The sequence below is a fragment of the Arachis hypogaea genome, chromosome 3 (assembly GCF_003086295.3).
Source record: "Arachis hypogaea cultivar Tifrunner chromosome 3, arahy.Tifrunner.gnm2.J5K5, whole genome shotgun sequence".
NCBI classification, from domain to species: Eukaryota; Viridiplantae; Streptophyta; class Magnoliopsida; order Fabales; family Fabaceae; genus Arachis; species Arachis hypogaea.
In genome coordinates this window covers 131,701,019-131,951,284 of record NC_092038.1, presented here as the reverse complement: position 1 = coordinate 131,951,284, position 250,266 = coordinate 131,701,019, and the positions used below count along the sequence as shown (strand labels likewise).

General features: G+C 33.7%; 20 protein-coding genes, 1 long non-coding RNA gene and 3 other non-coding genes across 28 annotated transcripts; 8 read left to right on the top strand and 16 right to left on the bottom strand.

Moving 5' to 3' along the window:
• Positions 1-35,564: 35,564 nt before the first annotated feature.
• Positions 35,565-35,668, top strand: LOC112792864 (small nucleolar RNA R71). Its single transcript, XR_003197585.1, has one exon. It is a non-coding gene; the product is annotated as a small nucleolar RNA R71 (small nucleolar RNA).
• Positions 35,669-46,558: 10,890 nt separating this feature from the next.
• LOC112792863 (small nucleolar RNA R71) lies at positions 46,559-46,662 on the top strand. Its single transcript, XR_003197584.1, has one exon. It is a non-coding gene; the product is annotated as a small nucleolar RNA R71 (small nucleolar RNA).
• A 13,906-nt stretch (positions 46,663-60,568) lies between these two features.
• Positions 60,569-62,532, bottom strand: LOC112791714 (dof zinc finger protein DOF5.7). The gene has a single exon (XM_025834651.3). The coding sequence runs from the start codon at positions 61,946-61,948 to the stop codon at positions 60,752-60,754; it is 1,197 nt and encodes a 398-aa protein (XP_025690436.1). The 5' UTR covers positions 61,949-62,532; the 3' UTR covers positions 60,569-60,751.
• A 5,077-nt stretch (positions 62,533-67,609) lies between these two features.
• LOC112791713 (probable mannitol dehydrogenase) lies at positions 67,610-69,793 on the top strand. The gene is made up of 6 exons (XM_025834650.2): positions 67,610-67,831; positions 67,928-68,223; positions 68,301-68,414; positions 68,584-69,097; positions 69,158-69,314; positions 69,389-69,793. The coding sequence occupies exons 2-6, from the start codon at positions 68,138-68,140 to the stop codon at positions 69,598-69,600; spliced, it is 1,083 nt and encodes a 360-aa protein (XP_025690435.1). The 5' UTR covers positions 67,610-67,831; positions 67,928-68,137; the 3' UTR covers positions 69,601-69,793.
• A 16,715-nt stretch (positions 69,794-86,508) lies between these two features.
• Positions 86,509-91,440, bottom strand: LOC112782876 (uncharacterized). The gene is made up of 4 exons (XM_025825526.1): positions 91,372-91,440; positions 88,934-89,166; positions 86,746-88,475; positions 86,509-86,576 (listed from the first exon to the last, which is right to left on the bottom strand). The coding sequence occupies exons 1-4, from the start codon at positions 91,438-91,440 to the stop codon at positions 86,509-86,511; spliced, it is 2,100 nt and encodes a 699-aa protein (XP_025681311.1).
• Positions 91,441-94,637: 3,197 nt separating this feature from the next.
• LOC112791712 (probable mannitol dehydrogenase) lies at positions 94,638-96,736 on the bottom strand. Its single transcript, XM_025834648.3, has 5 exons — positions 96,570-96,736; positions 96,388-96,501; positions 95,788-96,301; positions 95,544-95,697; positions 94,638-94,998 (listed from the first exon to the last, which is right to left on the bottom strand). Exons 1-5 carry the CDS (start codon positions 96,647-96,649, stop codon positions 94,793-94,795), a joined length of 1,068 nt encoding a protein of 355 aa, XP_025690433.1. The 5' UTR covers positions 96,650-96,736; the 3' UTR covers positions 94,638-94,792.
• A 1,185-nt stretch (positions 96,737-97,921) lies between these two features.
• Positions 97,922-104,759, bottom strand: LOC112791711 (uncharacterized). Of its 2 annotated transcripts, XM_025834646.3 has the most exons (15): positions 104,559-104,759; positions 104,206-104,322; positions 101,224-101,308; positions 100,973-101,094; positions 100,850-100,900; positions 100,334-100,453; positions 100,004-100,262; positions 99,596-99,928; positions 99,411-99,517; positions 99,235-99,328; positions 99,026-99,167; positions 98,778-98,937; positions 98,573-98,689; positions 98,373-98,499; positions 97,922-98,286 (listed from the first exon to the last, which is right to left on the bottom strand). In XM_025834646.3, exons 2-15 carry the CDS (start codon positions 104,274-104,276, stop codon positions 98,041-98,043), a joined length of 2,034 nt encoding a protein of 677 aa, XP_025690431.1. In that variant the 5' UTR covers positions 104,277-104,322; positions 104,559-104,759; the 3' UTR covers positions 97,922-98,040. The 2 variants fall into 2 exon arrangements, with proteins under 2 accessions (XP_025690431.1, XP_029153057.1); XM_029297224.2 differs by lacking the exons at positions 101,224-101,308; positions 104,206-104,322; positions 104,559-104,759 and having other exon boundaries at positions 100,334-100,458; positions 100,973-101,062.
• A 15,097-nt stretch (positions 104,760-119,856) lies between these two features.
• LOC112782869 (L-type lectin-domain containing receptor kinase IX.1-like) lies at positions 119,857-122,075 on the bottom strand. Its single transcript, XM_025825516.3, has one exon. It carries the CDS (start codon positions 121,999-122,001, stop codon positions 120,004-120,006), a length of 1,998 nt encoding a protein of 665 aa, XP_025681301.3. The 5' UTR covers positions 122,002-122,075; the 3' UTR covers positions 119,857-120,003.
• A 2,133-nt stretch (positions 122,076-124,208) lies between these two features.
• LOC112782863 (lectin 7-like) lies at positions 124,209-125,191 on the bottom strand. The gene has a single exon (XM_025825502.2). It carries the CDS (start codon positions 125,189-125,191, stop codon positions 124,421-124,423), a length of 771 nt encoding a protein of 256 aa, XP_025681287.2. The 3' UTR covers positions 124,209-124,420.
• Positions 125,192-127,316: 2,125 nt separating this feature from the next.
• Positions 127,317-128,111, bottom strand: LOC112782858 (lectin 7-like). The gene has a single exon (XM_025825492.1). It carries the CDS (start codon positions 128,109-128,111, stop codon positions 127,317-127,319), a length of 795 nt encoding a protein of 264 aa, XP_025681277.1.
• Positions 128,112-130,501: 2,390 nt separating this feature from the next.
• Positions 130,502-131,553, bottom strand: LOC112782853 (lectin 11-like). The gene has a single exon (XM_025825489.2). It carries the CDS (start codon positions 131,551-131,553, stop codon positions 130,738-130,740), a length of 816 nt encoding a protein of 271 aa, XP_025681274.1. The 3' UTR covers positions 130,502-130,737.
• Positions 131,554-133,302: 1,749 nt separating this feature from the next.
• On the bottom strand, positions 133,303-135,800 carry LOC112791709 (L-type lectin-domain containing receptor kinase IX.1-like). The gene is made up of 2 exons (XM_025834645.3): positions 134,382-135,800; positions 133,303-134,230 (listed from the first exon to the last, which is right to left on the bottom strand). The coding sequence occupies exons 1-2, from the start codon at positions 135,616-135,618 to the stop codon at positions 133,479-133,481; spliced, it is 1,989 nt and encodes a 662-aa protein (XP_025690430.1). The 5' UTR covers positions 135,619-135,800; the 3' UTR covers positions 133,303-133,478.
• A 6,886-nt stretch (positions 135,801-142,686) lies between these two features.
• Positions 142,687-144,090, bottom strand: LOC112771456 (uncharacterized). Its single transcript, XM_025816217.2, has one exon. It carries the CDS (start codon positions 144,088-144,090, stop codon positions 142,687-142,689), a length of 1,404 nt encoding a protein of 467 aa, XP_025672002.2.
• LOC112782848 (uncharacterized) lies at positions 144,087-146,947 on the bottom strand. Its single transcript, XM_029297474.1, has 4 exons — positions 146,847-146,947; positions 145,818-146,743; positions 144,490-145,707; positions 144,087-144,340 (listed from the first exon to the last, which is right to left on the bottom strand). Exons 1-4 carry the CDS (start codon positions 146,945-146,947, stop codon positions 144,087-144,089), a joined length of 2,499 nt encoding a protein of 832 aa, XP_029153307.1.
• Positions 146,948-153,869: 6,922 nt separating this feature from the next.
• Positions 153,870-155,015, bottom strand: LOC112782845 (putative F-box protein At3g17480). The gene has a single exon (XM_025825476.1). The coding sequence runs from the start codon at positions 155,013-155,015 to the stop codon at positions 153,870-153,872; it is 1,146 nt and encodes a 381-aa protein (XP_025681261.1).
• A 2,635-nt stretch (positions 155,016-157,650) lies between these two features.
• Positions 157,651-159,442, bottom strand: LOC112782837 (replication protein A 70 kDa DNA-binding subunit A-like). Its single transcript, XM_072232080.1, has 8 exons — positions 159,429-159,442; positions 159,107-159,316; positions 158,872-159,007; positions 158,644-158,804; positions 158,395-158,509; positions 158,117-158,305; positions 157,937-158,008; positions 157,651-157,818 (listed from the first exon to the last, which is right to left on the bottom strand). Exons 1-8 carry the CDS (start codon positions 159,440-159,442, stop codon positions 157,651-157,653), a joined length of 1,065 nt encoding a protein of 354 aa, XP_072088181.1.
• Positions 159,443-160,809: 1,367 nt separating this feature from the next.
• Positions 160,810-161,517, bottom strand: LOC140173054 (uncharacterized). Its single transcript, XM_072232079.1, has 3 exons — positions 161,368-161,517; positions 161,007-161,277; positions 160,810-160,913 (listed from the first exon to the last, which is right to left on the bottom strand). The coding sequence occupies exons 1-3, from the start codon at positions 161,515-161,517 to the stop codon at positions 160,810-160,812; spliced, it is 525 nt and encodes a 174-aa protein (XP_072088180.1).
• A 17,400-nt stretch (positions 161,518-178,917) lies between these two features.
• Positions 178,918-178,991, top strand: TRNAN-GUU (transfer RNA asparagine (anticodon GUU)). Its single transcript has one exon. It is a non-coding gene; the product is annotated as a tRNA-Asn (tRNA).
• A 584-nt stretch (positions 178,992-179,575) lies between these two features.
• Positions 179,576-185,460, top strand: LOC112791708 (serine hydroxymethyltransferase, mitochondrial). 2 transcript variants are annotated; one of them, XM_072233552.1, is made up of 17 exons: positions 179,836-179,919; positions 180,291-180,535; positions 180,647-180,697; positions 180,798-180,884; positions 181,133-181,254; positions 181,398-181,474; positions 181,830-181,954; positions 182,316-182,408; positions 182,687-182,779; positions 182,875-183,072; positions 183,219-183,323; positions 183,734-183,799; positions 183,912-183,989; positions 184,397-184,508; positions 184,585-184,695; positions 184,828-184,997; positions 185,189-185,460. In XM_072233552.1, exons 2-16 carry the CDS (start codon positions 180,446-180,448, stop codon positions 184,974-184,976), a joined length of 1,557 nt encoding a protein of 518 aa, XP_072089653.1. In that variant the 5' UTR covers positions 179,836-179,919; positions 180,291-180,445; the 3' UTR covers positions 184,977-184,997; positions 185,189-185,460. The 2 variants fall into 2 exon arrangements, with proteins under 2 accessions (XP_025690429.1, XP_072089653.1); XM_025834644.3 differs by having other exon boundaries at positions 179,576-180,535.
• A 535-nt stretch (positions 185,461-185,995) lies between these two features.
• On the top strand, positions 185,996-192,890 carry LOC112791707 (organellar oligopeptidase A, chloroplastic/mitochondrial). Its single transcript, XM_025834643.3, has 16 exons — positions 185,996-186,798; positions 187,057-187,180; positions 187,370-187,446; positions 187,799-187,942; positions 188,113-188,343; positions 188,422-188,512; positions 188,810-188,931; positions 189,781-189,888; positions 189,984-190,229; positions 190,637-190,782; positions 191,179-191,296; positions 191,674-191,833; positions 191,922-191,953; positions 192,069-192,134; positions 192,365-192,436; positions 192,531-192,890. The coding sequence occupies exons 1-16, from the start codon at positions 186,514-186,516 to the stop codon at positions 192,609-192,611; spliced, it is 2,103 nt and encodes a 700-aa protein (XP_025690428.1). The 5' UTR covers positions 185,996-186,513; the 3' UTR covers positions 192,612-192,890.
• Positions 192,891-193,314: 424 nt separating this feature from the next.
• Positions 193,315-200,115, bottom strand: LOC112791706 (nodulation receptor kinase). The gene is made up of 15 exons (XM_025834642.3): positions 198,832-200,115; positions 198,123-198,633; positions 197,308-197,780; positions 196,974-197,124; positions 196,770-196,841; positions 196,618-196,686; positions 196,325-196,396; positions 196,139-196,207; positions 195,879-196,054; positions 195,396-195,622; positions 195,021-195,147; positions 194,876-194,944; positions 194,541-194,730; positions 194,274-194,406; positions 193,315-194,153 (listed from the first exon to the last, which is right to left on the bottom strand). Exons 1-15 carry the CDS (start codon positions 198,926-198,928, stop codon positions 193,818-193,820), a joined length of 2,772 nt encoding a protein of 923 aa, XP_025690427.1. The 5' UTR covers positions 198,929-200,115; the 3' UTR covers positions 193,315-193,817.
• Positions 200,116-202,226: 2,111 nt separating this feature from the next.
• On the bottom strand, positions 202,227-205,071 carry LOC112791705 (probable beta-D-xylosidase 6). 3 transcript variants are annotated; one of them, XM_025834639.3, is made up of 6 exons: positions 204,406-205,071; positions 204,132-204,298; positions 203,958-204,055; positions 203,524-203,871; positions 203,024-203,449; positions 202,227-202,944 (listed from the first exon to the last, which is right to left on the bottom strand). In XM_025834639.3, exons 1-6 carry the CDS (start codon positions 205,069-205,071, stop codon positions 202,367-202,369), a joined length of 2,283 nt encoding a protein of 760 aa, XP_025690424.1. In that variant the 3' UTR covers positions 202,227-202,366. The 3 variants fall into 3 exon arrangements, with proteins under 3 accessions (XP_025690424.1, XP_025690425.1, XP_025690426.1); XM_025834640.2 differs by having other exon boundaries at positions 203,024-203,443; XM_025834641.3 differs by having other exon boundaries at positions 203,024-203,353.
• Positions 205,072-216,832: 11,761 nt separating this feature from the next.
• On the top strand, positions 216,833-218,762 carry LOC112791704 (transcription factor bHLH93). The gene is made up of 4 exons (XM_025834638.3): positions 216,833-217,558; positions 217,833-218,003; positions 218,098-218,265; positions 218,368-218,762. The coding sequence occupies exons 1-4, from the start codon at positions 216,971-216,973 to the stop codon at positions 218,452-218,454; spliced, it is 1,014 nt and encodes a 337-aa protein (XP_025690423.1). The 5' UTR covers positions 216,833-216,970; the 3' UTR covers positions 218,455-218,762.
• A 4,001-nt stretch (positions 218,763-222,763) lies between these two features.
• Positions 222,764-240,905, top strand: LOC140183887 (uncharacterized). Its single transcript, XR_011880377.1, has 2 exons — positions 222,764-222,806; positions 240,682-240,905. It is a non-coding gene; the product is annotated as an uncharacterized lncRNA (long non-coding RNA).
• Positions 240,906-250,266: the final 9,361 nt, after the last annotated feature.

The window sequence follows — 250,266 nt, the reverse complement described above, 5'->3', positions numbered from 1 at the left end:
ATTGGATATCGAATCTGATCCGGTACTAAAAAACACAGATATCATATTCGATCTGATTCGATAAAAATTGTGCGGATCGGATCGAATTTTTGGCCATATCCGATCCAATCCAATTCGATTTGACACCCCTATCAACGATGAGTGAGGCAGTGCCAGTTTCGGTATTTTAATAATGATGACTGCTGATAGTGATAAGTGATAACTGAGATGTGTACTGTTTACTAAAAGGAAAACACTCATATAAAGATGCCTATATCATCTTTTGCTAAAGATGTTTTGGTGTGACATTTTAATTGGTTTATGTATAATTTATTCGGTGTTCTTCGTCACACATTATTAAATTCCTTAAAAGATTTTCTTTCTAAAAACAATAAAAAATATTTAAATTGAACTAAAACAAAAAAATAATAGATTAACTATTAGATTTTTTTCTAAAATTGTTTATATAAAAAATATGCCACAATCAATATTATATATATATATAATTTTTTTAACGTAAAATTTATCATATGAGTTATATCGATAGGTCAAACCTCTTAAAATTTTTATAAATAAAAAAATAACTAATTTATATTCGTACGATATATAAAACAATTACTATATTATTATTATATTATAGATTAAAATTCACTAATTTAATTTTTTTTTCATTTTTAATATAAGCATTAGAAATAAATAAAATTTTTATAACTAGATGTAGTATAACAAAATATATATAATATTAATTAATTTTTTAAAAATTCTGAAAAAATAATTTCTTTCTAATAGAGTGTTATTAGAAAATTAACATTATAAAAGTTAATTTCAACCAATACGATATAATAGGTTATTAAATATATTTAATACAAAATACATTGAATATAAACTTTTGTTGAGTTTAAATTTTAAATAATTTTTAATTGAATTTCGAATATTCTTATTTTAAAAAGTTAGAATATTTTAACATAATCTCTTTCATATCTTTTTAATTGAGTTTTTGATTTTTTAAATTATAAACCTTATTTATAATTAAAGGTAATATTTCAACACTATCAATTAGCCACACATACAAAAATACAGACACAATTCTATAATTATAATTATAATCTAACTTTATAAGCAATACAATGAAAGTATATATAAGTAATATAACTAAATTTTATCTATATCTATAGTCACATTTCATAAATAATATAATCTAATTATATTTATGTTTATAACTAAAATGTAAAAAAATACAAAAAAATATCATGATGGAAATAAAAAAATTACTTTTAAATATATTTACTTCTAGGGCAATTTACGTTTTTAAATTGTTTGAACTCCAATTTTACGTAAATACATTGTTTCAAAAACGGATACGCAAATACATTGTTTCATTATTTTATATAAACCGCTACTGGCAATAGCGGTTTACAAGTGCACAGAAATCGCTAGTACCAGCCGCGGTTTATGGGTGTTTATTTCATCAAGGAAACCGCGATGAGCTGCCGCGGTTTACATTTTAGAAGAATTGGTCATAGCAGCAGCAGTTTATGTGGATTGGTTTGAATAGTTATATAAGTCGCTGAGCCAGCCGCGGATTATTCATTGTAAGATTTTGTTAGGTTGGTTAGAGAGAAGAAATTCTAGAGAGAGGTCAGAGCAAGTTGAGAACGGGTCCGAGGTATCTGAGCTGCGGCTTCCGGCGGGATATCATGGCAGACAGAAGGAGCATGTACCGACTGAACGGTGTTGCGCATGTTGCCGATTCCATCGGTGACGAGGTTAGTTAATTATTTAGCTATTTTTTTAGGCTTAGGATTTTTTTAGCTAGAAAAATGATATGAACGCAAGTATATACGGATTTTATAGATTAGTCCCTTTTAGTTTTAAAAATGGTATGAACGGTAGAATCTACAGAATTTTTTTTTTAAATTCTATTGTTAAACATTTGTAATACTTTTATAATTGTGGGTGTTATGTAATCAGTTTAGTGTGTTGTCATTTGTGTTATTGTAGTAAGTATTTTATAAATTGAACTTTGCTGGTTTATTGACTACTTAGTTATAGGATTTAGGGATTAATTTGTTTACTGGTAAAAAATTTGTTGACGGTTTAAGATATGTGTTATTACTAGATAGGGAATTTCCTTATGGGTTGGAGAATTTAATTGTATCCTGCATTTATTGTGCGGTTTTTTGCAGCCCACTAGGTGTATATACACTGTGAGACGGCAACAGAATAACTCAGCAAGGCGAAGATAGGTGGACTTAACCAAGGACGTGACTGGTAGATTTCTTGTGCCCTTCAAAACAGAGTTCACACACTCAGAAATGTTGGTCGTCATGTGACCATATCGTCTGCCCCCATCCTTGTGCTGTGTCCACATCTCATAATCCATCCTGTTTGCCCAATCACACATGGTTGGGTTCTCTGTCCTCATTATATCAAACCAATAGTCAAATTCTGCTTCAGTCTTCGCATAAGCGGCGTTAACCAGCCACCTCCTGACATCCTGTCCCTTGAAGGTGAGGGCAAAATTTGCAGCAACATGCCGAATACAAAATGCCCTTTAAGCATGCAGAGGTCGCCAACCACTATCTGGTGACTCCAGCGCAGCCTTGATGCTGTTGTGTCTGTCAGAGATGACGAGAATACCTTCCTGTGGAGTAACATGTCTTCTAAGATTGGACAGAAAATATGACCAAGACTCAGCATTTTCCCCCTCCACTAGTGCAAACGCAACAGGCAAAATATTCGAATTCCCATCCTGAGCAATCGCCAACAACAAGGTCCCTCCATACTTACCATACAAGTGTGTCCCATCGATACTGACAAGTGGCTTGCAGTGGCGGAATGCCTCAACATATGGAGGGAATATCCAAAACATGCGATGAAAGTAGACTCTTTCCTCATCAACCTGATCACCCACTCTAACCGGGGAGGTCTTCAGCAGAGCAATGGAACTGTCCATGGTGATTGTGACCCCAAGGATCCAGCGGGGCAGATCCGCATATGACTCCTCTCAATCGCCGTAGATCTGTGCTACTGCCTTCTGTTTTGCCAACCACACCTTCCGATAACTTGGCTTGAAACCATATGTTGCCTCTGTTGCCTCTTGCAACACCTTAATCGATACCGACGCATCAGCTCTAACCAATGGAAAGATTCTTGCACAAATCACATGATAATCAAGCTGCTTGTGGTCGCTCGAAATCGATGTGGCCATACACGTGTGTGGTCCGTTGTACCTCCTTACTTCCCATGTGCTCTTCCTTTTCCGCATGACTATCCGAATCAACTACGTGCACCAGTTACCGAACTCCTTGCATCTCCCTTGGTATTTTAGATTGTCTGACTCCATAACCCTGTACTCAACTCCACACCAAATGCTGTAATCTTTCACGCTCAGCACAGCTTCCTCCTTACTCTGGAATGATTGGCCAATCTGAAATTCAGTCAAACTTGACCCATCATGCATACCCTACCCATCGAATGTTGCCTCTACATTCTGGTGTTGGCCGATGGCCTCCAAGTTCAAAGACGACAGGTGGGGAGGGTACTCTTGTGATCCAGAACCGGAACCTCCATGGCCTGTACGTACACCTCTCGGTATATCATCTTCACTATCCCCACCAATATCGACCGGCTCCTCATCGGAATCATCATCACACAGCGCATTCTCAACTCGATCCGATCCGACCTCAAACTCAACCCCAGCACGTTCGGGCTCAGGAGGTGGAACTACCGCTGCTACCACATGCAGTGATGTCGAGGCACCACCCACTGTGGTCGACTGAGGACCCGGTGCCGATGCCCCAGAGCTATCCACACGATCTTCCAACTTCGCAAACATCTCAGGTATCCTCACCTCCGAAAAACTACACCTGCAGTGAAACAAGACCTGCAGGTCTTCATCCAACCCTATCACAAAGGTCTCATATCTCACACCGGTTGACACAACGGTAATGGGAATCTTGTAAAACAACTTTTTAACCAGCTTCGTCTCACGGGTACCGAGCTTTTGTAGTATGCTGAGCTTAATTTCTACCAATGTACTCGAAGATCGGATAAAAATACTAACTGGTTCTCTATCTGTGAATTTCACATCATGCCGTTTGCTCTTTTGAATTTTTCCAGAGCAATGGACCAGAGCCACAAAACTATCCTCCCCATCCATTTGTGAATAACACTCTACCTCTCCATATTTGACCCCTCCATGGTTTATATAGGGACCCCAATGACACACAATAAACGTAAACCGCTATAGCCACCAGCGGTTTACGCACGCATACCAACCAACATAAACAGCTGCTGGCAGCAGCGGTTTATGAACAACCAAGAACACACATAAACCGCGGTTGGTACCAGCGGTTTCTGTGCACTTGTAAACTGCTACTGGCAGTAGCGGTTTATATAAAATAGTGAAACAATGTATTTGCATATCCGTTTTTGAAACAATGTATTTGCGTAAAATTGGAGTTCAAATAATTTAAAAACGTAAATTGCCCTTACTTCTATGAACACTTTTTATGTTTATTTTTTTAGATATGGATATATTTGATATCTGATCCGATCCAAACACAAAAAATGCGGATATCGAATTCAATCTGATGATTTTAGTGCGGATTGTATCGAAATTTTAGCCATATCTGATTTGCAAATACCCCTAACAATAATAATTAAAAAATTATAATGATTATACTTTTAACTAAGAGAAAGTCCAAAAAAATATGAAATACAAGAACAATTTAATCAAATATTAAAAAAATTACTTTAAATCAGTAAGACTTTTTTTGTCCATATATATATATATATATATATATATATATATATATATATATATATATATATATATATATGTAATAATAATAATATGACGATAATTGTTTTATATGTTACATAAATATAAACATTTTTTCTGTGAACTTAAGAAAGGTTTTGTAAATCTCTAATCTTGTTATCGATTTTTTTGGTATTAGCCCTCCTATTATCAATTTTATTCATATATAATTTGGATGATAAATTATTTGATAATGTGCTTCTTTTTTTACGGTGACATTATTATTATTATTATTATTATTATTATTATTATTATTATGCACATTCAAAAATTCATAGATAAAAGTGAAAAAATTATGAAGTGCAATCATGACTTTAAAAATAACAGGGCCAAATTATCGGCATAATATAATGGAAGTATGGAAGTTTATCATTCTCCTCTAATGGAGAGAACAAAATTTCTTTCAATAATTTATTTAACGTTTAACAAAATAAAAATGAATTTTACTAAAATAAATTTCATTATGAGTTTAATATTTTTATTCATCATAAAATACTTATAAAATTACTCGTAGATAAATTTTTAGAAAAGAAAAAAAGCATGATTTTTAATTTTATTTTTAAATAAACTTTATTTTTAATTTTAAAATGAATTTTAATTTTATCTTTTCATAATATTATTTTTTTACCGTACATAATTTTTAATTATTTTTTAATCACATCTAAATAAATTACTCTTAATAAAACTTTTTTGTGTTATTCAATTATCTTTTTTAAAAAATAATTAAATATTAAAATAATTAAATGTTTAACAACAAAAATAATAAAAAATTATGAATGAAAAAATTTAACCATCATGATAATTTTGGTTTCACAACAAAAATAATAAAAAAATTATGAACGAAAAATTAACTATCATGATAATTTTTTGTATTTTTTTAAATTTTAATTATAAATATAAATATAATTAGATTATATTATTTATGAAATGTGACTATAGATATAGATAAAATTTAGTTATATTACTTATATATACTTTTATTGTATTGTTTATAAAGTTAGACTATAATTATGACTATAGAATTGTGTCTGTATTTTTGTATGTGTGGCTAATTGATAGTGTTGAAATATTACCTTTATTAATTATAAATAAGGTTTATAATTTAAAAAATCAAATACTCAATTAAAAAGATACGAAAAAGGGCTCAATTTTATCGTTATGGAGGGCATGTGTGTGCTATGCTTGGATATGGAGTTAGGGGGGATTACACATATATGTGGGACAGATTTTTGTTAGTTTGAGATGAAGGAACTCGGACCGTGCGAGTTCTTTGGATTTGAAATTTTTACAAACAAATCGAACGGTCCGATTTGTTTGGTAACGAGAAAGAACTTCGAGTAGAGGAATTCGGACCCAACGAATTCACAACTTAGGAATGGGAATGAAAATCGCACGGTCCGAGTTCTTAGCTGAGAGGATGAATTGGTGATCAATGAACTCGGACCCTCCGTTTTGTGGCAAGGTTAGGAAGAAATCGGATGGTCCGAATTCGGTCTTATAAATTTATTTATTTTTTTTGTTCAAGTTAACCTAGTCGTAGGGTTCGAGTTCCTTAAAGGTTGTGATATAAAAGGGTGAAGTGAACTGGTGGGTGGGACAGTAGCTGGGTCTTCCTTCTTCTTCAACGCCTGCGTCTTCCTTCTTCTTAAAAACTCTCTCTTTTTTTCAGTTCTGATTTTGATAATGTACTATCTAAGACTAAGCTTATGTTTCTTTTATGGTGAGTGAAAAAAATGAGTGACAGAGTATTGCTAAAAATATTTTATTTTGGTCAGATTTTATTAGAAACGGCTGAAGGAGTAAAATTTATTTGCGAAAGCCCAGTAGAAATTGTTATTCCTTTTATTATCTCATTTCAGGAGCTCAAAGGAGTAATATGTGAAAAAATTGGTTCTGAGAGGGCAAGAAATATATCATGTATTCTATACAGTTATCCCATACAGGTGTTTGGTGGATTCGTATAGTATCAAACCAAGTATGTGACGGACGAAGCGAGCATGCAGGAGATGTTTTCAATGTATATTGAAAACCGGTCTCAGATCTCGTTCATCGAGTTGTATGTTGAGTTTGAACAATCTGAGGCTGACCGGAATATTCTACAGGAAGATTATAACAGTGACAGTGAAGAAGACTTCGAAAGCAACTATGAATTTGTTGTTCCAGATGGTGATGAAGATCAAGGTGACAGAACCATGTGCCCAGATGTGACAGAAGTGGAAAATGCACTTGCAAACGAAGTGCCGTTTGAGGAGCCATCATTCATGCGAGTTTTAGACTTGGAAGCCATGTATGTTCCTGAATTTCCAGAATATATGACTGCAGGTACGTAATCGTGGTATAAGTGTTTTTGTAGTTAGACATTGACTGAGTTATGAAGATTTTACCCCTTTTTTAACATTATTTAATCATGCGTTCTGTGTCGTAGTTGTCAGGATCTAACTGGTCCTCGACCCGTTAAGGAATTTATTTTTTTCTTTTATATGCTTCATGTGTTTATTAGGAAATAATAATTATGTTGTATAAGATATGGTTGTAGAAAATTGCATGAGTTTGTAACAATTATGTGCACAGGTTCGATCTATTGTACGGTTCAAATGCCATGAACCGGACAGGACCGGCACGGTTCGATTGGTTTTCCGGTCGAACCGGCCGATCCGGTATGGTTTTTTACATTTGCTGCTGATGTGCTTATGTTGTTTAGTGTGACATCATAACATGTTGAAGGTTTTGATTTATAGCATACTGGATGCAGTGAAATTTGATTTACCTTTAGAGTCGGTTTTGAAATATCTGCGTATTAATGAAATTTATCTTATGGCATTTGTCCCAGCAGAAATTCCTATGGTCGCAGATAGTGAATTTGCCGTTGGGATGGAGTTCAGTTCCAGAGAAGCTGTTATTAAGGCGGTTAAGGAGTATACCATACGACGAAGCGTAGACTACCGGGTATATGAGTCTGAGCCGTTGACATTTTATGCCAAGTGTACACAGTATGGGTCAGGGTGTGATTGGCTTATCAGGGTTAGCTTGATCAGCAGGAAGTACTGTTGGGTTATAAGGAGGTATAATGGTAGCCACACCTGTACCACAGCCACCATTTCACAGGATCATTCGAAGCTGGACTCTATCACAATTGCAGAAGCAATAAAGCCACTGGTTGAAGTTGACCCCTCCTTAAAGGTAAAATCGGTTATAGCAGAAGTGCAATCGAAATTCAACTACACCGTCAGTTACCGAAAAGCATGGTTGGCTAAGCAGAGGGCAGTAGAAAAAATATTTGGAGGTTGGGAAGCATCGTATGAAGCCTTGCCTATATGGTTTGAGGCCATGTGTCACAAGGAGCCATCAGCTGTTGTCCATTTTGAGACAATGCCTGCATATCAAGGCGATGACTTGGTGGGTGATATTCGGGTACTGCATCGTGTATTTTGGAGTTATTACCCTTGTATTAGGGCATTCAGACATTGTAAGCCAATTGTCCAGGTGGATGGGACTCACTTGTACGAAAAGTATAAGGGTTGTCTGCTTATGGCAGTTTCACAGGATGGAAACAACAATATAGTCCCGATTGCGTTTGCTATTGTTGAGAGAGAGACTTCTGATGCATGGCATTTTTTCCTAAGTAACCTCCGTCAACATGTTGTTACTCGGGATGGAGTGGGTCTAATATCTGACAGGCACGAATTTTCTGAGAAAGTTCAAGGCACTGTACCTACAAAAATTGGTCGTTAACATCGGTAAACATTTACTAAATTTAAGCAAATTATTAATAGATGTGCCTTAAATAAATCTATTGATCTCAATTACTTTGCTTTCTATATGCTTTGATCTGCTAGGATATTCCAGGACGGTGCGGGAGTACGAAGTGCGTTACCAGCGGTTAAGGGACCACGGCGAGGCATACACAAACTGGTTAGACCGAATTCCTCGCGAACAGTACGCATTGGCCTTTGATGGCGGGTACCGATGGGGTCACATGACGTCGAATCTAGTGGAGTGCATCAACTCAGTTTTGAAGGGTGCCCGCAATCTTCCCATTACTGCTCTTGTGAAGGCAATATTCTACAGGCTAAATGAGTTGTTCACCCGTAAAAGAGCGGAGGCGGAAGCCCCGATCAATGCTGGCCATGTGTTTTCTGAGATAGTGACATCGAAGTTGCATGCAAACCAACTTGCATCAGGAAACATACAGGTTAGTTGCTTTGACCGCCAGAATGAGGTCTTTGAGGTTCGTGAGATGCCAAGTGGGCTAGAGTTTGCAATTGATCTACGTAGCCTTCAATGTGACTGTGGTGAGTTCCAGGTGGACCGGATCCCCTGTCGACATGTGTTCGCATGTTGTGCCAACCAGCGACTTGATTGGCGACTTTATGTTCATGATGTGTATAAGATGGATCAAGTGCAGTGGGTGTACCGAGCTCGGTTTAGGCCACTAGGTAATCCCACTACATGGCCTGCTTACAACGAACCTCGGTTCATACCGAATCCGTACCTGCGACGGGTGACAAAAGGTCGCCCCAGGATGACGCGTTTTCTGAATGAGATGGACACGAGGATGTTACGTCGTCCTAGGCGATGTACTCTATGTGGTGCTGAGGGACATAGTCGAAGCAGATGCCGTCAGTCTGTTGGTTCAAATACGAACAGAGAAGCCCCCTAGGTTCACAATTTTAATATGATATTGTATAATAAAACCTGACTGAGCAAATTGAGGTATCATGACCTGCTATATGTAACCTTATAATTAATGACACTCTAGTATTGTGACATATCTGTAGCATTATATAATATGATGCTTAGTGCATCAATTGATAAATATCTGTAGGATCATATTAAGCTTTTATGAGACATTATTACATGCTCCAGATGGCTAATACATCAATAATGTCCAACACATATAAAGTACTCCATACAAAGTCCAACACATACAAATTAGTCTAAACGATAAAATATTTTCATCAGTACATAATGTCTAACCAATACAAATAACTCTAAACATTACATAAAGTCATCAGTACATAATGTTTAACAAATACAAATAACTCTAAACAAAAGGAACCAACTATTTTCTCGTTTTTCACTTTACATCCTTCACAAAGTTCTTGCATTTCTTGGCCGCTTTTTTGAAGACAAAATGGGTGAAACGATTAGCACTACGACGTGGCGGATCAATCCTCAGATTGTAACCTTTGGCGTTGTCATCTGGACTGCGTGCCTGACCTGTAAAAAATTTTGAATAAACAAGGACGTGCAACACATTACATATTCAAATACCAACATAAATACCACAAATCAAGAAGCAAAATCCAATGAGAGATGCCATTTATGCAAAGAAAGTAAATAAGTCATGGAATACGTAAAGCAAAATAGTTAACATAATACCATCGTTATGAGATTCTTCATCCTCATCAAACTCTTCAATTTCATCCTCGTCGTCATCGCCCTCTTCATCCGGGTCATCTACTAGATACGCATCGGTTTCTTGTTTGAGTGCGTTAGTATCTTCCTCAATGAGTCTCATGTTACATCGGTTAGGATTTTGACTATTCAGAACCCCTCGTCCACCCTCACTCCTACTAGAGTCGACAGATACGAAGCCTCCAGAAGCAACGGATGAGGTATGGCCTGGATACCTTGCATCCAACGAATACCTACCAGGCATGAACTCAGGCTGATGGCCATATTGTGAATGTGCTGCATCTGCAAACATGAACCCAAGCAACTGGCTAAAAGAAGTTCCATCACCTATTTCAAACTGTGACATACCCCAATATTGTTGCTGTACTGGAAATGATGGGGTGAACTCTGTCTGAGGTAGATATTGGGTTGAGGACTGAGGTTGTTCTTGTGGAGGCGGAATTAGAGGTGATATATCTTGCTCCTGCTCTTCATTGTCCTCATTCATATCCTGACTACCCTCATCGGTATCTTCATTACCCTCATCCATATCCAACGGATGCTGTGAAGGCATGGGAAGTTCAGAAAGAACGTAGTGATACCTGTTTGTCCAATGCATAACCCAATTTGAATGAGTCAGTGTCGTGGCCCAGTTAAGATTTTTAGGTCCAGTCAGAATCTCTCCATGAGCCTTATCCAAATTCTGTTCCTGAGAAGGTACTCCCTGAACGAAACTGAACTATCGCCTGACCCTATCGGTGGCATGCCACTCGATACATTCAAACGACACCAATAGAACTGTAGCGCTAGACAACCGACTGCATGTATATTTCAGCAGGAATTATGTTCGGATCCACACGATCCACAACATAGGCAATCCAGACAAACTGGAAAAATAAAGAAAACTCATGATTACAACCCACAATTGAAATATCTAACACAATGACTGATAGTTTTGTCGAGGCCCAATATTGCCAAAAGTAATACTGCTTTAACTAAAACACACCTAGCCTTCCTGAAGTTCATCAAAGGCCTTCCTAAAGTGAGCTAGCTTCAGATATCTATATCGTCGGTCACCACGCTCCCAGTTACGCCACCTAATACGATGTCCTCAATTAGCTCAACTGAATCTTAAATATCAAGAAATGCTTGCATTGTAACATAATATTACCTGTTTGCTAGTGGAAAACTGCGGGGTTCTCTAGGAAGCGGCGATAGATATGGCAATCGGATCCAAGCCCAACCGAGCAGAAGTGTTAGTGGACCATCTATTTCCTTACAGTTATAACGAGATGCCCTGCATAACGCCCTGTAAAGGTGTGCTAGGCATGCCGAACCCCAACTATACTGTCCAATATTGACAAAATCACGAAGCAAGGGTAGAAATTTCCAGTGCACACCTGCCCCAGACTTATCCCCAAACAGTATCGTCCCAATCAGCAACATAATGTGACACCTCACATACCTAGTAATTAATGACAATCTAGTATTATAACATATCTGTGGCATTATATAATACGATGGTTAATACATTAATAGAAAAATATCTAATGTAGCATATTAGCCTATTATGAGACAATATTACATAGTCCACATGGCTAACACATAAATAAGTTCAGCAACATAATATGACACGTCACATACCTCTATATACTGATTTCATCATTCAATTCTAAATTCTCTTTTAGATTCCGGAGCCATGTCAGTTTTATGCAGCTTGATCTACAGTCCTCTTGACAAACCCCATTTTGACGGTTTATCTTGTATTGATTTTTGGGGATTTTATAACCTTTTACCCACATTTATTCAATGAAATAGCATGGTTTTATAACTTCTCCTTTAATTGTGCTTAAGAGTGAAAACATGCTTTTTTAGGTCTTAAAATGAATAAATTTAATTCACCTTGATTCCATTAGATGCCTTGATATGTTTGTTAAGTGATTTAAGGTTTAGGAGGCAAAGATTGGATCAAGGGAATGAAGAAAGAAGCATGAAAAGTTGGAGAACTCATGAAGAAATGAAAGAACCGGAAAGCTGTCAAGCCGACCTCTTCGCACTTAAACGACCATAACTTGAGCTACAGAGGTCCAAATGATGTGGTTCCAGTTGGGTTAGAAAGCTAACATCCGGAGCTTCGAAACGATATAAGATTTGCCATAGTTGCTACAAGTATGGTGGCGCGCACGCGCATAGTACGCGCACGCACCATTGCTGCCACCTAGTCCACTTGAAGCAAAACATGGCCAGCGATTTTAGAAGCCTTGTGGGCCCAATCCAACTCATTTCTGATGCTATTTAACCCAAGGAGTGAAGAGGGAAACACATGTTAGTTACCATTAGTCATAGTTTAGTTTTAGAAGTAGTTAGAACTAGTTTCTAGAGAGAGAAGCTCTCACTTCTCTCTAAAATTAGGATTAGGATTAGGTTTAGTTCTTAGATCTAGATTTAGATTCATCTTCTTCTACTTCTATCTTCTCAATTCCTTGTAGTTACATTCATTCTTCTCCTACTCTTTTGGTGTAATCTCTTTTATGTTGTTCTTATATTTTGTTATAGATCTAGTATTGTTCCTTCTACTTTCTTTCAATTCAATTCAAGGTAATTCATAATAATTGTGTTTCTTTTGATTGTTGTTGTTAACTTCTTTCAATAATTGTTGTTAGATTCTCTTCTTGTTGTCAAATTGCTTTGCTTTTCTTTTGTACCTTTCAAGTGTTTGATGAAATGCTTGGTTGGATTTTAGTGTAGGTTTTGTTCCTCTTGGCCTAGGTAGAGTAATTAGTGACTCTTGAGTTATCTAATTCCTTTGTTGATTGATAATTAGAAGTTGCCAATTGATTTGAATGCCTCTAAAGCTAGTCTTTCCTTTAGGAGTTGATTAGGACTTGAGGAATCAAATTGATTCATCCACTTGACTTTCCTCCATGGTTAGAGGTTGACTAAGTGGGAGCAATGGACAATTTGCCATCACAATTGAGGAGGATAACTAGGATAGGACTTCTAGTTCTCATATCTTGCCAAGAGCTTTGCTAGTTGTTAGTTTATTTTCTTTGCCATTTATATTTCTTGTCTAAAATCTTAAAAACCCCAAATATAACTCACAACCAATAACAAGACACTTTATTGTAAATCCTAGGGAGAACAACCCGAGGTTTAAATACTTCGGTTTATAGATTTTAGGGGTTTGTACTTGTGACAAACAAATTTTTGTATGAAAGGATTATTGTTTGGTTTAGAAACTATACTTTACAACGAGATTTCATTAGTGAAATTCTAAACCGTCAAAAATCCAATCATCACCTCTCTACGAGGTGCAACCCCAAATTGAAGTAGACACTCCGCCTCCATGGCTTCAAAACTACTCATTGTCATCCCTGTGATTGGAAGACCATCTGTGGAAAGACCAAGTATTAGAGCCACATCTTCAAGAGTCACGGAACATTCACCAATGGGAAGGTGAAACGTATGTGTGTCTGGGTGCCAACGTTCGATTAGAGTATTTACCAATGCTTTCTGACACTGAACTATCCCAATCTGAGACACATGATAGAACCCAGTAATTCGTAAATGCTCCTCCACCCTATCGTTGTACCGATCCGGAGGAACTGGGTGGTTACATGTCAACATTCTTAATTTCTACAAAAAAAAAAATAACAAATTACTAGTCATATAATTAACAGTTACTAACTTACCATCATCAATCATTTCACTAAATCCTTATATAACTAATTCTTTTAACTTCTACAATTATTTAATTAATCCTTAAAATTATTCATAATTACAAATAAAATTCATGACTTATACATTTATTCTTAATGAATATTCTCAACAATATTACAACAATTTAAATATTATCTAATACTAATTACTCATTTGTTAAACACATTTTTTCCTCAATAATAAAAATTATTAACAATCAGTATATGCCATCATGAACAATTCTACAAAATATTAACATTCATATTCTAAAAACTATAAACATTGTCATAATAAAAAAGATAGCATGGCTTAATTAAAATAATCCTATTAATCATTGAACATTAACATTTTCTCACTCACAATAACAATAACAATAACATTAACATTTAAATTCTTCTATAACAGTTATACTTACTTTTTTAAATAAACATTTAAATATGACTAACTAAAACATATAATTATACTAAAAATTAATAAAAATTAACATTCTCTACTGAATAAGACATCTATTTACTTCTTCTTTTATACCTATCGAAATCTTTCCATCATTAATAATGATAATGTTTTCTTATTAATAATAATATTCCTTATTAAAATTCTGTAAAAAAATTTAAAAAAATTTAACAAATATTGATAAATTTGTCATAATCCATCTATTTTTATATTTATTAACTGCATTTTTACCAACAATCATAATAATTAAATTCTTAATATTAATAATTATAAATATAAAAAAAATTTTAAAACTTAAAAATAATTAAAAAATACTTACATAATTAGAATCACTGAGATAATGAATAATATGAAACTCACATCGATCAACATCTTTAATTTTATATTTTTTGGGCATGATTGCTTCTCCTCCACCATGCAAAGCTGAGCTTCAGAAAGGAAGAAGAAGGTTTGAGAGTGAACTGTGAGGGCTGGTTTCGTTTTCGGATGGTGAGAGAAGGTTAAATGTGTTTCTTTATTCAAAGAGGGGCACCGTTCGGGGGAAAACCAGAGAGCGACGCGTGTTGATTGCATGAGGAAACTCAGACCGTGCGATTGGCTTCTTCAGAAATCGGACGGTCCGTGAGGTTCTTCAACTCGGATGGTCCGAGTTCGTTACTAGCTTGAGGGGATTACAAAGTACTCGGACGGTGCGAGTTTTGTTTAGAACTCGGAGGGTTTGAGTTGTTCCCCCTGATACCACCATTTTGTCTAGCACTCCCCTTCCCCATATCAGCGCACTTCACCAGTTGAGGTTCCATATGTAAATTAAAAAGTGACAAAAAAGATGATGTTAAAATATTCTAACTCTTTAAGATAAGAATATTTGAAATTCAATTAAAAATTATTTAAAATTTAAACTCAACAAAAGTTTATATTCAATGTGTTTTATATTAAATATATTTAATAACCTATTATATCGTATTGATTGAAATTAGCTTTTATAATGTTAATTTTCTAATAACACGCTATTAGAAAGAAATTATTTTTTCAGAATTTTTAAAAAATTAATTAATATTATATATTTTGTTACACTACATCTAGTTATAAAAATTTTATTTATTTCTAATGCTTATTTTCATTCGTTGTTTTACCTGCGTTTATCACTGGTATTCTTGCTTCGTTTTTTTTTTTCGATTTTCATGGTTTCTGAAATCAAGCTTTGAAATCGTTTTGAAAATAATGGAACTTCAGAAATACACCCAAACGATTACAGAAATACACACAAACAATTACAGAAATACACCTAAAGGATTACAGAAATACACCCAAAGGATTACAAAAATACACCCAAAGAATTTAAGAAATACACCCAAAATTCGTTGAAGTACACCTTATGCATAATTCAGAACTCTTTCTCTTTCTCCTCCTCATCTTCTGCTTCTTCTTCTTCTTCTTCAAAAACGATTTCAGAGCTTGATGTCAAAAAACAATGGAAATCGAGAATAACGAAGAAAACAATAGAGAGAAAAGCACGTAAATGAAGAAGGAGAAAGAGAAGGCAAGAAACGAAAGAAAAGAAGAAGAAGAAGAGGAAGAGGAAGAAGAACGTGCAGTAAGAAGAAGAAGAAGGTATAGTGAAAAACGTACAGTAACAGTTCGAAACGCATTAGTATAAATGACTTGTAAAGACTTGTATGTAAAAACGCTTATATGTGGAGAATTATTCAAAAAAAAAAAAAGTTAAACAATCATAACAATGATTTTATAATAATGTATATATTTAGTGTTGCTTCACAGCCTTCACTCCTATCCGTAAAAAATCAAAAACAGTTTTTTTTTCTTGTGCAGAGTGAAAGAAAACACCATGCGAAAAAGAAAATTAGAAGAAAATTTGCATTGCATGGAGAGTAAAGCCAAAGAAAAAGATTTTAAAGGACTTGACACTCAAATTGTGTTTAAGACAGCTCTGCTAAATCAGTCAGGGAGACAAGTTTATCAACTGTCAACAAATTGAAGGCAAAAGAAGAAAACTGTAATATTCTCCAACATCAAGATTCCTATTTGATATATTGCTAAGATAAACAATTGAAAACCTGAGTGTTAGAGGCTCTATGAGTCAATGTTTAGGTGGTGTAGAATCTTGTATTCTTGTCCATGCTTCAGATGACTCTGTCAGATTTTTCGCTCATATATTTTCCATTCTCTGTTAGTAGCAACAATAATCTAGCATAGTTTTTCATCACAGAAATTTTATGATAAATCTGACACCAATCATATCACAGGAGCACCACATTGGTGCCTCATATAGGAATATAGGATGCACAACAAGTGACAGTGAGTGTTTGTTAGTATTTATTCGGTGTTCAACTCAGTTTAATTGTTGCCCAAGTTGCTCATATATGTTCTGTATTCTAGATGTTCCTGCTATCTCATTATGTAATTGCAGTTGAAAGAAGCCATGATTTTGATGTCTCACATTCATATATTCATTAGGACATATCTCTCAGAATGTACAATCTATTCATGTGAATTAACTATATTGTTTACCAGAAAGTGTTTAGTTAGTGGAACTCGATAATATTCATATAATCATATTGAAATCAAGGGCAGTGAAGTGCAAGCATTGTTTTGCTTTCCTCGTTGGGCAGAATAATGAAACCATATTATTTACGGAATAAAACCATATGAACCAGACATCCATGCAATTACAATGCTATTTAACCAGGTAACTATAAGTTCAGATAATATCTCAATTCCTATTAGAAAGCGTCTAAAACATTAAAACTTATTTTTTTAAAGATGTTTTTTAGTAATTAAAAATTAATACATATAATTCGATTAAATTATATTATTTTTGTCAAATTAGGTCAAACAAATTAATTTAATTAAAAAAATAGTGAATCAAATTTTGAATTGATGTAAATTATTATTTTTTATAAAAAAATTACTACAATATCCTTATTATATAAAATAACTAAAATACTCTTATTATATATATTAATTTTAAAAATCATAAATTCTAGTCCGTTACTTTTCTATCGTCATAGGTTTAGGATTTAGAGTTTTCAAATATATATATATATAATTTGAGTATTTTAGTCATTTTCTATAATAAGGATATTATAGTCATTTTTGATAAAAAAATAATATTAATTTAGACTGATTCAAAATTTGATTCACTATTTTTTCGGTCAAATTAATTTGTCTATCCTAATTTTGATAAAAATAATACGGTTTAATTGATTATATATATTAAACTTTAATTAATAAAAATATCTTTAAAAAAAGACGTTTTAAATATCTTTATTTAAGTGGCTCCCTTCCTATTATTATACCATAATCTTTGTTAAAAATAAAAAATGAAAACAACTATCAGAACCCTTCTTTACAATTTATATAATTATACTTTAGAAAATAGTCCCCTGAAACTTTTATTTTTCCACATGAGTCCTTTTTTTTCGATAGATTGGACAGCCCCAAATCCTAGACATTACCCACTCACGCACACCACACTCACACACACAATTCAGGTTCTATCACACCCAGCTACAGCTGGGAATCAAACCTGGGATGTGGCTATATGAGGCCAACAAATAGGCCATAGGTACAAAGCCTCGCCACACATGAGTCCCTGTTTAAACTCATATTACAAAAAGGCTCAAATATATTTTTTTGGTGACTTAAAAGAAAATAAACAAGAAAATAAACAACAACTAAGAAAGAAGATCAACCGGAGATCAGCATGCCATTTCCAAGACATGATATCTCGGATTTTGAACACCAAAGGATCAATAAACCCAGAGCAATCTTGTAAATTATTGACAATAGTAAAAGCCTCCACACAGTCTGTCTCACATATAATGTCTCTTTGTCTTGAGTCTCATGCTAAAAAAAAGCCTCTCCAAATAACAAACAACTCTCATTGAAAAATGCTATGACTCTCAATTGTTCCTAAATAGTCTTGTTGCCACCTTCCCTTCCAATTTCTGCTAACACAAGCAAAACTAACTCGAGCACCATTGCCAAGATAGCTAGCATCACAATTAATCTTAAAGGTACCCACTGAGGGGGGAATCCAAGAGCCACTAATGGTGGAGGGGATAGACAGTCGTTGCAACTCAAAAATATTTCGGAACTCTTTTTCTAAGGACAAAATCATACCAATAACCTTGTCTGAGGTCCAATGCTCATGAGGATGAAAGATCTCGTTATTCCTCGAACGCCAAATCCACCAGAGACTAGAAAAGAATCTAAAGGGACGTTGTTTGCTATTATGTAAGAACCAACTCATCAAATCCACTGGTTGTTCGGAGATCCCTAAAGCTTGCCAAACTAGTTGGACTTTTGAACAATCCCGAATACAATGTAAAACCGATTCCTGACCTGAGAAACATCGTGGACAGCTATCCGTGTACGAAATGCCCTTCTTAAAATGAAATGCAGTAGTAGGAAGAGCCTCTCGAAGACATAGCCAGGCCAAAAATTTGTGCTTTTTCTGAACCTGTTGATGCCAAAGTCAAAGCCAATTACCCCTATCCTCCCAACTAAACATCTTCTTACTGAGCCACAAATAACCACTACGAGCATCATAAACCTTTGAAGCCGCACTAGTCCAACACCAACCGACCTCTGAACCAGCTTGAACATCCCGGTTGTAAGAGTTAATGTTGCTTTACAGAGACTAATGCAGAGGAGAATAGATATTCTCAAGGTCCCACTGTCCAGATGACCAAAGCTCTAAGATTCTGAGATCCGAATAAGAAATATAAACATAATCCATCTCATGACACAGTCACCCCTCTCTTCTCCATTTAGAAAACCAAAAGTTCTATTCCAAATCCCCAATGCACCAAATAAAACCTTCCTTTAGGATATCCCAAACTCGACATATACTCTTTCAAACATAAGATCCCCTTCCTCGAGACTGACTGAAACAATCACCCTTAGAAGAATGGTATTTTTCAGTCAATATTTGAACCCATAGCTTGTCAGGATAGTGAAAAAGTTGCCAAACTAGCTTTCCAAAAAGAGTAATATTAGCACAAAAAAGATCTCTAATTCCCAGACCTCCAAACTTTTTAGGGGTGACCAACACTTTCCAGTTAACTAGATTCAGGCCTCTACCATCAGCTTGACCCTTTCATAGAAAGTTTTGCATCATAGATTCTATCTTATTCATTACCCCTTTAGGGAAGAAAGATACCTATATGCGGTAAGTAGGAATCGAAGTCACTACCGAGTTGAGCAAACAGAGTCTACCCGCCTTATTAAGCAATGTCCCTTTCCAGCTGGCTATCCTTCCCCGAATCTTGTCCAGAACATCATTGAAAGTTGTGTGTGTCACCCTAGAATGATTAAGGTTCACCCCTAAATACTTGCCCAAGTTTTGGACGAATCTAATGGAGGACACTCCAGTGAAAATATCTTTTCTTGTCACTGAAACATTCCTAGAGCATAGCGCTTTAGATTTCTCCACATTAACCTTCATCCCAGAGGCTTTGCAGAAAATTTCCAAAGCTACCATTACAATCTGAACTTGCTATTTTTCGGCTTTACAGAAAAGAAGCAAATCATCGGCAAACATCAAATGAGAAATTCTTGGACCCCCTCTAGAAACAACAACCGGCTTCCACAAGCCCCTATCAACTTGCTGATTAATAGAATAGGACAATCTTTCCATACACAACACAAATAGATACAGTGATATAGGATCTCTTTGCCTAAGACCTCTGCTCAGAGTGAAGCTATTTAATCTATCCCCATTCCAGAGGATAGACAGGGAGGAAGCAGTGACACAACACATAATCAAATTGACTGTCGGAGGAGAAAAGCCAAAACTCACAAGGGTTTGTTTCAGAAATCCCCAATCCACTCTATCGTACACTTTCTCCAGATGAATCTTAAAGGCAAGGTGCCTTTCTTTGACTTTGTCTTCTTCATGAAATGGAGAACCTCTTGTGCTACAATGATATTGTCTAGAGTTTCTCTCCCTGGAATAAACCCTCCTTGAAGGGGCCCAACAATCTCTTTAAGATGGGGACGAAGTCTATTGACCAGAACCTTTGTTATAACTTTGTAAACCATATTACAGAGACTAATAGGTCAGAAATCTTTCATGGAAATCGGGTTTTCTACCTTTGGAATAAGAACCACAAGAGTTTCCATCATCCTTGGATCCATATCCAAACCAGAGAACGCATGACAAACCAAAGTCCAAACATCAAAGCCAACAATCTCCCAGTATTCTTTAAAGAAGAAAGCCTATAACCCATTAGGGCCTGGGGCCTTAAAAGAATGCCCACTGAAAACAGTCGACTTAACTTCTTCCAGAGTAACTGGCGCTGTGAGGCTACAACAGACTTCATCATTTAGGGAAGGCAGTGGCACATCACCAAGACAACCTAAGTCTACATCCTCCGACTGGCAGAATAGGCGTTTATAAAAGGATTCAGCTTCCCTTCTAAGGATATCCGGGTCTGTTTCCCACATCCCATCTTGAAGAAAGACACCATGAATCTTATTATGCTTTCTCCGCACAAGGGTCTGGACATGAAAGAACTTGGTATTTTTATCTCTAAATTTTACCCACTGCTCTCTGGATTTCTGAAACCATAGAAGTTCCTCCTGCACAAGCATGTTATTAAATTCCTCAATCAGTTGTTGTTCTTTTTGCCGCATAGACAAATCTTCCATTACTTTTAGTCGCTTCTGAAGGAAATTAATCTGTCTGTCCAATTTGCATTTCCTAATGAAAATATTTTCGAACACTTTAGAATTAAACTCCAAAAAGTTCTTCTGCACTTCTGAAAGCTTGCCATGCATCTCTCTGTAGCTAGCTTGCCATGACTGGTTCACAATATCTATGTACCCCGGGTGAGTTGCCCAAGCCGTAATAAACCAAAAAGGTCTATTCTTTTTCGGTTGGGGATGACCTGTACAGCGTACTAGGATAGGACAATGATCAAACTGAAGCCTGTTTAAAATTTCTGCGTAAGCCTCTGAAAAGAGAGATAACCATTCACTGTTGATACAAACCCGGTCAAGGTTTTTCACCACCTCAACACCATTTTTAACCATTCTGTACCAAGAAAACTATCTTCCAATAGTCTTCAAGTCAAACAGATCACTATCTCCTAGAGAGGCAGCAAGCCGATCTGCATGGCGACTCAAGAAGAGGAAACCCTTAGATTCATGTGAGAATAGTACTTCATTAAAATCACCAAGAACAATCCATGGCCCAGAGAAAGACGAGGACTGAGTAACAAGATAATCCCATAGAAAAACTCTGGTATTAAACTGAGGACTACCGTAGATATCACTGCACCTCCAAGTCACATTATTTACCTGAACCTCAACTGTAACACACTGATCGAAAGCATCAACCTGTTTGCAGTGAACACCTTGCATTGCAGAAAGGAACCAGATACCCCCTTATGTCCTGACGCCTCCACTATACTGATAAGGTCATAACCAAGTCTTTCCCATAAGGCCATAACAGTTTCAAGTGTTGAAAAGGACAATGAATTTTAACCACAATAAAAATTACAGGTTTAAATTTCCTAACCAGCTCTTTACAATTCACCCGGGCTAACTTATTAGAAGCACCCCTAATATTCCAAGCTATTATATTTAAACTATCCATAATATAAAATATAAAAGAGAAAAGCTCTACATCCATGTAAAAATTACACGGATGGTATCCAAGTAACTTTCACTCCACACCCCACACCCCCGTTTGTTTTACATGCACCTCTTATAACCTATATAACGAATCCTTAGTTTGCGTTATCAATGTTTCTCAACGTCAACTTTTTCATAAAATGTAAACCTCTTTTGCGTTCTTCTTCTTCTTCTTCTTCTTCAACCTAATTAAATTTGTTTTTCTCCTCTTTCGCATTTTTCTTCTCTGCATTATGGATCTGAATTGATTTAATGCAATTATCTTCGTTGTTCATCTTCTTCTTCATTTTCTTCTTCGATCCGTACTTTTAAATTGAAACAATGAATGAATCAACTTCAAAGCAGTTGAATGAATGCGATTTTGATGATTCTTCTCAACCGCATCAATTTGATGAGGTTTGGATTATTGAATTCTGAATCGAATTTAATGGAATAAAATTTTTAATTTTATTTGAAGTGAATTGAATGGACTAAGGTGATCTACATTTGAATTGAATTCAATTGAATTGATAATATGTAACTGTGAGTAATTGTGAGTGTCAGTAATTGTGAGTAACTCTAAGTAAATGTGAGTAACTTTTTGGTTCGGTAAGTACTAAAGAGGTGGTTCATCACTTTCATGTTTTCGGTTCGGTCCGCAGAAAGGAGTCTAAAAAAAATTAGACCAATATGTGATATTTTCTTCCCTAAGCACTATATAATTGTTTCACCGTAATTAAGATTTTAGTTCATCATAACTAAGATTTCGGTTCACCATGAGTACTGTGTTCGATTCATTTTGCACTATTCAAAATTCTTCTTCCTCACCTTCTACTGCTTCTTTACCAGAGAGAGAAGGAGGAAAAGACAAAAAATACAGCAGTAACAACAACAAAAGAATGACGATATGGTTTTAGGGTTTAGGGTTTTAGGGTTTAGGATTTATGGGTTCAGAATTCAGTGTACAGGGGTTCAGTGTATTTCAAACTTTCAGTTTGCCCCGTGTATTAATTTCGGCTCACCGTGTTCATGGTTGAGGGTTTAGGGTTTAGGGGTTTAGGGTTTAGGGTTCAAGGTTCAGGGTTTTAGGGGTTTAGGGTTTACAGTAGGGTTCAGGTTAAGGGTTTAGCATTTAGGGTTCAGAGTTCAATATTCAGGGTTCGGGTTCAGGGTTTAGGGTTTAGCATTTAGGGTTCAGAGTTTAGAGTTCAGGGTTTAGGGTTTATGATTTAGGTTTTAGGGTGTAGGATTTAGGGTTCTAGGCTTTATGGGTTCAGGGTTCAGTATTCAGGGTTCTGGTTTTAGTGTTTAGGGTTTAGGGTTTAGGGTTCAGTGTTTAGGGGTTCATAATTTTTTGGTAAACAGAAGAGCGATTTGGATTACTCTTCTAAAACGAATCAAACTGACAAAGTTTAGATTATTCAATTTTGAATCGAATTGAATGGAATGTAATTACTAATTTGAATTGAATTAAATGGACGGAGGTGTACTGAATTGAATTGAATTGCATTGAATTGTAGGCAGAGTTATTTGAATTTGATTTTATATAATGGATTATGTTTCGTTCACTTAGTAATATACAATTGTATTGTTTTCGGTTCACCATGAGTACTATGTTCAGTTCACCATGAGTACTGGTTCGGTTCACCATGAGTACTGTGTTCGGTTCATTCTGCAGAAAACTATTTAAATTTGATTTTATATAATGAATTATGTTTTGTTCACTCAGTACTATACAATTGTATTGTTTTCGGTTCACCATAACTAAGATTTCGGTTCACCATGAGTACTGTGTTCGGTCCATTCTGTAATATTCAAAACTCTTCTTTCTCACCTTCTACTGCTTCTTCACCAGAGAGAGAAGAAGGAAAATACAAAAAAATACAGCAGCAACAACAACAAAAGAATGACGATAAGGAGAAAACACATGAAGAAGAAGGAATGCGAAAAAGGAGGAGAAGGAGGAACGCGAAGAAGAAGACGAAGAAAAAGAAGATGCTCTGTGCGTAAACGAGCGTGAAAAGAAGAAGAAGAAGAAGCGCGGGACAAGAAGAAGAAGCGTGGGGGAGAAGAAACGTTGGGCGATTTCGTGTGTATTAGACGCGTGTATTTTATGTTTCGTTTAATGGTATTGAATTTTTTTTGTGTTGGACTAACTTAGTTACATGATTACATGGATGTGTAGTATTTCCGAATATAAAACGAGGACATGTTACAATTATGCAAATATAAAACGAGGCCCAAATATATTTCAATATGCAATTATGCATAACAATCTAAAGAAGATCCAATGCCACTTACCCGACCCGACAGACTACTACCCCCCAGCCCCAACAAACCCCCTCCTAGACAAAGAAGCCCAATAAAAAAAGCCCTTTACGTTGCACATGGGTAAGGGTAAGTGGGTAACTTCGTTTTTCCAAGCCCAGCCCAGCATTTCCCCTTGTTCCAAATCTCACAATCTATATATAATATGAAAATTAAAAAAAATCTATACATAATGACTTGGAAAATGTTATTCGTACTATAAATCTTTATTCTTTTGCGAAATATAACCAGAAAAACCCAAATTAAATTTAAAACATGTATACAGGGACCAGCGTTGTTTAATTTGGTTCCAAAATGTTTGAAAAATAATTCATCCAGTTAACTTATTAAGAGTGTAGGGCCAATGCGTGATTGTTACATAATATTTAATATTTAATTTTGATGAACTGATATAAAATTTTACATGAATCATCTAATTAAATTTATATATTTTGATAATTTTTTAAATAATAAATTTAAGAGTTAACTATTTTTGTTGATATGTTGATAATAAAAAGTATTATATGTATATTAAAATTAGTCACTATATATCACTGTAGGATAAGCGGAGGATAACGGCAAAAAAATTCCGACCATTTATCTAACCGCTGCAAATATCAGAGATTGCGGCAATTAACATCGTGTACAGCAGAATCTGATTGATTAGCGGCTATTTCTTGAACAACCGCCGCTAATCAGGACCTTGATCCAATTATCATCATCATCATCATCATCATCATCATCATAATCATCATCATTAGTAAAATACTAACACCATCACATATACTACTCCCCCCTTCAAAAAGCACTACCCGTGCGCTCTTTTCCTTCATTAAACACTCCCCATCAGCCCTAACCCTCAGCCCTGACTCCCTATCCCTTCTAGCCGTCAAAGCACTCGCCTCTGGAAGCTCTCACCTTAAGCAGCTCTCGCCTATAGCAGTTCTTGCCGTCGAAGGTCTGCGTATCTCTTTGCATCGCCAGAAGGTCTGATGAGCGGATAATTTATACGCTTTTTGGCATTATTTTTAGTATGTTTTTAGTATGTTTTAGTTAGTTTTTATTATATTTTTATTAGTTTTTAGTTAAAATTTACTTTTCTGGATTTTACTATGAGTTTGTGTGTTTTTCTGTGATTTCAGGTATTTTCTGGCTGAAATTGAGGGACCTGAGCAAAAATCTGATTCAGAGGCTGAAAAGGACTGCAGATGCTGTTGGATTCTGACCTCCCTGCACTCAAAGTAGAATTTCTGGAGCTACAGAAGCCCAATTGGCGCGCTCTCAACTGCGTTGGAAAGTAGACATCCTGGGCTTTTCAACAATGTATAATTGTCCATACTTTGCCCGAGATTTGATGGCCCAAACTGGCGTTCCAAATCAGCTCAAAACTGCCCGGCGTTAAACGCCGGAACTGGCACAAGAATGGGAGTTAAACGCCCAAACTGGCACAAAAGCTGGCGTTTAACTCCAAGAGAAGTCTCTACACGAAAATGCTTCAATGCTCAGCCCAAGCACACACCAAGTGGGCCCGGAAGTGGATTTTTATGTCATTTACTCATCTTTGTAAACCCTAAGCTACTAGTTCTCTACAAATAGGACCTTTTGCTATTGTATTTTCATCTTTAGATCTTTGAATCTTTTGATCACGTTTTGGGGGATGGCCTCTCGGCCATGCCTAGACCTTGTTCTTATGTATTTTCAACGGTGGAGTTTCTACACGCCATAGATTAAGGTGTGGAGCTCTGCTGTACCTCGGGTATTAATGCAATTACTATTGTTCTTCTATTCAATTCGGCTTATTCTTGTTCTAAGATATCACTTGTTCCTCAACTTGATGAATGTGATGATCCGTGACACTCATCATCATTCTCACCTATGAACGTGTGCCTGACAACCACCTCCGTTCTACCTTAGATTGAGTGGATATCTCTTGGATCCCTTAATCGGAATCTTCGTGGTATAAGCTAGAATTGATGGCGGCATTCAAGAGAATCCGGAAGGTCTAAACCTTGTCTGTGGTATTCTGAGTAGGATTCAAGGATTGAATGACTGTGACAAGCTTCAAACTCGCGATTGTGGGGCGTTAGTGACAGACGCAAAAGAATCACTGGATTCTATTCCGACATGATCGAGAACCGACAGCTGAATAGCTGTGCTGTGACAGAGCGCGTTGAACATTTTCACTGAGAGGATGGGAGGTAGCCACTGACAACGGTGAAACCCTACATACAGCTTGCCATGGAAAGGAGTAAGAAGGATTGGATGAAGACAGTAGGAAAGCAGAGAGACGGAAGGGACAAAGCATCTCCATACGCTTATCTGAAATTCTCACCAATGAATTATATAAGTATCTCTATCTTTATTTTATGTTTTATTCATAAATCATTCATACCCATTTGATTCTGCCTGACTGAGATTTACAAGATGACCATAGCTTGCTTCATACCAACAATCTCCGTGGGATCGACCCTTACTCGCGTAAGGTTTATTACTTGGACGACCCAGTGCACTTGCTGGTTAGTTGTGCGAAGTTGTGATAAAGAGTTGAGATTGCAATTGTGCGTACCATGTTGATGGCGCCATTGATGATCACAATTTCGTGCACCAAGGTCGTTTCAGAGTTGCTGGTCGCAATGCCGTCTCTTCCGTCTTCGTCAAGCCTAGACCTGTCCTCATCGACGGTTTGGACCTGCTGCTGGCTCGTCTTTTCTTCTCTCGTAAGCGCTCATCCCTAATTTTTCAGTTGTGTTTTTTTCTTTCCTATTTTCTTGGTGCGAACAAAAACGGAAGCAGAGGCGCGAAACAAATCTCCAATCGTGAATCCTTGCCGTCATGTAGTACCGCCCGTTAGTATCAGTTGTGTAGCATTTCCTCTTGTTGGTGGGTCCACTGTCGATCTACTCTCTCCTCCCTCTGGTCCCGATCCTAGATATGCCCATACTCTTGGTTCAGATTATTGGCATCTGAAAAATCCTCCTTTCAATTTGGTCTCAAATTTTAATTTTGGTTCACACTATATCTTTCTTTCTTGATTTGATTTCAATTTAGTCTTTTATTTTAGTTTTGGTCTTGTCATGAATAGAGGACAAAGGGGGTGAAGCAAAATTCTAACTTGCAAGACGCACGAGTATTTCCGTAAAATGTTGCCGTCGCAACGCCAGACATATTTTTCTTCTCTTTTAATATGCACAAGTCAAAATAATATAAAATCATGTAAATTGCTACAAATTCTCAAAATTGAAACCAAAGAATTGAATCAAGAAGTTTTTGGTCCTTGAGATGGGCAAATAATCTGTTCACGTATAACAAGTTCATAAAAAATCATATATAAACTAATAAATTTAGTTTTTGGAGTTCTGAACGCAAGAATACTACTGTGTTGACATTGTATGCAAGAGATTTTGCTGGTAAAACTAAAATAACCAATGTTATTGGTGACCTGGAGAAGAACAGATGATTTTTACTGATTAATTTAGTCTTAATCCTTTTATCTTTTTTGTCTTCTTTTTTTATTGTGCATTGTATATTCTCTTACTTCTCTTAAACATGACCTTGCTAGAATAGAAATAAAATAAATGGTCAAATTTATCCCTAAAAAATCACTCGCTTTACAAATAAGTCTCCAAAATTTTTTTATCAAAATTTGTTAAGACTCCAATGTATGTATTATCACTACTAAAAAAATTAGTTTTAGCGACAAATTTTTAGTGGCCATAATACAATGGCTACAATACATACATTGGAGTCTTAATTAGTATGATAAGTTTATGAAATTATATCAAATCAAAACTTATTTGAGGGAGAATTTGAGGCATTGGAATCTCTCAATTTGGGGTTGATTTTATCTAATTTCATAAACATCATATTAGCCGCTAATTAGGACTACTATGTGTATGTTGTGGTGTCACTTAACGTATCATATCAACAAATTTTGATGCTGTTAGCAACGAAAGTGATGGAAGGACTACAATGACTAACTTAAAATCTTTGAAAGATGAATTTTATTTTAAAAATATTTTGAGGACTAATTTGGAGAATGAGTGATCTTTCGGAAACTCATTTGACCATTTACTTTATATAAAATTATAAATACATGTTTGTTTAACTGATTTTTAATATATATATATATATATATATATATATATATATATATATATTATAGAAGTAAATACTAAATTGGTATCCGAAAAATTCGGCCACTGACAAAATGATATTTGATTTTTATTATTCATAAAATAGTACCTAAATAATTTTAAAATTTGATAAGAGTGTTCTGGTACTCGTCGAAATACATCTCCAATGAAAATGTTATTGAAATGGTTATCATATTTTGTTGACATAACAACCTTCTTAAACTAATTACTTCACTGTAATTTCTAATTAAGTTAAATTAATTCATAGATGAAAAATCTCTAATTCACACCAACATTACCCTAATTTCAACACTTAGAAGAGTGGCTAAAATGGATGAACATAAAACCAGAAAATTCAGTTTTGTACGTGAATTTTGGGAGCATGAATAAGTTTCCCAACTCTCAGCTTGTTGAGATTGTACATGCATTAGAAAGCTCCAGGCATAACTTCATCTAGATGGTTAAAAAATAAGGTTGCGAAAACCGAATCGGTCAATAAACCAATAAGATCATTAATTTATTGGTTTATTGATTTGACCGAGATTCAACCGGAATTCAATCGATTTTAATTAAATATTAAAAAATTATTAAAAATTTATATATAATTTTAAACATATATAATTATATCTTCATCCTATAATATTTTACCAATAGAACAGAGATGTTATGGGTTTCATGCTTTGTAAAACCAAAATAAAGAAACTCTTCGTCACAAATCATAATTAACAACCACTCAGACTTAATTCAAAAAATATCAAATTATTCCAAAATTATTCTAATAAACAACTCAGAATAATTATAATCAACAAAAAAAAAAAAAAACAAAAACAGCAACTCACAATGGTTACAATCAACCAAAAAAATGCAACAACAACAAAAATTCTGTCCAAAAATCAGACTTCAAATTCAACAGAAGAGCAATTCAGAATCTGAGGATCATTATAATCAACTCCAATTTCATAAACATTGGCAACTCAGAATAAAATAACAAATTCACAAAATCAGTAACACAAATATCTGAGGATCAATAACAAATTCTTTCGAGTAAATTTAACAAAATAAGCACAAGTTTCATAAACATTGGCAACTCAGAATAAAATAACAAATTCACAGAATCAGTAACACAATATCTGAGGATCAACAATAAATTCTTTCCAGAAAATTTAACAAAATAAGCACAAATTAACAAATTCAGTAACTCAGAATGACAAACCCTAAATTAGCAACTCAATTATTCACAGTAAAACCAGCAAACAGAGGAGACGAAGAGGAGGAGGCGACATCAGCGAACATAGTATTATCAAAATCCAAGTCACAGTGCTTACCAGCGGCGAGAAGGAAAGGGAATGACAGCGACGACCAAGGAGACAGCGACACCGGCAAAGAGAGAGAGAGCGTGCTCGAACAGAGGAGACGATGGCCACAGAACTTCCACACGACAGCGAGGGAGCTTCCTACGACAGTGACATAGCTTCCTAGGATGGTGACGGAGCTTTTTACAGCGGCGACATAGCTCCTGCGACAGTGGTGGACGAAATTGTGATTCAATTGTTATTCCATTTTGGAAAATTCATTGCTTTTCATTCCCTGGTAATGGCGCCAAAAACATGATGCCAATACCATAGTTCACAACTCCGTTCAACTTAACCAGCAAGTGTACTGGGTCATCCAAGTAATACCTTACGTGAGTAAGGGTCGATCCCACAGAGATTGTTGGTATGAAGCAAGCTATGGTTACCTTGTAAATCTCAGTTAGGCAGATTAAATAGTTTTGGGTTTCGAAAATTAGTAAATAAATAGAGAATAAAAGGGATAGAAATACTTATGTAAATTAATAGTGGGAATTTCAGATAAGCGTATGGAGATGCTGTGCTCCTCTTGAATCTCTACTTTCCTATTACAGTCATCCAATCCTTCCTACTCCTTTCCATGGCAAGCTGTATGTAGGGCATCACCGTTGTCAATGGCTACATCCCATCCTCTCAGTGAAAACGTTCCTATGCTCTGTCACAGCACGGCTAATCATCTGTCGGTTCTCAATCAGGTTGGAATAGAATCCCTTGATTCTTTTGCACTTGTCATCACGCCCAGCCTTCAGGAGTTTGAAGCTCGTCACAGTCATTCAATCCCAGAATCCTACTCGGAATACCATAGACAAGGTTTAGACTTTCCGGATCCTCATGAATGCCGCCATCTATCTAGCTTATACCACGAAGATTTTGTTGGGGAATCTAAGAGATATGCGCCCGGCCTAAGGTAGAACGGGAGTGGTTGTCAGTCTCGCGCGTTCATAGGTGAGAATGATGATGAGTGTCACGGATCATCACATTCATCAAAGTTAAGTGCAACGTATATCTTGGAACAAGAAAAGAAGAGAATTGAATAGAAAGTAATAATAATTGTATTGAAACTTGAGGTACAGCAGAGCTCCACACCCTTAATCTATGGTGTGTAGAAACTCCACCGTTGAAAATACATAAGTGAGAGAGGTTCAGGCATGGCCGAATGGCCAGCCCCCAAAACATGATCAATAGTCTCCTAAGATGAAGAATAAAACAAAACTGAGACCAAAGATGAAACGTGGTCAAAAGACGACTAATACACTAGTAAAAAGTCTTATTTATAATAAACTAGCTACTAGTGTTTACATGAGTAAGTATTTGATGCATAAATCCACTTCCGGGGCCCACTTGGTGTATGCTTGGGCTGAGCTTGATCTATCCACGAGCTAAGGCTTTACTTGGAGTTGAACTCCAAGTTATGACGTGTTTTGGGCGTTCAACTCCGGATCATGACATTTTTCTGGCGTTTAACTCCAGACAGCAGCATTTACTTGGCGTTCAACGCCAAGTTATGTCGTCAATTTCCGAATAAAGTATAGACTATTATATATTGCTGGAAAGCTCTGGATGTCTACTTTCCAACGCCGTTGAGAGCGCGCCATTTGGAGTTCTGTAGCTCCAGAAAATCCATTTCGAGTGCATGGAGGTCAGATTCCAACAGCATCAGCAGTCCTTTTGTCAGCCTTTTTCAGAGTTTTGCTCAAGTCCCTCAATTTCAGCCAGAATTTACCTGAAATCACAGAAAAACACACAAACTCATAGTAAAGTCCAGAAATGTGAATTTAACATAAAAACTAATGAAAACATCCCTAAAAGTAGCTTGAACTTACTAAAAACTACCTAAAAACAATGCCAAAAAGCGTATAAATTATCCGCTCATCACAACACCAAACTTAAATTGTTGCTTGTCCCCAAGCAACTGAAAATCAAATAGGATAAAAAGAAGAGAATATACTATAAATTTCAAAATATCAATGAATATTACTTATAATTAGATGAGCGGGACTTGTAGCTTTTTGCTTCTGAACAGTTTTGGCATCTCACTTTTTCCTTTGAAGTTCAGAGTGATTGGCGTCTCTGGGAACTTAGAATTTTGGATAGTGTTATTGACTTTCCTAGTTAAGCATGTTGATTCTTGAACACAACTACTTATGAGTCTTGGCCGTGGCCCTAAGCACTTTGTTTTCCCGTATTACCACCGGATACATAAATGCCACAGACACATGACTGGGTGAACCTTTTCAGATTGTGACTCAGCTTTGCTAGAGTCCCCAGTTAGTGGTGTCCAGAGCTCTTAAGCACACTCTTTTGCTTTGGATCATGACTTTAACCACTCAGTCTCAAGCTTTTCACTTGGACCTTCATGACACAAGCACATGGTTAGGGACAGCTTGATTTAGCCGCTTAGGCCTGGATTTAATTTCCTTGGGCCCTCCTATCCATTGATGCTCAAAGCCTTGGATCCTTTTTACCCTTGCCTTTTGGTTTTAAGGGCTATTGGCTTTTTCTGCTTGTTTTTTCTTTTTCTTTCTATTATTTTTTTCGCTATTTTTTTTTGCAAGCTTCCTTTTTCACTGCTTTTTCTTGCTTCAAGAATCAATTTCATGATTTTTTTCAGATCATCAATAACATTTCTCTTTGTTCATCATTCTTTCAAGAGCCAACAATTTTAACACTCATAAACGACAATATCAAAAGACATATGCACTGTTCAAGCATTCATTCAGAAAACAAAAAGTATTGTCACCACATCAATATAATTAAATTAAATTCAAGGATAAATTCGAAATTCATGTACTTCTTGTTCTTTTGAATTAAAACATTTTTCTTTTAAGAGAGGTGAAGGATTAATGGAATTTATTCATAGCTTTAAGACATAGTTACTACATACTAATGATCATGAAGTAGAGACACAAAACATAGATAAACACAAAAAAAAAACGAAAAGCAGAAAGAAATAAGAACAAGGAATGAATCCACCTGAGTGAGGGTGGCGCCTTCTTGAAGGTCCAATGGTGCTTTTTGAGCTCCTCTATGTCTCTTCCTTGCTTCTGTTGAATGATTCCTAGTAATTTTGGTGTTTCTACCCTTAGTTGCTTCCAATATTTGTGTGGAGGACAACTTATCCCCTGAGGTATCTCAGGGATCTCTTGATTTGCAGCCACATGTTCTACCACTGAGCTATGATGGCTTTATATGAGTCTTTCCATCTCGCAAGACTCAGAGGTGGAAGCTTTTGTCTTCCCTTTGAGGTTTCTCTGGCCTTAGGTGCCATTAATGGTAATGGAAAAGCAAAAAAAAGGCTATGCTTTTACCACACCAAACTTAAAATATTGCTCGCCCTCGAGCAAGAGAAGAAAGAAGAGAGGAAGAAGAAGAAGAAAATGGAGGTGAGTGAGGGGAGATGGATTCGGCTATATGGGTGGGATTGGGTGGGAAAGAGAAGTTGAATTGTAAAGGTAGGTGGGGTGTATGGGGAAGAGTGGATAGATGTAGGTGGTGAATGAAAAACAGAAGGGATGACCATGAATGGAAAGAGAGAGGGCGAGGTACGTGGGGATCCTGTGAGGTCCACAGATCCTGAGGTGTCAAGGAATTCCATCCCTGCACCAAATAGGCATGTAAAATGCCTTTGCACACCATTCTGGCGTTTAAACGCCCATTGGTGCACATTCTGGGCGTTCAACGCCCATGTAAAGCATGTTTTTGGCGTTGAACGCCAGTTTCATGCTTGTTACTGGCGTTCAGCGCCAGTTTTTCCTCTCTGGGCACATTCCTGGCGTTCAGCGCCAGAATGTTGCTTGTTTCTGGCGTTCAGCGCCAGAATGATGCTCTGTTCTGGCGTTGAACGCCAGCCAGATGCATCTTACTGGCGTTGAACGCCAGCCTGTGCGTCCTCCAGGGTGAAAATTTTTTCTTCTGTTGTTTTTGATTCTATTTTTAATTTTTTTTTGATTTTTTTGTGACTCCTCATGATCATGTACCTAATTAAACACAAAATAACAATAAAATAAAAATTAGATAATTAAAATTGGGTTGCCTCCCAACAAGCGCTTCTTTAATGTCAATAGCTTGACAATGGCTCTCATGGAGCCACACGGTGATCAGGTCAATGTTAGTGTAGTCCCAACACCAAACTTAGAGTTTGGATATGGGGTCTTAACACCAAACTTAGAGTTTGGTTGTGGCCTCACAACACCAAACTTAGAGTTTGACTGTGTGGGCTCTTCTTGACTCTGAACTGAGTGAAGCTCTTCATGCTTACTCTCTTTTGTCACAGAGGGGTGGCCATGTGCCTTATACACAAGGTAGTCCCCATTCAATTGAAGGACTAATTCACCTCTGTTGACATCTATCACAGCTCCTACTGTGGCTAGGAAAGGTCTTCCAAGGATGATGCAATCATCCTCTTCCTTCCTAGTGTCTAAGATTATGAAATCAGCAGGGATGTAAAGGCCTTCAACCTTTACTAACACGTCCTCTACTATTCCATAAGCTTGTCTCAATGACTTGTCTGCCAATTGTAATGAGAACAAGGCAGGTTGTACCTCAATGATCCCTAGCTTCTCCATTACAGAGAGTGGCATAAGATTTATCCCTGACCCTAGATCACATAGAGCTTTTTCAAAGCTCATGGTGCCTATGGTACAAGGTATTAGGAACTTGCCAGGATCTTGTTTCTTTTGAGGTAGAGTTTTCTGAATCCAAGTATCTAGTTCACTAATGAGCAAGGGAGGTTCACTTTCCCAAGTCTCATTACCAAACAACTTGGCATTCAGCTTCATGATAGCTCCTAAGTATTGAGCAATTTGCTCTCCATTCACATCTTCATCCTCTTCAGAGGATGAATAGTCTTCAGAGCTCATGAATGGCAGAAGGAGGTTTAATGGAATCTCTATGGTCTCTATATGAGCCTCAGATTCCTTTGGATCCTTAATAGAAAACTCCTTCTTGCTTGAGGGACTTCCCAGGAGGTCTTCCTCACTAGGATTTTCGTCCTCCTCCTCCCTTGTGCATTCGGCCACATTGACTAAATCAATGGCCTTGCACTCTCCTTTTGGATTCTCTTCTGTATTACTTGGGAGAATACTAGGAGGAGTTTCAATGACTTTCTTACTCAGCTGGCCCACTTGTGCCTCCAAATTTCTAATGGAGGATCTTGTTTCATTCATGAAACTGAAAGTGGCCTTTGACAGATCAGAGACTATATTGGCTAAATTAGAAGTGTTTTGTTCAGAATTCTCTGTCTGTTGCTGAGAAGATGATGGATATGGCTTGCCATTGCTCAGCCTATTGTGTCCACCATTGTTAAAGCCTTGTTGAGGCTTTTGTTGATCCTTTCAGGAGAAATTTGGATGATTCTTCCATGATGGGTTATAGGTGTTTCCATATGGTTCACCCATATAATTAACCTCTGCCATGGCAGGGTTCTCAGGATCATAAGCTTCTTCAGAAGCTGCCTCTCTAGTACTGTTGGATGCATATTGCAATCCATTCAGATTTTGAGAGATCATGTTGACCTGTTGAGTCAACACTTTGTTCTGAGCCAATATGGCATTCAGAGCATCAATTTCAAGAACTCCTTTCTTCTGAGGTATCCCATTATTCACGGAATTCCTCTCAGAGGTATACATGAACTGGTTGTTTGCAACCATGTCAATGAGTTCTTGAGCCTCTTCAGGCGTTTTCTTCAGGTGAATAGATCCACCTGCAGAATGGTCCAATGACATTTTCGAAAATTCAGAGAGACCATAATAGAATATATCTAATAGGGTCCATTCTGAAAACATGTCAGATGGACATCTTTTGGTCAACTGCTTGTATCTTTCCCAAGCTTCATAGAGGGATTCACCATCTTTTTGTTTGAAGGTTTGAACATCCACTCTCAGCTTGCTCAGCTTTTGAGGAGGAAAGAATTTATCCAAGAAGGCAGTGACCAGCTTATCCCAGGAGTCCAGGCTATCCTTAGGTTGTGAATCCAACCATATTCTAGCTCTGTCTCTTACAGCAAAAGGGAAAAGCATGAGTCTGTAGACTTCAGGATCAACTCCATTCGTCTTTACAGTCTCACAGATCTGCAAGAACTCAGTTAAAAACTGATAAGGATCTTCAGATGGAAGTCCATAAAACTTGCAGTTTTGTTGCATTAAAGCAACTAGTTGAGGCTTAAGCTCAAAGTTATTGGCTCCAATGGCAGGAATGGAGATGCTTCTTCCATCAAATTTGGACGTTGGCTTTGTGAAGTCACCAAGCATTCTCCTCGCATTATTATTATTATTTTCGGCTGCCATCTCCTTCTCTTGTTCGAAAATTTCTGAAAGGTTATTTCTGGATTGTTGTAATTTAGCTTCTCTTAGTTTTCTCTTCAGAGTCCTTTCAGGTTCTGGATCAATTTCAACAAGAGTGCCTTTTTCCCTGTTCATGCTCATATGAAAGAGAAGAAAACAAGAAAAGAAAGAGGAATCCTCTATGTCACAGTATAGAGATTCCTTTATGTCAGTAGAAGGAGAAAGGGGTAGGAGAATCCAAATACAAGGGATATAAGAAGTTCGGATTCTTAGATGAAGAGAGGTGAAGAGAAGTGTTAGTAATTAATTAATTAAATAGAAGAAGAAAAGAGAGGGAGAAATTTCGAAAATAATTTTTGAAAGAGAGGTTAGTAGTTTTCGAAAATCAAAGACAAAATATAATTAAAATTAAAATTTAAAACAAAAAGAATTTTTGAAAAAGAGATGAGATATTTTCGAAAATTAGAGAGGGAAAAGTAGTTAGGTGGTTTTGAAAAAGATAAGAAACAAACAAAAAGTTAGTTAGTTGATTGAAAAAGATTTGAAATTAAATTTTGAAAAAGATAAGAAGATAAGAAGTTAGATAAGATATTTTAAAATCAAGTTTTGAAAAAGATAAAATTTTTGAAAAAGATAAGATAAAAGATAAAAAGATTTAATTTTAAAATTGACTTAACTAACAAGAAACTACAAGATAAGATTCTAGAACTTAAAGATTGAACCTTTCTTAACAAGAAAGTAACAAACTTCAAATTTTTGAACCAATCACATTAATCGTTAGCTAATTTTCGAAAATTAGATATAAAAGATAAGAAAAAGATTTTTTGAAAAAAAATAATTTTTAAAAATTTCGAAAATAAGAAAAAAAAATGGAAAAGATATGATTTTTGAAAAAGATTTTGAAAAGATAAGATTTTTAAAATTGAAATTTTGACTTGACTTGTAAGAAAAAACTAATTTTAAAATTTTTTTTTGACCAAGTCAACCCAAAATTTCGAAAATTTGGAGGAAAATAAGGAAAACATATTTTTTTTTGAATTTTTAAAGAAAAACACAAAAATGACCCAAAACATGAAAATTTTGGATCAAGACACAAGATGCATGCAAGAACACTATGAATGTCAAGATGAACATCAAGAACATATTTTTGAAAAATTTTTGATGCAAAGAAAACATGCAAGACACCAAACTTAGAAATCTTTAATGCATGGACTCTGACAAACAAAAAATGCATATGAAAAACAACAAACAACACAAAAACAAGAAAACATCAAGATCAAACAAGAGGACTTATCAAGAACAACTTGAAGATCATGAAGAACACTATGAATGCATGGGATTTTCGAAAAATGCAAGAAAATTTTTTAAAAGTATGCAATTGACACCAAACTTAAAAGTTGACTCAAGACTCAAACAAGAAACACAAAATATTTTTGGTTTTTATGATTTTATGATTTTTTTGTATTTTTATTATTTTTTTTTCGAAAAACATTATTAGAAAAACGAAAAAGAAAAGAAAAATTTTGAAAAAGATTTTTGAAAAGAAAATTTACCTAATCTGAGCAACAAGATGAACCGTCAGTTGTCCATACTCGAACAATCCCCGGCAACGGCGCCAAAAACTTGGTGGACGAAATTGTGATTCAATTGTTATTCCATTTTGCAAAATTCATTGCTTTTCATTCCCTGGTAATGGCGCCAAAAACATGATGCCAATACCATAGTTCACAACTCCGTTCAACTTAACCAGCAAGTGTACTGGGTCATCCAAGTAATACCTTACGTGAGTAAGGGTCGATCCCACAGAGATTGTTGGTATGAAGCAAGCTATGGTTACCTTGTAAATCTCAGTTAGGCAGATTAAATAGTTTTAGGTTTCGAAAATTAGTAAATAAATAGAGAATAAAAGGGATAGAAATACTTATGTAAATTAATAGTGGGAATTTCAGATAAGCGTATGGAGATGCTGTGCTCCTCTTGAATCTCTACTTTCCTATTACAGTCATCCAATCCTTCCTACTCCTTTCCATGGCAAGCTGTATGTAGGGCATCACCGTTGTCAATGGCTACATCCCATCCTCTCAGTGAAAACGTTCCTATGCTCTGTCACAGTACGGCTAATCATCTGTCTGTTCTCAATCAGGTTGGAATAGAATCCCTTGATTCTTTTGCGCTTGTCATCACGCCCAGCCTTCAGGAGTTTGAAGCTCGTCACAGTCATTCAATCCTAGAATCCTACTCGGAATACCATAGACAAGGTTTAGACTTTCCGGATCCTCATGAATGCCGCCATCTATCTAGCTTATACCACGAAGATTCTGTTGGGGAATCTAAGAGATATGCGCCCGGCCTAAGGTAGAACGGGAGTGGTTGTCAGTCACGCGCGTTCATAGGTGAGAATGATGATGAGTGTCACGGATCATCACATTCATCAAAGTTAAGTGCAACGTATATCTTGGAACAAGAATAGAAGAGAATTGAATAGAAAGTAATAATAATTGTATTGAAACTTGAGGTACAGCAGAGCTCCACATCCTTAATCTATGGTGTGTAAAAACTCCACCGTTGAAAATACATAAGTGAGAGAGGTTCAGGCATGGCCGAATGGCCAGCCCCCAAAACGTGATCAATAGTCTCCTAAGATGAAGAATAAAACAAAACTGAGACCAAAGATGAAACGTGGTCAAAAGACGACTAATACACTAGTAAAAGGTCTTATTTATAATAAACTAGCTACTAGGGTTTACATGAGTAAGTATTTGATGCATAAATCCACTTCCAGGGCCCACTTGGTGTATGCTTGGGCTGAGCTTGATCTATCCACGAGCTGAGGCTTTACTTGGAGTTGAACTCCAAGTTATGACGTGTTTTGGGCATTCAACTCCGGATCATGACATTTTTCTGGCGTTTAACTCTAGACAGCAGCATGTACTTGGCGTTCAACGCCAAGTTACGTCGTCAATTTCCGAATAAAGTATGGACTATTATATATTGCTGGAAAGCTCTGGATGTCTACTTTTCAACGCCGTTGAGAGCGCACCATTTGGAGTTCTGTAGCTCCAGAAAATCCATTTCGAGTGCAGGGAGGTCAGATTCCAACAGCATCAGCAGTCCTTTTGTCAGCCTTTTTCAGAGTTTTGCTCAAGTCCCTCAATTTCAGCCAGAATTTACCTGAAATCACAGAAAAACATACAAACTCATAGTAAAGTCCAGAAATGTGAATTTAACATAAAAACTAATGAAAACATCCCTAAAAGTAGCTTGAACTTACTAAAAACTACCTAAAAACAATGCCAAAAAGCGTATTAATTATCCGCTCATCAGACAGCGACGGAGCTTCCGAATGCGACGCCTCTACCCAGCGGAGACGAGTTCGTCGATGACAATGAAGCGTGGTTGCGGGGCTCTGGGGGCTGTGAGGGGCAGTGGCTACAGTGGCTGGAGGGCTAGGGTTCTTTGTGCTTTCAATTTAAAATTTGCAGTTCAGTTCCAGAGAGGTGAGGAGAAGAGAGGAATGGGGTTGGGTGCGTTGGGGATCAGGGTTTCTTTTTATGATTTTTTTTTTAGAATTTAAAACAGCGTCGTTTGAACTTTGAGGGAGGGCTCCTGAACCGAAAACCTTGTAAAAAATCGACCGGTTCTGGCGGTTCACCAGTTAACTGCTGGTTTGACCGATTTTTTGCCAAACGATTTAAAAGACTAACTGAATCGGTCTAATGACCGATTTCTGGTTAATCCGATTGAACCGGCCGATCCGGTTCGGTTTTTAGAACTATGTTAAAAAAAGAACGAAGAAGAAGGAGGTGATGGGTTTTTTAAATAGTTTGAGAAGAGAGGCAACATTTGGTTTCAAAGATATAGACACGTTAATACATGTTAATTTATTGGTTTATTGATTTGACCGAGATTCAACCGGAATTCAATCGATTTTAATTAAATATTAAAAAATTATTAAAAATTTATATATAATTTTAAACATATATAATTATATCTTCATCCTATAATATTTTACCAATAGAACAGAGATGTTATGGGTTTCATGCTTTGTAAAACCAAAATAAAGAAACTCTTCGTCACAAATCATAATTAACAACCACTCAGACTTAATTCAAAAAATATCAAATTATTCCAAAATTATTCTAATAAACAACTCAGAATAATTATAATCAACAAAAAAAAAAAAAACAAAAACAGCAACTCACAATGGTTACAATCAACCAAAAAAATGCAACAACAACAAAAATTCTGTCCAAAAATCAGACTTCAAATTCAACAGAAGAGCAATTCAGAATCTGAGGATCATTATAATCAACTCCAATTTCATAAACATTGGCAACTCAGAATAAAATAACAAATTCACAAAATCAGTAACACAAATATCTGAGGATCAATAACAAATTCTTTCGAGTAAATTTAACAAAATAAGCACAAGTTTCATAAACATTGGCAACTCAGAATAAAATAACAAATTCACAGAATCAGTAACACAATATCTGAGGATCAACAATAAATTCTTTCCAGAAAATTTAACAAAATAAGCACAAATTAACAAATTCAGTAACTCAGAATGACAAACCCTAAATTAGCAACTCAATTATTCACAGTAAAACCAGCAAACAGAGGAGACGAAGAGGAGGAGGCGACATCAGCGAACATAGTATTATCAAAATCCAAGTCACAGTGCTTACCAGCGGCGAGAAGGAAAGGGAATGACAGCGACGACCAAGGAGACAGCGACACCGGCAAAGAGAGAGAGAGCGTGCTCGAACAGAGGAGACGATGGCCACAGAACTTCCACACGACAGCGAGGGAGCTTCCTACGACAGTGACATAGCTTCCTAGGATGGTGACGGAGCTTTTTACAGCGGCGACATAGCTCCTGCGACAGTGGTGGACGAAATTGTGATTCAATTGTTATTCCATTTTGGAAAATTCATTGCTTTTCATTCCCTGGTAATGGCGCCAAAAACATGATGCCAATACCATAGTTCACAACTCCGTTCAACTTAACCAGCAAGTGTACTGGGTCATCCAAGTAATACCTTACGTGAGTAAGGGTCGATCCCACAGAGATTGTTGGTATGAAGCAAGCTATGGTTACCTTGTAAATCTCAGTTAGGCAGATTAAATAGTTTTGGGTTTCGAAAATTAGTAAATAAATAGAGAATAAAAGGGATAGAAATACTTATGTAAATTAATAGTGGGAATTTCAGATAAGCGTATGGAGATGCTGTGCTCCTCTTGAATCTCTACTTTCCTATTACAGTCATCCAATCCTTCCTACTCCTTTCCATGGCAAGCTGTATGTAGGGCATCACCGTTGTCAATGGCTACATCCCATCCTCTCAGTGAAAACGTTCCTATGCTCTGTCACAGCACGGCTAATCATCTGTCGGTTCTCAATCAGGTTGGAATAGAATCCCTTGATTCTTTTGCACTTGTCATCACGCCCAGCCTTCAGGAGTTTGAAGCTCGTCACAGTCATTCAATCCCAGAATCCTACTCGGAATACCATAGACAAGGTTTAGACTTTCCGGATCCTCATGAATGCCGCCATCTATCTAGCTTATACCACGAAGATTCTGTTGGGGAATCTAAGAGATATGCGCCCGGCCTAAGGTAGAACGGGAGTGGTTGTCAGTCTCGCGCGTTCATAGGTGAGAATGATGATGAGTGTCACGGATCATCACATTCATCAAAGTTAAGTGCAACGTATATCTTGGAACAAGAAAAGAAGAGAATTGAATAGAAAGTAATAATAATTGTATTGAAACTTGAGGTACAGCAGAGCTCCACACCCTTAATCTATGGTGTGTAGAAACTCCACCGTTGAAAATACATAAGTGAGAGAGGTTCAGGCATGGCCGAATGACCAGCCCCCAAAACATGATCAATATTCTCCTAAGATGAAGAATAAAACAAAACTGAGACCAAAGATGAAACGTGGTCAAAAGACGACTAATACACTAGTAAAAAGTCTTATTTATAATAAACTAGCTACTAGTGTTTACATGAGTAAGTATTTGATGCATAAATCCACTTCCGGGGCCCACTTGGTGTATGCTTGGGCTGAGCTTGATCTATCCACGAGCTAAGGCTTTACTTGGAGTTGAACTCCAAGTTATGACGTGTTTTGGGCGTTCAACTCCGGATCATGACATTTTTCTGGCGTTTAACTCCAGACAGCAGCATTTACTTGGCGTTCAACGCCAAGTTATGTCGTCAATTTCCGAATAAAGTATAGACTATTATATATTGCTGGAAAGCTCTGGATGTCTACTTTCCAACGCCGTTGAGAGCGCGCCATTTGGAGTTCTGTAGCTCCAGAAAATCCATTTCGAGTGCATGGAGGTCAGATTCCAACAGCATCAGCAGTCCTTTTGTCAGCCTTTTTCAGAGTTTTGCTCAAGTCCCTCAATTTCAGCCAGAATTTACCTGAAATCACAGAAAAACACACAAACTCATAGTAAAGTCCAGAAATGTGAATTTAACATAAAAACTAATGAAAACATCCCTAAAAGTAGCTTGAACTTACTAAAAACTACCTAAAAACAATGCCAAAAGGCGTATAAATTATCCGCTCATTACAACACCAAACTTAAATTGTTGCTTGTCCCCAAGCAACTGAAAATCAAATAGGATAAAAAGAAGAGAATATACTATAAATTTCAAAATATCAATGAATATTACTTATAATTAGATGAGCGGGACTTGTAGCTTTTTGCTTCTGAACAGTTTTGGCATCTCACTTTTTCCTTTGAAGTTCAGAGTGATTGGCGTCTCTGGGAACTTAGAATTTTGGATAGTGTTATTGACTTTCCTAGTTAAGCATGTTGATTCTTGAACACAACTACTTATGAGTCTTGGCCGTGGCCCTAAGCACTTTGTTTTCCCGTATTACCACCGGATACATAAATGCCACAGACACATGACTGGGTGAACCTTTTCAGATTGTGACTCAGCTTTGCTAGAGTCCCCAGTTAGTGGTGTCCAGAGCTCTTAAGCACACTCTTTTGCTTTGGATCATGACTTTAACCACTCAGTCTCAAGCTTTTCACTTGGACCTTCATGACACAAGCACATGGTTAGGGACAGCTTGATTTAGCCGCTTAGGCCTGGATTTAATTTCCTTGGGCCCTCCTATCCATTGATGCTCAAAGCCTTGGATCCTTTTTACCCTTGCCTTTTGGTTTTAAGGGCTATTGGCTTTTTCTGCTTGTTTTTTCTTTTTCTTTCTATTATTTTTTTCGCTATTTTTTTTTTGCAAGCTTCCTTTTTCACTGCTTTTTCTTGCTTCAAGAATCAATTTCATGATTTTTTTCAGATCATCAATAACATTTCTCTTTGTTCATCATTCTTTCAAGAGCCAACAATTTTAACACTCATAAACAACAATATCAAAAGACATATGCACTGTTCAAGCATTCATTCAGAAAACAAAAAGTATTGTCACCACATCAATATAATTAAATTAAATTCAAGGATAAATTCGAAATTCATGTACTTCTTGTTCTTTTGAATTAAAACATTTTTCTTTTAAGAGAGGTGAAGGATTAATGGAATTTATTCATAGCTTTAAGACATAGTTACTACATACTAATGATCATGAAGTAGAGACACAAAACATAGATAAACACAAAAAAAAAACGAAAAGCAGAAAGAAATAAGAACAAGGAATGAATCCACCTGAGTGAGGGTGGCGCCTTCTTGAAGGTCCAATGGTGCTTTTTGAGCTCCTCTATGTCTCTTCCTTGCTTCTGTTGAATGATTCCTAGTAATTTTGGTGTTTCTACCCTTAGTTGCTTCCAATATTTGTGTGGAGGACAACTTATCCCCTGAGGTATCTCAGGGATCTCTTGATTTGCAGCCACATGTTCTACCACTGAGCTATGACGGCTTTATATGAGTCTTTCCATCTCCCAAGACTCAGAGGTGGAAGCTTTTGTCTTCCCTTTGAGGTTTCTCTGGCCTTAGGTGCCATTAATGGTAATGGAAAAGCAAAAAAAAGGCTATGCTTTTACCACACCAAACTTAAAATATTGCTCGCCCTCGAGCAAGAGAAGAAAGAAGAGAGGAAGAAGAAGAAGAAAATGGAGGTGAGTGAGGGGAGATGGATTCGGCTATATGGGTGGGATTGGGTGGGAAAGAGAAGTTGAATTGTAAAGGTAGGTGGGGTGTATGGGGAAGAGTGGATAGATGTAGGTGGTGAATGAAAAACAGAAGGGATGACCATGAATGGAAAGAGAGAGGGCGAGGTACGTGGGGATCCTGTGAGGTCCACAGATCCTGAGGTGTCAAGGAATTCCATCCCTGCACCAAATAGGCATGTAAAATGCCTTTGCACACCATTCTGGCGTTTAAACGCCCATTGGTGCACATTCTGGGCGTTCAACGCCCATGTAAAGCATGTTTTTGGCGTTGAACGCCAGTTTCATGCTTGTTACTGGCGTTTAGCGCCAGTTTTTCCTCTCTGGGCACATTCCTGGCGTTCAGCGCCAGAATGTTGCTTGTTTCTGGCGTTCAGCGCCAGAATGATGCTCTGTTCTGGCGTTGAACGCCAGCCAGATGCATCTTACTGGCGTTGAACGCCAGCCTGTGCGTCCTCCAGGGTGAAAATTTTTTCTTCTGTTGTTTTTGATTCTATTTTTAATTTTTTTTTGATTTTTTTGTGACTCCTCATGATCATGTACCTAATTAAACACAAAATAACAATAAAATAAAAATTAGATAATTAAAATTGGGTTGCCTCCCAACAAGCGCTTCTTTAATGTCAATAGCTTGACAATGGCTCTCATGGAGCCACACGGTGATCAGGTCAATGTTAGTGTAGTCCCAACACCAAACTTAGAGTTTGGATATGGGGTCTTAACACCAAACTTAGAGTTTGGTTGTGGCCTCACAACACCAAACTTAGAGTTTGACTGTGTGGGCTCTTCTTGACTCTGAACTGAGTGAAGCTCTTCATGCTTACTCTCTTTTGTCACAGAGGGGTGGCCATGTGCCTTAAACACAAGGTAGTCCCCATTCAATTGAAGGACTAATTCACCTCTGTTGACATCTATCACAGCTCCTACTGTGGCTAGGAAAGGTCTTCCAAGGATGATGCAATCATCCTCTTCCTTCCTAGTGTCTAAGATTATGAAATCAGCAGGGATGTAAAGGCCTTCAACCTTTACTAACACGTCCTCTACTATTCCATAAGCTTGTCTCAATGACTTGTCTGCCAATTGTAATGAGAACAAGGCAGGTTGTACCTCAATGATCCCTAGCTTCTCCATTACAGAGAGTGGCATAAGATTTATCCCTGACCCTAGATCACATAGAGCTTTTTCAAAGCTCATGGTGCCTATGGTACAAGGTATTAGGAACTTGCCAGGATCTTGTTTCTTTTGAGGTAGAGTTTTCTGAATCCAAGTATCTAGTTCACTAATGAGCAAGGGAGGTTCACTTTCCCAAGTCTCATTACCAAACAACTTGGCATTCAGCTTCATGATAGCTCCTAAGTATTGAGCAATTTGCTCTCCATTCACATCTTCATCCTCTTCAGAGGATGAATAGTCTTCAGAGCTCATGAATGGCAGAAGGAGGTTTAATGGAATCTCTATGGTCTCTATATGAGCCTCAGATTCCTTTGGATCCTTAATAGAAAACTCCTTCTTGCTTGAGGGACTTCCCAGGAGGTCTTCCTCACTAGGATTTTCGTCCTCCTCCTCCCTTGTGCATTCGGCCACATTGACTAAATCAATGGCCTTGCACTCTCCTTTTGGATTCTCTTCTGTATTACTTGGGAGAATACTAGGAGGAGTTTCAATGACTTTCTTACTCAGCTGGCCCACTTGTGCCTCCAAATTTCTAATGGAGGATCTTGTTTCATTCATGAAACTGAAAGTGGCCTTTGACAGATCAGAGACTATATTGGCTAAATTAGAAGTGTTTTGTTCAGAATTCTCTGTCTGTTGCTGAGAAGATGATGGATATGGCTTGCCATTGCTCAGCCTATTGTGTCCACCATTGTTAAAGCCTTGTTGAGGCTTTTGTTGATCCTTTCAGGAGAAATTTGGATGATTCTTCCATGATGGGTTATAGGTGTTTCCATATGGTTCACCCATATAATTAACCTCTGCCATGGCAGGGTTCTCAGGATCATAAGCTTCTTCAGAAGCTGCCTCTCTAGTACTGTTGGATGCATATTGCAATCCATTCAGATTTTGAGAGATCATGTTGACCTGTTGAGTCAACACTTTGTTCTGAGCCAATATGGCATTCAGAGCATCAATTTCAAGAACTCCTTTCTTCTGAGGTATCCCATTATTCACGGAATTCCTCTCAGAGGTATACATGAACTGGTTGTTTGCAACCATGTCAATGAGTTCTTGAGCCTCTTCAGGCGTTTTCTTCAGGTGAATAGATCCACCTGCAGAATGGTCCAATGACATTTTCGAAAATTCAGAGAGACCATAATAGAATATATCTAATAGGGTCCATTCTGAAAACATGTCAGATGGACATCTTTTGGTCAACTGCTTGTATCTTTCCCAAGCTTCATAGAGGGATTCACCATCTTTTTGTTTGAAGGTTTGAACATCCACTCTCAGCTTGCTCAGCTTTTGAGGAGGAAAGAATTTATCCAAGAAGGCAGTGACCAGCTTATCCCAGGAGTCCAGGCTATCCTTAGGTTGTGAATCCAACCATATTCTAGCTCTGTCTCTTACAGCAAAAGGGAAAAGCATGAGTCTGTAGACTTCAGGATCAACTCCATTCGTCTTTACAGTCTCACAGATCTGCAAGAACTCAGTTAAAAACTGATAAGGATCTTCAGATGGAAGTCCATAAAACTTGCAGTTTTGTTGCATTAAAGCAACTAGTTGAGGCTTAAGCTCAAAGTTATTGGCTCCAATGGCAGGAATGGAGATGCTTCTTCCATCAAATTTGGACGTTGGCTTTGTGAAGTCACCAAGCATTCTCCTCGCATTATTATTATTATTTTCGGCTGCCATCTCCTTCTCTTGTTCGAAAATTTCTGAAAGGTTATTTCTGGATTGTTGTAATTTAGCTTCTCTTAGTTTTCTCTTCAGAGTCCTTTCAGGTTCTGGATCAATTTCAACAAGAGTGCCTTTTTCCCTGTTCATGCTCATATGAAAGAGAAGAAAACAAGAAAAGAAAGAGGAATCCTCTATGTCACAGTATAGAGATTCCTTTATGTCAGTAGAAGGAGAAAGGGGTAGGAGAATCCAAATACAAGGGATATAAGAAGTTCGGATTCTTAGATGAAGAGAGGTGAAGAGAAGTGTTAGTAATTAATTAATTAAATAGAAGAAGAAAAGAGAGGGAGAAATTTCGAAAATAATTTTTGAAAGAGAGGTTAGTAGTTTTCGAAAATCAAAGACAAAATATAATTAAAATTAAAATTTAAAACAAAAAGAATTTTTGAAAAAGAGATGAGATATTTTCGAAAATTAGAGAGGGAAAAGTAGTTAGGTGGTTTTGAAAAAGATAAGAAACAAACAAAAAGTTAGTTAGTTGATTGAAAAAGATTTGAAATTAAATTTTGAAAAAGATAAGAAGATAAGAAGTTAGATAAGATATTTTAAAATCAAGTTTTGAAAAAGATAAAATTTTTGAAAAAGATAAGATAAAAGATAAAAAGATTTAATTTTAAAATTGACTTAACTAACAAGAAACTACAAGATAAGATTCTAGAACTTAAAGATTGAACCTTTCTTAACAAGAAAGTAACAAACTTCAAATTTTTGAACCAATCACATTAATCGTTAGCTAATTTTCGAAAATTAGATATAAAAGATAAGAAAAAGATTTTTTGAAAAAAAATAATTTTTAAAAATTTCGAAAATAAGAAAAAAATGGAAAAGATATGATTTTTGAAAAAGATTTTGAAAAGATAAGATTTTTAAAATTGAAATTTTGACTTGACTTGTAAGAAACAACTAATTTTAAAATTTTTTTTTGACCAAGTCAACCCAAAATTTCGAAAATTTGGAGGAAAATAAGGAAAACATATTTTTTTTTTGAATTTTTAAAGAAAAACACAAAAATGACCCAAAACATGAAAATTTTGGATCAAGACACAAGATGCATGCAAGAACACTATGAATGTCAAGATGAACACCAAGAACACTTTGAAGATCATGATGAACATCAAGAACATATTTTTGAAAAATTTTTTATGCAAAGAAAACATGCAAGACACCAAACTTAGAAATCTTTAATGCATGGACTCTGACAAACAAAAAATGCATATGAAAAACAACAAACAACACAAAAACAAGAAAACATCAAGATCAAACAAGAGGACTTATCAAGAACAACTTGAAGATCATGAAGAACACTATGAATGCATGGGATTTTCGAAAAATGCAAGAAAATTTTTTAAAAGTATGCAATTGACACCAAACTTAAAAGTTGACTCAAGACTCAAACAAGAAACACAAAATATTTTTGGTTTTTATGATTTTATGATTTTTTTGTATTTTTATTATTTTTTTTTCGAAAAACATTATTAGAAAAACGAAAAAGAAAAGAAAAATTTTGAAAAAGATTTTTGAAAAGAAAATTTACCTAATCTGAGCAACAAGATGAACCGTCAGTTGTCCATACTCGAACAATCCCCGGCAACGGCGCCAAAAACTTGGTGGACGAAATTGTGATTCAATTGTTATTCCATTTTGCAAAATTCATTGCTTTTCATTCCCTGGTAATGGCGCCAAAAACATGATGCCAATACCATAGTTCACAACTCCGTTCAACTTAACCAGCAAGTGTACTGGGTCATCCAAGTAATACCTTACGTGAGTAAGGGTCGATCCCACAGAGATTGTTGGTATGAAGCAAGCTATGGTTACCTTGTAAATCTCAGTTAGGCAGATTAAATAGTTTTGGGTTTCGAAAATTAGTAAATAAATAGAGAATAAAAGGGATAGAAATACTTATGTAAATTAATAGTGGAAATTTCAGATAAGCGTATGGAGATGCTGTGCTCCTCTTGAATCTCTACTTTCCTATTACAGTCATCCAATCCTTCCTACTCCTTTCCATGGCAAGCTGTATGTAGGGCATCACCGTTGTCAATGGCTACATCCCATCCTCTCAGTGAAAACGTTCCTATGCTCTGTCACAGTACGGCTAATCATCTGTCTGTTCTCAATCAGGTTGGAATAGAATCCCTTGATTCTTTTGCGCTTGTCATCACGCCCAGCCTTCAGGAGTTTGAAGCTCGTCACAGTCATTCAATCCTAGAATCCTACTCGGAATACCATAGACAAGCTTTAGACTTTCCGGATCCTCATGAATGCCGCCATCTATCTAGCTTATACCACGAAGATTCTGTTGGGGAATCTAAGAGATATGCGCCCGGCCTAAGGTAGAACGGGAGTGGTTGTCAGTCACGCGCGTTCATAGGTGAGAATGATGATGAGTGTCACGGATCATCACATTCATCAAAGTTAAGTGCAACGTATATCTTGGAACAAGAATAGAAGAGAATTGAATAGAAAGTAATAATAATTGTATTGAAACTTGAGGTACAGCAGAGCTCCACACCCTTAATCTATGGTGTGTAAAAACTCCACCGTTGAAAATACATAAGTGAGAGAGGTTCAGGCATGGCCGAATGGCCAGCCCCCAAAACGTGATCAATAGTCTCCTAAGATGAAGAATAAAACAAAACTGAGACCAAAGATGAAACGTGGTCAAAAGACGACTAATACACTAGTAAAAAGTCTTATTTATAATAAACTAGCTACTAGGGTTTACATGAGTAAGTATTTGATGCATAAATCCACTTCCAGGGCCCACTTGGTGTATGCTTGGGCTGAGCTTGATCTATCCACGAGCTGAGGCTTTACTTGGAGTTGAAATCCAAGTTATGACGTGTTTTGGGCGTTCAACTCCGGATCATGACATTTTTCTGGCGTTTAACTCTAGACAGCAGCATGTACTTGGCGTTCAACGCCAAGTTACGTCGTCAATTTCCGAATAAAGTATGGACTATTATATATTGCTGGAAAGCTCTAGATGTCTACTTTCCAACGCCGTTGAGAGCGCACCATTTGGAGTTCTGTAGCTCCAGAAAATCCATTTCGAGTGCAGGGAGGTCAGATTCCAACAGCATCAGCAGTCCTTTTGTCAGCCTTTTTCAGAGTTTTGCTCAAGTCCCTCAATTTCAGCCAGAATTTACCTGAAATCACAGAAAAACATACAAACTCATAGTAAAGTCCAGAAATGTGAATTTAACATAAAAACTAATGAAAACATCCCTAAAAGTAGCTTGAACTTACTAAAAACTACCTAAAAACAATGCCAAAAAGCGTATAAATTATCCGCTCATCAGACAGCGACGGAGCTTCCGAATGCGACGCCTCTACCCAGCGGAGACGAGTTCGTCGATGACAATGAAGCGTGGTTGCGGGGCTCTGGGGGCTGTGAGGCGCAGTGGCTACAGTGGCTGGAGGGCTAGGGTTCTTTGTGCTTTCAATTTAAAATTTGCAGTTCAGTTCCAGAGAGGTGAGGAGAAGAGAGGAATGGGGTTGGGTGCGTTGGGGATCAGGGTTTCGTTTTATGATTTTTTTTTTAGAATTTAAAACAGCGTCGTTTGAACTTTGAGGGAGGGCTCCTGAACCGAAAACCTTGTAAAAAATCGACCGGTTCTGGCGGTTCACCAGTTAACTGCTGGTTTGACCGATTTTTTGCCAAACGATTTAAAAGACTAACTGAATCGGTCTAATGACCGATTTCTGGTTAATCCGATTGAACTGGCCGATCCGGTTCGGTTTTTAGAACTATGTTAAAAAAAGAACGAAGAAGAAGGAGGTGATGGTTTTTTTAAATAGTTTGAGAAGAGAGGCAACATTTGGTTTCAAAGATATAGACACGTTAATACATGTTAATTGTTTGTTTGTTAAGACACAAATTTTTTATGGATATGTTAATACGTAAATGCACATAAAATATATATATTTAGTATTCTTTTAAAATATTAAAAAATAAAAAACACAATTAATTAGAAATAATTTTTTATACTTTTATTCCATATTAATTTTTTCATAATTAATTTTTACACTTTTATTCTTTATCAATTTTTTAAATTTTTATCCCTTATCAATTTTTTTTATATTTTTATCTTTTATTAATTTTTACAAAATATAGAATTTTCTAATTATATTGTATTTTATTCAATATTTTACCAAACACACTACATATATACTAATAATTTGTGTTCATGTTTTTAATATCTGTGTCTCTATCTCAAAAAAGACATAAACCAAACGCTGTTGGGAATAAATAGTATGATCACAATCCAATCAATCATGTGTTAAATAATTTGTTATGTTATTATATTAAAATGTTAATATAATAAAGTCCTTGATTAAATTTAGAGATTTATCATTGTGATAGTGATCATAATATTGAGAGATAAATCTTTTATAATTTAATCTAAATTGTTCTTGGTCATAGGATTATTAAAAAGGATATTAATAATCCAGAAAGATCAATATATATATATATATATATATATATATATATATATATATATATATATATATAATGGTCTTCATTGGATGAAGATTAATAGATCTCATTTATTAAATTATATATATAGATGGTGCATATAGAGATATGACCATTGAACTCACTCACTCTGAGAATTCCTAATGGTTATAATTACCGTATATTTGTCAATAGGATATTCTCAAGATGAACATGGTGATAGAGTTTTCTATGACCTGCGACTATAATAGTTTAACAATGTATTTATTATACTTTGATTCTGGACACCTAATACCCTAGGGTGCTAGTTGAATGGATATTGGGTATGATTTAAATACTTGTAGAATTAATAATTAGTCAATAAGAAATCAGTCAACTCTCGGTAAAGAGTTTGAGCTCTATGATTTAATGACTGAGATGAATAAACCTTGGCCAAGGGGATTGAATGAATGAAGAAATGAGTTTTTTAGGTCATTCACAATTCATTATAATAATGGTAGCAAGTTAGAGTTTGACAATTAAACCATACTCTAAGGGTTAACCAAGAGCTGAAAAGATGGAAGGAATTATACTTTGTTCTTTTGAGGTTCTTAGTAAAAATATATTACTTCATACTATCGGGTTGTTAAGGAGTGTTGCTAGACGCCAACCTTGATTAGTAAATTTAGTATGACTAATTTACTACCCGCTTAGTATTGAACATATGGGGTCACACACTAACGAGTGTTCTAATCTTTGTTGTAGAATTATTTAATTATTATTTTGATTTGATCAAATAAATAATTATATTAATTCAAATAGAATATTATTATATTCTTTGCTAGCACCAAGAATATAATAATAGTATGATGATTAAGAATATTAAATGAGATTTGAGAATAATTAGTTATTCTATTTCTAAATTTGGATGAGATCCTAATTGATTTTGTTTCAAATTGAGTTATGATATGATTCATAAATTTGAAGGATTCAGATTTAGAATTTCAAGATATGATTTAAATTTGAATTGAGATTCAAATTTAAAATCAATAACAAATCTCATACTATATATATATACATTGTTGTCAAACTCTCGAGTTAACTCGTAAACTCGTACGAGTTTACGAGTTTAAATATGGAATCGAGTTGACTCAGGTATAGACTCTATCCTGAGTAAACTCGGCTAGACTCGGTCAAACTCGGACAAACTCGTGAGTCTAGGACCGAGTTTGCGAGTTTGTGTTTTTTTTCTTAAAAAAAACGTTATTTTGAAAAAAAACACTTTTTTTATTAGGGTTACAATAACACTCCCAAAGAATGAAAGAAAACTCACTCACAACTCACTCATCTGCGTCGTTTTTCTCAAGTCTCACTTTCTCCATGTTCTCCGCAGTCGTCGTTCCCTGCCGAGCTGTCGTTGTTTGCCTGCGTCTGCTACCTCTACTCTGATTTGCGCCATTGTCTTTATGAATTTTACCTATATTGCCCTCTGCTTTATATTTCTTCACATCTCCACTATCCGCAACTCCATCGTGCTATCACCATTCACGAGTTCGATTACTTCTCCTACAGTCTTATCTCTGCTCTGGTTTGCACTGTCGTGAAATCAATGACTATTTGTCGCCGTCGTTTCGTGCTGCTGCTGCACCCTCACCACCACTGCCTGCTGCACCGTTGTCTTCGATCTACTGTTGTTGGGACTTTGCCCCTTCTTTTCTTTTGTATCCTCTATTTTTGTATGACTTTTACCCTTTCTTTGAGCCTTTGCTTCTCGATTTAGATTTTTTTTTGCTTTTTAAATTTTATTGCTTCTAATTTTAGCCTATTACTTATCGTTTATGTTAGATAGTCAGATGGTTCATACATTCATGGCTTATTAGTAATTAATTATTTTGATTAGCGTTAATTTGATTATTTGATATTTTTCAATGTTCAATTAAAGATTTAATATTACAGATTTATATTTTTTAATTTTGTGTGTTCTATGTTGTATTTGTATAAAAATAATTATAAAGGCTTTGAATGTGTGTTTTAAAGTATTTATTATAATGTCTGCTATTATTTTAAATTATTATGTGCTTTAAGATTGATATTATTAATTTTGAAAGGTTATAATTGATAAATATACATTACGTATGATATATGTATATATAAACTTCATAACAGGTGAACTCGTACGAGCTTACGAGTTAACTCGCGAGTCTGACAACCTTATATATATATATATGCCAAGAGTACAGCAAATAGATGAGAATAAAACACAAGGGTTTTATTCCTTCACCTCTACACACATAAACGTATATGAGCTTGATTCTTAGAGAAGAACTTTATGGCGTGCAAAGAGTTGCAAGAGGTTTCTCAATTTTAAATCAGATGTCTATTGGTCAAGAAGTTGACAGCAAAGGTTGGTCTCGGTGTGGATACACATAGCGCCTTCGTACCATCGAAGGAAAAAGTGATTTTTACTAGCGTACACAGGTATTTAGATCTGATATATATATTGTATATTATTGGAATCAAGTTTAAGAACAAAATAGATATTTAGAATTACTTTATTTTCTTCCGCTGCGTGTTATGAACACATGGTAATCCTTCAAACGCTGCCAGAGTGAAGAAAAGCGGGAATGACACGATAAGAGGGTTGGTGACATAACACTGCGGGTGGAACACAGTGGTGGAGAGCGTGAACCCGGGGCTATGAATGGTGACGTGGCTGCTGTTCGCGGAGCATGTTTTCAATGAGAAGCTAGTGGTAGATGTGTTGAGGATTGGGGTTCCAGTGGTGCGAAAGAGTGGAGGAACAAAAACGAGTTCGGGATCAAGGTTGTCAGTCAATAACGCATAAGAATAAAGTTCTAAATTCAAGTAAAATACTTAACCAAATTTAACCAAATTGTTATAACCACTTTTCAGATCACGCGCATTCTCCTTCTCCTTCTCTTTCTTCGTTTTCTTCTCCTTCTTCTTCTTCTTCTCCTCCTCTCCTGATGTTGCGTCTTCTTCTTCTTTTCCTTTTTCATTATCTTTCTCTTTCGTTATCGTAATCACTAATAACACAAATATTTTGCTAACATTTTTATTTTTTTTATTTTCTCTGATGTCATTATTAAATAATTTTAGTTCATTTATTGGTTTATTTCGGTTCATTTGTGTGTTAATTGATAAGTATTGACAAAATTTTTTATTCCTTAAGTAATTTCGGTCTATTTTTTAGTTTAATTGAAATTTATTTGGATTCAGAAATGAATTTGATACGTTTTTGTTAATGATTGAGTCTTTTTGACTATTTGTTCAAATCTAAACTAATTTCATTTCATTCGTGTGTTAATTGAGGTTTACTTGATGCTGCTGATAAGTATTGACCAAATTTTTTAGCAATGAATAATAAAATTATTCATTATCATTTTATTCAATTGCATTAGATTCCACTCCATTATATTCTATTCAATTAGTTCAATTTTGAACAAGCAGTAAAAAAAATTCAATTATCAACAAAAACATATCGAATTCATTTTTAGGAGAAATAGAAAAAACACAGAAACGATAAAAGAATGAAAATTGAGAGAAAACACGCAAAGAAGGAGAAGGAACACCAAGAAAAAGAAGGAGAAAGGCGAAGAAGAAGAAGGAAGAACGCAGAGAAGAAGAAGAAGGAATGTGAAGACAAAAAAAGAGAAAAACTTAGAAGAAAAATGAAGAATGCGAAGAAGAAGGAACGTGAAGATAAAGAAAAATATGTTTGTGTTATTGAAGTGCACGTGTACATACTGATGTAATGAGAGTGATTTTTGTTGAATTTGACCAATTTAATTGAATTTATTTGCCAAAAAACTTGAATGTGTTACTGGAATAACAATTATTCTATCGAGATTCAACTTTTTTTTATAAGAGCAAGTTTGCCTATTACATTAGTAAATTTACTCCTTTGTCCACTGATATGATAAATTTGCTCTCATTTTCTTACAATTTAGTTTGCATTGGTATATTATTTTTTAATTAATTTAATTTTATTCACATAATTTAAAATTTTAAATTATATTTTTTGATTTAAAATTTAAATAAATATAATTTAAATTAAAAATTTAATTTTATTTGATAAAAATAAACGTAATATTATTGCACTCATATGATTAATTATGTTTATTCAGTTTCAAAAAAGAATTATCTATTTAAAACTAGTAATTTTAAATTAAAATAAATCAATGTACTCGTATTATTTTTAAATTAAAAAATTTAAATAAAAGTACTCTTATTATTTAAAATTTTTAAATAAACATACTCGTCTTATTTTAAATAAACATTCTCGTGTTATTTCTTTTGAAAGAGATCTCAGCGACTAAATATGACTTTTTAAATATCTCCATAAAAGAAATAAATGTATACCATCCTTCAAATTAATAATATCAGAGTGTAAATATAAGTACATAATATGTTTTGTTTGTCGAGTTTTAAAAATAATACGAGTACAACTGATTTAACCTAATTAATCATATGAGTACAATAATACGACTACATCAATTTTTATCCAATTAAATTAAATTATTAATTTAAATTATATCTATTTAAATATTAAATTAAGTGAATAAAATTAAATTAATTAAATTAAATTGTTAATACCATATAAATTGTATAGAAATAGAAATAAATTTGCTGCACCAATAAATAAACTTGTTATTTTTAATGAAATTTGTAAATGCAGTGGACTAACTTGTAAACTTTCAAGAAAAAGTTAGATCTCAGATAGAATAATTATTATTTTTATTTCAACAACTTTTTTCACAATTAATTGCACTCATATTAGAATTAAATTTTAATATTCATATTTATAAATGATATAACAGAAGTATCATTGAACCTATATCAAAAAATCAAGAAGGTTGAAATAAGAAAGAGAGAGATTAGAACGGAGAATGGAAAGTAGAATCATGTGGACAAGAGTTCAAGAAACGAAATAATTAATGATTTGAAAAATGGATAGCGGTGGTGGCTGTGGAGGTTGTTTTGTCAGTTTCTGATGAACCACAATCCTGTATACATTCATCCTATGGAAGAAGCCAAATTTGGTGACGGATCAACCCCAAATATTGTTCTCATTTTCAGGGTTTAATGGGATGCTGATGAATTCTTCTTATCCAAGACAAAGAAGAGTGAATGTTACATTAGGTAGTTAGGATGTGCGTGAATGCGATGACGATGCTTTCTTTGGCTTTGGCTTGTGTGTGATCCAGCGATGTATAGTACTTCTCATGCTACACGCACATGATAGACCTATTCATACTTAGTTGCCTGTATAATGCTTGCCAATATATATATATATATATATATATATATATATATATATATATATATATATATATATATATATATATATACCAATGAATTAGAATTTAACTCGCATAGTCTTTCTATCTTTGATAATATATATTCTATTTTTTTACAATTCCTTTTTAAACTGGATACCTTACATCAGAAAAAATAAAAAAAAATTAACTATTGTGTAGTTAGAAAATTAATCAAATTTTATTACTATATAAATTTTTTTATCCATACTTTTAATCTTTTTTATTATATTTATTTTTATTCTTTTATTTTATACTATATTTTAAATATTTATTACATTATAAAAATATTAATGAGTACAATAAAATACCTACTCGTTAATATTGATATTAATGAGTTCACTAATATTGGTACGTTATTATTAATTAAATTTAAAATAAATAATATTTGTTAGACTATAAAAATATTAATGAATACAGTAAAAAATATTAATGAGTAGGTATTTTATTTTACTCATTTATATTTTTTATAATGTAATAAATATTTAAACATAATATAAAATAAAAAAATAAGAGTAAATATAATAAAAAAAAGAAAAAAATAATTGAAAGTACGGTATAAAGAATTTTATATATAATATATGTAGATGGTAAACAACACACATAAAAATTGAAAAAATTATTATAGATATTTTATAGAGATAAATGACACTTTTATTTATAAAAAGTATTATTTTATTATTTATGATGTGTGTTTAATTATTTTTTAAAAATATTATTTATAGATAAAATTTAATTACTAAAATTAGTTACTAATGTATTTATATATAAATACATATATAATTTAATTTATTTTTAATATATATTTATATTTTAATATATATTTTATATTAATAACTAATTTTTATAGCTGATTTTAGTTTATATAATCGATTATTTTTAGGTAAGCGGATATGGCGAAGTTTGCTGAATAGCATAGAATAATATTTTAATAAAATTGATTGATTTTTAATATTTTTAAATTAAATAACATAGAATAGGAAATTATGAAATATAATGAGATAATATAAAAAAAAATTGAATATTGGTGGTGATTGTTAGTGGCGTTCCTTTTGAGCTTTTGTGGTCATACATATGATTGCATGCAGTTGGGATAGTGGGGGAACTATCAAGTGATCAAAGATGGTGGGGGCCACAAGTTTTTTCGGTGTAGTAGGAATCATGAGAAGTGGAGAGAATATAGAGTTTCTCTTCATCTAAGAGTTCAATGCATGTGTCATGAGCTTCTTGCAGTTTGTTATATGTTGTAAAATGACAGTTTGACACACCCAACTTAGTTCGGTTTCACCAAAAAAGGGAGGGTTTTTTTCTCTGTAAACTATTCACGTTAATCACGCACCTTCCATGTAATGTTTTTCATTTCTCAACTCATTATATATATGAATTCAATCTCTATCTCTTTGCTCTGCTGGCCGTGACCCATAAGCAATTAACTCACATAGAAGCACACGAAATAGTGAACTTCATAAATACATTAGATACAAGAGTTTCATAACTAGTGAAGAAATTAAACATCTATTATTTAGAATAATAATATAATGTTATTTAACTTTTAAAATTCAAAAATAGTAATCAGAAAAAAGGCATGAAGTCTTGATTTTACTCAATACACAATATTAGATATATTTTTTTTAATTCTCATCTGTATTTCGTAAAAAAATATTACTTGATTGCCTATGATGAATAGGCAGGTATGATGAAATAAAGGTCTAAATAACAATGTTAAGAATCAGAGAGAATAATATATAAACTTCTAGATAGAATATAGCATTCTAGAGTCTAGACATATATCTAAAAATTTTTTAATCTATTTTTTTTTTCTGCTGGTGGAGGCAAGTGTTTGCAACTAAAATGGCCTTTTTTTTTTTCATTAGATCTTGAGGTAACGGAATATATTGCTATTAACATGCCTAATTTAGATGCATAAGCCACTTAGTTTTAGTTCTAAATTTAATTCATTTTTTGCATATATACATATTAAGCAAGAAAACAAGACCCTCAGTATTCACGGATTAAAAAATACTTGAAATTTTTCCTTTTCAACTTTTTCTTAATCTAGCTATTTCTCATATACGCGGATGAGTAAATAACATTTTTTTTTCTTTCTAAATTTTACGTAACGCAGTAAACAAAACACTTTGCATGCTCAAAGACATATTTCTATGTGAATTGAATATGACTAGCTATGATATATGGTGAGAGGCAAAAAATTAATAACATAAATATTTTGGTTCAGGTTTGTGGGGTCTCTCTCTGGTTTTGGAGGTAAAATAGCGAAAGTAAGGAATATAAAAGACTTTATGACAAAGGCAATGCAAGGAAGAAAAAGCAAATGTTCAAGTCATGCCTTTGCTTTGCTCCCTCTTTCCCTTACCTTCTCTCTGTGCATGAAACAGAAGTGCAATGAGAGTTCATGCTCAGTGCCATTTAGCACGGATGGATGTGAGGGCTCACTCTCCAACAAACTCTCAAATTAAAGCTAAACAAAACCATTTTCTTTTCTTTTCTTTTCTTTTCTTTGCTTTCTTTGTTTATTTTACATCAATCCTCTGCAAATATATATATATATTATTGTTTTATATAGTACATGTAAATCGCATCAAATACTATACAAATTAGTATTTTATTGTTATAGGTGGTCAAACTTGCGATTTACTTGTAATCTTTTCGGAAAGATAAATTTAATTTATGCCGGTTGGAGTATGAAAAATCTAAATCAAACAAGCTAATAATATGCACTTTTGTTATCTTTGTACTATACATTTGTCTTATATATTGCTAACATTGTTTGAACATTTATAAAAGTTAAAAATACAAGACCTGAATTTTTTTTTAAAGAAAGCAGTATTAAAAAAATATAATTCGTATAAAATTCATAAACCATAATTCACATATTTGTCTGAAAAATTATACCCATGATTTTGACTAAACAATAATTGAAGTATACTTGGTCAAAAGTACATTCCAATAATATTTTTTACATCGCCTTTTTTTCCTTTTATTATATTTTATATATTTTTCCAATGACATTTTTTATTTCCTCTGTAGTGCATTATTGATTCAAACGTTGGCAATAGTTTTGATTAAACTCACTTTGAAAGCACTACTTTTGGGGGGTCACTAGCAAATTAAATAACACCAGAGTGCAATAATTATTGCAAATAATATAACCAATTAGACATGAAAAGTATCTAAAAAAAATCATGGGTTGTTGTGAGAGCAATGACAAGAGTGGTGAATATAGAGATGGTTGATACCACTGCAAGAGGGTACTAATTAAGAGCTGAATGCAAGCATATATAGCTCTTTGATGCACAGTCACTGCTCTCACTGCTTTGTTTTGTGCATTGATCAGCACCAACTGAATTAAGAAGCCTCAGATTGACGACAGTGGTTTTGAATTGAATTAACAACACTCCAAAACTCCATCACAGATCCCAATACTATATTGAGTCAAAACCGTAAAACTACTGTACTGCATAACATACCACCGACCCTTTTCAGATATACTGGGAGGGAGGCTTGATGATGAGAACCATTTCCATATAAAGACAAAACTCCTCAATTCATCATCATCATCATCAACTCAACTCCCATTACATATTGTTGCTTTCCCTTTCGAGTATGAACACTGTTGATTTGACACACTCCATAATAAATTTAAGCGATAAAACGCAACTAGTTGACTAAAATATTAAACATATGATGAACAAATATTTATGTAATGAGTTGTAACAGCGAAAGACATACATTATGATCTTAATTAATTAAATTCTTCCTGATCTGTTACGTTGTTACATGTACCTTACCCAACATAATTAAATAAATAAGAAAGGGGTTTTCATATATAATTAATTTCTAGCATCTAGGGCAAAGAACTGTACTGTTGCTGCGGGTGCGGTTGCAAATCAGGCCAACCATGGACACCGCTGCTGCCCATCATCCAGCTATCTTCATGGCCATTGCAACCGCTGCTGGTAGTCGTCGTTGGAGTAGGAGCATGAGAATTCCCGAAGAACCATTCTGTGGCTCTAGTATCTGCATCTACAGTAGTAGCACCTGCACCTGCCTTTGAAATTTCAAGATTCTCAAATAAAATTGGTTGGGGTCTCTGCTGCTGCTGCTGCTGCTGATGATGATGATGATGATGATCAAGATCAACAACCACGGGAGAAAAAGAAACGTTGCCGTTGCGGTTGCTGTTGTTGTTGTGATCTTCTTTGTGGTGGTTGTCTCCGACAAAGAGCATTGCCAACCTTTGCTGCTGAAGCTTCCAATGCAAGTCTTGGTTCAAGGAACTCAACGACTCAATCGAAGACGCAAGGCTACTACTACCCTCAAAGTTATTGTTCATACCGCCATGGATTATTGCACCATTACTACCGCTTCCATCTGAAGAACAAAACGGATAGTTCAGACCAATCAAAGAACTCCCCGAGGGATAATCAATGGCGGAAGAAGCAGAAGCAGAAGCAGAAGCAGTAGTAGTAGCTCCCGGAACAACATCCCCAAAAGAAGAGAACTGGTTGTTATAGAAAGCAGCTGTAGTAGCCATTGGAGGTTGATGATGATGTTGCAGCCTAGAAGGGACAGGGAAAGTTAACCCTCCAAGTTGAAAATCCATGGGAGGAGAAGAAAGCCCATGGAGGTACCTAAGGCCAGCGAGGTCAGAGGAAGAACCAGAGTCCCTGGAGGAGTCGCATGAAAATGCCCTTGAGTAAGAGATGGAGGAGGACGACGAGGGCTTCCCTTTCTTGCTTTTGCGGCATCCACCGCCTATGGGGACGTTGCGCAGGGCTCCGCCTTTTGTCCAGTAGCGGCGGCAAGTCTTGCAGAAGTGGCGTGGCTGCGTAAGGCTGTAATTGTTATAGTAGCAGAATTTGGTGTTGGGTGAGTCACATCGAGGGCACTTTAGTCCTTGTTCTGCTGCTGCTGCCTTTGTGGTTTTCCGGCCACCACCTCCACCTTGCTGGTCGGAATTCTCATGATCTTTTGTATTAGGTGATGAGCATGTTTTTGTTGTTGCAGTAGCCTTCGAAGGTGTATCACCAGGTGGCATCATTGAGAGACAGAGAAAGAGAGAGAGAGAGGGAAAAAAAAAGCTAAGGTTGAGTTTCCTTTTGCAGAGGCAAAGATACTCTCCTTCACCACCAATTGAATGGTTTCATCAAACAAAAGAAAAAGAAAAAGTTGCTAGGGATGGAGTTGAATGTTATTGTTACGTTGATGAGTGCTTGTGATTCTCATCAAAGAGCTGCTATATAGTATGTGATTGGGAATCAGTAAAATCATTTATATGGGCGAGAGGGTGGTGGTAGTGGGGGTAATAACAAGTCTTTTTCAGATCTCTTTCGGAATATATATTATATAATAATATATATGTAAACGAGAAAAAGCATATGATCCAAAACTGCAATGGCAAGTATAAGGTGATGATGATCCACTGGCCTCGTATATATAACAAAACGAGTACAACTTAGAAATAAATGATGGTTTAATTAGTAGTACACATAAATTAATAACATGTTTTGGATTACGGAATTTGTTGCTGATCTTCTCTCAAACTGGATCCTTTTTTTATGTTTTTAACAACTACCCCTTTGCGAGAAATCCTCTTTTGTTAAATAAGTTGCATCAAGGTGGATTATTTTCACATCACACCTTCGTTACGTTTATATATACACTTGTCAAGTTCTCAGCCACAAACATTTTTAAGTAGTGGTCCTCCAAAATGTCATTAGTTATTATTACCGATATTACTCTTGAAAATATATTTTTCAATTACAATTACACTTGATATATATTTATATATAAGAGCACAAGTATATATCTATATATATATGGTGGCATACAGTGGATACACAAATCAAGGAAAAGGGGTGACCCATAAATACTGGACAATAGGAACAACAGAAGCATGAAAAAATAGATTATTATTGAGATGATGTGGTACATCAACTATAGCTTTATTAAATATAGTAATAGAATATAGGGTTCAGTTCAATTAATAAGAGAAGAGAAGCAGCAGCTATAGCAAGAAACGGTAGTACGTAGCAGTAGTAAGTAGGTAGATAGGTAGGTAGGTAGAGATGAGGATAGTAGAAGAAGTAGTAGTAGTAGTAGGAGTAGGAGGGGGAAAAAAGTGATGAAGGGAATTGAAGAAGTAGGAAGACAGAAACAGATAGAGGCAGCAGCAGCAACATAATACAGGCACTACTGCCTGCCCTGTACACTCCCAACACCTTGTCTATTTCCTTCTTTGAAACGTCCCTTTTCCACCAAAAGATTCATTAACTTCACTTTTCTTTCCACAACCCCATTTACTTGTTAAGCCATTAATTATATTATTATCTCACATTACATATTGATTATTAACTCTAGTTACTTATGGTAGTTTATACTCCCAAAAGAAATTAAAGAAAGAGAGAGAAAAATTCTAGGTAGCTAGTTAGTGATTGCAGAGAACTGATAGCTTTTGGAGCAGCACTGGCACTGATTCATCATCAATCGACGATACATACGGATATGGCCCCAGCGGCGATGCTTTGCAACTTAATTGAACAACATTTTTGGCAAAAATAGTACACTTCCTTTTAGGAACCTGCCTCAAATACGTAAACTTGGTAACATGACGTCTGCTCTTTTATTTTATTTGGATCCAATTCACTCCATCAACATTATCTTTATACATTTCTCAAGCTCAACTAGTTATTAATCCATATGCAATGTTAAATTTATTCGGTGAGGACAATTAATTTCCGATCCAGTGTGACTGTGTGACTAAAATATGAAAAGCATAATTTAATTACTCGTTTTCCTGGAAAAAGCTGAGTGGTCTACATATCCAAACAACCATTGTTGTTACTTTATGATCCGTTGTACAATGTTGTCTTTGTTAAGATCATTATTCATGGAATAAAGTTAGAGCCTTTAGTTTTTCAAATCTCATATATATGGGATCATTTTAAGGATAAAGCGTTTTTGTCCCCACGTAATCCATTCTAGCTACTTGACATTGTATGTATGTATTTCATACAATGTAATCCATTATTCTATAAGAGGATACTTTTAACGGTCATGATCGATCAACCACTTGATTTGATTATTTTATTTGTTTGTCTTGTTATAGCAGCATGGATTCTATATGCATGCATTATCACAAGCTAAGTTTCTCTGATTGCCGTCCAAAAGGGACTACTTATGTTTATGTATGTGTGTGTATAACAGTTAAGAAACATTGAATTTCATCAGTAATATTAATCAAGTTTAATTAAACTTTCCATTTCTAATAATAGCAATATTAATTTTAGTCAATTATTAGCAAGTTGGGGAGTTCTTGGAAGCACGCACCGACCAAAGCTTGTATGGTTGTGAAGAAACGTGTATAGCAGAGAGAGAAACACGTGAGAGAGGGTGGCCGGATTCCCGTGAGACCAAACCAAAAACCATGCTATAATGGAACCCCAAGCGTTACGTTTCACCCACCTACCGTCTTCTACTTCTTCAACCAAGCCAAGCTAAATTTCATGTTCCTTTACTTCAATGGGTTACTATTCCTTCTTATCTGCTAATAATTAGAATACTTTATTATAAATATTCAACTTATATTATTCATACTTTATATCACTTCTCCAAGTAGAAACAATGATGAATTTAGGTAAACCCAAGATGAAACTTGACCAAAAATTACCTCCATCAAGCACATTCATATCCGCTTAATTATTCGGTAATGTGAGGGAGAAAAAAAACACTAAGAATTTATTTTATTTATTATTTATTAATTATTATAACAATTAATAAATATTAAATAAAATAAATTTTTATTATTTTTTATTATTAAATATTTTTATAATTATTTAAAGACTCAATAATATTAAAAAGAAAAAAATAGCCATGATTTGTCTAACTTAATATTTATTAATTATTGTAATAATTAATGAATATTAAGTAAGACAAGTTTTAATTATTTTCTGTTAATTTTTTTGTTATCAAATATTTTTGTTAGAAGTTTTGTTAACTTATATCCTAAAAATAGGGTGCTCATGATCCGATTTGATTTGAAAATATGGTCTGATCTAGGTTATTTATCTATTCTTAATATATAAAAGTAGATACATAATCATGCATCACATTACTTTTGAGACATTTCTTTTCTCTTACTAATGCCATGTCAGCAATATTGCTTATTTGGCACAACTTTAGAATCAATCACTCAATTCTTGTCAAATCAACTATTATTTCTAAATCAGCAAAAAAAATAAAATATACAAATAAAAAACTAAAAAATAGAATCCAATAAATTTGTAACCTACAAATACATTGAATTTATATTCCTATATTTATTATATCTTATCGTTATAAACATTACAATAAATTTATAACCGCAACAATTAAGAAAATTTTTTTTATAAATAACTCGCTAAAGGTAATAAATATCCATATTACAAATGTCATAATAATATTATTAATTATAATAAATTTTACGTTATAAGTATTTAAATTTCATACCATTTAAACTACATATATAAGCCTCTTATTACTATTCCTTCACATAACATCAAATTTAGCACAATTTTTTTTCCAAATTGCACATTTCAAACTTACTCAATAGAGCATCATTCTTTCAGAGCAGAACGATTAGAAATCGAATAACTATCCAAGATCTAATGGCCATGCAATGAGAATCTGATGATCAGGTATGATAAAAAAAAATCACAAGATGCATCATACATTCATACTTACTCAAATACCATATACCTAATAATAATATAAATTGAATATTGGAATAGGAAAAGATCTTCACAATTTTAGCTACTATAAACAAAATTGATGACAAATTAGGATGGAACTATGTTAAATGTAAAAAGTGTGAGAAGAAAGCATGTAAAAAAAAGAAACAACTACATTTGTGACATGTGTAATCAAACACCACAATATCCAACAATAAGGTAACTCTATATACTTTTCATAATCTCATCTATCAAATTATTAGTTGCTAACCCAATACTTATTTTAGGTTCAGAATTCAATTAAAGTTTCAGATCAAAGTATTACAACAACTTTTGTACTATTTGATGGCGACGTAAAAAATTTATTGGGCACAATTGCTTCAAATCTAATAACATTTCAAAAAAATAACGACATTGAAGCACCACCCCATCAAGAGATTAAAGAGAAAGAAAACTATACAAATTCAAGATACATCTTCGGAAGAAAAATATACATACAAAGATGGAACCAAATAACACAATAGAAAGTGTATCAAACTCAACAATTTATAAAAAACATGTCTTCACAAGAACCTAGACAAAAAGAAGAAAGCAGCAACTCTAACAACTAACAAAAAAAAGGAGGACGAGCGCCACATAAGATGACTAAGTCCATCAACTAAAATAAATGCAAAAATCAAACCACCAAATAAAAATGTCACTTTGTATAACTCCAATATCCAAATCTTTTGTACTACAAATTATTTAAAATAAAACACCTTTTAACTTCAATTTACACATATTTAATTTATTTCTACAAAACATAACAATTTTTAATATTTATTATATACTATAATTAATTTACCGTCCCGTGCATCGCGCAGATCTCATTCTAATTTTGGAGTTAATTTGGTCCAATTTCGTTGTGATTCGATTAGACCCAAAATTTCAATAAATAACCTGATTAATTTATTAAATCGAGTTCGGATCAAAATCATGACACTCGGACCCATCCCGTTGAATCCACATAAAATATATGCACTTTCTTCTAATGAGACAAATATACATTTTGGTGTGTAATTGACTTTATTATTATTATTATAAGATTTTAAATTAATATTATTAAATTTTAATTATTATGTGAATATTGCAATCTTATAAAATAATTGTTTTCAAATATTTAGAAGTTCAAAAATGTAGAATTCAAACTTTGGTAACGATGTCGTGATGCACTACAAAAAAATATATCTTTAAAATTAATTTCAATCTTATTATTTTATTTTTAATCAAATTTGTTGAATTAAAAATAAATAAAAAATTATAAAATTAGAATTTTTGGACGAATTTAAATTCTAATATAAATATCAACTTTTCAATAATAAGTAAATTTTTTTCTTTATAAATAAATGTCATCATAGTTTTTATCGTAAAATTTATCAAGACCCGATTTTATCCGGTTTAGATCCGATTTCAGTGTGACTAAAAAATAATGTGATTTCACCGAATCTAAAGTTGAGTAAAAATCTCAAAATACTCCCGATTATTATTTAGGAATGCGTCTGGGTTAAAGCCAACTCGATTTCAATCGACCCATGTGCACCCCTAGCTAAAAACATAGAGTATGAATATTATTAAAAAAAATTATAAATTATTAAAAAAGTAAATATTTTTATATTTTTAGTACATTAAATATATGACAAATATTAAAAAATTTCTGTTATTATATTTTTAAAATATATCTTCGAAATACAAATTAATTAAATTCAATTTAAAAAATTAAAATTAATTACAAAATTATTAATTTTTTGGTGACCATGCCCTGAAAAAATTACCGTTGACCGGCCATCTTCTTCAGGTCTATCTAACTTTTATGGATTTCCTTTTTTCTATTACTATATGTAGTAATTTATTGATTTAATTAATCCATTAAAGCCAATGCAATGTCAGAGACAAAATCCAGAGGCCTAGTTTCCCTACACCAAGTATTAAGGTTCGTCAAATGAACAATCGCTTTCACTTCTGATCTGAAAAATGAGATTGACTGAATGTCAAAAACAAAATAGAATAAAATATAGACGTAAAAAATAGAAAAAAGATTATGGTAGGCAGCTACATACTGTGCCTGCTACTGCATCAACATTCAGATATCTTCACTGTCAAGCCTCAACCGATAATGCTATTACCGAGCAGAAACAGATCAGACTAGTAATTTCCTTTCAGAGTTATGCTTTTTAAATGTACGATTTATTTTTAATAAAAAATTATGTTATAAAAAATAAATATTTATCTTCTTTAAACGCCTGATTCTAATTTGTGACATTTTAGACTTTTAGTGTGCATAATCAAAGTAGAAAAATCAAGAATGGAAGCTCCTCGTTGAAACGTAAACGCTCAACGGTAAACGCCGTCCGTGGCGATAATACTGTTTCCCTGTGCAGTTTTCTTGCTCTAAACGTCAAGACCCCACCAATACATATATATAACATGCTCTACGTACTCTGTTCTAAGTACTAACTAATTCAATACATTACGTGTTATTAGAAATGTCCCAAGAAGGTTTAACAGAAGCCTATGGATGGGCTGCAAGAGATTCATCGGGAATTCTCTCCCCTTTACATTTCACCAGACGGTATCCACCTACCTAACATTGAAAATATAATTGTCACATGGACTTTAATTTTCTGATCTGAAATTGTTTTGTTCAAGGGCAAATGGTGATACAGATATCACCATCAAGATACTCTACTGCGGGATTTGCCACTCCGATTTTCATATGCTGAAGAATGATCATGGCATAAGCATCTATCCCTTAGTCCCCGGGTATGTAAGCCTTTAATACCAAAAAAATATTATTTACTTTTGGTGAAAACTCAACAGTACTGAGATAGTCGTTAGATAATTTGGCTGATTTAACTAAATTTTTATTACTCTCAACTATTAACTTCACGTGTTATAACATATAGTCTTAATTTACTGGATTATTATTCAGGCATGAGATTGTGGGGGAAGTGACAAAGGTGGGAAGACGAGTTACAAAATTCAAGGTTGGTGACGTGGCTGGAGTGGGTGGCATCGTGGGCACGTGCGGCACGTGTTCCAACTGCACACAGGGCTTGGAAACTTACTGCCCCAAAATGATTCTAACCTCTAGCTCACACTACCATGATGGATCAATAACGTATGGAGGCTTCTCTGATAATTTTGTTGTTGATGAGCACTTTGCCGTCACAATTCCCGAATCTATGCCTCTGCATGCCACAGCCCCTTTGTTGTGTGCTGGAATCACTGTTTACAGCCCCATGTTGCACCACGGGCTCTGCAGGCCCGGTCAGCACTTGGGTGTGGTGGGCCTTGGTGGGCTCGGCCATCTGGCTGTTAAGTTTGCCAAGGCTTTTGGTATGAAGGTCACTGTTATAAGCACTTCGTCCCGAAAGAAGGAGGAAGCAATTGAACGTCTTGGTGTGGATTCCTTCTTGCTTAGTCATCAGCAACAACAATTGCAGGTAAACTTTATTTCTTAATTTATTGATCAATATAATTTTATTAAATTGAACCTTAATTAGGATGCGACCGGGACAATGGATGGGATCATTGACACAGTTTCAGCACCTCATTCTGTGTATCCTTTAGTTGGTTTATTGAAGACAGGAGGCAATTTGATATTGGTGGGTGCACCTGCAGCCTCATCTCCTGAATTACCGTCTCTGCCACTCATTATGGGTAAGCCTTGCTATACCTAGCTAGCTAGCTAGTATCTGTAATAATAATAATTAATATTTGTTTTTATTTAATAGGGAGGAAGTCAATAAGTGGGAGTGCAGGTGGAGGAATGAGAGAGACACAAGAGATGATTGAATTTGCGGCAAAGCACAATATTAGTGCAGATGTGGAAGTTATTCCCATGGATTATGTGACCACTGCTATGGGTAGACTTGTCAACAATGATGTTCAATATCGATTCGTCATTGATGTAGCAAATACTTTGGACACTCCACGCACTAACTAATTAATTAATTCATGCCTACAAATCACGGACTAGATCCAAAATTATATATTTTGACTTAGCTTATACTTTGTAAAATACGTGTGCTCTGTTCTGTGTCTTTACTTTGTAAAATTATATATCTCAAGGTTTTTGAGAACCGAAATAACATCTGGTTGAAATTTTATAATAATCATGGAATGATTTTTTTGTTATATATATGTCGAGTTGGATTTATTTCGACCTATATCCCACGTTATATTTTTTACATTCTTATCCAACTCTAGATTAATAAGATCTTATGACTTTATTTAAGGACAATTAAACTAAAACCAGTCTTGATTATGCTCCACAATCCACATTCATTTCTTTTTCGGCATCTTTATTCTTTATTGTTCGAATTGTAATGTAGTCCTGTATATGCTAAGACTAGAATGTAATTATGGGTAGCAACACTAATCGAATTTGTGGATACTCATTCTGCTTCTACTCGTTTGGGACGGATAATTACTTGCTCTCGCACCGGAGTAGATTTTAACGAGCAGATTTTTTGGTGGAGTGGGGCTCAGTCAAATTTAGGTTAAACCCGTCCATATTCACTCCGATATATATAATATATATAAAATATATAAAATAATTAATAAAATAATTAATAATATTATATTATATTTAAATTTTTACTTTAATTTATATTATGTATGTAATGATGGTTATATAAATTTTAAAATTTAATTTTATTTATTAAATTTTAATAATTATAAGAACAGGACAAGTATTCGCAGGAGCAGGTTAGAATTTAGTATTTTACTACTCACGAGTAGAGGTGGGACGGGTTCAATACGAGCTATTGTAAGACGGGAAGGGATTTGATAGGATAAAAACCCGCCCCTACCTACCTCATTGTCACTCCTAAATGTAATTGAACTAGTAAGGAAAATGTGACTTCCCTCGATACAATACTCTAAGGGGTCGGGGTGAGGTTGAGAGAATTATAGAGAATTTCTAAAAATCTTAAGATAGAGATATTATATTTCTATGAAAATTGTATTTATAGGATTCCATGTGTTATTTTAATTTTCATCCTTTGTTGAGATATATTTAATTTCTATAGAAATAAAATATGAATAATAAAAGAAAAAGACTAAATTATCTTTGTTAATTTAACTCTAATCTTTTCTCTCACTTTGTTCTATTTTTTTGTTTCACGTTGAAATAAAATTCTAGTAAAAATCTCTTTTTTGCCTTTTTTCCAAATTTATGGAGACTCTAACCACATTGGCATCGTTTCACCGTTGATTTGAGTTTGTATCACCATCACGCACTTCATTCTAGAAGAAAGATGTATTTTTATCTTTTTTTTTGTTAGTGTTTATATTCTTTTTTTTATCACTATTTTTGTGTATTTTGATCTCTTTTTTTTGTTAGTGTTTATATTCTTTTTTCTATCACTTTTTTTGTGTATTTTGATCTCTTTTGTATGCATTTGTATGTGTTTTTTTTCTATCACTATTTCTATCCATCTTACTCTCTTTTTTATTCATGTTTGTATTTATTGTCTATTTCTATTTTTATTGTCGTCTCTTATTTCTCTTTTTATCATCACTCAAATTATTGAAAACGACGGTCTATTGTAATATTAATTTTATTTATTGATGTGTTATATAAGAATTATATATGTATGCGTCTTTATAGTTTTAATTTGGATAATAATAAAATTTTTATTTTTTAGTAATTTTTGTAATCTCTTTTAGATTTTTTTTCACGTTAAAATTTGATGCTCTGTTTTTTCTGCCTTGTCTTTAGCATTTTGCTGCTATTAACAATTTCTATAGTATGCATATATTATGCCCTTCACTGGTCTATTCCTATACTTATTGCCTGCATACATTGCACTGCATAATAATTTTAATTAAAGATATTTGTTATTAAAAATATTTTAATAAATTTAAAAATAAAATAAAAATAATATTTTATTATATTTATATTTACTTAAAAATTAAAGTTTACAAATTTTAATTAAAAAAATTTAATAAATTTTAAAAAATAATATAAAAATAACAATATTCTGTTTATATTATTTAGTATTTATATACAGTTTTTTATATATATTTACTAAATTTAGTTATTAATATTTTAATTAAAAATATTGAGGATATAAAGTATACAAAATAATAATAAAAAAGGCTGACAAACTCCTCTCACAACACACTTTAAGAAACCAAACAGCAGAACTCAGAGAACTCCGTTCCAAAACTGACCCAGAATCATACTCATCGTTGTGTGTTTATTACAAAGATTTTAGTTGACTGCAAAGCTTGCAAAGAACCAAATATTTAAGGCTTCCTTCCTTTAAGCATTCTAATTAGTAGGAGAGTCCTTGAGGGTGTTGGCCACATCATCAATGACAAATCGATACCTAACATCATTATTTGCGAGCCTCTCTAACGCAGTTCACGTACTCCATTGCTATAACCTCAACTTCCGCAGTCACATTATGATTTGCTGCAAAATCCACCATCTCTTGCATCTCTTCAATACCTCCGATATTACTCCCACCGCCACCAACCATCTTCCTCCCTGTACATACCATCATCATTTCATTGATTATAGAATTAATTAAGTCCCATTCCACATACATATATAATACATATATCTAACATATGGAGACTTACCCATAAGCAAAGTTTGGGCTGATATCTCAAGAGGCAAGGGAGGTGCTCCCACAAATATGAGTTTTCCACTTGTTTTCAATAAACCAAGCAGTGGTTCAACCGAGTGATTACCAGAAACTGTGTCGATAATACCATCATTGTACGCATAGCATCCTAATTAAACACGACAAATTGTTATATATACTATGGCTACTAGCTATCTATCTAGAATCTAGTTATATTTAGATCATGAAACAATGTCAATAATTTATGTAAAAGAGTTTACCTGCAACTGTTGATGACCATGACTGATCAAGAAAGCATCGGCATCAAGCTTCTCCAATGCTTCCTTCTTCTTGCTAGGAGAAGTGCTTATTACCGTGACCTTCGTATTAAAGGCCTTAGCAAACCTGACAGCCACGTGACCAAGGCCTCCATGTCTAACCACGCCCACGTGCAGCCCGGGCTCAAAAAGCCCATAATATTTCAATGGGCTGTAAACTGTGATTCCAGCACTAATTTATAAGTCGATTTTGTGTCTATAACTATTTTCATTTGATATCAGTATTTTGTCTAATATGTTATTTTTTATTTAAATGAAACTCAAAATTGCAATAAATTAGTCTTTAATTTATCGAGTTGAGAAATATCACAAAAAAAAATATTGCACGTATTTGTTATTATTTACTCATAGTATTAATTACTTTTTATACATACTATTCTTAAGTACAGACTATTTTCAAATATGTATAGTACTATTTATCAATACATATTTATATATTGATGGCATATATGCATTAATATTGTTCACTATTCGTCTATACATGTACTTTACATTTAAAAAATATGATACTATTTACAAAAACATAATTACTAAGAAATTCAGGGTGCGTTTTAGTATGCACCTGTCCAATTCAGGCGCTCACGATGCTGGTGGTTTTTTTGTTGTGTTGGAGGTTTGAGTATTAATCACGTATATACCCAATTGACATAGATGGTAAATGACGTGTTGCTTCTAATTTGTATGTAGTTAAAACCGATTTATAATATTTGCAAATATATCCGTTGTGTCTTGGGTGAGAAGTAATATAAGTGTTTATAAAAAGTTAGTATTAAATATTTGCTTTTATCTGGTTTGAACCGTGAATGGACAGTGTAATAGTTTGTGTTTGTTTTTAAATTTGTAAAGTTGTGATATTGGTTTTTATGTATAATTATAAAGCAATGGTAGTATATATTTTTTATGATTGTATATATGTTGATTTTGGATTTGTCTAAAAAAAAGTTGATTTTGGACAAAAAAAAACTAGCTTAATTTGAATCAATCCGAAACTTAAGAAATAAGTGTGCCTATAACTTGTTAGTTTCGAAAAAAATAATTGTTATATAAGTTATGAAGTTAATTTAGAGGATTTAATGTTATAGTTAGTAATGGATGTATGTTTATAAAATGGGAATTATTGTTTATAGTATTGGAATAAATTATTGGTTAGGTGGCCGTGGAATTGAAAAGGAAGAGTTGACACATTGAATAAAATTATTTTTATGTCCATTCATATACTATATAGGATTGGATGAGTAATACCCCAAATCATTCCCTAAGGAATTTTAGATCGGACACTTTAGTTCCTAAGGATTAAAAATATCCAGATCGATCCCCAACATTAAATGCCGTTAGTCGTTACAGTCTTCGTCCGTCAGAAGCTAACATCTGCTGCTAAGGTGTAGCGTTAAGTTCTCCACGTGGTCGTTAAGTACCACGTGGAGGGAAGAGGACAATTCAGTCCCTGTAAACGCAACTCTATCAATGTCAATTTGGGGAGACCATAACGTTGCGTTTTGTCTATGAAGGTGTAGAGGTCTTCGTTCATCTTCTTCTTTAAATCCTGCATAAATTTGAAATCCTAAGAAGTTAATTCCTCTGCAAAATACATCACAGCTACAATGTCACGCGGTGTGGGAAGCACTTTGGCATCAAGTGGTCATCAACAGAGAGCGACCCACGATGGAGCTGATAACCCAGGCATGGAAATATGCGAAATCCCAAAGGACAGCACCCAAAATGTGGATGTGGATTGTATGCAATCGTATCGAAGTCAAGGACTCCTGATAATCTGGAAAGACTATTGTTTGGTTACCCAAAATACAAGGTTAGATTTTAATTAGATAATGGTTTGAAAAATCATTGTTGATGCATTTATTTGTGAACTGGTTTTGAGCAAAAAGATGATTTTTTTAGCAGGAAAAACAAAATTCACTGCAATTTTTTTTATATGGTTTGAATCAATTTTTGACATTGATTACAACAAAGTTGGTGTGGGAAAATGACTGATCTTCATGGCATAAGTGGTGATGATGGATGGGTTAAAGAGAGATTTTTGGAGATTGAAAACAAGATAGAGGCACGGGAGAAATCTCATAATTCAGTGTCAAAAATTGATTGGAAAAGCAAAATGTATAATGTGGTTGTGTTTGTTATAGATTTATGGATGATAAGTTGGCTTTGTTTAATCAAGCATTCTGGAAAATGTTAGTAGATTAGGCTTGGATGTATATTGACTAAGTTGCATATTTCTTTGCTAAATTCCTGATGAATGAAAAAAGCAATAGGTTGTTTACAGTAAATGCAAATCTATTTGTACGATGAATCTATCCTACTTCAACAGTCAATGATGAGTGAATTGCCATGAATTAAGATATCTAAGTAAGAAATGAAAAACCAAAGAGCAACCATCATAGATTAAAGTATCTAAGTAATACATGTAAAACCTTGTGCTGATAAGTGTAATTGTCTCAAGAAGCCTATTCTTGACAATGATAATTTCATAAAAATGTATTCCAGATACATGCATGCACTAGCATATACATGAACCAAAACAAAGGATCAAATTTATCCAGATTCAACCAAAATACCCATGCATGAACCAAAACAAAGGATCAAGTTTATCCTAATTCAACCAAAATACTACTTAAAAGGCATTTCAGACCACATGATTACATTTTAAAATTCCCTAAACAACACTTAAGAGTAGGTCTTGATACATACATACATACATATAATATATATATATATATATATATAATCATTTCTTCCTCGGAGCCTTGAATCCAGGATTGGGTATGAACTGGAACATCCTTGAAGCAGTTCCCTTACTTGTAGTAGACATTGTTTCTTGTGAGATGCCTTAAAGGATTTGATGTGGTTGAATTGGTGGTGGGGTGCTTGACTAAATTGGTGGATTCACTATGTGAGGTGGCCTCATAATAGGCTGCTTTGCTCTTGTAGTGGTTTGAGCATTAAGTCCATTCCAAATGGTTTGTGGCACTGTTCCAGTGTTTTGCAGATTACCAAACAAGAAATGAATGATAGCATGGTTAAGTTTCTTTGCAACAATTGTAAAGATTTTGTTAAAACTCACTAAACATGTTTGTTATTGATGGTCCTGGAAAGGTTGAAGGTACTTGAGAATGAGCAATTTCAGAAGCACCAGCCTGAAACCAATGATTATCCAGAATTAATCCCTACCCAGTTCTGAAAAAGACAGTTCAGTCCCTAACAGTTTTTAAAATAACCAAAGCAATCCCTAAAGAATTTTTAAGGTACCAATAAGATCCTCTCGAATAGCAACCTGATGAGTATAAAACAGTCATGTTATCTGTTCTTGTGGAGCTGATTTAGACACATGAATCTCTTCTGCCGCTTGATTAGTTGTTGCAGCATTGGCTCTTGATGAGTTCCTTGTAGAAGCTCTTCTGTTTGGAGTAGGTGGACCTTTACATGTCTTGTGGTTTTGACCAGACTCTCGACATTTGCTACATGTGACTCTAAAAGTCCTTCTCGTTTTGGTTTCACTTGACTACTGCTTTTCAAAAAGGTCTTTCTTCCTCTTCTGCACAGGGCGGCCAATTGGTCTTTTAATCCGAGGTGGAATTGGAGCCACATAGGTTGTCTTGGTCCAATACTCCTCGCTATTAACTAGTTGGAGACAATCTTGGTAGGTGGCTCTAGCTGCACCAAGCTTAAGCAATGGATGCACATAGCTCCCAGCTCTATCTTCTCTTCTAGGAATTGCAGCTAGTGCATGAACATAAGGTAAACCTACCTTTTGTTGATCCTATATGAAATTCCACCCGTGGATGTACTGATCTCCAAGATCTACTTGTAGCAGTGTGAGGAACCATTTCCAATTTTCTTTTGTCTCGCTATTGACCACAGCATACGCAATCATATAGAAGTGATTGTTAGCATCTTAACCCACGGCTAAAAGTAGTTGGCCTCCAAAATATCCTTTCAAGAAACAACCATCAAGACCAATCAAGTTTTTACAACTAGCCTTAAAGCCCTTTTTACATGCATCAAGGCATATATATAGCTTGTCTAACAACGGAGGAGACTGCGGTATTAGAGTCATAGCCAATAATGCTCTGCTTCCTAGATTACTCCTCAGCGATTCATGCAAGTAGTCCCTAAGCTTATTGCGTTGAGATCTTTCGTTTCCAACAACATGATCTCTTACCTCTTTAAGAGCTCTATAGATCATCTTTCCATTCACAACCACAATGTAATCTATGTTGATGTGGTCGTATGCCTCACTGAGTGTCATGTGAGGTTGGGTTTGTAGCCTCTTTTCTAACTTGTTAGCAACCCACTTCTGGTCCGCTATATTACTCCCGAATTCTCTTCCGCATGTGTGATTAGGAACATAGGTATTTATTTGATAGCTTCTCAATTGAGAGTTCCAAGCACAATAGATGAGCCAGGAACAAGGTGCACACTTCGGACCTTTGTTACTATTATCTTCACTAGTCAAAACAGTATCTTGGTTACTCTCATTAGTCACAACAGCTTCTTGGTTACTCCCATTAGTCACAACAGCTTCTTCATGAATGTTATTATCACCAGCAACATCATCTTCCTCATTACCATCACTGTTTTCTTCTCCTTCTTTCATTTCATTATTAGCTTAATCAGTTTTTTCCTTGTTAGGTTCTTCCGTAGTGGTCTATTTTTTGGATTTTCTTTTTCTATGCTTCTTTTCCCTTTCCACCCCATGTTCGCAATCACACCTCACCCTTCTCTGATCATTTTTAATGTTTCTAATCCTCCTTCTTTCATAAATCACATGATTCTTCAATATATTGTTGAAGGACTCAAGGGTTGTAAACTCCATTCCTAATTGAAACCAAACATGACCAAACTCGGTACCTTCATTAAATTGTGGCCATTCATATCTGTCTCGCTCATCCTCTGAGCTCTATGGTGTCAACAATGTTTTAGACTTATAATCAAACACAGGATCCTCCTCTTCTACCTCCTCTTCATCTTTATTCTCCCCCTCATGATGTGTATCACCAAAAACAGGCCTAGTAGAATTTGATGTACCTCCCTTGGGCTTAGCAGATTTTTGTCCTCCGGAATTGGGCGGATCAGTATTTTTTGGTGTAGGTTTAGGCCTTGCATCAACAGTTGTGGGCCCAATAGTATTTGGTCTACTAGAACTTCCTCCAGCACTTCGTAAAACATAAGCTTTTTTGGTTTGCCTTGGAGCAATTGGATTTGTTATTGTGCTTCTCTTCCTCACCTTCTTTTTGGAGACTAACTTACTCTCTATTTTTTTCTTTGTCTTCTTCCTCACAACTACACAATCTTCTTCACTATTATCCTCCATTCCTGGTGAAGGTGGTCTGTACGGCTCGTCTTCCGTGCTCTCATACCCGTCATCGCTAGAGTCATCATCACCTTCAGCTGTATCAAGTTCAAATTCTGAATCATCCAATGGAGTGTCCATTATTGGGTGATCAAAGTTCAAGTAAAACTCATCAGTTTTCCTGTTATTCTATTTATTCTCTCGCAACTCATTTATCTCCTTATCTCCATTAATTGGGTGTAATCCAAATTCAAAGTCTGAAGCAGTAGGATCAAACCAATACATTGTCTTGTAATCACTGTATCCTAGTCCTTTGAACAGAGTTTGAAGATCAAAGAAGCAAATGAGGTCAATATCCATCTTAGCGAATGTCTCAACCTTTCCATCAATGTATAGCATAGCACCTTTATTATCCCTTACAATATTGCCTCCATGGTGGAACACATGAACCACCATATCCTCCATCTGCAATATATGGTGGAAAAATATTAATTTCATAAATTACATACACCATAAACCCAGAAAAAAAAACAAGATTAATTTTCAATTTCATAAAGTATTCTATTTAACTATTCTAAATAAGCATCATAACATATTCAAGTATAATCACGGGCTACAAAGATACAATGCAATGAAACATAAGAACTATAGAATGATATAATAAGAACACACTATGCTACGAAGATACTCTGCTATTATCAATGAAAACATATTAATCCCTACTCAAAATTTAATTAACCATATAATATAATAAACACCTTCAATATTTGCAGTGAGCACTACATTCTTGGTTTCACGGGGTTACCTTGGTCAATGCGATTAAGGCTTGATCAACAATCGAGCCTTCCCACTATTTTGCTCCTACGCTTTGGCGGTTACGGTACAGCAAACGGACGTTACGTTCATGGATGACAGAGTAACGACAAAGAATAAATGGATTAGAGAGCGTGTTGAGGGTGATGTAGGATATGAGGTGGGAGATGACGGTGGAGAGAATTAGGGCAATTCTCTGTAAAAGGAAGAAAAGGGATTGGGGTCTCAGGTCTTTTTGTGTGAAGCCTTGTGAAGGAGTAAGGGGTAACGATGAGACAGAGTAATATTCCATTCAAAATGCAGCGTTCCATGCCTCTAAAATGGCGTCGTTCTCTTTGTGTCTACAGGGACTAAATTGTCCTCTGCCCTCCACATGGCACTTAATAGCCACGTGGAGAACTTAACGCTACACCTCAGCAACGGACGTTAGCTTCTGACGGACGAGGACTATAACGACTAACAACATTTAACGTTGGGGATCGATCTGGGTATTTTTAATCCTTGGGGACTAAAGTGTCCGGTCTAAAATTTCTTAGGGAATGATTTGGGGTATTACTCGGATTGGATTTAGGTTACGAGTATAAAGAGACATAGGATCAACAAATAGACACAATAGAGGGTCTATTGGCTTCGCTACATTGTGACACCAATTTTAAAGGATGGAGAAAAGCATGCAAAGGTACTTCGATGTATAATGTATAACTTCATACAGAAAAATCAAACAGAACAAACTGCTTACCATCAGTTATCGATCATCACAACTGCCGCATGCCGCAATCAATTTCTCGGATAAAAAACCATTAGTTCGGCAATTTGGAGATATGAGTTTCACACAACCCACTTCTAGATAATGATATCGTACTTATCTTCTTCTTCTTTTTTCCCTTTTTTTTTTATACTGAAGCTTTTGTGAAGTTTTTTAATGGATTTTGGCTTCCCACATTTTACATTTTTTTCCTTTATTACATACAAAAAATAAGCCTGCAGGTCAACTATAACAAAAAGAAATACCCAGACAAGTTAAGCCATTAATAGCTTCTCTAGCCTAGCTAATCTTTCTTGCACCACGGAGACAATTACAAGAGAAACAAGGGTTCACCTTTGCAAATAATACAAGTTACATGGGAGCAAATGAATATTCTAATAAACCAGTAAACTTCTGACTCTTCCTGAAAAAAAGCGATCGGCATCGTGAACTCCTGAACTGGGCCTGCGCATGCTAAAATGCACCGAAATTCAGTACTATTCACAAATATTATATTATTCGCAAATACGCCATTTGCATGTTTTAAAACACCATTCGAAATCAATATCTACTTAATTGTTCTCAAGTTTGGTATTCTGTAAATATTGAATAATACCTAAGGGTGGCAAGCGGGGAAGGCCACCATGCCCCGCTTAGTGAGGCAGCCCTAGAATTCCACCCCGTCCCGCTTAACTGTGGGCTGACGGGCTAAACCCACCAAAATTTCTCTTTTTTTTACTATTAACTACTAAATAATATATATAATTTCACAACCATATGAATAAATTTATAATTTCTAAAGGCATAAAAAATTATATTTTTTGTATTCACAAATATTAAAGTCTTTGTAATTATAAATATCTAATAAACATAATTATAAACTAAGTTTTCATTCAAAACATAATTATAAATATTGTCTCCAAAGCAAAATAAACATAATCTAAAACATAATTATAAACATTGTCTCAAATGCAACATAAACATAATCCAAAACATTCAATTTTCATCTTCATACTCTTGTAAGTTGGGTTGGGGCAAGTTGGGTTTTGGAAAAAAAATTACGAAAATATCCCCTTGCAAAAAAAAATTAAGCCCAGCAGAAAAGTTTGCCCTACCCCGCCAAGACCCGCAGTTTAAGCGGTACGGGTTAGACGTACTTTTGCTCTTTGACGGTCCTAATTTTTCAACCCAATCCATTTTTTTAGCGAATTACACGAATCGGTCCGACGGATTTAGACCTGTTTGCCACCCCTAATAATACCCTATGTTTTGAATGGTTTGAGAGATTCTAATTTAAAAATCATAGCTAATTACAATGATGTTAGCTGTAGATGTGTGTTGTTATTTCAATTAGGGAAGATACTAGCCAAAAGTATAGCTACACGCGGTTAATCTACTATGTCACACTATAAAAAGGATTACCAATAAAGATGAAGTCGCCCAATATATAATATTAAATTCTAATCTATGGATTCTTTTTTTTATACTGAACTAGTTATTAAATTTTGATATACAACTTGTGGAGTATAGATGTATTGTTTATTCATTTAGTTATAAAATTTATTTGTTTATCCTTTTATATTTGTTAGATACAGATATCAAATCAAATCTTAATCTTTCAACTCCTTAGTAAATATTGGCTATGTGTCAAATTATGATATAAATGTAAATTGATAAAGAGATATTCCTTTTGAATGAATATGGGATTGATATCTGGTGTTGTTTTGCAGGGCTTGTTTGTCTTAAGGGTGGCTGAGCCTATTAGCCAAACTTGCTTGATTTAAATGTAAGCTGGTGGCAGCTGAGGTTTAACTCAACTGGTTAAACCATATGCTTCTTAATATGCTGTATCCAGATTCAAACCCTGGTGAGTGCACCAAGTGTTGAATACAAATCCTTAAATATTATGTGGGTGAGTGTGTAGTGTAGGTGTGTTGTGATACCTAGGATTGGGGGTTGTCCAATCCACTTGACAAAAAAAATGTAAGGTGGTGGATTTGTTGAAGTGGGCTTTAGCAGCAGTGGATTGGGTAGCCAAAAAGGACCTGAATTTTTTTTTGTGAATGGGAAAAAAAGGAAAAACCAGGTTCAGCAGTATCCATGGAAGGTGAAGTAAAAACAAAGATCTCCCCAAAAATGAAACCCTAGGTTGCAAGGAGATGGATACAATCACCGTGGTGGAGCCGTCGCGGAGGATCACGTTCGGAAACCGATACTGATCGAAGATGCGAATTCATGTCATAGCCTGGTGGGTGTTGCATTACCTACGTATGGCCGTTCACGCATCCGCTGCCAGTGCGATCGGTAATTGCGGCTGTTCTAGTTTGATCTGCAACTGAAAAAACACTAAATTATGACTATCATCACCACAAAAACAAACGGCCACCTGTATGTTCGATAGTGCCAAAGATTCCCTCCCCCCATACTGATCAGAGCCCTATCTACCCGAGAGGGTAGGCTTCCTGTACCAGGTTCTTGGTTGTCTCGGTTGCTCCTTTCTTCAGGCTTGGCGAGGAGGAGGGGATCAAAAAGTCTTTCCTCTCGCTTCGCTGGAGACCTAAAGCCCTCCTATTCATTGTTTTGATTTGTTTTTAATTACCTTCACCGCGTGCCACGGAATGGAAGAGGGCTCGATCTGCCGTCCCGAGGCACCAAGGGGCTGCAGTTTTTGAAACAGACGGCAATGTTTTGATGACTCCTTGAATCAAGCTTTTGACTGAGACCCACGATGTCTTTCTTATTCTGAGTCGAACACTTTTCTGTAGGTATGAATTTCATTGTTGTTGCTCTGTTCGATTTTATAGTATTCAAATGTCATGCTGAAGTGATTAACAAGTGTCTAACGTTCAACTCTTCCTTACATATTTAGTTGCTTCCACAAATTAAACTCTAAGGATTGTAATGTAAATCTAGCAAGTCTGTCAATCTTACCCTTTTCCTAGTCTCTAATTCTGTCATTACCTACTTGTGCCGCTTATATCTGGTATAATTCAATGGTTAAAATGTTATTAATGGATCTTAGTGTTTTAGATTTGTATATAGTAGTAGACGGGTAAACTTGATTTAGTTTGTTATAATATTCCATCATGTTAAATCCATTTGGGCATGAAGCTATTCATTTCAAAGTGCTTAATTTTGATATAAGATTGTGCCACAACGGTTGACCTGTCGCTTTGTCGACAGTCTAATGTCATGTAATGACTCTACTTTGTTTTAAATATTAAGTCTGCAATGCAAGTCAAGATTTGTTCAAGGAAAATTTTTTTCTCTGTCTTATGTAACTCTAGATTTCTATACCTAAGTCTCTGGCTTTATGAATTCTTGCTGCATGTTTTGTTATTTAGAGGGAAAAATCTGTGATGGTGACACATTTCTTTTATAATATTTGTCTTTATTCAAAGGTTGTAAAGTCTAACTCTAATTACAGTCAAGTCGAAGTTTCAAATACACAATATGTCATTAGGTAAGCTAAGCCTGTTCTTGTTTGCTATGAATTTACTTACATACCTATCAAAAGTAATCTGATGCTAACCCTACTGCTTACGAATTGCAGGAAACAGAGTAAGATAATATCGGCTTTGGAGTGAATATTTGGTTACCTTTGTAGAGTTCTGAATTTTTTATGAATGGTTCTCATGTACTAGGAAACACACAAACAGTTGAATCAAGTTCAAGAAAAAAATGTTTCATGGTTATAGGGATCAATACAGCTTTAGTAGCAGAAAGCGAAGAGATTCTTTTCGTGCAACTTGGATGCCACAAGGTGATCAAGTGACATTTTAGCCCATTTTCTAGTTATTCCTTTCTTATTCATGGTATAGTTTTTCCTTTCTTATTCATTTTATCTGATGAATGGTTTGAAATGGAACGTCATCAGTTGAAGAAAGAAAGAATTGAAGATTTGATTACTGTACAAAATATTTTAAAATTATTGCTTTTTTTCTTGTGGTAGTACCATAGTTACATTTTAGTATTTTTCTCGTAATTTAAGCATTTAATTATAATTTGGATCCAATAAAATTAAAGACAAAAAAACCAATAAATATTATCATGTTTAAATTTTGAATACATTATACATATTATATAAAGATTTTTAATTCACATATCAAAATATGACAAACTGATAATTCCACCACCGTTACAAATTCTCTTTGTGATTTGTAAATCTCACTCACTCACACATACATACGTGCTGCTTTGTATATACTTCTTTTTCTTAATATTTTTAAGAGTATAGCTTAAATCTCATAATTTTTAAGAGTGTAGTTTAAAACTCATCTTGAAAATTGTAAGCAGAATTCAAATTCTATTAAATTCTTAACTTTTAGAAATGTTTACACTTCATAATTTAACCTGAATCTCTGACATTACAATAGGATTTAATTAAATCACAAAACATAGTATCAACAATCAAATAGCACTTATAATTTCACAAACAACAGACAAAATTAAATAAATTTATTTTGAAGCAAAGAGAAATGATTGCTTTTTCCAATTCAAAATTTAATTTTGAAATTTTATATACTTTGTACTTGACAAAAAAAGAGAAAATTAAATGTTGGCATGAGAAACAAACCGAAGGAAAAAAAAAGAATTAAAAAAAAAGCCAAAGTTATAAACAAATATTGATTATCTCTCTCTCAATTTGAAAAATTTTTTTATTATAATATTTATGACATAAAAAATAAGTTTATTTTTATGTCTTCTTCCTTTTAGAAGATTAATTATTACTTTTGTTAAAATATTGATCTTCTTTTTTCTTCGTTAAATGCTCACACATGCACGCACACAGAGATATATTACACCATATAACTATTAATTAAGAAAAAAGATTATTTTCAAAATTCAAAACTTTTAAAAAAAATTAATAGAGATAATTCAATTCAATTTAAATAATAACTATTTCAATCATATTATTGGTATGTTCCAAATTGACTATATACTAAAATTAATTTATACTTGTAAATAGTTTCTAAAATATTTTCATACTAATTACGTAATGTTATTGAACCATTAGTATTATCATGTTAAAATTTTGAATACATTATATATATTATATAAAGATTTTTAATTCACATATCAAAATATGATAAGCTGATAATTCCACCACCGTTACAAATTCTCTTTGTGATTTGAAAATTTCACTCACTCACACATACATATGTGCTACTTTGTATATACTTCTTGTTCTTAATATTTTTAAGAGTATAGCTTAAATCTCATCATTTTTAAGAGTGTAGTTTAAAACTCATCTTAAAAATTATAAGCAGAATTCAAATTCTATTAAATTCTTAATTTTTAGAAATGTTTACACTTCATAATTTAACCTGAATCTCTGACATTACAATAGGATTTAATTAAATCACAAAACATAGTATCAACAATCAAATAACACTTATAATTTCACAAAAAACAGACAAAATTAAATAAATTTATTTTGAAGCAAAGAGAAATGATTGCTTTTTTCAATTCAAAATTTAATTTTAAAATTTTATGTACTTTGTACTTGACAAAAAAAGAGAAAATTAAATGTTGGCATAAGAAACAAACTGAAAGAAAAAAAAGAATTAAAAAAAACCAAAGTTATAAACAAATATTGATTATCTCTCACTCAATTTGAACAATTTTTTTATTATAATATTTATGACATAAAAAATAAGTTTATTTTTCTGTTTTCTTTCTTTTAGGAGATTAATTATTACTTTTGTTAAAATATTGATCTTCTTTTTTCTTCGTTAAATGCTCACGCACGTACGCACACAGAGATATATTACACCACATAACTATTAATTAAGAAAAAAGATTATTTTCAAAATTCAAAACTTTTAAAAAAAATTAATAGAGATAATTCAATTCAATTTAAATAATAACTATTTCAATCATATTATTGGTATGTTCAAAATTGACTATATACTAAAATTAATTTATACTTGTAAATAGTTTCTAAAATATTTTCATACTAATTACATGATGTTATTGAACCATTAGTATTATCACGTTAAAATTTTGAATACATTATACATATTATATAAAGATTTTTAATTCACATATCAAAATATGACAAGCTAATAATTCCACCACCGTTACAAATTCTCTTTGTGATTTGTAAATCTCACTCACTCACACATACATACGTGCTTCTTTGTATATACTTCTTTTTCTTAATATTTTTAAGAGTATAGCTTAAATCTCATCATTTTTAAGAGTGTAGTTCATAGTTGTCAGAATTGAACCGGTGATCGAACCGGTCAGGCTACTGAGTCACTGGGTCACTGGTTCAACCGGTGGGTCACTGGTTGAACCGGTTAACCCGGTCCCACATAAGTAAAATGTATAAAATAGCTAAAAACTTAAAAATTAACATTTAAAAAATATATCTCCAATAACATTTTAATAAACATTAAATGATTAAATCTCAAATCTTAAAAATAAGTAGTAATACGAGAATAAACATAAAATTTAGTACTATTAGTCTATTACATGAACAACTCAATTTAACATAATTAAAATAACAATTCATGGATTATATCCAAGGAGTAACTTCAAAGTCTGGATATCTTTCTTCATCTGACAAATCTGGAGCTACATGTTGATTGGTTTCATTCTGATTTGCATTTTCCACAGAAGTATTATTAGCTTCACCATCATCTCGATCTTCTTCCAGATTCAATTCATCTAGCATTTCAATAATGTTTCACAAATCATAATCAATAATAAGGCAAAATATTTGGTTAAAGCATTACAAAATCATCCCTAACAACAACATACCCAAATCATCTAAACCTGATTGAAGAGACATATTTGCAAGATCATTCTGCAAAGCATCAACTTCTTCAGGAGTTAAAAATGGTGGTGAATCTTCCATTATCCATTCCGAATGATCCTCAAATGCATCAAGACAAATTGGATCATAACTTTGCTTTCTCATTCGGTTCTTATGTTATCAATTAACTTGATTATTCTTATTATGACTAAAAATTTTAAATAATGCCTTCAAGAAAGAATAATAAAAAGTACCTTTGTTGTAGCCTTAAGTTGTAATGAACATAAACAAGATCATTAAGCTTTTGATGCTCTAACCGATTCCTTTTCTTTGAGTGAATGTGTTCAAAAATGCTCCAGTTACGCTCACAACCTGAAGAACTGCAAGTTTGACTCAAAACACGAATTGCTAACTTTTGCAGGTTTGGTGCTCCACATCCATAAGATTCTCACCATTGATCTTAACATAAAAAGAAAACAATCACAATCATAAAAATCAAATCTTAAACATATCAAAATCATAAAAAACTAATTTTAATACAAAATTTACCAGGCATCACTGTGCTTCGCTCACGTATTGCAGACTGTCTCCCAAAGTCTCCTTCAGCATTCTTAAAGATTCTCTTCTCACTTGTCAATTTAGTAATCAAATCAGCATCACCGTAAGCATATCTCTCAATCACATCTAATAGGCCAGAAATTGTTTCTTTGTGCTTGTCAAATTCTGCAGAATTAAATCGAAAAGCTGGATTTAACCAATAACCAGCAGCATGAAGGTTTCTTTTAAGTTGTAAATCCCAACGTGAATCTAAAATCTTCAAATAAGGTTCAACAACTCTCTTTCTTTTTTGAAACCTCTTCACCATGTCTTCCCTAGCCTTATACATAGCTTGATAAAGGAAACCCATTGCAGCTCTATCTTCACTATCCACAATACGCAATACATGAACAAGTGGCTCCGTAAGCTTAACAATATCAGTGCATTGATTCCAAAATTTAGAATCTAAGACTTGATCCACAAACTTTTTTGCTTTGGCTTCTTTAGAGTAAGTTGAACTTGTCCATTCTCTAGATGTCACCATAGCTCTCAATACATCCTTTTGAGCCAAAATACTTTGTAAAGCAATGAAATTAGTGGCGAATCGAGTTGGAGCTGGACGAAGTATTTCTCGGCCGCCTGTGAACTGCCTCATCAAGTACAAAGGATGACAGTGATTATAGATATACTTCGTAATCATTGAAGCTTGTGACACAGTTTCAGTCACTTCCACAAACTTTCCAATATCCTGCAACATCAGATTAATACAATGTGTTGCACAAGGAGACCAATACAATCTAGGAAACTCTGATTCCAACAACCTTCCAGTAGCAACGTAATTTGCAGCATTATCCGTCACTACATGTACAACATTCTCAGGACCAACAAATAACACAACATCCCTAAGCAACTTAAACAAAGCCTCAGCAGTTTTCAAGATATGAGAAGCATCAACTGACTTTAGGAAAATAGTTCCTTTAGGGCAATAAACCAAGAAATTAATTAAAGTACGCCTACAACGATCAGTCCATCCATCAGCCATGATAGTACATCCAGTTTGTTTCCAAATCACACGATAACCTTCAATCATCTTCTTTACATCTTCAACCAATTTACTCAACAAATATCCCCGAACTCTTTGGTAATTTGGCCCTTTATACCCTGCACCCATATTTGCGATAGCATCGATCATCGGCTGATAATAAGCTGAATTAACCGCATTGAATGGCACAGAGGCATCCATCATCCATCTTGCAATAGCAATATCACACTTCTCCATAATTTCTTTGCTTTGGAGAACACTTTCAATACTTGGTTGAGCACCAGGTGTTGCTACCGGTGGAAAAAAGGATTGTAGTCCCTTGAGTTGTTTTCCAACTCCCTTTCTAGAGCTAGGTGCTGGAATTCTTGATGCTTGTTGTTGTCGCATCTCATTACGTTCAATCTCATTAAATTCCCTTTCAACGTCATCACAAGCACCATAACTTTCTGCATATTCTTCTTGAGTTTTCCTTTTCTTGGTTCGAAGATCTTCAATGTTTTGGGAGAATTGGTGTCTCACCGCAGCTGGCACCTTTCGACATGCCTCAATATCTCCACCTTTTCCAGCCAAATGATGCTTAACCCGGTTAATTCCTCCACCCCTAATAAGCTTCTCGCAATAAATACATACCAGAGCAGCTTTTCCTTTATCCAAAACTTGTTTACAATGGCCCCATGCAGGATCAGTTTTTTCTCTGTTACTATTTTTTGGGTTCCAATTGTTGGATCAGGAGTTGATCCTTGTTCCTGAGAAGTTGGTGTTGGTGTTTCTGATGGTGTATTTGATGAAGCCATCCTAAATTCCTAATCAACCAGGGTCCAGGACTAAATGACTAACAATACACAACAACAATCCACTAACTACTAAGAAATAACAGCAACCAACAATTCACAATCAACAAACTGAACTACTGAAGTACTGAACAAATCAAACATACCAAACATACCAAACAACAATTCTCATCTGCCCACATACCAAAATCAAACAAAAATCAAACTATCAAACATTCAAACATATGTGAACCACCAATTAAAAAATTAACTTCAAAGTTCAAACATATATGTAAACTATCAAACATGTTCTCATAATCTCATCTGCCCGCATACCATAATCATTAATCAATTAACTTCAAAAAATTAAAAAATTAAAAATACTTACCTGCACGGCTGCACGGCTGGACCCTGGACCCGGAGGGATGGAGCGACGAGCGTCGAGCAGAGAAGAGGGAGACCTGGAGCGAGGAGCGACGAGGAGGCGACTTCAATGTTCAATCTTTGATGGACGGGGTGAGTGGCGCACTGCTCTGGATGCGGTGGTGAGGTGAGTGCCGCGTGGTTGAAGGCTTGAAGCTGACGGGCCGACGGGGCGACGAAGTGGCTGAAAGCCTGAAGCTGAAGCAGAGTAGGCGAGTAGCAGGGGATTCTGGGATGGAGTCATGGCACCATGGTGATGGTGATGGACTGATGGACTGATGGTGGTCTTTCACCTCAATATGGCCGTATGGGAACTTGCGAAGGGAAAGTGGGAAACAGGGGAAGGGGATGGACTGATGGAGGCTAGGGTTACATCTTGAAACGCAGCAGCTCTGCGATTTTTTTTTTTAAAGAAACGACGTCGTTTTCCATCGCATAAAAAAAATTAATTTCGAACCGGTCCGGGTTAAACAAAACCCGCCGGTTCGCCGGTTCTAATAAAACCTGGCCGGTTCAATACGGGTCTCGCCGGTTCAATTCCTTCTTCGGTTCGATGACTCATCCGGACCGGTTATAGCACTGGTTCGCCGGTTTTCCGGTCCGACCGGTCGGGTCGGTCCGATTCTGACAACACTGGTGTAGTTTAAAACTCATCTTGAAAATTGTAAACAGAATTCAAATTCTATTAAATTCTTAACTTTTAGAAATGTTTACACTTCATAATTTAACCTGAATCTCTGACATTCAATAGGATTTAATTAAATCACAAAACATAGTATCAACAATCAAATAACACTTATAATTTCACAAACAACAGACAAAATTAAATAAATTTATTTTGAAGCAAAGAGAAATGATTGCTTTTTTCAATTCAAAAATTTAATTTTGAAATTTTATGTACTTTGTACTTGACAAAAAAAGAGAAAACTAAATGTTGGCATGAGAAATAAACTGAAGGAAAAAAAAAGAATTAAAAAAAGAAAACCAAAGTTATAAACAAATATTGATTATCTCTCACTCAATTTAAAAATGTTTTTATTCTAATATTTATGACATAAAAAATAAATTTATTTTTTTGTCTTTTTCCTTTTAGGAGATTAATTATTACTTTTGTTAAAATATTTATCTTCTTTTTTCTTTGTTAAATGCTCACGCACGCACGCACACAGAGATATATTACATCACATAACTATTAATTAAGAAAAAAGATTATTTTCAAAATTCAAAACTTTTAAAAAAATTAATAGAGATAATTCAATTCAATTTAAATAATAACTATTTCAATCATATTATTGGTATGTTCAAAATTGACTATATACTAAAATTAATTTATACTTGTAAATAGTTTTTAAAATATTTTCATACTAATTACATGATGTTATTGAACCATTAGTATTAATCAACCAAGCCTTCTTCCTTTTTTTTTTGGTTAACAAAAATATTTAATGGTTCAAAAACTACTTAAGAAGACTCAGTATCATAGTCCAATAATTTCTAAAGTATTTATGATGTGGGTTTGGACTTTGGAGACCAAACCACATAAGAAAGTTCAATAAAGAAGAAAAAGCATAACAAATAAATAATAAAGCCAAACAATGAAAGATCTACTTCGAGACCTAGTATCACAGTCCAATATTCTATTACTAGGCCAAACATTCAAAGATCACTTCCACTATATCCAAGTCAAGCCAATGTCAGCAGCATGGCTTGCCTCTCAACCCTCCCATCACGCTCTCAAACTCTCAAGCTCTCTGAACCACATCTGTAAACTATTCTCCTACCTATCAACATCATTATCATACCCTTTTAAGAGAATATCCGTATATAGAAATCTATATTGTATAATTGGCCATTGGCTATTTGGTGATGAGTCTTTAATTTCTAATGGTAGTATAATTTGTGTTGTAATTTTTGAAATTCTTAACTCAAATTAATTCTTCATATATGATAGGCAAGATTCGTCATGTTTATTCAATTACGAAAGTATTGCATTTTTTTATAAATTTGAGTAATACCCCAAATCAGTTCCTAAAGAATTTTGGATTGAACACTTTAATCCCTAAGGAATAAAAATACCCAAATCGATCCCCAACGTTAAATGTCGTTAGTCATTGTAGTCCTCGTCCGTCAAAAGCTAACGTCCGCTGCTTAGGTGTAGCGTTAAGTTTTTCACGTGGCCGTTAAGTGCCAGGTGGAGCGAAGAGGACAGTTCAGTCCCTGTAGTCACAGCCAGAACGACGCCGTTTTAGAGGCATGTAACGCTGCGCTTTGAATGGAATTATAGTTTGTCTCTTCATTACCCCCACTCCTTCACAAGGCTTGACACAAAAAGACCTGAGACCCCAAACCCTCATCTTCTTTTTACAGAGAATTGCCCTAACTCTCTCCACCGTCATCTCCCACCTCATATCCTACATCACCCTCAACACGCTCTCTAATCCATTTATTCTTCGTCGTTACTCTTTCATCCATGAGCATAACGTCCGTTTGCTGCACCGTAACCGCCAAAGCATAGGAGCAAAATAGTGGAAAGGTTCGATTGTTGATCAAGCATTAGTCGCGTTCACCAAGGTAACCCCCCGAAACCAAGAATGTAGTGCTTACTGCAAATATTGAAGGTGTTTATTATAGTACATGGTTAATCAAATTTTGAGTAGGTATTAATATGTTTTCGTTAGTAATAGCAGAGCATCTTCAACAAAGTGTGCTCTTATTATATGATTATATGGTTCTTGTGTTTTATTGCATTGTATCTTTGTAGCCCAGGATTATACCTGATTATGTATGATGCTTATTTAGAATAGTTAAATAGAGTAATTTATGAAATTGAAAATTAATCTTCTTTTTCATTTTTGGGTTTGTGGTGTATGTAATTTATGAAGTTAATATTGTTTTCACCATATATTGCAGATGGAGGATATGGTGGTTCCTGTGTTCCACCATGGAGGCAATATTATAAGGGATAATAAAGGTGTTATGCTATACAGATGGAAAGATTGAGAGATTTTTTAAGATGGATATTGACCTCATTTGCTTCTTTGATCTTCAAACTTTGTTCAAAGGACTAGGATACAGTGATTACAAGACAATGTATTGGTTTGATCCTGCTACTTCAGACTTTGAGTCTGGATTACACCCAATTAATGGAGATAAGGAGATAAATGAGTTGCGAGAGAATAAACAGAAGAACAGAAAGACTGATGAGTTTCACCTTTACTTTGATCACCCAATAATGGACACTCCGTTGGATGATTCAGATTTTGAGCTTGTACAACTGAAGGTGATGATGACTCTAGCGATGACGGGTATGAGAGCACGGAGGACAAGCCATACAGACCACCTCCACTAGGAATGGAGGATGATAGTGAAGAAGATTGTGTAGTTGTGAGGAAGAAGACAAAGAAGAAAATAGAGAGTAAGTTAGTCTCCAAGAAGAAGGTGAGGAAGAGAAGCACGATAACAAACCCAAGTGCTCCAAGGAAAACCCAAAGAAGTTATGTTTTACGAAGTGCTGGAAGAAGTTCTAGTGGACCCAACAATGTTGGTGGAGCAAAAACTGATATGACCAATAGGGCTGGTAAGTCAAAATCTGCAGAAAATAGAACTGATCAGCCCAATTCTGAAGGACCAAACACTGTTGGGCCCAGACCTGTTAATGCAAGGCCCAAACCTATACAACAACAAATACTGATCAGCCCAATTCCGGAGGACAAAAATATACTAGGGCCAAGGGAGGTACATCAAATTCTGCTAGGCCTGTTTTTGGTGACACACATCATCAGGCCACCTCACATAATGAACCCACCAATTCCGTCAAGCACCCCACCACCAATTCAACTATATCAAACCCTTCAGGGCATCTCACATGAAACAATGTCTGCTGCAAGTGAGGGAACTGCATCAAGGATGTTCCAGTTCATACCCAATCCTGGTTTCAAGGCTCCGAGGAAGAAATGAACCAACATATATCAAGGCCTACTCTTAAGTGTTGTTTAGGAAATTTTAAAATGTAATCATGTGGTCTGAAATACCTTTTAAGTAGTATGTTAGTTGAATTAGGATAAACTTGATCCTTTGTTTTGCTTCATGCATGAGTATTTTGGTAGGATCAGGATAAACTTGTTGTTTTGTTTTGGAACACATTTTGATGGAATTATCATTGCCAAGAATAGGCTTCTTGAGACAATTACACTTATTAGCACAAGGTTTTACATGAATTACTTAGATACTTTAATCTATGATGGTTGCTGTTTGGTTTTTCATTTCTTACTTAGATATTTGCTAATACATGGTAAGTCACTCATCATTGAGACAATTACACTTATTAGCACAAGGTTTTACATGTATTACTTAGATACCTTAATCTATGATGGTTGCTGTTTGGTTTTTCATTTCTTACTTAGATATTTGCTAATACATGGTAAGTCACTCATCATTGATTGTTGAAGTAGAATAAATTCATCGTACAAATAGATTTGCACTCTCCGTAAACAAATTATTGCTTTTTTTCATTCATCAGGACTTTATCAAAGAAATATACAACTCAGTCAATTCACATCCAAGCCTAAACTACTAACATTTTCCAGAGTGCTTGGTTAAACAAAGCCAACTTATCATCCATAAACCTATAACAAATACAACAACATTAAACGTTTTGCTTTTCCAATCAATTTTTGACACTGAATTATGATGTTTCTCCAGTGTCCCTATCCTGTTTTCAAGCTCCAAAAATCTCTCTTCAACCCATCCATTATCACCACTTATGCCATGAAGTTCAGTCATCTTTTTCACACCAACTTTTTTGTAATCAAAGTCAAAAACTGATTCAAACCATACAAATAAATTGCAGTGGATTTGTTTTTTCTGCTTAAAAAAAATTATCTTTTTGCTCAGAACCAGTCCACAAACAAATACATCAACAATGATTTTCCAAACCACTATCTAATTAAAATCTAACCTTGTATTTTGGGCAACCAAAGAACAGTCTCCCCGGATTATCAGGAGTCCTTGACTTCGATACGATTGCATACAATCCACATCCACATTTTGGGTGCTGTCCTTTGGGGATTTCACATGTTTCCATGCCTGGGTTATCAGCTCCGGCGTGGGTTGCTCTCCATCGACGACCATTTGATGCCAAGGTGCTTCCTATACTGTGTGACATTATAGCTGTGATGTATTTTCTAGAGGAATCAACTTCTTAGGGTTTCAAATTCATGCAGGATTTAAAGAAGAAAATGAATGAAGACCTCTACACCTTCATATACAAAACGCAGCGTCGTGGTCTCCCCCAAATTGACGTTACTAGGGTTGTGACTACAGGGACTGAATTGTCCTCTTCGCTCCACCTAGCACTTAACGGTCACGTGGAAAACTTAACGCTACACCTCAGCAGCGGACGTTAGCTTTTGACGGACGAGGACTACAATGACTAACGGTGTTTAATGTTGGGAATCAATTTGGATATTTTTATTCCTTGGGGACTAAAGTGTCCGGTCCAAAATTTTTTAGAGACTGATTTGGGGTATTACTCTATAAATTTTGTATCAGTAATAAATAATAAAGGTAACTCAAAATTATATGTTTATAAAGAATTATCTAGGGTATAAAGAATAAAGAATAAAGGTGGATGAAAAAGAAAATGAATAACAAAGAAAAAGATAACTTAGTAATATAACAAACATTTTTATTAATGCAAAAATAAATTTCTTCATTTTAAAACTCATGGACCACTGTTTTTATTTTATTTTAATACTTCATGATGCATAATTAAGAAAATAATTCTCCTAAGTTCACTCTTTGATACATGAATGACGTAAATTTATTAAGAACTTGGCTTCAATGTGTTTCCAATGTCAATGACAAATCTATACTTCACATCCGCTTTGAGGAGACGCTCCATTGCTGTGTTCACATAATCGATAGGGATAACCTCAATGTGAGGTTTAACACCATGTTTGGCAGCAAAATCAATCATCTCTTGTGTCTCTTTAATCCCTCCAATGCAACTCCCAGCTACTAACTTTCTCCCTACAAAAACACATATAACATTTGTAATTAACATCGTCGTTTTAACAATCATGAAATCCAATGTTCTGAGAACTGGATGGATAGGGTAACAAAACTGACGTAATTGAAATTTTGTCATTTATTTGGTGTAGACGTTGGTTAAAATTCGATTGCTAAAAAATTAGTCAAGAATTAAAAATATGACATGATCTGTAAATTATTTGAATCCTTTATATAGTTGACTAATTCAAAAAATTTATAAAACAAAAAAATCTTTAAAATTTTATATAAATATATTATTTTAAAATTTAACTATCAGGTGTCTTAGAAATATATATAATTAATGTTAATAGTTTTTTATATAAAAAAATTTCAATTAATAATTTTAAGCAGTGATCTTAAAAACACATGTTAACTAATTTAAAAATTTATTATTTAATTTTATTATATATTCTCAGATTTTGATTAACCTCAGTCAAAATTTTAAATTTTTGAAGTTTTAATTTTACCGGCCTTGAATATTAGAGACAGAAGGCATGATTATGATTGTACTATGATGGACTAACCCATAATTAAAGGAAAGACGGGTAGCTCTAGAGGCTTCTCTGGTGCACCAACCATGATAATCTTCCCATGAGACTTCAACAGACCAATCAAAGGAACCAAAGGGTGAACCGCAGAAACTGTGTCAATAATACCATCCAAGGTGCCCATTGCAGCCTGGTGGATACACAGAACAAAAGTTCCATCTATTACTTATTCACAATAAATCACGTTTCAAAGAGTTTAGTTTGTTAGTTATTTAATTACCTTCATCTGATGTTGGTCAGTGCTAAGCACAAACGAATCGGCTCCAAGATGTTCAATGGCTTCATTTTTCTTACCGGGAGAAGAGCTAATCACACTCACCTCCATCCCAAAGGCTTTAGCGAACTTCACAGCCATATGGCCTAACCCGCCCAGCCCAACCACGCCCAAATGCAGACCGGGCTTGTTGAGCCCAAAATATATCATGGGGCTGTACACAGTGATGCCGGCACAGAGGAGAGGAGCGGCACAGTCAAGAGGCAGGGCATCCGGAATTCGGATCACAAAGTGTTCATCGGCAACCATGAAATCTGAGTAACCTCCATAGGTGATGGTGTCATCAACGTTCTTGGCGCCGTACGTGAGGACCATTTGTGGACAGTAGTTTTCAAGATCGTGAGCGCAGTTTTGGCAGTTGCGGCAGGATTGGACCATGCACCCAACTCCCACCTTGTCTCCAACCTTGAACTTTTCTACCTTACTTCCCACCTCTGTTACTATCCCCACAATCTCATGCCTATATATAATTTGATACTCAAATTAGAATGACAATAATCCAATATTATTTTTTTTATTTATTAGCATTTATTCGTAGATAGATACCCAGGTACTAAGGGGTAAGTGGAGTTGCCCCATTCGTTCTTGAGCATGTGGAGATCTGAGTGGCATATCCCACAGTAGAGCACTTTGAAAGTAACATCTTTGTCTCCAGTTTCCCTGCAGAGAGTAGAGTGTGTTAGCAGGCATGTTACCGTGAAAAGAACTTAAAAGCCACAGAATAGTACCTTCTTGAGAAGTTGAAGGGGGAGAGAATGCCAGATGCGTCCCTAGCTGCCCAACCAAAAGCCTTTCTTGGATGCTCCATTTCTGTCTGAACCAGAAACACCTTGCTTGTTTAATATGTATGTTGGTTCTCGAGGAATCACTTTGGTGCGAAAGCGAAAGAGCAACACAAATTTATTAGCTCTTTCTACACAACATAGTGAATGCTAGCCTACACCTGTCCAATTGAGGTGGATGGTACGCCTGCCACTTTTTGCTGTTTCGACCCAGCGCATATTATCGTTTTATGCATTCCTTGTGGGGGAAAATGAGAACATATATTTTTGGTTCATACTGCGCCACTCGGCTGGGCTTGTTAATGGGCCAATATGTTGGGTTGTGTATTGTGGGAAATAGTTTGAAGAAATCCTATTGCAATATTTGAGACCAAAAATAAGCTGTGATGAATTAAATTTCGAAATCATGGTGCTGCGTCCAGGCCAGATCCCGGATGAGAAGATCTTTGAAGTATTTTGACAGAGCACCTACTCTTTTGGGACTCAATCTATTCATACAATAAAGTGATAAGTACCGTGTCAATTAGCGGTGAATTATTAGGCGTTAAAAGGGGATAAGAAGTTGGAACTACGACAAAGAAGATGAAGATTGCGGAAAGTTGGGCTGCTGGACGGGGCCTGAAGCGAAGCTTGGTTCGGGTTGGGCTGCCCTGCCTGGACATTCTTTAGAAAATACCGTGAAAAACAAAAAAAAAAGCTTCAAAGCAGACAGGACCAAATGATCAAAACAGAAAACCTCATTTTATTTGGGGAGTTTTTGTAGTGTTACTAATACTAACTATGCTTGTCATAATAAAATAAAAGAAACGTATCGGGGTTAAACCGAAAAGCAACATGAAAGTCATAAGCCTGTGCCAACCACCTCAATTGGACAGGTGTAGGCTAGCATTCACCAGCAGAAGTGTAGAACACCTCAGAAGCCAGAAGAATCGTGGTGGGGAACAGACCACTTTTTTTGATCCAATTCGTACTTTTATATTATTGCAAAGTTGATTGTTCCTTCTCCATTGGCTTTAATAGAGTGAAATTTTGGGAAAGCAATGGGACATGGAGAAGGAATAATCAACTTCGCAATAATATAAAAGTATGAATTGATAAGAAAATTACGCCAAAATTTGAGACCTTATATTTATAAAAATATATTGAGTTTCAACTATTTTTTTTATTAAGTTTGATAAATATATTTTAAAAGAAATAGTATTGGAAGCCTATACTATTATGGTTCCTGAAATTCTTCGTGTTGTATCAAGTTATAATTATCACAAGATAACAATTCTGTATTGACAGTTGAAACTAAGTTGAAAATTAAAAATCGACATTTTTATTATTCTATTGTACAAATTAATTGCAATGCTAAAGTCTAATTAATTACAAAGCTCCATTTACTGTGTCCACAAAAAGGTAGAGACACAATAAATCAATTGGTTGGGTTTGGTGGTCTTTCTAAACGGATATAATCATACATAACTCCTTGAAATTGGTTTATAGCTCTAGACTGTCTCAGATAAATGATATTCTTTCCTTTCACAAAATGATGACTAGGCACATCAATACTATACAGCCTATGCAATCCATGGATTCCATGTCTTGCTATGGCATTATCTCCTCCTATTGGCCCTGTTCCAAAGTGGGCAGGATAAACACTTGGATCATTGAATCGAACCTGATCATCAAACATAAAAAAACACGTTACTAATAGTGTGCATAGCATAAAACAGAGCCATAATTTGGTGACAGAAAATCATGTACCTGAAGTTCAGCATCAGCAGCAGATGCTAGGGCTAATTGTAGTGTGTAATTCCCTTCTATTATGTCATTGCGATGTTCAAATATAATTTGCCACGTTGTTGGTTCGTATGTCTTATTCCCCATATTCCTGCATTCATCGTCACATCAATGTTATTCGCTATAATCTATATAGTTATGGACAGAACTTAATTAACTATTACCTTGTAACATGGGCATAAAACCAATCCCTATTGTACTTGTTGACACCAACAGTGTAAACAAGATCTTCATTTGGATACATGTCAGAATAACGTTCCCACAACCCATATTGCCTAAACCTGTCAAAAAAACAAACACTAAAATGGAGAGAAAAAAGAATGTGCAGAATATATATATATATATAGTTGGAGCATGTTATGAACTGACTTGTCTTTGCGTTGTTCAGTGTATAATTTGTTCATGAGAGTAGGGTAAGGATCTGGTACGTAGAACTCTACGGCTGTTCTGTCTGGGATACCAATTTCCCATATGGTTGGTCCATTTCTAGGAGGACTATATACAAGTTGATCCAATTTGATGACTCCTCCTAAATGTTCAAAAGAAATTCTATTTTTTAGTTGAGGTAATCATCATAATATACATGATGATAATGTAATAAGATAATTTAATTGTACCTGGTGTTATTGTGATTGTAGAATTATATTTGTAATCACCAATAAAGCCAGGTACCCAAGCATACAAGTTATAATCCCCAGGTACAACATTTTTAATTGCAAAGTATCCTTTGGAATCAGCTTGAGTCCAAAATTGGTAACCCTGCATGTGATAATTGAATGACATATTTATTCATTCAAGAAATGAAATTCGAATAATGGAAATGTACCTTGCTCTCTTTCTGCCATGATCCTGCATCTCCAGGTAATGCTAGGCCAACATAAGCATTGTTAGCATACTGCAATCTCCCACCCTTAACACACCTGCTACATTTTATATAAGTTATGGTGTGAAATTAAATAGAAAAAATAAACATATGAAAAACATTGTATCAAATTTTTGTACCAATCTTGGACTAACAATCTTCCTAACACTGTTCCTCGTTGATCGGGTGGAAAGTAATCTGGTGATAGTGGAAAATCGTAAGGCCAGGCTTCGACTTCTTTGGAGAGCTAATAATAAAAAAATAAATAATTAATTATTGAAATTATTTTCACCCTCAAATAATAATTAATATGTAAGAGAGAAACCTGGTTAATAGCATCTGACCAAAGAGACAAGGGATCATCGGAGATTGAAGCAGAGTTAAGATAGACAAAAACAGGTCCAAAAACCTTTTTATAAGTGTCGCCTTGTTGGAAAGACATGGTTACTTCTTTGCCAGCATAGTGAGTGCTGACAAACATAGAAAGAGTGAAGGGGCCAACGTGAGAAGTGAGGTCTTGCTTGATGGGGCCACCATTGCGGAATTCATTGGAAGGAGTAATTATCCAAAAACCCATCGGTTCATCAGGCTGAAGGCTAATCCATCCATGAACGTTGTTTTCACTGTTCTCACATGAGTATTGGTATTTGTCATCCACCTGAAACCAACACAAATAATTACACAATAAAACAACTCAAATCATTTACACATTCACGGGTCCTTTTTAAAGTACCTCTCCTCTAAATTGAGGGTTGCTTGGTTTCGTTAAGAGAACGGCTTCAGGGTAAGCCAGAATTTGTCCTGTTTCTCTGTCTCTCATTGTTGGCATAGTTCTTTGTCTCGTACTAGATAGAGCCATATAGCTGAATCTATCTTTCAAGAGCTTATAAACAAATCTAATTTGATCAACCTCCACGCCTGGAAATCCTTCATCAGGCCGATCAAATATTGCATATGAATAAAATCCTGAATCACCTCTTCGCAAAATGTACCTGTATATGTAAATATTACTACTATTACTACTTCATTCATTCACAGCATTATTAACTCACAGTGTAGATACCTTATGTCTATATTAATGGGGACATTTGAGCCCTCCATGGAAGCTGTCCATGCCCTTAAAAATGAAAGCTCCACCATATTCTCGTCAGAAGCTATAACCGAAAAATTTGTCCCGTGGATTCTGCACTATGCATCCATCAACATGTTCTACTCAATTTTAATTATGATGTGTTTGTTTATTGTTTCAGAATAATGAACACATAAATACAAAAACATATATAGATTTTGAATTTTTTTTTGTTTCATGTCTAATATGTGAGTTCTAATTTTCAAGTACAACACTAAAAACATGTATTTTGTATGTAGTATATCCTTCTAAATTTGATTCATAAACATGGATTTGTAAATATAGACAGTGATCAAATACTACTCTCTTCTCATGCATTATTTTATTTTATAAAAAATACTATATTTTTATATAATATAATCAATTAAAAATGATTATTTAAAGATGACTTTGTGTTTATACTTAAAAAAAGATGTGCACAAAAATAAATTAATACAAACATATTTTTACCTTTGAAAGATACTGCGTTTTCCTGGTTCATTCCAAACAACATCGAAGTACCTGAAAATATAAAGACGTTATATTTGTTTATTTGATTTGAAGTATGTAGCTTGCTTAGATTTGATTAGATACCCTCTATCTTGTTCTTCATTTTGAGGTTCAAGTACATTCTCAATTCCGTTATAGGATACACCAATGACATAACCCTCTGGTATAGATAAAGTTACTGAAACGATACCGTTGTCAATCACCAACTGAAAACAAATAAAATTCAAATCCAGTTATATTAAAGTCAATATATTAATTAATTAAGTACTTCTTAGTTTTTTTCTAATAAAAATAAAACTTAGTAAATTAATTGATTTAATTTATTATTAATTCACCTGCTGATGATTTTCTTCATTAAGCTTAACTGCAAAATTGGAAGATGATGGTGTTTGTATACTGTTGTTCTTTCTTAAACTTTTTCTGAAATAAAATGAATACAGACATTAAAAAAAATATTACAACAATAATAATAATAAAAATAAAAACACTAATATTATATAGCATTGGCCTGCGTTATTAACAGGGCAAAAGAAAATAAGAGAAATTAAAGAATTTGATGATGGCCAATTGAATAGCAATACATATTCCAGTTATGGTCAAAGTGCCCATCATTTCTTTTTTCAAAAGATTGCTTCTTGTAACTTGTATTATTGCTACTGTAGTTAGTTAATGGGAGAAAATGTAGTCTCTGTTATTGAATGCACGTAGCTAGCTGCTAATTTCTATTCCTATTCCTAGATACTATATATCCTAACCAATATGGGAATTGGCTAGTATAATTTCACTTTCACAGTTGAATTATGAGAATTGATTATGTTATGCTATGTTGCTAACTTTTTATATTGCAATATCCCACATTATATAGAATAAGTTTAGATATACCATAAATCTAAATAAATAATAACAAACACAACATAACTTTTAAACCTCTATTTTTTTTAAAATTTTGAAAGTATATTCTTTTCTATAAATTATTGGTTGATAATCTTTATAAAATTAGGTAACCTTTTACTTGGAATCAATTCATGTTTAAAACAAAAGTTGAACCTCTTAATCCTATTTCAGTTTCAAAAGCTTAATAAGAAGGTATTTACTATTTACAAATCATAAAAATCTTATTTTAATAATAAGACTCGTAATAGAAGAACCTATAAGATTCCTTCCAAAATTGATAGATAGTAGACAGATAGCTCCTTAGAACAATTGCCATCGATGAGAATTGAGAATGCAGTATACTGAATTTTATTTTAATTCAGGAACGTAATAGTTAGTTAATTGCATTTTCTAGATAGAAATTATATGTGCAGCACGTGATACCAGAAGTGTCAGAAAGTGCAGGGGAAGATGTGTAATATAATATATAGGTTCCTTTCTTTTCATGGCCCCAAGAGAATCACTAACTTGCAAAGTAGCTTTTCAATTGTGATTACAGTAAAGTAATGAAGACACCACAAACAAAATTTCTATTTCAGAAAAGGAATTAGGTAGATATTGCCACGTCTTCGTATAAAAATAATATTATAAATTATTAGGTGATTTTATATATTTAATTAAATTTATTAATTTAAATTATTTATTAATTTATAATATTATATTTATATAAAAATTGAATATTCTCTAACATACCATGGTCATGAAAAATTATTGGATTTTTTTTGTTCGAAGAATAGTTATTGAATTTGGATTAAATGATAGTAGAACATCTCTATAAACATAAAAATAAAAATCAATTTTAGAGAATTGGCATGTATATTGGTCTAATATATGTTCTCATGCTATATTCATATGTAACATTCCTTCAAGAGATTAATAACATAATTTAAGGATATGTTTGGGTGAGTTCATAAATAATTTTTTTATTTTTAATTTATAAAAAAGTATAATATTAATGTCTGATGTAATTTTTAAAATCAAATTGTAACTTTGTAAAAAATTATTTAAGTACTTATGAAAAAATTAAAAAAATAACTTCTCTTATAATAAAAAATTTATTATCATATTTTTTTTAAAATAAATATTTTTAGAACTAAAAAATCAAATACAAAATACTTTATTTATAAACTACTTTTATATAAGTATTTATTATTTAAGTTATTTTTAAAAAAAAATTAATTATACCATTTACTTAAACTTTGTAACAAAATTTTTTTGATTAAATAAATGTAACAGATTTACTAAAAGTTATAATGCATGAACGAATTAAGTATTTTGTTGATTAGTAATTAAAACCTTTTTAGAGGGAAAAATATGATTGGTAAGTTATCAATGCGTAGATTATTTGAAAATGTTCATTTTCATATATCCTTCAATTCCCTTCAATTAAATATTATTTGACTTTGCTAGTATTTTAATCTTCCATTACTTCCATCGCTTATGTGTCAAAATTTAATTTAATGATATAATATTTTAAGTAATATCACATTTATTACAATACACACTTCATAATTTTAATTGATTACTAACATAATAAATTTATGAAATTAGATTAAATTATGAGAGACTTTAAATATTGAAATCTCTCACTTTAATATTAATTTTATAGAAATATTTAGTAACAAAAAAAATTAAACAAAAATAATCATAACTTGTCTTATTTAGCATTCATTAAATTTTTCAATAATTAATACATACTAAATAAAATAAATTCTTACTTTTTTTTTATCCTTCGCATTACTGTTAATTTTATCTAAATTTATAAACTTATTATGTTAGTGACTCATGAAGAGTGTCAGGTGTAATGTCAACAAAATTAAAAAAAAAATTAATATGACTAACTTAAACGAATATAATTAAAAAAGTATTTAAAGAAAAAGGCAAATTTAACTATTTTCTCGTCAAAATATTGAAAACATTCTTCCTAATATAATACTTGTTAACTTATTTCTTTTATATTTTATTACATATATTTTATGTACTATTATATTCGTGATTAAAAAAAAATATAAATAACCTTTTTTAAAGAGGGTAAAACAAAAAAGAATTCAGGAGATGGAAGTCCTAAAAAGTTGTCATGTGAGAAGAAAAGAAATGGTTACAAAAAAGACAAAGAAACCGTGACCTTTTTTATTTTGCTTATAAGTTTTTTTTATTGTTTGCTTATAAACTATAGTTGTCATGGAAAGAATAAAAACAACATCATCAACATAGAATGTCTTCATTTTAAAAAACATTCATACATACTCCTCTCCACCTTGTTTTATTTTCTTTTTCCTTTTTATGTTCTCTCTGACACACGTAAAGATTATTAAGCACCAAATTAAAATGCAAAAAATGCTATATAAGCCAAAAGTTGAGAGATGAATTGATGATACAATTACCTTAATGTTGTCTTATCAGAAGAGGAGGCACCAAGCAACAACAAGAAGAAGAAGCAGAGTTGCATAGTCATTCCAAACCGCCACAACAAGAAACCTTGTTTCCTCAATGTTATTACCCTTTAAAAAATCATACATATTAATTAATTAAAAAGAAAAAACAATAATATTAATATTAACGAGCTTCATTTGAGAGATGCAGAGATTACAAAATGGCATAATGAACCAAGAAAATGCTGTTTGAATGGTTGGAAAAGTAAAGAGCACTGTGAAACTACCTTAGCATATGTTGATAATTAATTAATTAAACGGAATTTAAGAATAAACAGAGAGTTTTGTAAAAGACATGGACGAACCTTTAGGAAAAAGTGTTTGTTTTTCAGTTGTTTCTGAGATTTATAGAAGACGAAGGTGAATGAGCAAGAACAGAAACAGGGTATGGGAAATATAACAAATGTTTTGTGTTCTCACTCTCTCTCTTTCTATAACTCTCTTCGTTACTTTAAGTTCTCTTTGGAACCTTAATAATTCGCACCTTAAAAAAACGTGCTGACATTAACATAATGAGAAGTGATTGGATATATATATATATATATATATATATATATATATATATATATATATATATATATATATATATATATATATATAACTGGAAACTCAATCACCAAAACAAGTAAACAACTCTGCCTTTTCTTTCATGCTACTACATTATATTTTTCGGCTATATATTCTATTATTTAATTTATCTTTTTTACTTTGCCTAAATGGGTTGGGAAGCCACATACAGCTACCCCTAATTTTTCTATGATTTCACATTAAGGAAGTCTTCCCTTCAGCGTAGGACATTGTCCACTCTTCAGGGTCATATCGGTCTTTTACAAATAGTCTTCGAGTTTCAGAAAATCATTTGCAGCCCCTCATACATGGTGTGGTTAGGTGGAGACGTAGAATAAGGTAAGAATCTCAAAAGAAAATGTAGTAATAATGATGTGTTTACTGAGAAAATCAACAATAATTAATTCCGAATAAAGCAAATTGTTGACCAATATTTTCTTCCTTTAATAAAATAAAAAATATAAGCTTATGTTAATGAAGTTGTTTTGTGGCGTTATACCAAAAGGTTGACGAAATAAGAGACGTGACTGGTGGTAAAATTGATATAATACTTGCCCCGAAGAACTTCTAGTCTAGTCTTCTAATTATAAATGGTACTTGGTAAAATAATGGAGGCGTTGGTATATACCTAATCCTTCTTGTTAGAAAACCATAACACTTAGTTATGATCATTTCATAAAAAAATGCCTAACATGCATACAAAGTATGTTATAGTTCTGTTTTACTTAATACATTTTTTTTTTAATATCATATCTAGGCCCGAACCATAAAGAGAATAGGTAAGAAAAGAATAGCCTCGAATTGAATATTATTTCGTCAACAACACCCCAAAATGGAGAAAAATTAATATTGTTATTGGAACCGCCCCCTATAACAATCGACAAAGTTATTGACAACCAAATAAATCCAACATTGGTGTGAGTTGACGCTCCATAACCATAAGGTTAGCTTATTGGTACTGAGATTTACGCGATTACTCGTTTGGTCTCTAAAATTTAAAATTATCTATAATGGTCCTTCAGATTTAAGTTCGAGTACCAATGTGGTCTTTCGACTATTTTTGACAATGATAAGACAAACGATGACATCTTCTCTACCACACTGGACGCTGCAACGGATAATTGACGTGGCGAGAGTTGTATTTGTATCTAATTTAGTCTCTCAAACACTAATTATCTTATTATTTATCTGAGTTATAATGACAAAGTTTTAACAAGGAGAGACTAAATTAGATACAAATACAACTCTTGTCACATCAACTAGTCGTTTCAGTGTCCAACGTGATAGAAAAGGGTGTCATCTCAGCACTCTATTTGTCTAATCATCACCGGAAAGAGTCGAGGAACTATATTGGTGCCCAAACTTAAATCTGGAAGACCAATATAGGTAATTTTAAATTTCGGAGACCAAAATGAATAATCGCGTGAATCTCAAAGACCAAAATAAGAATTTAGTCTATTTATTCACTTAAACAAATGTTGAGTTTAAATTTTGACGTCGTATATACGGTAATTTATGTGCTAATAATAAATTTTTAAATAGAATTCTTTATCAGCAAAGAATTAGTCCTTGTTATTTGTACAAGAAGATAATGTAAGCAACTTAAAAAAAAAGCCATAGTTCTGTGTATGTGTGAATATGGCACCCACTATTCCTTGTTGGACGTGGTTTAACGGCAAAAGTAACTCCCGTGAGACCTTTGCTTAGATCATTTGTACGATTGTGAGTAATGATTGAAAATAATTCTAAGTTTCTAACTCATCGTATTATTGATCCTTTTAATATTTAAGAAAATAAAATTTTAAATATATATTATTTCTTAAAAATATAAAAGAATGATATTACGTATTAAAATTTTAAATTTTAAATTCTAATAATATAAAAATAAAATATTAGAAAAATGTTGGATAATATTGATAAAAATGATTGATCTTTTAATATTTCTTAATATAAAAAGGATAAAGCTTTAAAACTTTATTTATTTAAAAATTAAAAAAAATAAAAATAAATTAAAATTTTTAATTATTCTTTAATTTGCTTTGAAAGTTAAAAAAAAAATTGATGAAATAAAAAATAATAGGTACTCACCATAGAATTAAAATAATAAAACTTATAAAAATTACAAATGTAATAATAATATTTTATTACTATTTTTATTTTAGAAGATTTATTTCCACTTTATAAACCCTAAAGCCTCTGAAGTCTCAACCACTACTTTTTTGTTTATGTGGGGCACTTCTGTTTTAGCCTGGGATGTTTCATGGTAAAGTACAATATCTAGAGAACAGGACCGCAGATTAGAAAAGTGGGACAACAACATTTAATTATGCTAATTAATACTTTTTTGGCCCAATTGTGGAAGCTGTGGTGACAAAAAGTGGCTTACAATACTTTGCAATTTGCATTGGATGAATTATATATAACTAATACGTTTTAATAAAAATATTGGATATGTAACACTAATTTGAATTTTTTAAACTTATCTTCCATTTTTATTTAAAAAATAAAATTAAAAGTGGGATTGGCCTAGCAAAAAAAATTGTATATAACCAGTTTTTAACTAATTTGTGCTATTAAAATTAAGTACGATTTGTGTTGTAGTAAGTATCTCAACTTTTATAATATTATATCTATCAAATTATATCGTTAGCCTTAATTTTATTATTCACAAATCATGACTAACTAATAACTATACACCATAAAAGCTTTGTATAAATAAATGATACTCTTGTTATCGATTATTAAAAGATAAACATAAGAAATAATTAGTCGACCACTTAATCACAGCACAAGCTAGGCTTGTGTGTATATATATATAAATAAGTGACACAACCTGTTAACTAGAACAAGAATAGGGTGTTTATGGATCAGATTCGATTCGTATATTTGCGGTATTTATTCGAATTCGATTTAAAAATTACGGATATAGATCTGATCCGCAAGGCTATCGAATTGGATCGGATCAAATCTGCACACTAATCGGATTGGATTGCGGATTTTGTGTAGATATTCGCATATCCGATTCGTATATCTGCGTATCCGCAAAAATAAAGAAATAAATAAATAAATATTCTTTTTATATTTTATTTTAACTAATAATTATCATATATGTTGTATTATTTTAATTTATTATTTAAAAAATGTATGTTTAATATTATTTTAAGAGTAAACATATTTAAAAGAATAGAAAAAATGAATTTTATTGATAAACTTTTAAAACTATTTTTGTGTTTTGCGGATATATCTGAAATCTGATATCCGATCCGCAAATATGCGGATCGGATCTAAACTTAAAAATTGTGGATATTGAATTCGATCCGATCCGATGATTTTAGCATGGATCGGATCAAACTTTTAACTATATCCGATCCGATTCGATCCGCATTCATCCCTAACCAAGAACCAAAGAGATTAAATAAAACGTGAGAAATATTATTATAATATATAAATTGAACTGGCAAGGACATTTGGTGCGGTCTAGATTCTAGAAAGTTTAGCGACGATAATTATTTTTCTTCTCTAAAGACAATGGCTCCATGGACTTAAGCCAGGTGCACTTATTAGAGGATTATCCACAGACCCTATAGCAAGGATGACTCACCGGGTCTCTGCATTTGCTTAACAAAGTTGGTCGTTAATTTATTCAATTAGTTGAATTTGTAATGTTCCGTGAATGAGAATATTCTACCATTAAACTTTGACAACAATTATTGTCTGCTCAACCGAAAGGCCAAACACAAGAAAATAAGGTAAAAAATAATCCCTTTGCATTGGTCACTTGTGGCTTGTGAAAGATGAAGTCATGCAACCAACAATAAATTGTTGAATTCGTACATTGCTTTATTCCACTTAACTAAGATTTTAAATTCAAGCAAACTAATAATGTTCAATAAGGGTTAAGTATAATTTTAATTTTTATGGTATAAGCTGAATTTTTTTTATTTTTTATTTTTTATATATAAAATCGTCCTTAAAATTTAATTTGATTTTAAAATTGTCTTTACTATAAGAGCCAAAATCGTATGGAGGTGGCAGCAGAAGCAGAAGTAAAAATAGATCATACATAACTTTTTTTTTCTTTTCTTTTTCGTTCACACAGGAGTAGAAACACTCTCTTTTTCTTATTTTTTTATTTTATAATTTTTTTGTTATAAATAATTTGGTCCAAAATTTTAATATTTGAACTAAAAGGACGAATTTTTAAAACTTAATTTTAAACTTTAGTGACGATTTTATATGTAAAAAAAAAGTTAGAGACAAAAAAAATTTTCGACCTATACCTTAACTAAGGCGTAAGAGATCATTTAAATTAAGAAAAACATGTGTCTTTGGTAGCATTGCTTATTAGTCTAACATGACATGGGTTGCGTTGGCTACGAAACCGAGTGAGGGTAGAGAAATCAATGATTTAAGGCCCATCAATATGGTGGGAAATATTTATAAAATGGTATCTAAAATTCTGGTTGCAAGGCTGAGACCTCTAATGAGTGGATTAGTTGGAGATACCTAAATAGCGTTTGTGTAGAGTCGACAAATTTTGGATGGAGCATTAATCGCATGTGAGACATTAGCGTGGCTTAAAAAACAAGAAAGGAAGGAGTGCTTGTAAAACTAGATTTTAGAAAGGCCTTTGACTCGGTAAAGTGGTGCTTTATTGCTCATGTCCTAGAATGGTGGATACCTGAAATGTTAGAAACAGCAACGATGTCAGTCTTAATAAACGGCTCTCTAACAAAGTCATTTGCGATTGAGAGAAGACTTAAGCAAGGTAATTCAACAATATCACCTTTCCTATTTGTGTTAGTAGCAAAAGCCTTAAATAAAATGATTCAGCGAGTAGTGGAGAACAATTGGTTCAAGAACTAGAAGTGGGTAAGAAAAAAGTGTCATTAACATATCTCGAATTTATGGATGACACAGTTTTGTTTTGCCCAGCTGATCTAGCAATTCTGATATGCTATAGGCGCATTCTACAATGTTTAGACATGATGTCAAAGTTAGAAATTAATTTTGAGAAATCAGTTGTCATCCCGGTGAACCGTGAACTTTAGCTGGTAATCAGGTTGAGTAGCGCAATGCAATGTAGTGTGGATTCATTACTAATAACTTACTTTAGTATCCCCCAAAGAGAAAATCCAATAACCTACCTTACATATTTTGATGATATTTTATATAGATTAGTGCCGCCAAGAGTAGAAATACTTGCATGGTTCACCTTAACAAGGAGACTAATACAAAAGATACCTTGTTGAGAAGAAATATTATATAATCAGGAGAAGGAAAATGTGCCACGTGTGATACCAAAGATGAGACAGTAAATCATTTTTTTTATACATCATTGTTTTTGTGAGTAAATTGTTGTGGCTGTCTGGTGCGAAATTTATAACTCACAAACTAATCGACAAGTATATCGAGTCATACCAAGTAATACCTCAGGTGAGTGAGGGTCGATCCCCAAGGATTGATGGACTAAGCAACAATGGTTAAGTAATTTACTTAGTTAGACAAACAGAAAAGAGCGTTTGGGTCTCAATTGTATCAAACAGTAAATTCAGAAAATTAATAAAGCAAGCAGTAAACAAGTTGTGATAATATATGGAGAAAACAGTTAAGACTTCATATATATCTATTTTCCGGATTGACTTTTCTTATTAACTATTTTAATCATGGAAGATTTAATTCATGGCAAACTATATATAACTAAACCCTAATTCCTTAGACCTTTTTAGTCTCCTCTAAAATTCATCAACCGCCAATTCCTTGGTCATTCCAATTAGAGGGTGAAGTTCAATTCTAGTTTATATGCCACAGAAATCCTAATTACCCAAATATAAGAGGATTATATGTCACGTATCCCGTTAAATCCAGATAATTAGAAATTTAGGAGAATATGTTTTCAAGCTGTTGTTCAAGTAAAGAGTTTTTCCAAGTTAAACAAGAATTCAATTAGAACAAGGGTCATACTTCCGTTCCACCCAAATTCATAAAATAAAGAATGAAAATAATTCTTGAAATATAAATCAGTACATGAATTAAAATAGAAAAATAATAGTATCAATCCATACAATAGACAGAGCTCCTAACCTTAACAGTGGAGATTTAGTTGCTCATGGTTTAGAGAAAAAACTAGGATTCAGGTAAATTGTAAATTGCGGAATGAGGTAGAAGAGAGGAGAAGGGAGTGGCCCGAAGGGCTGATTCCTTTCCCTTTTATATCTAATCCTAATTAATGTAAAATATATTTCCTAAACTAAATAATATCTTTTCCTAATTGAAAAATAAAATAAAAATTTAAATCAAAATTAAAGGAATGATTTTCATGAGCCCTTTAGACGAGGTTGGGAACCACTGGTGTATTGAGGATCAACGCTGAACTTGAAAAAACCCCAAATTCAGCGTAGAGAAGATAGTGGCATCTTGTTTGTGTTCCTTTGAGCCCACACTGAACTTGGATTAACTCAAGTTCAGCGTGGTGACATGCGTGCTTCCTCCTTTGTAAGTGGACTCCACGCTGAACTTGGAAATTCCCAAGTTCAGCGTGGAGGAGGCAGTGATAAATTCCACGCTTTTCCTTTAAATTCATGCTGAACTTGGATTTTTCCAAGTTCAGCGTGGGATGAGAAGAAGTTCTCCCTTAGTGCGTGACTTTCACGCTGAACTTGGAAAATCCCAAGTTCAGCGCGGACAAGGCCGAATTGCATTGTATAGAGGATTAGTTCCATGTTAAACTTGAAAATTTCCAAATTCAGCGTGGAGTGGTCAGCAATAATTTTTCGTTTTCTCCATTCTCTAGCCTTGGCTTAAACTTCACGAAATTCGTCCAAAATGTTAGCTATAATAAACGGAATTGCACACAGGTCAAAGTAGCATTCATAGTGGCTAAAATGTATTAAATTTTGATTAAACTTAGCAATTCAAGTACAAATTCACAAGGAAAAGATAGACAAGATGCTCACGTATCACAACACCAAACTTGAATTGTTACTTGTCCTCAAGCAACCAGAATTAGTACATGATTAAGATGTGAATTTGCATGAGAAGTGAGAGTTCATTTATGCTCAGGTCTATTCTTAAAATGGGGTTTATTCATTCTAATTCTGAACAGTTTTGGCACCTCACTCTCCTTTGAGTCAGAGAAATGTCAGTGTTATTCGGAATTAGAATCCAAATTATATTATGAATTTTCTAACCTTTTTACTTCGGATTAATCCTTGAACACAGCAAATTTCCTTTAATTCTATTTTTTTAGGTGCTTTGCACCTTGAGCCTAACTGTGACTTTAAATGTTTTGTCTCAAACTTCACTTGACACAAAAATACCACAAGCACTTGACTAGGGAACTCTCTTTTAGTTCAGATTCTTCTTTTAGTTACTCTTAGCTAGTGGTGCTCAAAGCCTTTGGCATTCTCTGTTAAATGCACTTGATCTCGACTCTTAGTGCTCTATCTCAAGGATTACTTGACACATACACACCACAAGCATATGGCTAGGAAAACAACTCTTTGAGCTTTTAATCATATTTGACCTTCCTACCATTGATGCTCAGAGCCTTAGACCTTGCTTTTTTTTTTGCTGTTTCTTTTGTTTCAAGGATTAAGTTTTTGTTTAATTCAGAGAATTCACAATAGTTCTCTAAATTTCTGTTCCTTATACATCAACATCCTTTTATTCAAATTCAAATATGTACTGTTCATGTCATTCATTCAAAATCACAAATAATACCACCATATTTAAGTAAATAAGACTACTCTTAAATATAACTCAATTTCTCATGCAATACATCATTTTTTTTCTTTTGAATTCAAGTTCATTGAGCAATACATGAGACAATTTTTTCTTTTTTTTTAACTAAAAGCAAATAACTGAATGAAACTAAATCTAAGAATTGAAAGTACTAAAGATCATGCAAGCAATCAAAGCAACAGAAAACAGAAGACAACAAAATAAGAACGAAAGAGAAATAGAATGAAAGGAACTCAACCACCTCAGTTATGCTAGTGGCCATCTCATTCCTCCATGAAGAACATTCATCTCCCTTTGGTGCTATTAAAATAAACAGAAAAGGCCAAAAGCGAAGCGACAACACCAAACTTAAAAGTTTGCTTATCCTCAAGCAAAGAAAAACTGAAAACAGGGTATCAAAAATTCTTCTTAATTGCTCTTGTTCCTGTTCTAATCATTCTGCATGACCAAAACACATGTAAAACATGATAAATTCTAAAAAAAATTAGATAAAGTAATTTAAAACCAAAACTAAAATAACTATAATGCTAAAATCAAAATAACTATAAAATTAAAACCAAAGCAACTGCAAAACCAAGAATACTAGTAGTTGGGTTGTCTCCCAATAAGCGCTTCTTTAATGTCACTAACTTAACACTTGATTGTTGAATTTTCTTCCTCTTCTTCCAATTGGTTAAAAGAAATGTCTCCAAGGGGAGAGAGGTGAAAATTAGTATCCTTGATATAAATTTCTCCTAACAAGCTTTCTTTTATTGTGGTTAGCTTGATTCACCTTGCTCGTTGGGGTAGAGGTTGGATTATTTTGTGTTGACCTTCTCTTTTTCATGGTTTTTTTCTTTTGTTTCTTGGTCACAATCCCATTTTCAGTGCTTTCCTTGGTTGCTTTCACTTCTTTAATTTAACGATTTGGGTGTTATGTGATGGTTGGAGTGTTCCCTTCATCAAGAACTTCTTGAATTGGTGGTTCAATAAACTCACCCTCTATGCCACTCTCTGCTTCATTTGAGTGTAGATTCCCAAAATTGTTTCATCCCTTACAACCTACTTTGTTTGTGCATCTTCCTTCTTTTTTGTGCATCTTCCTCTTCTTCCATATGTGAGGGTGAATAGTTCTCTAATTCACTGGAGTATGCACTCCTTTGATTGATTTTCTCACTTTCTTCCATAGGATCTTGCATTGTATCACTTGGGAAGGAATTTGCTTGTTCCTCTTCCTGGGGCTTGATAATCAAGTCCACATATTTCTATATATTTTTGACACTCGTCTTTATATCATGTATGAATTCTTTCATAAGAAGCTCAAGAGATGATGGGTCTTGATATGAATAAGAAGGAGATGGTGATTCTTGATGAGAGTAAAAAGAGGATGGCTCTTTGTATGAATAGGGAGATGGTGACTCTTGATATGGGTAGAAAGATGATGGTTCTTGATATGGATAAAGAGGTGGTGATTCGTGGTATGAATATGGAGATGGTGGTTCTTGATAGTTGGAATATGGAGCACTGAAGTTTCTTTGGTTTTGACTTTGCCAACCAAAATCTGGGTAGTTCCTCCATCCACAATAATATGAATTACTCCTTGGGTGTGAGTAGTAACCCATGTGATTTCTCTTCATTATTTTTCCTTAGCACAAAAACAAAACAAAATTAAACGCACCATGTGGTAAACAGGCAAGAAAAGAAGAAAGAACATAAAGAAAAATAAAAATAATAAAAAAAGTGAAATTAAAATAAAATATAAAAGAAAACGAAATAAAAAAAATAAAATAAAAAAATAAACTGAATAAAAAAATAAAACAACTAATAAGCAAAATGGAGTATAAAATTCAAATTCAATAAGTAAAATAATTAGGAAAAATAAAATAACTAAAGGACACCAAACTTAATTTTAAAAATTAACAGAAAAAAATTAAATAAAATAAATCAAAATATTTTTTTTATTAAAGACAAAAATAAAATAAAATCAATAAAATATAAAAAGATAAAAAAATAGTAATGGACAAAAATAAAACCAAAGTAAAACTATATAAAGAATATTGGGAAGGGGAATAAATATATATATATATATAATGCAATTTTTTGAAACTAATGACAAAAATTAAATAAAACTAAAACTAAAAAAAAAGAAATGGAAGTTAAAAGAAAGAGAAATGTCGTAAAAGAATAAAATAAAATAAAATAAAATAAAACAAAACAAAAACAAAAAATTGAAATAAAAAGAAGGAATGCAAAAGGAAATTTAAACTGAGAAACCTAACGAAAGAAAAAAAACGGAAAAAAAATTTAAAAAGAAAGATAAAAATAGAAATCAACGGTGGTTTTTATTTTTAAATAATAAAAATAAAAAAATTAAACAAAAAAGGAAAAGAATGAAGAAAAAATGGAAAATAAAAGTAAAAGTAATAATACTAAAAAAACTTATTAAAGAAAAAATTATCTAATCTAAGCAATCAAACAACGAGTAGTTATTAATCACAGTCAATCTTCGATAACGGCGTCAAAAATTTGGTGCGGAATTTATAACCCACAAACTAATCGACAAGTGCACCGGGTCGTACCAAGTAATACCTCAGGTGAGTGAGGGTCGATCTCACAAGGATTGATGGACTAAGTAACAATGGTTAAGTGATTTACTTAGTTAGACAAACAGAAAAGAGCGTGTGGGTCTCAATTGCATCAAACAGTAAATTCAGAAAATTAATAAAGCAAGCAGTAAACAAGTTGTGAATAATATATGGAGAAAACAGTTAAGACTTCATGTATATCTATTTTCCGGATTGACTTTTCTTATTAACTATTTTAATCATGGAAGATTTAATTCATGGCAAACTATATATGACTAAACCCTAATTCCTTAGACCTTTTTAGTCTCCTCTAAAATTCATCACCTGCCAATTCCTTGGTCACTTAATTCCAATTAAAGGGTGAAGTTCAATTCTAGTTTATGTACCACAGAAATCCTAATCATAGTTGTCAAAACCAAACCGGTAATCGAACCGATCATGTTACTGGTTTACTGGTTTATTGGTTCAATCGATAAGTTACTGGTTCAACCGGTAAAATCGCTCTCACATAAATAAAAAATATAAAATAGTCAAAAACTTAAAATTAAAATTTAAAATACATATTTTTACTAACATTTTAAGAACAATTAAGTCAAATTCTATAAATAACTAATACAAAGATAAACATATAATTAGTTCATACTACTATATAGTATCTTAATTAGATACAATAAGAATAATAATCTATGAATTATATCCAAAGAATAATTTCAAGGTCTAAATATTTTTATATAATTAAATAATTATATAAATTTATTTTTTTTAGAATAAGTAATTTTTATTTTATTTTTTTATTTATTATCATTTTTTATTTTAAAATTAATTAATTTATACTTCAATTAAAAAATGGGTTAAGTATTTCCATGTTTATATATATATATATATATATATATTTTAAAAAGCATTCAAAACGCTAAAGAAATGGGTTAGTGCAGTGGTTGTCAACTTGGTCTTCATTCCAAGAGAGCCAAGTTCGACTCCCATTGCTTGCAATACATCTTTTCTAATTTCACAACCCGCATGCTGACGTCATCGGCACGCAGGTTGACCATTGACCGCGTTGTTGATCGGACCGGTTCGATTTTGAACCGTGTCGGTTTTGACCGGTTTGATCAGTTCGTACTGATTTTGACCGGTTCATTTTCTTAAGCGGTGAGAATACTAAATCGGACCGATATAAAGTCCGGTTCACTAGTTTTCTGGTCGAACCGGTCGGTCCGGTCCGGTTTTTACAACTATGATCCTAATTACCCAAATATAAAAGGATTATATGTCATGTATCCCGTTAAGTCCAGATAATTAGAAATTTAGGAGAATATGTTTTAAAATAGAAAAATAATAGTATCAATTCATACAATAGACAGAGCTCTTAACATTAACAGTGGAGATTTAGGCTTGGTTTGGTAAAGCTTTTTGAAGATGTGCTTGTGCTTTTTAAAAGCTCAAGCTCCTCATTTTGTGTTTGGTAAATCAAAAAGATCATGTGCTTGTGCTTGCAGCTTTTAAAAGATCGGGGTACTTTTGAAAGCACCTAGGATAGAGCTTTTCAAAGTTGGCTTGTGCTTTTCAAAATTTAAAAGTCTAATATAACCTCATATATTAACTAATTTTCAAATTTAATGTTTGCATTTATGTCTATTATAGTATTTTTAAATTTTAAAAGCTATTTTACCAAACACAATTGATGTTACTTATGTTTATTAAAAGTTATTTTTGATTTGATTTACCAAACATAAATGCTACAACTTTTAAAAAGCCATCTTTTAAAAGTTAACTTTTATAAGCTACTTTTAAAAAGTAAAAGCTTTACCAAACTAAGCCTTAGTTGCTCATGGTTTAGAGAGAAAAATAGGATTCAGGTAAATTGTAAATTGCGGAATGAGGTAGAAGAGAGGAGAAGGAAGTGGCTCAAAGGGCTGATTCCTTTCCCTTTTATATCTAATCCTAATTAATGTAAAATATATTTCCTAAACTAAATAATATCTTTTCCTAATTAAAAAATAAAATAAAAGCTTAAATCAAAATTAAAGGAATGATTTGCGCGAGCCCTTTAGACGAGGTTGGGGACCACTGGTGTATTGAGGATCCACGCTGAACTTGAAAAACCCCAAGTTCAGCGTGGAGAAGGCAGTGGCATCTTGTTTGTGTTCCTTTGAGCCCACGCTGAACTTGGATTAACTCAACTTCAGCGTGGTGACATGCGCGCAAGTTCAGCGTAGAGGAGGCAGTGATAAATTTCACGCTTTACCTTTGAATTCACGCTAAACTTGGATTTTCTCAAGTTCAGTGTGGGATGAGAAGTTCTCCCTTAGTGCGTGACTTCCACGCTGAACTTGGAAAATTCCAAGTTCAGCATGGACAAGGATGAATTGCATTGTATGGAGGATTAGTTCCACGCTGAATTTGGAAAATTCCAAGTTCAGCATGGAGTGGTCAGCAATAATTCTTCGTTTTCTTCATTCTCTAGCCTTGGCTTAAACTTCGCGAAATCCGTCCAAAATGCTACCTGTAATAAATAGAATTGCACACAGCTCAAAGTAGTATTTATAATGGCTAAAATGTGTTAAATTTTTATTAAACTTAGCAATTTAAGTACAAATTCACAAGAAAAAGATAAAAAAGATACTCACGCATCACTATCTTTATGTTAGGAAAATGTATCGTGAGTAGGATATAATAATATGAGGTCATGGTTTGAGAGTTGGATGAATCAAGAGACTCATAAACTCAAAAAGAGGAGATGAAGTATTCATTTCTTTGCGGTTATATGGGTAGTGTGGAAGAGTCGTAATGTAAAAGTATTTGAAAATATGATAACAACATGAAATAGTGGATAGGAGCAAGTAAAAAATTATGTTGATTAATGGTGTGTTACAAAATAAAAGGCAATGACAATACTAAAGAATAGAAGACAAGATAAAAAAAGAACATGTTAGGTTTGGTGGCAATATGTAACATTCTTACCGGAAGTAAATAACTTTGTGGTAGGTAGGTACTTGACAAATAATAGTAGTGAAGTGAGGTGCTTTATGGGTAACAATTAACATAATGAAGGAAAATACTGCAGGAGAAACATTACTTAAAAGGTTACAAGTGGCAATTCAATTCTTACTGAAAGAATTTAGTGCTGTTGAGAAAGATATTACAATGGTGGTAAGCCAAAAAGATATTGTTGATTGGATATTTGGATTGAAGGAAAAGAGGAGATAAATTGAAAATCAAGATTATTAAGGAATAAAACAAAAAAATTTAAACCACTTGTTTCAAAATGTGCAGGTGATACATAAGGATGAGAGCGAATACTAAATAAGACAAGCATGAATCAAATGGCGGTAAACAACAACACTTAGTGGACATATTAGTGTCAAGAATGTGCTTTAAGAATATAATGTATTGCTTACTTCATTATTAAAGTGATGCGTCGTGGTGGTCGGGTTATGTACATTATATTATGGAGTAGGTGTTTTAGTAGTAGAATGGTGATTTATTACATAATAGCATTGAGATAAATTGCAATAGCAGAATGTATACATGTACTAGATTATTTTGACAATTATCGGGAACGTTCTCTCTAATGGCAATGCTAAAGGGGAGTAATTAGTTTTTGTATGATGTCTTGTTTAACTCTTTTTGCTTAGACCGAGTGTGTAACAACCAATCTGAAAAAAAAAAAAAAGAAAAGTCTAATTGGATCATCTAACTACTTGTATAAAAATATTATTAATGGTTTTTTTTTTTCCTTCAAAAATATTTAGCTGACTCGTTTTATATTTTAGCATATTCTTTTGATGGTAAATGCTTCCATAAATATCTATTCACATGTCAAACAATCTAATACTTTGTAATATTATTTTTACGTGAAAATATTATTTTTAAGAATGTCCATCTTTTTAGGCTGTTAGATGCATAATGTGAGATTTAAATCATAACATTCATTTAAATAGATGAGTAAACTAATTAGTTGACCAATCTAAGTTAATTAGTCTTGTTACATTATTTTATTTGTTTATTTTGGTCAATGTTTTTTTTTCTCTTTGGTCTAAGAATGTTTGTCAATTTAAAAATTTGATCTCATGGTATTTTACTATTTCCTTAGCAGCCAAGGTTGGTAGAATACTCCTTTAGATTGGGCCCTGCGAAACGATTCAGAATTTTTCTGGCCCAGAATACTTGGGCTATGTACAATCGGTCAATAAGATCCAACAGGACCCAAGAAGAAAGAGAGATATAGTAAAGATAAAAACTAAAAAGTAGTCTTCTTGACCAAAAAAAATTCCAAGATACAAAGGACTAACATTTTAAAGAATGGAGACCGAAAATTTTATTAATATTTTTTTAATAATTAAGAGTATTTTAATAAATATTTTTATTTTATTTTTATATTTATTACGAATCAAATAAGATATTAAGACATAATTTAATTTTATACATTTTATACTAAACATAATACAGAAACTTAATTCGCGATACTCAACTTTTTGTCCATTGCAATGGGGTAATCATAGTAGAAAGCGTATTAGTAATATATAAGATTGCATTTAATTAGCACAATTGGTATGAACCTCTTAATTATTCAGGTGGAAATTCAAGTGCAGTCGACTTCACGTGAAGGTGATAATTGAGAGCTGTTAGATAATTTAACTAATTTGACTAAATTTTTATCTAACAGCTTTCGGCTACTAATTTCACGGGAAGTTTTCACTAATTATATTTCAGGCAATCAGGCCAATTTCAGAACCCCAAAGCAAAACAAAAAACCATATACAAAATATGAAGAATTACATCTGCTGAGAGTGTTGACAATCATCACTTACACAAAAACAAGGAACTTGTTTCGTTCGCCATGATACAAAAATACACGATACATATTTGCAAGCTATAATAGAGATTTTCTGGACCCTGCTGACATGGATGAGTAGTTTGAGGAGTCTTTAGATGTGGCTGTGGTTCCAGAAGAAGTGTAGGTGAATTTGCACATCTCCATGGGAGGTGCGAAGTACATAGGCACAGGTAACTGTGATGGAAGTGATGGCAAAGGAGCTTCAAAATTAAGCACATTTATCACTTGCTTTATAGAAGGCCTCATAGCATAATCAGGGTGACAACACCACAATCCAACGGTCATCAAGCACTCCATTTGCTTCACATCAAATTCCAAATCTAACCTCCAATCAGCGGCTTCTAGAAGCTTCCCCTGTCCATACAAGTTCCACACCCATTCTATGAGCCTCACTTTGCCGGGCTCTTCTTTAACTTGAACCGGCCTTCGCCCGCACGCTATCTCGAGCGCCACGGCGCCAAAGCTATACACATCAGATTCCTTACTTGATTTCCCAGTGGTGACACACTCCGGGGCTAGGTACCCCATGGTGCCGGCCAAAACCGTGGTTTGAGTCCCCAGTTCATGGTCCACCAACCTTGCTAGACCGAAATCGCCGAGTTTGGCATTGAAATTGGCATCTAACATGACATTACTTGACTTAATATCCCTATGCACCACACATTGTTCCCATTCTTCATGAAGATAAACAAGTGCAGATGCCAAACCCAATGCAATCTTGTACCTTACAGCCCAAGCAAGCATGACTCCTTTTCCAAACAAATGAGAGTCAAGGCTACCATTAGGCATGTACTCATAAACAAGAAGAAACTCACCTTTCTCATGGCACCAGCCTATGAGTTGAACCAAATTCCTGTGCCTCAGCCTGCTTATTACTCTTACTTCTGATATGTACTCCTTTTTCCCCTGTTTTGATCCTTTCGATACTCTCTTCACCGCAACTTCCATTCTTGGATTCCCTACTGCTCCTTTGTACACACCTCCAAATCCTCCTTCTCCCAGCTTTCCTTCTTCCGCGAACCCGTTCGTCGCTTGGCTTAGCTCCTTCTGAGTGAACCGCTTCGGACCGGTTCCTCTTTCGAATTCATCTTCTATAGAAGCATCGAAGCCCGTATCGTCCTCGTCTTTCCTGGCTCGGTTTCTTCTCTTCCTCCAAAATACAAAACAAATAACACCTATTAAACATGCTAGAGTACCGAATCCAACACTCAAACCACTTGCCAAACCAACCTTGCTTTTCCCCGTGCTAGAGTCCAAGGTTGAATTGAATGACCAAGACAAAACGTTGTGTATTTCGATCCAATCACCGGTGGCGGCGGAGAATCCAATCCTAACAAATTCCGGCAAGAATTCCCTGAGATCAATGACATGTGAGAGACTAAAAGTGCCGTTGAATGTTGGATTATCTGCATAAGTAAGGAACACGGAGAGATTCTTGGTGGTGGAGTTGTATGAAACCCAAGCATTAGCAATGGATCCATTCTTCATGTTCCTATTCCAACTCACGTTTGCAACAGATATTATAGAATTAACATTGATCCCAACATGATTAGGGTTTGGATCCCATGGATTCTCAAAGCTGTCAAACTCGACAGCGACTATTTGATTGGCAGTGGTGTTGAATGCAGATTCCCCGCTGAAGAGGCCAAGGAATCCTCCAACTGAATTGTTTGGGATGGTTGATTCAAAAGGTGCAATGTAGAATGATAATCCATCACCGAACATGTTGGGATTGATAGCTTTCATAATAAAAGAGAAATGTGTGGTGAAATCAGTGAGCTGTCTTGTTCCTTTATCCCAAAGCTTCACCGGTTGATCAAACGAGGCGCGGCCCACGCTTTTTGTAATAGGGCCGTCGATTCTGTTCTTTGTCAGCTGTAAAACTTTTTCCGACACAAATGCATCGCCCTCGAATTTAATTAGGTATAGATTTGGCATGAAATTATCCAAGTTGAATGAAACAGACTCTACAGTTTTGGTGTTAAAGAGAAAAGTCAACCAAGTGAAGATCATAAACATAGAAAACAAGGCCATTATTTGAGTTATGAAGGACACAAGAAGAAAGGCATATGTTACGTTTTGTAAGGCGAGAAGCAGAGAATAATAATGGTGGTGAAGTTTGCCAAGACAGTAGTTGGCTCAACTATATGCAACATGGAATTCAAAGATGAATAATTAAATGCTTCAATTAGTAGTATTAAATTATGATTGTCATATGTTGAAATGTCCCTAGTACTTGATCACTAGCGACAACCCCAAACCCAAGGTAGTGTTTATAAACACGGAGAGTGACAGAAGCAAAGTTGGTTATTTAGCCAACTAATTATAACAATATTTCGAAGATACTCTCTCTTCAATTAGTTTTGTTTGTTCATTGGAAGATACTCTCTCTCGATTAATTTTAAATATAGCTTGACCTGATCAACAAACGTTACCGCCTGCACTTTGTTTGTGAAGACATGAGGATGAGAATATTGAATAGGACAAGCATATGTTGGCCAAACGTATACTCATGAAATTAAGAAACTAAGTAACTCAGGCAACGGGAAGATACAATTTATGAGCTCAGCAAGTCAGCATGCATGGTACGTGGTTACAAAAGAAACATCTATATGCCGATGCCGGCATCTCTCTTTATTTTTTAATTATATATTTCTCTTGGAGGATATGCCGGCAATTTCTATCCCCTTAATATTTTTTTTCTCTAAATGTCTTCTCAACCATTTTAGTTAATCATATTGAAAAAAAAAAAAGCAGTCTTAATTGTGATAACTAATGCTATATATTCATAGAGTATGTACTAGCATATGCAGTGCTTGTGAATATATTACTTAGCTTTACCTTGACAACTTTAGTATTTAATTCACTTGGAATCGTTTGGAGTTTGCATTAGAGAATGATATTTGTAGTGTCTGTGTTGAACTCTTCATTATGCCAATAATTACCTTTCACATCTCTTAAATCGTTAACATCCTCCGAGGTTTAAATGGTTTGCCTGATGAGTTGACCCACAAAAAAAAAAAAGTACCCAAAATGGTTTTTTTAAGTTGCAGCAGGTTTTTATGCAACCTTTTAAGTCTAATCTTTTAGACCTAAAAGAAAAGCAAGCGTCTCTAACGGAACCTTATACTCGTAAACTAAACAAGATATTCATATGTAGGAAATAAAAAATGCTATTTAATTTGCAAACTAAAATCAGTAATTAAAATCAACTACTAATGTATTTATATATAAATATATATGTGGTTTAATTTATTTTTAATGTGTATTTATATTCTAACATATATGTTATATTGGTGTCTGACTTTGGTGTACGTAGCATAGTCGATAATAAATTAAGTGGATTTAATTCAATTTTAAAACTAATTTAAGAGATGAAAATTATCAAATTTTATTTTAGACCATGTGAGATTTTATAAATATTAATTATTACTTAGCTTCAAGAAAAAAATAATTTAATTGGACTAAAAATTTAAAAAGGTAAGTTCATATAAAAAATAGGTAATGTTAAGGAGCTTTGTTCAGTGAATCTTATAAAATTATTTTATTTATCTTAAATTTTAAATTTTTAAATCATAAACACTTAATGTTAAATTCTAAATTATCACAAAATAAGATTTTTAAATAAACAATTAATTAATATTTATTTAAATATTATGACAACAATTTAAATCAAATGGATAAGTTAGTTTGTTAAATATAAATTTTATTTATTATTTATAAAAAATATAATATTTATTAATTTTTTTATCGTATTTTTAAATTATTTAAAAATTATTTTATTAATAACATCTTTTAATAATTTTTTTTTGTCAGCACGTGAATTTTTTGAATAGTGAATTGATAGTTAACTCTCTTATATTACCAAACTAAAAGTTAATGTTTTTTTATTTTTTTTCCTAAAAAAACGAAAGCTTAGGCGGATGTGCGAACCAATTAAGCACATAACCTAGTTACGTTGAAACTTTTTAACAAGTTGAAAAAAATCGTAAGAGAATAATAGGAATAAAAGAAGAAGCCAACATTTCTAGTTTTAATAAAAAAATAGAAAATGAATTATATTAAATTTAGATATAAGACAAATATAATAGTAAATGTTGATCATCACCTCACTATATATCATGAAGTGTTTCAATATCTTAACTATCTTCAATTCTTCACGTACCCAACTCTTTTATTTCTTTTTTATTGCAGAAATGGTTAAATGTGAAGAATTGTAAATGATGAAGAACAAGCTAATATAAGCACGCGACGTGCAATTATAACGATTCACATTACTACTTTTCAGGGCATTACAGCAATGTCATTCAATTTGATAGAAGTAGAGAAATGCCAAGTTTAATAGACTTACTTTCAACATTCAATGATAGTGAAGACATAAATAAAGACCACAAACAATAGAGTGGGAATATTAATAACAAAAGATAGAAAAGATGATGCTTCAAAGCGCCAGCTAGTAGAAAGTTGAATTGAAAGACCAAGAAAGAATCCTGTGTACTTCAACAACTTGTCCGGTTGAACCAGAGAATCCAACCCTAACCCATTCAGGCAGCACAGTCCTCAAATCAATCACAAACGAGATACTACTCGAACTCCCGTTCACATATCTCACAGAAACGCTTAAGTTTGTGTTTACAGGCTCAAAATCAAGTGTGGCAGATGCAACATTCCCCGGTTGCCATGGCGTTGTTGTTACTGAAGCAATGGAATTCACATCAATCCCAATATGAGCAGTGTTAGGGTCCCATGCATTGCTAAACGAATCAAACTCAACACCAACTATTTGATTTTTATAAGAATCCAAAGCAGTGTCGGCGTTAAAGAGCCCTAGGTATCCGCCACTTGAATTTTTGGGCAGCTCTGATACGAATGGCGCAATGAAGAAGGCGATGCCATCACCGAAGGGTTTATAGAGGAATGGTTCCACGGTGAAGGAGAAGGTGGTGGTGAAAGCGGCGAGGCTGCCGGTGTTGGCGTCCCAGAGGCGCACGGGGGAAGAATAGGAGGCTCGGCCGGCACTGTTGCCAATGGGAGCACTGTTTACAATCTTTGTGAGAGTTAAACCGCCGTTTGAGTAATCGGCATCACCCTCGAAGACAATGTCCTTTGTGGGTGACCAAAAGTTTGGGAATGTGAATGATGCTGAATTCACATTGTGAATTAGGATAAGGAATGAAATGGTCATTATTTGAATCCATGAATTAAGGTGGATAATAATGGCCATGGTTATATATGATTAATTATTCTAATTGAGTTTGTTATTGTTGTGGATTTGTGATAATAGCAATGTATTATTGAGGTATATATAAGGAGCTCTCAACTTTCAAAGCCTGCCAAAAATAAATAAATAAAGAAAAATCAAATGTTATATGAAGAAGCCAAATGACTTGCATAGAGCACATGACGCGGTAGTTAGTGCTTAAACAAAAATGTAAAGGGTGATCAAAACAATGAGATTTTGACAATATTAATTAGCATCGTATTCTTATAGTCATTGTTTACCTGGCACTCCTCTATTTTTATTGCCTACAATAATCAAGCTTGGTAATATAAAAGTTAAAATCGATTAAATATATAGATATATGATGTCATGAATTAAAGATAATTTTTGTTTTACCAAAATTTATTTTAGAATATATGATTAACATAGTAAGTAATAGGATGTCTTATAACAATCACATTTAGTGGTTAGTTGGATATGTAGTTTTTAGGTTTAAAAGTGAGCAATTTTTGTCAAATTACATTTTATAATAAATGAACTTAACAGCTTAATTATTCTATTAATTTTTATAATTTTATCAAATTTTTAATTAAATTTTTATTTTTTTTAATTAAGTCTCTCATTAATTTATATTTTTTCAATTAGATCATTGTTAAATCTTGATAGTTATAAAAACACACTAGAGAGAGAATTATGCTTTTATCAAGTTCTATTGTGTATGTCCAAAAATAGAGGATGTAAAAATTGGAGATGAGGTATCAAGCCATGGTGAAGCAAGATGAGAGAAAATGTGTTGAGAGAGAATGAGAGAAATAGGAGTTGAATTCGGAGATAAAAACGTAAAAGATGTTCAATTAGTGAGTGCATTAGTTTTACAAGATGTTTATATAGAAGTTGTATGTAATAATTCTTATATAGAAAAGGTAATTAGACAATTTCTTTTCTTTTTATTATCTCTTGTGCTCAAGTTTGCCTTCACGTGCTGGATTGTCACTGTTGTCTCGCATTTAGTTAACCTTTTATTTGTAACCATATTAAACTTATATTAAAATTAATTATTAAAATTAGTTACTAATATAAAAATATAAAATATATATTAAAAATAAATTATATATAAATATATAATGATTGATTTTAGTGTATAAATAATTGTTTTATCGATTTTTAGTAAATTGGTGATGGTTTGATATCTAGTGGTTTGAGAGCGAAACATACTCCTCTTTGCAGATACAAATTTTCTAAAAGTGCATCAAAGTGTTTTCGATTAGACAGAAATTAGGAATAAAGATAAATTAAAATTTATAAGTCAAAGAAAGAAATGAAAAAGTAAAGTTTTCAAAAAGAAAACATGTTGAAAACAGAAAGATATGGGTTGAAATTGAAAGAAAGCAGTAAAATATTTTTGACTGGGTTAAAGGACTTTAACATGAAAATCTAAGATGTAGGAATGTAAATTAGACAATGAAGATAAAGAGTATTTGAAAAATAAATTTATTTGAAAGATAAAGTTTACAAAAAGATAAATTAAAAGAATAAAAACATGGAAGGAACTCTACAGAAAAGTTACTCGATCGCAGATTCAAGAATGCGCTGGGATGTGAGTATGTTTAAGTGTTTTTCTGAGTTAAAGTTCCAACCCTTATTCTCTAAGACTTTCTAGTATTTATAATCTACTTTTGATAACACTGACACTTAATTACAATTAATTACAAAATCATAATCTTAAATGCATATTCGTTGGTAATCGTTCCTGTCTTTTAATCCTATAAACGTTTTCCATGATTTCCTCGCGTGATGAAAGTCTTTAATTTCTCCACTACCATAACTGTTCGATCCACTTATTCAAATAACTTATTCGATTACCGACTCGAATACCCTATTGGATTGGACTTGTTCAATTTAATGAAGGGCCTTGAGATGGAATCCAAGTCGAGGACGTCCATCTAATGCTTGTAAGTGTATTCTTTCGAAAACTACTTAAGTTTTTGACCTCTTTATTACTTCAAACCAACCTGCGTTTATCGAAAATATTTTTCCAGTCAACAATAATATTTTTACATTATTTGTTTATTAACTAATTCCTTAATACAATACAATTTGATTAACTTATTTGTTTTATTATTATTGCCTAATAGAAGGCAGAACTGAATTTCCAAGAAAGAATATTGTTTACTTCAACAAACTGTCCCGTGGCACCGGAGAATCCAACGCTTACCCTTTCCGGCAGAACGTTCCTCAAATCAATCACATGCGACAGTGAGGCGTTCACCGTAGTCCCACCAAGAACGCTTCCACTGTAGTAACTCACAACCACGCTTAGATTTTGTGCTACTGCCTCATAGCTTACAGTGGCAAATACTGTAGTGTTCAAACCCTCAACCCCATTCAGCCATGGCACACTAGTTACGGAAACAATGGAGTTCACATCAATGCCGATGTGCGAAAACGCAGGATCCCATGGATTAGAAAACGTGTCAAATTCTACAGCAACTGTAGGATCTCTGAAGGGGGCTAGTGAAGCGTCGGGATTGAAGAGACCAAGGTATCCACCTTGTGAATCTTTGGGAATTGGAGAATGAAAAGGTGCCATGAAGAATGAGATTCCGTCTCCGCCATTTGGTGAGACGAGAAAAGAGAAACTAGTGGTGAAGCTTGCTAGCTTCTGGGTTTTCAAGTCCCAGAGGCGCACTGGTAGGCCATAAGAGACTCTACCAACACTGTTAGGGATTGGTTTACCGTTTACGATCTTCGTGAGTTGAATGGAACCGTTGGATGATGCAGAGGCATCACCTTGGAAGATGAAGAGTTCGTTTCTGTATGGACTAGAAAAGTCTGAGAATTCGAAACTAGTCCTTAAATTGCGGTGCAGCATGAGAAGAGGAATGAGGATCAAGAAAACGGGCTTTGATTTGTATAAGGACATGGCTTCAATAAACCTAATTAAGATAATCGAGATTTGGATAATGTCAAAGTGTTATACCTACTATATTTATAGAGTTTTTATTTGTAATTCTATAGACTTGAACGCTTAGTAGTTGACCTAGTAATAATAACGTTGGAAAAATAATGGTGACTTGAACAATGTCATTTTGACTTTTGCATAAGCTTCCATTCTTTCTTGTTTCTCATAGGAGAAAAAGCATTTACATTTTCTATGAGCGCGGAAACAAATTAACAATTCATTACACTCCACGATGGTTGTGTGGATACTAAATAGGAAAATGAATTACAAATATTAGTGTGTTAATTCGATTGGGAATTATTTAGCAGTTGATTATATATATATAATGGATCATGTTAAGTGGCATATTAAAATAAATGAATACAAAATATACATTAAAATGAGTTAAATTATCCATATATTTATATATAATTGCTAAAATGTGTGGATAATAATTTTAATATATAAATAACATTTTTGATATACAATAATTATGTTAAATATATATTAAATTAATTATTAGTATAAAATATAATTAAAAATAAATTAAACTGCCCACATAATATTTTTATATAAAATATAGTCATAAAGAGTATATTATGTAGTTTCTTTTTTGAAAAATAACACGCCCTTTTAATATTTGGTAAATTTTAACTCAACATTATCACAACGAAGCAACTTAACCAGGGTGAAATTCAAGGAAAGGTTTTGAATTGAATGAATGGAAAATTATTGGAAACACCGAGTCATCGACTGTTAACAAAATAAGGGAAAACATGAGGAGTCAATGGAATACTTGTACAATGTGTATAGAGGTTTATGAAATATTAGAGATATAATCATTATTGTTACCTTTTTTCATTAGTTGAAATTTTTGGGATGAGTGGTATCATAACATGATATTAGATCACTAGATTTGAAAGGTCAAGAGTTCGAACTTTAATAACCTATTGTATACTCAAGGGATCTTGTGTGTCACTTGTCCTATAGTACATGTCTCCTTGGACGCTAACAACAGAAAGATGAGGAATGTGGAATAGATACAACCGAATTTGCATTGCCATTACAAGGCTATATTATCAATGCAAAGACAAAAAGATTACAATTTTCATCGAATCATGTATACTAGATAGAAGAATCTCTGACAAATTGGTACACTCTTGTAGTGGGCTAAAACATTTTTGTAGAGACATTTTGTGGCTGCTAAAGATGTTATAGTAGTTAACTAGGGTTTTTTGATATTCTACTTTTTTCAGCAACAAAACATGGCTGCTAAATAAAATTCACTATAGCAAAAAAAAAAAAAAAATTTGTAGCAATGAGTATAGATTAGAAATGAAGCTGAAAATTTATATCTTTTGGCAGCGAATCAAAATGTGATTAAAATGATCTTTAGCAACAAATTCTAGCCAATGCAGCAACGTGTATGTGTAGCAACATTTTTTGCTGCAAAAGTATTCAATTGCAAGCAAAGTTATTGTTTGCAAATTGCAACAACTTTTTCGTTGCAAAAAATGTTATCCCGTATATTGAGACTAGTTAAAACTTGGGATCAATTAATATGTGCTTTTCTATTTCCTTTTTCCAATAGGCTCGAATTAAATACTTTTGATTTTAATAACATTTTTTTGTTTACTGGTTTTATCTCTGGTAGATACTCTCATAAGGTTGACATCTTTACATATAAAGATATATAGCATTATCGATCGTTAGATAGCTTTATATATTTAATTAAATATATTTAATAAATTATTTAAAAGTTCACCATGGCATTTTTATGTGAAAATATTCTCCCGTATATTTTGATTAGAGAGTTGTTAATTATACATGATATTAATTATTTGCAAGTTTATATTTCAGATTTTGTTTGATCTATCAATTAAGTGTTTATCATTAAATATAATAACTAATTTTTCATTAGTTTGTAGGCACCTAAATAATTATAAGTTGAAAAAAAATCTTTTTTTTTTATATAAAACTTGCATATTAAATATTAATTATTAAACATTTCAAAAATACATATATGCGTAAGTACTTTATTAATCAAAGCAAGTGAAAATTAAAATATGAAGAATGTTATATAGATAGTATTAAAAATAATTTAGACAGAGCGAAAGTAGATAAAATTTTTGTCTTTGTATATTAAAAAAACGGTAAAAACTTCACGTGAAGTTAATACTTAAGAGCCGTTAGATGAAAATTTAGTCAAATCAGTTAAATCATCTAATGATTTTCACGTATCAACTTCACGTGAAATCGACTACACCTAAGTTTCTACCTAAAAAAATTAATAAAAAAATAGTATGGATATATATCATTTTTTTAAGCATTATTATTTTTCCATTATTAATGAGTACAACTTACAGTTCATACAGATGTGTGCAGCAGCAGGTCGCTTATATGCACCACACTACTCACTTTATTCTTATCCTTCAAAGGATATGATGATTATTTTGTTAAACATGACACTGATATACGATGAGAACCATCAAGCCCTTATATAGCTATTGAATGATGGTGTATGAGAGAAAGCAAATTAAAGCATGCAACAATATATATATATATTGTTGTGTCTTTCAATTTCCATGCATGCATAATGTCCCTATAGCTAGAATTTAGAATTGAAGGACCAAGAAAGTATATCATGTGTCTCAACCAAGTCACCGGTGGCAGCAGTGAATCCAACAAAAACCGCTTCTGGCAAAACCTTAGTCAAATCAATATCATACACCAAACTCGAATCCGCTACCTTATCATGAAAAAACACGTTCACGCTCAATCGCTTAGCCCTAGAATCATAGCTTATGCGTGCAGTCACCTTGGTTCCATCAGGCTCAAATTCAATTAACCATGGCGCAGTAGCCACCGACTTAATGGAACCAACATCGATTCCCATATGAGATATCTCGTACGCTTCAATCGGGTCCCACTCGTTGTTGAAACTGTCAAACTCAACAAGCACGATCTTATGACCATTGTCATTGTTTATTAGGGCGTTTTCATGAGTGAAGATTCCTAGGAATCCACCACTGGAATCTTTTCTATCTGGGAGTTTGAAATCCGGCGGCATGAGGAAGAAGGCGAGACCATCGCCGTAGTTTGTTGCGCTATTTCTGTTGACCAGAAAGGTGAACTGTGTGGTGAAGTTTGCGACTTTGGCGTTGGCTTTGTCGTAGATGCGGATAAGTTGGAGGAATGCGGCTTGGCCAACACTGTGTTGGAGAGGGAATCCAGTTTTGTTCTTCTTTGTGAGTTTGATGGCACCGTGTTTTATAGTGGCATCGTTGGCGAAACCTATGAAATCATCTGGGGTAAAACGGGGGAAGTTGAAAGACACGTCAAATGGTGATGATGATGATTTCACATTCATGACAAAGGAGAGGATTAAGATGAACGAAACGGCCGAGATGGGACTTACAGACATGTCTTTTTGGTTCAATGCTAATGGTGCATGCTGAGTAGGTATATATATAGGGTTACTGGCCTACTTATTAATTTGAAATAATAATGTGAGACACAACTCAAGAGAGAACATGCATTCGTTTCCGTATTTTTGTTTTAAAACAGTTTCTAAAGGTAGTTTTGGGATTATGAGATCACTTTATTACACTAAAAATATTTTTTTTTAAGATTTATTAGATATTTTTATTAAATTGGTCAATAATTTATTTTTTAATAAATTAGAATAAAATCAATTTATTATAGCAATAATAATACATATAATTGTTTGCATTATAATTATTAGATTCGATTTAATTCTATCGAATTATACAATTTAAATTGAATATTTTTAAACTTTTTAATAAAAAGATAAATATATCCCTAATTTTTTATTTTGTAGATATTTAAATTTCTAAAAATTTTAAAATACAATTAAATCTCTAAAGAAAATTGGTTTATTGTTATTGTTATAAAAAATTAGTTTTATTCTAATTTGTTAAAAAATTTAAAATAATCAGTTCATTAATACGTCCAATAATAATACGAAACGTAAGCATTTTTATAAAAAGACGTTTTAAGCATCTTTACGAGAGTATGCCCTTAAAATAATAGTTAGTAATATCCAACTTATAATCAATTTGGTTAAAATATTGGATTAGTGAATAAAAAAGGATAATTATTTTTAATTTTTATTTAGTCTCCTATACTGTGTTTGTTTGTTGAAATATGAACACTAATTATTAGATACTATGGTATACATCTCATGTGTATTTGTTGATATATAAATTTAATAATATACTGATATACACAAAATATATGTATTGAGTATTCTTTTAAGACACAGAAATTTAAAATAGATGATACAAAATTTAATTTTTTTATTCTTAATTATTTTTAAAATTATCAATACATAAAATACAATACATAAAACACAGAGAGTAAAATTATTAACATTTAATTTATATATATATATATATATGTATTTTATACATTATTATTAAATGTATTATACAATTTATGTATTTTTTTATCTATATATTTTTGTGTATTTATGTCTGTATCTATAAGTGACACTAACCAAAGGCAGCCCTAGTTAATTTCAAGAATTTATCCTCATTGAATTAGTGTGGAGCGACGTCGCTAACATCTTCCATTTTTTGTTGTACATTGCAAGACAAAATCTATAAATGCATCCAGTTGCGCCAAAATTAGGGAGGTGCGCCCTTGTTAATTACAGCTAAAACCTCGAATTTTTGAATTGTTATGTTTTATTTACTACGATAAAATTAAAGGGAGCTACTCAAATGAAGATGCAAAAAACATCTTTTTATGAAGATGCTTTGTATAAAAGTGTGATTTATTGATTTGACCACACTTCAAATAAAAACAACACTTTTATAACATATCAAAATCTAACCCTACACTCCATCATCTAAAGGTCAAAAAGAAAAATCATCACATGAAGACAATTATAATATCTTCATGGGAGTACCCACCAAAATTAAAAGCTCGTGAACAAAAAAGTAAGAATAAATTAAACAAAACCAGACATCAACTTACACAGCCCAATGTCGGAAAAATTATAGAGCACTTATTGAGTAAGCAAAACTCTAGTCCTGCTACTTCTTTGGATCAGACATCAATTTAACCAAGGTATTATTAGCTTGTCTCACATGCATGGAACAATAAAAACGTAGATATTTTCTATGAATCGGAGATAGATAGATAGATAAAGCCAACTAGAACGTCCACACAATGTGTAGTGTTCTTTGTAAATAGAAAATAAAAAAAAAATTATAGTCTATGTTTGCAAATTGTAAATATTATTGTTCATTGTTTAACAAGTGAAGACATTAGTTACATGATGAACAAGTGTAGACAAAAGAAACTGCACCAGGAATGATATGATCAACGACCAGTGTGAAGGCTTGTGGTTATAGAATCTTGCACTGATGGTGTTGGTGTTGGTGTTGGTGTAATAGTAGGATCATGGTATATTGCAACAGGCCTCTTTGTTGGAAGGTTGATTGGCATGGCAGCTTCAAAATTAAGCACATGAACTGCTTGTCTTATTGACGGTCTCATAGTTGCATCAGGGTGAGCACACCATAGCCCCACAATCATCAAGCACTCTGCTTCCCTTTCATCAAAATCTTTCCCCAACCTCTCATCAACTGCCACAACCAGTTCTCCTCTTCCATAATGGTCCCAAACCCACTCAACCAACCCCTTTTCACCATCACAATCTTCCATCACATCAAGGGCTTTCTTCCCTGTGGCTATCTCCAATGCTACCACACCAAAGCTGTACACATCAGATTCTTTACTTGCCCTTCCTGTGCTCACATATTCTGGTGCTAGGTACCCTAATGTTCCAGCTATCCCTGTTGTTTGGGGACCAAGTTCATGGTCCATGAGCTTGGCTAGTCCAAAGTCACCTAGCTTCACATTGAAGGTGGAATCCAGCATGACATTGCTTGATTTGATGTCCCTATGCACCACACACCTCTCCCATTCTTCATGAAGATATAGCACTGCAGATGCTAATCCAAGTCCTATCTTGTGCCTCATATTCCATGGGATTGGTGACTTTTTGCTACCAAATAGGTGAGAGTCAAGGCTTCCATTCGGCATGAACTCGTAAACAAGCAAGAACTCCCCTGAAGTTATTAGAAGCTAGTTTAACAATTCTCATAATTAAGAGGATGTTTTAAGTTTAAGAGTTTTAGTTTTTAAATTGGATTTCTGAATCTTGATGTTAAGATTTGCTACTTTCTTTCTTTGAGAGTCAAGTTGTATGCAAGAACTCACCTTTGTCATGGCACCAACCCAAGAGTTGCACAAGGTTCCTGTGTCTGAGTTGGCTAATGACTTTGACCTCAGTTACATACTCTTTCTTCCCTTGTCTAGATCCTCTTGATATCTTCTTCACAGCAACTGATAAGTCTTGATTTGCAAAGTAACCTCTGTAGACAGATCCAAACCCTCCTTTACCCAACAACCTGTCTTTGGAGAAGTTGTTGGTGACCAAAGAAAGTTCTTTGTACGAGAACCTTCTTGGTCCTGCTCCTCTTTCAAGGTCATCATTCATTGAGGTTAAATTCATAGCCTCTAATTGATCTTTCATGCTTTTCTTCTTCCTCCTATTCCAAAGTACTCCAAATGCTGCAATTGCTCCCACTGCTAGAGCACTACAAGAAACAGTTAGAATCACTACTAACCTTGTCTTCTTTGAATTGTTTCCTTCAGCTCTGTCCAAAGTTGAGTTGAACTCCCATGACAGAAGAGTGTGAGTCTCTCCAAAGTAACCTGTTGCAGCAGAAAATCCAATTGTAACCCACTCAGGTAAGACCCTTGTCAAATCAATTGCAAGAGAGAGACTAGTGTGTTCTTCAGGATCATATGAGTTTTGGTACTTCCAAGATACACTCAAGTTCTTAGTTGTGGAGTTGTAACTAATCCAAACATCAGCAGTGTCTCCACTGTGTAAACTAGTATTCCAAGGGGTCCACTTTGTCGAAACAATTGAATTGTTGTTGATCCCAACATGCTGCACAGTTTCACCCCATTCAGAGTTTGGGTAAGAGTCAAACTCAACCAGGACAATTTGATTCTGTGCTGAATCCTTTGTTGTGGTGTTGAATAATCCAAGAAATCCACCAGAGGAATTGGGTGGGATTTCAAAATCAACAGGGGCAAGGAAGAATGCAAGACCATGGCCATAGGTGGTTTTATTTCCTGTGTCAATGATGAATGTATAGTGAGTTGTGAAATCAGTGAGTTTACCAGTTCTTGAGTCCCAAAGTAACACCTGCTTGGAGTAAATGGTCCATCCAACTTGGCAAGTGTATAAGTCATTCACATTGAAATCAGCAGAACCATCCCTTGTTGCTGCAGCTCCTAGGTAGAGTATGTTGGCATCACCAGGATTGAAAGAAGGGATTTGGAATTGAATTGAGTAAGCAGGATAAAAAGAGAAGAAAATGGAGTATAAGATGATTAGTGGAATAAGGGTATGTGGATGATGATGGTGGAAAGTGGAAGCCATGCATTAGTTCCCTGAGTTTCAAGGAGATCAGAAAGGTTGAGTTTGGACATACGAACAAGACAATGCTGAGTCTTTACAGATAAATTAAACAATCTTATAACAAAAAAAAAAAAAGACAATAGAATCATAGATGATACATGCGATAGATTTGACGAGGTTACATTATACTAATGTAGTAAATTAGGATTCTTTGGACACACTTTAAAATTTAGCTTTAAGTGAAGGGTTACAACATGAACCCTGCACTGCACAATGAGATAATATTTTTAAGAATTATGCTATGTGTAAACCAAAATCAGTCACTAAAATCAATTACCAGTATAAAATACATGTTAGAATACAATTACACATTGAAAATGAATTAAACCACACATGTATTTATATATAGATATATTAGTGACTGATTTTAGTGGCTAATTTTAGTGTAAAATAGTATTTTTCTATTTTTAATGATGTCTTAAAGAACTTGGAGATAAAACTAAAATCACAACAAAACATAAAGAAACAACAACTAATGGAATAAGTCAATTATAGTTTTGTCAACGTTTGTGCCTGGAAATATATATAAAGGAACTAACTTCGAAGAAAATAAGAAGATCCGGCAGAGATTGACTATGAGCTGCATTAAAATTCTCGAAATTAAATAAATAAATAAAGGAATAAATTGTATTTGCAATAGTTTATCTTTTTGATAAAATTTTAATCTCAGTCTAGTCAGATTTTTAGTAATAAACTTTTAATCCCTATAGTTAAAAAAAATTCAAATTATAAAACATATTTATATACTAATACTAATTGAAAGCAATGAAAGGGAATTAATATTATTTTTCACAAGGACAACTTATATAATATTATCACAGATACCCTGATAACATAAAAAGATGTATATCAAGATGATTTTTTTAGCTGGCACTATATATTTTATATACAGTCAACTTTAATGAAATATTAATTAGTAGCAAGGAAACAATTCAGCGTTTTCTCAAAGCTGTAGTTTAATTTTTACTTGGTCTGCAACAGTTAACATTTGAAGATGCAAGGAAATTGTTGAGAAACAGACTGCTAGGAGTAACATCATGAAAAAGTCATAATCTGACTTAGAAATCAAAAAATGTTATTCGTACACCAACTAAAATAAATTATTAATATATTTGTGTATAAATATACGTGATTTAATTTATTTTTAATGTGTATTTATATTTCAACAAATATTTTATATTGATAACTAATTTGAATAACATAGTCGCTATAAATTTTATGTCACTTTCTAATCAAGGTTATAAATTATTACTTATATCAATAAACACTATCAGGTAGAGTTGCCGACTTGCTGCTCGGCCTGCATTTTATATAAAGATAATTTTTTTTACAGTATACCCTAAATATAATATTCACACTTGTTAAAAATCTTGAAAAGTGTCTTTATTATTCTGAATTCTGATGAAAAGATAATTTATTGTTAGTATTTAGATAAAATAAAAAAAAATTCAAAGTATATAATTCACTAATACACTTTTTTTTAAATACATTAATAATTTTTTTTTTCAAATGTGTTAGACAACTTCTAACTTTAGGCACTATAATATCACAAATTCAGTCACATTATAGTCTTATACACTCATACGTATCATATTTTAAAAGTTTCTATTTACTATTTCTCAGTTAGGATTTTTTTTTTTTTTTTTGGGTGTACGATCTCAGTTAGATTTTGATTTTGGATGATCTGGTTATTCACGCACTGGACAAATTAATTATCATTGTACAAAAGGCCTCGACCACAAGATTCAGATTAATTTTTTTATTTGGACATAAGGTTTTGAGTCTAACTTTGTCTTAGCATTTATCCAATTTATTTTTGGGCAGAGCAGGTATATGTTTTTCCTCTAACCCATCTTCTTTCCTATTTGGTAACTTGGGCTATATATTATAAAAATGGGCTATAGATTATTTCAATATTGAAAACACTTAAATACAATAGCAGTATAAACCTGTACTATGCAGTTGAGGCATAACTCTTAGAGATAAATTATATGCCTCTTAGAGATAAAAATCCCTAATCTCTCACTCTGATAAAAAAAAAAATTATATGCCTCTTAATATGTTATATTTGGATTTAAACTTTGTTGAATACGTTAAATATTGAATATAAACTCTTTAATGTTATATAAATGAATGTATACTGAGTAAATTGTGATGTTGTAATATTTAAAATTGAAAATTGAAGATTGTCCAATTCATTTGATTAAAAAAAAAGCATGTACTATCTTTAGATAAATTATTTCATTTTTCATTTTCTTTTTTAAAAAAAAAAAAGACAGAAGAAGAAGAAAAAAAATGTTCGGTTGGATTTGTCAACAATTAGTTCACCAGTCACCAATAACACAGTTAACTTCAAGCTCCAATTAGTACTAATTGCAGCAAAATAACCGTAGGATACTTCAAGCTCAACGAACAAATTAAATACACTTCATAACGTTATCTCAAGCTTGCTTAATGAACAATTACAAATATATTTATAGATCATTTATCAAATAATTGAATCCCTCAAACAGTAGGGAGCATATTATAACATAAAAACATAAATGATATGTTTGAAGCGATTTACAAGTTCAAATAAATAACAAAAAAGAAAGAAAAAAAATCTGGATCATGATAACAATGGTGTAGATCCAGTTTATAAAACCGTTGAAATTCTTAATTTATAGAAATATAATTTAATTTACAACCTTTAAGATATATAGATTTGTACATATATACCCCCAGATCCTTTGGTACTTGATAAGAAGGAAAAGGGAATACAATTTGTCCTTCTGAGATAGTCAAAATTAATTAAACAAGCGTTTAATTACAGTATCACAAGGAATTGAAGATAATCCCACCTCTAATATCTTGGAAGACATGGGAAAGCCTTCTAGCCTCCTCATCAAAATTCTGAGCGTAGCTGATAGGATCATACTGAAACGACAGAGCTTTATTGTTGTTATTATTGTTATTATTGGATCCACATCCACTAATGCACATGCTTGTCTTCTTGCTCTCCTTCATGAACCTCCTAAGGATTCTCCTCCACCTTCTTCCTCTAATCTTGTTGCTGGTTGTTTTGCTGCTTTTATGGTGGATTCTTGAGTACTGAAATTCATCGTGCACTGGAAAACATGGCGGTGACAACATGCACCCTAAGTACGAACCTCTCTTTGATGCTATGACATCCTTTTCCATTTTAGCTTTCTCTTATGTTTTTTGTGTGAAATTATTCAATCTTTGTTTTTAAGGTGGGTTTATATGTATGATTTTTTTTATTCCATCTTCTCTTTTTTTTTTTAGTTTCTTATTGAATTGGACTGAGGATTAATTTATTACCATTTATATCTAGATTTTAGTATTAGGATTAATCTCTACATACAAGTGTTTTGCATTTATAAGTCTGAACGAAACCCACCAATTATACGCGTTGCTTATATTACGTGCCTTTTTAATAGAATTTTAAATCAATTAAAATCAATTAACGCACAAATATATAACTTTCATTTTTTAAAAGATTTCGTTTCTTTTTTTGAGTTTCTTGCCAAATTTGTTGGATCTCTTTCGTGCGTTCTCTCTTTGCTTTGTTTTTTTCGATTTTCTTGGTTTCTAAAATCAAATTTTAAAATCGTTTTGAAGATAATGGAACTTCAGAAATACACTCAAACGGTTACAGAAATACACCCAAAGGATTTAAGAAATACACCCAAAACGAGGGGAGACGGTATATTTCTTCTTGAAATTTTTTAATTTTTTTTCTGGTTAAGTATGAAGCACATGGCAGATACAATCTAGAAGAGTACCTTGAATAATGTTTCTTCCTTTTTTCTGGTGATTTTTTATAGAGATTTGTATCTTTTCTTTTTTATTTCTTCTACTCTTTGCGAGGAGTTGGAACGTTTCTGCAGAATCGTAGTAGTTTGTTTCGAAATGTCTCTTGAATTTTGATGATTTGCGTTTTGATTGAGGAAAAAGGGGAAGAGTGAACGTGTTGTGGAAGGGGCGCATGTTTTTTTCTTGATGGTTTGCATTTTGATTGAGGAAGAAGACAAAAAATGAACGTGTTGTTGAAAGAGCACGTATTTTTTTCTTAGACTTGAAGCAACTTGTATAGCTTATAAACTAAAAAGGCTTGTATGTATAACAGGCCTCTTAGTACTATACTGCATACATATGTGTTAATTATAACTAAATAACTATTTTATGAAGCTTTTTTTCTTTTTCATAATCTGAACATTTAACATGTATTAATTGTTTGCCATATTCGGATATTTTGTCTCGTTAATTAAAAACAATATTTTGTCACTTGACACTTTTGTGGTTAAAATTAAGCTTATAATTAATAACAAACTCAAGTATTTAGTATCATATTCATCTTTGGAAAAAATTTGATAATCAAAAAATTTTAGCCATAATTAATCAAAACTTTTTATAATATACTTTATTTATATCATTTAATAACAGTTTTATTTTCTAATCCACTCTTTTATCATTCTACTTATCATTCCACTTGTTATATTCTTATCAACTCCACTTATTAATAATATTAATTATAATATCATATCTCTTATTATTAAGCATTCTTGTAATCAATACTTAATATTCCCTTTTATAATTTAATTTTTATATTTAAGAATAAAATAAAAATGATTATATGACATTAATTGTCTTAAAACACACGTAATAGCATATATAGTTCTTCTGGTATGTTCATATAAAGATTAATAATAATAATTAATAACGATTATTATTTATTATTGTAATTGATTCTTGCTTTATTCTTTCGCCTAATAAAAATATGATAATATCACATAAATTCAATAATTGTAATTGATTATTATCCTATACGCTTTTTTATTTTATTATTATTATTATTATCGTTTTTTTATTGTAATTAATTTTCTATTTTTGTTAAATCATTTATCATCATTCAATGGAGAGATACAAGATCTGCTATTCTAATATGATTTTGTTTCTGTTAATTCAATTATTTTCATTCAAAATTCACAACTCTAATACCATTGCAAGCACAATTAGAATAGGTTAAAGAATTTTATAAGAAATCATCTTTATCATTACAAATAGTATGACATTTGAATTCGACCTTAATACGATACCTATGGTAGAAAGTATTGAAGAATTTGAACAACAGATGGACTCACCCGACGAGGTTATTGCCAGTCAATTAATTTTCGAGAATATGAAAAACTACACTAGCTTTGATGAGGTATAATAAAAATTGTTTTAATTTTTTGTATGTTTTTATGTGCATTTATAATTATATTGTACTAATCAAGTTATACACATAACATTCGTATATTTATATACATAGCATCCATAATTACATACAACTAACATCTATAAATTAAATTCATGTTTATTAGATATTACATCTATACACATATCATTTTCTTTTTTTTTTACGAGAAAGGGGTCAAAGACCCCAAACAAAAGAAACAATTGAATTTAATACACGTATCATTTTCTAGTTATTGCATAATTAACTATAAAATTAATACAGATGTTTTTAAATTTTATCATAATTGAATTTAAAAAATATTAAATTTTTAAATTAATTTATTCAATTGATAAATTTACTCATAACATCCATAGATTCATACACATAACATCCATTATTTCATGTTAATAACATCCATAATTTGTACTCATAATATTCATAATTTCATACCAATATGATGTCAATAATTAATAAATTTTTATAATTAATATTATCAAATTTTAAACTATATGTCTTATTGTATTTTTCAAATTATCTCATATGTGCACTAATAGGTCATAATTTTAATTATTCTAATATTTTTATTTAATATTCATATGTATGCTTATTTATTGATTTTATATATAACGAGTTAATAATTATTTTTAAAAATTTATTTTTTAATTTTTGTTTATATTTTATGTTTTATTTTTTAATAGTCTATATGTAAAATATAAATTGTATAGTAGAAGTTATTAAAAATTTTAATTTAATTTTCATAATTTTTGCAGAAAATTATTGTATTTTAATAGATAATAATGTAATTGAGAGATATTAAGAATTTGATTTAAAAAAAATTAAAATTAATTTTAAAAAAAATATTAATGACTCTAAATATGCAACAAAATAATAAATAATAAAAAAATAAATAATAAAAAATATATATCACTTACTTATCAAACAAATAAAATTTTTTATATAATATTCCTATATTATAATTATTTTTTAATTACCTAACATCACCCATTCATCTAATATGTATATATGGACCGCACTAAAATAAATGAGGGACAAGGGTCCTGCCAGACTCCCTTGCCCATGTGTTATGTACTTATGTATATTTTGGTTATGATTGAGTAGTCAATTATTGATAATTTATATGTGAAGACATCTAGGATCGCGGGAAAAAAAATTGGTACAGCCAATAATGATGAGTTATTCACGTCAATCTACCACTTCATTATTTATTAAACAGAGAACAAATATCTCTATTTCTTTTATGAGTAACTAGCAAGATACCGCGCGATGCGCGGGCGACACATATGCAGATTAAAATAACGTATATGTAAAGAATTGTTAGTTATTTAATCTGATGTTAGAAAAAGATGGATGATCTTTTTAATTGTAAAAGTATTTGTAAAATATAAAATAAATTATAAGCATTTTAGTAAAGGAAAAAGGATACATGAAAAAGATTAGACTATTTTCGTGTTGTATGTAGATGCAGAAATTATATAAATAGTAACTCAAAGCATTTGAAATATAATTCCATAAAATTGATTGAATAAGGTTTGAATTGTATTAAATATGAATGTTGAAAAAGTACTGTATAGGAAGAAATAATGGTTTAAGCATAAGATAAGTACTTGTGAGTTAATAAGTTATAGTTGCTAACAAATGCAATGAAAAACGGAAAATGGTAAAAATATGAAAAGGATGTAAGATTGTAACGATAAAGTTATAGATAAATAGTTAGGGTTGGATAAGCGAAAATGAGTGTATAGAGGAATTATGTAATAATAAGAATATTCGTAATGCTGAACGTGTTGTCATATATTTCTGAAGACTTCAGGGTAAACAACATTCTCTGTCTTGTTTGTGTTTTCGTCATGAGCAATTACAATTTTCAACCCTTTTTTGTTTGTGACTCTTGAGATGGCAACATAAAGTTGGCCATGAGTGAAGACAGGTCTTTTCAATAACAAACCCACGTGATTCAAAGATTGTCCTTGACTTTTGTTGATTGTCATTGCGTAAGATACCATAAGAGGAAATTGTCTCCGTTGGAATCTGAATGGTAGCCTGGCATCTGACGATGTGAGTGTCATTCTAGGAATAAAGACTTTATTGACACAGTTGTTGGAATTTAACAATTTTGCCTCAATAACTTTATCTCCTAGTCTTGTAATTATCAACCTAGTACCATTGCAAAGGCCTGATGAGTGATCAATATTTCTAATAAGCATCACAGGGCAACCAACCTTGAGCTTCAATTCGTGATTTGGAACCCCCGAGCACTTAATTGTTGCTAAAAACTCTGGTGTGTGCATAGCTTGAATTTGATTGCTACCTCCCTCGGACAGACATTTGTTGGAACTAACATATGTCTTGCATTCATTGCTGTTCATTGCAGTCATGTAATCATTAACCTCATCAACAGCATTAACCGTAGGAGCTAAGATAGCGCGACCTTTCAAGTTGCTTTCATTAGACATGTCAGCAATGTAATCAGAATAGATTGCCTCCACAATTGCCTTAATAGGATCACTATAGTTAGTGATAAGGAATTCAGGTGGTATGTTAATGCTATTGCAGCCATCACATGATCTGTCAGATATTCCGTTGCCAACTTGAAGTATCCATTCAGCAAATTGCTTTAGACCCTCTACCTCATCATCTGTAGTCATAGATTGCAATCGCATGTTTACAGTGAGCTTTAATACTTCACAATGTTGCCAGAGGTATAAAGAGTTTAAAGACGCATTAACAATGTCTTGTCTTGTTCCTTTTGGAATCACAGGCAAAATTTGTCGAAAATCCCCACCAAAAACAATTGTTTTACCTCCAAACGGCAAGTGCTGGTTATGATCATCTTTGAATCTCATCAAATCCTTCAATGTCTTGTCCAATGCCTCAAAACAGAATTTGCTCATCATGGGAGCTTCGTCCCAAATAATTAGCTTAGCTATTATAATTAATTCTGCTAATGGACTTCCTTGCTTAATGTTGCAAGTAGAGAACTCATCTGGAGTTAATGGTATGGCAAACCTAGAATGTGCAGTTCGACCTCCAGGTAACAGTAGAGACGCAATGCCGCTAGATGCAACAGTTAGAACTATTTGTCCACGTGATCTAAGTGCTGAAGCTAAAGTTATCCAAAGGAAAGTTTTTCCTGTACCCCCATGGCCATACAAAAAGAACACACGTCCATGTTGACTATCTGTAGAGCTCATGATTTTATCATATACCCCTTTTGCTCGGCAGTTAATTTTGAGAGGCAGTCATTATGTTGCTTTTCTAACAGAACACGATCATAATTTAATTCGTCAAAGATCATTTTGTTTCGCGTCCTAAGATGGTCGGTATCTCTTGATGGAAATGGCATGGTTGGATAATCGCGCAATGTCTTTCCGTTACTGTTCAATATTTGTTCAATGTCAATCAAGGTTAGATCCTTTAATTCTTCCTCACTGAAAAGCAAATCTGAAATGTTTAGAAAGTAATATATATATAAGTGACCGTTGGAGATAGAAACATGTGTTAAGTAAAACAAATAAGATAAAAACCTGTTGTTAACAATTTAAGGATGAAAAAATAAATTGAGATGTCATGGATCGTAATTTGTTAGTTACCATGTAGGCCAAACATGACTCTGTGATCATGCAAAATTCCATCAGTTAATAGGATGGCAGTTTTTTCCCAGACAACTTCCGGTCGCACCATTGAATTAGACCATAGTAGTGTCGCAAACAACCTCCGCAAATAATGACCTGAGCCCCAATGACTTGCTTCTTCAATGGCATCTATATATTCTTTGTCGTCATCTAGCAAACCACGTGCATAGCATGCATCTCGAAATGATGAGTAGATTACACCATTGTAAGTCCTGATATCCGCATAGGTTGTTGGTCCTTTTACAATGTTTAACAACAACCTTAAATAATATAGCTCACCGGATGATGGTGGTACAAAGATCATCCTTCCAATGACCTGATGACTTTTCCTGGGTTCCCAAGCTCTCAGAGATGATTTCCAAACAAACTTGCTTGGAAACTCATTATAGGTTAGTTTTCTAGCTTCGGCATTTGTTTTGTTTGCTGCAAACCAGCCTAGAAACATGGACTCTTTAACAGTTGCCTTTGCAACAGCTTCAACCAATGATTCATTATCCGTAAATACAACCGGTTGTTGATCCGGCAAATGAAAGCTTAGCCTCTCAACCGATGGATTTCTGTAGTGAATGTCATAGCAAAAGATCCTCCAAGCAGCTTCACAAGGAGATATATATCGACAATCGTAAAACATTTTCACTTCATCAACTTCTAAACTTGCCTTACCATCGAGGGACTTTGTAAAAAAACAGGCTGTGACGCGATCACTTCCTTTATTTACATATTTGAACAAATACTTGATAGATCTTGACTGGTTACACCATTCGACGTTAATGTGAGCACGGTATTTTAGCAACAACATTTTATTATGTGGCACGACATATCGGTTGTCTAGATGAATTCCTGAAACTTCCACCGTGCGTCCATTGTCTCGACGCCTATATACTGGGTAACCATCTTCATCAACTGTAGTCCTGTTGTTGAACTTCTTAGGGAAATGACGGATGCAACGACCTTCCTCCATGCAAGGCGAAGTTGGTTTGCTAAGACCACATGGACCATGAAGCATAAAACTCTTTACAGCCTCGTAGTATGCAGTGTCAACATCAGCATCAGGAATTTCAGCACATATGATTTTGTCTATGTCTGCAGGGGTTGGGTATTTATCTTGTTCATGCAAGAATAATAATATATGTGCATGTGGGAGTCCCCTCTTTTGGAATTCTATTGTGTAGATAACTGGAAAAAATAGCAAAATGCATATGGTATTAACATACATTTAATTATGAAAAATTATGGAACATGGTAGGGATAAATACGTGAAATATATATATATGTAAGTTTCAAACCTGCTTTTGTAGCACCAAATAATTTGTTGTATCTAAGATCTTTAATCATCATGTCCAGTTTAACCTTGAATAGTCTGCAAATCATGTCTGGCCTGTCCTCTGGTTTGACTTTATTCATTCTACAATATCTTTGTATTTCGTCCCATTGCGGATTGCATGTAAAAGTGATGAATAAATCTGGATAACCAACGCACCTACATATTGCCATGGCGTCTTGATAATTTTGAATCATGTATCTTGGCCCACCAGTAAATGTTGCTGGCAGTATAATTCTCTTACCCTTTGAGGCAGCATTGGTCTCGCCATTGAAAACGGCATCCCGAAGTCCATTGTAGATCTCTGCTCTAAATTCGGTTTGGTGGGTGTAAATAAATTTCAATCTAGCACTCTCAACCATTGAGAATGCATCAACTATGAATTGTTGGAATAACCGGTGGGAATGTAACAGGACACCGTTGTGCGAAGGTCGGTCTTGGATTCGAAATGCGAAAAAGTCGCGCATTGTGACATGCTTGTCTTCATCTGTCGATTTTTTCTTAACTTTGTTCAAGATAATATCTTCTCTCCATCCATCTTCACCATAAGGGAATAAAAGAGGATATTGCAAGCCTAGATAAGCCGGGTGGAGTTCTGTTATTCTTTGAAGCGACCTTGATTTGGTCTCAACAATAATATCTCGTTCTTTTGTGGATTCATCAAAATCACCGACAATTAAGGCAGCAACCTCAGATACTGAAGGCAAATTATACCTCCTTCCATCTTTTCCTCTTTTGCCAATGAGTCGAAGGCAAACAGAATTATTGTCGTTTGCTGTGAGTGCATCGCGAGCAAGTCGGAAAGACTTTGCGAGGACATTATGATTATCCAACGTAGTTTTGATGGTAGAAACAATATCCGCATGAAGCTTGTTCAAGTGATCATTAGAGCTGGAAAAAATGGCATAAAACATGTAAATATGATGTCTACAACCATTATGAATTAAGTGAGATAACTATGTTTGAGTCTTTAATAAAATTGTATGCAAATGACCTGACAGCGGTGATTCTATTTCGAATCTCATTTTCAGTGTCGTATATATATAATTGTGCAAATTTTGCTACTCCGCCTTCTGGTGGAAGCAGGCTCCCCATTAAATGGTAATTTTGTCCGTGCAGAATAAAGGTTGGGGGCCCACGGCTTTGGTTAATTGTTCTTTGTATCTTACCCCCGAATGATGTGAAAGCAAACATACTATTGTAGCTCCTAATGTTCGATCGAAAGTGTTCCGCTTTTTTGGTGTTGTCAAAGTAAAGCTTCCTCAATGAATCGGGAGGTTCTTCAAGCATAGGAAGTTGGACTTGACCTTGTCGGCAACATAGACTAAACTTTGGACATTTAGGCTTGTAGTGCTTTTCTATGCGCTCTTCGTACCAGAATATAGCTTTGCAGTGTTGGCATGTAAAAGTCGGATCTCCAATATCCCAATAATCTGTGGAAAGGAAATAAGCATTGGCGAATGTGTGTTTAGCTCGGAAAAGATACGACAGTTAAATTAAATATAGTAAGATTCAATATACCAACATTATAGTAAGATTTAATATACCAACATTACAGGTGATTTGATAGATATTCAAATCATGCAATATATACATGTTAAGAGTCTCGATAAAAAATGTTTTTGTCATATGAATTCAGGTTGCATAAGACTATAATTACTATTAAGATTTTACGATGTCCCATGAAGTATCATGTTGTGGATCATAATGTTTGCAAGTAATTTTAAATCTCACTTAGGTTTCACATTAGATAAGGTGGAGATGCGAAAGAAGAATGAAGTGGGAGATTGGGGAACTGTTACTTAAACAACCTCTCTCTCTATATATAAAATGTATGTTATGAGAATAGAATTTTAATATGAAAATATGAGAATGCATTTGTAGTCATTAGATTAATTTAAATGACTAAGATTAAATTTACCTAATTAATGGTATGCAACTAATGCATCTATTATATTAATTAAATTCAAGTGTGAATTAAATTCAAGTGTGAATTTATTGATAACCATTACCTCTATAACCATTGCTTTTAATTTCTATTAAAATTTACCTAATAAATAAATTAAAATCATTGGATTTTGTTATCTGAATAAAATTTAAAGTATTTTTCATAAAGTAATCTATTTTTTAAAAATCTACGAAAATATCGAGTAGACGTCCTAAAAAAATATGTGCTTCAATAAAATGAAAAAATAATTCAACCGCGCTTACGATGCTATATTTTTTATCCGCTTTTGTTTTGTTTCCATCTTAAATAACATAAAAATAATTATTTAAAAGAAATTTTTTTAGGAATTTTTAGTAAAAAGAATTGTAACCGAATAACGTATCCTTAGATTTACGTTTAAAAAATGATTTTAGATATATAAATTCAGTTGAATTATTATGTAAAATTATTTATGTTATTAATATATCAAAGTTAATTTAAAAAAACATTAAAAATATTTTTACATGTTTAATCCGTTGACAAACGTATTGTTAGAATTTATTAATGATACAAAATTTCTTAATATATTTTAAAATAAACAAATAACAAACATAAATATATTATTTACAAATAATAAGTAATTCATGTAACAAACAAATTATTTGTGCATTTAGTCGTTGTTAGTTATATAAGTCATTTGCTATTTGTAAAAAATATATTTATTATTGTTATTTTTATTATATTGTTAAATACATTTATATTTTTTTATCGTTAATAAATGCAAAACGTACTTTTAACAAAACATTGAATGCTTTGTCGTTGTTGAATGATATTTTTTTGATTATTTTTAAAAGTATATTTTTTTGAGAAGTTCTATTTCATATTTGCATAAAATTTTGAAAATATGGATGAAGTTATAAAAAAAATGCCTGTAATTATAAATGTATTCCGACATTCTTATATAATGATAAAGTGAATTGAAAGGAATATTATAAATTCAAATAATAAGCATATTTTATGAAACCAAACAAATTGAAAGCAACGTATTCTAAACCTTATTTTGTATCAAAGACTTCAGTTTAAAATGAGTTAAGACATTAGTTAATAAATCTTCAAAGGATATAATGGTTATTAAGATACAGTATACAGCGCAGATGATGATGGGCAAAAAAAAATTTTAAAAGTTGGATAAAAATATATATCTAAAAATAAATTTTATTGAACATTGCTAATTATATTAAAAATATATTAGAGATATAAAAATTAAAAAGAGTTAGTGAATATTTTCATTCTTAAAATATAATTCATTATATATAATTTATAGAAATAAGTTTCTTTTTATTTCTAAAATTTGAACTTAAAATATTTTAATTAAATTACAGATAATTTGTCATCCTAAGTAATTTTATTTTTATTTATTTTCATATATATTTAATAATCAAAAAACTGAATTTACTGGCATGTTAGCTCCTGTTGACATTATCATTTATAATTTGAAACTATAATTGCATTTAAATATCATAAAAAAAATAAACTCATATATGAAAAATATGTTTATATCAAAGTATAACAAATTTAATTAATAAAGTTTTTTTAAATTACTAATATTTTTATATATTTGTAATTTATTTTTGATATACTATTAGATTAAGGAATTTATGCATCTATTTAATTAAGTATTATAATTAAAAAATATATTTAACATTCATCACACAAGTAATTATCTAAAAGAATAGATATAATCAAATAAGTATATAGTAAAATATACATATTTTAATATATCAGGATTAACTTCTATGCCTGTAAATAATTGTTCTACTATTCATTATAAATTTTAAATATTAATTATCTCATATTCAATTAGAAATTTTATTTGTTATAATATTTATGATATAAAATAATTTTTAGTCCAAAATGGTTATTATTAGCAAGATTACTTAAGAGATAAAATTAAAAAGTATAATATAATTTAAAAAAAATAATTAATAGATAAATATTAATTTTTCTAATTTCAATTAATGTTTGAAGACAAAAAAATATTGATAGATTTATTTATATTTACTAACCTGGATTGACATCATCGGTGGCAATCCTGTTCGATGGTTGAGTCCGTGTTATGCTTGGCTCTGTATGTTGTGTTGTCAATTGTAAATCTGCTAAATTGAGAACATTCCATGAATCATGTGCCCATCAACCTATATGTTGCCGTGCCAGATAATGATATATCAAAACGCTGTGCAACTTTGTTACCTGGAGGAGCTTCTCCTGGATTCTGATTTTGGCTTAAACTGAAACCGGCACTGGAGGTGGTCTCATAATCATGTGTATCATCTCTAATGACTTTCTCAATATGATAAGAATGTTCTGCACAGACAATTTTGGCTTTTATCTGAATGTTTTACATGCATTTGATCTCGTCTTTAGGAAGGCTTGAAAAAGTTTGTGTTAATGAATTTGTTTATGATATAAAACATGAAGAAGAGAAATTTTGTACGAAGTCGGTCTTTAATGTTACCTTGGTTGGCTTTGAATGGAGGGTAGATTTGCAGATTGCTTGGTTCAAAGTTGGGTGTGTTGTTTGCAGATGCGTTAAGCACATCAGAGATGAATGGTACATGCCTCGAAGACGTTGTGAAAATGATACCCGTTCCGAATTTGTTTGGAAGAAGCTCTTGCGACGTTGCTCGACCTAAAGGAGGGAAAATTGTGTTATCATCCTGTTCTTATTTTAGATCGTTATAGTTATACACTAATATATGTATGCATAATTTAGTTGCATGAATTGTGAATAAGAAGGGAAAGAGATTTGTATCTCCACCTGAGAACAGAACCGAGTTTGTTGCAAGCGTAGTTGATTTCACATTGCTATGGTCATGTGTTGATGGAATCAGAATGTGGCGTCCTGCGCTCACACTTCTTGAAGGCTTTTGAGCATAGGAGGAAGGATGAGTTAGACATGAGGTTAGTTGCATCATGTTCTCTCCTCCTAATTACAGCAACAAATGTATACGATATGGTTAGAATAAGTCTGTGTGTCAAACAATCACAACTTGCATGATATTGGAAAGAGTCCAAAACTTGAAGTGTAATCATTTTGATAGATGAAGTTGGATGCGAGAAGTTGATAATGGCATTAAAGAAATGTTTACCGAGTGATTGATCAGTCGTGTGAAAACTACCTAAGGTCCCCAACTGTGTTGAAAAGTTATTTGTGATGCTGCTGCGGCTCGATGCATTTGGAGGACTTGCCTTGTCATGGTTATAGCTAGAGCCTGAAACATGAAGGTTCCTATTGTTAGCAATTATTAGCTAAGAAATAGCTTGAACCAAAATCTGCACTGAAGTGGTCCCACAAAACTTCAATCGTAGGCCAGTTTGCTATAACTCAAGGTGATAGGCTCCTCTAATTAGTGTCGTGATGTTATCGCTACCACAATAAAGAGAACTTTACAATGTAATTTGTTGAATTTGTGAGTAATATAGTATGGTTTAGACAAACGTGTAGGGCGTAACTTAACAGAAAATAAGTTCTTCCTATTTTTTCAGATATCTTCACCTATATGTGTCAGCCATCTACATAACATACCTTGCAAGAAGGCAGCTGACAACTCCTTCAATGGGGTTCTATCTTCACACGGTGGTGTACAATTGCAAGGCGTATGCATTATGCCTACATGTTGCTTGGGTGGAAGTAGTTGTGCTATCTCAAGATTTTCTGCAAAGGATTAGAAAGGATAAAATAATGCTGATTAATACAGGCAGCACAAAGATAACATGAAATTTGTTTCGTATGACCTAAACATATAGTTTGAAAGCACCTTTGTGGTCGGAATCAGTTAGCTTTCTTTTTTTCGCAGATAGCTTTGCCAATCTATACTGCCTTGCTTCTTTCGCATTTTCACCCGATTGTTTCATGCTAGTGTTGCAATTTCAGGTTAGGCTGATGAGGGGAATCTGGGTCGAGAAAATAAGAATTACTGGTTCATGGGTATTGAGGTTAAGTGAGATACTATGTATTTGCAATTTTAGGATCCCATATGCAAATTAAATCTTCAAGTTGTGATTCACACATACCTGAATAGTAACCATGGTGTGGAAGCCTCGAAAAAAGATCCTGCTCTTTGATGCACAATCTTATAAAAGCATAAATAGATCTTAGAGAGCCAAGTTGACTTTGTTAGATTTTTTTGTACACCTATTTATATTGTTTTCCTGTAATTGTTTACAAAGTATCCTATGGTAGAGAAAAGTTTTGGAAGCTATTGACAGGAAATCACAGGAAAAGTGATATTTTGCTTGTATAGCTTTACGGCCTTCTCTGCACAACGTCCCAATTATACTGCTCTGACTTGTCATGTAAAGTGATGCGAAACAAATACAAAAATAATGGAAATTTTATAGTTAAACCAAACTTTCTTTCTTTAGTCACAACATCAACTTGTAGGTATATATTTCTTTTTCATGCAATTGGCAAGTAAGAGTAGTTGAGAATAAAGTTCATATTTAGTCATGATACAGGGAAACCAAAAATCTATTCATGGCCATCCTTTGGTTTCAAATTGACTGTAGCTTGAGATGTCACAATTGTGCTATTTTAATTATGTATCAATTTAATAAATTGAAAACTATATTTTAATTTTGTTTCCTATAAGAAGTGACAATTTTTTTGTTGACAGGTTTAATAATTTAAAATGAGAACTTTCGTAAAAATATTGAACAATAAAGTGGAAAAGTTAGCCATAGCTAATATGTATGCCAAAGACTCAACTGAGACTGGTGTCATGGCTAATGTAATGACTGCTATCCTTAAGAGCGCACATTTGAAGGCAATGTTTACACAAAGCCCTCTAGGCCTTGGTTCCTTATCACTCGTTAATCTGTATGGTTATACCTTCAAGTCATGAAAAAATTATTTTATTAGGTGTAAAAGTAAAAGAATAATGTAATGAAAATTCGGAGGACATAGGTCCAAGTATGCAGTGCAGCCATAAAGGCAAGGTCTAGAGGGCCATGAGAAACTAATAATAATAAGGGATGCAAATATTTATATGTTGTTTATCAGTAAACTATAAGAACAACAATATGTGCAACTAAAGTGATGTAAACCAAATACAAAAGGAATGTAATTTTTCTAATTTAAACCCAACTTTGCTTCTTTAGGCATAACAGATACGTGTAGTTATATATATATTTCTCATGCATTTGGTAAATAACAGTAGTTGAGAATAAACTTGATATTTACTCAAGCTCTATATGCACAAAAAATCTATTCATTGGTATCCTTTGGTTTTAAATTGAGCCTAAATTCAAATGTCACACTTGTGCTATTCTAATTATCTATCTATTTAATGAACTGAATATTATATTATAATTTTTATTCCTACAACTTCACGCTAAATTTTTATTCATAGGATTAAAAGTTGAAAATTATATTTTCCCAGCAAAATTGAATTATAAGTTGGAGTGATGTGGTCATGGCTAATCTCTATAAGCTGAAGAATCAAGTATATTATGCAGGCATAAAGACAACGTGTACAGGACAGTAAGCTAACAACTTATGCAGAGTTAATATCCCCTGAACTTTATCTGTACCTTTTTAGCAAATGGAGCACTATATGATCACGGGCTAAAAGCATGGATTTAATTTATATTAGGATTGTAAAAATTCTTGTATTGCTTCCTTGATTATGATGGAGTATAACAAAATTGACCTCAACCAAAGATCATTCATACAGAAAAAAAAAGAAAATCATGATACATAGGTTGACGTTGCAAACACGATATCCATTATATAAGTTATAACATCCAAAGCAGAAAAGTACATAATATTCTAGTAGATGTGACCTACCAAAGATGCATTACCTAAATACAGCATAATCAGATTTAACATAAATTTTTTTCCACCAAAGATAACGACATAGAAATTGGAATTAATCACTAATAGCAGACTCCAAAGCTAGGATACAAAACATGCACCAAACTTAACCTTAAAACTAAGTTGATTACAAATACCAGAGGTAATCCAGACTAATCATACTATGTGGCTCCTTATAACCTTCATCAAACTTAATTCACTCTCAGATCTCGACTTCAAACCGGGTATAACGTCTCATAATACACATGCAGTGACCTAATCCTTACGTTATCTTCATACTCTACCCAATGAAGAGTCCTCCTAGTCTTTTCCATGGGAGTGTATCGACATATGTGAAAGTGTGAAACGTGTGAATCATCGACGCCATCTTCTTCAAAATGCCTCTCCTTTATTTCTATTATATCTTCATCAACAAAGATGGCAGGAGTAAAGAGAGGGGCAACGCCATTGTACATGAACAACCTTGTCCATGCTGGCTCCTCCTCAGTAACAGCAACATGCCAAATAGAGGTGCTGAATACTTCCTCGTCATGAGTAGATGAGGCAAGGCAAACCTTTTGGTTCAGGAGCATGAGCATGTAGCAATGAGCCAAAGCCTGCCGAGGAATGAAAATTTGCTGAAAAGTGTTAGATAATAAGGAGAAGCATACAATATATGGGGATCTTCTTTCATCATCGTCAACTGAGCATGTTAACCAATAAATTGATCCACCAAGTGTAACATACGTAGCATCTAAGGTTACAACATATGGTGGACATGTTATGATCACATTCCAGTTTCTTCTGAAACTTGTATAAATTGAAAGTGAGCTTGAAGGACTTTCTGATGTTTGTTTGAAAATATAAAGGATGGCATAATCCAGAGTGGATGGAAAGTACACCAAAGCATATAAATACACCAAGTCAGGCTGAAAAATATAAACAGGATCCTGGATAATTTTTGATTTTCGGCTAACAGGATTCCAAGATAGCAAGTAAGACTTCTTGCCCATTGAACTGTATCTTATGCAGAGGATCCCATTTTCAACGCCAATAATGTGGAACCATCCTTCATATGTCAGCAAAAAAGGAAAGTGAAATGGCATAGTGTAACCACTCGAAGCATCCATCCTCATAACCCAATCTACAGAGTTCATCAGAGAGGATGGATAGCAAAAATGCATCAGGAGTGAGCAGCCATGATGTTTCCACCTTTGAGCAAGTGTTGTCTGGAAGTCATAGCTGCTTAGTTTGACTCTCCAAGAGCGACAGGTGCTGCGAGCATTCAAAATGGTTGAAGCATCAGCACGGTGGAAAATGTCAAGCATAAGCTCGTCCGGGAGCTCGGGCAGGGGAATGGAAATAGGAGGAACATCACTCATTGTGTCTAAGATGCGAGGATTGCAGAAGTAAGAGATCAGGGAGGGGAAAGATATGCAGGTTAGGAAAATGTGTTTTCTCAGTGTATGACTTGTGTTTATATGCTCCGAGTATTCCTCATCATTTATAGAGGAGTTCATAGGAGTATATAATTAATGCCAAAATTACTTTACTATTTTTTATTTATATTTAGGCATCCTTAATAAATAGTACTTGAAGGAGAACTATATTGCTTAGTCCTTTATGGGTAATGTTCAAGGTTGACAAATTCAGAAGATCTCACAGTTTAAAGGGGAACAACTTCGATGGATACAAAAGTATGTGCTGCTGAAGCTGACCTCGAGGCTCGCAATGAGAAAATCCCTGGAGAGTAATTAAAGGTCAAGTAGATACAATAGGAAGAAGCTCATATGTCAGCATATGCAAAGCATGTCACAGTAAAATTAAAGCAAGTATTAAATCAAGCAACAAAGCAGGAGAACATAATCCTGCAGAAGATTCACTATTAATGCTGACTTGACTAATAAATCAAGTTTACTCAGCTGCGTGTATTCTCCATTCTAACCCCATGCTACATTTGTTTATCTAATAAAATCTCCCATTTTGGAATGAGTTAAGTCTGGATTTTAAAGTAATTTGCCCTTGCCATTTGCTTCATTTAATAAAACAAAGCAAGCCCCCAAGTTGTAATGCGACGGCAGGCAGCCAAATTTAATTGTCGAAAAGACTTGCTAGAAATGACAATAGATAATGATCATGATTTTTCCAAATCTGATTGCAGGATATTCACATCATTATCTCTGCCATTACATTGGCATAAAGGAAGCAAACAGAATGGGATCCAATATGGCAGTGGCGTTACTTCTTCTTCCCATTCCAAGTGCATTTTGATTGAGTTGCTTTAGTGATTGATTGAGCTAGCATGCGGCAAAATGCAACTCGGCTAGCTTTGCAAGGTATTAAATTGAAATTAAAATTTAAACCTCATTGATGAAATGTATTGTAAAATCTTGAAAATTTCGGTTACACATGCAAACCTAAATTATGATACATGCCACTAATTATTTTAATGAGGATGCTGTGTTCTGTAACTTGTTATTCCTAAAAGAAAAGTGCAGTTTTATACTTGTATAGTTGAAAATAGAATTTCTTTTTCCTTCATTGGCACAACAGTTGCTCAAAGTATGAGCTATGCTGCTATGCTCCCATTAAAGATTTTCCTAAATGTAAATGAATAGCTGGAATATGCAAACAATTAGTGAAGACAGAACAATTTGGATTTCTTTTGTGAACAATATCTCATTCAATGTATGTACGTAAATATAAACTGAGTAAAGAATGAGATAGGTGATTATCACTATTGATAGCTATCCTTATAGTAGAGTTTTGATATCTAAAATTGAGTTTGCATACATACAATCAATTGGTCACACGTTTGTTGCAATGACAGATTTACAATGGTTTAATTAGTATACTTTTCAATGGAGGATTGAAAAAATAATGTGAATGTGTGATAAGGAGAAAGAGTTTTGTGGCGAATGGGATAATAAATAAGATAACTTACAGCGCTTAAAAGGTTGGCACAAAGCGCTCTAGGCATTGGTTTCTTATCACCAATTAATGTATATCGTTACACCTTAGTCCCTGAAGAAAGTATTTTATTGATTGTAAAAGTAAAAGAATAGTCTTATGAAAATTCCAGGGACAAAGGTCCAGGAACACAATGCAGAAATAAGGGCAAGGTCTAGAGGGAAGTAAACCATGGCATGAGAATAATACACATTATACTGGTCCAATTTGGAAATTAAGGTAATATGAACCAAATACAAAAGTAATTTTCCTAATTTCATGTATTAAACCCAACGTGACTTCTTATGCACAACCTTAACTTGTAAATATATGCATCTTGTTCATACAGTTGGTAAGTAACAGTAGTTGAGAATAAACTTGATATCTACTCATGCTCCATATGCACAAAAAATCTATTCATGACTATCTAGTAGAAATAAAATGAGTCTAACTTAATATATCACAATTGTGCTATTCTAATGATGTATACAGAATCATGTTTTGAATATTATATTTTAATGATCATTCACACAACATGAAGCCAAATTTGTGTTGACCAATTTAAAAATTTAAAATGATATTGCCACAAAATATTGAATTATAAAATCAAATTGTTGGTCACGGTTAATCTTTTAGTTTTTGGCACAACAGTTGGTCAAACAATGAGCTATGGCCCCATTAAAGATTTTAATGAGAATAAATAATGTTGCTTGAATACCCAAACAATGAAGAGTTTTATGATAAAGGAAAAGAGTTTTCTGGCGAATGGGCTAATAAATAACATAATTTGTAATTCATAAAATCTGGGACAACATTACCAGCTGCATGTTTGCTGCAGATAATTTACCTAAGAACTTAACAAACAAAGACTCCTAAGAACTTAACAAACAAAGCAACTAAGTTGAGAAGACATTAAACATCACAAAAGGAGGAACATTCCAAGGACACACAATGTATAAACTACAAACAGTTTGAAAGGCTAAGAAAACATTAAGCTATAATGCTAACAAAAGAATTGTCTCACAACAAACTTAACCAAACCAACACTTTAACTTCCATACAAACTTTTCAATCAATCTTTTTTCTTCCGCAATTCCTCTTAAATGTTTTGTTAGCGGATGCCTGAACATCTGGAGATAGGGCTGCTGTTGCTGGGGAGTCATCAACTGCATCAGAAGAGGTTCTCTTGGCTGGAGTTTGACAGGAGCTATCACAGTTGCTCTCAACGGCAGAATCCTAAGTTTCAGACAAACTCCACAATCAGAAACTACATACTTAGCAGCCTTTTCATCACAGATAGTTATCTACATTTACCATAGGTAACAGAATGATGTGACACGCATGAACTCTTTACCTTAGACAGGGAAACTGCAGCATGTCCATTGCTATCTTCGTCTGTTTCGGCTATAGGGATATTAGGTAGCATCTGCAAACACTTCACGAAGTAAGATAAAGTTAACAATCATGTTAGCTACAACAATACAGTGAATAGCAGAGCAGAGTTTTAGGCCTTAGCATAAGATCCTACACTTACAGAAGCATCAGAAGAAGAATTGGGCACACCATAACTGGACATGAGGGACTCGTCATCCGAAAGTTTTGTGACGCTGTACACCCCTTCCACGGAATTGATATTCTTGTATGTGATGTTAAGCTTGAATAAGAACCTTTTGTCAATCATATTCTCTAGGTATTTAGGGTATGAATCTCCTTTATCGCATTTCTTTACATGGAAGACAAAAAGCAATTCACTCAGCCGCATAAACACATTCTTTATGAGGAATTTGTTTTAGCTCGAATAATTTCACTTACAGATAATTCCTTAACTTTCTCAGCAGCCTTTCCTATCATTTGCTCTGCTTCTTTGTTCCACACAATGAGGTTCAGACAACCACTTCCATCAGTCACAATTAGTTGGAGCCTATACCTGCATTAACATCTCAGCAACACATTAACCGTAACCCGTAAAGATAACTACATGCAACTACACTATATTTGCCAATTGAAGGTATAAAGCACGCATTAAGAAAATTAGCAAAATTTTCTGATCTAACAACCAACCTTAGCATAACCTTGAAGCCTACACGCCTACAATTATCACACCAATACCTATCTTTGCTTTGCACAACCTTCTTAGGACATGTCTTACACGACATATAGGACCAATCATCTTTACCAACTTCTAGAGAAACAATGGTCCCAACAATCCAACATGACGTTTCCTAACAAAAATGGTGATAAGTCAGTAATTCATTATGTACGGCTTAAGTTATCAGATTGCAAGCTCACCTCAGTGATATTAAGAACCTCTTCTATAGTGCGCACTGGTACAATGCCGGCACTGATCTCATCTCTAACTGAGTATTGAGGTTGAGCTTCCAGCTGACTAATTCGTTGTGAACAGGGAACAAAATCTGTTGCCAAGCTGTGCAAATGGCAAAAAAGTTAACGTAAGCTAATATCAATTTTAAAATCTGGAATCTAAATGTAGAATAAACCAAGTATTTGTGCCCCAATGACAAACCTTTTCTTGAAGTCAATAACCTCAGGAATGTTTGGATTGAAGTAACATGTGGACACATAGTAGGTACTTTGAATATTGACAGAATTCAAGTATATGTTGGACTTAAAGAGCTGAACCACCATTATGAAAGGCTCCCCATCATCTCGCTCGAGATGTGGAAGAACTTGATCGACCAATTCCCCAAACAGTGTACATTTAATTTTGTGCTTTCTGGAACAAAAAACAGAACACCACACACCTTAACTAATTTGTCCACTATTAGTTACTAATCACATAAAGTAGTGCATCAAAGTTATATAGTTTGTATAATATAATTACCAACCTCTGCTCAGTCATGATCTATTAGTTACTAATCACATAGGCAATGTAAGCACAATCTTATTCATGACACAACTTTTTTTTTAGTATATAAAACTCACAACATAAATCAAGTAATGGCATTTAGAATTTAGCTCATGATATATAGAAATATTTTGTTAATAAACTTTGACATAAACAAATATTAACTTGAAAAAAAAGAAAAGTGTACAGAAAGCCAATCTAGAGTATCAATTTTTTTTTTCACTTTTCAGCTTCATTGAAAAAAATAATGTTCATGTGTTACATTTCCTTCAGCTTAGTCGCCGAGATATTTTTTACGGTTGACAGAGATCATACTTCTAAACTTTTGCCTTCTAAATTGGTCACAATTTTTATCAGTACATAAAAAAAAATGAGTTGACAATAATCTAAAATCAGCACATAAAACTCATACATGCAATGTGATGAATTAGAAATACAAAACTCTTTAACTTTCTCAAAAATATCGATAAATTTAGGAGTTCAAGAACACAGTTTCTCGCAACTATACTCTATGACTCATTTGTTGTTATAAACAGCAAAGCATGAAGCTTAATAAGAATACAAACCCACAATTTAATAAGAATACAATTTGAAAAAGTATTTTTCACCAACATCTCTTATATAAAATAATCAAAATTAGAAAAATCAACCATGGTTAGAATGAATTAAACTGGGCTCTCTTACGGCTATCAACCAAGAGCACAACTTTTAAGAGTTAATGTTGAACCCAACAGATAAATTCACAAAACTTAGGTCAGAGTGAAAAAGATTCAATGAATTATGACATTTACATACATCTATTACAATTCTTGCATACTATAACACCTCCATATTTGGAGCTCCACTATTTAGTCACCGAAATGACTACTAAGATTCATCCTATTAACTAAAACTATTTTGTAGCCAGAATTGAAACAAATCCATAGAAATGGCAAATTATAGTATTAGCATATATAACACTTGCACTGAAGAGAATAAGAGGATTGAACAATTTCATTATCTATCTTCCTAAAGCAATACTTCATTTTTCAAAAAAAATAAATTGGGAAAGAAACGCAAGAAAGCAAGAAACTAAGAACCTAGAAATCAAAATTTTTTTAAAGATCTATAAACTTATTTAGAGAAAAGGATGTCTAAAAAAGAAAATTAAAAACAAAAAAGCAACAGGACTTATTTGCAAAGATTGCATTAGCTGCTAACTGATTGTGCTTACATTTCAATTTACTTAGTTTGTACACCTTAACTAATTTTTCCTTTTTCTTTAGTGCATGACCAGAGTCAACACCCAAAGTAAGCCTTAGTTTAAATGATTCAAGACTGATACTAAATTCAGAGCTGACACATATCGAAAGCAATAAACATTACTCTAGATCTTCCAACTGAAGTGTAATAAGCTTCGTTTCATCACCAGTGCGCGTAATCAGCCCTCTGACCTCCTCCTTTCCAACAACCTCTCCTATGTAATCTACATTTCACAATACATAGCGTTAAATCTAAAAGTATAACTTCCCAGTCTGATCAAAGGATGACTAAAAAAAGCTATTTCAATTAAGCTTACCAAATAATAAATTTCCGTCGGTTGGACCATTTTCATCAAGTTCATGAAACGGACGGAATTTGAATGGGTTAAAAGCAAAAGTCTCAATAGGTAGGGCTGCCACCACAGTCTTTGTATAAAAGTTAAGCTTGTACTTGTGAGGAGTTGTCCTAACCTTTCCATTGTTAAGCTTGACAATAAAATTTTGCATACTATAAACACAATGCTCCTTTATCCTATTTTTGAACAACTCCAACCCAGGCTTACAAACGGTTGCATGAATTCTATCACCCTGTAAATTGCATAAAAACAACATGAACAGAACTTATTAGTGCACACCTAAGAAAAAGCTGCAAAGTATAAGTATGAATGGAATAAATACCTTCTCATCTTGTAAAACCAACTCCAAGCTAAACACCTCATTCTTGTTCCACTGACTTGGAAACTCATACAATCGAGCAACCCCCACAACCAAAGACCAGGCAAGCTTGGTTGGATTGATATCTCCGACGAAATCCTTCCTCGCAGCCATTTGTTTGCAGCAGAAAATAATAGCGACCTCAACCTATAGCAGATAGCAGATCCAAATAACAATACACATATATATTTTCTATAAGCGTTGGGGTTCTCATATTTATACACAGCTATATTTGTCATCATGACAGTGGTGGGCGGGAGAATCTGTAATTTTTGAACACCGAACCGAGCCCGCCTAACTGGGAAGTACCAAATCGATCGCTCTATTAACCGCAAGTCGCCGGTCAGGTGTTGCAGAAGATTCTTCCTTTCCAGGACCTATCACCAAGCAAGCCGGTCACGTAAGTGCCGTTCTTGAAAGTAACAATGGTTGCCTCGTTCACTGCGTTGGAATTTCGGCGAGATGCCCTGTTGAGAGGAGGCCAGTTTCTTTTCATCAACTTGCCCTGTTTCTATAACATTTTAGTTGGTTTAGGGTTTTGGTTGTGGCATTAGTTGTCACCGTACCCGGCCCACGTGTTTACATCCGCCTTGCCTCTCATTTGAAGTGCCATCCAGGGAGTTATTTACTTTAAGTAATAAAAAACTTATTTAAGGGACCCAACCATGTCACTTTCCCTGCAACGTGTTATCACCCAAGCATATGCTTAATTGGTGGGAACACTGTGGATATACCTCGGTGACTGAACTGCTTAAGTATTATATTTAGAATAGATGCTAGAGACAGTAGGGAGCGAATTTTTTAATCAATAATACTAGTTAATTATTTTAAATTTATTTTATTTATTTAAAATTTTATATCATAAATCATAATTTTTTAATTCATAATTAAAATTATAAATTTTAAATCCTAAACAACTAAAAGTTGATTCATTGTGTTTTTTTCTTTTATATTTTACGTGTATTGTCTTGTTCAAGCAAAGAGATAGTGTCAATGACTTCCTACATTATCAATAAAAGAAAGAGAAAGTATAGCAAAAGAAATTATACTGAATCCAAGTTCTTGATATTATTATTTGATACAATTAATATTAGACTAGCCCAATTAGAGAACTATACTATAAATAAGAGTATAATGTAATAATGTGAGATAGACATGATACAATTGAAAACTCTACTTTCTCTCTTTGGCCCTAATTCTAAGGATTTATCTTCTATTCTCTCTGATTATCTCTAATTCTCTCTAGTTCTTGATACAAATTCGTATTATTATTATTATTATTATTATTATTATTATTATTATTAAAACACAAATATTAGAGAAACAATAATTTAAAATTATTTTATTTTATTTAATATTTATAATTTTGTGTATGTATATTCGTAATTACACATATTTACATGTAAATATTATTCAATTATTTTAATGATAATTAAAAAATATAAAAATAAAATGAACAGTAATTAACAAATACAAAATAGAATAATTTAAATTGTTCTAGATTGTTTTTTATTTTCTAACAAATATTTTTATAAGAAAATTTGGTTTTATTTCTATTTTCACATCCATGCATTTTATTTAAGTGACCTTACTAAAACAGAGTCATATAGATCATCTATATAACTACACAATAAAGAAATAAAAAAAATTCACATTCATCAAATAAATGTTGATCAAATTCAAAAAAAAGTGCAAGATATTAATCAAAATAGTTTTACACGTGCGTTAAATTATATAACGCAGTCAAAATAACTATATTTCACATTGATTATGTGAATAATCATCTAAAAGAATAGATGCAATTACATAATTATTGTATAAAATAGTGCAATAAAATTAAATTCATTAAACAAAACAAAAATATTTCTTGCATATTAATAAAATCGGACAAAGAGAGAAAAAAATCGCTTTATAGTCGAATCCCCATGACATGAATCAAAGACATTATTGCGCTAAAACTATGTCGTTGTCCGGAAGCAACGCGCTGTATGGTTCGAGTACGGTGTCAAATGAGCAAGAGCCGCTGTATCGGTGCTCGGATGTAGTGTTAAATGAGCAAGGGTTCTCGCGTTTTCGTGAACGGACGATAGTAAATAAGCTAGTTCACAAAGTAAAAGGTATAGGTCGGAGCGACAGAAGGTTGAGATTTGGGACATGGAACATAGGCACTCTAACTGGAAAGTCCATGGAGGGGGTAGACACCATGACAAGGAGGAAGATTAACATTATGCGCCTATAAGAAGCAAAATGGGTTGGTGCGAAGACATACTTTCGGGAGATAAAATTTTCTTAGGAGGAGATTTAAATGACCATGTTGAGAGAGAAGTGACTGGGTATGGGAGTATTCACGGAGGCCATAGTTTCGAAGTGACCAATGCTGAGGGTAAAACTATTTTGGACTTTTCCTCAACATTTGATCTTTTCATCACAAATACATGTTTTAAAAAAGAGAGACGAACATCTTATAACTTATAAGAGTGGCATGACAAGCTCTCAAATCGACTTCTTCTTGTTGAGGAGAGTCAACCAAAAATTTTGCATTAATTGTAAAATTATCCCGGAAGAGAGTTTGACAACACAACATAGGGTGCTTGTCATGGATTTTCGCGTTGAGAAAAAGTTGAGAAAAAGACATCATACGAAGAACCCAGGAACGAGGTGGTGGCGGATGAAAGGTGAGGAACAAAGAAGCTTCCTAAGACGGGTAGGAGAAGAGGCAAAGTGGAATGGGAATGGATCGAAAACGTGGAAGAGATGTGGAGGGAGATGGCAGAAGTTATTAGAAGAACAGCAAAAGAAAGCTTTGGTGAATCTAAAGGAATAGGACCAAGAGACAAGGAGTCCTGGTGGTGGAATACGAGTGTATAAAAAAAGATAAAGATAAAAAGGGAGTGCTTTAATGAATGATCTTTATGCCGCAACGCAGATAATTGGGAAAAATATAAGGCGGCTAAGAAAGAAACAAAAGTGCCTGTAAGTGAAGCAAGAACAAGAGCATATGAGGGTCTCTACCAGTCTTTGGGCACGAAAGAAGGAGAAAAAGGTATATATAGAATCGCAAAGAGCCGTGAAAGAAGAACGAGAGATTTGGATCAAGTTAAGTGCATAAAGGATAAGGATGGAGAGGTGTTGGCTCAAGAGGAGAAGATTAATGAAAAGTAGAAGAGCTACTTCTACGAGTTATTTAATGAAGGACAGAAGACTCTTTCGAGCCTTGGTCGGTTATGCACAAGGGAAGAAGATCAAAACTTTGACTACTATCGAAGGATTCGAGACTTCGAGGTAAAAGAGGCTCTAAAGCAGATAAAAAATGGCAGGACAGTAGGACCTAATAATATCCCGATTGAGGTTTGGAAAGGTCTTAGAGAAAAAGGCATCAACTGGTTAACCAAACTTTTTAATGAGATTTTAAAGTCAAAGAAGATGCCTGATGAGTGGAGAAATAGTACATTGGTACCTATCTACAAGAATAAGGGGGATATACAAAATTGCGAAAACTATAGAGGGATCAAGCCATGAGTCATACCATGATGGAGAGGTATCGTAGTAATAAAAGTGATCTACATATGGTATTTATTGATTTGAAAAAAGCGTATGATAGTGTGTCAAGGGAGGTCTTATGAAAGGTTTTAGAAAAGAGGAGAGTAAGAATCGCATATATTCGTGCAATTAAAGACATATATGTTGGGGCCACAACTAGTATAAAGACTCAAGGTGGTGCGACAGAAAAATTTTCTATTGGTATAGGATTACACCAAGGATCATCCTTAAATCAATACCTTTTCACATTGGAAGTACTCATAGAACACATCCAAGAGCCTGTGCCATGGTGCATGCTTTTTGCCGATGATATCGTCCTTATGGGAGAGTCAAGGGAAGGCCTAAACAAGAAGTTGGACTTATGGAGAGAAGATCTAGAAGTGTATGGTTTGTGCATAAACTGTAGCAAGACGAAATATATGGAATGTAAGTTCAGTCTGAGAAGGAAAAACCCTAATATAGAGGTGAAGATTAGAGAAAATATCCTACGAAAAAAGTGCCTTTAAAACTTAAAGGTAAAAATGGCGGAGTGCATCATACATGATAATGGAGAGATTGAACATGATATAAATCATAGGATCTAAGCAGGTTGGTAAAAATGGCGGAGTGCATTTGGTTTTATGTGCGACAAAAAAGTGCCTTTAAAACTTAAAGGTAAATTCTATCGTACCGCTATAAGACCGGCTATGCTTTATGGTACGGAGTGTTGGGCGGCCAAAGGGGAGCACGAACATAAGCTGAGTGTGGCAGAGATGAAGATGTTGAGATGGATGAGTGGTCATACGCGATTGGATAAAATAAGGAACGAAGATATAAGGGATAGTGTTGGAATAGCACCCATTATGAAAAAGATGGTTGAATCGTGTCTCAGGTGGTTTGGACATGTGAGAAGAAGACCGATAGAACAACCAGTCAGGAGGGTGGATGAGATGGAAGATGGACAAGGGGCGAAAGGCAGAGAAAGACCTAAGAAGACCATTCATGAGGTGGTCAAACAAGATCTACATGTAAACAGTCTCTCTTTAAACATGATATATAATAGAGCACAATAACGTCATTTGATTCATGTAGTCGATTCTACCTAGTGAGACAAGACTTTGTTGTTGTTGTATTATTTCAAAATGCAAGATATATCACACAAAACTAAAATATGTGTTTCATAACCCAATAAAAAATAAAAAGGTTCGAAGACAATCTTGACCAACTAATTAATGGAATTAAGTAAGAGATTTGACTGAGCATATTACGACCAAAAAAAAAAGGAGAAAGTGAGCAACGGTCAAAAAAGAGCAATTCATGGAATAAAAATTCAAAGAATCGAAAAGCATTCATTTACTACTTGCAAAGACCATTGTCAATAAGACACAAAAAAGAAAGAAAAAAACCATTGTGAATAATAGTGTGAAAATTGAACGTAAATTTTATATTCAAAGTCAAACCATGAGCATAATAAAATGCGTGGAAGCTACACCTTTCAAGGAATTAAACATCACAAATAAATTAAAGAGAGAACAATATTTGTAGGTGGTAATGGGGTATATGTATATGATTTTGGTGCAATCAGTCACGAGCTGCATATACAGTTCCACCATTTGCTGCATGTGAGGCTTGCATTGCATTCCACCGACGTATTTATTTATGAAAATAGTTTAATTAGGAAACATGCAAAATATCCTAAAATTTGGAATCGAGAAGAGTATTAATGGTTAAAAAATGAGTTTTTTTTTATTTTTATTAATAATTTTTTTAAAAACATTTCAAAAAATAAATTATTCCATCTGTTTAATTGGATTGGACGCATTAACGACATCTGATCTATCTATCTATCACGAAAACCAAAAGGTGGTAATATATATGTTTTTGCGTTCATCCAATACACAATAAAAGGTAGAACTCTGAAAATTATAACAGAAATGAATCGTATGAGATTGAGAGAAAAAGTTGTGTACGTGAGAGAAGTGAAGTATAGAAGGACAATTGAGACAAAAGTCCAAAAGGCAGTTTAGGAAGGAAGTGATAGTCGGAACAAGACAAATTCTCAACCTCAAAGAGGAGATAACCAAAGACAGGTAGAGAAACTAACAAGACACAAAAAAAAAATCAGACACGCATGGAAATGGGTGGACGAAGAAAGTGGAAGTATTGATAATGAAAGAGAATCTGAACTAGTTACAAAGAAGTCTGGTCGGCGATACGACGAAGACAATTGATTTTAGTTCGTTGAAGGAGATGATTGGAAGAAATCTGTCTCAAGTTGTCCAAATACGAGAACTGGGAGTGTTTAAAGTTCTTTTGACTTTTGATTCTGTATTGAATGCAGAAAAAGCATATACGTTTAAAATGAATAGTCTCTTGTAATTCTTCCATAGTATATGGAGATGAGACGAGACGGAGTGATGTGAAACTCGAACAGTGTGGTTGGAATATTACAGAGTTTCGTTACATGCGTGGTCAGCGGATACCTTTAGTATATTAGGAAGCCAATGGGGGGAAGTAGTCAGTTGTGACAAAGTGACAGTATCGTGCATGTCTTTTATTGTTGGACGAGTGTAAATTGATACTTGTATCATAAATATGATTAATGAATAGGTCCATATCACAGTAGGTATCAGTGGATTTGATGTGCTAGTGAAAGAAGTGGGACAAGAGACTTTTGGATTGAATTGTTATGAAGAAGCTAATGAAAAAAAATAATGTGTGTGTGAGCTTAAATAATACACGGTTTACAAAATCGATGGTTTTCAACTACTAGGCAACCGATGTGGTGATGGGAGAGCTGAGGAAAGACGGAAAAGATAAGGGCAGATTGGTAATTTCTGAAATTATTTTGAACGAGTGGATTAACGATCATTTAAAACAAAATCAGGTATAAACGATAACATATCAACCAATTTATGAAGGAATGAAAGGGAGAGCGGATTGTGTGGGATTTGGTTATATTAATTATAAAGCTGACTTTGAAAATACAGTTACATGAGTTTATGAAGGTAACTTTAATGGGATGAAAAAGAAAGGCAAAAGGAATAAGAAAAAGAAGGTTCTTTGTAGGTTTAGTGCTAGACCCAACAATTTAAGGATGTAAAAAAATAGGGAATGATCCTTGGGCCCGGTTTCCTCAATCAACCGGTTCGATGATGTTGGATTGGGTCTAGAACCTGGGTCAGGCTTGATGAAAATGGAGCACGGTTTTTACGATAGAGATGGGCACGCTAGAGAAGGGTCTACGGCAAGTGTGCAAGAAGCTACATCTACGACACTTTCATTTGAGACCGGCGCGAAGGTGACCGAGGGAGAACGAATCGGTGTTGAAGGAGGAAAGTTGAAGGCTAAACGCGGTAGAGGATGCTCAATGTAGCAAGGGAGATGCGCAACCCTGACGCCGTCTATGTTGGGTCGTGAGATCGAGGAGGAGTTGGTAGTGGAGAAACAAGCCGCTGCTCTCCCAACGGTGACATTGAATGAAGGGATTGGTGTGTTAGGTATGTATGTTGATGATGATAGTACGGAAGACGTTGATGAAGGAACGAGTGATAGGGATGACATTATGAATGATAGGGGCATGAGTTCCGGTACAAAAAGAAAAACATTAACAAAGAGAGAGGGGGAGCTTTCGGAACACGATGAAGAAGTAGCTAGGAAGAGGGTTGTTGATGATGGTGGTTCGGATAAGAATGAAGGAAGTAAAGAAAATAGAGACAGTATTTTGGAGGACTAGATACTTGAAAATAGAAAAACTTAGGACTTTGCGTTGGAATTAGGTGCAATTTTATATAATGAAGAAGATGATATCATGACTATTCTCTAAGCACAGAATGATAAAATTGCTCAAAAAAGAATATTGACAAAACAGAAAGAAAAAGTATGACGCTACAGACCCAAAAATAAAAAAAGGTATGTAATAATTTATTAAAATAAGTTTGTTCTTGGAACCCTAGGGGTTGAACAGTGATAAAATATTGAGCATGGTCAAAAACCTAAAGAAAAAAAATTAAATTGACTATGTTAGGCTTGTTTGAAACTAAGAGACAAGTAGTAACGGAGTTTGATGTAATAAGAATTTGGGGAATGATGCTGGGGGATGGGAATATGCTGGGTCAAAGGGTGCTTAGGATGATTTAATTTGGGGTGAAATAATGTTTAAAATGAGTCGTTGTCATACGTTGATTGTGTGTTGAAGGAGTCTTATTAAAAATAATTTCAATTGTGCTTACTTTGGTGTGTGGGGCTTATACAAGAGAAGAGAAATTTACTTTGTGGGAAGAATTGAGTTATATTACAGGGTTATGTCAATCTCTATGGGAGACTTCAATGAGATTGTACAGGTGGATGAGAGATAGGATGCTGTTAGATTAAGAGCGACTAGACGATTCTAAGAATTGGATACAAGAAGATATGTAACTGGTGGACTTCCGTTTAGAGATCGAAAGTTTACATGGTTTAGAAGTCAATCTTGTAGTCGGATTGACAGAATTTTAGTAAGTTTGGAGTGGTTGGAAATGTTTATATGAGTACAAAATTAGGAGTAAAAAATCAGGATTACACTATAAGAAGGAGAAAGACAAAAAATAGCTGATGAGCTTGTTTGCAATTATTTCTTTTGCTTTTTTTGGTTTTTTTTTAAACTTTTTTGTTTACTTATTGTTCTTACTCTACTTATTGTGTTGAGCTCTCTTGTTCAAAAAAATAGTTTAATTAAAGGCCATAGAAGTCAATTTTTTAGTTATATTAATTAATTTTTTAAATTTTTTATTTTAAATTTTAAAGTCTTAAATTTTAGATTATAAACTTTAAATTCTAATTTTAAGCCCCAACTTCTCCAAAAAATTAAAGTAAAAAAAATATAATTTTATAATTAAAAAATTAATTAATATTAACTAATTATTAAAATTAATTTTCTATATTTATTCATATCAAAATATTATAAATAATTAATATTTTATATTATTTTATTCAATACTAATTTAATTTTTTATTTTTATTTATAAACATTGATCTCAATTAACATTCTCTTAATATTTTAGATAACTTTTATTTAGTTTGAGTATCTAAATCTAACTGTTAAATGGTCTATCTTAATTGAATAAATAGTGACGTAATAATTTAAAAATAAACATAAAAAAATATTTGATAACAACATAAATTAATAAAAAATAATCAAAATTTATTTTATAAAATTTATTTGATATTTATTAATTATTTATTTATTAATTATTATACTAATAATTAATAAATATTAAATAAGATAAATTTTACATATTAATTTGTCTATTTAGCATTATGAATAGCTATTACAACTGTATGTTTGAGATTTTAGGTTTGTATATCTATTTTGTGATGGACATGCACACGCGTGATACATCATGACCAATAATAATGCAAGCTAAGTGGGTAGATAAGGGTTTGACTTGGGAAATGTACAATGCACATGTTGAGTTGAGGGGTTTTTTTTTTTATATGAAAATATAAGTAGTGATATATCTTAATATTATAACTTTTGGTATTTTTTAAAAGTGTAGAAGATACATAAATCGGAGGGTCCGATTTCTATACTTCAAATTTTAAATTTTTTTTAATAGAAATTCTTCGGTCCGATTTTTGTTTTTTCACAAATTTCTCGGTCCGATTTTACAAATCACTCGGTCTGATTTCTGTATCTATACAAATCGGACGGTCCAATTTTTGTTTATCTAATTAAACGGTTCCACATTTGAAAATAACACCCCATCAACCCACATTTTAAAAAAACATCATTGCTACTCCAATATTAAAAACAAAATCTGGAGTTGAGGGAGTAGGGGTGGCTCAAGTGTTTGCCCCGCATGCATGCAAACTAGCCAGCCGGTAACAGCAAATTCGGCTAACTTAATTCTCTTCAATTTTCACCCAAAGCCGTTTTATTACCCCAAAAATCAAGCACTGTTTCAGCTAGGGGTGTTCACGGTATTGTTTGAATTAGTTTTGAGTAAAAAATTCATCCAATTCGAACACTAATTTTACTTGTGGTGCGGTTTGAATTTGATGACTTTTTAAAAAAAATCTGATGTGATCCGATCCAATTTTAAGCGGTTTGAATTAGATTAGATTTGCAGTTTTGTAAATTAAAAAAATTAAATACATATAACAAGTCTCAACATCAAATTTTATATAATCAACAATGATATAACAAGTCTTAACAATATCTTAAAAAGTCAGCGATAATGTAATAATAGAATTAAAATTATAGGTTAGTTAAAATAAATAAATAAATAATATTTTGAACATAAAATATTTATTAAATAATAATAATATATGAATAATATAAAAATATATAACAAATTGAACATATTATAAGTATAATTGTAAATATAATAATAAAATAATAATATTATAACACATTGTGCGGTTTGGATTGGATTGGATCGGTTATCAAAAGTAGATCCGAAATTCGATCCGATCCAGCGGTTTGCAAAAAATAAAATCCAATCAAATCCGAATTAATTCGGTTTTAATCGGTTTTTAGTTTGGATTGGATTAGATGAGCGGTTTAATTTGAATCGGTTTGGATTTGAACACCCCTAATTGCAGCTACATGTATAAAAGTTATCAGAGGAGGAGGAGGATTTTGCAATGAACCCTGAAACTCTCTCATTGGAAACCGAAAAACGATCATCGGAGGAGGAGGATTTAGTTGCACGAAGCACGAAGAAAGTCAAGATAATTTCAACAAGACAGAGGGATGTTGTGATGGAAGAAGAATCTAACCAAGGAGAACAGCCCAACGTAATTATAGACGGATAGCAGGTCAGCCCGGATGTGGAGATGGTGCTTGAAACTGCTATGACCCAACCTGCAAAAGTTTCTTACAGAGATTGCCTATTAGGAGATGTGCTAGATAAATTAAACCCAGAAGATATTGTTGAGATGGTGGTGGAGGACTATCTCTCTGATCAAGAAATCAGGGACTTGGGTACAGAGTCTCAGGCTCCCTTCAACCCAAAACCATCAATCGAAGTGACCCTGGAGGAGTATGACGAGTGGTGCAGGTCATGGAAACAGACGCTGATTGTGAAGCCTCTAGGTAAGAGGATTAACCTTCAAACTATGGAAAGATGGATAAACAGTAGATGGGGTAGAAATGAGGCTATCCGAGTGATGGATCTCGAAGAAAGGTTCTTCATGGTTTGATTCTCTTGTCAAGAGGATTATGGATATGCCCTTTTCGAAGGACCATGGATGATTGCTGACCATTATCTGTTAGTGCAAAGATGGAGACCATTGTTCATCCCACAGAAAACAGAGGTGCAGAAATTGGCCACCTGGGTGAGAATTCCGAATCTCCCGACAGAGCCTTACAACAAGCATTTCCTTTGGAAAGTAGGGATGTCCTTGGGAGTCATGCTTCGTGTCGATGAGCTCATCTCAATCCATTCCAGAAGAAAATTTGCACGTATATGTGTGAAAATAGATCTTAGAAGAAAGCTTGTTCCATCATTCACTGCCCTTGGCAAGGATTTCAAATTGGAATATGAGGGACTCCACCAAATTTGTTTCTCTTGTGGAAGACATGGACACAAAATGGACGGGTGTGTTGAATTGGCAGAACAAACCAAACAAGATGCAAAAAAACATGGTGAAGACTCTAATCGGAGACACCACGGAGGGGGTGACAATGCCGGAAACCTGAGACAAGGGAAGCAGAGTCAGCAAGAACAAAATGGGAAAGAAAATATGATAGCAAAAAATCAGGGAGCAGATATGGAAAATTAAGCCGTTGAGAATATTCAGCAAAACCAAATCCCACAAATCAATCAAAATTTGAATATTGAAGGTTTGGAAAATAAGGAAAGTCCCTTTGGACCATGGATGGTGGTTAAAAAATCCCAGAGAAGGAATAGACAAAATCCTGGTAAGGCGTATGAAAAAAAGAAAAGAAATGATTATGCAGACAGATTTGATGCATTAAAGGAGCAAGAGCTAGAAGAGGAAAGTGAAGTGCATTTGGAAGGGAGTATTCATTCTAATAAGGAAAAGAAAAATGATGCTAACGTTAAAGGAGTGCAATATTATGCCAGCGTGGAAAACCAACAGAGGAACTATAATGCTGCTACAAAGAATTATACAACAAGTAAAACCTACAAAGGCAAGAACTCTGATAATAGTAGAAGGAATAACCAGAATCAAGCAGGAAGCTCTAAACACAAACAACAACTCAGCACAAACAATTCCACTTCTAAAGCAAAAAATCAAGTTGATACAGATAAGCAAGACAACACTCCAATAGATGCAACAAATAACAGAAGCAAAGAAGGAAGCCATAGTGAATACTGGAAACAATTCAGCAGGTTAGGGAAGAATATCTACAACAGCCATAAAGAGGGCAATGTTATCCCTCTGTTTGGCAATCTTGACCATCACACGGGAAACCTTATAGCCACCACTATGGGGGAGGAAGGGTAGAAGGTCAAATAGGAAATACCAAAGACAAACCACCTGAGAGTGAACAGGATACCAGGGTAGAGAATTTTGAAGTGACAGATAGTCGTATGCATGATGACAACTCTAGAGTCAAAGAGCAAGTGATGCCGAGGATATTTGGCATATAGAGATTTAATTCTTCTCTTCTCTGTCCAGGGAGTCTCTTCCCTCGTCTTATTTTTATGTTATCTAGATTTTTTTATGATGAATATTTTAATTTGGAATTGCAGAGGAGCCTCTGTAAAGGGGTTCCACTCTATGCTAACTGATTTATATACTAAGTATAAGGCAACCTTTTGCATATTACTTGAGACCCATATTTCAGGGAAGAAAGTAGAGCTGATTATTAAAAAATTCGGGTTCGATAGCTAGTGTGTCAGCGAAGCTGAAGGCTTCTCGGGTGGTATTTGGTGTTTATGGAAGAAAAATTTTTGGAACATCAAACCCATTACTATACATAGACAGCTTATCCACTTGGAGGTTCAATGGAATAGAGAACCTCCTTGGTTGTTCACAGCTTTTTATGGGATCCCTCAAGCAGAAAATTGCAATGCACTATGGGATAAGTTGGAGGACATTGCTAATAGCATATCAGGCCCATGGTGTATAGGAGGGGACTTCAACTCTACTCTTACGATAAATGACACAGGGGATCTTCCAATCTTTCTCTTGATACTTATAAGTTTGAAAAATGTTTAAATATTTGCGGGTTAAAAGATTTGGGCTTCTCAGGGCCCCCTTTCACCTGGCAATGAAGAAATATTAAGAGAAGGCTTGACCGCTTTTTCAGCAATATTTCCTTCTCTAATCGTTTTCTTGATGTTGGTGTGAAACATCTCCCTAAATTAAAATCTGACCATTTACCTATCCTTCTTAACTTTCAGGTAGCTAATGATGATGGGAGGGATAAACCCTTCCAATTTCTTGCGCCTTGGATTCTGCATAAAGACTATAATAACTTGGTGAAAGGAAGTTGGAATAGAACTCAAGGACTTGTTCAAAATGTTAGGAATTTCACAGCCCAAGCAAGGTTATGGAACAAGGACGTCTTTGGACACATCTTTAGAAAAAAGTAACAAATTTTGAATATATTGGAGGGAATCAATAACAAGTTATCTTTTCATCCTAATCCTTTCTTAGAAAAGCTTCAAAATGATCTCAACAAGGAGTATGAGACCATTTCCATCCAAGAAAAAAGTTATTGGCAACAAATGTCTAGATGTAATAAAATTAACTTTGGTGATAAAAACACAAGAAACTTGCATCAGAAGGCCAATAGAATAAGGAAAAGAAATAAAGTTACTGCACTTAAAGATGAGGAAGGTAACTGGATTGATGATGTTGCTGATTTGAAGAAATGGGGAGTAAATTTCTTTAAGGCTCTATACTCGTCAGACGGGAATAATAAGCCCTACCCTATTAAAAACCGATTCCCCAAGCTTCACAAAGAAGACTATGCTGAGCTTGCGAAGGAAGCCTCTAGAAAGGAAGTTAAAAATGCTATCTTTAACATGGGAAGTTGGAAGGCACCGGGCAGCGATGAAATCCCAGCAAAATTTTTCCAACACTCCTGGGATATAGTAGCGGAATCATTAACCAGCTGGGTCAAGGACATCTTCCAAGACCCGAGGAACATCAGGGAAGTCAATCAAATGCTGATTACTATCATACCTAAAAATCCAGCTCCGAAAAATTTTAGCCACTTCAGACCTATTAGTCTCTGTAACGTGTGTTATAAAGTGATCACTAAAATTGTGGCTTCTAGACTTAAGAATTTTATACCTACTCTTATTGCTAACACTCAATCTAGCTTTGTGCCTGGCAGGGTTAGTGCGGATAATATTCTTGTGGTACAGGAAGTGGTCCATACTATGAGGAGCAGGAACCAATGCAAAGGCTTAATGGCGATAAAAATTGACTTAGAAAAGGCTTATGATAGATTAAACTGGAACTTTGTGGTGGATACTTTAAAGGATATGGAATCCCAGATAACATTATCAACATTGTTGCTTATTGCATTTCATCCCGAACTATGAATCTCCTATGGAATGGTTCACCATCTGAAACGTTCTCTCCTACCAGAGGCGTTAGATAGGGAGACCCTCTTTTCCCCTACCTCTTTGTTTTATGTATTGAAAGATTATCACATATGATTAATAAAGTAGTAGAGAATAAAAAGTGGGAACCTATAACCCTTTCCAGAAATGGACCTAATATTTCTCACCTATGCTTTGCAGATGACTTGGTGTTGTTTGCAAGAGCGAGCTTGGAACAGGTTCGAGTTATTAAGGAGACCCTTCAAATATTCTGTGATAGCTCAGGGCAAAAGTTCAACCTTAGCAAGTCATGTGTCTTCTTTTCAAAGAACGTGAACCACAACATCAAGCAATAGCTTAGCCAGGATCTTGGAGTGCCACTCACATCAAATCTAGGAAGATGTCTAGGAGTCCCCCTCATTCACGAGAAATGCAACCAGAAACACTTTCAATTTGTGATTGATCGGATTCAATCCAAGCTGTCTTCTTGAAACAAGAGGACTTTATCTCTCGCCGGGAGAACTACGCTCGTCCAATCTGTTCTATCCACTATCCCTAGCTATTGTATGCAAACTATGAAGCTTTCAAAGGTGGTTTGTAATAAGATTGATAAGATTTGTAGGGATTTTCTCTAGGAAAGTAATGAAGAGGAGAAGAATGTCCACCTTCTAAATTGGGACAAAATTTGTAGGACCAAGGAAGAGGGTAGATTGGGTATTCGAAAAGCTCACGAGACTAACCAGTTATTCCTTATGAAGCTGGCTTGGGGTCTCATTCATAATAAGGACGCCTTGTGGGCTAAAGTCATGAAGGCTAAGTACGGATGTGGGAATGGCAAGGTTCCAAAAGTTCACAAAAAAACTAGCAGTTTGAATGTGTGGCCAGGAATCACTTCTATTTGGGATAAGTTTTGTAATCAGCTCGTTTGGAAAATAGGAGATGGAAAGGATATTTTTTCTGGGAGGATCATTGGGTTTCAGGAATTCCTAAACTACGAGAAGCTGTTATTATGAACCTTGACGAGAACAAAATGGCAGAAAAGGTCAAAGATTATGCGAATGAGCATGGGAATTGGGATTGGGAGAAAATCTCTCATGTTCTGCCTGATGAGATAATCAGTCATCTTCGCACCCTAAAAGCCCCTAATGCCTCTACAGGGGAGGATTGTGTGAGTTGGGCTCCAGCAGCAGATGGAAATTTTTCTATTAGAATAGCTTATGATGCATTTTTCAAGGATAATAGTGAGAACAGTAACATATATAAGCAAATTTAGAAATTAAAGATTCCCCAGAGATTGAAGTCTTTCAGTTGGCTTTTAACTCATGAAGCTCTTTTAACAAATAGCAAAAGGAAAAGCAGAGGATTAACTGAAGATAGTACCTGCCCCAGATGCCATGATGTCGAAGAGACGATACTCCACGTTTTGCGGGACTGTCCTTTTATTCGCAAAGTGTGGACCAGTATCATTTCCAGAGATTACCAGGACACCTTTTTCTCTCAATCCTTCCATGACTGGTTGAGAAAAAATCTTCTGGAAGCTTCTCCTTTTGTTAATGGGACACCTTGACCCATAACTTTCACCACCACCTGTAACTTAGCCTGGAAAAGTAGAAACAAGCTTATTTTTAGTGAAGAAAGTTTACCAAACACCCAATTTAGTTGCATTGCAATTAATCTTGCAGATCATTATCATTTTTCTCTAAACCTAACAGAGGTCAGTACCAAAACCTTAAGACTTACCAGAAAAGAATCAATCGGATGGGAACCGCCGGAACAGGGATGGCTTAAACTGAACATGGACGGATCGGTGCTCCAACCTGGAAGTAGAGGGGCGTGTGGTGGCATTATCCGGAATCGGGAGGGCCGCGTGATAGTAGGTTTCAGCATGAAGATTGGAAAGTGTACCATCATTACGGCAGAGATCTGGGGCTTTTATGTCGGCATTAAATTAGCAACGGAGATGAAAATCTCCAAACTTGTAGTTGAGTCTGACTCTAAATGTGCTATGGAGCTAATTCAAAAGACATCAGTGGAGAAGTACTCTCAATCTACTCTAATTCGAGCTATTAAAGAGCTCCTAGTTAGCTTGGAGAGCGTTGTTGTCCGTCATATCTACCGGGAGGCAAATTTCTGCGCAGATGCTCTTGCTAAGGCAGGGCAAGAACAAGAAGCTGGAGTCCATTACTTCAAGCTCCCCCCTGCTATGGTCGCACATCAAGTGCTTGCGGATAGAAGTGGAATGAAATTCTCCAAAAACGTTACGCTGTGATCTTTTGTTGTCCTGAGCCTTAGGCCCCGTTATACATAAAAAAAGTTTAAATTTTGTTTTATGTATATAATAATTTATTAACTAATAATAAATTTTTAAATAAAATTTTAATTTATAATAAATTAATTATTCACTTACCAAATTAAAAGAATATTATGTACAATTTAAAAAAATATGACATAGAAATAATGTAACATTATTGATGTGATAATTAATAATAATCTAAAAATATTGTATTATTAAGTTATTGGACCTAACACTTTTAAAATTATCTTTAATATTTGATTTGATTTTTTGTTAATATTTAAAATAATTTTAATTTTATCTTTATTATTAAATTTTTATCAAAAACAATTTTAATTAAATTGTTTTTTTTTTTACTTTAACTGCAAATTCAACTCTATTCATAATTCTAACTTAACCCCAATTTCAATCCTAAACTCAAAACTCTAACCTCGATTCAAAATTTAGTCATAACATGCTAATTCTCTCACCACTAACAATCCCAACACTACTAGCAACCCTATTTCATTTCCATCTTATCCCACATCTTGCTGCTACCAGGCTACCACTCTAACCCAATCATATAGAAGTCATGTTAGATAGCGCTTAGAAGAGAAACAGAAACATGAAAGTGAAAGTGGAGATAAGAAGGTGAAAAATAAAGAGACGTGATGGATGTGGAGGTGACATGGACAACGACTTTGATAAGCAAATGAGCAATGGATAGGGGGTATGCGCTCTTCGATTCTATCCTTCCAACAATCGCCATCGACCTCAAAGGTGCAAAGCTAAGGCTGATGACAAAATGAGGGAAAAGAAAAACGGTAACAAAAAAAGCGATGGTAATTATGATGGGTAGAGGAAAAATGCGGTGAAGGAATATCAATGTGAGGAAGAGGATGAAGTAAACATGACAGAGGCGCGTGGAATGGGTGGTAGTGGTGGTGTTAATACGCGTTGTAAGAGAGTGAAAGGAAGAGATTTTAGAGTGTGTGGGAGACTGGGAGGGTTATTAAAAGTTAAGGACTAAGGAGATTGTTTTGGAAGAATTTAGAAAAAAAAATTAATGATGAATAAAAAATTAAAATTTATTTTAAATATTATGAAAAATTGAAACAAATGAAATGTTAAGAGTGAAAAATTTTGGAGGGTAATGTTTTATTTTTGTATTTCATAAGATTATATTAGTTTTATTTATAAATAATATTGAAAGCTGGAATAGCTCAGTTGGTTAGAGCGTGTGGCTGTTAACCATAAGGTCGGAGGTTCAAGCCCTCCTTCTAGCGAGATTTTTGACTTTTAGTCATTGAGAAATGTATTTCGTTTCTGGGTAGGATTGCCATATTGTGGGCTTGTGGTTTTAGTCCAATTTAAGATATTATAGACCTTATTGGGCTTAGACCAACTTTATGGTTCCCTGTTAAAGGCCATAAGAATTCTTATACTAGCTGGATCAAAATCCATGTCTCTATGAATGTCTCAAACCAGATACGTAATCTAGCAAAAAATAAATAGACCAAATAACGGAAAAGCAAAAAGAATGTCCACCCTTAAAAAGGAAAAAAAAAAGACACCAGTTATCACTTTGCTAAAAAAAAGAGAGTATCTAATGCGTGTGTGAGTGGAGTGTGGGTGTGTGTTCTGTGTTGTATTGACAAAAAGAAAAAAAAAATGTTAAAACAAACAGCTAAGCTTTGTGCTGAAAATATTGTTTATACTGTAATGTTTTATAATTATAGAAGAATCAGTTACTTATTTTTTTTTTGAGACTTTTTAATGCATTAAAAGGTCTACTATTTTATACTCTTGAAAACATTAACCTCTTAGCTAAAGTACGAATTTGGTTTGAAGGTGTATATTGAATTCAGGGAAACAAGAAAACAACCATGCTTGAGTTTGGGATTATCTATGCTTTGTTATGACTCGTGAAGAATTTGAATGGATTTGTGGCAAGTGGCAGCATCACTTTCAAGAATTTTGAACACCCAATCCGCCTTTTGAACGCACCCAGACAGACTTAATCAAGTTGTGGCCAAGAAGCGAGGATTATGCCATTGTGGATAGGCCTTTCATGGCCTCTTTTACTTTCCAGTGTGCATAAATATCTCAATTTTCAAGTTATGTTCATTTTATTTTCACACAAAATAATGAAAATATGAATGACAATGAGTTGCACATACATACATCATAACATGCATGCTCCTGTAAATGCAGGTACCAGAGAATTAGGTGTCTCAAGTCTAAACTAAAGTCTTTTTTCTCCCTATTTTATTCATCTTATATATATATAGTAATGTAAATTATTTTTATTATTTAAAAATCAGTATTCAAAATTTAAATGTTCGAATTACTAACGTATAACATAAATAAAATAGAATAAAAACTTTCGTTTTTCTCAGAAGATCATAATACTAAAATCAAACTATATATCAATACAAAAATATTATGTATACATAAAAAATAAATTATTAATTTTTTTATGTCCACGAAATATGATGGATATAAACGTAAAAAAATGTGATAGTTAATGAATTAAAATTTATCAGCAAGATCTGAATACTTAAACATAATGATATTATAAATAGAGCCAATGATTGAAGTGCACGTGTGAAGGGTGGGTCCCAATTCCCAAACCGTGGCGCCATGGCTCTCCTTACTGAGTCACAGGCACTCTGAAGATGGATAACAATAACAACTAACTATCACACAAATACACTCTCTGTCTGAGAGAGAGAGAGAGATGGCGATGGCAATGGCGCTTCGGAGGCTCTCATCTTCCATAGACAAACCTCTCCGCCCTCTCTTCAATGCCACTTCCGTTTGCTACAAGGTCTGTTCTCTCTCTCTCTCTCTCTCTCTCTCTCTCTCTCTAGTTGTTGCCGTTTTTATTCACTAATTTCCTTTCTTTCTTTTATTTCTTTTCCAAAATTGGTTGTTGTAGTCATCGTTGCCTGATGAAGCTGTCTACGACAAAGAGAGACCAGGAGTTACAGTAAGATATCACTTCAATTCATTTCTACTATAGGAAAAAAAAGAAGGTTAATTGTGGTTGTAGTGTGATGGTTTCGATTTCAAATTGTTGGGATTTTCAGTGGCCAAAGCAATTGAATGCCCCACTTGAGGTTGTTGATCCTCAGATTGCTGATATAATTGAGCTCGAAAAAGCTAGGCAATGGAAGGTAATTTATTTACATACACATGTTATTGGTCATGAGACTCTTCATTTATGCAGCTACAATTGTTGCGTGCAATGTGATTGCAGAAACCATGGAACAACAAAATTATTTCTGTTTTAATCGTGCTTCTGTTCAAAATTACCGCACCTAGGGAGAACATTACATAAGGATTGGAACTCAGTTTTTTCTTTTTTCAGTAGCTTGTACTTATTAGAATGACTTATCTGAATATAACTTTTTTGGGGGTGAAGGGGCTTGAACTGATACCGTCAGAGAATTTCACTTCAGTCTCTGTAATGCAAGCTGTTGGCTCAGTCATGACTAACAAGTACAGTGAAGGATATCCTGGTGCAAGATATTATGGTGGAAATGAGTATGTCGCTCACTTTTCTTCTGTGTTCGTTCACCTCTGGATAATTCAACAAACACAATAATATACAGTGGCTAGCATTTTAGATTTTATTATGGACTCCTGCTTCTAGTCCAATTAAAAAATTGTTGCCTTTCTTCCTCAAGGTACATTGATATGGCAGAAAGACTATGTCAGAAGCGTGCCCTCGAGGCATTTAGGTTGGATCCAGCTAAATGGGGAGGTAACTGCACAATAACTATATTGGTATACCCTTTTATTTGGCTTTGTTGATTGCACATTATTTCATCTTGTTGGTCATTGGCCTGTTGTTCTAATTGTTCTAAGCTTGCAGGTGGACATGATCTATTCTTTGTGATTACCTTTTTTTTATTTTTTTCCCCTTTCTTCTTCTACCACTTGAGGCACACGAGTTTTTATTCAGAATTCAGAAGTAGCATTTAGGTTGAATTCTCTTGTAGACTTTTTGCTGGTTAAATTTCAAAATGAATGCTCATGAGCTTTCTTGATATTCAGTAGATTCTTTTAAAATATTTAGGTGTCAATTTTTCTCATATGTTATTACCCATAAACTGCAGTGAACGTTCAGCCTCTATCTGGGTCTCCTTCAAATTTTCAAGTTTATACTGCATTGCTAAAACCTCATGACAGAATCATGGCACTTGATCTTCCTCATGGTGGACATCTTTCTCATGGATACCAGGTATTTTCAACTTCCATCATCCACCATTTCCTGTGATAATGAAATCTATCACGTTCATGGGTTATTGGTAATTTCTTTTGGCAATTTCTTCAAGGATTAGATAGAAATCACTTTGTAGTTATTCATAAAAATTTAATGCTCTTATTACATATCTATTTATGTATAATTCTTATTAGTTGAGACTTTGTGTTTACTATTGGCATTGCTTAGTGTGATTGTGACAGTTAATTAGGATTCTTTACATGTGTGAACAAACTTTCTTTTTTCTTCTCTATCCAAGAAGCTCTTTCATTAATTTGTTCTGCCTTCTGTTTAATTATATATATGATAGACTAAGATTGTTTCTGTTGTCACGATGCAGACTGACACCAAAAAGATTTCTGCAGTCTCGATTTTTTTTGAGACAATGCCATATAGATTGAATGAAAGCACAGGATACATTGACTATGACCAGGTATTGATTTGGCTACTTCCGTAATAACAGATTATTGCTATTTGCATAATTAGCTTGATCATATTTATTTTAGTCGCCACGAATTAAAGTATTCATCTGATATACATATAGCAAGTTTAGTTACAGACCGCATGCATATAAATTAGAAATCAAACAATTTTACTTCATCGTAAATAATTTTTTGAACCTCTTAAAATCAAACTCAAGCTAATCCGATATTTTTTGTACCCTTTTGTGTAATATTATCATCGTTGTGACATGAAAATCTCAAAATGCAGATGGAAAACATGGCTAAACTCTTCAGGCCAAAATTAATTGTTGCTGGAGCCAGTGCTTATGCACGCCTGTATGATTATGCACGTGTACGCAAGGTAACAAATTGTATGTTAGTTTTTGTAGATTTTATGTTGTACACATTAAATGATTTTCAGGAAGGCCCAACGTTGAATTCATGAGCATGTTGCAGGTGTGCGACAAACAGAAAGCTATACTGTTGGCAGATATGGCACACATCAGTGGATTGGTTGCAGCTGGTGTTATCCCATCACCTTTTGATTATGCAGATGTAGTGACTACCACCACTCACAAGTCACTTCGTGGCCCCCGTGGAGCTATGATATTCTTCAGGAAGGGAGTTAAAGAAACTAACAAACAAGGACAGGAGGTAAATTGCTTAGATTCATTTGACTTTGTTTTGTTCTTTTCTCAATCTGAAATTTCACTTTTATTTATAGGTCCGGTTTGTGCTGTTTTAAATTCATGACATTGGCCAAACATCGATACAGTAATTCTTTTTTTTTTTTTTTTCAGGTGTTGTATGACTACGAGGACCGAATCAACCAAGCTGTCTTCCCAGGACTGCAAGGTGGTCCGCACAACCACACCATTACTGGTTTGGCTGTTGCATTGAAGCAGGTATGCTCTTTGTTTCTTGATTCATATTTTTTCAGTTGTGACAGATTCTGATGGAAAAGGTCTATTTTTATTCATATTATATTATTATGGTTCACCTTTTATGTATATATTTGCAAGTGCCAGATACAATAAATTGGATTTGTAGTACCCTGCTTTTTCATCTTAGCATAATATGAAGGTTTCTTGGGGGTGGATTTGGAGATTGACCTAATTTGAATGATATCAATTGGATAATGCAAATGGGTGGGAGGAATAAGTTTCAAAATCTTTAAATGATACTCTTGAAACCAAATTGTCTGAATCCATACTGAGTTCTTTATTATTTTAACTTTGTAAAATATTGCTATTGCAAGAATGTTCAGATATGCTCTGTGTACAGTATTTATAATTCATTTCCCGTGTGAATGCAGGCTACAACTCCAGAGTATAGGGCATATCAAGAGCAAGTTCTCAGCAATTGTTCAAAATTTGCACAGGTGCATTACAAATGACAAATATTTCTTGTTGTGTCTATTGGATTCTATACCACAAAGTGTTCCAAATATATAGCCTTTGTTATGTACTGATGGAATCTTTGACATTTTGCAGGCTCTTAGTGAGAGAGGCTATGAGCTGGTTTCCGGTGGAACTGAGAATCATCTTGTTTTGGTGAATCTTAAGAACAAGGTAATGCACACATCTGGCTTGCTTTCATAGAAGCTTAGATGGGTGTACTTTTAACACAATAATTATGGCATCTAATGCTAGTTGCTTGTGTTATTAGATATCACTTGGTAAGCTTTTGAGAAAGTGAGACAATATTCAGAATTGACCTTATGGGAAGAAACTCCTACCTATTTTTTCAAAAAGAGTCACTTCTTTTTATCAAACAAGTACACATCCATAGTCATACCACACTAAAACGAAGTTACTAGCTTTGCTTGTGCTTTAATTCTGGAACATTTTGTATCCCCTTGAAAAAGGCCTATATTATGCGAGATCCAAAAACTAGAGCTGTGACTGCATTTTATCCTAAATAATCTTATTAAGTAATGTTAAAGTGAGACCAATGCCTTTCCCAATTATTTGTGCAGGGAATTGATGGCTCCAGAGTTGAGAAGGTGTTGGAAGCTGTTCATATTGCAGCAAATAAAAACACTGTTCCTGGAGATGTCTCTGCTATGGTTCCTGGTGGCATCAGGATGGGTACAGACTCTTCAATTGCTTATATTGAGATTTCAATGTCTTTTGTCATTAACTTGATAGCTCTTGTTGATTTCAGGAACGCCTGCCCTTACTTCTAGGGGATTTGTTGAGGAGGATTTTGTCAAGGTAGCGGAGTTTTTTGATGCAGCAGTAAAATTGGCTCTGAAGATAAAGGCAGAGAGCAAAGGTTCTTAAAACTTTCAATATGCATAATTGTTTTCTATTCAGAAAATTCTGGTTTAAATTTTAACTTGTTGCTGAGAGATTGCAGCTGCTTAATTAAGCTGACTTGTGGTTTGTTATTGCATATTTTTATCAGGAACGAAATTGAAGGACTTTATGGCCACAATCGAGTCATCTTCAACCTTTCAGTCAGAGATTGCAAAGCTCCGCCACGATGTTGAAGAGTATGCAAAGCAATTTCCAACCATTGGTTTCGATAAAGCAACCATGAAATACAAAGATTGAGGAGAGAAAATGTTCCAATAGGTATGCATTTTGACGATGTAACCATGTTTTCAGGCATTCTAGTTCCTTGATGATTTCGTACTGTATTTTAGTTCTTCAAGATAAAGAAATCTTGCATTTGACATTTCTAACTGAAGATCAAGTTTCTTAAACTGGCACATTCAAAATCCTTGTTGAAATTTCTCTCACGAATTCAGTTTGCATTGTGACAGGTCACACCGTGGTCTTATTGGCATGCAATTCAAGATGATCAGTTTCTTGATTCATGTTACAGGACGCTAAGAGGATAACATATAAAATTTAGTCTATGTATGAATCTAGAAAAACTTGATCATTATCTTCTTGAAATGTATCAATGCATATCATATGTAATAAAGGCTTCAACTACAAAATTTCCAGAATAGATGCTTGTTGACACCTCCCTCCCCATTTTACGCGATTACAATCCGATTGCAGGAAATAAATATATCTCTTATAAATCAAATGAGTCTCTTTCACTGACACCAGAATAGTGCTGATATAAATTCTTAAACCTCAATGGTATTACACTATTACTACCTTTTTCTTTCTTTTTTTTTTTTGCCGGTTAAAATCAATGTGTTTGATGGAAAAGGAATGTTCTCGCATGATTCTTGGGCAAAGCTTCAAACTTTTTCGTTGTAAATTTTCTAATAAAAAATCGATCTTTCTAACTTAGACATAGGAATAGAATCCTTATCTTTTGGAGCATTGACAACGATGCTGTTTGTTCTTTTTAACTTGAACAAGCAAAGAATCATTCATTTCCACCTTAGGAAGAACAAGACTAAAATGAGTACATAAAAAAATTGTATACAGGTAGTTGAGCATAGTTGTAAAAATTAAAAAAGAAACATATTACACACTTAAATGTATAAGTTTAGGGAAAGTATGAGGAGCCAATGAAATATTTACACAATGTGTACAATGGAGATTTATAGAGTATTAGAGATATAATTATTAGTGTTACATTTTTCCATTAGCTGAAACTTTTGGGATGAGTGGTATCATGATATGGTATTAAAGCGCTAGATCCAAAAGGTCAAGAGTTCGATTCTTGGTGAACTCAAAAATTAAATAGTGTAGGTCATTTCATAACTCAATAGCCATTGTACACATTGTACAAATAGTCCATTGTCTCCCTAGCGGGATCCGTTTTATTGATGTTTTAATTTTTTAAACAACTGAATTGATAACTGAAGCAGCAAGATTTTTGGTTTAGGGTTCAGTTCGTAGTTCAGCTGTCTTAAAAGCATGGATAATTTCACGTTAAATTAGCTCAAGGAGGTGGTTCCGTCCAATTTCAAAATTAGGGTCAAACTAAATTATTAAAAGAATCAACATAATTAATTAATTATAAATTTGTCCAAAAAAAAAAAACGGAAAACTTATTTTAAAAAATAGTTCAATTTAAAGTTTAAACACTCATCGAATCAATTCTCTTCTTCGGTTCTATGCTTGTTACAAAACTCTCATTCTTTCACTCTTTCACGCACACTCTCATTTCCTTTATTCAACAATGGCGGCAACTACACAGGACGATAACCCACTCCTGAAGGACTTCGATTTCCCTCCTTTCGATGCGGTGGAAGCGAAGCACGTGCGCCCGGGGATCCGCGGCCTCCTCACGAAGCTGGAAGCTGACTTGGACGAACTTGAACGCACTGTTGAGCCCTCCTGGCCCAAACTTGTTGAACCCTTGGAGAAGATCCTCGATCGCCTCTCCGTTGTCTGGGGCATCGTCAACCACCTCAAGTCCGTTAAGGATAATTCCGACCTCCGTTCCGCCATTGAAGATGTTCAGGTACTCTTTTCATCTTCCAAAAAATGCTCAATTTATCATCTAATTCAGAGTGATACGCATTCTTACATTTATACTAATTACGTATTGGTTTGGTTGGTAAATTTTGTAATTTGATCAAATGTGTACGCGTTACTGGTTAAATCCGAACGCTTTCTCTCAAAAATCTGTCTCTGATTGTAGTGTGAGTTCAGACTTCACTAATTCAGAGTCGTTGTTGGTATTTTAGCTAAGCTTTATGTTTTATCGTTATGTTTGCAGCCGGAGAAGGTTAAGTTCCAGCTTAGATTAGGGCAAAGCAAGCCCATTTACAATGCCTTCCGAGCCATTCAGGAGTCTCCTGATTGGAACACATTGAGTGATGCTCGCAAGCGTATAGTTGAAAGTAAGTGATTGAAGTATGTTGTTTTGTTCTGTCTCTCTATGTTAGTTCTGATACTAAGTTGACTGAATTTATTGGTGTTAAAAGTTAGATGAGAAAATTCATCTGATAATGCACGTGCATTTGACTTCAGTCTTGTCGAATGAGTTCCGTTTTATCACATTTTACACTTTACTGCTTGTGCCTTTGCAGCACAAATAAAGGAGGCGGTTCTTAATGGAGTTTCTCTTGAAGATGACAAAAGAGAGCAATTTAACAAAATTGAACAGGTATGTTGACCGTTCCTTTGTCAAATGATGTTGGAAAATGAAATAAAGGCTTTGTTTGTGATTAGCCAGAATTTGAAATCTCAACTTATGAGTATGCTTGACTGCTAATACTTCTGTACTTTTTCCAAAATTGTTAATAGGAAAGGGTCAATACATGGAAGCTTGAACTCCTAAATTCTTTAATAATATCAATTCCAATGGAGGCTTCGCTAGCGATTAGAATTTAATGATGCTACTTCCCTTTTTTTTTTTTTTCGCTTCTCAAATTCTGACAGAAGTGATTGACATTCACACCTGAAGATTCTGGTGATGGTTTTTTTATTGATTTTGGTTATCATGATTCCATTCACAGGAACTAGAAAGGTTATCACAAAAATTTGAGGAGAATGTTTTGGATGCAACAAAAAAGTTTGAAAAGCAAATCACTGATAAGAAAGAGATTGAAGGATTACCTGCTACTGCTCTTGGGTTGGCGGCTCAAAGTGCAGTGTCTAAGGTATATCATTTTGATAATTATGGTTTTGTTAACATATGTTTTAAGGGGGGTAGAGGTTAAGGAATCAAAACAGCATTTATTACTCATTATTTGTTCACATGCATTTTGTTTATCTCACATTTACCTTTCTTCTTTCTTTTGTTTGCTGTTTACTTGGCGGAAACATGCAGGGACATGAAAATGCTTCGGCTGAGAATGGACCATGGGTTATCACATTGGATGCTCCATGTTTTATTGCTGTAATGCAACATGCTCGTAATCGTTCTTTGCGTGAGGAAGTCTACCGTGCATATGTTACGCGTGCTTCAAGTGGAGATTTGGATAATACAGACATAATTAATCAAATTTTAAAGCTTAGGTTGGAAAAGGCCAAGCTTCTCAATTACAACAACTATGCTGAGGTATGAGTATATAAATTATTTTCATATTAGGGATATAGTCCTGTTGTAGGTTGCTTGCTGATATGTAATCCATCACAGGTTAGCATGGCTACCAAAATGGCAACTGTTGATAAAGCAGAAGAACTTCTGGAAAAGCTTCGCAAAGCTTCCTGGGATGCTGCCGTGCAAGGTATTCTATCTGATGCACTTCAGATTTAGTACTTATGTCAGTATTTAAATTTTATGTTGTTACTTACTGGTTGCTTCATTAATTTTGCTGGGAAAATGGCATCTTTTATAGGCTTGTTGGCTACTTATCTAAATGGATGAGCCATTCAATATTGTTTATTTAATATTCCAAGAAAGAAAAGGCATAGGTGTCTTCTTGCAGGAATTCAAAGCATAACACTAAGTTCTAAAAATTGTCCTGTAACTCGTTGCATTTTTAAAATTGGTACCTGTTCCATTCTTTCTTTTTTCCTTACAGATATTGAAGATCTTAAGGAATTTGCCAAAAGTCAAGGTGCAGCTGAAGCTGACGATTTGACACATTGGGACATCAACTTTTGGAGTGAGAGGCTACGTGAATCAAAGTATGATATTAATGAGGTAGTGCTCTCTCTCTCTCTCTCTCACACACACACACACAACCCCCCCCCCCCCCAAACAAAAAAAAAAAAACCGAAAAAAAAAAAGAAGTGTTGGATGAACTGCAAAACCTTTTTACTTGGATATAAAGGTTGCCTATTTTCTTACAAGAAAAAATGGAAGGCCAAAATTTTAATCATTTATAGTGAAAAAAGACATACATAACTACAGCATCATAATCAACCTTATTAATGTACCAAGGCTTTCCAAAGAAGCTCCAAAAATCTTCAATTGGCTTTTGCTTATTGCCATTCAGTATATGGAACCTTGGTCCATATTATTCCCTTGCAGTTAAAATTGATTCTAAAATTTGTTAAATTATTTAAATTTGAGATATCATATATCAAGAACACACTCATATTTTGTTGATTTTATGCTTCTGGTGATTTTAACATAGAAAATAAAATAAAATAAAATTATACTTCTGTCTTCTGATGTATATTTGAGAAATGTTAGGTGACCAATATTTTTTCCTTACATTGCCTTGCATTTCAGCCAGCACTGGCCAACTCTCCATTTTCTTCCACTAAAAGTATTGGCCCTCTGGCATTTTCCTATATAATAAGCATATGTTGACATAATATAGATCATACGATAAGTTTATCTTTTGGTCTGTTGTTCTTTTCGAATTCTGATATGCTCATACACATCCTTTTTATTAATATCAACCATATATGAGCTTTCTGGTCTTTTGTTTCAATAGAATGATAAAATGACCGTTCAAGTTTCCATTGCTTTTAATTGTGTTTTTTAATTTAATTTATTAAATATTCCTCGGAATTCTCTGATCTTTGTTGTTGTGTCTTTTAGGAAGAACTACGCCCATTTTTCTCTCTCCCAAAGGTTATTGATGGGCTCTTTAACCTTGCAAAAACTCTTTTTGGTATTGAAATTGAGGCAGCTGATGGCCTAGCCCCGGTAACTTAAATTGTTTTTATTCAGTTTTGGTTCTTATATTAGGTGTCAATGTATTTTAATTTTACTCATGCAAGATTGTTCTTTTTCATATTTAGGTTTGGAATAAGGATGTCAGGTTCTTCCGTGTTAAAGATTCTGTAGGTAGTCCAATTGCATACTTCTATTTTGACCCATACAGTCGTCCCTCTGAAAAAAAACAAGGTGCATGGATGGATGAAGTTGTTGCTCGTAGTCGTGTATTATCACATGATGGTATCTCGCCAAGGTTACCTGTTGCCCACATGGTGTGCAATCAAACACCACCAGTAGGGGACAAGCCTAGCCTAATGACATTCCGTGAGGTAAAGTCAGCTGTACTTGACATATTTATCCATGTTATATTTTTAAACCGGTGATCAATATATGTGAAACAATGGAACAAACCGATTAGGCAATGGTAACTGAGATTATCTAGTCATGTTGTTCTCACAAATTTTAGACTCTGTCAAGGGCCAGACTATAAGAAGTTTGTAATAGATTGACATTTATTGATTGGCTATGACCTTTAAGCTTTTGTTTGAACATACATGTAATCTCACTATCTTTACAATTGACTATGTACTCTTGGTCATATTTTAAGTGTAATACTGTAATCTCATTATGTTTAAAATTGATTTTTTACTATTGGGCATAACATGTAGGTTCAAATCTACCTTTTTCATTTAATACAACACTAACAAACAAATCTTTTTACTTGCCTTTTTCTCAGGTTGAGACCGTCTTCCATGAATTTGGTCATGCACTGCAACACATGCTTACCAAGCAGGATGAGGGTTTGGTTGCTGGTATTCGAGGGATAGAGTGGGATGCTGTTGAGCTACCTTCTCAGTTCATGGAAAATTGGTGCTATCATAGGTAAGAATTATGCGGTGTGTGGTTTACTGGTTTTTATACCTTTGTGGTCTTTGTCGTACATGGGTGTTGCTTAAGCCTTCAATTAGAGTAAAATAGAGTGAACTTTATATGTGAAACCCTTTATATAATTAATTATCTGCTGCATCTTTTCCTTGCTACCATTTTTTTGGGGTATTTTAAAGTATGTTCTTGAATTGACATCCGTTTCTTCTCATTTCATTGTTATCTACGGGGCACCCAAATTATTGTGCTTCTTGACAGGTTGGTTCAACTGTTCTGGTCAGCGGAGCCATCTTTAAACATTCATATGTGATCTGTTTCACATTGCCTTTTGGTTTATAAAAATTGGTTTTCTAACTGCTATTATGTATTTTGATACGTCGTCTCTTGTTTCAGAGAGACTCTAATGGGTATTGCAAAGCACTTTGAAACTGGGGAGTCTCTCCCCGAAGATGTATACTTGAAGCTTGTTGCAGCTAGGACTTATCGTGCTGGATCTCTAAGTCTTCGGCAGGTTGGTAAAATTTAACACTTAATCGTCTTATTTCTGCTCATTATTTTAGAAATTTGTTGTCTCTTTTTTATGGCATCTTGTGATTGTTGTCTTGGATTTTCATCATTGAATCAAGACTGTTAAAACACACCCCAGTTGGAATAGATTTTTAATAGAAATACATACTTTATTTGCAGCGTGAAACTTTTTTGCAAAATACTTTTGGTTATTTTTTTTCAAAGAATTAATTACATTTAACAACACTATTTTCATGGGTCATTGTAACTCCAAGATGAACTACCTAATATATATTTTATGCTGATTCTGATCTTACACTGGTCTTTACCTGATTAATCCTATATATGTTTGTTAATGTATATCCAATTTTGTATTTGCAGTTAAGATTTGCAACTGTAGATCTAGAGCTTCATACAAAATATGTTCCTGGAGGACCAGAATCTATCTATGATGTTGACCGGAGAGTTTCTGAGAAAACACAAGTGATTCCTCCACTGCCAGAGGACAGGTTTCTTTGCAGTTTTAGCCACATATTTGCAGGTTTGCCATGCTTCTTGTATTTATTAAAATCACTCAGTTATCTTACAAAAGTTCTTGTTAATTCAATGTCTGCTTTTATATTTTTTAGGTGGATATGCAGCTGGATATTACAGTTACAAGGTATTTATATGTTGATTTAATACTAAACAACATTTCTCAAATCTTGAGGTGCCAATATAGTTCACTTACGTGTTTCTAAACATTCTAAACTCTTGTAAATTTGACTTTGATGCAGTGGGCTGAGGTGTTGTCTGCAGATGCTTTCTCTGCATTTGAGGATGCTGGGTTAGATGACATCAAGGTATATTTGATGGCAAAACAATTGTCAATTTCAGAATTTCCAATCTCCTGTTATTTACATATAATATTATAAACAGTATTCGTCGTATATTACCTATTGACTTGCAAGTTACGTTTTTTTTTTTTTTCAAACCTATGGAATGTTTTTCTCCGTTATAATCTGGAATTCGCTGTTTGTTTAGTTAGAATATGCTCCTTTGCTAGTTACATGGTTGATGCTTCTTTACACAGGCTGTTAAAGAAACAGGGTGCAAGTTCCGCGAGACGATTCTTGCTCTTGGAGGCGGCAAGGCACCCCTAGAGGTCAGATAACGCATCTGAACATATCTTTGATATCCACTTGTCTTGATGTTTATCCATATCTCATGTCTGAAACGTGTCTGGCTGCTGTATTCAGGTGTTTGTGCAATTCCGGGGGCGAGAACCAACACCGGATGCATTGCTCAGGCACAATGGCCTATTGTCAGCTGCAGCTTGAGTATAGTATCTAATGTTTGGTGAAGATCGGAGGCAGAACACCATGTTATTTTATCACCAATACATGAGATTTGGAGATGGCTTGTTTCACACTGCCATATCAAATCTGTGCAACTGAACAAAAAGTAACCTTTACTTACCTTAATCTATCAGAAAACATCAATAAAAAAGTCCAATTGTCATTGATAATTTCTTAATCCAGCCCCTTTGAGAAATCGGAAAAAAAAAATACAGGAACAGCATTTTTCGCTCTTTAAAATCACCACCTGATTTTCAGACATGTCGCATGGTACATTTTTAAGGCTTATTATTTTTTCTATGCTGCATGTGAGTGTGTATGACAAAAAGATGAGACACAAGATATGATTGCGATGCTATGGGATTAAAGAAATCGGTGCCTCTGATTTCTTTTTTGGTTGTACAGTGGTATTCAAAAATCGTATCTATGGATTTATGGATTTATGTTGTTTAACCTTTTTTTAAAAAATCACAAATTGGACTATCAGATTTACGTTTTTGAAAATTAAAAAATTTTTAACATTGAAATTAGATTTTCTGATTTTTGTTTTCAAAAATAAAAGATTTAAAAGTTAAAATTAGACCCTTCAATTTGTAGCTTGGTTTTTTTTTTTAAATAAATTGGACCGTCTGATTTGATTAATATCAATTAAAAAAAACTCCATATCAAAGAAAAACACCCACACTTCTAATAACAATGTATTAAACGCATATTTAATCCATATAAAAAAATTAGTCATATTTTTAATCTGTATTCACCTACCATACAATTATTTACTACTCAGATCAAATAAAAATTCAATACCCAAGAACGTGATTTACTTAAGGGTATACCAGCCTCTATTCTAAGTGTAAGAAAACAATCCGAGTCTGAACTTTTAGCTCAATTCAACAAACTATATTGCTACTAGTACAGTAGTACTCTCCCATAAACAATTGACGAAGGGGGTGTCAATGCAGTTGTGTTAAACAGTGAGCATTCTGTCATCAAACTTGCAAGTTGGTGCATCTTTTCCTAGTTGTATGTGGCAATTCTACCACTTGTTTATCCATTTGAATGCATTGATGAAAACATTGAGTCACAATAAAACTGGAGCTTTGAATGCCAGTGTCCTAGACAACTGTTATTTTAGTTTCCAGATGCGTTATGGAGTCCCTGAAAGTGCATCTCAAGTGTTTTTTCCTTATACTACCTCGGCTGCGGATGGTTCAAGGATTGAGGTATGATGGTTGATTCTACCATTGACGAGGTCGAGGGTGGCACCCTTTTCTCTATGACAATAGAGTAACGGTTGGATCCAAGGCTCTCTATGGACTTCATGTACTCTGATGCATTGTTTTCTATGATCAGAGCATCCTCCAACTCGCGCATGACGTCATCCATGGCCGGTCTATTTGTTGAGAAAGGTTCAACACATTGCAGTGCTACTTCCAACACTCTCCACATTGCTTCTGCATGGTACCCTCCCTTGATGCCAGGATCCACAATTTCCTCAATCTTTGATGCCCTTATGTACGGTTTAGCCTGCACACCAAGTTCTATGATTAGAAAATCACAGAATTGAAAAAGTCTAAGCAAAAATGGAATGCATTTGTAGGTGCAATAAGGTGAAACTAGTCTCATGCTTTTGGAGTTGTTCCGTACCCATTCAACCAAACTCCACTCATTCCGCGGTCTGTGGATGTTGAGAGGCTCCCGGCCACTCACAATTTCAAGAAGAACCACACCAAAGCTGAAGACATCACTCTTTGCAGATAATTGCTGGGTTGTGTAGTACCTGCACAGGAAGATTTGTGATGACCTTAACTTTCATGAATAAACACAGAATGCTGCAGAAATAAATATTTTGTTCCCCAAGTTACTAAGAGATCAGTATAATAAATTAAGGCAAAATCCTAGAAGTGCACTTACTCAGGATCAAGATATCCTGCAGTTCCTCTTACTTCAAGCGAAACAGCACTGTCTCCTTCCTGTGGAGCATATTTTGAAAAACCAAAATCTGCAACCTTAGCACACATGCTGTGATCCAAAAGTATATTGCTTGATTTCACATCCCTGTGAATTACAGATCGCTCAGGGAACGAGTGCAAATATGCCAAACCTGTTCAACCAGAAATCTAGTAAATATTCCTGTGGTCCCAACATCTTGTATATGAATTTGTAGTTAGGTAAGAATCTGATGCATGGATTTTATATATTTGCATCTGGAACCACTTGGTAAAAAATACAACATCAAATTTACTTGCCTCGAGCGGCACCAAGAGCAATAGACAGTCTGGTTGGCCAATCTAGTATTTTTCTCTTTGCAGGTTCCCCTGTTGTCAAGTGAAATTTTAGAAACATAATCCATCCATCAAAACATTTCAGCTTAAATGATCATTGGGTACTTACCATATAGTCTATCTTGTAGAGAGCCATTGGACATAAAAGGATATACCAGAATTTGCTGATCATTTTCATTACAATATCCAAGAAGAGGCACCAGGTTCTCATGCCTTATTGCAGAAAGCAGGTTTAGCTGCAAGTACCATCATAGACTAGTTAGATGGCACTGTGTAGATACCACTAGTATCAAATTTTATTTTGGTTAGAAATCATTGACTAGTAACGAAATTTCATGATTGGCATATGCATTATTTTATGCTATCTAAAAAGTTACTCCATTCGTTTTCTTTTATCTGTCACTGTCACTTTATTATACATCTTTAAACAATGCTATTGGAACTTTGATATTGCAATTAAATTTGAAACAAAAGTTTTGTGCACCTCATTATCAAATTCTCGGGTGCCTTGCGTTGATGTGGCTGACCGAACCTTCACAGCCACAACTTGACCATTTTCTAGGGTGCCACGGTAGACAGAACCAAAGCCTCCTTCACCTATCAAAATGTTGTACTTTTCGGTTGCAACCTCTATATATTCCAAAGTGAATGCTTGAATTGAAATAGATTTTATCAAGAAATCGTCTATGCTGTTCAATGAGAATATCACATCTGCATTTTGTTTGTGGAAATACATGTCAGAATAAATCCTGCAGTTTGGATTGGAATCTTGGACCAAAATAATATGGTATGCTACACAGAATAAACCATATGATGATAGCAATGTTCTTTGATATAATGAACACTCTAAGTAACATTATGAGATAGTTTAAAAATGAGGAGATGAATTATAATCTTGATTTTGTATATAATGCAAAAAGACCAAGAACACCAAACATTAGAGGATATGAGAATAATTAATGCCTACTTGTTATCATTGGGTTGCTTTTTCTTCCAAATGCTTCCAATGGATTTAATCTCTGTCTATAACGATAAATGAAAATTGTTCCAACAGCCATAGCAATCAAGAAAGAGCCACATGCAACGGCTGAAATAATTGCTACTTGTTGTGGAAAATCATTCCCTTTCTGACAACTTCCATTACTGAAACATCAATGCAGCACACTCAATTTTATTTCCTTTGTCTCAAAACTACTCTTTTTTCCTGTTTAGGAAGATACTTCTTACTCTGTATTGATTGAAATGTTCAAGTTTCCTGAAAGCTTATGGTCCATGCGATCATTGCAGCCATAATATCTGCAAAGTAATAATAGAATACAAGATAATGGAGTTTGCTCAAACATACAGTGATTAGAATTCTGAAGCAACATCTTAATATATAAGATGAAATACAATGCAAAATCTAAAACTTACATTGACTTTAAATGTGGCAGTGAGTTATATGACGGTGGAAGTGACCCCATAAGATCATTGTATCTCAGATCTCTGATCCAAAAAAAAAAAGTCTAATTAATCAATATTTGGAAAAATTTCAAACAGCACATTGCTCTATGATGAGGAAGTAAGTACTATTTTCTTAGCCAAAAAAAATGTTATTTTTCAACATTTGAAAGTAGGTGTCTATTGAAGTATCGATATCTAATAAGAGGTACGAGCAAACAAAACAAAAATTGGGTGTTAAAATTCATTGAGGAAAGAGTCATTACAGTGAAGTGAGCATTGAGTAACTTGGAAATGAGGGGATATAGCCATTGAAGTTGTTGTGGCTAAGGTTCCTGCACATACACCAATGGAATGAGTCCCAAAATACAAACACATGCTAGCAACTGAACAAAGGCTTATTATAAGGAAGCAATACATAATTTGTAAGTTAGTCAACTCTGTGACACTGGATGGAAGTGGTCCTTTCAGATTACTTAAGGAAAGATCCCTGCAAAACCAACAATAATATACATCTTATACGGTCATCAAATCATTAAGAAGCCACAGTTAAGTGATGTAATTCTTGCTCTCAGTTTGATGAACTTAGCAACATATTTTCAAGAAGAATAAAAGGACTTACAGCTTAGTGATAACAGGTGCACCATTGGAAAAATCACATGATATTCCTTGCCATGCAAAAAGCATGCATGGGTCACCGGTCCAGCTTTGTAGGACTTTGTTATCATGGTTTTCAGTGATTAGTTCTTCTCTTATCTTCAAAATCACCTCCACTAGTGAACCATACACAAATAAGTATAGATTTTAGTTACCTAAGTGGAATTATATAAAGGAACAATATGATGCTAACCATTAATGAATGAGTATTGTTACTTAAATCTATGTTTAGAAAGCATTTCTCTTTTTTACATTTAAAGTCATCATTGCCATTGTATGATTCCTTCAATGATACTTACAATCTGTTTGGTTGGTTTCTTGCTTCCATGGTCGCACCTGCATGATCTCATAAGCATTACAAGAGGGTCCAAACACAGATCCAGATGCCTTGACCAATGTTAGATTAAGTGATCCATTTGCTGAAGAAGCATTCAACACAATGTGTCTATAATTTGACCCTTCACTTAATACATCAAAACTAGCCTTCTTAATCTCACTGTTAACATAGATGTCAAACACTCTTTGGCCTTCTCTAACACTGTTATTCAATTCAAGGAAGTAGAGAAACACAAGGTACTCGTAATCCTCCTTAACCTCAAGGCCATTGTTATTGAATTCCAACCTTTCAGGGTGAGTCAAAGCTGTTTGTAGAACTTTCAGAGGAGGTGTCACATTAGATTTGTGGTCCAAAATGCTAATATTGAATGATATAGGAGTGTATGGACTTGTAGTAGTTCTTTTCCAGATTCTATCACTTTGATCAATTGGGTACCTAAAACCAGTATGGGCCCATATTATAAGATTATTAAGTCTTTCTTGTCCTTGTAGATTTCACAGCATAAGAGCAACAAAATAAGGATGCAGACTATAAATTGCACAAATCACTTAATATTAATACATTAAATATGTATATCATAAATGATGCATGTAATCTGTGTCATGTTTTATAGGTTGATGCATCAGTTACTTAGATGGAATTGGTCTAAAGCCTGGTAGGACATAACACTAATTGCAACTACTGATGTATTTATTCTCTACAAAAATCAATGTTAATCCATGTAGGCGACGCCACCTAGTGCCCCCTAAACCTAGGATTCTCAAGAGATTTATGTACCTTATGTCATCTTCTTTTCCCCCAAGATTACTTCTGTTGATCAGCTTCAGGACACTAGAATTCAAACCCTGCAGATACTCTTCAGACACTGATCTTAGCTCAAGCTGAGATATATAAGGGTTACCCTCTTCTGTCACTAGGCAAAAGTCTGTGTTGTTCTTTGTGGCTCTGAAAACTCCTTCAATTCTCAAGTCCTGCGATGATGATCTCACTGTACCTAACACTGTTACCCCTATAGAAACACCAAAGGAACCTTTACCTGGTGCATTTTCAGATGGAAATGTGCCCCTTATCAGATACACTTGATCCTTAGTTGTGGCCAATTTGTAACATCTCTTTCCCTTTTCTATTTCAAACACTCTTAATCTTCCATAGGTTGAATGTTTTAACACACTAGTTATTGGCCTGCAACTTCTTGTATCAGAGAACCAAGCATAATCTGTTTTGTAATCTAAGTTGGTCAATGGATCTTTATAGTTTGAATCAGCACAGCATGCTATGCTCTCAAATCCTGCAGAGAAAAAAACTGCATATCATACAATCTTATCCAAAGCTGACCCTTCCCCTTAAGACTAATTATTTAAGCAAAATCAGACTAAAACTATCAAATGATATTGTTAAAATTTTAAGGATGGTAAAATATGCAACTATTAAAGAAGAATTTATTTTCCACATTAGTAATAATGACCATAGTGTAATATTTACTAACCTTCAATTGCAGAAGCTGATCTGATAAATATGCACAAACATAAGACATATGGCACAACCTGTCTTAATAATACCAAATTATCTGATTTCTCCATCATTATAGGTTACCCCATGAGGTTGCTAAACATGAAGCCATGCCACTATACAAATCTCTTGAATTTCTCACTTCTTTCTCTGCCTTATGTAACCAACATTCACTAGTCCTACTATTAATTCAGATAACAAAAACTAAGGCACCTTGGTCAACCCTACAGTATACTACTACCATGAACCTCAATAAAAATTCTTCTATTTGGAAGAATTTGAAATCATTACTTATCCAAATGTTAGATGGAAGATCATAGAACTCGAACGGATGTTAAGAATAAAGGGGTTTGACTTGAAACGTGTAGGAACTTCCTAACAAGGAGATAGAAGAGGAGTTAGCTAGCTAGGGAGCTTGCACTATGTACAAAATCCATAGTTAAATATGTTTTCTTCGGTTCTATTATCACTGATGCTAAATATTTATTAATTGTTTGTTGCTTTACTTGATTATGTGATTTAATATAATTAGAGAGTAATTAATGTCCTTGATTGGTCCTGTTCTTCCTTCATTCCCCCTTCCCTTTCACTTTAACGATGGATGCAACATGATTGAAAATAAGATATTAAACATAAGACAAAAAAAAAAGGAACTATTTGTTCTGTACGTATTTTTGTGGAGATAGAGTTAAATAATATAAAATGAATAAATAATTGTATTGTCAAGAGTGTCAATGCAACTATCCTTATGTTATGCTTAACAGTAATTCCCTTTCAGATTTTCAACTTTGAAACTGATGAGAAATCAACACGATAATCAGAAGTGGCTCAATGAGAGGCAGAAAGAGCATGCACCCCCCATTGACTTGGACAGTAGGAGTTACCAGTAAATAAAACTCAAAAAAAAAAAGAGCTACATTAGTATTTTCTTATAGTATATAATTGAAGGTCCAAAAATTAAAAGGAAGACGCTATACTTTGAGCTTCATCAAACCTTGTCCCTAGCTTCCGTTATTCTAAACTTGCAAGTAATTAAAGTTGGGCAATGTAACATTTGTTATATACATATTCATCAACCTGAGATCATCACAAATTCCAATTCTAATTGGAAACGGCATTCTCAGTTGATTTCTTATTGTTAATTTGAGGTGCACTTAAGTATTAACAAAGTGTCGTATTCTTCTGCGTACACGATTACACTGCCACCACCACATTCTCTCGATTTAGTGAGACGCATGCATTTCGGTGGATTATTGTCTATAGAAATGAAAGAACTATGGTAATCTATAACATTTATCATAAAGTATTTTAGTATAGTTTTGACTTTTCACTCTTAAAATAAACATAGTTTGAATCCGCGACTTATCTTAAAATGTGGTTTATATGAATGTTATATTTTATAGCTATAAAGCATCAGATATTTATGAAATAAGAATCTATATTACATGTTGGGTTGAACCCGCAACTTCTAAATGACTATGGAGAGACTATGTCATTTAAGTTATAACTCGTTGGCACATAATATCCTATACTAAATAATTATAATTGATGCTAATTAATTCTAATTATACTCTAACCTTTACCGATTAGACAGAAGAGATGTTGATATTTCTGACACTGTGGGCTGTGGCACACAACGTTTTACTTGGTCCATTTTCAATTCACAGTATACAACTAGCATAATATTTGAATTATTAAACGAATAAAATCATTTTAATTAGTTTTAGTAAGTCTGATAAGAAGTTTCACGGAACGCATAATACTGTCGGTATTTTCAAAGCCAGAACGTTTCAAATCATTAATTAAACAGAGACATGACTTAGTAGTTTAATTAGGATCACCGATCATGCCTCCCCTACACTAATCAAGCCTTAAAATTCAGCATGCATGAAAGAGAAAAAATTGAAATAATAATAAAATTAATCTTGATAAACAAGCCTCTTTGGTATAACTAAGGGTTGTTACTAGCCTGTATAATATATTGTTATAACTACTATCTCTAAAGACGTTGCTTACTGCTATCACTACTAATTAAGGTGTGTTTGGAAAACATATTGAAAGAGAAAAAGTAAGTTTAGATTTTTTGAAAGCTTCAATTTTTGGTTTAGTAAATTTTTTATTCATAGACGCAGAAGTGATTTTGCATTCAAAATCACGTCTATAAGAAGTAATAATTTTGAATTTCTGCGTTTCACCAACGGACTTTTAGTCATCAACATCAATCTTTATTTACATTTTACTAATTTTATCCTTTATCCATATTATTGTATTATTTATGAAATTCTTATTATTTCTATTTATATGAACTCTCTTTTTTATTATTTATTATTTTTATTTTTTATTAATTATTTATTTGACATTATATATTTTTATAATTATGATTTTTTTGTATTATTTTTTATTATCTTTTTATAATATAATTTATTGATCCTATTAGGTAAAGTAAATTAAATAAAAAATTAATCATAAATAATAATAATAAAAAATTATAACATACTAAAAAAGAGTATTAAAAGTACTAAAAATATATTATATAAAAAATATCATAAAACTTTTTTTAATTTATTTTAATTACTACCAAAGTAAATATTTAATTTTTTTTATTATTCTTTGTACTCTCTAAAATTTATATTTTATTAGTTTTAATTAAAAATATATTTTGCCAATTTTTATATGTTATTTTTATTTTAGTATATAAATATTAATTTTATTATAAAATTAATTAATAAAATCTATTCAAATATTTAAATTAAAATAATAAGATAATATACAAAAACTATTTAAGTTAATGTTTATTTTAGTAATTTTTTATCTAAAAGTGATTTTGAGTAGTGTAATCCAAACAATATTTATTTTACTATAATCTATTTTGATATAAAGATTGGCAAGCATAAATCACTTTAACACAAACTTACTTTTCATCAAAATCAAATTTGCAAAATCAATTTAATGCAAATTTCTATTTGTAAACTGTAATCCAAACACACACTTAATAATTAGTTTACGATGATAAACTGAGGCTAATAAAGTTGGTCTGCCTATACGCGACAAAGTGAATTTGATGCCTCCTTTATTGGAATATTCCCTTTTAGATCTTTGTCAAATGATACTACATGTAAGGCAAAAGAAAAAATAGAAAAAGAAAAAAGTTTATGTGGGAAAACTTGACCCCCATTATCTTTGATAAACAAATAATCACGAGAGGGGCAATTGGCATAAATCCATAGCAGAAGACTTTTTAGTTTTCCTCAAGGAATTATCTAGAGAGTAAGCAAGCATGTAATAAAAATTTGATTAATTAATTAAAAAGTCAATCAAATATAGCCTAGTTGAATTTGTCTACTCGAACATTTTGGTCATGTCAACAGAAAATTTGGAATAGAAATTTTTCATGGCATTTATTAATTCATAGTGTAACAAGTACATGCATGCATGTTGTCTAATAAGGGTATTAGAATATGCGAAGTGCGAGACATGGAATTTGCCTTGAAAAGAAATAGAAAACTATGCAATCAATAAATTTGAAGTGAAAGTGTATGGTGTGTATCCCGTACACTGAATGTGTAACTGCCTAAGGGTAATATCCTCTTTCCACTCTCATGAGCAAGGCTCAAGTGTTGACAAGGATCTACCAAAATGCTTGTTTCAATAGATTCATAAGAAACAGTGTGCACACTGCTGAAACCAACCAGCTGTGTTGTTGGAGAACCTTGTAGAACTTTAGGCCACCTAGAGAACAACATCACAACATGCCTTCCATCCAAGTCACCAAGGTTCATCACAGAAACTTGCATTCCAAATCTCAACTTGCTGCAATCTTGCATGTCATCAACTAGAACCTCATCAACACCTTCTAATCTCTCTGCCTTTAGACTTTTATGCAAACTAATTTTAGTTGGTGATGATGATAAGAACTTGTATGAGAAAGCACTGTAACTGAGGCCATGTCCAAATCCGTAAATTCTAGTGCCAGTGTAGAATCGGTATGTTCTTCCTGGATAGCCACGAGATGGATCAGCCCTCATGTTCATGTCACTCATGGGAACATTGGTAAATGACTCTGGATACCATGTCATTGGAAGCCTTCCAGCTGCAGCAAAAATACCAACTCTGAGGTAATTAAGTCATCAAAATTTCAGAGTTATTAAGATTACTGCATTCATTCAAACCTGGATTAACGAGTCCAAATATAATCTCAGCCAATGCTTTTGCACCAGCCTCACCAGGGTAACCGACCCACAGAATACTTGAAATGAGAGGGTTTCTATCAGCAGACAAAACATCAAGGGGGCCTCCACCAGTGAGTACTAGAATCACTGGACGCTTACTAGCATCGGCTATGGCGGATATAAGTGCCATCTGTTCACCAGGTAATACAAGACTATCTCTGTCAAGATCCTCTCCCTCTTGTGTTGTGTCAATTCCAGCAACTATGATAACATAGTCAGCTTCTTTAGCAGTTTCAATGGCTTCATTGAAACCTTCAACTGATTGGCATGCTATGTCATGGCAACCAGAAGCATATGAAATCGATAAGAATCCCTTTGTAAACTCTTGGAGTTCCTCATATATGCTTCTTGAGGAGCAGCCTATTCCTAACCATTATTATTTAGTATTTACTACAAAGTTATATGTATAGAACTAATAACGTGTAACAATCATAACATACCTGAGTAGTCACCACCTAATTTAGTTTCTGTTGCCATTGGACCAATTACAGCTAAAGAGGTAATAAAATCTCTATCCAATGGAAGGATCTTATTCTCATTCTTCAGCAGCACAATCCCTTGCCTTGCAGCCTCAAGTGCCAGGGTTCTGTGCTCTGTGCTACAAACATTCCATGGCCCCAATTTCCCAAACTGCCCCTTTCTGGGGTCGCCATCAAACATTCCTAGGCGAAGTTGAACCGAGAATAGGTTGAAAAGAGCTCTATCTAGCTCCTCTTCTTTTACCTTTCCTTGTTTGATAGCAGTTTGAGTATGTCTAAGCATGTATGTTCCACAATTAATGTCCACACCTAAAAATAAACCAAATAACAAAAATTGTGTATTGAATTCAGTGAAACCATTGATCCACTTGAAATGAAAATGGGAAATAAAACACCTGCTCTGAGAACATCAGCAACAGCATCCTCTGCTGATTTTGCATACTTGTGATATTCATAAACAGTGGCCACTGCATCACAGTCTGAGGTGATATACCTACACTCAGAACAAGCAATGACAGTTATTTTTCCAATCTCAATCAAAATCCTGTTCTTTTGAGAAAGGTTGTTACCCTTGAAATCCCCACTTGGTTCTAGCTAGTCCAAGTAGATCCTCATTGGCACAAGCTGGAACACCATTAACTTGGTTGAAAGAACACATCAAACAGCTTGCTCCGCCTTGTTGAATGCAACTACGAAATGGGGGCAGATAAGTGTCCTCCAAATCTTGCTGTGTTACCTATAACACAAGCAATCAAATAATATAACCATTCATGTGTCTCTACCTAACAGCTTAAACTTTTGAATATGAATATATTTGTACCTGAGAAGAAAGTAAAAGCTTACAAGAGCATTGAAGTTATACTTGGTGAAATTGGCCCACTTGTCCAAATCATAAGCTGTAAAATGTTTGCAACAAGCAGAGACGAAGAGTCCATGATGATGAGGACCACCTTGGAGGCCCCTCACAAACTCAGAAGCATAGGCAGAAGAAACCATAGGATCCTCACCAGGGGTCTCTTGTCCCCTCCCCCACCGAGGGTCCCTAAAAACGTTGACATTTGGAGACCAAAAAGTCAAACCAGCTAGTCCAGCATTGTACAAAGCCCTTCCCTCCACGCCAATGGCAGAACCAATCAAATACCAAAGCGTCCTATTGAATGAAGCCGCTGTGAGTATCACCTGAGGGAAGCTTGTTGCGGAAGCAACAGTGGTGGCTGCAACACCATGGAGAGCGTGGTTCCGCCACTGGTAGGGAGGAATGCCGAGCCTGGGAATGGATGAGGAGTTGGTTGTGAGGCGCTGAAGCTTCTCGGAGAGTGTGAGGAGTGAGATAAGGGATTGAGCTCTGACTGAGATGGTGAGGGAGGTGTTGCAGAAAGGATAGGTGCTATGGCGTGGTGGCTTGCATGCGAATTCAAGACTCTCTGATTCTGAAGTCAAGTGATCAAAGAGAAGCACAAGGATGATGAACCACAGCAACTTACAATCATTGTTATTCAACTTGCACATTATTATTCTTTGCTTTTTCTTAATGTTTCATTACTTTTACTTCACTATGCTAATTTTCATTCCAAACCACAGCATATTACTCTGCCCGTGACCTTTCTCACTCACAAACATATTTATTTTTTTTGAGAAAAAGACAAATAAGTCTTTAACCTTTTGGTCGACATTTATATTTTTGGGAGTTTGAAAATATATTTAAGTTTTTGACTTTCTCAAAATTTAGACATATCAATCCCTGAATCTATTTTGTCCTATTTTAAAAACTCTCCACGTGTACATCTATATATCGGCCAGGCCAGTACAACGGAAACCATATTTGATTTTTTCATTGAGTCTGCTAGACCCAAGTGAATAGAAGGATCCATGTGTCCAGGTTTTGAGAAGGTTAGGGACTTAAATGTATTTTCAAGTCGTTGGAGATTTAAATGTCCGCAAACTAAAAGGTTAAGGACATATTTGTCCTTTTCTCTAATTTTTTTGGTTGGCAACGGTATCTCCCATTTCACAGGCCAATTTGATCTGAAATTCATTTAAGGATTTATCACTAGTTAATAGATTGCTACATGCATAAAGCAAAATTTTTTTTTTTTTGGTTTAGTACAAAGCGAAATTTAAACTACCAATATTTACTTAAGTATACGAGTGAGTTAACTATTCGACCAATCTAAGATACCTAATATATATATATATATTTTTGCAAGATTTCAAATTTGGAACTTTCAAACCCAGAAAGAAAAAATCAATTTGGGCATTGCAATCAGTTTCACAATCATTGGACAGAACTTGTGGCCCATTTAATTAGGGCCATACACTGGAGTGAAACCATATTCAGATTGTTGACCCAAAACAAGAAAAAGAAAAAACAATTGGATTGTGTCGCATGGATGCATAGGGTTCTATTTTCTAGCCTTGATTGAACGAAGAGAGTATTCTTGGCTCTTGGGCATATTAATAAATAAATTAAAGTTAATTACTGAAGAGTACCAGTAGTACCATATAGTATATATCATGAACTTTGGGAATATATTCCCCTCACAATTTTCTAGAACAAATAAATAAAATTGTTTGTTGGACTGGAATGACCACAACAATCTTGATCCTAGAAAAATTGTATATATGGAAACGACATTCTCCCCTAATCTGGTATACCTACAATTATTATCTTTAATTAATATTAGAATACCAATCCGATCAGCATAACTTATGAATAAATTTTGATTAGCTTAATGTATATTCGTACTGGAAATTTTTCATAGTTTATGCTACTTGCATTGCATGCTGTTGCTGTTGCTGCAAGGAATCTTGACCCAATCTGACCAATAGTCAATCAGAGTCTAATTGAAGTGCCAGATACTACTCACTTGACGAAATTATTATCGAATAATTAACAGTCTAGCATAAACAATAATATAATAACCAACCAAATTTAATATTGAATCAGAGTTTGGACGATTATTAATCAGATACATGTTCTTAATATTCTTTTTTTCATCATATCAGATTGTGTTTAAGTTAAAAAAAATTAAGAGAAAATATTATTTTTGGAGTGGGCGAATTTAATTCGAATGTTACCCAAAACATTAATTATTATTACTCTATTTCATACAAGAATACACCAAATAAGACTCAAGATCACCATTATACTGCACATATCCCTGTGATTAATTTTTTATTATATATATATGGTGATCACCTAATTTAGAGTTTCTCTTTTTAGCTTTTTGTTGTATAATAATGATCTAATTTGGAAAATTTTCTGTAATATAAAAAATCCCATCGAGACTTTTATCGTGTGAATTTTGACAAAGTTAGCAGCAGTAATGATGATTAAGGTATAATGTCAGAATTATAGTGGCATGAAAAAGAACATGTAAGCAACAATAGACATAAAAAGACATGGAAACTTGTTGATATATATATTGAAGCAGTTGGGAATATGGCTCCACATGCAGTGCTAGGTTTAATAATTACTATAGTAGATAAAGTTTCTAACGATTGGAAATTTTTTGGAAGTTGTGGTTTGTGGTACCACAATTTAGCCCAAGAAACAAAACGGAAATGATACCAAAATACAAAATCTAAGTTGGAGTCTTTGTGAATTAGAATATTTATATATGATTGAGAGATTCACCTTTTTGGATCAGCATTAGAGTCCTAACTAAATCCAAGCGATATGGATGCAATCATCACCTTAGACATTATCATTACTACCATCAAAGATTTTCCAGATAAACATGATAGCTATTTCCCATTGTGTTTTCTGTCTTAATGTCGCCATATATATGCATGTATCTTTGACTTCAATTGCAAGGTGGGTTTCCAAATTCTACATCCGTTATTGCGAATGTACAAGTTGCATTGCAAGCTAATAAGCGATAAATTATTTAGTGCCTATATGTCTCATGTATGTGTATGTGCTCTTATCTATAACTAGCTAGCTATAAGCTATATTAATTAGCAACCATATAATTATAAATTTGATATATATATATTTGTATAAAGTATTATTATTTGCGCCTTTAGTAATATATATAATAATTATTCATTCATTTTTATTTCCTGTAATGTATGTGACGTACTCATATTCACTTGATTATATGTCACCAAAAAAAAAAATATTCACTTGATTATATATGACAAATATTAAGGGACTAGTATTTTTATTTTATATTTGAAAAAATACTAGTTAATTTTTCATTTTTTCGCTCTTGTCCCTATCATTTCTCATTCAGTGAAAGCTAAAGGACTTATTGTTCAATTCTAGCACATGAAATTTCCCTGTATATATATGTGCGTATATATTTTTTGTAATTGAGTGAAAACATAGAATATAATTAGAAATTAGTTAATACATGTTTATAGAACACGTGATATGGACACTAAAAATAAAAACAATATTATATAACTAATAAAATTTATTATTTTTAATCAATTCTAAATTTTAAGTATTAAATTCTAAATTCTAATAATATATATAAAACAAAGGTATTGACCCAAAGTGTTGATTAATATTGATAAAAAGTGTTGGTCCTAACATTTCTCTATTTAATATTTCAAAAGTGTATAAAAATATAAAAAAGTTACATTTTTTTTAAGATATGAGCACATCTTAACCAAACCCAATATTGAAGAGGGATACAATAACCAACACTAGGATCTATTAATTTGTTACGTTGACAAATTAAAGTGAATTGAGAGAGAGAGAGAGAGAGAGACAATATTTATTTGGCGTATAAGAAGGTGGTGTGTTGTATGTAAAATCCAAGAAATAGGATTGTCGAGACACTGGTGGATTTTAGTTGCAGAGGAACGTAAGAAGCATATGAAATCTATAAACTGATTTAGCCGGGAATTCAGCCGAGCAAAAAATAGAATAGACATATATACTTGTCTTCATGTGTTTGTTGTTACTATATATCTAAGAATCATAGCTAGCTATAGCATATATCCATTCCTGACCCAAAACTTTTATAGATTCTGTCTCATACTATTATTAATTCCGTTCCTTATAGATCGCAATTTTTGCTAAGAACCAAGGAAAGGGTCAAAACTCAAAACGGAACAACAAGGGAAGTGACTTGCATCTCAAGCAAATATAATTTGTCATACATATGTTATTTCCAATTTTCAGATTAATCATCATTGTCACCATTTCATTAACGAATATACAAAAATTTCAACCTAGATTAGAGTACATTAAACTTTGCATGGTTGCTTGAAAGAAATTATTGATGGGACTGAGGGATCGGAGTAGACTATAGAGAGCTAGCTATAGCACGGTACAATACAAAATAGTTAGCTATATATGTCATCAAATGTGGCATTGAAAATAATAATAATAATAATAATCTTGACGCGGCCATGATTGTGAAAATGGAGCAGGTGTCCCTAGCTACATATCTATGTTCGTTACATTCACCTATTTTATGGGACTTTTATGGCATCATTATTTGGGGTATTATTGCTACCCACATACATAGATAGCTTCTGTTGAGTTCTCTTTGGCGATATATATATATATAGTGATGATTGATATCATCGTTGAGTATTGATGTATACGATACAAGATATCAACATTTTCGCCAACAAAATCTAATTTAAATGGGATAATCTTTCTATTTTCATCTAAAAATTTTAGGTTCGAGTTTTACTCCTGTATTTGAATATATATATATATATATATCAACATTTCCATGAGATAAATTGATCACACCATTAATTTATGCTGCCGTATGTATAAGGTAAATCAAAATGATTAATTTCACTTCAGATAAGTTTGTCATATGTCACGTGATATTTAATTATATAATACGCGAACCAAAAATTATCAAATGATCAATTTAACTCACATCGATATTTTTAAAAGTCAAATTAAAATATTAAATTAACAAAATAAATCACATGTAACCTTCCATATACCAATTTATTAAAAAGATAGGTTAAATAATAAAAATCGAGCCAAGTATGTAGTAATTCATTTTTTATTTTTATTATTGAGATTTAGTGGTGCTTTTAAATAATGTGAAGAGTTGGTGTATTTTTTTTGTATGAATGATCACAAATCTAAAGCACAATTTTGTGGATTTTAATGTTTTTTTTATATTATAAATCTGAAGGTTAGATTTGTGGTTTTAATTTTTTTTTTTTAAAAAGATACAAATTTGATGGTCTAGTTTATAATTTTTTTTTAACAAAACTGATCTATCGATTTGCTTATCCCTTAAAAAAAAATTTTAGCCCACACAAATTTAAGGTTCAAATTTTTCTATTACCTCAGATCTTATTCTAAGTTTTATTTCCAAAAACAAAATTGAGCCTCCGATTTATAAATTTTAATTTAAAAAAAATATTTCCATATCCATAAAAAATACACTATTTTCCATAATTGAGTATAACACATTTTAAACTTTCATAACTACAAAAATTTGCCTGTGGTAATTAAGGGTACGTAATATTGCAGTAAAAAGTGATTTTGAATAACAAAAAAAATCAGATGTAATATACATGTCTTTTACCAATTAATTTAGTAAAATTTCCTATATAATAATATATTGTGGCGTGAAATCAAATGATGGCTATGAGGCTATGAGGAAGGGATATGAGTGATGACCCCATATACATAAGAGTGATGATGTATCACAACCACCATGGTACCCCACTTGACACATACATATATGTATCTCAGGTGGATTGATCCAAAATACCAAAGGTAAGGGGCGCTTCTGACGTTAATTGGTGACCAAACCTTGCATCCCCAACAGGCAACACTTATGTGATTTTTATATCATTGAGTATAACACATGCAATGCAATCAAATTATCTGACATACATGGAATCATGAATCATCACACTCATTGTACTTTCACCACATTACCACCAAGCTATATAATTGGCCCCTTCCTCCCTCACTTGCATGCAATCTCTCTATCTTTCTTCCACTTCTTCCCCCGGCCCCCTCCTCAATTAATAACCACAATAATCAATCATGCTTATAAATCTAAGCACAAAAATGAAAGATTGTTGTTTGATTCAAGTGGTATGATCTAGAAGACTATAGAAGGGGAGAGTGGGACCCAAAGTAGTAAAATAGAAAGAAAGGAAAATAAATTAAATAAACCAAGCAGAAAAAAACAGAGACGAAATAGACAAAAAAAGTTAAAACCCAAAAGCGGTTTTCGATGTATATCGTGGGCGCTTCCTCCTGATTTGTGACTTCTTCTTCTTCTTCTTCTCTCTTCATTTCTTCTACCATACACACAACATAACACATGTGCTCCTTTCTCGTCCTTTTCGTGTCATATTCATAATCATTTCATTTCTAGAAAAAAAAAAGTACTTATTAGCTTATCTTCTATCTCACTTGTTATTATCATAGAATTATTCTTTAATTTAATGATTGCTTGTTAAGCTAAAGAAAGAAAAAAAAAAGAAAAATCGAGACACAGATATATTCTTATTCTCCTTTCATATTTATCAATTTTTGTGTTACGTAGAAGAAGTCATTGGAAATAGAATAGATGACATGTGAAAGCGTACACGCTCGTTGCTAATTTGCTAGTTTGAGTAAACAAGACAAGAACAATAATAGTCTTTATTCATTGGAATATTATTTGACGCAAAATTATTATGATTTATTTATGGAACATCATACATGACTCATCCCTACGCCTAATTCCAATTTTTTCTAACGTGCTCTAAATATATAGCTATAATTAACTTAACTCTTTCGGCGTGTAGCATAGCTGCTTCTGTTTTTATTTGTCTATGCTTAATTAATTCTTCTTGACACGCGTCAAATTGCAACTTGTTGTATATTCCTTATAATTATAGCAGAAATATTTAAGAAACAGCAAATAACAGCCCGAAAATTCCTTTTTTACATTCACTAATTAAATAACATCTTTCTTAACTTTCTTCTTCTTACGGGCTAGAGCTTCAATTCAACACTCCATGTGATATTAATGGTGATATATATCATAATGATTTTTATATGCATTAATAGCAATAAAATAAAATAAAATAATGAAACCAACTTAGGTTTGTTGAATAATCAATTCATTTGTCAACTTAAATAAATGTCGGATGTTCGAATGTCGTCTTGTGTATACAATAATTTATTGGCTAACGACAGAACCCTTGAATGAAATTAAAATTTCTGACGAATTAGTCCTTAACCTGTCGAACTAGGAGATACCATAGACAAAATAATAATAATAATAATAATAATAATAATAATAATAATAACACCAACATAATGTGCTGAAATTATGTAATAATAATAATAATAATAATAATAATAATAATAATAATAATAATAAGGTTTAATTATTCTGTTGGTCCCTATAGTTTCACAAAATTTTCAATTAGGTCGTTATACTTTTTTTTCTTTTAATTGAGTTTCTGTACCAATTTTTTTTCAATTGAGTCATTACACTTTTTTTTCTTTTATTTGAGTCCATGCACCAATTTTTTTTAGTTAGGTCCCCATACAATTAAGCTAATTACTACCAAGAGGGACCTAATTGAAAAAAAAATTGGTGCAGAAACCCAACTAAAAGAAAAAAAAATATAAAAACCTAATTGAAAATTTCGCAAAACTATAAGAATCAACCGAATAATTAAACCTAATAATAATAATAATAATAATAATAATAATAATAATAATAATAATTCTAAAATATCAGACTAATTCCCTTTTATTTTTTTTCATTGTTTTGATCAATATTGCTCTTCTATTCTCTTTCATTATATTATATAAGGTTTAATATGTCAACAAAACACAAGCACCAAAACATAAAATCGCCCAATAATGAGTAGAAAATATTTATCATTCATTTTGTTAGAAACAAGAGACTAAATTAGAGAAAGAATTTATGTATTATTGAGTGTATTTAAATTGTCTATTCAAGATGAATGATACAATATAAAAAGGTATTTATAAGTACTAAGAAAATCGTAATAATAAAGACGTAACTTCTATAATAAATATTCAAATATGCTAAATAATACTAATTGATACTAATTGATCCTAATTATATTCTAACACATTTTAATTTCGTAAGTGTTTAATCTTTTATGTATTTTTTATATTCTTTTCTTTTGCTATTTTTTCTTTAATATTTATTTTAAGATTTGTTTCATAATTTTCTTCTATATTTTATTGTTTACTTATAACAATCTACTTATTATGGAAGTTGTTGAAAAAATATCGTTAAATTAACATCTATAATAGTATACATATAACATCCATATTTATACATATCATATATAATAATTCTCAATTCCATGCAACATATTATTTGCAAAGTGTATAACAATATTATTTTAATATTGATAATGTCACATGCATATAACATTTATAATTACACATTTATTATATTTAGTATTATCCATTATTTTTAATTGTTCTATATACTTTATTAGTTGATTCTAATATGATCGGATAAAAATAATATTAAAATTGTTTTATATTTTTATATTTTATTTTTTATTTTTTATTTTTAATAATCGATAAGTAAAAATATGAATAGTCTGTAAGTGAGAGTGTTATTAATTATGTATTTTAATGAGTGAACACTGCAATTAATTGAACCAAACTTCATTGGCTAATCACTAATAAGCTATTAAAAAGATGGGATTCAGGAAAAACGTATTCTTATATTTTCAAGTTGTGCATCGCATATACATCACGCATATGTTCAAAATTCAAATTAAATAAGAGAAGGAAAATTAAGTAGAGGGAAGAAATAAGATAGAGTAATGCCGGAATGAAAGAAAATGTTACAATCTTAATCAATTATGCGTATTATATATATATATATATATATATATATATATATATATATATATATATATATATATATATATAATGTCTTAATTAATTTACAAACCATGAATTAGCACGTGAAATTTGTTACATGAAATTAATAGTGTTCATTACTACTACTAATTTTCCTGCTTGTTTCAGTTGTTTGTCCCTCTCTTAGTATAATATGTCGCTAGCTACTCAATTTGATTTTATTTCCAACAAAGAATATTGGAACTGTGACTTGAAAGAACCCGTCAACAATGTCCTTACCTTACAAACAAAATAAAATGAGGTTATTCCGAAAGGGCATGATTATGATGAATCCGTATGTAAATCAGAAATTCAGAACCACAACTATACATACATGATACACCCCTTCTTCATCATATCAATGAACAATGCAGATTCTCTTCTTCAATAATTCATTGTTTTATTTTTCTTCAATCTGGTAGGCCAAAAATTAATCCGTCATGGATCTGAGCGCGCTCCATCTAAAGAATTTACCACTAGTCAATAAATATCTGCATGTATGTACAAGACAAAACCTCAGTATTTATTTAAGTGGACGAGTGAGCTCACCAGTCTACCAACTAAGTTGGTTAATAATTCATTGTCATTGTTATTGTCATGGCAAAATGAGAGGTATCAATTATGTGAGCATTAAATGGACACATTATTCCACCCAATCTTCCTCATTCTTCCACCATTTTATATACTTTTAATTTAATTTATTTCCCTAACGAATAATTCACTTATTGCAGCCAACTCAACCAAGAAATTTTCACTATATATATAAACCAGTGGTGTGTGGGCCTAGTGTCAATTCTATTTTAAACATTATAATAATTGATTACTATGTTATGAATTTCTCCCTAACAAATTTAGATTATTTGGTAAAGACACATTAATATATAAACTTTTGTATATTAACATGTACGTAATTGAACTAAGAGAGGAAATCACATTGATCTATCACATATTCACATGCGTTCACTACTAAGTACATACTGTAGAAGCTTGTCCCATAAGAGGGTCTCGTGGTTCTTGTTATAAGGATTAAGGACATATAAAGAATTTGAAAGAGCTCGTGACTATGGTTTTGTTCATTTTCATGTTCCCCGGCTACAACGCTGAATCATCAGCCATAGGTCGGTCTTCAATCAACTGTGTATTGATGTTGTTCTTGCATTGGGCTCAATTTTATTTAATTTAGGGTTCTTGCATTGCATGCATGTGCTACATGTTGTCGCATAATAGTAGTATATATAGTATTATATTACCTCAATCAATGTGATCTATCACACACTTCAACTCTGCCTCGGGAGTGCCTCAAAATAATCATATATTACAATAATGCATGCTGTATTCTTATTCACTTTATCATCCATCACTTATCCAATACAAGCAACATATATATTGTATAACTTTACTAATCAAATCTTTGCAATAATTAATAAATATTAAATAAAATAAATCCTGTCTATTTTGTGCTAGGAACTAATTAAATAAAAAATATAGGTACGGGGGCATCAAATGACATAAATACAGAGGTAAAGACAAAAATACAATTTAACAAAATAAAATGCTCTTTCATTTGAAAATCCAACGAAAAGGTCCGGGAGTAATGAGTAAAAGGACATACAACAAGACAAAAAGGTCAAAGAAAATTGTCAAGGAATCGAAGAGGGAATTAAATACAAATTATGTCTGCGTATGTAATTAGTTTAATGAAAAGGACATTAATTCTGTAATTCACCTTGAGATTGAGATTGAGATTCCATTTCAATCTTAATTAAATCTTTCTCTGGGTGCTATTACAATGCACTTTTCAACTGTAATACATTCTGTAATGATCAAAACTTCGATGGAGGGATTACTGAACCCTGATAGTATTATAGTATAAGAATAACATTCGAGAAAGCCTTTACCGACACCATATTTTATTTGGGTAGTACTAGGGAGCCAATGGGTTAAATGAATACCAGGACAATAAACATCAAATCACTCATCCTAAAAACTTAAGTTAATTTTAGAATTCACCAAGGATCGAACCCTTGACCTTTTGGATCTAAAACTCTAATACCATGTCATGAACTCACTCATCCCAAAAGCGTAACCTGACAGGACAATGTAACACTAATGATCATATCTCTAATACTTCCTAAACCTCCATTATACATATTGTACGCTTAGACCATTGGCTCCCTATACTTTTTTATTTTATTTTACATCATATTGGACTTCATTAAAGTTTACTTACGCTACCTCATCTTTTTAATTACTTGTTAAATGCTCTTAATCTCTTATATGTTTATCTTGTCTCATTATTTTCTCTCCATATATATTTTCTGAATTTTTTTTTTGAATTCTCTTTTTTTTTTCCCTAACATTAATAGTCAAATTAGTTTTGAAAGATTGATGTTATAAAATGTTAATTAATAAAATATGTTTATAAAAATTTATTAATTTAGTCATTTTTTTTAAATTATAAAAATTCTATTCTTAATATGAAATAGTAACTAAATTAATAGATTTTCGTGAACATATTTAGTCAATGTCTAATTGAATATGTTATATGTCATGTATGTTATTAGTTAACATTTCACATCATCAATGACAAAAATTATTAACAGAATAACTAAAGGACAGATATAATTAATTCGTAATATTTAAAGTATCAATTTAATTAAAAAAATCTTTCAAAAATAAATTTAAAAATACCTTATCTTATAATGACTAATTTAGCTATTAACCCTTTTTTTTTTCAATTATGTGTAGTTTTTTCTTGTGCTAAAATCTATAAGTTGAAAAAAAAAATCTCAATATAAAGATTATTTACAAATATATTCGTACAGCATGTCAATAAAATAACCATTGATTATGCCATAATCATTTAAATGAACAAATTCGATTAAATGACCATATATGAAACTTAAACTCGAAAAGAATATATATATATATATATATATATATATATATATATATATATATATATATATATATATATATATATATATATATATTTCATTGAAAAGATTAACTACTTATAAAAAGAAATTTACAAGTAATGAATTCATATTTGAAAGAGTTTAATTTTAATTCATTAATAATAATACAAAAAACTTTATACAATTATTTAATCAAATTTTAAATAATATTTTAATAATAAATTTAAAAGTTAATTAATTACTAATATAACATTATCCTATTAAATTAAAATATTTGACGTGGTGAATACATAAAAATTAAATCCCAATATATCTATTGTTAAAAGAATCTCAATAAACTATCAAAATGAGTTCATCGATTTACTTATTCCTTAATAGATAGCAACGATAAAAATACTTTTTTTTGAAAGTTTTAAGTATATATTTTAAGAATATTATATATTGTATGAAAGGTTAAATAATTAGAAAATGATAAAGAAAAAGGCATGTGTAAGGTATTACCTAGAATTATTTAAAGAAAATGGTGGGGAAGTTGAGCACCCGGTGTGTGTGTGTGGTTAAGTCACAGTCTCAAGTCTCAAGTCTCAAGTCTCAAGTCTGAGCACACAAGAACGAACAAAGAGAAGAAAACAGAGAGAGTGAAGTTATGGAGCTATCTCAACTTGGTTTCCTTGAGGAACTTATGCTTGCTCCAAGAAAAGACACATGGAGTAGTTGTACTAGTAATGATGTCTTCTCACCTTCTTCTTGGAACTACTTTGACCCTTTTCTTGATACCCCTTCTTCTTCTTCCTTTCCTCCTTCTGCATTCTCACCCCCACCACCAGACTGCCCATTCACCACCTCATACCCTTTTCCCGATGATGCCTTCACAATGCCTGACCTTGACTCTTCCTACACCACCAAGTATGAATATGAATATGATGATGCACCACCACCCCCACTCCCACATAACCATCAAGATCTTGATGACGATAATAATAACCCTTCAGTGCTGGACGATGAAGATGCTGGATTTCTTGGCTGCAAGGTTGAGGAACAAGCTGTCGTGGATGTTCAGGTTCATGTTCCTGTGGTCTTCAACATGGGCATGTGTGGGATAGGGGAGAAAAAGAACAAGTCCAAGAAGCTTGAAGGCCAGCCATCAAAGAATCTTATGGCTGAAAGAAGGAGAAGGAAGCGCCTCAATGACCGTCTCTCTATGCTAAGATCAATTGTCCCCAAGATCAGCAAGGTCATCCCATTCCCCCAACCCAAAAAGTTCACTTTTTTTTAACCTCAGACTTTATCATGCCATGTGTTTGTATTAATGTCTCAATCATTAGAAATGAAATTAGAATTTTCTTTTTTCTTTCTGTTTTCCCCTTTTTATTTTTGTGGTCTATTCATGATTATTACACTTAAATCCAGGCACAACCTATATTTGTTTTTTTTTCTTTTCTTTTTGCTTGGTTTGTTCTCAAATCTTGGTAATTTCACACTAACATGATGAATGTCATACTCAACAGATGGACAGAACTTCCATTCTTGGAGATACCATAGACTACATGAAAGAGCTTCTGGAGAGGATTAACAAGTTGCAAGAGGAAGAAGTGGAGGAGGGCACAAGTCAGCAAAATCTCTTGGGGGTTTCTAAGGAACTCAAGCCAAATGAAGCGATGGTTAGAAATTCACCCAAGGTAATGGATTTTGCACTAGTTACTCAAATTCCTAGCTTGATTTTCCCCAATTTTGTGAATGATGAATGTATGTGACTCAATAATGTTTGTGCAGTTCGATGTTGAGAGGAGAGACAAGGACACCAGGATCAGCATCTGTTGTGCCACGAAGCCAGGATTATTATTGTCAACAGTGAATACATTGGAAGCATTAGGCCTTGAGATTCAGCAATGTGTCATAAGTAGCTTCAATGATTTCTCAATGCAAGCATCTTGCTCAGAGGTTCATATCATAACCCTCCTTGATTGATCTCAATGTGTTTCCAGGCTTGCAAAATCTAATATATCGAGTTACTCATAAATTTTATTGTTTTCATGGTCATAGGTATCTGAGCAGAGAAATTGTGTTGACCCTGAAGAGATAAAGCAAGCACTATTCAGAAATGCAGGCTATGGTGGGAGATGCCTCTAGTCTTTAGGACAAAGATGGGAAGTTTCTGTAACAATTTGCAGAATTGTGTAAAAGAAGCAATTTTCCCCTCTTTAGTATGTAATCCAAGGAATTTAGGAGGTAGAAGTTTTAATGAGATTCAGAATAAGCTTGGCTTTCATTAATGATTTTCCAGCTTACATCCTTTCCCTATGTTTTAACATAGTTTTTGGGGTATCTTTAGTGCAAGTTTCAATTTCACCTTCTGACAAGTCAATTTCGTCAGGAGTAATTTATAATGGAGAATTATTGCTAAGCCATAAGTGGAATTAAACATATTTCTTATAGAATACTGAATGTGTCATCTGCTTCAAAGTTTCATTTATAGGACCATATACAATAATTATGTGTCATCTGTGTCCTGTTGTCACCAACCACTAGATGTACAATTTCTTTTTTAAGGTTTCTGGTGTTGGTCAGGCATCTAACATTTTTTCTTTTCTGGAGTTATGAGGTTGTTAATTTATAGGTGAAGTGATTAACAACCATTACATGAGTCATAGGCTTGTTCCTCCATGATACTCAATAATTGAAAGATCAAGTAGCTCACTCTCAAGGGGTAGAATCATCCTTTGTTAATTATTATGTTGTATACATCAGCTCTTTCCTTTTACATGATTACATCACAACTGTTGGAATTGATTATTTATCCTTTTTAATGTCCATGATTAGATACAAAATCATTTTCGTGTTTCTGTACAAAAAGTTTTCTAGATAGTAAAATGACAGCAAAGCTTCTAGTTGATCTCATTTTCTGAGTAAAATTTGAATATTAACAGTTTAACACATGGTAAGATAAGTCAATGTATTACCCATGCTTTAACTTTATGAAGAGATTCTTGTGTGAAAGGATGGATTAAATATAAAATAATAAATGTCTCTATAATTAACCATTTAAGTTTTTTCTGGGGGTGGGGATGATTTGTCACAACATGAAAAACTTAGAGAAGAAAAACCAACACCATTATGCCTTTTCAACTTTCAAGTGCTAAACTTATCTCCCAACAGAACATATCTTGAACAAGTACCGAACCTAATTGAATCATGGAGAAAACCCGTGATCAAATGAGACTTTGTGATGAATCAAGAATATGGTGGTCAAAAGGTAATACTCAATTAGATATATGTAAAACTTGTTGACTTTCACATCTTCTCAGCACTTTCAAGTTTCAACTCAATGCCACGTGGAGAATCACTTTGATATTTATTTATTTATTTAAATACTTCTTTTTCCTGTCCAAAAAAATTATTCTTATTAGAAACTAGTACTAGTAGATAGTAGCACATGGTGCAATCATACAGCACTAATACTATCCCGTTTGTTACCTTCATGGTAGTTGAAATTTCTTTTCCGACAGGACCGGGGCGGTTCTTATGCAAGCCAAATTACTGTGATTTTTTGTCGGGATAAATTCTGCCTGTGATGGGCCTGAATGAGACTATCAGACCTGAGATTCAGTATTGGGCCCGGAACATTATGTTGTGATTCTAATCCAAAAAGAAAACATGTTCCCTGCACTTTGTAGGTCATATAATATTTCCTTGATGTTACCAAAAAAAAAAAAAAAAAAGAGAAAAAGAAATTCTCTTAAAAATTATAAAATTGACTTAAATCCTATCAATGCCAAGTTAACTTAAAATTAAATCTAAACAGATAGAAGACCTAAAATTAATAAATATTTAAATAAAATTTGGGGAGAAAAATATGTAGAGTATAAATTTAAATATCTATTATATAGGCTGTACGCTCCTTTTTTAGGCTAATCTGGGCTGTGAAAGGTTAGAGTCAGTGCCAATTATAGCAAAAACCGAATTTTATTGACCAAATTCACCTATTGAGTATTGACTATTGGGCTGACTTAATCAAGTCAACATGAGTTTTACTAAAGAAAAAAAAAAAATCTGTGCCGGCAAAATAAAATTTAGACATCTATACCAGCAGCCTCCCTATAACCGGATGATAATTTACATGCCCAGAGTTACAAGGCCTCTACTAGTAACATACATGTATAATTGTTTACCTTGCTAAAAAGTAAAAAGTGCATTAGAGTTAAATTCTAACTATGTTTTTTTGTATTAAAATGGGACCTAAAAGTCCAAAAAAAAAAGATTATACATCAGAGATAAGTTGGGATTTGAAGATCTCTCTATAATCATCATCTAATATACTTCTGATAAAACTTATGAGAAAGAGAAATGAGAGTGTGTTTTAAGGTATAATTTGACCAAAAAAAAAAACTCCCAAAAATATTATCATTATAAAAAATATATTTTTAGGATAAATTTAGATATTAAAATAAATACATTTTCACTTAGGAGCAATGCTAGGGGGCAGCAATTTTTGTGATTATTAGCCATCAACTAGTCATCAATGATGATTTGATGGTGTGAGATTGGTGTGAGATTTCATCCAATGGCTCACCTTCCTCTGCTGATTACATGCTGGCCAAAATTCAATAAAATTGCTGGCCCTAGACTTTTCCTTCAGTTAGTCTTAAAGGGAAAAAGGTGTGAACTTTAATAACAATAAGATAGTTTATAATTATTGAAAAGAAAACCTCCCCTCGGGAGTGGAGTTCTTTTAACAATCCTGAATTATATTCTGAACAAAATCTTATCTTTAGATGCTGTTGTCTAAATTATGATTATGATTATGAAATTCTTAATGGGTCTTTTAAAAGCAAAGTTATCAGTAAACCAAAAAAGAAAATAATTTATCAAAATCGGACCAAATCAATTGGTTGAACCAAAAACTCAAATGATAGTAATTTAATCAATTTGGACGACAGCGTGGATCGAATTTATAATTGGACCGTCTAGAATTAATCGAATCATTCATTCAAAACCAATCGGTTCGATCAAAACCCGTGAACCAATAGATCCTACTGTGGTCCATCACTCGGTTTGAAAGGAAACAAGTTTTTATTTGTCTGTTTGCGGACTCAAATAATATATTGGGAGAAATGTGAACATAGAAATTAAGGTGGGGTGTTGCCTATGAATGATGGCTAGGAAAAAGGTGAGAAAAACTTAAAAAGAATAAAAAAAATTTAAGTGTATCAATACATTAATATTTCAGTAATTTTTAATTATTAATTTTAATTATAAAAAATATATAAAATATATAATTAAATTAACGATTAAAATTTATTACAACACCAGTATATCAATATAATTAAAAGCTTTTCAAAAGGATAATATAATATGATCTACCAAAATTGAATTTAAAATAAAAATGATTCTGCGTACTATGAATCTATGATTGCTTGATGTGCTATGATTTGTACTTAACTTTTTGGATGAATTTCAGCCATGTAATTAGTAAATCGTAATATACACATATATAGAAAAAATAAAAAATAAGTAAACGTCTAATCATCCAAAGGGAGGTTACCAAAGTTAACGAGACATGTGTTGCATCTATGGTGCATATATTATTGGTATATGCCAATACTTTTAAGAGTTCAAGACAACAAATCAAATCGTGCAACGCTCTCTGATATTGGGGCTCGATTATTCATCTTATTTCTCGATCGAATCATTTCACTTGGACAATTGACCTAACTATTTATTTAGTATGTTAATTCAAAAATGTTTTATATACATGAAATTTTGGCTATCAAACAATTAGTCTATTATATTTGATTATGTAGAATAGTTTATAAAAATTAATAGTTAAAATTATCTTCGAAAGATATTTTGATTTTTATTTTCATTCGTAAAAAATAAAATTAATCAAATTCGTTTCTAAAAGATAACCAACTTGATCGCGTTAGTCTTTCTGTCATCTTTTACGTTGAGGTGGCTAACATTCGCTGACATAACTTATTAACTGCCAGCGTGACACTCGCTTAATGTATCTTCTTGTTGCTGATAAGATAAATTTATTAGATCAATTCAAATTCGTCCCTAACTCCAGAAATCCTAATTCCAAATCCAAAGAAATCGAACCTCACTTCCATAGCAGATTTCATGTTCCTAGGTTGTCCCTGCTGTTGTCCATGTCATTGCCTACGCCTTCAACGCCGCCATTGTTTGCGCATCGACGTCGTCTACATTGTAGCCATCACCCAAAGTAGAACAAAGTCTACCATCAACGCTACTCCTCGCCACAGATTCTTAGAGACAATATCACCTCATAAATTATTAGATTCTCATCGCAATGAACTTGGGAATCTCGTCCTCTCTGGCATCAACACCGGCAAGCTTTCTTCCCTGTTTTGCTTCTTCGATTCCTGCCTGGAAAAGAAACAAAATAAGCAGAGAGTGAGAGAGAGAGAGACCGGGGAGAAGGGGGAATAATGGTAATGAATATATATACTTATTATGTTGAGGTTGGATTTGGTAGGAGAGGAAGGGAATTGAAATTGACGGAAGGAGCGGAACTTATTATCCCAATGATAGCAACAGGAGAACACGTCGTTGAGGGTGAATATGATGACCAGAAGGAGGGCAGTGCCTACAGGGAAATCCAATGACGGTCGAGATGCATCCACTTGTGGCGGCAACAAATTTTGCCCTTCCATAATTCAACTTGCTCTTGAGTCTTGAGTGTAGTGATTGATGATGCCTTGTCAACTAATTATATTAATGTCGCCCATACTTAGGGTTCCTTTTCTCCCGATCAATGCTGATTATTGGAGACAATATTATCTCAGAAATTCAGTAAACTGTTGACAGATATGGAGCTGGATAAGTGTGAGGAGACCACATTACATAATATCAACATGAAGGCTAAGATGAGAAAAAAGCAGCAACAACACTACCACGAGGCATATGATGGAGGCATATGATGATGATGATAATCATAATGATGATGATGATGATGCTAATGATGATGAGCAATCCATGCCTCGAGTGTAATTTGGGATTAGGGTTCATGGAGTTAGGGATTGATTTGAATTGATCTAATAAACTTATCTTATTAGTAACAAAAGGGTACATTATTAAGTGAGTGCCACGCTAGTAGTTAACAGACCATATCAGCGAACGTTAGTCATCTCAGCACAAGAGATGACAGCAAAATTAACGCGATTAAGTTAGTTATTTTTTGGGGACAAATTTAATTAATTTTATTTTTTGAAGACAAAAATAAAGATTAAAATATCTTTTAGAGATGATTTTGACTATTAACTCATAATTTATATTTTTAGATGGTTGATGGAGTACTATAGATGTTAAATAGTATAGTAGTTGCACAATCGAACTAACAGCTCCTTGTCTCTCTACGTTCATGACTTATTATCACCAAAAATTAGCATCTCATTGGACGTTTAAAATTTAAATGGAGATTGTTGTACCGTACAAAATGTTAAAACTTTTTTGTTTTGTCGTCATCAATTGCCTTATCATCTTTTTTTCTCCTATTATCTTTTAAAAAAACAAGTAGTCCTTTTCTAATTGCTTACTCATCAGATGTTTTAAAATAGACGGATGCAGATTATTTGTTTACTTGTTTAATATTTAAATATAATTTAATATAATCGAAATTAATATATCAAAACCTAATTTGTGCCTTTTAAACTATAGTTCGAGTTATAAATTGGTAATAATAAAAAAAGTTATGTATATTTTAAAAATTAATTATTAAATTAGATATCATAAATTTTATAAAATAATATATATGTATTATTTTACACATATTAAATATATATTTTATATTTTAATACACATATATATATATATATAAAACTAATTTTATAGCTAATTTTTAATGTATATAGACTAAAACTATTCTAACACTTCCTACATAAGTGCATAGCATTCTAAATGTGAATTGACTTCTTTCTACATTTATCTATTTTTTTTCTTTATGTATATTGTTTGATAGGAATATGTTCCGCTTATTCTGTAGAATAGAAATTATAGAAGGTATATGCTAAGTTTCCATAATAAATTACTCTTCTGTCTTATTTAGACTTCTTTCACGTTCGGTTGTCTACTATAACTCTGAAATTGTCATATTCATTAAACGACTAGTGTAATTAATAATTCTTACTTGATTAACTTTACTATTAATCCAGGTGTGCATGAATCATGAAAGATACGCCACTCATGTTAGGATATTATAGAAAAGGATTTTACTAAGTACATAATAACTTTTGTGAATAATGTGAACAATAAATTTTAAAATTGATTTAATAAAATAAAAATACATTATATTTTAAATTATCTACTTAAATTTTAATATTAAAATAATCATTTGCACATCTAATAAATTAAACATTCAATATATCGAACGTCAAAAGATGTTAACTATTCTTTAATGTTTTTAATTAATTAACTTAGCAATGCAGCTAGCAGGGTTAAAATCTCAAGAAAGGAAAGAATCTGATATATGTATATATATAGGAAAATGATCAGGTGTATTCGAGAACATTGGTGTTTCAGTTTTTTTAACCATTGATTTATAAGAAAATTATCAGGTGTACTCGAGAATATTGGTGTTCCAGTTTTTTTAACCGTTGATTTTTATTAATATATATTATATATATTTTTTATAATTCAAATCAACGGTTAAAATAACTGGAACACCAGTGTCCCCGGTACACCTGATAACCTTCCATATATATAATGACATTTATATCATATCATGAAGCACTGCAAAATAATAAGAGCCCACTAAGGTGGCTAGAAGGGGCCATTATGCTACTTGATTATTAGATATATTACCTCATTATCCGTACGACCTAAAATCAAATTTCCCCTTGAGTGGCACTTTATGATGAAGACATATTAAGCAATAGTGGAATCCATCGTATATGAGAGAGATTGACACAGATCTATTAGATTGAATATAAACGTCATTATTACGCCCATACTTCTACATTTGGTAACTAAGAATAATGCCTGATTCACCAAAATAAAAGAAGAAAAAAATTAACAATGTTTAACTTTTTACATTAATGTGATGTTCGAAAAATGTGCTAGGTTTAATTTAAAAAATTCGACATACTTTATGTAGTATTTTACTTTTAATTTATTTTTCATGAAATACGACATGAAGAAAGTAGTATTTCATTTTATCTTAATTTGCAAAGAACACTACACCAAAAGTGTAGTATTCGATTAAAAAAATATATTAAATAATTATTAATGGTGACGTACGTGAATTAATTAATACATCTAACCTATTCTATGTATTTATACGTACGTGATATAGAATTTTTTTTAACATGGTAACTGTTCATACCCTAACCCAACAATAAGGCCCAAGTCCCAACAAAAGCCCAACTCAAAAGGGTTGAGCCTCGCCTTGTACCGACCTCCTCCCTACGAAGTCGGTTTTTACCACGACTAACCCTAAAGAAGTCGGGGACGAAGATTAGCTGGCAGATAATCACTCATTCAAATGAGTAACTGCCCCTAAAATCTCTCTACCCACTTCCAGGAGCTATATCTCAACCTCCCTAAGATAAAATGACAGTTATTTACCTCAAAAGGCGGAACTACTTCAGCGGTGGTTATGAGTTCACCACTATAAATACACTGGCACCTCTTAGGTATCTCAGAAGCCCAATACTCTCTATACATGTTTTGCCCCTTTGCTGACTTTGGCATCGGAGTGTCTTTGCAGGTACCACCTCCATTCTCCCTTACACAAGTCGGACGGGGGCCTTGGATCACAAACTCACTTGGACGTTTCATCGTTCAGACGATTGGGCCAGCCAAACTTGTCCAACCCATTAATCTCCGGTTACCCATCGTAACATTGGCGCCGTTGTCGGGGACCCGAGAGATCAACCAGTAATGGCGGACATGTCACAGGAAGATGGTCATGTGGCATCAGATTCTAAACAAGAGAATCTAGATACCAGAAACAATGACGCAGACCTAACCCTTCACTAGGGAACCAACGACCAACATAAGGAAGGCACCTCCGGATTTAAAAATCCGAAGATGAACTCCTCCGAGGGGCGTGAATCGGAAAGGATGGGCCACCCCATACAACCGAACTAATAGGTCTATTCCATGGCCACCAAGGTCGCTTGGAACAACTGGAACAGGAGCGGAAGCGACAAAGGAAAATAGAAAAGCACTTAAGAGAGGAGATGGAATGACGAAAAGAGTTAGAAGAAAAACTCTTAAAGTTAGAATCCTCCCTCAAAAGTCAGAACTCCCATGGCGACCGAGAAGAGTCGCCCCCAGGAGGGGAAGACCCCTTTAGTGAGGACATAATGAGGGCAAAAGTTCCAAGAAACTTTAAAAGCCCCGACATGGACCTCTGTGATGGAACCACAGATCCAAAGCATCATTTAAGCAACTTTAAAAGTCGGATGTATCTGGCTAACGCTTCTGATGCAACACGTTGCAAAACTTTTCCGGCCACCTTATCGAAAGCAGCGATGAAGTGGTTTGATAGCCTCCCTCCAAGGTCGGTCACCAGCTTTGAAGACTCTCGAGAAAATTCCTAATGCGGTTCTCCATTCAGAAAGACAAGGTAAAGCATGCACCGAGCCTCCTGGGAATAAAACAGGAGGTCGGAGAACCTCTACGGGATTATATGGAAAGATTCAACAAAGCATGCTTAGAGATTCAAGACCTGTCCACCGAGGCAGTCATTATGGGGCTGGTAAATGGGCTTAGAGAAGGACCCTTCTCACAGTCCATATCAAAAAGACACCCTACCTCCTTGAGTGATGTACAAGAAAGAGCTGAGAAGTACATCAACATGGAGAAAAACGCCAGACTGAGAGAGTCAAGCTGGCGACCTGGACACCTCCCCTCGATAAAAGATAGGGAGAGGGAGCCAAAGAAGAAAGAAGACCTCGGTCTCGACAGACCCAGGAAATATCACTCTTATACTCCTCTAAAGGTTTCCATAGTAGACGTATACAGAGAAATTTGCAATACTGAAAGGATGCCGCCTCCCAGACCCATTAAGAATAAAAAAGGGGGGAGTCGCAGCGACTACTGCGAGTACCATAAAATATATGGTCACTCAACAAACGACTGTTACGACCTCAAGAATGTGATAGAAAAGCTGGCCAGAGAAGGCCGACTTGATAGATATCTTATAGAGAGGTCGGACAATCATGGAAAGAGAAAGCGAGATGATGCGGACAGAAGAGACCCACCACCGCCGACTCCGAAGAGACATATACATATGATCTCAGGCGGATTCGCAGGAGGGGGGCTCACCAAGTCCTTTCGCAAAAGACATCTCAAGCGAATCTACCAGGTCGGAAGTGAATCGCCCGACCTTCCTACCATCTCATTTACAAAGGAAGATGGACAAGGAATAATCCCCGAACACGATGATCCGGTGATGATAACCATGATCCTAGCCAACGCCCATCTCCACAGAACTCTGGTGGACCAAGGAAGTTCAGCAGACATCCTTTTCAAGCCTACGTTTGATAAACTAGGGCTCGGCGAAAGGGAGCTGAGAGCCTACCCCGACACCTTGTATGGGCTAGGCGATACGCCAATAAAACCAATGGGTTTCCTGCCCCTCCACACTACTTTTGGAAAAGGAGAAAAATCCAAAACTCTGAATATAGACTTCATAGTCATCGACGTGGGGTCAGCATATAATGCCCTAATTGGAAGAGCTACCCTAAACCGACTAGGAGCAGTGGTATCTACCCCCCATCTCTACATGAAATTCCCGACATCAGCGGGGATAGCAACGGTGCGTGGGGACCAGAAATTGGCAAGAAAGTGCTACAATGAAATCCTGAACCTAAGGGGAAAAGGCAAAGAAGTCAATACCATAGAACTCGGTGGCGCAAGGGCTAAAGAAGAGTTGCGACCACAGCCAGGAGGAAGAATCGAGGAAATACAGATCGGCAAAGAAGAAGAAAAGAATACCAACATAGGAGTCGGCCTAGGGGAAACCCTGAAGCAAGGGTTGACTAAGCTCCTAAGAGATAATTCCGACCTCTTCGCCTGGAAAGCCTCCGACATGCCCAGGATAGACCCCAAGCTAATGTCGCACAAGCTCTCGGTGTACCCAGGATCCCGACCTGTACAACAGAAAAGGCGCAAGCTTGGCCCTGAACGAGCTCTAGTGGTGGTAGAGCAAGTACAGGCACTCCTAGAAGCTAGCTTCATCAGAGAAGTCAAATACCCAACATGGCTAGCAAATGTAGTGCTAGTCAAGAAGCAAAATGGCAAATGGAGAATGTGTGTCGACTACACCGACTTAAATAAAGCATGTCCCAAGGACCCTTATCCACTTCCAAGTATTGACGCTCTAGTAGACTCCAGCTCGGGATATTAATACTTGTCATTCATGGATGTTTACTCGGGATATAACCAAATCCCGATGTATGAGCCGGACCAGGAGATGACATCGTTCATCACGCCCAGAGCAAATTTTTGTTACGTGGTCATGCCATTTGGACTAAAAAATGCAGGGGCCACATACCAAAGGCTGATGAACAAGGTGTTCGCCCCCCACCTCAGGAGCTTAATGGAAGTCTACGTAGATGACATGCTAGTGAAAACTAAGGAAGAGGCTGATCTCTTGACAGACCTCTCGCAAGTCTTCGACACCATAAGGTTGCACGGGCTGAGACTAAATCCTGCAAAGTGTACCTTCGCAGTGGAGGCCGGAAAATACCTAGGGTTTATGCTGACACAAAGAGGGATTGAAGCTAATCCAGATAAGTGTCAAGCTATACTGGAAATGAATAGCCCGACTTGCTTAAGGGAGGTTCAACAACTAAATGGCCGACTTGCAGCCCTCTCCAGGTTCTTGGCAGGATCAGCATTAAAATCCCTTCCAGTGTTCTCTTTATTAAAAAAGGGATTCCAGTTCGAATGGACTCCAGAATGCGAAGGAGCATTCCAGGAGTTCAAAAAGTTCTTGAGCCAACCACCAATCTTGACCCGACCTCTAAGCTGGGAAGATCTCGTCCTATACCTGTCAATAGCAGATAAAGCTGTTGCATCAGCCCTGATAAGGGAGGACGAGGTCGGACAGCATCCAGTTTACTTCATCAGCAAAGTTCTACAGGGTCCTAAACTAAAGTACCACAAACTAGAGAAGTTTGCCTACTCCTTAGTAATAGCCTCACGAAGGCTACGGCCTTATTTTCAAGCACATACCATAAGAGTCCGAACGAACCAACCCATGAAGCAAATCCTCCAGAAGACGGATGTTGCAGGGAGAATGGTTCAATGGGTAATAGAGCTCTCCGAGTTCGACTTAAAGTATGAAACTCGGATAGCAATCAAGGCCCAATGCCTCACCGACTTCATAGCGGAATACGCGGGAGATCAAGAGGAAAAACCAACTGCATGGGAACTTTACGTAGATGGATCCTCAAACAAGACAGGAAGCGGTGCAGACATAATACTGGCCGACGAAAGGGGAACCCAAATAGAGGTATCCCTCAAATTTGAATTCCCAGCTTCAAATAATCAAGCAGAGTATGAAGCCCTGATTGCAGGGTTGAAACTGGTAGAAGAGGTCGGTGCAACGAAAGTGATGATATACAGCGACTCTCAAGTGGTGACCTCCCAGATAAATGGAGAGTATCAGACCAAAGACCCAAACATGAGAAGGTACTTGGAAAAAACTCTGGAACACTTAGGGCATTTCACGGAATCCGAAGTTAAGCATATAACTCGGGATCTCAATAGCAGAGCAGATGCCCTCTCCAAGTTAGCAAGCACCAAACCATAAGGGAATAACAGAAGCCTGATCCAAGAAACTCTCCAAGAACCCTCTGTAGTAAAAGAAGAGGACAAACGAGATGTCCTAGAGGTAACTGGGCTAAACCTCGGATGGATGAATCCCTTGGTCGAATACCTAAAATTCGACATCCTCCCCAAAGAGGAAAAAGAGATTAAGAAAATCCGGAGGGAAGCACAACATTACACTCTGGTGAAAAATAACCTTTATAAAAGAGGAATATCAACACCATTGTTGAAGTGCGTACCAACCTCAAGGACCACCGAAGTACTAGAGGAGGTTCATAATGGGATATGCGGAAACCATCTCGGAGCCAGGTCACTAGCCAGGAAAGTAATCCGAGCTGGATTCTACTGGCCGACCTTGCAGAAAGATGCCACAGAATTTGTAAAAAAGTGCCAACCATGCCAAATTCACGCAAATTTCCACGTGGCTCCACCCGATGAGCTAATCAGTATAACTTCTCCATGGCCCTTTGCAAAATGGGGGATGGATCTATTAGGTCCTTTTCCCCAGGCCCCAGGACAAGTCAAATACTTGATTGTGGGAATGGACTACTTCACAAAGTGGATAGAAGTAGAACCATTAGCCACCATCACAGCCCAGAGAAGTCGAAGGTTCCTCTACAAAAATATCATCACAAGGTATGGGATACCATATTCCATTACCACAGATAACGGAACCCAGTTCACCGACTCAACCTTCAAAAGCCTAGTGGCCAGTATGAAGATCAAACACCAGTTCACCTCGGTGGAACATCCACAAGCAAATGGACAAACCGAGGCAGCCAACAAAGTCATATTGGTAGGACTAAAGAAAGACTATAAGATGCAAAAGGAGCCTGGGCTGAGGAGCTCCCACAAGTGTTATGGGCCTACCGGACGACGCCACAATCTGCCACTGGAGAAACGCCCTTCCGACTCGTCTACGGCGTAGAAGCCATGATACCAGTAGAAATCAGTGAACAAAGTCCAAGGGTGATCCTCCATGATGAGATCAAAAAAATACAGGGGCACAAAGAGGAGCTCGAACTGCTCCCCGAAGTTCGAGAGCAAGCCCAGATAAGAGAAGCAGTGTTGAAACAAAGGATGACTACCAGGTACAACAAAAAAGTCATTCGAAGAAGCTTTACCCCAAACGACTTGGTATTGATTAGAAACGACATTGGAGTCAACAAATCAGGGGAAGGAAAACTCGCTGCTAATTGGAAGGGACCATACAAAATTAGTGAGGTCTTAGGAAAAGGTTATTATAAGGTGACCGACCTAAACGGCACTGAGTTACCAAGGTCGTGGCATGCTTGCAACATGAAAAGGTACTATAGTTAAAAGCGAACTCTACTCCCTGATGTACTCTTTTCCCTACTTCACGATTTTTTCCCAAAAAACAAAGGGTTTTTTTCAGAAGAAGGGTTTTTAACGAGGCATCATAGTAGAGCCTAAGGGGAATAAGTTGCTAAAAGCCCTTAGTAGCAGTAAAAGTACCTTTCCAAATAAATAAAGATCTTTTTCAAATATCTCTTATAAAAATTCCTTCTCGTTTATTTTCTTTCTACGAAACACGCCGACTTAAGCTCGACAAAACGTGAAAATCCCATGAACCGACCTAGATGGTCGTCAGGATAAAACGACGAGGTACAAGTCGGTGTAAAGAGGTTATAAAAGTTGATCGTAAGAAACTCGGAAACACTCCGACTCATAAGTCGAAATAAAAACCCGAGTAGAGAAGCTCGGAAACACTTCGACCCATAAATCGAAATGAAAAACCGAGTAGAAGAAAAACGCATCGCAAAATTAACCTAAGTCATAAAAACTCAATAAACCGCAAAGTTGAGTATAAGGAATAGTGAAAAAGAGATCGAAAAACCTATTAAAAAAGCCAAAAGACTATCCTAAGTCCTCAAAGCGAAAAAAGCTCAGAAGGACAGACAGGCCAAAGGAAAAGGTTTTTCAAGAAAAGGTCGAAGAAATTTTCTAAGTATCAAAAACAGAAAAAGCATGCACACGAAAGATAACTTAAACCCTTATCCAAAAAAGAGTATTTCTAAAATATTTTGTTTACGGCCTTAAAAGGCCAAATAAAATGTCAACTACCACCACCAACATAAAAAAAGAGAGAGTTTAAAAAGAGAGGACCCACAGGCCCGGGCCCCATATAGCCTACAAATTTTTAAGCATCACCACAGGGAGTAGTCGGATCACCACCAGAATCAGTAAGATTGGCCGCAACGCCATCAGGACCAGGGAGAGGGGCACCCACAGGAGTTGGAAGAGAAGTCTCGGGATCCTTGGAAGAACTCGGAGCATCGTCTGATCGGGGAGGAGACTCTATGATTCTTTGACCCCGAGTCTTCAACTCGGACCCAGACACAAGTCGGGGAGGAGACACAATGGCCCCATCAATGACAATCTTGTCAGGGTCCAAAGGAGAGAGATCCAGATCGGGAGCAAGGACTCCGACCTGCTCCTTAAAAATCCTCCAAGCCTCCTCGGCTCCCTCAGCAATAGAGTCCTCCAACTCGGCGTAAGCAGTCCAAGAATTCAACAAGTCCTTCCTCACCTCCACGAGGTCCTTGAACAAGCTCGAATAACTCTCCTGCGCCTTCTTCCTCAAGCCCTCCTCCATATTGCATTAGGCTTGTAACTTGCTCCCCTTCTCCCGGAGGCCATCCCTCTCTTCCTTCAATTTAGTGACCTCCTCCTTCAACTCCTTCTCATGTTTCTGATACATGAGAAGCCTTTTCTCCAACTCTTCAACCCTCGAAGTTGAACCCAGAGAGCTAAGAGGAGTCATCTCAAAAATATCAAGAAACTTAGTGTACACCGCTGCCGCCCTGATATTTTTCTGAGCCAGAATAGTGAGGTGATTCCGGACAGAAACATCATCCATACCTATACGGGTATAGGGATAGATGTGTTTCCGGATAAATGCAGGAGCATCCACCTTAGCCTCACCTTCAAAAGAAGAGGAAGACTCTAAAGTCTTGCACTTCTTCTTGTCTGGCTCAGGAAAAGATCGGGGGGAAGGGGGTGGCTGAGAAGAGGCCAAGGAGGAAACAACAATAGGACGAGAAGAGGTCCCCAAATTTTGGGAAGAAGGGGGAGGAAGAGGAATAGGAGAGCTAGTTACCCTGGCGCTGCCGGCCCTGGCACAGGACCTCGCTTTAGCCTCCTGGACCCTCTGGTAGGATTTACTGGAATTCTTCTTCGCCATCTCTGTAAAAAGCAATTAGTAGCCAAAAAAGTCAGACAAGTCGGAAAAACAAGATACAAGTCGGAAATAAAAGCAGAAAAGACAAAGGCTACCTAATTGTGTCTGGACAAAGGTCGGCAATCCCTGGAGAAATTTTTTGGTATCCAGATATGGGGCCCTCCCCCACACTTCTCAGAGGAACCCCACAATGGCTGCCTCCACCTCATCCAAGTCATCCAAACCATATTTCTCACAGGGGGAGGCCTCCAACCAGTACAGAGGAAAGTGAAGAACAGAATTTTCATCCAGGAAAAAGGGGTAGTGACCCTCTACACCTTGAACTTTGAAAAAATAATTTTTGAAGTCATGGAAGGATTTATCAAAAAGAGTGAAAACTCTCCGACCTTGTATGGCTCGGAAAGACACCCATTGCTGCTTGTTATTTAGCCCACTGAAGGGCTTAGTCATGTGGAAAAGATAGTAGAAAATCCTCAAGGAGGTCGGAAAATCTAAGGCGTGGCTGATAAACTGGTAAATTTTCAGAAAACCCCAAGAATTGGGGTGAAGTTGGGTAGGAGCAACTCCGCAGTGACGTAAAACAGCTATTTCAAAATCAGAAAATGGAAGAAAAACACCCAAACGGGTAATCATGCTTTCATACATGTAGAAAAAATGAGGGACCTCCTCAGTATCCCTTCCAAAACAAACCCGGTCTTCCAGACCCGGGACCACCAATTCATACTTTGGCTCATCCTCCTCAAAAGTACAAATATGGTGATGAGTGCGAAGGTTGGTGATAAACTCGGCATCAACCAAGGGTTCCTCTCCCAAGACCGTAACATCAACCCACTGAGCAAGAACTTCTACAGAAGACATTTTTCCTAAGGTACGATGAAAACCTACAAAGAAAAAAGAAAAAAGAATAAAAAACGAGAGTTCCTAAAGGGGCATGAAATCTAACAGAAACCTACGGCGTCATCTTCTCCCTCTCCAAAGAAAATAAAAGGCATGCAAACAGAAGCATTTAATAAAAGGGAAGAAAGAACCAACCTTTGCCTGAAAAGGGATAGAGGAAGATGAAAGCCTTCAACGAAAGTGTTCCACGAATAGATACGAAAGTGTTCCACGAACAGATGAAAGGGAAAATTTGAAAAATCGAAGAAACGAAACAACGAAAGAAGGGGGAAGCACTTATAAGCACGTTAGGGGCATAATGGTAAAAATGGAAGCAATCATTAATGAATGCACCGTTACCTAGGTAATTAATACCTACGCATACCCCTAACGGACGCGACGTTTGATTAGACGTAACTGTGAAAATCAAAAGTCACAAAAATTTACGTCGGTTGCAAACAATCACGTCGGTTCCTCACAAGTCGGTTACGACCCCGAGTAGAATACTCGAACCCAAATCTTAAAAGAAATTGGGCTCGAGTAGGGGCACTGTTCATACCCTGGCCCAACGATAAGGCCCAGGTCCCAACAAAAGGCCCAACCCAAAAGGGTTGAGTCTCGCCTTGTACCGACCTCCTCCCTACGAAGTCGGTTCTTACCACGACTAACCCTAAAGAAGTTGGGGACGAAGATTAGCTGGCAGATAATCACTCATTCAAATGAGTAACTGCCCCTAAAATCTCTCTACCCACTTCCATGAGCCATATCTCAACCTCCCTAAGATAAAGGGACGGTTATCCACCTCAAAAGGTGGAACTACTTCAGTGGTGGTTATGGGTTCACCACTATAAATACACTGCACCTCTCAGGTATCTCAGAAGCCCAATACTCTCTAGACCTATTTTGCCCCTTTGATGACTTTGGCATCGGAGTGTCTTTGCAGGTACCACCCCCCATTCTCCCTTACACAAGTCGGACGGGGGTCTTGGATCACAAACTCACTTGGACATTTCATCGTTCAGACGATTGGGCCAGCCAAACTTGTCCAACCCATTAATTTCCAGTTACCCATCGTAACAGTAATATCTCATGTTAAATTGTCTATCACTTTATCACAGTATAATAGATCAATTTTTATACACTATATCAATACTAAATGATGTACATACTATATAAAAAAAATTAAAATTTTAAATAATAAATTATAATATATTATTTTTTTACTATAAATATCCACTTTAGTTCTTTAGTGTTTGTGCATTTTTATTTTTTCTCAATTTCTGCGTCATCTTAAATTTAAAGTCTCATTCTTTCTTTTTTTTTTTCTGTATGTTCTTTCATCCTTCTTTTTTTTTCTGTGGTTTTAGCTACTGAGTAAAAGAAGAAAGTTCTTGGCATAAAAAAAACAAAGAAAAATGAATTTTACAGATATTACTGTATTAATATACTTTAATGGGGCTGTTATAAGTTATGATAAATAATGACAATGATGTGTGAACAATTTTTTTTAATTTTAGTCGGTTTCAAATAATTTTTTTTTTGCACTTGAGCTATATATTGATTTTAAAGATGAAAGTAGAGGTAGAAGTAGTTCTTACTCGATAAAATATATTTGTTATTAACATTGTTAATGTTTAAATTATTATTATTATTATTATTATTATTATTATTATTATTATTTGTTGATCGAAAAAATATCTTTTGATAATAGTAAGTTGAATCGAAATAAAGTGAGTATAAATTCTCGAAAAGGTAAGTTTATAAGTCGGAAGTTGGAGATAATTGGTATTGATGTGAATTTCGATTCGAAGAGGTGAGTAAGACTTTCGAAAAGCGCTGATGAATTAGTTGCAGAAGTGGGAAGTTAATAGCTTTTATTGCACGAGAAAATTATGGGGAATGCCAACAATTATACGGCGAAAACGGTTACCAAGAGAGAAGGTGCTTCAAATTTGAAAATGCCAAAATTAAATTGTAATTAATTATGAATTAGTGATCAGTTATGTAAGGTTAGCCTATAAATACTAAGAAATCTTAGTGATTAGGAGTTGGAACTTTCATTCAGAAAAACACTCTAAGCATTCTCACATCTCAGCGATTTCTTGAGTTTGCGATCGAGTTGCATTTTTTGTAGGGTTCCTTCCACTTTCTTCAATAATTCATTTTCTCTTCTGTAAAAGTTAACATTTTAATTAAGTTTAATCTTCAAGTGTTCTTTATTTTTTCTTGTTCATTTTACCTCTTTGTACTTAATTCGAATTACTGTTATTGTTTTTCTTTTAATTTTTAAACAAATTTTTCTTTTCATCATTTATTTAGTTGTTCTGTTTTAAAAACTTTAATTTCTGAATTGTACTTATCAATCTTTACAAATTTATTTTTTCATTGTCAAAATTTGTTTAATCGAAGATGCTTTGATACACTTTTAAAAAACTGATACTCGCACAGAGGAGTTGGTTTCGCTCCCAGACTATTAGAATCGAACACCATTAATTTTTGTTAAAAATCGACAAAACATTATTATTATTATTATTATTATTATTATTATTATTATTATTATTATTAGCGACATGTAGTAGAATATTTGTTATTTAAGAACTGAGTTTAGTAGTTTGTATTAAGAATAATATCAAATTATCATTTAATGTTAAGATTAAATTTACTTGGTAACTAGCTAGTTTTTTTATAGTAATAAGTTCACTATTATCTCTTCATTTATGTTTTTATTTAAAATATTCTATGTTTTAATTTGTTTTATTAATTTTGACCTTGTCTTACGTCATTATTAAGCAATTGAGAAAAATAAAACCAAGGAACTACTGGTCAACGTAACTCATAAGTCATGACATTCGAAATTAAAATAAAAATAATAATGTACATCCACACTTTTTTATTAATCAAGTTTAATTAATTAGTCTAATATAACAAAAATATTATAATTAATATTATTTTAAATTTTATTTAATTTGATTGAATTTAGTTCATAATAAAATTTAGATATGTGGGATTATTTTTAAAATGACGAGGGGCAAATGCTTGCTTTTATTTTGTCGTGCTGAGCGTCTTCAATAAATGTTGGTTTAGCCAACTCTTTTCGTTGTTATATTTTAATGGCTATTATTTTGTAATATATGATAGTACAAAAGCCTATATATTTATTTATTTTGTAATAAAAAGATCTAACATTAATTAAAATCGGATATGCTGATTGCTAATTGATGAACTTCAAGTTCGCTACCGTGTAACTAACTACCAACTAACTCGGACAAGGGAATAAAATACATACTACCGTATTTCGCTTAAATTTTGTTGGTTTCATGAATACTAAAAATAAATATGAATCGTGGAGAGAATTAGATATTATTCCCCAATTTCCACGAGATCTTTCCTAAGGGCGCATGATCTATAAACTATAATGAATGTGGATGGTGGGGGCACGTTTCCTATACACCCTCCATGGCTCCAAAAACTTTTTGTCTTTCTAAATGGTATCTAGATTTTATTATAATCAATGTAAAATAATATCTTCTTTGGAATAATTTTTTTTCCTTCTATTAGAATTCAAAATTGTTAGAAAAAAGGATAAATTGACATTTACCTAGTACTTATTTGTCGGATTGATAAGAGGTGAGCGGTGTCATTTATTTTATTAGGAAAAAATATAGAAAAGGTGATATGTACTGGCAGCAGTGACGGAAGGGTACACATTTATGGTACTGCAGAAACAAGAATGAGTGGAATGTGTCTTGGCTATTCCTAACAAAGATAAATTAAAGGTTGATGATGAGTCCACAGTGAAATTAGGTCATGAGAAGAGAGTTTGGGGTCCCCCATTATTTGCAACATTATTCTGTGGGTCACAATGTTTTCCTATACTTTCCAAAGCTTGAAAATTGGTGACAACATAGTGGACTTTGTCACCCCCTCATTATCATTATATTACATACATATAAATCCTATTCTTACACGTTTCATGCCCTTCTTTTCAGGTTTCTTCTGTTCTACTAATCAGAAATGAATTTAATTCTAAGAATATGAGATTCTATTGTTTGAGTTATTGGCGTGGTGCTTCTTAATTAATGAGATAATGATTTGACTGAGCTCTCGGGTGGGAGTGGGGGGAAGGAGTTTAGAGATATGACTCATGAGGGCGTCGTGTTGGGAATAAGACACCATTCCCCCTTGAGAAAACACCTTTGACAGAGAAATAAAATAGATACAATCACAACACAAGAATTTAACGTGGAAACTCCAATTACCGGAGAAAAAACCACGGCCGTTGTCAAATGACAACCAGAGAATATCACTATGTGAAAATTGTTACAACACATAGACTTCTTTCTCTCACCGGCACCCCAGTACACCCACACTCTCTCAAAGCAAATATCTAACTACACCTCACAACACTCTCTAATCAAAGAGTACAGAGGAAAAGAAAAATCAGATACAAGCTTAAAGTGTTTCCGACTGGTGCAAAAACAAATGAAGAACTTAGCCTCAAATTTATAGCCTAGGCCACCCACTCCATTTGCTATCCTAAGCAATGTGGGACTAATTCAACCAAATCCTAACAATCTCCACCTTGATTGAAATAGTCACACATCTTCAGCTTCCATTGTCAACACCGACAATTCTTTGCTGCCATTGTCTATACCGACAATCATAGTTCATAGAACTATCATACTCCACCATGAAAGTATACTCACTTGGAATTAGACCACTCCAAGAATTTCGCCTTGGTACAGATCGAAACCTTGCTGAAAATTCATGGTGCAACTTCCAAATTGGCTTTTCCTGGAAGTTCTTCAGCCATCGACCTAACTCCGCCACACACCTTGCATCTCAACGCCAACCAATGCCCGTGTGCAATTGTGGACCTGATTGCCACAACTCATCCTTATCCATGGCAGTGCGGTAATACCATGAGGATACTTCTTGTCTTCTAGAGAACATCATCTTCTCTCATAGAGAGAGCAACCAGAGATCTTCTCCTTCAACGCCTTGTGCAAACCTGATTGTATCAACACATCCTTGACTTGTACTTGCCACAAGTCAAAATTGATTCTTCCATCAAATTTCTCTATTTCAAGCTTCACAGCACTTGAATATCCTGACATTGTTGCAACCGTATACTGGAATATTATAACTCAACTGTAGACCGTGCACTAGGAAGGGTCCCCAGGAAAGAGAGGTGGGTCACAATGGACACACTTAAATACCAAGTCTTTCCTTAGCCAGAACCTTTTCCAAACTGCACTCTCACAGAGTCACACTGCCTTCCAGCAACAACAACAGCAACCAAAGATCAACCTCAAGCCACAGGACAAAATTCTTTTTTTGATGTGGAAGATCAGACTAGGCTGCAACCACAGAGCATACTAAGAATAAATCCCACCGAACCGAAGCTCTGATACCACTTGTTGGGAATAAGACACCATTCCCCCTTGAGAAAACACCTTTGACAGAGAAATAAAATAGATACAATCACAACACAAGAATTTAACGTGGAAACTCCAATTACCGGAGAAAAAACCACGGCCGTTGTCAAATGACAACCAGAGAATATCACTATGTGAAAATTGTTACAACACATAGACTTCTTTCTCTCACCGGCACCCCAGTACACCCACACTCTCTCAAAGCAAATATCTAACTACACCTCACAACACTCTCTAATCAAAGAGTACAGAGGAAAAGAAAAATCAGATACAAGCTTAAAGTGTTTCCGACTGGTGCAAAAACAAATGAAGAACTTAGCCTCAAATTTATAGCCTAGGCCACCCACTCCATTTGCTATCCTAAGCAATGTGGGACTAATTCAACCAAATCCTAACACGTCGTGCACACTCCTATTCTTATTCCTATTTGCTAACTAAAATGAGAAAATAATTTGACTCTGTTGGTTAAGCTATTTGTTCTTGTAAATTTGTAACCCGCCAGAAATATATTAAGCAACATAGATGTAATTTTGTTTGTGATTGAAGGCATATTGAAGTGGATGAGAAGAGAAAGCGAAAAAGAAAAAAGCATTTAGATGGAGATTCCTTAATTAATAATAGCAGCTACATGGCGTATGGTACAATGATTGAATGAAATGGAATAGTCACCAGATTCTATTATCCTACATACAAATCCCTTGGCCTCTACCGATCTTATACTTGTACATACATATATATGTATTGAGATGGAGTTGTTGTTGGTTAACTAGGTAGCTAGCTCACAAATATAAAGGGATGGCTGGCAGCTGCAGTGGCTTCTCCACCCTCACAATGACGGTGTTGTCTTCGTGGTCCTTGTGAGGCCGCGTCGGCTGGCAGGGGCAAGGCATCGCAATGAACTTGGGAAGCTCGTCCCCTGGCATCAACACCGGCAAGCTTTCTTCCCTGTTTTGCTTCTTCGATTCCTGCTATCAAAACAAACAAAATAAGCAGAGAGAGAGGGAATAATGGTAATGAATAGATAGATATACTTACGTTGAGGTTGGATTTGGTAGGAGAGGAAGGGAATTGAGATTGACGGAAGGAGCGGAACTTATCCCAATGGTAGCAGCAGGAGAACACGCCGCTGAGGGTGAATATGATGATCAGAAGGAGGGCAGTGCCTAGAGGGAAACCCAACGACGGTCGAGATGCGTCCACTTGTGGCGGCGACAGATCTTGCCCTTCCATAATTCAACTTCCTCTTCGCTCTTCAGTGTATATGTAGTGATCCATCGTGCCATCTCAACCAATTTATACTAACCTCCCCCGCACCCTCAGCCTCACGGTACGGAACTTAAATGGGCTCCACCAAATTCCGAATGTTTGATAAATGAAATATTAAATTAGTGTATTTTATTTTTATTTTAATAAAGAGGATACAAAAATATTAATAAATAATATTTTTTATTTTTTATTTTTTTATTTATTTTTTATAATTATATTATTATATATTTTTTTAAATTTTTTAAATAAAAAAATAGAATAAATTAAATTTTTTTAATTTATTTATTCTATTTTATTATTAAATAAAATATAAAAATATTAAATTTTGTGTCTTTATCTTTTACATTTTATTTTTAATATCTTATCTTATTTATCTGTTCTTAAAAACAAATGTAACCTAAATGATTTTTCAAATTCGTCATTTGCGTTTAAAAGGGTATCCAAGATTTTAATGCACAGTAAAAAATTTTAAATTTTGTACATCTTTTTTGTGGAACTAATTGTCATGCCTTGAATGATCTCACATGTATTCTTTTACATTGAATTAGATAAAAAATGTATAATTATTAATGTGAATCAACGTAATTTCATCACGTATTTAGCACAAAAACTAAAATAACGTTATTTTTTAGCCCAATATAAAATAAATATGTGAAGTTACCTACAGTATGAGAAATAACTCGACACAAAAAGAATAAGAATTAATTTAGTGTAATTTTTTAAATTCCAATATGTTTATAATATAATTAGGATGTCAATAACCTCTCAATAGAAAGCTGAATCTCAAAAGCCATTCTGCCATTATATCACTTGACTCATGTGATACCATTTCATTTTTCCACCATCAAAACATGTCTACTACTTCAAACTACAATTAATAATCTGATTCCCTAGCTCCAAACAAAAGTTTCTTCTCAAATTGTGAAGATAATACAAATGAGATAAAGGTTTCACAATTGTATTTCTGTCTAATCGCATTATATTTCAAATACTATGCTGTATAAAGTATGATAAACGTACAAGATGAGTAATAATTAAATTTGATCTTATTCTTGTATTGAGTCTCATCTTATTTGAATATATTTGTAATTCAATAATTTAATTATATTTAAAAATTAATAATAAAATATAGGATTAATCATTTTTATTCTTTCATCATTTCATTAACAATTTCTATCAACAGTTAATAACGTGGAATGTTAACTAATAACATATATAACATTTAATATGTCTAATTAGACATTAATCAAATATGTTTATGAAAATCTATCAATTTAGCATCTTTTTTTCAATTACATAAATCCTAGTCTCAAGATGATTTAGCAACTAAATTGATAGACTTTCATAAACATATTTATTTACATCCAACTGAACACATTAGGTGTCATGCATACTTTCAATTAATATTTTATATCATCAATCGTTAACAAAAATTGTTAATAGAAAATGAGTCATTCTTTAGGGAGTAATTTAAAAATTAACTCAATATTTTAATGAATATATATCCAAATAAGTTCTTAAAGAATTTTGTGTTGAACATTTTCATCCTTAACAAATTTTATTACATTAAAATTTTTGTTGAACTTTCAAAAATAAGATATATAAATTTCTATCTTAGTGAGACTCTCGTTGTTTTTATCACTTAGATAAATAAATCTATAAAAGTGTGACAAAATAATCTATATAGCTTATTTTTGTATCAAAACCCTTTTTAACCGCATTTAATTAAGTTATATTAGATCTAATGAGGCTCTAATAGATAATAATCTAACAAAGAAAAATGAAATAATGATTCCAACGAATGAAACTCAAAAGTTTGAATTCCAAAAAGTTCTCTTGAGATTGAGTTGTAATAATGTATTATTGGATACTATAAAAAAAAACGTTGAATATTATCAGATTTATCATTGAATTTAATGTCAGATGTTAGTGACGAATTTAACAATAAATTTATCGGACTAAATATAATGATACTCAACATTTTTTTTGTAGTGTGAGATCCCAAAAATTTAAGTTGGATAGTCCAACTTGCGTAGAAAATAGAAATTTGCAAGTGTAGACTTGCGTGGAAATGGAAATTGTCGCAAGACAAAGTGGGAGAAAAGAAAAGAAAAGAAAATGAAGAGAAGGAAGAAATAATGGAGTGGGAACTGTGGGATCATCATATATATAAAACGGCTATTGGCACCCTCGAAAGGCTACTTTTGCTACATTTTGGGGGTGGGGCTGCCTTTTCTCTTCCCAACTGTATTTTCCAAACTCTTGGATTTGGATTATATTGTTTATGTTCAAAATCAACGTAACGTAATAGATCTTATCATCTTTGCGTTTTTACTACATATATTCTGTTTGATTGCTCTAAAAATATACAATATAATAAAATCGAACTATATATATAGTTATTTCAAATTCCATAGAATTTTCTTCTCTCTCTTAAAGCTAAATATAAATAAAATTTTGTCATGAAATAATTTTTTAAAAAATTTAACCTAAGGAAAAGAGACACGTGGAATTTCTTTTTTAAATAATAATGATAGAATTCTAAAATTTTAGGTTATAAAAATCTTGATAATACGTCATAATATCACTTATTTTAAAAACCTAAGAAGATAACACATGAATAATTATATTTTTAATAAATTTTTTTTCTTTGTCGCATTACCTTTTTTAAAAATAAAATAATAATTATCAGATTGGGTTGAATTATGTATTTAATTGCTTAAGAATTTTACTATATATATATCACTATTTCCCCTTGCTGAAATCTCAAAGTCAATGACACGTTTATTTGCGATCTCGATTCTTAACAAACAGTATTATACTATGTGACGGAGTAATAATGAATTGAATCGTGCTTCGGTTAGCTACCTTTGTCTGGACTAATAAATTTGAAAAAGACCTGTACTATATATTTAGTATTTATTTAAATTAAATCTCACAGGTAACAACTATGTATATATAAATTGTATATGTTGTATTGTTGTCTGATATTTAAGCGCATCTATCACTCAAAATTTCAACATAACTAGTTAATTACTAAGATGCTAACTTGTTTTATTTTGGGAGGACGCCTAATTTAGATATTTTATGCCCCTAAAACATTTGAGTTTTTAGTTTTTGATCAATTCACTTACAGCTAAAAAAATTCTTTTGAACTCCATCAATCTAGGGGCCGATTTTAATTAAGAACCATGGTAGGAATTCATAATTAATCACCTCCTGTTCAGAAAAGAAAAAGGAAATATAATTAAAAGAAGTCTGCAATTGGAGAAGAATGTAACACGGACACAAAAAAAATGTTAGGACAATTTAGGGTAATATATCATTTGATGTTTGTTGGTGAAAGTTGGTGCTGTTGACATTTGACCATAAAGGAGCCGGTCACATCCATATGGAGGTTGCCGTGTGTAAACCAAAAACTTGTTTCAATTTGAAGCCTTTTTTCTGCTACAATTATATTTGAAAAGTTCTTTATTTTATCAAAAATATTATTTATAAATTAAAATTAGCTATCAATATATTGTATATAAATATATATAATTTAATTTATTTTTAATATATATTTATATTATTTTATATTAATAATTTATTTTAATAGTTAATTTTAATATATATAGCATACGATGTATTTTTGCAATGCATATACAGACTACCGTTATCGTAATAAATAATGATGCTAATAAAAACTTTACCACTAATAAACAGCAGCTAGCTCACATGACCAAATTGTTACTATATGCATGGCATGTGCATTTTTTTTTTTTTGCAACATTAAAATTAATATTTGGTTATTGAAGGCTTTTATTGAAATTATTATCAGTAAAAGAGCACTGCAATTTGAAATAAAATATCTATTCCCGTTTCCCTGGCTGTGGAATACGCCACATCAAGAACCCTGTAAGCTTATCTTCTCCTAATTTTTTTTAGGATTTAACTAACTTGTTAATTGTATATATATGAGTGTCTTTAATTTAATTAGTACTATATACTGTAATTGTCAGCCATTAGCTTGCCTCCCCGAGTTAGATAGTGACAATAATGAAACTATATAGATGAATTCCACATTATTATTTGTTAAAAAAATATATCACTCACAAGCAGCATCAGATCATTCTAGCGTTACTAGGAAATGTGGACTTGGAGAAAGTTCTTGTGTTTTACTTACTTGTATCAGTGATTCTTTGAACAATTGTATGTTGACATGTGTTTCTTTTTTTTTTCTGTTTTGGATCCGATTTCTAAGTCCCCATCGAATCAGCTACAACTCGAATATTCGGGTCCATACCATAATCGCGGTTTAAACCAGTCTGCTAAACATGACCATCTAATTGATATTCAAATTTAAATACTTTCTTTATTTTAACTAATAAAATAAGATAAGATAATCATCGCAAACTATATAAGGAGAGTCAAGAGCTCTCTCAGATACCAGACGTATGATACACATCTAATTTTAAAGAATTCAGGGGCAAATTCAGAATCCCCCTGGGGACGAAATTATGTTGTTCTCTTTGTTTTCCTTTTTGCCATATGAGGGTGACGGACTGTTGATTTATTTTTTTTTTCATGGTTTTGCCCAGACGAACGTTGGTCTATTATGGACTCAACACTTGGGCTTTTCCAAGGAAAGGAAGGCCTTAAGGTGTAATCCATAATTTAGGCCCAAGTCTTAGGCCATTTAATTCATATAAATCCATGAAGGATGATGTTACCAATTCTCTCCAAAGCAGACAATGATACAATTTAACTAGATATCTTTTAAATTACAATCCAACTATATATTTAAGTATTTTTGTCGATTAAATTTAATTAAGTTGGTCCAAACTCAACAAACACTACTTTCATCGTACTAGTGTATACACACGCGCGTTTCAATGACGCAAAATATATCTTTCTTCGTCTTCGTGTTCGTTCTTTTTCGTGTTATTCCTTCTTCTTCTTTTTCGCCTTCTTTCTTCTTTCTCTTCGCCTTCCTCCTTTTTCTTCTTCGCGTGTTTTCTCTTAATCGTCATTCTTTTATTGTTGTTGTTACTGTGTTCTTTCTTTTCCTCTTTTTAATTGAGGTTTATTTGGATCTATAAATGAATTTGAGCTTTTGTTAATGATTGAGTCTTTTTGATAATTTGTTAAAATTTGAATAAACTTCGGTTCATTTGTGTGCTAATTGAGGTTCTGCTAATAAGTATTGACCAAATTTTTTATTCCTTAAGTAATTTAGGTTCATTTGGATCCAGAAATGAATTTGATGTGTTTTTATTGATGATTGAGTCTTTTTTACTACTTGTTCAAAACTAAACTATTTTCAGTTTATTTGTGTGTTAATTGAGGTTCACCTCTGCTAATAAGTATTGACCAAATTTTTTATTCTTTAAGTAATTTCGGTTAATTTCTTAGTTTATTTAAGGTTCATTTGGATTCAGAAATAAATTCGATGTGTTTGTATTAATTGAGGTTCACTTGATACTGCTGATAAGTATTGATCAAATTTTTTAGTAAAGAAAAATGAAATTATTCATTATCACTTTATTCAGTTGCATTAGATCCCTCTTCATTCTATTCAATTAGTTCATATTTGAACAAGCAGTAAAAAAAAACTCAATCATCAACAAAAATGCATCAAATTCATTTCTGGATCCAAATGAATTTCCTAAACTAAGGAATGAACCGAAATTACTTAAGGAATAAAAAATTTGGTTAATACTTATCAGCAGCATCAAGTAAATCTCAATTAGCACACAAATGAATCGAAATTAGTTCATATTCTAAATGAACCTCAATTAAACTAAAAAATGAATCGAAATTACTTAAAAAATAAAAAAAATTGGTCAATACTTAATAGCAACATCAAGTGAACCTCGATTAACACACAAATGAACCGAAATAAATTAAGAAATGAACCAAAATTTTTTAATGATGGCATCAGAGAAAATCAGAATTAATAAAGATGTTTGCAAAATATTAGTGTTATTAGTGATGACGATAACAAAAAGAAAAAGAAAAAGAAGAAAACGCAACACTAGGAAAGAAGTGCGTGCGCGAATTTAGAAGGAGGAGGAGGAAGAGGAAGAGGAGTAGGAAATAGTGAAGGAGAAGGAGAATGAGAATGAAAAGGAGAAGGAGAATGAGAAAGAGAAGGAAGTGCGTGATTTGAAAAGTTCTTATAACAATTTTGTTAAATTTGATTAAGTATTTTGCTTGGACGTAGATCTTTATTGTTTAAATTTTTTTTAGTCCATCTTTTATTCTATTAATTTTTAAAAAAATTACAACAAACATTTAAATAGATTTAGTATCTTTTTATTTAAAATACAAATTCAAAAAATAATTTAAATCAAATTAAAATCCAAAAATTCAATTTTAAATATTCAAAAAACAAGGGCTAATGAAAGGGTCAACCAGCTCACAGATAATTGTTGGTTAATGAAATTTGTTAGTATGTCTATTTTTTTTCTTTTTTTAATGTGTTTGTGGTGATAATTTTTATTTTATTTTTTTTGTATTTATCTATTTAATTTAAAATTTGTAATATTAATGTAATTTAAATGTGTTAATACTTAATTTTAGATATTTTTATGTTCTGCATTTAATTTTGGATGTATTTATGTTGTTTATTATGTTCTAGGTCTGTATATAAAATTTTTACATAAATTTTAAATGTATTGATAAAATATTTAGCGTGCATTTTATAATTTTAAATGTGTTTATTTTATTCATTTAGTTTTAGATGTGTTTATGTTGTTTATTATGATTCTAAGTTTGTATATAAGTTTTTTTGACATAAATTTTAGATGTGTTGTTAAAATATTTAGCATGTCTTTTTTATAATTTATTTTGAAAATTTATGTGATTTTTAAAAAATTAATGGAAAAAAAAGTGATTATAAATTTTATGGTGTGGTTTATAAAAAATTGATACAGTATAAGTGATTACAAGTTTTACAGTGACAAGTATAATAATAAATTAAATAAAAATAATATTATTTTTTAAAAATAAAAAATATGATTAATTAAAAAATTAAAATAATAAAATATTAAATTTAAGTATTTGAATAAAAGATTATATTTAAAGAATGAGTAGAATTTTTTCAAAAAAAAAAGTATAATAATAAAAGAAATTTGTCTTATTTTAAGTAAGGTCTCAAAAACATTCTAAAAACAAAGCTCGGTAAAAAAAAAAAAAGAAAGTGGTACACTCACTTTTACTAATAAGCAACAACTCAGTTGGGTAATAGTATATTGTTTTTAGAAATCATATAATTTTTTAATAAATACTATTTCTTTTGATACATTAAGGATGGTATAGTTTGAACTTTGAGCTTTGAAGTTAACTACTTAGGCAAATTATTTTCAAAACAGTAAACCATGTTTTTCAAAGAATATATGTATCGTTTACTTATTATTTTTTAAGAGATAAACTGCATGTCAGCTTCACACGTGATGGTATTGTTTGGTATTAGAATGAGGGGGCCACTCTTGAATTGAATGAGCCGAAAATAGTAAAAGCCATGTCAGACCAACTCACAGCACACGCCATCCACGTGCCAATAAATAATATCGTACCGCTAAACAATAAACTTGAAAGCAATGAAACTAAGGAAACGCATATCCGCCAAAAATTCAATTTAATTTGCACCAAAATTATTTGGTTAGATCTAATATCTATATTTTTTTAATTTGAATTTGATCTGATCAGTATATTTGTAAATCGGATTAAATATCAAGATATATTCGTAAAATATAAAATATTTTAAAAAATTTGTTTTTATTTAAAAAATATCAATAAAATTTCTTTGTTTACTTTTTTAAATAATAAAAATAAAATAATACAACATATATAATAATTATTACTTAAAATAAAACATAAAAATAATATTTACTTATTTATTTATTTATTTTTGCAGATCTGCAAATATAGAAATTGGATATGCAAATACATACATAAAATCTGCAATTTTATTCTATTAATGTACGAATTCGATAGACTTGCGGATCGGATCAACATCTACAATTTTTAAATCGGATTTAGATAAATACTGCGAATATGCGGATCAGATCCGATCCATAAACATCCCTAAATGAAACCAAACTCGGGGTCGGGTCATCTCCAGCAAAACCTAACTTACATTTTTAATTCATTTCTTAATTAATAGGATATTGTTATTCGACGAAATTTGAGTTGAAATCAGTCAAATCACCTTATGTCAAAGTTATTTTGCGTCGACGTTAACAAGAAATATTTGATACAGTAAGAATATTTTGTGTCGACGTCGACGAAGAAGATTCGATTGAAGACAGATGTAAAACATCAAAGAACTTGAATATTTTGGTAATCGACAATAAATTGTGGCATATTAAACGAATATGGTTGAAGAGAAGGTCAATGTCGCAAAAAGTAGAATATTTTGGCTTGACGAGATAACTATATAAAGTTAAGTAACATGTTAAAAAAGGATTAGTCAAACGTGTCTATAAATAGAGAAACGACAAAAAAAAAAATAAATAATTACAAATTTTCTTCAGAAAATACATTTATTCCCCAATATATCCTAACAATTTTTTGTTATATGTCTAAGTTAATTTTTTTGTAAACTTCCTTCCATTTTATCTTTATTTTCTTTAAGTTCATGTAATATTTTTTTCTGCAAGTTAGTTTATGTAATCTTCCTTTTGCAAGTTAGTTTCATTTTATTCTTGTAAGCAAATTCTTTTTTTTTTTTGGGTCAAGTATGGTTTCGAAATTCTGTGAAACTTAGTTTTTTTAATCGAACACTTTGGTTTTTTGAGAAGTCTTATATTTATTTATATCATTTACAAGTTATATTTGTTTATTATTCGTGGCAGTGACGGATTCATAAAATTTATGTTGGAAAGTAAAAATAATACACGTTACTATTAAAATATATATTAATTTATATTTAAAAATATAAAAGTGCATATTAATTATTCGAATACAAAAAAAATCAAAAATTACATTAACTGCTAATTTTTTTCGCTTCAAATTTTGAAGGTACTTCTCTTCTTGTTTTCATATTTTGAAAATGTTGAATAATTGTTTCATTATCAACTTGATTGAATGTCTCTCTTTCTATCATTTGGATCATATTTTAAAATTTTGGGTCATTCTCCAAGATCAGCTACCAGACTTTTCATATTAAATTCTAAGAACTTCTTTTTATTAGAAGAGACAAATGGAGTGACTTCAGATTCTAGTGGTAGCTTTCTTTTGAAATATTTTTTCATTACTATTTCTAAAAATAAAAAATATATATTCTAAATTAATAAATTGATCAATTCACTTTAAAAATTTATATGCAATATGATTACATATAATAGAATAGAACGAAAGATAAACAAATAAATA

Bases quoted from the DNA above. Each gene is read 5' to 3' on its own strand.
- LOC112791714 (XM_025834651.3), bottom strand. From the start codon at position 61,948: ATGATGCCACCTGGTGATACACCTTCGAAGGCTACTGCAACAACAAAA.
- LOC112791713 (XM_025834650.2), top strand. From the start codon at position 68,138: ATGTCCCAAGAAGGTTTAACAGAAGCCTATGGATGGGCTGCAAGAGAT. The intron at 68,415-68,583 runs GTATGTAAGCCT...ATTATTATTCAG, and splicing joins ATCTATCCCTTAGTCCCCGG to GCATGAGATTGTGGGGGAAG. The intron at 69,098-69,157 runs GTAAACTTTATT...AACCTTAATTAG, and splicing joins ATCAGCAACAACAATTGCAG to GATGCGACCGGGACAATGGA.
- LOC112782876 (XM_025825526.1), bottom strand. From the start codon at position 91,440: ATGGATGAAAGAGTAACGACGAAGAATAAATGGATTAGAGAGCGTGTT. The intron at 89,167-91,371 runs GTGGGAGATGAC...ACTCTGCTTCAG, and splicing joins AGGGTGATGTAGGATATGAG to CTTCAGGCTTTCAGCCACTT. The intron at 86,577-86,745 runs GTAAATTTTGTA...TCAAACTTGCAG, and splicing joins GCGAAGCACAGTGATGCCTG to TTCTTCAGGTTGTGAGCGTA.
- LOC112791712 (XM_025834648.3), bottom strand. From the start codon at position 96,649: ATGGAGCATCCAAGAAAGGCTTTTGGTTGGGCAGCTAGGGACGCATCT. The intron at 96,502-96,569 runs GTACTATTCTGT...TACTCTCTGCAG, and splicing joins CCCTTCAACTTCTCAAGAAG to GGAAACTGGAGACAAAGATG. The intron at 96,302-96,387 runs GTATCTATCTAC...AATTATATATAG, and splicing joins ACTTACCCCTTAGTACCTGG to GCATGAGATTGTGGGGATAG.
- LOC112791711 (XM_025834646.3), bottom strand. From the start codon at position 104,276: ATGACTATGCAACTCTGCTTCTTCTTCTTGTTGTTGCTTGGTGCCTCC. The intron at 99,929-100,003 runs GTACTTTAAAAA...TGTTGGTTTCAG, and splicing joins ACCCTCAATTTAGAGGAGAG to GTGGATGACAAATACCAATA. The intron at 99,168-99,234 runs GTACATTTCCAT...TATCACATGCAG, and splicing joins CATGGCAGAAAGAGAGCAAG to GGTTACCAATTTTGGACTCA.
- LOC112782869 (XM_025825516.3), bottom strand. From the start codon at position 122,001: ATGGCCTTGTTTTCTATGTTTATGATCTTCACTTGGTTGACTTTTCTC.
- LOC112782863 (XM_025825502.2), bottom strand. From the start codon at position 125,191: ATGGCCATTATTATCCACCTTAATTCATGGATTCAAATAATGACCATT.
- LOC112782858 (XM_025825492.1), bottom strand. From the start codon at position 128,111: ATGTCCTTATACAAATCAAAGCCCGTTTTCTTGATCCTCATTCCTCTT.
- LOC112782853 (XM_025825489.2), bottom strand. From the start codon at position 131,553: ATGTCTGTAAGTCCCATCTCGGCCGTTTCGTTCATCTTAATCCTCTCC.
- LOC112791709 (XM_025834645.3), bottom strand. From the start codon at position 135,618: ATGGCTTCCACTTTCCACCATCATCATCCACATACCCTTATTCCACTA. The intron at 134,231-134,381 runs GTGAGTTCTTGC...TAATAACTTCAG, and splicing joins GGGTTGGTGCCATGACAAAG to GGGAGTTCTTGCTTGTTTAC.
- LOC112771456 (XM_025816217.2), bottom strand. From the start codon at position 144,090: ATGAGCTCTACAGATAGTCAACATGGACGTGTGTTCTTTTTGTATGGC.
- LOC112782848 (XM_029297474.1), bottom strand. From the start codon at position 146,947: ATGGGGAGCCTGCTTCCACCAGAAGGCGGAGTAGCAAAATTTGCACAA. The intron at 146,744-146,846 runs GTCATTTGCATA...CATTTTTTCCAG, and splicing joins AATAGAATCACCGCTGTCAG to CTCTAATGATCACTTGAACA. The intron at 145,708-145,817 runs GTTTGAAACTTA...TATTTTTTCCAG, and splicing joins ATTTGGTGCTACAAAAGCAG to TTATCTACACAATAGAATTC.
- LOC112782845 (XM_025825476.1), bottom strand. From the start codon at position 155,015: ATGAGTGATGTTCCTCCTATTTCCATTCCCCTGCCCGAGCTCCCGGAC.
- LOC112782837 (XM_072232080.1), bottom strand. The intron at 158,510-158,643 runs GTTGGTTGTTAG...ATGTTAATGCAG, and splicing joins GGCTTCAAGGTTATGCTAAG to GTATAGGCTCCAACTAATTG. The intron at 157,819-157,936 runs GTAAAGAGTTCA...TCTGAAACTTAG, and splicing joins CTGCAGTTTCCCTGTCTAAG to GATTCTGCCGTTGAGAGCAA.
- LOC140173054 (XM_072232079.1), bottom strand. From the start codon at position 161,517: ATGGCTGCGAGGAAGGATTTCGTCGGAGATATCAATCCAACCAAGCTT. The intron at 161,278-161,367 runs GTATTTATTCCA...TGCAATTTACAG, and splicing joins TGGTTTTACAAGATGAGAAG to GGTGATAGAATTCATGCAAC. The intron at 160,914-161,006 runs GTAAGCTTAATT...TGTGAAATGTAG, and splicing joins CGACGGAAATTTATTATTTG to ATTACATAGGAGAGGTTGTT.
- LOC112791708 (XM_025834644.3), top strand. From the start codon at position 180,446: ATGGCGATGGCAATGGCGCTTCGGAGGCTCTCATCTTCCATAGACAAA. The intron at 181,475-181,829 runs GTAACTGCACAA...CATAAACTGCAG, and splicing joins GGATCCAGCTAAATGGGGAG to TGAACGTTCAGCCTCTATCT. The intron at 183,073-183,218 runs GTAAATTGCTTA...TTTTTTTTTCAG, and splicing joins CTAACAAACAAGGACAGGAG to GTGTTGTATGACTACGAGGA.
- LOC112791707 (XM_025834643.3), top strand. From the start codon at position 186,514: ATGGCGGCAACTACACAGGACGATAACCCACTCCTGAAGGACTTCGAT. The intron at 189,889-189,983 runs GTAACTTAAATT...TTTCATATTTAG, and splicing joins CAGCTGATGGCCTAGCCCCG to GTTTGGAATAAGGATGTCAG. The intron at 191,834-191,921 runs GTTTGCCATGCT...TATATTTTTTAG, and splicing joins TTTTAGCCACATATTTGCAG to GTGGATATGCAGCTGGATAT.
- LOC112791706 (XM_025834642.3), bottom strand. From the start codon at position 198,928: ATGATGGAGAAATCAGATAATTTGGTATTATTAAGACAGGTTGTGCCA. The intron at 196,397-196,617 runs GTAATGACTCTT...TTTTTGGATCAG, and splicing joins TACTCAATGCTCACTTCACT to AGATCTGAGATACAATGATC. The intron at 194,407-194,540 runs GTAAGTGCACTT...CTTCCTGTGCAG, and splicing joins GCAGGATATCTTGATCCTGA to GTACTACACAACCCAGCAAT.
- LOC112791705 (XM_025834639.3), bottom strand. From the start codon at position 205,071: ATGTGCAAGTTGAATAACAATGATTGTAAGTTGCTGTGGTTCATCATC. The intron at 204,056-204,131 runs GTAACAACCTTT...TTCTGAGTGTAG, and splicing joins ACCAAGTGGGGATTTCAAGG to GTATATCACCTCAGACTGTG. The intron at 202,945-203,023 runs GTTTGAATGAAT...TTTTTGCTGCAG, and splicing joins ATTTGGACTCGTTAATCCAG to CTGGAAGGCTTCCAATGACA.
- LOC112791704 (XM_025834638.3), top strand. From the start codon at position 216,971: ATGGAGCTATCTCAACTTGGTTTCCTTGAGGAACTTATGCTTGCTCCA. The intron at 218,004-218,097 runs GTAATGGATTTT...ATGTTTGTGCAG, and splicing joins TGGTTAGAAATTCACCCAAG to TTCGATGTTGAGAGGAGAGA. The intron at 218,266-218,367 runs GTTCATATCATA...TCATGGTCATAG, and splicing joins TGCAAGCATCTTGCTCAGAG to GTATCTGAGCAGAGAAATTG.